General features: G+C 40.2%; 14 protein-coding genes and 1 long non-coding RNA gene across 22 annotated transcripts; 8 read left to right on the top strand and 7 right to left on the bottom strand.

Moving 5' to 3' along the window:
• Positions 1–32975: 32975 nt before the first annotated feature.
• LOC143886203 (monooxygenase 2-like) lies at positions 32976–42847 on the top strand. Of its 2 annotated transcripts, XM_077390156.1 has the most exons (7): positions 32976–33212; positions 34049–34085; positions 34187–34333; positions 39610–39678; positions 40653–40818; positions 41274–41502; positions 42052–42847. In XM_077390156.1, the coding sequence occupies exons 3-7, from the start codon at positions 34188–34190 to the stop codon at positions 42582–42584; spliced, it is 1143 nt and encodes a 380-aa protein (XP_077246271.1). In that variant the 5' UTR covers positions 32976–33212; positions 34049–34085; position 34187; the 3' UTR covers positions 42585–42847. The 2 variants fall into 2 exon arrangements, with proteins under 2 accessions (XP_077246271.1, XP_077246270.1); XM_077390155.1 differs by lacking the exon at positions 32976–33212 and having other exon boundaries at positions 33973–34085.
• A 2102-nt stretch (positions 42848–44949) lies between these two features.
• On the bottom strand, positions 44950–45636 carry LOC143885967 (uncharacterized). Its single transcript, XM_077389993.1, has one exon. It carries the CDS (start codon positions 45634–45636, stop codon positions 44950–44952), a length of 687 nt encoding a protein of 228 aa, XP_077246108.1.
• Positions 45637–45792: 156 nt separating this feature from the next.
• On the bottom strand, positions 45793–46383 carry LOC143885965 (uncharacterized). The gene has a single exon (XM_077389992.1). The coding sequence runs from the start codon at positions 46381–46383 to the stop codon at positions 45793–45795; it is 591 nt and encodes a 196-aa protein (XP_077246107.1).
• A 7879-nt stretch (positions 46384–54262) lies between these two features.
• LOC143885964 (monooxygenase 2-like) lies at positions 54263–56693 on the top strand. The gene is made up of 4 exons (XM_077389991.1): positions 54263–54336; positions 54441–54584; positions 55497–55662; positions 56646–56693. The coding sequence occupies exons 1-4, from the start codon at positions 54263–54265 to the stop codon at positions 56691–56693; spliced, it is 432 nt and encodes a 143-aa protein (XP_077246106.1).
• A 3480-nt stretch (positions 56694–60173) lies between these two features.
• On the top strand, positions 60174–102479 carry LOC143886542 (putative 26S proteasome non-ATPase regulatory subunit 3). 2 transcript variants are annotated; one of them, XM_077390556.1, is made up of 9 exons: positions 60174–60328; positions 60439–60527; positions 60604–60794; positions 100489–100626; positions 100716–100852; positions 100994–101048; positions 101153–101263; positions 101469–101708; positions 101800–102479. In XM_077390556.1, exons 2-9 carry the CDS (start codon positions 60449–60451, stop codon positions 102313–102315), a joined length of 1467 nt encoding a protein of 488 aa, XP_077246671.1. In that variant the 5' UTR covers positions 60174–60328; positions 60439–60448; the 3' UTR covers positions 102316–102479. The 2 variants fall into 2 exon arrangements, with proteins under 2 accessions (XP_077246671.1, XP_077246672.1); XM_077390557.1 differs by lacking the exons at positions 60174–60328; positions 60439–60527; positions 60604–60794 and adding an exon at positions 95228–95245.
• A 9367-nt stretch (positions 102480–111846) lies between these two features.
• LOC143886540 (monooxygenase 2-like) lies at positions 111847–144426 on the top strand. Of its 4 annotated transcripts, XM_077390555.1 has the most exons (7): positions 111847–112476; positions 121809–121845; positions 121950–122096; positions 122187–122255; positions 123040–123205; positions 143464–143695; positions 143791–144426. In XM_077390555.1, the coding sequence occupies exons 3-7, from the start codon at positions 121951–121953 to the stop codon at positions 144339–144341; spliced, it is 1164 nt and encodes a 387-aa protein (XP_077246670.1). In that variant the 5' UTR covers positions 111847–112476; positions 121809–121845; position 121950; the 3' UTR covers positions 144342–144426. The 4 variants fall into 4 exon arrangements, with proteins under 4 accessions (XP_077246670.1, XP_077246669.1, XP_077246668.1 ...); XM_077390554.1 differs by lacking the exon at positions 121809–121845 and having other exon boundaries at positions 111848–112476; XM_077390553.1 differs by lacking the exon at positions 111847–112476 and having other exon boundaries at positions 121772–121845; positions 143806–144426.
• Positions 144427–147504: 3078 nt separating this feature from the next.
• On the top strand, positions 147505–178768 carry LOC143886539 (putative 26S proteasome non-ATPase regulatory subunit 3). 3 transcript variants are annotated; one of them, XM_077390549.1, is made up of 9 exons: positions 147505–147660; positions 147762–147850; positions 147928–148118; positions 176777–176914; positions 177005–177141; positions 177283–177337; positions 177442–177552; positions 177758–177997; positions 178089–178768. In XM_077390549.1, the coding sequence occupies exons 2-9, from the start codon at positions 147772–147774 to the stop codon at positions 178602–178604; spliced, it is 1467 nt and encodes a 488-aa protein (XP_077246664.1). In that variant the 5' UTR covers positions 147505–147660; positions 147762–147771; the 3' UTR covers positions 178605–178768. The 3 variants fall into 3 exon arrangements, with proteins under 3 accessions (XP_077246664.1, XP_077246665.1, XP_077246666.1); XM_077390550.1 differs by having other exon boundaries at positions 147747–147850; XM_077390551.1 differs by having other exon boundaries at positions 147510–147660; positions 147734–147850.
• Positions 178769–184321: 5553 nt separating this feature from the next.
• Positions 184322–207330, top strand: LOC143886538 (putative ubiquitin-conjugating enzyme E2 23). The gene is made up of 8 exons (XM_077390548.1): positions 184322–184446; positions 194580–196613; positions 197188–197322; positions 197435–197878; positions 198070–198142; positions 198249–198388; positions 198551–198862; positions 206689–207330. The coding sequence occupies exons 2-8, from the start codon at positions 194580–194582 to the stop codon at positions 206938–206940; spliced, it is 3390 nt and encodes a 1129-aa protein (XP_077246663.1). The 5' UTR covers positions 184322–184446; the 3' UTR covers positions 206941–207330.
• A 12346-nt stretch (positions 207331–219676) lies between these two features.
• On the bottom strand, positions 219677–220294 carry LOC143886202 (uncharacterized). The gene has a single exon (XM_077390154.1). The coding sequence runs from the start codon at positions 220209–220211 to the stop codon at positions 219777–219779; it is 435 nt and encodes a 144-aa protein (XP_077246269.1). The 5' UTR covers positions 220212–220294; the 3' UTR covers positions 219677–219776.
• A 4801-nt stretch (positions 220295–225095) lies between these two features.
• Positions 225096–227339, top strand: LOC143885963 (uncharacterized). The gene is made up of 2 exons (XM_077389990.1): positions 225096–225198; positions 225253–227339. Exons 1-2 carry the CDS (start codon positions 225096–225098, stop codon positions 227337–227339), a joined length of 2190 nt encoding a protein of 729 aa, XP_077246105.1.
• Positions 227340–232117: 4778 nt separating this feature from the next.
• LOC143886201 (uncharacterized) lies at positions 232118–232796 on the bottom strand. Its single transcript, XM_077390153.1, has 2 exons — positions 232331–232796; positions 232118–232244 (listed from the first exon to the last, which is right to left on the bottom strand). The coding sequence occupies exons 1-2, from the start codon at positions 232762–232764 to the stop codon at positions 232133–232135; spliced, it is 546 nt and encodes a 181-aa protein (XP_077246268.1). The 5' UTR covers positions 232765–232796; the 3' UTR covers positions 232118–232132.
• Positions 232778–233561, bottom strand: LOC143885962 (uncharacterized). The gene is made up of 4 exons (XM_077389989.1): positions 233417–233561; positions 233283–233339; positions 232845–233187; positions 232778–232797 (listed from the first exon to the last, which is right to left on the bottom strand). Exons 1-4 carry the CDS (start codon positions 233558–233560, stop codon positions 232778–232780), a joined length of 564 nt encoding a protein of 187 aa, XP_077246104.1. The 5' UTR covers position 233561.
• A 517-nt stretch (positions 233562–234078) lies between these two features.
• On the bottom strand, positions 234079–234823 carry LOC143886220 (uncharacterized). Its single transcript, XR_013253710.1, has 3 exons — positions 234734–234823; positions 234358–234508; positions 234079–234271 (listed from the first exon to the last, which is right to left on the bottom strand). It is a non-coding gene; the product is annotated as an uncharacterized LOC143886220 (long non-coding RNA).
• Positions 234824–246874: 12051 nt separating this feature from the next.
• On the bottom strand, positions 246875–247309 carry LOC143885961 (uncharacterized). Its single transcript, XM_077389988.1, has 2 exons — positions 247079–247309; positions 246875–247042 (listed from the first exon to the last, which is right to left on the bottom strand). The coding sequence occupies exons 1-2, from the start codon at positions 247307–247309 to the stop codon at positions 246875–246877; spliced, it is 399 nt and encodes a 132-aa protein (XP_077246103.1).
• Positions 247310–254805: 7496 nt separating this feature from the next.
• Positions 254806–266086, top strand: LOC143886537 (cell wall integrity/stress response component). The gene is made up of 5 exons (XM_077390547.1): positions 254806–255052; positions 257512–257630; positions 265319–265376; positions 265502–265579; positions 265680–266086. The coding sequence occupies exons 1-5, from the start codon at positions 254860–254862 to the stop codon at positions 265871–265873; spliced, it is 642 nt and encodes a 213-aa protein (XP_077246662.1). The 5' UTR covers positions 254806–254859; the 3' UTR covers positions 265874–266086.
• The last annotated feature ends 1407 nt before the right edge of the window (positions 266087–267493 follow it).

The raw sequence follows: 267493 nt of genomic DNA, 5'->3' as shown, positions 1-267493 counted from the left end.
TTTTGATTTATTCATTTAATTCATTTGAAGTTCTCTCCTGCAAAAGTGAGCCATGAAATGTCTTTTTGCCAAAGGGCGATAAATTCAACCCCTTAAAGAGGGATACAGCCCTTTGACAGATATCCTTAGGATATCTTTAGGGGCTGGAGGAGCAAGCGTCAACTCCAAAAGCATTAGAACTTGATGGGGTCCGGACTCAGCACTGATGGGTCCGAACTCAGCACTGATGAGGTCCGAACTTAGCAACCAATTGGCTGTTGACACGTGGCCCTCACAGGGACCGCTGCAAAGCCAACACCTGTCCCTGCTAGGTGTGACACCTGGACCAATCAGGGACTTCCACCTACCCTTCCTAGGTATGAGACCTGGTCCATACAGAGGCCACCACCTGTCCTGGACAGGTGGCGAGCCACCTGTCCTAGACAGGTGGCTCAGAATCACTATAAATAGCCTTCACTTGTGCTAAGGTGAGGGATCTGAAAATCAAAACCCTAAGCTTTTGCTCTGACATTGCTCTGCACTCCTGCTCATACTGACTTGAGTGTCGAAGCGTCCGTCCGGAGCATCACTCCGGGTTGGTCCTCTGACCCTTTATCTTCTTGTCTGTGCCCTTGTGCAGCGCAGGAATCCACCAGCCCTTCAGCCGTGGCGTGTCAGATCAGCCCTTCCGGCCCTACCATAACCTGTTACCAATTTTAGACCTAACAGATTTGGCACCATCCGTGGGACCCCGCAACAAAAAGTTGTTCGGAACCTCACTTAAGTAATGGTAGGAAAAAACGGAAAGCATGTGCCAACCTCCCGGACGACCCGGGCTACAGCCCCCCGCGAAGGAAGAAGCGAGCGATTGGCCTCGCAGATAGAGGTCGGGGCGCCAGGGGAGCGCAATCCGACTCGCTCGGACCGTTCAGACCCTACCCCGACCCCGAGGGAGATGCGGGCCCTTTTCCAAGAAATGACTGCTGTGATTGCGCAGTTCATGAATCCGGCCACCGCACTCCAGCAGAACCCAGCCGAGGCCTCTCAGCCCGCCCAGAGGAGGGGAAGCTCCCACAGAGAGCACACGCCTCCGCCCCGGGAGCAGACTCGTCACTCCACAAGACGAGATCACCTCTCCCGGGACAAGCATGTGCGCCCCGAGCCTCGCCTACATCACCGGTCACGATCTCCCTCCGTACAAAGGCATGGCAGCAAGAGAGACGCCACGCACGGAGAGGGATCGCGGCACCGGCGAAGGAGTCCGGCCAGTCAGTCCGGATCGGCTATGAGCCCGCCAGCAAGGAGAGAGAGGCCCGTCCACCGGGCTGAGGAAAGAGAGGACCCGGTGTTGCGAAGGATCCAGCAGATCGACCACCGGATCGAAGAGCTCGCCAGAGAGCAGGGCCGACCTGCCTCCCGGATCTTCACAAGCACTCAACCATTTTCGGACAGAGTGCTCAGCGCAGAGGCCCCTGCGGGCTGGAAGATGCCGCAGATTCCGCAGTATGACGGGACCACCGACCCCGTGGACCACTTGGAGACTTTCAGGACCACAATGCTCCTCCACGGGGCGTCGGATGGATTCCTTTGCCGGGCATTCCCCACCACGTTGACCGGAGCAGCGCGGGACTGGTACTCGCGGCTTAAGCCCAGGTCCGTGGACAATTTTGATGATTTTGGGGATGACCTGGCCCGCCATTTCATGAGCAGCAGAAGACCCAGGAAGACGACGGCTTCACTGATGGCCCTCAGGCAGGGAGATGATGAGGCCTTGAAGGTGCTCGTTGGTCGCTTTAATAGGGAAGCTCTCCAGGTTCCCAACCTGGATCCCTCCGCGGCCACGAACGCCCTTCTGGCCGGCGCCCGATTGACTGACTTCAGGCAAGCAGTGGTCCGGCGCAACCCGCAGTCCCTCGCAGACCTGATGGCCGGGGCGGAGGAGTACATCTCGGTGGAGGAAACTCTCGCCGCCCTTGACTCTGCGAGCAAGAGAAGGCCTGAGGAGAAGAACCCTACCAAGCAGCGTAGGGATGATAAGTCTCAGAAGAAGGAGAGAAGCCCTTCCCGCAGAGAGAGAAGCCCTTCTTGAAAGGGGAGAAGCCCCCAACCGAGAGAGCATTACACGCGACTGACCGCTTCCAGAGCACAGATCCTGGCAGCCATTCGGGAAGAGGACTTCATCCGGTGGCCAGAGAGGCAGAACTCGTCGACAAAAAGAAACATGTCCCAGTACTGCAGGTTCCACAAGGACCACGGCCACGACACCAACGCGTGCCTTCATTTGAAGGAGGAGATCGAGCAGTTGATCAGCCGAGGGTACCTCGGGAGGTACTTGAAAAATGATGACAACAAAAGAGAGAGCAAGGACAAGCCGAAGCCTAGAAGCAGAAGCCCCCGGGGCGCTCAACCTCTAGGCGACCGCATTCAAGCTCCGGCCCCAGCCAGCCCCCCTCCTCAGGTACCTCAACCTCAACCTCATGGTGTTATTGGTACCATTTCAGGAGGGCCGACCGCAGGAGGAACCTCTTCATCAGCCCGCAGGACTTATGCCCGGCAGGTCAACGCCGTCCATACCTGCAGCAAGAAGGCCAGGCTAGAGAACGAGATATCCTTTTCAGATGCAGATCTCGACGGCCTGATCCTTCCGCATGATGATGCCCTGGTCATCACCATGCTGGTGGCGAACTGGGAAATGAAGAAGATCTTGGTCGACAACGGGAGCTCCGCAAACATCCTCTATTATCACGCCTTCGAGCGGATGCTGATCGGAACCGACCGTCTGAAGCCGGCCAACTCCGATCTGTTCGGGTTCTCCGGAGAAGTTGTCAAAATCGAAGGGCAGATCGAGCTTCCAGTTCTTATCGGGGAGCCGCCCTGCCAGTCCGTCGCCATGGTGAACTTCTTGGTGGTAAGGGCCAAGTCGGCCTACAATGCTATCCTAGGTCGCCCAGGCCAGAATCTCCTCCAAGCCGTTCCCTCCGCCTATCATCAGAAGATGAAGTTCAGTACACCAGGGGGCGTAGGGGAGGTCAGAGGGGACCAGCCCCAGTCGAGGCAGTGCTATGCAGCGGCACTGAAAGGGAAGAATGCGTCCGAGTCTCTGCCGATCGAGCTGTTTGATCTAAGGGACGAAGCCCAGATCACAGTAAACGAGCCGGCCGAGGACATTATATCTATCCCGTTGTATAGCGATGACGACCAGAGGGTTGTTCAGATCGGCTCTGCCCTGTCGGAGGCCGCGCAGCAGGATCTCGCTCAGTTCCTCAGAGCCAATGCAGATGTCTTTGCCTGGGCTCCTTCAGACATGCCCGGCATCGACCCTGCAATCAGCACCCATGAGCTCGGGGTTGATCAGACCTGTAAGCCCGTGAAGCAGAAGAGGAGGCACTTTGCACCGGAGAGGCGAATGGCCATTAGAGAAGAGGTGGAAAGGCTTCTGAAGGCCGACTTCATCCGCGAGATCCAGTACCCGGACTGGCTCGCGAATGTTGTGATGGTGAAGAAGTCTAATGGGAAGTGGAGGACCTGCATAGATTTTACAGACCTGAATAAGGCCTGCCCGAAGGACAGCTACCCGCTCCCAAAGATCGATCAGCTTATCGACGCTACTGCAGGTCACGAGCTGCTAAGCTTCATGGACGCCTTTTCAGGATATAATCAGATCAGAATGCATGAGTCCGACATTCCGAAGACATCCTTTGTAACCGATCAGAGGACTTATTGCTATCGAGTTATGCCTTTTGGACTGAAGAACGCAGGAGCCACCTACCAGCGGCTCGTCAACAGGCTGTTCAAAGAGCAGATCGGCCGCAATATGGAAGTATATGTGGACGATATGCTGGTCAAGAGCAGAACTGCCTGCAATCATGTTGCCGACCTCAAAGAAGCGTTTCAAGTCTTGAGGGAGCACAACATGAAGCTCAATCCGACCAAGTGTACGTTCGGCGTCGGAGCAGGCAAGTTTCTGGGCTTCATGGTAAGCCAGAGAGGGATAGAGGCAAACCCTGAGAAAATCAAGGCGGTGATGGAGCTGACTCCGCCCAGAACTATCAGAGAAGTACAGCGCCTGACCGGATTAATAGCTGCCCTGGGGCGGTTCATCTCTAAGTCCGCAGAAAGATGTCTTCCGTTCTTCAACGCAGTCAAGGGTATAAAAACCGCGCCCTGGACTTCGGAGTGCCAAGCGGCATTTGAAGAGCTGAAGCAGTACTTATCCTCTCCACCGTTGCTGTCGAAGCCAGAGCCAGGAGAAGAGCTGATTCTGTATCTCTCAGCGGGACCTTTGGCAGTTGCAGCAGTACTGATCAGAGAGGAGTACCACCAGCAAAAGCCGATCTACTATGTCAGTAAGGTCCTCCATGATGCAGAGACAAGATATCAGCGAGTCGAGAAGCTCGTATACGCCCTCGTTATGGCGGCCAGAAAATTAAGGCCGTATTTCCAGGCGCATACGATCAAGGTCCTGACGGGACAGCCCCTCAGGCAGATCCTCCACCGTCCAGACACTTCAGGCCGACTTGTGAAGTGGGCCGTGGAGCTCAGCGAGTTTGACATCAAATATCTGCCCAGGCCAGCAATCAAAGCTCAGGTTCTTGCAGACTTCATTGCTGAATGTACCATGCCAGATTCAGACCCCGGGTCAGAAGCAGCGCTTCCTTCAGAAGCAGAACCGGTTATATCCGAGCAGCAGATCGAAGCCGAAGCGGTTCCGCTCCCCGGACTTGAGAGTGCAGCTCCTCCGACCAGTCCGCTTCCATGTTCTGAAGAGCCGCTCTGGGAGGTATATGTCGACGGGTCTTCAAATAAAAGTGGCAGCGGTGCCGGACTAGTCCTCACAGGACCAGATGGCTTTGTCCTGAATTATGCCCTGAGGTTTGGATTCCGTGCGTCAAACAATGAGGCAGAGTACGAAGCGCTCATCGCCGGAATGAACCTCGCCATTCAGGCCCGCGCTCGGAGACTGAAGGCGTACTGCGATTCACAGCTAGTCGTATGTCAGATCCAAGGAGTATATGAGGCCCGAGAAGAGCGAATGATAAAATATCTGCAAAGGGTCCGTGGCCTGGCCAGCAAGTTCGCCAGTTTTGAGGTCATCAGAGTCCCCCGGACTGAAAATACAAAGGCTGATGTGCTCTCAAAGCTAGCGGCATCAGGCTACACCGCTCTCAGAGAAATCCGTATGGAGTTCCTCAAGACCTCCAGTATTGATGAACAACCCGTCGTAGTAATGCGGATCAACGATGAGCCGTGCTGGACGGACGAGATCATCAGATATCTACGCAGCGGAGAACTCCCCGGGGAGAAAAAGAGGCCCGTAAAGTCGTGCAGCGGGCGGCAAGGTTTTCACTTGACGGAGAGACTCTGTACAAAAGATCTTACACCCTCCCGTACTTGAAGTGTCTCCGGCCAACTGATGCCCTGTATGCCCTGCGAGAGACCCATGAAGGGATTTGTGGAGAGCATCTTGGGGGCAAGGCCCTCGCCATCAAAGTCCTTCTAAGGGGCCTGTATTGGCCTACATTGAGACAAGATGCACTGAGCCTTGTGAAGAAGTGCGAGAAGTGTCAGAAATTTTCTCCCTCCGTTCACCAGCCTGCCGTGCCAATGGCTCCGATCATCAGCCCTCTCCCTTTTGCTATCTGGGGAATGGACATCCTAGGTCCTTTTCCGCCGGCCTCCGGAGGCCGCGAGTTCGTCGTTGTCGCCATCGACTACTTTACTAAGTGGGTAGAAGCTGAACCTCTGGCCAAGATCACCGAGCAGAACGTCCAGAACTTTTTCTGGAAATCAGTGGTGTGCAGATTCGGGATACCCCGGGTCCTCATAACAGACAATGGCAAACAGTTCGACTCGAGGAACTTCAGAAAGTTTTGTGCAGATCTGAAGATTGAGCAAAGGTTCACTTCCGTGGCGCATCCTCAGACGAATGGACAGACCGAAGTGACGAACAGGACTCTGCTGCAGGGGATAAAGAAGAGACTGGATGATAAGGCCGGACACTGGGTTGACGAGCTGTACCATGTGCTCTGGGCGTATCGGACTACCCCAAGCACTGCAACGGGTGAGTCGCCCTTCAATCTCTCCTTCGGAACAGAGGCTGTGATCCCGGTTGACATCGGCATTCCTTCCCCAAGAATTGTTCACTTCAATGAACAGCATAATGGGGATGGGCTCCGTGTCAACCTCGACTTGCTTGAAGAAGTCCGTGAGGAGTCTCAGATCAGGGCCGCAGCGTATAAGCAGAAGGTGTCTAGATATCATGACACGAAGATCCGACCAAGGGAGTTCCGCACAGGCGACCTAGTTCTGAGGAGAGCGGTCGTTTCCCAGCCAAGAAGGGTGGGCAAACTCTCCCCGACTTGGGAAGGGCCGTACCAAGTCAAAGAGGTCATCCGTCCAGGAAGCTACCGCCTAGAGACACTTGACGAGCAGCTGCTGCCGCACGCCTGGAATTCCAGAAATCTTCGAATATACTATCAATAGTCTTTTCCTTTGCCTTTGAAGGCCTGTAAAGAATCTCTGTAATTAAATTTCAAAGAGAAATAAAGTGGAGTTGTCTCTGAACTGTGTCCCTCATTTTTGAGTCACTAGTATAGGCCAGCTCCCCCATAAAAAAGACTCTAAGTGTTTGCAGACTTAGCTCTTATTCTAAGTGTTTGCAGACTTAGAGAGCGGCAGTGGTTCACTCCGGCGCGTCCAATTTGGTGTGAAGATCAGTTCCGACCACATGGACCCGCCCTAGTGGAAACCACCTCAAAGACCTGCCCGGCCTGGCCGCCCTTAGCCGGAGCCGACAGGATATGGCGCAATCGCTAGACGCCAAAAAGACTCTAAGTGTTTGCAGACTTAGCTCTTATTCTAAGTGTTTGCAGACTTAGAGACCGGCACTGGTGCACTCCGGCGCGTCCAATCTGGTGTGGAGATCAGTTCCGACCACATGGACCCGCCCTAGTGGAAACCACCTCAAAGACCTGCCCGGCCTGGCCGCCCTTAGCCGGAGCCGGACAGGATATGGCGCAATCGCTAGACGCCAAAAAGACTCTAAGTGTTTGCAGACTTAGCTCTTATTCTAAGTGTTTGCAGACTTAGAGACCGGCACTGGTGCACTCCGGCGCGTCCAATCTGGTGTGGAGATCAGTTCCGACCACATGGACCCGCCCTAGTGGAAACCACCTCAAAGACCTGCCCGGCCTGGCCGCCCTCAGCCGGAGCCGGACAGGATATGGCGCAATCGCTAGACGCCAAAAAGACTAAGTGTTTGCAGACGATAGTGGTGCACTCCGGCGCGTCCAATCTGGTGTGGAGATCAGTTCCGACCACATGGGCCCGCCCTAGTGGAAACCACCTCAAATACTCTAAGTGTTTGCAAACTCGGAGATAGAAGTGGTTCACTCCGGCCAATGACATCCGGTTAACCACTCCGGCTTGGCAGAAAGATAAGGAAGAAGCACAGACGTCGTAAATACAAGGCAGCCGTACAGACAGTTAGACAAAATCGAGTTTGTATTCATATCACAAAAGTGCTCTTTTCGCCGAGCTGGCTTACAAAGAATGAGCCTCGCGGGCCATTACAAAAATTTACAAACAAAAATTAAGGATAGGAGCAAGAGGGCGGTCACTCAGGCCTCCCCGTCGGCCGCCTCGTCGGTGACTGCCTCTGCAGGAAGGGCTGCAGCCTGGCCGGCCTCGGCGGTTGGAGGGGTGACCTCGGAAGCCAGAACGACTTCCTGTTCTACCTCGATGGGTTGGGAGGAGTCCAGTTCGCCTTCTTCCTCCTCGTCCTCTTCCTCCTCTGGAGGTGCATACGGGACGTCCAGTCCGTCCAGAGAGATGTCGGGGTGAGCCTTCTTAACATGCTCGGAGCAGAAAAGGAACCCCGCCTTATAGGCTTGGAGGCCCAGGTTGAAGAACTGTGTGTCCTTCCTCTCTTCGGTCTTCTGCACGGCCTCCCGCACTGCCACCTTCACAGCCGCCTCGATAGCCGCCTTTTCTCTCTGATCGGCTCTCTCCCTCGCAGTTAGGAGATCCTGCACAGCCTGGTTCTTGACCTTCTGCACCTCGTCCTTCAGGCTGTTGCATTCGGCCTCTTTAACCTGGACGGCTTCACTAAGCCCGTCCTTGTCTTTTTGGAGCTCGCCCTTCTCGGACTGTATCTGTGTGAGCGTCTCAGAGAAGAGACAACTCTTCTTCGCCATATCCCTAGAGTACACTTGGAGCTGATAGAGGGCGGAGGCGATCGCCTCTGCACAGGTCTCCGGCGCCTCTTTCTCGACTTCCCGTCGGTCGCGTGGGAGGACGCCCTGGTACATCAATTCTGTGGCCACCCGGCTATCCCCCAGGCCGGTGTCCGTTTTCTGCACCGCCCAGTTTGGGCGGAAGACATTGTCATCTCTCGCCGCCGTGGCGGCAGGGATGCCCAGGACTGGCCCGCTGTGTTGGGGCTCTGTTACCTGTGCAGCCCCTGAGCTCTGCCCGACGAGGTTTGGCAGGCTCGGCTTCACTGCAAGCTTATGTGTCGCCCGGCTGCTTTTGAAAGGCTCAGCCCGTGCGACCATCGCCGGAGTTGACTCCGGCACCTTTCTTTTCTTGCCCTTAGGTTGGGGCTGCTCAGGCGTTGGGGACTGTAGACACCCCATTTTGCTCTACCTTAATCGATAAAGAAATTAGGGTTTGTTTTCCGTCGGTTTTCCAATGTCTTTCTTTCCCGCATCCGTTTGTTACATTTCTAAATATTTTTGGTCATTTCCGTCGTGTTTCGCATTTTCCCGCTAAATGTTGAGAAGGATTATTCAGAAAAATCTAAACTAGGGAGAATTTGTACCCGTTTGTGTGGGACCCGCTGGTGTGGGACCTGCTAGTGTGGGACCTGCTAGTGTGGGACCCGTTTGTGTGGGACCCGCTGATGTGGGACCCGTTTCTGTGGGACCCGCTGATGTGGGGCCCGCTTGTGTAGGGCCCGCTGATGTGGGACCCGCTTGTGCGGAACCCGCTGATGTGGGACTCACCATTAGCATGACTTAACTTTCTCTACCATTTCCACTAACTTCATTTTTCCCTTTAAAATAACACCATTATCTCCATTACCATTATATATTCCATTATCCCCACCACCATTCCCACCATTACCATTATATATTCCATTATCCCCACCACCATTCCCACCATTACCATTATATATTCCATTATCCCCACCACCATTCCCACCATTACCATTATATATTCCATTATTCCCACCACCATTCCCACCATTACCATTATATATTCCATTATTCCCACCACCATTCCCACCATTACCATTATATATTCCATTATTCCCACCACCATTCCCACAATTACCATTGTTTATTTCCATTATTCTCCACCACACCCACCATTCACATTATATATTCCATTATTCCCCACCACAATTCCCACCATTACCATTATATATTCCATTATTCTCCACCACACCCACCATTCTCATTGTTTATTTCCATTATTCTCCACCACACCCACCATTCTCATTGTTTATTTCCACCTCTCCACTAAGTTTTTCACTATATAAAGAGAGGTGATGAGAGGAGAAAAAAAAAAAAAAGGAACACATTGTTTTTGGATAGTTTTCTCTTTCTCTCCCTCAATATCTCTCACTCTCTCACTCTCACACTATCATTATCTACTTTCTCTCCTTATTTGTTTCTCCCCATCTCACTCCCTTGTTCCATATAAAAAAAAATATAAAAGAAAATAAAAAAAAGAAAAAGAGAAAGAAAGCGGAAGCGGATCAAGCGGCGGTGCGATTTTCGAATTTTTCGGCTCTCGGATTCGGCGAGGATTTCGATCACAGGTAGGTACTTAATTTTTAGATTTTTCTAGAATTATTTGGTATATTTGCATGATTTTTAGTATTTAATTGGATTTAGTTGAAAATTAAATATGTATGCTCAAAATCATGATCTCCATGAGTGTTTCGAAAATAAAATATATACTAAATGAATTCCAAAATTAATGAAATTTCGTGGGAAACTAATATGATACCAGTACATTCTACCATGAAATTTTGAGAATTTTGAGAATTTGTTTGGTATATTATTTTATGCTTTCTTTGAAATTTACCAGCTTTTGGAGGAATTGTTACTGACATCAGATCACAACTAAAATTCTTAAAATTTTTACAGTAGTCTTCAATCTCACATTTCTAGTTACTGTAAAAGTTTCAAGTGATTTGGATCTGGTTTCATATGGGATGTAGGGTTAATTCATAATCTGGTCTGAAAATTAAAAAATCTGAAACTGATAGTAAATGGTTTCCAAAATTCATGAAAATTTCTCAGTATGTTATTTTTACTTATATCTTATTAATGTAGAAATTTCATTGAATTTAGATTCATATTTCTAGTGGTTTCTGTGTTATTTGTGCAATCTGGTCAATCAATTGTTAAATCGAAATTAAATATGAGCTTAATGTAAAAATCTGTAAAACTCTTTCCGTAAGCTACATTTCATCATATCTTGCTGCTGTAGAAATTTTAACTCATTTCGAATTCGTTTGCTACAATTTCACTTGTAAAATCACTCATATGTTTAAAATTGATAAAATTCATTGAAAATCCGAAATTAATTGAAAATCATCTGAATATTTCTAAAGAACCTTAAATCTCTGTCACACATTAACTCCTTAATCCATTGAAACAGAAATCTTAGGATCATTAGAATTCCCTGGAAAAATGGTCAGTGCATCCATAATCGTATCCCAATTGCAACCGATCTTTGACAATTTGAATACTTAAGCTATAGCATGTTGTTGGCTCCGAGGTTACTGTCCACGGAAATCCTGAGATATGCCAGGCAATAAGATGTTATAACCTAAGTATTAAATTGCGCAAGGAAAGAACGCACGATTCCCTTCCTTGGATGCTATTCTGGGCCGAAATTGGTGAACCCTAGAACCATTGGTAATCCTCAAGTGTCCATAAATCGAAAATCCATGAAATCTGAAATTAATTAACTTCAAGAATTTGAATTGATTTGTCTCGAGTCTTCCGGAACCATTGGATTATGGTTTCCAATCTAAGAACCATTAGAGCCCAATTTAGGAACACTAGTGTTGTGTCGTGTCCTAAGTTTTAGGGAGTCCTAGAGTTAGGAGTCCAGCCTCATCACGGACGCTTGCTATGTATAGCAACCGTACCATAGATCTAGTTACACTAGTCGCCCAATCTTTCCTTAAGACAAGCATAGTAAACTAGGATGTAGGCAAACCTGCATTAGTCTAAGGGACAACTTGCATTCAGATAAGAATCATATAGCATCTTAGATGAAATCCTAAGATAATAAAATCCTCAACTTGAATTAAATAATTCCTCTTAAAACTGTTGAAACAGTCAAATCCGTCTAAGTCGGTGTCCTAGTTGAGTTAGGCATATGTAGCTTAGCTTAGGTGCACCGAACTACGTCGACTCTGATCCCAGTGAGGCTTGGGTACGTAGGCAGCTTGGATGTCTGACGGCATACCACCCGCGAGTCGGCACCACAACAAATTGTGGTGTTTTGTATATTAATTTTCTTGTAAATGCTTAATCAAATCACTTAGGATTTTTCATGAAATTAGAATTTTAGGAGAACTTTCACCTAGATTGAATCCAGACAAATTAAGAAATCAAGATACACATTTAGGATTCACATTGAAATTAGATCATAGGATGCATGTCACTTAGTTCGCACAATAACATAGAGTTGAATGAGCCATTTAAAATAAATTTAAAAGAGTTAGCTTTTGGAATCGAAGACCGATTATCGGGCAAGAATGGTGCATGTGGTGGATAACTCCCCATACCTTCCATTCTCGTAACCAGGTAGCGAGTCTAGATTTCTGGTTAATTATGGGTCCTAGATCCCACATCTAGGTGGCGACTCTGTCAATCTCTTTCGTGTGGAATTCGGATTGCCTTAGTGATCCCAAGTTCACAGGAAAGACGAATTCAAATCAACAAATAAAATGCACACGCCAATCGCGTGGGAACGAGAGACCAAGAGAGAGCGCGCGGCGGCTCGCGCCCCACGCCCCTCTCGCGGGATCAGGGTCCCACAGTCTGGCGACTCTGCTGGGGACCACCTAACTTCATTAAAATTTCAAAAGATAATTCATTTGAATTTAATTTAAACTGGCTCATAAAAACTCTATACTTGTTAGATTAGTTTGTCTCGTTTTATTTTCTCATCACATTTTACTCGAACTTAATTTAACAAAACCTGAAGGCATCATAGATTGCGCGAACTTATTGCACACACTTACATCACTTGCATCTAAACCCTTGCATTTCACATGCACACACGTCCTATTTTAGGAACCCGGAGTGTTATCTAGCATGGTTGACTGGGATTTCATCACCTGGTGCCTCTGTGCTAGAGAAGCATTCCACCCTTAGCCTAGTACCTTTATGGTGCGTAAACGGATCTCTTGTTCACGTACTGATACGCCGGACACTGGTACAGTATATCGAACATGGATTCGCGCTAAGGGGACTCTTGGCCTTACCCCTAGATTAACCCATACATGCATGCAGTATACGAACACATGTGCACCACATGTGTGAGCCTAGTTTAGGATATCTTACCCATTTGTGTCTAGATTAGGCCGTAGTCCATCTTCCAATGGCTACGATCGGTCCTAGGTACACAAACAAAGTCATGAGTCGAGATCCTCTCTCCACTCCGCTAGATTAGAATTAGGGTTGATGCCTTCAGGTAACACTGATAAAATGTGCAAAGATTAAAAAACTTTCCCTTTGGGGTTAGGATTTAAATCCCATTCATTTCCAAAGATCTCATAGGATTAGTCATTCATGATCCATCCGTTGAAAGCAATCTTATGCTATCTCATCTCATCTCGATCGTACGATTTTTAATCTTATATTATCTGATTCGATCGAGTATCCATACTTCCTTTATATTGGTAGGAACTCATCCTAATCTCATGTTCATGTAATCCTGATTATCCCTGTATCCTTTCTCCTGGCTTACAGACACCATGTCTACTCGTACAATTCTTGATTGGATCCGTGGTACATTAAGAGAATCCCATATCTATGCCATAAGTGAGCAAGAGAAAAATCTCTTCGGTTACGTGGCCACCATCAAGCTCAATTGGGGATTACTCTATGCTGCATCAGAGTGTTGGGATCCCGATCATCATGTCTTCCGTTTTGGCAACCAAGAAATGTGTCCCACCTTTGAAGAATGGTGTGCCTTATTGGAATATCCTGTAGATGGCCCTCTGGTGAAGCCATCTTACGTGTCGGATTATCGTCCTTTGTTCCTTCGCTTGATGAATAATCCAGATGAATCCATGAACTCTTTCATCAAAGACCAGGAAGTGTCCATGCAACAACTGATTGACATTTACCCTCCTGTTGGGCATATTGGTGCTGTTGATATTCAAAAAGCCCGAGGTCGCGCTCTGAGATTCTGCTCCTTTGCTAGGTTCCTCACTGTCCAGCCTTCTCGCTGTGCGTCAGCTGTTCTCTTGGACCTCGTTGATCAGATGGATCGTGGCGCCAATCCAATTCCTACTATGCTTGCAGAAACCTTCAATGGATTGGATGAGATGGCTCGTCTTCGTGCCAGCTCAGGTCCAGGCTCTTATGTTCGATCTTTTGTTGGGTCCTTCTCAGGATGTCCTGCATTACTTCACGTGTGGTTATGCCACAAGCTAAAAATTGCAGCTCCTGTGCATTTTGATCATACGTTATACACCTTCAGTGAATGGCGTCATGATGTTTCTTTCAATCATAAAGGCGATTGGGCTGAGTGGTTGAGTTCTCGCCATGAAGATCAGATTTATTGGCAAATCCCTGGAATCCAAGAAGCTGTCTTCAATACTGGAGAAGCTAACTACGTTCGCCTTCTTGGCCTCAAAAAGACTTCCTTTTATATTCCTGCCAGGATTCAGCGTCAGTATGGAAGGGAGCAATCCATTGTGCCTCCCCTTCGTCATTTCTATCCGCCTGAGGATCTCAAGCCCAAGATTGTCAAAGCCGTTTCATCTGCTTGGGATGTTCGAGTCATCAAATCTTTCAAGGAGTCAGTTGAGGAAGATAGTCGTCCAAAGAAGAAGTCTAGAAAGAGTGCTTAATGTCATGTTTTCTCTTATCAGTCTATCTTTGAAAGATCGAACCATGTACTCAAGCTTTAATGATCTATCAATAAAAGTTCACCTTTTTCTTTCAGTATCTTCGTCTATGCATACATCAGTGTCTACTTCTTTCTGATTTTAAATATGTCTTTCAAATATTACAGGGCCGTAGACACCATAGCTAACCCTAATACTCCTTGGGTTCGGGTCTCTTCTCGATTACAGAGGAAATCTGTATCCCCGCCACCTTCTCTGAGAACCCCAGCATCTCATTCTTTCCCGTCCTCATCCTCACCAATGGCAGAAAACCAGGACAGTCCTCCACTCGCTGCTATCACCGATACTCTTACCTTGATTCTCCGGCAGCTTCAAGAACTCAAGGAAGAGAACCAAGTTATCAAGGCTCAACTTTCTGAGAAGTTCGGACAATCGTTGTCCAAGGATAAAGGGCCTGTGCACCAAGCAGCTACTTCAGCAGCACCTGTCCAGCCAGTGTTCATCAATATCCATGATAAAACCGAAGAAGATTTGGAAAAAGAGCAGTATAGCGAGAATCGTAGTAGACCTTCTCAGTCCATGGTTGATAAGTCTGTTATGGAGAAATTAGAGACTCTTACCAGAAAAGTTCAAGACATTCAGTTTCAAGACCAGGGTAGTTTCAATCCCAGTGATCTTACTCTATTTCCCGAAATCCGCCTTCCTGCTAATTTTCAAATGCCCGATTTCGACAAATATGATGGTGTGGGTTGTCCAATCACACATTTACAAATGTTCACCATCATGTGTCAGCCTCAAGGCTTATCTCCTGAGCAAATGGCTCAATTGTTCCCAGTTTCCCTAACCAAGGTTGCTAGGAGATGGTTCATGGTCTTGGACAAGACTCGTTACAGGACATGGAAGGATATCGGCGAGCAATTCATCAGGCAGTTCAAATATGATGATGGGACAGAAATCACCAGAAAGGATTTAGAGAGAACAAAACAAGACTCGAGAGAATCCTTTCTGATTTTTGTGAAAAGATGGAGGAGAATAGCAGCTCAGATGATGGAGCGCCCGTCTGAGGAGGAGCAAGTCCAGATAATCATGAAAAATATTTCCCCCCAGCTCCAGTATCACATGTCATTGCAATACTATCCAGACTTCAAACACTTCATTGTGGCTGGCACCCAGATAGAGGAGGCTATGGCTCAAGGTGTATTCAACCGTAGCAACCCAAATCCTAGAGATTTCAAAAAATCCCCACCAGCCCAAGTCAGTAGTATCTCCCATTCCAATGCTCAATCCTCTAAATCCCAGGAACCTCTAGTAATGGACTATGCTCAACCTGCGACCGCACCTCGGCAACAAGCCCGGGTAGAATTTACTCCTCTTCCCATTCCATCTTCGGAGGTGCTTAAGCAGTGTCTGGCTTCAGGTCGCATAACCCTACCTGCCACCCGGCCTCCCCCCAATCCTTTACCTGCCAATTGGCGAGCCGACCTACACTGTGAGTATCACAGGGGTCCTGGTCATCTTACAGACAATTGCATCGCCTTGAAATTCAGAATCCAGAAACTTATTGATGAGAAAGTCATTGCATTCCAACCAAGACCCAATGTTACCCAAAACCCGCTACCTGGTCATGCTAATCCTCCCGCTGCCGTTAATGCCATAACCATAGGAGATCCTGAGTTTGACCCTCTCACCCTCATATGTGCTTTAGAACCCATTTCTGAACCCGAAATCATCTTCTGTGATGAATCATACCTGAGGGAGTCTGTACCTCCCTTGGTAATCACCTATGAGCCACAAGTCCCTCAAATTATCACCTATGGTGAGCCAGAATTGGATGAAGTCAGACATGTGACAAGGGGTGGAAGAATTTTCAAACCTGCTGAATTAAGAGTCGAAAATCCAGGGGCATTGGCTCGAGGAGAGGAGCCGCAATACGTGAAGGACCCAGATGATGAAGTTGTTCAGCAGTTGAAGAAAACTCAGGCTGTCATATCTGTTTGGGGGTTGTTGATAGCATCGAAGAAACACAGAGAGGCTGTGTTGAAAGAACTGAATACCACACAGGTGTCCTCAGAAATATCTCCAGAGCAACTAGCTGAAGTTGTCGCTCTGACACACGCCACCAGGGCCATTAGTTTCTCAGACCAGGAGCTGCCTCCTCAAGGTCGGAATCATGCTAGAGCTCTTCATGTCACTGTTGTTTGCGAAGGCAAGAAAGTACCGTCTGTGCTGGTAGATAATGGATCCGCGTTGAATGTATGTCCATTAAGAACTGCCATTACCTTGGGTTTCGGTCCCACTGATTTTGCCGAATCAACCCTTGGTATCCTCGCATATGACAATACCCGCAGAAATGTGGTCGGAGTCCTTACCACCAGGATCGTTATAGGCGGTCAAGAATTTGAGGTGGAATTTCAAGTTATTGATATCAAGGCCTCGTTCAATATACTTCTGGGACGACCCTGGTTGCATAAGGAAGGTGTTGTTGCCTCAACCCTTCATCAAAAACTGAAGTTCATTAAAGAAGGAAAATTGATCACTGTCAGAGGCGACGAAGAGCCAGAAATAGGGCAGATAACAGGAGAAACTCGGATCCTTCCAGTTACAAAAGCAGATGATTACAACTTGAATGGTTTCGCATTCGATGTTACTGCTATTTCCTATGAAGATGCCTCTCGGGAGGAGTTGTATTTGCCTTTTGCCATCAGTCCTGTGGTTGCCAAGATGATGAGAAAAATGAACTACTTTCCGGGTATGAATTTAGGCCGTGATCCAAGCAAAGCGTCTCATTGGCGCCCAATCAAAGCAAACTCTGGAGTTTTCGGTCTAGGGTATATACCTACTGAGGAGGAGGAGGAATCCATGAAAGAATTGTTGAAATTGAAGGAAGAAATCCGCCGCACCGGAAGGGTACTCCTAATGGCTCCATATCCCTTATCAATGAATGGTCATTTTATCAAAGAAGGTGAGACCTTTCCATACTATGGGTTTTCTGAACCATGGTATGACTCAGTGACAGGGATCATGATACCCGGTTTTGAAATATTCAGTGGCCTTGCTCTCCCAGAAACAGAACCGCCGATATATTATGTTGAGAAAGCTGTTGAGGACTGGTTAGTCTACCTTGAGCCAGATGTGCTGGAATCTTTGTTTGAAGAAAATGTGCCTGATGTTGATTACTATTCTGAAGAACAAGAAGAGACAGATTGTGAAGATGTGCTGGTGGCAGTTATTCAGAGTAATGATACCTTTACTGAACCCCAGAGTCAGATTGCACCTGCAACAGAAAATCTTTCAAACTGGAGTTCTGATGTTTTTCCACTTTATTATATTGCTAAGTCAAGTCTATTCAAGTCGAGTGAATCGGTGTCAGTGCCTAGTCCAGGCGAGTCATTTTCTGAGTTTATTTACTATGTGAATCCTGAGCCTGTTCAGGATGAGTCCAATGATAATGATGTAACTTCTTTCAATTCAATGAAATCTGATTCTCAGTATGTCTCTGTGTTTGCTTCTGACTTTAATAATAATGATAACACTCCCTCCTCAGACGAGGAAGAGGGGATCGACGAAACTCCCTTTGAATTACAGCATATGCTCAAACAAGAGGAGGAGCGCCGAGCCCAGCCTCTTAAAGATGAAATCGAAATTATAAACATCGGAACAGAAGATTTAATACAGGAAATACGAATTGGAAATACTCTATCATCTGAAGAGCGCGATGAATTAATAAACCTACTTAAGGAATATAAAGAAGTTTTTGCCTGGTCCTACAAAGATATGCCCGGGTTGAGCGAAGACATTGTTCAACACAAGCTACCTTTGTTGCCTGGGATTAAACCTAAAAAGCAGAAGCTAAGGAGAATGAAGCCTGAGTGGGTCCTGAAAGTAGAAGAAGAGGTTACTAAGCAGTTGAATGCTGGATTTCTGCAAGTGGTGGAATATCCAGAATGGCTCGCAAATATAGTACCTGTACCGAAGAAAGATGGAAAGGTGAGAATGTGTGTAGATTTCAGGGATTTGAACAAGGCAAGTCCAAAAGATGATTTCCCTCTACCACATATCGATATCTTGGTGGACAATACGGCCGGGCATGAATTACTATCTTTCATGGATGGTTTCTCGGGCTACAATCAAATTAAGATGGCACCCGAGGACATGGCTAAGACCTCGTTCATTACACAATGGGGGACATATTGCTATCGGGTAATGCCATTTGGTCTTAAGAATGCTGGTGCGACATATCAAAGAGCAGCTACAGCCTTACTCCATGACATGATACATAGAGAAGTCGAAGTTTATGTTGATGATATGATTGTAAAGGCCAGGGAAAGGAGGGATCACATCCCAAACCTCAAGAAGTTCTTTGAAAGAATACTCAAATACCAGCTTCGCCTGAATCCTAGCAAGTGTGTATTCGGGGTTACCTCTGGTAAGTTGTTAGGATTCATGGTGAGTCAAAGGGGTATAGAGGTGGATCCTCAGAAGATTAAGGCTATCCAGGAGATGCCGCCGCCTAGAACCGAGAAGGAAATTCGGGGATTCCTAGGAAGGATACAGTTCCTAAGGCGATTCATCGCTCATCTGACATCAACTTGTGAACCTATCTTTAAGCTCTTAAAGAAGAACTCTTCCAAAGAATGGACAGAGGAATGTCAGCAGGCCTTTGAAAAGATAAAGCAAAGTTTGTCTGAACCACCGATAGTAGCACCAGTGATACCGGGGCATCCATTGCTGCTTTACTTGTCAGTAACAGAAACCACCATGGGGTGTATGCTAGCGCAACAAGACCCAGAAACTAAGCATGAAAAGGCTGTGTATTATCTTAGTAAGAAAATGTTGGAGTATGAACAGAAGTACACTGTCCTGGAAAAAACCTGCTTAGCCTTGGTTTGGGCTACTCAACGACTCAGGCATTACCTTTTATCACATAAGGTCTTGCTTTTGTCAAGGATGGATCCTTTGAAGTATCTATTTGAAAAACCAGCCCTAACAGGCAGGACTGCCAGATGGTTATTGTTGTTGTCTGAATTTGACATCACTCATGTAACCCAAAAATCAGTAAAGGGCCGAGCCATTGCTGAACAATTGGCAGAAGCACCCCGAGAAGAAAATCAGCCTTTCAAGACGATGTTCCCAGATGAAGAGATCATGATAGTAGAAGATGAATATCCAGAAACTGGTTGGACCCTCTATTTTGATGGAGCAGCAAACCAAACAGGGCAAGGAGTAGGGGCATTGCTTGTGTCACCCCGAAATGAGCATGTTCCCCTTGCAGTTAAGTTACAATTCAATTGCACCAACAATATGGCAGAGTATGAAGCATGCATTGTTGGGCTTGAGGCAGCATTGGCCTTAGGCATAGAGAATCTTGACGTATATGGAGATTCAATGTTAATCATTTGCCAAACCCAAGGAGAATGGAGAACCAAAGAAGAAAAGTTGCTGCCATATCATGAATACTTGGATATTCTCGCTAAGCAATTCCAGCACATCACTTTCAGTTATTTGCCAAGGTTGAAGAATAGATTCGCCGATGCCTTAGCGACGTTAGCTTCTATGATTGACATACCTCACAATATGAAAATGAGGCCCATCACGGTTCAAGAGCAATGGGCTCCTGCATATGTTGATGCTATAGAGATAGCTGCAAGATGTCCCGATGGTAAACCATGGTATACGGACATAAAGAACTACATCTCGGGCCAGGGGCATCCCAATGAGGCGTCGAATAAGGAGATAAGGACTTTGCAGAGATTGGCGGCTAACTTTGTCATTTGTGGAGGAGAGCTGTATCGACGGTCCTTCGACGGAATTCAACTCTTATGTGTCACTGAAGATCAGGCAGAAGAAATTCTCGCAGATGTTCATGAAGGGGTGTGTGGACCTCATATGAATGGGAAGATGTTGTCAAAGAAGATCCTACGTCTGGGGTACTATTGGCCAACATTGGAAGCAGATTGTCACACATTTGTGAAGAAATGCTATAAATGTCAGATACATGCGAATCTCATCCATGTACCACCTACCGAATTGCATTCTCTTACTTCTCCTTGGCCGTTTTCGGTTTGGGGAATTGACATTATTGGCAAAATTTCCCCTAAGTCATCCAGTGGTCACGAGTACATACTCGTTGCAATTGACTACTTCACTAAGTGGGTTGAGGCCGCTTCTTATGCAAAGCTTACATCCGCATCAGTTGCTAAATTCATACGAACCAACATCATATGCAGATATGGGATTCCCCATGAACTTATCTCAGATAACGGATCTCATTTCAAGAAAGAAGTTATCATTCTTTGCGAAGAGTTCAAGATTAAGCATCACAAATCCTCACCTTATCGGCCGCAGACAAATGGAGCAGTGGAAGCTGCAAACAAAAATGTCAAGACTATCATTAGCAAGATGTCAGAAACTTATAAGGATTGGTCGAATAAGTTGCCGTACGCCTTGTGGGCTTACAGAACATCAATTAGAGCTTCAACTGGGGCAACCCCTTACTCTCTTGTTTATGGTATGGAAGCAGTGCTACCTGTAGAGATTCGTGTACCTTCGCTCCGAGTATTGGCTGAAGTCAAGTTGCCAGAAAATGAATGGGCAGACGCCAGATATAAAGAGCTGAATATGCTAGATGAAAAGAGGTTAAAAGCGCTTTACCATGTGCAGGGTTATCAGCGCAGAATAGCCCGGGCTTTTAATAAAAAGGTTAAAATCAGAGATCTCGAAGAAGGCAACCTTGTTCTAAAAGAAAACCGAGCACCAGTGTTTGACCCAAGAGGCAAATTCAAGCCTAATTGGTCAGGGCCATACATCGTGGACCAAATCTTACCTGGAAAAGCCGTCAAGCTCCGTAATTTAAATGGAGAAATAATGCCGGAACCAACAAATCTTGATCAACTCAAGAGGTTCTATGCTTGAACACCAGAAGGCCGTCTTTTGGCCGAATAAAACCCAAATTCATAACCCAAAATCAAGAAATATATAACCTTTTGCAAACCCTTTTGAGCCTACATAAAATTTTCCTTCAAAACCCAATGTACTAGGGGCATTCCCCTGAACTACGCATGACCTGATTCCTACACTGGGATACGTAGGCAACCTGTTCACAGGTTCGGTTGAAACTCTTGCAAAACCTTAAGCCATTTTTTGAAAAGCTCTACCTCACCTGTAAAGTCCTTTTGGTGTTCAAGTAAAAAAAAAAAAAAAAAAAAAAAAAAAAAAAAAAAAAAAGAGAATGGAGCTTGAAGATCCGCTAGATTGAAAACCTGAAAAGGCGATCTAGGCAAAATTTAGGATCATTCCCCTGCTAAGTTGAAAACCTGAAAAGGCAGCTTAGGCAAAAGTTAAGGGGGTAGCCTGCTGAGTCAAAAACCTGAAAAGGCGATTCAGGCAAAAGTTAAGGTTGAACGGTCCGCCAAGTTGAAAATCTAAAAAGGAATACTTGGTCGTGGTAAGATGGGGTTCACGCCAGAAGAATTACATCGACCTCTGAACTCTCAGTAGGTCAGGCAAAAATAACAATGATTCCCGAAACTAAGGGCATTAATTTCAAAACAATCCGAAAGTTGATAGAAGGATATATGAAGTATCACTGTCTTAAAAAATAAGTTAAGATGTTTATCAGTGGAGAAACATTCTTTAAAAGAGGCTAACCTAACCCAAAAGAAAATACTGATAAGTCAGAAGCATCACGAGATCACTTGAGTAATCTTTCTTATTTTGTCTTTTTATTACCAATGTATGTGGTTCTATTTTTAGAAAAATTTACAAATGCTATTTTAAAGAATTGTTGTAGGGTGCAATCACTCTGAAGGCAGGTTCATTAACAGATTCCGAGAAACTTGGAAAAGGTGCGACTGTCATGAATGGTGAAAAATCGTTGCAAGAATGATCTCTGGTCAATAAATAGAAGAAGGTTAGAAGGCCTTCAACTGGGGCAGGTTGCTAATGAAGTGGCATCTCATGTTCAAGCCTTGAAAGACCTTTGCTGCATGGTGGTATGGAATCATTTGCTTCCAAAGTTGTTAATTAGAGATTTCAGTTCCTTTTCTCTGATAATCTATGTCAAAGCTCAAATTATCTCTGAATTCATTTGAAAATGGTCTCTTCTCTTTAAGCATCATATAAATGTGATGTCTCATTTCTTGGAATTCGTATAAATACGATAGTCCATTGTCCTTGAGTTAACTTTGAGCATCATATAAATATGGTGTCTCATTTGTTTGAAATCCGTATAAATACGTTATTTCATTCATTCTGAGTCCATTCAAAAATGTCCTCTTATTCTCTTTGAGCATCATACAAATGTGATATCTCCTTTCCTCGAGAACCGTAAAAATACGGTATTTCATTCTGAGTTCATTCCAAAATGTTCTCTTATTCTTTGAGCATCATACAAATATGATACCTCATTTCCTTGGAACTCCGTAAAATTACGGTATTCCATTCTCTTCTGAGTCCATTCAAAAATGTTCTCTTATTCTCTTTGAGCATCATACAAATAGGATACCTCATTTCCTTGGAACTCCGTAAAAATACGGTATTCCATTATCTTCTGAGTCCATTCAAAAATGTTCTCTTATTCTCTTTGAGCATCATACAAATATGATACCTCATTTCCTTGGAACTCCATAAAAATACGGTATTCCATTCCCTTCTGAGTCCATTCAAAAATGTTCTCTTTGAGCATCATACAAATATGATACCTCATTTCCTTGGAATTCCGTAATTCATCAAATCCAATCCTATGTCAAATTCAAGTTCATGAAAAATCTCTAAATTCTTCGTTGTTGAATTCATCAATCAAAGCTATCTTGTTTCTTTGAGCCTGTTTGTGAACGGTGCCTCTTTTCTCGAGTCCATTTCTAAATGGTCTCATCTTCTCCTTGAACCCGTTTGTGAACGGTGTCTCATTTTTCTGAGTCCATTTATGGTCTCATGTCCTCCTTGAGCCCGTTTGTGGACGGTGCCTTATTTCTGAAAAATCAAAAATTCATCAAATCCAATCCTATGTCAAATTCAAGTTCATGAAAAAACTCTAAATTCTTCATTGTTGAATTCATCAATCAAAGCTATCTTGTTTCTTTGAGCCCGTTTGTGAACGGTGCCTCGTTTCTCGAGTCCATTTGTGAATGGTCCCGTCTTCTCCTTGAACCCGTTTGTGAACGGTGTCTCATTTTTCTGAGTCCATTTGTGAATGATCTCATGTCCTCCTTGAGCCCGTTTGTGGACGGTGCCTTATTTCTGAAAAATCAAAAATTCATCAAATCCAATCCTACGTCAAATTCAAGTTTATGAAAAATCTCTAAATTCTTCGTTGTTGAAGCTATCTTGTTTCTTTGAGCCCGTTTGTGAACGGTGCCTCATTTCTCGAGTCCATTTATGAATGGTCTCTTATTCTCCTTGAGCCCGTTTGTGAACGGTGCCTCGTTTCTCGAGTCCATTTGTGAATGGTCTCGTCTTCTCCTTAAACCCGTTTGTGAACGGTGCCTCGTTTCTCGAGTCCATTTGTGAATGGTCTCGTCTTCTCTTTGAGCCCGTTTGTGAACGGTACCTCATTTTCTGAGTCTATTTGTAAATGGTCTCATGTTCTCCTTGAGCACGTTTGTGAACAGTGCCTCGTTTCTCGAGTCCATTTGTGAATGGTCTCGTCCTCTCCTTAAGCCCGTTTGTGAACGGTACCTCATTTTCTGAGTCCATTTGTGAATGGTCTCATGTTCTCCTTGAGCCCGTTTGTGAACGGTGCCTCGTTTCTCGAGTCCATTTGTGAATGGTCCCGTGTTCTCTTTGAGCCCGTTTGTAAACGGTACCTCATTTTCTGAGTCCATTTGTGAATGGTCTCTTATCCTCCTTGAGCCCGCTTGTGAAAGATGTCTCATTTTCTTTTAAAAACCGCTTGAGAACGATCTTTGTTCTTTCTCTTCGGAATCCATTCGAAACTGGTATCTCATTCTCTCGTTGCCCGTTTGTGAACGGCACCGCATCAGGATTTCTTATTATGTTCTAATTCTAGGATTTCATTTAGGGTCTTGCATTAGGTAGTAAATGTTTGCGTCTAGGCTCCGTTTTGTGTAGAGTCTTTTGTCGATTAAAGCTACGCAAAATGGCTCTGTCATTTTGACTTTGGTATTCGATGACTACGTCATCTCTACCAAAGAGGGGCATCTGTAGACACCCCATTTTGCTCTACCTTAATCGATAAAGAAATTAGGGTTTGTTTTCCGTCGGTTTTCCAATGTCTTTCTTTCCCGCATCCGTTTGTTACATTTCTAAATATTTTTGGTCATTTCCGTCGTGTTTCGCATTTTCCCGCTAAATGTTGAGAAGGATTATTCAGAAAAATCTAAACTAGGGAGAATTTGTACCCGTTTGTGTGGGACCCGCTGGTGTGGGACCTGCTAGTGTGGGACCTGCTAGTGTGGGACCCGTTTGTGTGGGACCCGCTGATGTGGGACCCGTTTCTGTGGGACCCGCTGATGTGGGGCCCGCTTGTGTAGGGCCCGCTGATGTGGGACCCGCTTGTGCGGAACCCGCTGATGTGGGACTCACCATTAGCATGACTTAACTTTCTCTACCATTTCCACTAACTTCATTTTTCCCTTTAAAATAACACCATTATCTCCATTACCATTATATATTCCATTATCCCCACCACCATTCCCACCATTACCATTATATATTCCATTATCCCCACCACCATTCCCACCATTACCATTATATATTCCATTATCCCCACCACCATTCCCACCATTACCATTATATATTCCATTATTCCCACCACCATTCCCACCATTACCATTATATATTCCATTATTCCCACCACCATTCCCACCATTACCATTATATATTCCATTATTCCCACCACCATTCCCACAATTACCATTGTTTATTTCCATTATTCTCCACCACACCCACCATTCACATTATATATTCCATTATTCCCCACCACAATTCCCACCATTACCATTATATATTCCATTATTCTCCACCACACCCACCATTCTCATTGTTTATTTCCATTATTCTCCACCACACCCACCATTCTCATTGTTTATTTCCACCTCTCCACTAAGTTTTTCACTATATAAAGAGAGGTGATGAGAGGAGAAAAAAAAAAAAAAGGAACACATTGTTTTTGGATAGTTTTCTCTTTCTCTCCCTCAATATCTCTCACTCTCTCACTCTCACACTATCATTATCTACTTTCTCTCCTTATTTGTTTCTCCCCATCTCACTCCCTTGTTCCATATAAAAAAAAAATAAAAAAGAAAATAAAAAAAAGAAAAAGAGAAAGAAAGCGGAAGCGGATCAAGCGGCGGTGCGATTTTCGAATTTTTCGGCTCTCGGATTCGGCGAGGATTTCGATCACAGGTAGGTACTTAATTTTTAGATTTTTCTAGAATTATTTGGTATATTTGCATGATTTTTAGTATTTAATTGGATTTAGTTGAAAATTAAATATGTATGCTCAAAATCATGATCTCCATGAGTGTTTCGAAAATAAAATATATACTAAATGAATTCCAAAATTAATGAAATTTCGTGGGAAACTAATATGATACCAGTACATTCTACCATGAAATTTTGAGAATTTTGAGAATTTGTTTGGTATATTATTTTATGCTTTCTTTGAAATTTACCAGCTTTTGGAGGAATTGTTACTGACATCAGATCACAACTAAAATTCTTAAAATTTTTACAGTAGTCTTCAATCTCACATTTCTAGTTACTGTAAAAGTTTCAAGTGATTTGGATCTGGTTTCATATGGGATGTAGGGTTAATTCATAATCTGGTCTGAAAATTACAAAATCTGAAACTGATAGTAAATGGTTTCCAAAATTCATGAAAATTTCTCAGTATGTTATTTTTACTTATATCTTATTAATGTAGAAATTTCATTGAATTTAGATTCATATTTCTAGTGGTTTCTGTGTTATTTGTGCAATCTGGTCAATCAATTGTTAAATCGAAATTAAATATGAGCTTAATGTAAAAATCTGTAAAACTCTTTCCGTAAGCTACATTTCATCATATCTTGCTGCTGTAGAAATTTTAACTCATTTCGAATTCGTTTGCTACAATTTCACTTGTAAAATCACTCATATGTTTAAAATTGATAAAATTCATTGAAAATCCGAAATTAATTGAAAATCATCTGAATATTTCTAAAGAACCTTAAATCTCTGTCACACATTAACTCCTTAATCCATTGAAACAGAAATCTTAGGATCATTAGAATTCCCTGGAAAAATGGTCAGTGCATCCATAATCGTATCCCAATTGCAACCGATCTTTGACAATTTGAATACTTAAGCTATAGCATGTTGTTGGCTCCGAGGTTACTGTCCACGGAAATCCTGAGATATGCCAGGCAATAAGATGTTATAACCTAAGTATTAAATTGCGCAAGGAAAGAACGCACGATTCCCTTCCTTGGATGCTATTCTGGGCCGAAATTGGTGAACCCTAGAACCATTGGTAATCCTCAAGTGTCCATAAATCGAAAATCCATGAAATCTGAAATTAATTAACTTCAAGAATTTGAATTGATTTGTCTCGAGTCTTCCGGAACCATTGGATTATGGTTTCCAATCTAAGAACCATTAGAGCCCAATTTAGGAACACTAGTGTTGTGTCGTGTCCTAAGTTTTAGGGAGTCCTAGAGTTAGGAGTCCAGCCTCATCACGGACGCTTGCTATGTATAGCAACCGTACCATAGATCTAGTTACACTAGTCGCCCAATCTTTCCTTAAGACAAGCATAGTAAACTAGGATGTAGGCAAACCTGCATTAGTCTAAGGGACAACTTGCATTCAGATAAGAATCATATAGCATCTTAGATGAAATCCTAAGATAATAAAATCCTCAACTTGAATTAAATAATTCCTCTTAAAACTGTTGAAACAGTCAAATCCGTCTAAGTCGGTGTCCTAGTTGAGTTAGGCATATGTAGCTTAGCTTAGGTGCACCGAACTACGTCGACTCTGATCCCAGTGAGGCTTGGGTACGTAGGCAGCTTGGATGTCTGACGGCATACCACCCGCGAGTCGGCACCACAACAAATTGTGGTGTTTTGTATATTAATTTTCTTGTAAATGCTTAATCAAATCACTTAGGATTTTTCATGAAATTAGAATTTTAGGAGAACTTTCACCTAGATTGAATCCAGACAAATTAAGAAATCAAGATACACATTTAGGATTCACATTGAAATTAGATCATAGGATGCATGTCACTTAGTTCGCACAATAACATAGAGTTGAATGAGCCATTTAAAATAAATTTAAAAGAGTTAGCTTTTGGAATCGAAGACCGATTATCGGGCAAGAATGGTGCATGTGGTGGATAACTCCCCATACCTTCCATTCTCGTAACCAGGTAGCGAGTCTAGATTTCTGGTTAATTATGGGTCCTAGATCCCACATCTAGGTGGCGACTCTGTCAATCTCTTTCGTGTGGAATTCGGATTGCCTTAGTGATCCCAAGTTCACAGGAAAGACGAATTCAAATCAACAAATAAAATGCACACGCCAATCGCGTGGGAACGAGAGACCAAGAGAGAGCGCGCGGCGGCTCGCGCCCCACGCCCCTCTCGCGGGATCAGGGTCCCACAGGGACGCCTGGGAGCTCTGCCTGATTCTGTCCATCATGGACATCTGCTTCACCATTTCTGAACGTGAAAACAGAACAGAGTTAGAACTATAAAAAAAAGAAGAAAAGAAAGGAACAGTTCAAAAAATAAGAGCTGGCCTAAAAAAGACTACGTACGTGCCGGCGTCGCACGGCTGATACCGAGCTCTACCAGGACGGCCTCCTCGGAGAACTCCGAGTAGTCTACCTGACCGCGCTTCAGCTCTTCTTTGATCAAAACGAAGGTCATGTAGTCGTAGCCCTTAAGGGCTGGCTTCCGACTAAGGTTCTTGGTGTCTGGCGTTCTCCACTCTAATGAGAACAGTCAGTGGGAGCCCTGCTCGGTGTCCCTGGCGTAGAAAAACATGTTCTTCCATGTGTGAATGGAAGTAGGTATGCCAGTGATCATTTTTACTTCGGGCCGTGGGCTGATGTAGATCCAACCGCCGTCCTTGTGCCTCTTCAGATGCGCACACATCCTGAAGACGGGCAGGGTGGGGTTCCTACGGACCCGAACTTCCAAAAGGTGCAGAAAGCCGACCAGCGTCCTCCAAGAGTTCGGCACGACCTGTGTAACCGCCAGCCCGTAATAATTCAGCACGTCAACAAAAAATGGATGCAAGGGGAGCCTGAGCCCGGCCCGTAAGGCTTCTTCGTATAGACAGAGATCTGCACTATCGTTGCTGGCCCGGTCCCCTTCAACGGCCGCCCTCAAAAGGTACCGGTCAGGGATACAGTATTTGTCCCTGACGGCCTGAAGTTTGCCCGGCCCCAAATGATTCGCCTCGTACAGGGCCCCGATGTTGTACTGTGGGTTGGCCTCCATCCGTGCCTCCGCTATCACCTCGACGGGTGCGCGCGGCAAGCGAGGAACTTCAGCGTGTTCTTCGTCGTCGCTGGTTTCTACCCGGTGCGGTCCGTCCCCACGGACCGGGATTGTGTCTAAGTCCACAATCTCTTCCTCTCCGCTCTCCTCGTCTACTACGATTATTATCTCCTCGTCCTCAACACCGGCCTCCGCAGGAGAGGCCGGCCTCGTCCTCTCCGACGCCCCGGACCCAATACTACTAGTCGAACCGGACTCCTTTGAGCCGGAGTCCGACTCGGAACTAGTGCTAGACATTAAAAGGGAAGAAAAGAAAAGCTAAAAGAAATTACCGAACTGAGGTGCTGACTGAAGATCTCCGGGCTCACTGATCCGAGGCGGGCAGAAATTTGACTAGCCGAGCAACAGAGAATGAGAGGAGAATGTGAAAAGTGAAAAATGAGGAGTAAAAACTCCGGTATATATAGGCTTGGAAGAGCGGGAAAAATCCCGCCCTTTTCCCACCAGCCGGAGTGCGCCACGTCACCTACCGCATTAAATACGCCGCTCGCATTAAATGCACCGTCCGCATTAATTTGCGAGGTACAAGTTCCAAAGCGCAAAGTGATGACGCCAGAAGACAAAAGATCTGTCCGGCCTGGCCGTCCAACGCCTTAGCCGAAGCCGGACAGGATATGGCGCAATCGCTACGCGACAAAAGATCTGTCCGGCCTGGCCGCCCAGAAGGCTTAGCCGAAGCCGGACAGGATATGGCGCAATCGCTACGCGACAAAACACCTGCCCGGCCTAGCCGCCCAGAAGGCTTAGCCGGACAGGATATGACGCGTTCGCTAGAAGACAAAAGATCTGTCCGGCCTGGCCGTCCAACGCCTTAGCCGAAGCCGGACAGGATATGGCGCAATAGCTACGCGACAAAAGACCTGCCCGGCCTAGCCGCCCAGAAGGCTTAGCCGGACAGGATATGACGCGTTCGCTAGAAGACAAAAGATCTGTCCGGCCTGGCCGTCCAACGCCTTAGCCGAAGCCGGACAGGATATGGCGCAATCGCTACGCGACAAAAGACCTGCCCGGCCTAGCCGTCCAGAAGGCTTAGCCGGACAGGATATGACGCGTTCGCTAGAAGACAAAAGATCTGTCCGGCCTGGCCGTCCAACGCCTTAGCCGAAGCCGGACAGGATATGGCGCAATCGCTACGTGACAAAAGACCTGCCCGGCCTAGCCGCCCAGAAGGCTTAACCGGACAGGATATGACGCGTTCGCTAGAAGACAAAAGATCTGTCCGGCCTGGCCGTCCAACGCCTTAGCCGAAGCCAGACAGGATATGGCGCAATCGCTATGCGACAAAAGACCTGCCCGGCCTAGCCGTCCAGAAGGCTTAGCCGGACAGGATATGACGCATTCGCTAGAAGACAAAAGATCTGTCCGACCTGGCCGCCCAGGAGGCTTAGCCGAAGCTGGACAGGATATGGCGCAATCGCTACGCGACAAAAGACCTGCCCGGCCTAGCCGCCCAGAAGGCTTAGCCGGACAGGATATGACGCGTTCGCTAGAAGACAAAAGATTTGTCCAGCCTGGCCGCCCAGAAGGCTTAGCCGAAGCCGGACAGGATATGGCGCAATCGCTACGCGACAAAAGACCTGCCCGGCCTAGCCGCCCAGAAGGCTTAGCCGGACAGGATATGACGCGTTCGCTAGAAGACAAAAGATCTGTCCGGCCTGGCCTTCCAACGCCTTAGCCGAAGCCGGACAGGATATGGCGCAATCGCTACGCGACAAAAGACCTGCCCGGCCTAGCCGTCCAGAAGGCTTAGCCGGACAGGATATGACGCGTTCGCTAGAAGACAAAAGATCTGTCCGGCCTGGCCGTCCAACGCCTTAGCCGAAGCCAGACAGGATATGGCGCAATCGCTACGCGACAAAAGACCTGCCCGGCCTAGCCGTCCAGAAGGCTTAGCCGGGCAGGATATGACGCGTTCGCTAGAAGACAAAAGATCTGTCCGGCCTGGCCGTCCAACGCCTTAGCCGAAGCCGGACAGGATATGGCGCAATCGCTACGCGACAAAAGACCTGCCCGCCTAGCCGCCCAGAAGGTTTAGCCGGACAGGATATGACGCGTTCGCTAGAAGACAAAAGATCTGTCCGGCCTGGCCGTCCAACGCCTTAGCCGAAGCCGGACAGGATATGGCGCAATCGCTACGCGACAAAACACCTGCCCGGCCTAGCCGCCCAGAAGGCTTAGCCGGACAGGATATGACGCGTTCGCTAGAAGACAAAAGACCTGTCCGGCCTAGCCGCCCAGAAGGCTTAGCCGGACAGGATATGACGCGTTCACTAGGCGACAGAGGACCTGTCCGGCCTAGCCGCCCCGTCCAGGAGATCTGCCCGGCCACGACGCCCAGGAGGTTTGGCCGGCCAGACTTCTGGTTCAAATTTCGACCAGACTGGATTGCACAGGGGCTCCTGCCCGGCCGTGCTCCTTCAGGCCAGGTCTCAAGGCCGGACCAGGCCGCTTAGAGGCCCCTGGCCACCGCGGTTTTTTCTGGCCCCTGCCTGAGGCCGGCCTCAGCTGCCCAGAGGCCTCAAGGCCGGCCAGATGCTGCTTTAACCCTCTTTTTGCTTCCCCTAGCCGCTGTCACGACTCGGAGAACCAGGGGGCAACTGATGGGGTCCGGACTCAGCACTGATGGGTCCGAACTCAGCACTGATGAGGTCCGAACTCAGCAACCAATTGGTTGTTGACACGTGGCCCTCACAGGGACCGCTGCAAAGCCAACACCTGTCCCTGCTAGGTGTGACACCTGGACCAATCAGGGACTTCCACCTACCCTTCCTAGGTATGAGACCTGGTCCATACAGAGGCCACCACCTGTCCTGGACAGGTGGCTCAGAACTACCACCTGTCCTAGACAGGTGGCTCAGAATCACTATAAATAGCCTTCACTTGTGCTAAGGTGAGGGATCTGAAAATCAAAACCCTAAGCTTTTGCTCTGACATTGCTCTGCACTCCTGCTCATACTGACTTGAGTGTCGAAGCGCCCGTCCGGAGCATCACTCCGGGTTGGTCCTCTGACCCTTTATCTTCTTGTCTGTGCCCTTGTGCAGCGCAGGAATCCACCAGCCCTTCAGCCGTGGCGTGTCAGATCAGCCCTTCCGGCCCTACCATAACCTGTTACCAATTTTAGACCTAACAGAACTTAACAATTTCTGTTAAAGGGGGTGTACTCTTCTTTCAAGGGGGTGAATTTATCACTGCCCTTTGCCAAATTGCCTACAATATGCATTTTTATAAGAGAAAACGGTTCCTACACATATGTGTAGATAAGTTATCTACACACTAGCTTAAAATACAGTGGGGGCCACATTATTTGGGTGATCCAAACCATTCATTTTTAAGGCCCTCACATAGATAGGGTGTCCACAAAAAATCAGATCCATAGGATCATCCTATCCATTCGAACTGTGGAGGTAAAAAATGGACTAATTTGTGAAGGCTTAAAGACATCCATTTTACCTCCACAAATCGTAGGGTTGGGATGATCCTATGGATCTGATTTTTTGTAGACACCCTATCTATGTGAGGGCCTTTAAAATGGATGGCTTGGATCATCCAAACAATGTGGGCCCCCACTGTATTTTAAGCTAGTGTGTAGAGAACTCTCTACACATATGTGTAGGAACCGTTTTCTCTTTTTATAATGTTCCAATGAACATAAATTTAAGGAAAAGACTTCTAACACAGGATTGCGAGTAAAAATTAAAGAATGGGTGAATAGGACCGATCGATTTGGCCATTTTCACATTTTTTTGGCATTCGTGGGGATACAGGCTCCCTCTTTTTTGTTTGTTGCGCACGTGTCACGGTGGAGGATGCATGCTTTGTTTTTTCCAGCATTGGATCCTGTTTTGCTATCAACCCTCTAAATTTAATTGAATAAAGAGTTTTGCTAACTATCCTTAAGGAACATTTGAAACATAATTTAACACATGTTGAGAGTGTTTTGTGACTTTTACAAATGTTCGGAGACGTGTGTAAAATGTTTGGAGACATTTTTTTATCAAAACATGTGTAAAATTACGTTTCCAATGCTCATTAACGAATGCACTAGCTATCAAAACGTTTTAGTAAATATAAAAAACTTGGACCACACATTAAATTCCTTAAAGAAGCCAACATAACTATGGCTACTTTAGAGAGTTTGGATGAAGTTGACTGCGATTTTTGGAATTTATACCAAATTTTCTAGGCTGTTTGGATCTTGTGAAAAATTTCTTTGAGCGAAAAATGTTGGTGGGGTCCAGCCCCATGCTGTGGCCCACATCCCACATACCATGTATCCTATTGAAATAGGAACAAGTGGTTTCCGATTGAAAAAGGGAAAGTGGCGTGGGAGTGTGGGGTGTGTTGACATTTTGTGAAACATTAGAAAAAGAAAAAAAGGTGAAAAAAAGTGAGGAGAGAGAGAGAAGAAACTAGGGTTTTCTTGGGGGCTCTTTTAGAGGGTTTTGTGTGGGATCAAAACCTAGGTTTTGGAGCATTCTTCTTGGAGATTTTCACCGCGCCGTTGAATCCTCTCGTTGCACGGAGACTTCTTGGGGATTTGAGTTTTTCTTCGACATGAAGATCGAAGTGGGTATTTTTTGGTGAGAAAATGGGTTTTGTCGTTCGCAACGAGGTAACTCTTTTTTTTATCTCTCTTGTTTCTTGTAGTTACTCAAGTTTAGGGTGAAAACTTGAGAGAGAGACGTTGTATTACTTATTTGATTAGTGAATATTTCGTCAGATTCGCCCCGTGATTTTTTCCCTCTTCGTTGGAGGGTTTTCCACGTAAATCTTTTATGTGGTTGCCTCTTGTTGGTTTGGTTTCTTTTATTCACATATTTATTTGCTTCTTAATTAAAGTGGATTTTCTTTGGCAAAAAATCCAACAAAAAAACTCAAGTCTAGTAGGGTTGAAATGTTCATTAAAAAGGGGTAGTTTTGGTGAATTAAATTTTTATTTTTTCTATTTCGTTTACAAGGGAATGATTTGTCTTTTTTCCTTGGAATGAAGTCTATCTTCAGGAAACGCAAAAAAAAGGTGTGGGAATCCTATCTCTTTTGGTAAAAGACAAATATATAAAAGGTGGAAATATCATTTCTCGTGCTGAACATGGTGTCTGACCGTCGAGTACCGTCAAAACAGTATCACCCTTGATAATTGATCCAAGAGCAGCGCACTGTTTAAGATGCTGCTGTTGGATTAAATATCAAGGTAGTACGTTTGACGTGCCACCTTGATGGACTTCACGGTCGGCCACTCTATAATTTCTTCCCTTTACTAGCCATAATCAACGATGACTACATTGCTTACCTCATGCTCATTTTCCGTGCTTACCTCATGCTAATTTCCCTCCTATATATTTTCTTCTTGTTCTTTTGCTTCTTATTCTTCTTCTTCTCTTTTTCTGTTTGTCTCTTTCTCATACTAGAAAATGGAGGTCGTTGAAGATATTGTTATTGTGGGTGCAGGGATAGCTGGTCTTGCCACTTCACTAGGACTTCACAGGCATAGTTTTGTCTTATTTCTGGGTTCCTTTTTCTTGTATGTAAGATATCAATTTAATGATTTTTTGAGTTTTCATTCCTTTTTTTTTTTTTTTTTGGCAGGATGGGCTTACAAAGCTTGGTTCTGGAATCTTCAGACAGCTTGAGGACTAGTGGGTTCACGTTTTTGGCGTGGAGCAATGCATGGAAGGCCTTGGATGCTTTGGGAATTGGCGATTCTCTCCGTCAACACCATATCCAGCTTCAAGGGTCAGCAATGCTTCAGCAATTTGCTTCTTTGTCTCTATTTTTTTACATATGATTTCTGTTGAATGATTTTAGTGTTGGGTTTTTTGGTGTCTTGTTTTCACTCACGTGGGATAGACCCATCCTAGTTTTACTAGGAGAGAGGAGAATTAGATTAAGCAAGGTAGACGGGAAGTGTAAGAAAAAACACATGACTATATGAGAGGCGGAGGGAGAAAAAAATATCAATTTCAACTTCAATATGGCACTTATAAATATATATATATATATATATATATATATATATATATATATATATATATATATATATATATATATATATATATGCATCTTACCTCTCTTTCTGATTTGTGAGATAAACTAGTAACTACTTTATTGTATGGTAAGGATATAATAAAGTTAGGGCAATGATAAATTCACACCCCCTGCTGTACGCAAACGCACCCCTTATACCATGATTTGACATGAACAGTGCTCAACTTTAACGCTTTTTTATGTCAAATCACATTATAAGGGGTGCGTATGCGTACTCCAGGGGTGCAAATTTATCATTGCCCTAAAGTTAAAGGAGAACACATTGTCGTATTTATCTAATGAGATGAGAAAAACCTATTCTCGATGGAAGTCAAGAACATGAATAGGTAGAAATTGTTAGAGTATTTTACAAATAAAATAGTTAAAAAAAAGGTTTTAGAAATAAAAGAATATTTTATTTTGGAAAATAAGTGCTTTTTTTTTTTTTGAAAAATGACAATTTTCATTAATATTGAAATAGCAATCGGGACCGGTAGTCCCAGCCTACTGTTACAAATATTAATGAAGCACCGGACAAATCCGATAACTTCAGAGAGGAGGCGGCCTAAATGCCCTTCCAAAAGATAGAAATACAAGATCCTTCCTTTCTGAACTGCATACATGACAAATAAGATATCACTTCCATGTCCTCCCGGCTAGCTCCCGCCTTAGCTAAAGTGTCAGCCATCTCATTTGCCGATCGCCTATGGTGTTCAAGATTTGGATAAGTATCCGCATTAAATCCAATATTTCCGCAATGATATCCTGCAATTTCCAAGGACCATTTGATGATTCAAAAGCCCAGGCCACTACATTTGAAGAGTCGCCTTCCACTATAAGAGGTCGCTAATCATTTTCACATGCCCACCGCAGACCAAAAAGTAGTGATTTAACCTCAGCCTCATTAGCATCACAAATCCCACATGGTTCCGAAAACATCATAACAACTGATCCGATGGGATTTCTAATTACTCTTCCAATCCCTGCCCTGCCAGGATTACCCAAGGAACTGCCATCAAAGTTCAATTTTGGCCACCCCACCGGTGGCCTCCTCCATTTAGGTTTAGGCTTGGTTCTGATAGTTTTGTCCCATATTACCGCCCACCAATTCCTTATCAAGTCTCCCATCCCATAAGGGGTTTGTTTCTTTACCCTTATCCAGGATATCAGTTCCACCTTGATGTCAGATGCAATTCGAGCGACCGTTCGACTTTTCTCTTGAAAAATACGTCTATTACGTTCTTTCCAGATATTCCACACTATGGCATATGGGGTTGTTGCACAGAGATATCTACCCATTTCGCTAAACGGCCTTGCGCGCCAGGTAGATGGAAGAGAACTAATAGATTCCGACCAAACCCAAGAAATCCCAAAAATTCCAATTGCTCTTGTCCATAAATGGTAAGCAAAGGGGCAATGTAGCATTAAATGGTCCAATGTTTCTTCATCTTGATGGCATAGAACGCACAAACTCTCCATACTGAAATGTCTTTTCTTTAGGCGATCACAAGTGTTAATCTTACGATGTATCAAAGTCCATCCAAACGCCACCACTCTTGGTGGTGCCAGTGATTTCCAAATCCGTCTCATCGGGCAATTGGAGCCGTCGTTTAACAAATTAAAGAAAGACTTAGCAGTGAACTCCCCATCAGAAGATGGTGTCCAGATTCTTTCATCCCCCTTGTGTTGCGAGCAATATGTCTGTTCTAAAATTCGGAGCAATCTCTCAAATTCCAGAACTTCTTCTTCCTTCAGATTCCGACGCAAACGAATATCCCAGAATCCTCCACCCCCTTGACCTTCTCTGACCAGGTAATCTGCAACCGTAGCTTTAGGGAATGAGGCAATTCTGAAAAGACTTGGAAATTCTAGACATAACTTCGATTGGCCACACCAAAGGTCGACCAAAATCTAACATTGGAGCCCTTGCCAACTTTGTATCGGATTGCTTGGTCAAATTCATTTTTAACAGAACATATAGATTTCCACGAACATAAGTGCTTTTTAAAAGAGGTGAAAAGTTCTTGTGGGAAGAGCAAACATTTAGTCCTACCCTCGAAACTGAAAAAAAGGTTGTAGAGGGGTTAATAAAGTCCTTCTCATTTGTCTCTCTTGCTCTTGTGGAAAATGGTAGGACCGTAGGATGGTGCAACACACGCGTGATGTGGGTAGTGGGGCGCTTTTTGGTGCACTTTGCACATCGCATGATACATCGTTACGAGGATCAATAGGAGCACTTACATTTTTGGAGATTTAATCTGAGCCGTTGATCCAATCAATGTGATTGGATGATGATCTTGATCGGGTGCGATTTGACCTGTAGGATTGCACTCGATTGTGTCCAATGGCTAGTGCTCGATTGGGTGCATTTTGGTGGATATGATCCTGGGTAACGGCTTGTGTCCAATCGAGTGCAATCTAGATCGTCGAATCGCGACCAGTCGCGTACTAACAATCAAAGTCCAAGCGGGTACGATCTGGGCCATAGATTGGCAATCGGTCGTGATCTAGCGACTACGGAGGGCGGATGATTTACTCAAACAACAGTCACTCCATGATCGATCTGACCGTAGAATTGTGATCTACTAGTCAAATAAGCAGGCCATCATGATCGCACTCGATTGTGTCCAATGGCTAGTGCTCGATCGGGTGCGTTCTGGTGCATATGATCCTGGGTAGCGGCTTGTGTCTGATCGAGTACAATCTGGATCGTCGAACCGCAACCACTCACATACCAACAATCAAAGTCCAATCGGGTGCGATTTGGATATAGATTGGCAATCAGTCGTGATCCAGCAACTACGGAGGAGGGCAGATGTTTTACTCAAACAACAGTCACTCCATGATCGATCTGACCGTAGAATCGTGATCTACTAGTCAAATAAACAGCCCATCATGATCAAGTGCCACCGAAAGGTACAATTCAATGTGAAAAGGCACCAGGCGGTCTATAAAATGACCAGAAACTTATCATTTCAATGAGAATCCAAAAAATACAAGTTGGGACTTTGAGTTTAGAAATACAAGTGAAGTCACAAGTGGACCCATCACTCAAGAAGCCTTTCCAAAATTAATTTTTGCTCTTTTTTGAAGTTTTCTCTCTAGTTTACTGTTATTATCAAGAAACAAATACTAGTGTCTTAAATACTTGGACAAGTCCAAGGGTGATTTGGATTTTTTTTCGTTAGTGAAAAATGTCGACAAACAAGGGTGAATTTCACCTGGCTTCATTGTATCTTGGAGGCAAATTTGTGGTTCCCCTATGCACACAATTTGCTGGGGCAAATATCTCCTTAAGGAAAGCGACGTTTGTAACGCGCCTTGAAGTATCTCATCTCTTTTTCTCTCCATCTCTACAGTCAAATTTTCCAACATAAAACAAAGAGGAAGATCAGCTGACATGGGATTAGAAAAGGATAGGTCAAGATCCAAAATGAGTATAAATGGTGTGGAATATTTGTGCAAGGAATACACTCATATCAAGCAGGCTTGTCCAAAGAGAGCTTATATGTCACACACTGATGCTACAAATACCATGGCAGATATAACAGATGAGCAGCGTATAATAGTTAGAGATATTCCCATAGTCTCCATATGAAATCACATCTCTCCTCAAGATGAGTGGATTCTAGATTCATGATGCTCTATTTATGTATGTTAAAGGGAGATTATTTTGATATGTTCTATTGGATAAGAGCAGTTGTAGGTTCCTTGAGTGATGGGTCCACTTGTGACTTCACAAAATTTAGGATGGTAGGATCAAGATGTTCGACAGAATGGGTTGTACTTTGGGTGGAGTGGCGTATGTCCTAAAGATACGGAAGAATATAGTGTCTCTTGGCTGATTGGACTCCATGGGTAACATGTATTCCTATAATCTCAATGGAGGTTGGAAACGGTGTAAGAATGATAAGTACTTGCCTATGGTCTCTATTGCAGCTAGTTGAGAGGCTTATGTTGACGGTTTCCATGATGCAGACACCGGTGAAGTAATATTGGTACCTGTGATTGCGAAGACAGATCCGTATCCCTCTCCAGGATTGACTGGGTGAGTCAACTAGTTAGCAACTACACATGTGCATTGATTGTATTGACTAAGTCAGGTGGAGTTAGAATCAGGATGATTTGAAGGTGTGTAGTTGGTATTTCGAAAGGCCAATGATGGCTTGTAGCGATAATAGATTTGTAACAACATCAATGAAAAATCTTCGGATGGTTGAAAAGCAACCCAAGGTGGAGAGTTAGATTAGGTTTCCTAGTTATTCAAAGTCTAGGTCCAGGCTATTTATCTCCTAATATGACTAGGAGAGCGAAAGAGAGTATCTGTATAAGGTAGAAGAGAGGCTCGAGAAAAAAACATGAGCATAAGAGGTGTGGAGAGAGAAAAAGAGATATTCTTCTTAGGTTTTCTCATCTGGTGAGAAATTGGGAGAGGGTCTCTTGTTTTTCTCTTTTCTATGTATGGTCTTAGTCTTAGTTGAGAAGAAAGGTGTTAGAGTATAAAAGATTGAATAACGCCTTCTCCAGCAGCTTAAGCTTTTGGAGTCATTGTTAGTTTCACATGGTATCAGAGCAGATTGCCCGGGTTCAAAACTCCTTGATATTAAAAATCCACAACTAATGGCCAACCCAAAAGAAGGGCCACATCTGCCACGTGTAGCCCAACCCTAAAAAGTGGGGTCACATGTGAAGCGGCGTGTTAAAGTATAAATGATTAAATAACGCATTCTCCAACAGCTTAGTTTCACAAAACGAAGGGATGTGGTTTGTGGGTTTGAGTTTACCCATTGTAATCCTTGTATCACTTTTTCTCATAGTGGAAGATCATGTTCTCACTCGTGGACGAGGGCATGTAGGACAAACCACATATATCTTTTGCTTGTGTGGCTTTGCATCTTTCTATTTTTGTTTGCACGTGATCAGATCGGTTTTTGCCCATCGAAATTCTCAACAGTTTAGGAGACTGACTGAGTTTGATTTTGCAGATTGGTTGCTGTCTCTATGCCTACTGGTGCTACTACTGCTCAAATGTCATTTAAGGCCAATGGGAAGTGGTGAGTCAAGTAATTTATTGATAGAGGAAATAGATAGTTTGTACGAAGGGAAATGATATCTGCTCTTCATTAGTTTGCAATTATACTTCTGACTTTATTAAATACTTTTTTGATTGGCTATGGGCATTTACAGAAATGTAAATGTCCTTAAACTAAGGCAGATTTGGCAACCATGAAAAAAATTCATAAAATATTTGTTTAACTAGTGTAAGAGAAGGGCACAGGGATCTACTCTCTGTTGTTTGATAATGACACATCTCACTTCATTAATTAATACTTTTTTTTATTGTTTATTGAGTGTTAAATTGTTGATAGCGTTTAGAGAAGTATGATTATCTTTAAACCAAGAGGTATGCTAAACTCAAGTGTGCCCTTGCAAAAATGGGCTTGAAAGGGAGCCCTCATTGGATGAATGTCATCATTTTGCATTTAATACTCTTTTACTTGCAATAACCCGGACGGGTGTGGCTCTTTGGCTTAAAGTCATGGGTATGCTCCCAGCAGCGAGGAGAGTTCAGATCCCCGTAGGAGAAGGAGAGAATTGGGAGGTCATGAGTGAGGATAGGGTGAGAAAAGGCTAAAACCAGGGAAAAAATAAATCATATTTAGAGTGAAATATTTTTTCAGCCTTTCCTCACCCTCTCCTCTCTCACGCCCTCGTAGGTTTCTACCTCCGATAACCCCCCCCCCCCCTCACAATTGAGTAAAAATTCCTGTTTGCCAAACATGGCCCAGGGCTTTGTTTCTTTCGACATGAAATGCAGGTAAAAAAAAATTTACACCCATTTTTAAGTGGAAAATTAGGTGAAAATTTTGTTTTAGACCCATTCTACGTCAAATGAAACAGAGAATAAGCTTAAAATAAAGAAAAGAGTTACATTATTAAAACAAGGGAGGATAATAGATATGATTTTTTCTTGTAAGAAGTTCCTTTTTCTAATATCTTGCAAGTAAAATTTGGTGATGATATGTAGTGGAGAACATGAAGTCCGGTGTGTGAAAAGGAAATTGTTGGTAGAAACCCTTGCAATGGAGCTCCCACCTGGCACCATCAGGTTTGGCACCAAGGTGATTTCTATTGAACAAAGGGAGGACTTAAAGCTGCTTCATTTAGCTGATGGATCTATCCTCAAAACTAAGGTAATAATAAAGTGTAATGATCTCTCTTTTTTTTAAAGTTTTTCTTTCCTTGTTGGGAGTTTTAACCATCCCTAATCTGTGAAGGGAAATGATACCCACACTCCCTTGTTTTGATGATTGAATTACTAAAACAAAGGGAGTGTGGATATCGTTTCCAATTTGTAAAACATATTATATATTCCAGCTTGTTATCTAGAATCTTGATTTAGCCCAAAGGTTTATCTCCTTGAAAAGATTTTCATGAAGTTTCATGAAATATATCTTTCAAAAGTAAAACATTTTGGGCTATCATCATTTTCAAAGATTAATTGGGCTAAACTTTGGAAATTGAGTAATTTAAATCCCTTTCACTTCATACTCATCACTTAGAGAAATCACAATAAAATCTAAATATAATTCATGCACAAGGCACCACAATACTAGCCGCTTGTGATGTGTTTATTTTACACTTTTAGGTCTTGATAGGGTGTGATGGAGTGAACTCAGTGGTGGCCAAATGGCTAGGCCTCCAAACTCCAGCCTTTACGTCGCGCTGGGCCACAAGGGGTATCACAGAGTTTCCAGATGGTCATGGCTTCCAGCCTGAATTCTTGCAGTACTTCGGAGATGGCTACCGGTCTGGTTTCTTGCCTTGTGATGAGAAAACCATTTACTGGTTCGTCACTTATTCTCCCTCTCCCCAGGGTAAAGCTTTTCATGCTCTGATTCTACTAGACACCTTACTACATTCTATGTCACAAATATCTCCGACATTTTTCAAAAGGGCGATGATTTTTTCGCCCCCTGTAGGGTTATGCGCCCCTCTTTTAACGTGATTTGACGTCAAAAAGCATTAAAGTCTGCTAACAATTCACGTTAAAAGGAGGGGTGCTTAATCCTACCAGGGGGCGAAAAAATCATCTCCCTTTTAAAAAAAAATCACGACATATTTATAAAACGACTAAATCCCAAAATAAACCCGAGATTTTTTAAAAAAAATATAGCAATATTTTCATTCTTAATCATTTACCATGATAATAACGTGATATTTTTATTTTATATATTTTTAATAATTTTATTTTTATTAATTTTTCCAATATAAACCTTAAAAAAAAAATTAATTTATCCTGAGATTTTCCCTTGCCGAGAGACATTCTCAAGAACGGTACTTATGACTTAGACTGCATTAGCATATGTATGGATATGCATGTTCTTTCCGTATGTTCTAAATTTCTAGGGTTGTTTCTTTGATAGACAAAGGCAAGGAAAAAAGTGTGGCTAATTTGAAGGAGTATGTGTTGACCAAGCTTGGGAATGTACCTCAAGAAGTACTGGACGTCGTAGAAAATAGCAAATTGGATAGTGTCATCTCCTCTCCATTGAGATTAAGATGGCCATGGCATTTGTTATGGGGAGATACCTGCAAGGAAAATGTTTGTGTAGCTGGTGATGCTCTTCATCCAATGACTCCAGACCTTGCCCAAGGAGCATGCTCATCATTGGAAGATGGTGTTATTTTGGCAAGGTGCCTTGGAGAATCCTTATTGGAAGAGCCCAGAGGATTGAAAGAAGAAGAATACAATAGAATTAGGAGGGGCTTAGAGAAGTACACCAAAAACAGGAGATGGAGAAGCATTGAGCTTATCACTATATCTTTTATGCAAGGTTCGATACAACAAAGTGCTGGAAAGGTGATGAACTACCTAAGAGATAGGTTGTCTGGAGTAATGGCTAGGATGCTTTTGGAGGAAGCTGACTTTGATTGTGGGAAGCCTTACAATTCTTAATGGATAGGTATTTTACACATATAAATCAAGGTATCAACAAGGATCTTGGTTTGTGCAAACATGTGCACTAAATTGGATAATCTAATCCTACTTGAATTGAGCATATTTTTGGACTGCATCATTTTTGGTAATTTCTTAGTAGTTGGCATGCAAGGAGTGACTAGCATATTCATGCTAATACTATTTTTTTTTGTTGTTGCCCCATGTATGTATGAGTTAAAAATTTTCAATCAAAATTTGAATGTATGATTCAAGCATTTTCACCATATAATTCATGGGTTATTTTATACATAAGTTTAATACTTGAGTTTTCATTATAAAGAATTTCTAGGGGTGCAACTCAAGTCGGATCGGGTTGAGGCCAATCCGAACCATTTTCTCAACTCGAACCCAACCCACATGATTTCCAACCCGACAAGGTTCAACCCGACCCGACCCAAGGACCCTTTTTCCCAATCCGAACCTGACCCGACCTGAGTTCAACCCGACCTAATTAACCCGAGATCAAACCGACCTAACCAGAGTCTTTAAGCTTACAAAAAAAAGGTAAAAAATGTCGGGTTTCACTCGGGTCGGGTTGCCCAAGCCCTCAACCTGAACCTGACCCGAACTCAACTCGGGTCGGGAAAACTCAACCTGAACCCAACCCGACCTGACTTTTTTTTTTTGGGTTGAACCCGACCCAAGTTGCACCCCTAATAATCTCTAGTCTGTTTCATTAAAAAAAACCAACTCTTTTCCCTATGGAGGTATTTTTGGTTGCACAATATCTCGAGTTTCTATGAGATTTTGTGTGGTTTTTTGCTGCCACGTCAACAAAATACTTTGTTCGGTTGTGTGTGGAGTTTCGAACTACCAAGAGTATATTTGACTTGTCTCCTCCTTGTTTGGTCACAGACATAACAGAAAGCTACTAGCAAAATCCAAGCATAAAATCCCAAAAAAATGGTTTTTTTGCTAGTAGAACCGTGGGATTTATGATCTCTCTCTCTCTCTCTCTCTCTCTCTCTCTCTCTCTCTCTCTCTCTCTCTCTCTCTCTCTCTCACACACACACACACACACACACACACACACACACACACAATATTGGTAATGACGTCCCCTACCACTACTCTATGGGGTTGGCAACCAAATACTACTACCCACTTGTAACGCCCCGGCCACCGTGTAGATATTGTCCGGTTCTAAGCTGCAACCCTCCTCGGTTTTGTCTTTCCGTAGAAAACTCGTCTACATAGGGAAAGGAGAAATCCACATATATAGCCCAATAACTTTTCCTCCCTTTCCGATGTGGGATCTTTCAATCCACCCCCTTTAAGCCCAGCGTCCTCGTTGGCACACCGTACTGGATGAGAGGTCCCGCTCTGATACCATTATGTCACGCCCCGACCCCACTGTGTAGATATTGTCCGATTCTAGGTCATCTACTCTCCCCGGTTTTGTTTTCCAGCAGCACTAACCGTGCCCGACCCACTTCGTAGCCCCCGCCCCTTGGAGATGTTGAAAACGCGTCTCCACAGGGAAGGTGGGGGTCTACACATATAGCCCAGGAACTCTCTCTCCACTTCCGATGTGGGACTATTACAATCCACCCCCCTTAAAGGGCCCAGCGTCCTTGCTAGCACAGCGTACTAGAGGAGATACGGCTTTGATACCATATCTGTAACACCCCGACCATCTATGTAGATATTGTCCGGATCTAGGCCACAGCCCTCTCCGGTTTTGTTTTTCCGAAAAAAAAAACGCGTCTACATAGGAAGAGGAGAAATCCACATATATAGCCCAACAACTTGTCTTCCCTTTCTGATGTGGGATCTTTCACCACTACTCTACGGGAAACTACAAAGAGACTACTTGGCTTGTCTCCTCCCTATTGACAAGTTTTAATTCACCAGTACTCTACGAGGCAACTACATGCAACCAAATTGACCCTAATAGTTTTTCCATTCTATAGATGTTTTTCATAGTTTCCCCTAATGGTGGTGCTGGCATTCAATAAAGGTTCTAACAAAGGCTTAGCATCCAACACCGACAAGTCTATCTTAGTTGAGTATGTGTGATTCTTTCATTTCCAAATTAAAATTTTAATATCGTTCAGTTGTGTTTTTCTACGTTTAGAACTAACTACTCTAGTTTCCATAGATTTCTAATCAACTTATTGAAATTTATAGATTAGTGGGTCAGATGAATGATAAAAAGAAGCACATACATTTTACCAATCAAGTGTGGCAAAATATGTCCTTTTTTTTTATAGGTAAGCTGGGGTTAGGCAAGACCCCTACCAGATATCATTAAAAAGATAGAAGCACAACAAAGGGGGCCAAGAGGCCAGTACAAAAGGGCCGACAGGCCGGGCTTCATCCCTTACAGTCTAAGATACAATGATCCATTCATGTCTTCAATTACAGCTGAGAGGAGGCTTTGAGTAGCCAAGAAAACAATGGAAGGAAAGCCTTTATGTGGGTAATTCATTTTTGACAGTTGATCCGCAGGGCAGTTTCCTTCTCTCCAAGAATGGGATATTCGCCAACTCAGATGTTCCAGATAGCTTCTGATTTGTCTAAGGGTTTGTTTCTGCTTCCAAGGGACAGGTACATTTCCAAGGATGATATCCACCGCGAGTTTTGAATCCGATTCGATCCGTAAGTTCAGATAGTTCATGGACAGGGCAAGGTTGATGCCTCTTTCAATAGCCTGTAATTCCAGCTCATAGATTTCCTTTTTGTCTACATTGATAGAGAAGACATTTTTAATCATACCCTGATTATCTCTGATAAGGTCCCCCAGACCTCCTCCGTCTGATTCCAGAGATGCGTTCGAATTCAGTTTCAGTTCATCTTCTTTTAGTGGAGACCAAGAGCAGTATCTGCTGGAAGGATCTTCAGGAATGTGTCTGTATTTTAGATTTGTGGCCGTAGATATGTTTCTTGAAGAGTTCTTGTCTTTAATTTTCAGCCCATTCATCTTGATGCTGATCTCTGTGAGGATTTGGTTAAGAACAAGCCTCTTGTGCTTCTCTGAGGATTCAAAAATTCTTCTATTTCTTTCCATCCAGATATTATGAATAAGAGAGCAGAAGCAAAGCTTAAAGGCCACTGTGGCTTGCCCTTTTCCTTTTGAGTGATGTCTGAGCCATTCTTCTTCAGCCAGAAGGGATTGTTTTTGAATTCTACGATGACCATTCCGCCATAGGATTGATTTCCAAAGCTAGTCTGAATAACTGCATTTGAAAAGGAGGTGATCAATTGATTCTTCTTCCGATTTGTAGAGGAGGCAGGTGGGATCAATAACAGCGCCCATTTTTATAATTCTGTCTTTTGTACCGAGCTTCTGTTTTAGAGCCTTCCACGTAGTAAGGGCATGGGTGGGGTTATTGCCAGCAAACCAAACAGAGGATATCCAAGGGGGCTTACCATATTTCATTCTGTAAGTTTCCCACCCACTCTTTGTTGTGAAAACTCTATCAGTGGCCGGCTTCCAAATAGGGGTGTTTTTCGCATCCGAGCCGAGCATGGCTTCCATTATCAGAATTTTTTCTTTACGGAGAGATGGATTGTCTAACAAGGGGTTCCAGTTTCCATCTTTGAAGATTTCAGAGAGGAGATTCAGGGAGCTGAGGGAGTAGTCAGTTAGGCTTCTCGGAATAAGAGAGGATAGGGGGCCAGAAGGGTGCCAAGGTTGGTCCCATAGGTCAATTTCTTCCTCCAATCCAATTTCATAGCAGGTAAAAGGTTTGGCATATTCTCGAGCTCTGAGGACCATCCTAAGGCCCCATGATGGCCTAGATGGCATAGGCATAGTCCAAATGTTCTTATCTTTGACATATTTGGAATATATCCACTTTGTCCACAGAGTATTCTTTTCCTGAAGCAGATGGCAAAATATGTCCTTATAGAAGCTTGATGAGCATTGATAATTAATGTACGTAAGGTTTTGAAGTTCCGAATTGTTGTCTATGTAGATAGAAATCTAACAATGTTTGTAGCCTTGAGAGGTTGAAGGCTTGAAAGATCAAGAGCTATAAAAAGGAACACTGGATAATACAATTAACATGAAACTATTCTCTGGACAATGGTATACACATGGGTGAGAGTCGCAATTTCAAAACTCTGTTACCTTTCAACCTACAAACAAACTACAATAAGCATTCACTTTTGGATTCTAATCGTTATTGGCGAGGCTGATCTCTTGGGAATTAAATGAAAGGGGTTATCAGATCAAAGACAGCATGTTGAAGACAATAAATGATTGAAAGTCAGGTAATTGGAAAATGACAGTAGAGACTTTTTTTCATAGTAAAAAGAGCAGTTTTGAATGGGATATGCAAGTTGGATCTAAGTGACAACTAGTCAAAGCAATGTCGCTAGAAAAATATAGTTTTTTCAGCAATTGTTGGGGTTCCACGCAAAATCAAATAATCCCACATCGGTGAAGTGATGGGGATGGGGATTGGGATGGGGATGGGTTATAAGGGAATGGGCATCCTCCCTCTAACGGCTAGCTTTTAGGGGTGAGTTCTACCCGGTTAGATTCCCAACAGCCATGACAGGGAGATTAGGTTGTCAAAGAACAAGTAGTTACCAAAAATGATGAGCAAAAGATGTTCTTTTGGGGGTGTTGGATTGCAGGATAATTTGACCTCAAATAGGACCTTGTCCCAGATTGCTTGTTGTCATGGATAGCTTGTCCCGAATTACTTTATCTTTTGTTTGTATTCCTTTTTCTTATCATAGAATTATTTTTGTCCATTGTTTGTTCCATTTTGTATTATAAAGGAATAAATTGTCTAGAGGAATGATAAAGTGAAGGGTGTTGTTGCAAGCGCCTATCATGAAAATTACCAAAATACCCATATCTCAAATAAAGTGGTTAAAATGCCCTTATCTCATGGAAAATTAGCAAAATACCCTTATAATGAAAAATGACCAAAATACCCCTACCTCAATAAAAAAGGGAAAATTACACTTACACCCCCTCAACTTTCTGACACATTCAACAATGACCCTATAGTTTCAAAGTCATCTACAACACCCCCTGACCTTTTTATGGGTTTTCTTAACATGACGGAATGGACGGAAAAGAGGAAATGTCTATAATGGCCACGCATCTTAATGAAAATGTCGTCTTCTTCATAGAATGCTGAAAAATTAGGGCTTTTACAGCTGAAGAAAAACCTGACCGGAAAACCTTTAAGCTTGTATCGGTACCACGTGTTGTGTTTTATATCTGTTAGGGACTATAAACCTAAGTTCCTTTTTGTAGCAATGAAGAAATAGGAAAGGAAGAATAGACGGGAGGAAACACATGATTCTTCGGCTTTGCAACGCTTCAAACTCGGCATTCTTGATTTGTGACGTGACTCTGTTTAATAATCATCTTACAAGGAAGAAATAAGCTTGGAAGGAAATGACGTAACCCTAATCCCTTTGCAAATGTCTTAAAACTAGTGAGGAGGGTTTTTTTTTTACTGAAAATATTAACCCAAGTTAGTTTGAGTCATTCCATCAAATTAAAGTAACGGACTGTCAATGGAGGGGATCTACCTTGTACACATTGAAAAGTGAGGGGTGTAGTTGATGAGTTTGAAACTATAAGACCATCATTGAATGTGCAAGAAAGTTGAGGGGTGGTATATGTATTTTTCCCTAAAAATAACCAAAGTACCTTATCTCTGAAAACGATCAAAGTACCCATATCTTACAAGGGATTTGCTAGCGTCCATCGCAAAAGGCATTTCGCAGATGCTAGATGGGTTGTTGCATGTGAAAGCAGCCACAGGCTCACTTTTCAACAGATTTTGTCCTCATTCACGAGGTGGCTGCTCTCACATGCAACAACCCATCTGCAAAATGCCTTATGCGATGGACGGTAGCAAATCCCATCTTACGAAGTTGATAAAATTACCAAAATTCCCCTATATTTCATAAAATAACCAAAATACCCTCATCTTTTCACCCACACCTCCTAGAGATTACACATAGCTTGATCATTTTTATGCAATAGTGGTACTTTGGCCATTTTTCATGATCATGATATTCTGGTCGTTTTCTATGAGATAAAGGTACTTTGGTAATTTTATGAGATGGGCATTTTGGTCATTTTCTATGATGATGGGGTATCTTAGTTTTTCAATAGATAAGGCTATTTTGGTCATTTTCATGAGATAAGTGTATTTTGGTCATTTTCTCCACAACGTCCATGATGATCTCTGAGGATCATAGCTCACTTCTGTTCCATTCTTCTCTTCTCTCTCTCTCTCTCTCTCTCTCTCTCTCTCTCTCTCTCTCTCTCTCTCTCCCTTTTAGTTTAGGGTTTCCTCTAGAGAAAATCTGCAGGAAACCAATATTTATATTAGGGATTAGGAAGCCATAATCCAGATTTTCAGTTTTTGACGAAAATATCCTTTGCTCAAAAAAATTCCAGATATGGGATATTTCAAATACGGTATAAAAAGTTGAGTTTTTCTGGTCCCGTTTTGTTGCTGAATCACGTTTTGCTAACTATGGTTCCACCATGATTCTGCCATTCTATAAGTTGGATCAATAAAAGGCAACTTTTAGTGCTTTGCCAAGAGAAGCTAAATCGATTTTTTTGGTTCTTAATGATTAGATAAGCATTCGCAATGAAACCAAGACCACGTGGGTCTACTAGATTAATATACAATACTAAGGAAAATACTTTGAAAATGGAAGTCCAATATGAAAATAAAGAAATTAAGAAAGTGAAAATGACGGCCGATTTGGCAATTTTCACATTGTTTTTGACATTGTGGGGGAACTGAGCTCTCTACTTTGTTTTCTTCACGATAGAGAAGATGTTAGTATTTTAATACTAAAATTAAAACAAAAAGGAGTCTTTTGCTTTTTTGAATAGATTCCCTTTACTTTTGAAATTCCCACCTAAAATTTGAAGTTTTCAAATTTATTCTTTCTTTTGTACTTTTCCCACTAAAAGTTTGAAGCCTTTGGAGTGTGTTCTCTTTTCACTTGAGAAGTTTAGTCCAAGATGGGAAAGTGAGAAAAATTCTCCCATCCATATAAGAGGGAGTGTTGAGACAAAGGCTTGGGCCTTTCAAGGGCATTCAATTTGTTTGCCTTGGAGCTTTTTACAAAGAACACAAAAGAACAATATATAAATTAAAAAACACACACGCGCGCGCGCCGAGCCGTGTCAGGGCGGGTCGGGGCGCGTGCATGTGGGTTGGTTTGGGTTTGGATTTTTCCCTAAACGAAATTATCCTTTTAATCACCAACAGTTATGTCCCTTTGTTTTATCTTAAACAACGTGTTTTTCTCTTTGATAAAAACCCAAAAGCCGTGTCTTTTCCAAAGTGACCGTTAAAACCCTTCTTAAAATGTTAACAAACGGCTCTATTTTTTAAAATAACGTTTTAAGAGTTGTATCTCTAAGGGTTTTAAAGGGTGTGTACGTTTCTTAAAGGGTGTCTTTAACAGACACGTTTTTGCTTATAAAAACAGAAGCATATCAACGTTTTTAAAACAAAACTTTTTTTCCTCTTCTTCCTCTGTTGTTAAAAGAACAGTGTATTACGTTTTCTTCTGTCCTTATCTACTTCTGTTTCTTGCTGGGCAATTGGAGTGTTGATCGTCTGGTTCAGATCTATATGATTGTGCACTTCATATAGATATCAACGGTGCGTCGGGCTGTTGTATCCTGGGGGTGATTGCGTTCGGATCTGTTGTACCGGAGGCTTTTCCGCAGCGGCGTAAAATCACCTTAAAGAGAGTGACCTAGTCGGTGCCTCACCTCGCTGCATCAAAAAGGTTCTACTTATCAGTTTCTCTTTTCTGTTTTCACAGAAATACAGATACGCCATATTGATATTTGAAGGAAAATTCTACAACAATTTTAAGGTGATTTACGTTTCTGTTTTCCTTTTTCTAAAATATGGCATCCCATGATGAGATTATGTCGGATTCCTCAAATCCGAACAAGCCTTTTCAATTCAGTGGTGCTAATTTTAAGATATGGAAGAAGAAAATATTTTTCTTTTTAACCACCAAGAAAGTAGCCCATGTTTTGGAAGGCACAAGGCCTTGGCGATCAGAACTTGAACCTGTTAGATCAACTTTGAAAAAGCACTGGAAAGATTCTGATTTCCTATGCCAAAACTTTATTCTCAATTGCCTCTCCGACGAATTGTACGATTTTTATAATAATTGTAAGGATTCCATTACTCTTTGGGAAGCCTTACAAAAGAAATATGATACGGAAGAGGCTGGGTCAAAGAAATATGCCGTTAGTAAGTATTTCATATATTATATGGCGGATGAGAAGATGGTGATTTCTCAAACCCACGAGTTGTAAAAACTTGTTCACGACATTCTTGCAGAAGGAATGACTATAAGTGAACAATTTCAAGTTGCAGCCGTGATTGACAAATTACCCCCTTCTTGGAAAGAATTCAGAAATTTCGCTCTTCATAAAACTAAAGAATTATCTATGAAGGGTCTTCTTGTTCGTCTTAGGATCGAAGAAGAAAATCATAACCAAGATAAGAAAGAATGGAATATGGAAAATGTAACTAATGTGAATGCCATTTCTGTAGTCAATAACCAAAATCAGAAATTGCAAGTGAATCTGAAGCCCAAAAAGAAGTTGAAGAAAAAGCAACATAACCAAAACCGAGGTATGTTCAAGCGTCAGAACCAAAACACAACTTCTGAAAAGAATGACTATTCCAAAGTTATGTGTTATATTTGTGGTCTCAACGGTCATATTGCACAGATGTGTCGACGTAAGAAGAATGCGCCAATCCCTCAAGCCAACGTGTTAGAAGAGCCACTTGTGGTTATGATCACTGAAGTTAATATCGTTAGAGGATCTGAAGGGTGGTGGGTCGACACTGGTGCGTCCCATCATGTATGTTTTGACAGGAAGTGGTTCAAGACGTATGCTCCTGCAGATAATGAGAAGAAAATGCTTCTAGGGGACTCGCATACTACAAAGGTACTCGGTATTGGGGACATTGAGCTTTGCTTCACTTCAGGGCGGAAAGTGATGCTGGAGGATGTTCTTCATACTCCAGACATGAGGAAGAACTTAGTCTCTAGTTTTGTTCTTAACGAGGCTGGTTTTAAACAAACCATAGAGTCTGACCAGTATGTTGTAACCAAGTTTGGATCCTTTGTTGGTAAAGGATATGCATGTGATGGAATGTTTAAACTAAATGTTGAAATAATGAATGAAAGTGATTCTTCTGTTTACATGCTTTCTTCTGTTAATTCATGGCATGCTAGATTGTGTCACATATATAGGAAATATGTGCATAATATGAGTATACTAGGTATGTTTCCTAAAGTAGCCTTAGAAGACTATAAAAAATGTGAAACATGTAGTAGGGCTAAAATTTCTAGAAAATCTTTCAAAAGTGTTGAAAGGAATTCAGAGTTTTTAGAATTAGTTCATAGTGACATATGTGAACTAGATGGTATCTTAACCCGTAGTGGTAAAAGATACTTTATAACCTTTATAGATGATTTTTCTAAGTATACAATCATCTATTTAATTAGACATAAGAGTGAAGCCTTAAAAATGTTTAAGGAATACCTATGAGAGGTTGAAAACCAATTCAATAGGAAGATTAAGAGAATAAGAAGTGATAGGGGAGGTGAATATGAGTTATTAGAATTCACTGAATTTGTTAAGCCCTTAGGAATTACACATGAAACAACCGCTCCTTACTCCCCCGCCTCAAATGGGGTTGCAGAAAGGAAAAATCGAATACTAGTGGAACTTACGAATGCTTTACTCCTAAGTTCAGGAGCCCCTTCTAACTTATGGGGAGAAGCAATTCTAACTTTCTGCTATGTTCTTAATAGAATTTCTAATTATAAAACTAAAGTCTCACCTTTTGAATTATGGAAAAATAGGAAACCCAATGTGAGTTATGTTAGAGTTTGGGGCTCTTTAGCCTATGTAAGGCTTCATGATATTAAGAGACCCAAACTAGGAAGTAGAGCCATAAAGTGTGCTTTTATGGGTTACTCACTTACAAGTAAGACATATAGGTTTTAAGACCTTAATAACAATGTAATAGTAGAGTCTGTGGATGCTGAATTCTTTAAAGATAAATTTCTTTTTAAATCTAGACATAGTGGGGGTACTGTAACTATTTGAGATAGTGGGGGTACCAAGCCTAAGATTGGAGCAAACCCCAAAGTAGAAATTGAACCTAGGAGAAGTAAAAGAGCTAAAATTGCTAAGAATTTTGGCTCTGATTTCTATGTCTTTAGTTTGGAGGGAGTTCCTTCTTCTTTAGAGGAAGCCTTATCCTCTTCAGATGCCGATTTTTGGAGAGAAGCTATCAATGATGAGATGGAGTCATTGATGTCAAACTAGACTTGAAAACTAGTAGATTTACCACCAGGATTTAAGACCATAGGATGTAAATGGGTTCTTAGAATAAAATTGAAACCAGATGGAACCATAGACAAATATAAAGCCAGGCTTGTTGCTAAAGGCTTTAGGCAAAAAGAAAATATAGATTTCTTTGATACATATTCTCCAGTTACTAGGATTACATCCATTAGAGTCTTGATTGCAGTGGCTGCAATCTATAATCTGGAGGTGAAGAAAATAAAGTATCTTAGTTTTAAACCCAACCCCGGACCACGGCGAGGCGAGGCGCGCGCGCGTGTGTGTGTGTTTTTTACACATGGGTTGTGCTCTTCTAAAAGCCCAAGACCCAACAAATACTAAAGCCCCTTGAAGGCCCAAGCCTTTCTCCAACTCTTCATCTTATATGGATGAGAAAATTTCTCACAAGTTCCCATGTGGGACTATTTAATTTTGCTTGTAGTTGAGAGCTCACTTCACACACACATTCTCCAAGGTTTTGGGTTCAAGTCCCCATTCAAGCAATTGATTCTAGCTTTCAAAGAAAGAGGGGAAAACTTTAATTTGAATCTTCCCTCCAAATTTTAAACACAAAGCAAAAGCATCTTTGACTTTCCTATTTAAAATATTTAAAATTTTCCAACAAAAAGCTTTACTCAAAATAGACTCTTTATTTTCCTCTTTTTTTCCATCCGTAGCTCTCTCTCATGCAACAGCCTGTCCGCGAAATGCCTTCTGCGATGTCCCTGGCAAATCTCTCTAAATATACAAGTTGTTTATTAGTTAAAAGAATTAAACTTTATACTTGTAGGGTTTTAAGTAAATTTGAGCATCACCCAAGTTTTCCCCATTATATGATATAAATATTTTTGGGAGATGATTTTTTCAACCCCAGGAGGGATGCGCCCCCCTTAACGTGAACTGTGGGCAACTTTAACGCTTTTTTACCTCAAATCACGTTAAAAGTGGGGCGCATCAGTCCTACAGCGGGGGTGAAAAAAATCATGGCCCATATTTTTTGCATGAATCACATGTATGGCGTGTGTGCTTACTTATTCTCTTCTTACTAATACAAACTTATATTTTTTTGCATGGATAACGTTCCAAAATCGAAATAAAATTCAAATTAGTTAATCTCCCGCCCTCCTTATTCTTCTCCCACTACTAGATAAACCAATATTCCATGGAAAAAACTTTCATGGCTTCCAAACATGGCCTAATTTTTTCTGCTTACCTCATGCTGATTTTTGTCCTATTTATATTCCTCTTCTTCTTCTCCTTCTTATTCTCTCTCTCTCTCTCTCTCTCTCTCTAGAAAATGGAGGTCATTGCAGATATTGTTATTGTGGGTGCAGGGGTAGCTGGTCTTGCCACCTCACCAGGACTTCACAGGCATGATAAAATCACTTCTCTGATTTCTGGGTTCTTTTTCCTGCTTCTAAGAAATCAATTTAATGGTGTTCTTATTTGAAATTCCACTATCTTTTTTTTGGCAGAATGGGTTTACAAAGCTTGGTTCTGGAATCTTCAGAGAGCTTGAGGACTACTGGGTTCTCGTTTTTTACTTGGACCAATGCATGGAAAGCCTTGGATTTGGGTATTGGCGATTCTCTCCGTCAGCAACATATCCAGCTTCAAGGGTAAAAAATATTGCTTTTGAAAATTTTCTTCTTTGTATCGTTGTTTCATTGCTTTAGGATAACTGTTCAATGTTTTCTAAGATACTAAGTCAAAGATACTAAGAGATTGATTTTGCAGATTAGTTGCTGTCTCTATGCCTACTGCTCAAATGTCATTTAAGGCCAGGGGAAATGGTGAGTCATGTAATTTACTTAAAGAGGAAATGATATTTCCACTCCCTTTAATTTCCATCTTCTCCAAAATCTTTTGTTTGTCTTCTCCAGAAAATAGCTGCATTAAAGACAAAAGGAAATGCTTAGAAAGGGAGATGAAATATCATTTCCCAATTTACTTACAAAGAGAATAGATGAACTATAAGGATTGTTTCCTTCTTAGGAATTTTTCCTATTTTCCCAATTTTTTTTTATCATTTTTCCATGGGATAAGGATATTGTGGTCATGTTTCAAGAGTATTTTTAAGATTTTTTTCCTTTTTATAAGTTTTCTATTTTTTTCGTTGTTTTTCATGAGATAGGGTATATCGGTCAATTTGAGAAGGATTCTCTAGTGAGTGTTTTTTACAAGAGAATGGGATTTTGGTGGACTCTTTGGGCTAAATCCCAGACCTCCCGACTAACTCGAGATTTTGATGTGGAAGCCATAAGTCTGCTGGGACTAATGCGTTACACCTCAAATCCCCTAGAGTTCCCGCTGTCATTCTTTGATAATGTCACTCCTTTGTTAAACATTTTTTCTATTTTTCTGTTGTGTGGGAAGTGTATTTGCCTTTGAAGAGCTAATTACGAAAGTGTAAAATAAAGAGAGGGGTGTCATTTTAAATAAAAGAGAATGAGAAATTAAATATTTTCTTGTAGAATTTCCATTTTCTAACATTGGAAGTGATTTTTTTGTTGAATTTTCGGATGATACAGTGGAGAACATGAAGTCCGTTGTGTGAGAAGGAAATTGTTGCTTGAAACCCTTGTAAGGGAGCTTCCACCTGGAACCATCAGGTTTGGCTCCAAGGTGGTTTCTATTGAGGAAGCAGGGAACTTAAAAATAGTGCATTTGGCTGATGGATCTATCCTCAAAGCCAAGGTAATGATATATGTATTCGATTTTTATTTTCAAAATCTTATTTTGGTCAAAAGAAACTGTTTGGAAAATGTTTCTAAGTGTGTTTTGGAAAAGGAAAAACTTTTCTATGGAAAGATCTGCTTTTTGCAAGAGAAAGAGAAGAGTGCAAAAGTAGTGTGAAAAAGATAATCCCGTACCGACTAATAAGAAAAGAAAAATTGGGCTTATAAAGCTTTACTCTTTTCTCTTCTTTATTATGGTGCACAACGGGTCTTAGCCATGGGTTGAACCGCGGGACCGTGCAACGCACCGTTCGCACACGCGCACGTGCGGCTTGGGCGATGGGCTATAGGGCGCATAATGACGCTTTTTTAGGCGCATCGTAGCGAGGAGCTATTGGAGCCTTTCATTTTGTCCAATTTGATCCGAACCGTTGGATCAAGATCGACTTGGATCGGTCAAGTGGGTAGACCGAATGATTCGGTCGGGTTGGGCCTGAGTTCGGGCCCAACGGTTGGCCCAGCGGGCCTAGGGCTCCAATGGATAGTGTGTGAGCGGGTGCGATCCGAACCGTCGGATCGTGGTGTAACAGCTAGTGGATGATGACCATTGGATTGTGTCTCTTCTACACAACGGTCAAGTTCCTAAATGGTGCAATCTGCACCGTGGATGGGAGATCTAGCGGTTACGGAGTTGGCAAGGATTTTTATATAAGCCAACGGTCACTACAGGATTGATCTGAACCGTAGAGTCGCGATTAGACACGATCTAACGGTCAGAATTCAAACCCGCTGAAAGAAAGCGCAGAAAGGATGTTTTCCAACAGGAAAAGCCACCACAAGCTCTCTAAAAACAGTAGAAATTGTCCATTCTAATAGAATTCGGTTTTCTACTTTCATATACCCAAAATTGCTATTTCCAGCAAAATTCTCTCTCTCTAATCCCCTACAAATTTTCTGTTTTACTATTTTAGAAGTTTTGTTCAAGTGTTCTGTTTTCTGCAGAAACAGACACTTGTGTCTCAAATACTTGCAAAATTCAAAGGTGATTAAGGGCTTGATTCCGTTCAATGCAGAACGTTGTCAAGCAATTGGTTTGGAACCGAGCTTCATTGTATCTTGGAGGCTAGTTCGTGGTCCCCTTTGCACACTACTGGTAGGGGCGAATATCGTCTTAAGGAGAGCGTTTACTCGCCTTGAAGCATCTTCCAATCTTCTTATCTTCTTCTCAACCACTTCACAGATTTTCTCCAACAATATGTAATGATATCTTTTCTCAATTTTTTCCTAACTTGGGATTTTAACTATCCCTAATTTGTGGAGGGAGATGATGTCCACACTCCCTTGTTTTGATCATTGAACTCCTTAATTTATTTAACACTTTGTTGATTGGTTGTTCATATCATTTTGGTGATTGTAGGAGCATTTAACAGGTAATTAGAAAAATGCTAATATAGATAAGAGTGCCATTTTTTAAACAAGTGGAATGGATATCGTTTTCCATTTGTAAGGAATCATGTATGTTTGGATAGCTTGAATTAGGCACCGGGATCGGCACCCTATTTTGATTCCGTCCAATTCCAACATTTGGTTATAAAAAATGAATGGAATTAGGGATGAAAATGACACCGGGGTAATATTTAATGGGGAAATAATGCTAGAATATGTTTCCCAATTTCAAGAGGTGGTACTCTGAGTGCCCTGGTTGAAATCAAAATTTTCTGACATTTTTTAAATTAAACTTTTATATTAATTTTTTTTCATTCCCTTTATGGGGGAATTAGAATAGGATGTCGATTCCTATTCCTGAATCCAACAATCCAAACAAAGCCACAAGGTTTAGGGGCCGTTTGGATACGCGAATTTTAGAATCCAGGTTTTAGTTTGGAAACAGTTTAAAAGAGGGTTCATGATCAAGCTGTTGTATGCTGTCCGGACAACGTTTCTTGGATTTTAAGCAAGAAATCCAAGTTTCAGAAATCTCTCTCCCATCCTAAGATTTCTAAACCCTGAAAACATGGGATGGTCGTCCGCTCTCTTGTTGTCAGAAAGAAAGGCGAGAAATCAGAAAACGAGGGCTGGTCTCCTTTTTCTCGTGTCTCCCATTCATGATTTTGATGAAATTCAAGATTCTAAAATCCGTGTAACCAAACGGCCCCTTAGGGTTGGTTTGGATGCCACAATTGATCTTTATTTGCAAATAAGATTATTCGAGGTCAATCTTATTTGCAAACTTGAAAGGACTTTTGGAAGCCATTAGCAATATCATTTCTAGAACTATTATTTCCATTATTTGGAAAGTGATATTAACCTTAAAAACTATTTCCACGTAAATTTATATATACATATAATTTTTAGAGGTATCCAAAAGAGGCCCTTAACTCCATGAAAAATATATCCAATAAATACCTATATATATATAGGGCATGCATTTGCTGCGCTCGAGCACAGAAACAGGGTGGGGCCACATTTTGGGTGGCATCCAAAGCATTCATTTGATGGGCCCTTTCATGGGTAGGGTGTCCACCAAAAATCAGCTCCATTGGATCACCTTAGGGTATCCATTTGTGGCCCAACAAATGGACACCCATTGGTGATCCAATGGAGCTGATTTTTTATAGGCCCCCCATCCATGATGGGGCCTTCCAAATGAATGCTTAGGATCACCGCCCAATGGCCCCCCTGTTTCTGTGCTCGAGTGCAGCAACCATTTTCTCATATATATATATATATATATATATATATATATATATATATATATATATATATATATATATATATATATATATGAGTGTGTGTGTGTGTGTGTGTGTATTTTGAAAATTACATTAGACATAAATATATCCACACACAAAAATGTCTCTACCCAATATATTTTGCTTCTATATTGTTATGAAATTTTAATAATTTTCAATATGAAAAACACCAAGACTAAATAATATGAAAGCAAAAAAAAATAAAAATCATGAGGCTTTCATCCGTTGGAGTTGATATTAGTTTTTTAGCACTGCTAGGAAAACAAGATTCTGGAAAAGAACGGGCATCAACCATGGGAGCCACATTCACTAAAAGACAAAGGAAGAGCACAAATCCCCAATTGTCATGTCAAGCCCATTTTTATTTCCAAAACAGAGTCTCGTTTTCAATGTGCTTTCCTTGGTTTTTCAACCAAATCTACAAAATACCCCTCCATGAGAAGCAAATTTTCATAATAACGGTAGCGATCTCAAGCATATATATATATATATATATATATATATATATATATATATATGAGAAAACATTTCCTACTCTAGGTAAGACCTACACACTAGCTTAAAATACAGTGGGGGCCCATATTGTTTGGGTGATCCAAACCATTCATTTGAATGGTCCTCACATAGATAGGGTGTCTACAAAAAATCAGATCCATAGGATCATCCCAACCCTACGATTTGTGGAGGTAAAACGGACATGTATAAACCTTCACAAATTAGTCCATTTTTTGCCTCCATAGTTTGAATGGTTGGGATGATCCTATGGATCTGATTTTTTGTGGACACCCTATCTATGTGAGGACCATTCAAATGAATGGTTTGGATCACCCAAACAATGTGGGCCCCCACTGTATTTTAAGCTAGTGTGTAGGTAACTTACCTACACAAGTGTGTAGGAAATGTTTTCTCTATATATGTAACAATTGATGACTAGCCTCTCCGCTCATTCAATAAAACATCGGAGGTGAGTCTGTCGGGCAAAGGGTGTTCCACATGATACCTCCAATGGATCCAAAGTCTAAAATGCACTGCTGATCAATTTTTCTGGCAGCTGACCGATCAGCTTTTGCTTGATGAAGTATCCTCTGGCGCCATACGCTAGTCAGACAGATTCCATTCGTCACAGGTCTCATCCAATTCCCAACAGCTTAATCTTTTGGAGTAATCGGTTGCTTTCTCATGGTATCAGAGCAAAGGTCCTGAGTTCAAATCTCCTTGATATTAAAAGTCCACATGCAATGGCCAAATCAAAAAGAGGGGCCACATGTAGGCCAACCCTAAAATGTGGGGCCACAAGTGAGGGGGGATGTTAAAGTATAAAATATTAAATAACTCCAATTCCAGCTCCAACGGCTTGAGCTTTTTGAGTAATTGGTTGTTTTCACACCCATGACAGCATTAGTGATGATGGTGCTTGTTTCAAAATTCAGCCCTTAAAGTGTTTTCCTTTGCTCATTTGTAAATGACCAAGAGTGCAAATGATTTCTTAGTGAAATCACAACCCTGTTGAAGTACAAATGAGCAAAGGAAAACAGTGCTCTTTTTTATAAAATTTGTTCAGCTCAAGGGTTTGGGCAACCCGACATTTTTTATAAAATTTGTTTTTTGTAAGCTTAAAAACTCGGGTTAAGTCGGATTGAACTCGGGTTGGTTTGGGTTGGGTCGAACCTTGCCGGGTTGGAAAAAAAAGGCTTCCCGGTTGGGTCGACCGGGACCCGAACCCGACCCGAGTTGCACCCCTCCACAAAAGTAACAAAAGCACTACGTGGGGTGCGCACCTACGCACCCTGCGTAGGTTACCATGCTCTCGTGCTACTTGGTATTGAGAACAGTAGTGCTCTTTTTAACTTGCTGAGAAAGAAAAGCAAAAGAGAAAGCAAAGAAACCTGGTGGAAACCCTAGCTCTATTTTCCATTACAATCTCTCTCTCAGGTAATCAGAAGATTTCTTACAAAATCTTCCTCTCTTTCTACTCAATTTTCAGTTCTTTTCTTATCGATTCTTTTGTTTTAGGGTTTTATTTTAGGGTTTTTTTTGTTCAGATTCTTTAAAATGACTCAAGATGTAGAGATGAAAGAGCTTCAAGCTCCTTCTAATTCAGCTCCTTTACCCGTTCCTTCCACCTTGCAACGTAAGAAGAAAAACCCTAATCTCCCTTTTTTTCTGAATTTTGTGGTTTAATTTTGTTTTGGAAATTGGGGTTTTAGATTTGAAGGAGATAGCTTCACTGATCGAGACTGGTGCTTATGCCAAGGAGGTGCGTCGGATTGTCCGTGCCGTCCGCCTCACGATTGCGTTGCGGAAAAAGCTCAAGGCATCTGTGCTCTCTGCATTTCTCAATTTTGCCTTAATCCTGGCTTCTGATGCGCATTCACGGCTCTCTTTGTATCTTCCCAAGGTAAATTGCGAAATCCATGTGTTTTGATTCTCTCACAATTTTTTTTTTTTTTTTTGAATGGTATTCTCTCACAATTATTATTATCCATCTTTGCTGGAGATTTCTATTTGTTTTCCGCTTATGCAAAACTTATGATGTTGAACTGCTTATTAGAGTCGCGAGTTGGTACTAGTTGAATTTGCATTTAGATTTGTCGAAGTTAGTCAGAATAATTGGTTGGGGTAAATTTTAAGCTTCTTATGAGTACTTTTTGATGAGATTTCAATCAAGACAAACTGCTATGACTTTTTTTTATCACATCCTATCTGTGGGTGATCGGATTCAAGAACTATATAGGGCGCGTTTGGCAATAATCTCTAAAATGGCTTTAGCGTGCTTGTAGTTGCTTAGAATGAACAAAGCAAAAAAACAGGAGAAAATCTCGTTCAGTATTCACAGTATTCACAGCCCACTAAGCCCGTTTCTTTCTATTCCCATTTTATACGCGTATAAGCATGGGTTTCTGTGGAGCGACTCGGACTCGCTTCCGCTGGTTCTCATCTACCTGTTTCTGCCTGATTAAACGGGATGGAATGAGGAGCCTTGCCGAACATGCCCTTAGTTTTGCTTCCATGATGCCTTTGTTGATTTGGGACAGATGTAGTTCTAGTGTGTTTTGCTTCAAAGAGAACTCTTGGTATGGATTTCATCTTTTCGAGTAAAATTTTATACAACCTTTGAGTAACTTCTGCCGAGTAAAATTTTATACAACCTTTGAGTAACTTCTGCATATACAGATGTCCCTTTGCTATCTCTTTTGAAGCCTATTTCTGCATTTAACGAATGAAGTTATTCTGTGGTCATTATTCGGCAAACTTTAATTTTTTTTCTTCCTAATTTCAAGACTGTAAGGTTGCAACTTGCGTAGTATGAATGGGACTGGTTTTATGTACTCTAGCCCTTCTTGGCATCTTCCACTGAATTCTCTTCCTTCCCTTCCTATACAAATTTTGGTTACTTTTATGATGATGGGTAAAGAGTTCTGGCTTTTAAGGAATATGTTCCTGTACTATACTACTAGTGTCCTGAATATCAATAAACTTGGCATCGGAAGTTAGTTGGACTTGATTGGTTATATGGATTTGAAAACAATGAGTAAAAGGCTTTCAATATACCTGTGGGAAACATGGCTGGGGAGAAGAAATCCATTTTCCTCATAAGACTGCTTCCTCTGATTGTAAACTTATTTTTCCAATCTTTGAACAACTTAACCTGTCTTTGAACCTCATTTTGTTGTTGTGTTTTGTAGTCGTAGATTTTGTAGCCACTGCTAGCTATGGTCAAACCTCATAAGAAATTCATGTGTTCTTTGCTTCTTCACTTAATGTAAGTGAGATTCATACTCGTATTGGTGGAACTTGTGTGTGCCAATGTTTTTAAATACCAGGCACATATAAATTGTGATGCTAAGTCCCCAAAGGACACTCAAAATCATAATAGTAATATATCTTCGTAGTCGTTTTCTTCGCTGTAAGTTTGGATTTCTCCCTAATCTGATCTCATGGACGGAGTGTATGTGGTTCGTATTTGAATTTGTGAGGGTTGCCCTTAAATCACCATACACCATTAAATTAGCATTCCTCAATTAGGTGTGTCACGTTGGGCATGTCTACGAGTAATTTTCTGCTTCCTCAACTTCTATTGTGTTAAAGTATAAAAGATAAATAACGCCTTTCTCCAACAGCTTAAGCTTTGGAGAAGTTGGAAGTAAATGGTATCTGAGCCAAAGGTCTCAAGTTCAAACCTCCCGAGATGCAAAAATCCACATGCGATTGTTGGCCCAAAGTGGGCCCACATGTGCCACGTGTTTGCCAAGTGGGCCACACGTGCGAGGGAGTGTTAAAGTATAAAAGATAAATTACACCTTTCTCCAACAACTTAAGCTTTTGGAGAAGTTGGTAAGTTAACATATTGTATTTGTGTTTTTGGTTGGCTCTAAGAAGGCGATTAAGATTATGTTTTCTTCTTTCAAATGACCGACTTCCACCCCACCTCCCTCCCTCCCTCCCCTCTCTTTTCTCAAAATGAAAAATGAGATGAAGACCTTGGGGTCCCACAAATTGAGTGCTCAAAACAATATAACCGATGCCTTGAGGAGCAGTCTTATAAAGAACTCCATAACTGTTGATGTCTTTGGGTTTGCCTTACCTAACATCAGATTGTGGAAGACGAGTATTTTGGTAGAATTTAGAGATAATCAAAATTTACATTGTGGTGATTGGGTAGTTATTATTCAAGGGGAATTGCTTGTGCATTCCTAACTCGTCACTCCGACGACTCATCGTAAAAAATGTACATAATACGGGGTTCTTTGGGAAGAACTAGACTACTGCAAATTGCATTAGTATAGGAAAGATTCTTTTGGCCAAGCCTATACCGGGACATTTCTCTTGATTTGAAGAAGTCGAACTTGTCAAACATCGAAAGGTGCTTCCACTAATGTCGGTTTGTGCATGCTTTGACCTGCTCCAACTTGCCCTTGGTTTGAGGTTTTCATGGATTTATACTTGGTCTTTGTCGAACTTCAAGGGTTGGAGATGCATATTTTTGCCGTTGATCGGTTTTAAAAAATAACACTCCTCAATCCACGCAAACCATTACATGATGCCAAGAAAAATGTTGATTTATTTTTTAAAGTGGTGTTGAGGTACCATGGGTTACCGAGTAGGCTTATTGATGACTATTGCATCATACCCCGAGACTAAAGTTGTGAGTTCTTTTGGAACAATTTGTTGTTGAAATTTGGGGCTTCTTAAATTTAATAGCTCATATAATCCTCAAACAGATAGTCAAACACAATTAGTGAACTATATTTTGAGAAGCATGTTAATGTCTCAAGTCAATGTAATGGGAAAGTTTGGAAATTGTGATCTTGTAGTTCCGAAGATTGAATTTGAGTTTAATTGCTCAAAGAATCACAAGGTGGGGTTTTTTCCATTCCAAGTTCTTGGCCGTAATCCTCAAGAACCACTTAATCTTACGTCGATTCCCACCCTAGGAGATTCACGCCTTAGATAGATGAGATTCGAGATAGGGTGGAGGGTTTTCCAGTTAGCTTTCAACATGTCCGAAGATTGGCTGACAGGGAGCCATATCGTTTAGCTTGTGAGGGTTTTGATAGACTGAGTTTAGTTGTGCTTGACAAGCTTCCACCTTAATTTTGGTGTTTGTGGTTCTTTTCGTCTTTGTTTTTGTTCGCCTTAGATAGATGAGATTCGAGATAAGGTGGAGGGCCCAAAAGAAACTGTTAGGTAAGAGCCTAACAATCATGTCTTTTAGGTTGATATTAGTGTTCTTACTATCAAAATGGAAGCAACCATAAGCTGAAACCTGATATTATTTTAAAAATTAAAATGGGCCTAAATTGAAATCATCATTTTCACTACATTGGGAATGGGCTTAATCTAAAATGGGCCTAAATTGGGAAACTCATATTCACTACATTGTTGAGAAAATTGTCGTTCATAGAAAACACCCATTTCTCTATACTAAAATGATAAATTATTACTTTAGTTTATCATTTATCTCTCAACTATGTAAGTTTAGTTTAGTAGACTGCGAGATTGATAGTAAACTTCAATCTTAGTGAGACATCTATTATTAAAAAATTAGGCCTGTCATCTCCGTCTCACAAATTAGTAATAGTAGTTTAGAGTCAATTTGTTTGATAAAAGAATGTGATTCCGTTCTAAGAAATATTGAAAAATGATTCTTAGAAATAAATTAAAGAATGCGATTTTAATACTGTAAGCATTCCAAAGAATATGAATAGATTCTGAGAGTTAAAGAATGCACATAAAATTTATTGAGCTCATCAGATTAATCAAATGAGATTTAGGACGTCCTTTTACAGTCAATAATTTCAGATCATCTGGAATATTCTCTTAAAATGTCCAACTCAACAATACTTATAGAGTCGTCTCACTTTTGTAACAGTACAAAATGAAAGCATTTAGTGTGAAATCACAGCGTTGTAGTATAAGGTAAAAAAAATCTCTGTTTCTTGCACTCCAAAGAATCCAACAATATTTTTGTTTTCATGTGTTTCTTTGAGAATATCAAGCTCTCTAAAATCCACAACATCATGATGGGACTTTAGGAGACGTTTTACAGCAACATTGCAGCCATGATAAGTACCTTAAGAAACAGTTGAACCATTGGTCCCTAGACCAATTATTGTATTTGAGACTCAAAGCTTAACTAAAACAACTTCATTGCTCCCACTACTTCCCTCGCCTGTATCATTGGTATTTTCTTTACTGCTATTCGATACCTTGTTGCGCATAAGACAGTTGGGGAGATGTCACATTTCACCTCCAAGAAATGACATTGGAGGAAGATTTAGAAAGAAGAAGACCCTCATTTTGTAGAGAAAAAACAAGAACATCCCTTTGTTCCTCAGCTACCTCTGTATCGGTCCTCAGCTACACCTCAGCTACATCCAGTTTTCCTCACTCCCGTTCTCTCTCTACGCGTGTGTGTTGAACGATTGAAAATAATATGGCTGTTTACATTTTGAAGAAAAGATGTTTATGAAAATCTACAATTGGGCAAATGATTGGCAAATGATTTTCAATTTAGGCCCATTTTCAATTGAGGGACCATTCTAAATTAATCAACCTCTTTTAGGACCGCCCATTGCAGTCAATAAGAGATGCTCAAGAGACTTTCAAGATAAAAGGACATGTGGCACCAAACAATATTTTCTTTTCAAAGAAAACTATTCAGCAAATTATATTCAATATTTATTTCTCACTAATATGTACTGAAGATTAATTCTAAATTGAAAATGTGTATTCCATGGTTAACAGAGGACAACTTCCCAACAACCTACAATATAGAAAAGATCACATTCAGTTAACATTTTTCAATTAACACACGCACAGATAGAGAGAAAGAGGACGGAAGAGGAGAAGTGGATGTAGCTGAGGAGGACGGATACAGAGGTAGCTGAGGAACAAAGGGATGGTCTTCTTTCTCTACAAAAGGAGGGTATTCTTTTTTCTAAGTCTTCCTCCCATGCCTTTTCTTGGAAGTGAAATGTGTCCTCTCCCCAACTGTCAAACAAATTGACTCTTGGCTTCTATTACTAATTTGTGAGAAGGACATGACATGCCTAATTTATTAATAATAGATGTTCCACTAAGCTTAGAGTTTACTATCAATCTCGTAGTCTACTAAACCGAACCTCCAGAGTTTAGAGAGAAATGATAAACTAAAGTAATAATTTATAACTTTGGTGTAGAGAAATGAGAGTTTTTTGTGAGCGTCAGTTTTCCCAACAATGTAGTGAATATGAGTTTCCCAACAATTGAAGATTTCAATTTAGGCCTATATTAGATTAGGCTCATATCAATTTTTAAATATTATCAGCTTTCAGTTTATGACTGTTTACATTTTGATAGGAAGAACACTATTGTTAGGCTCTTACCTAACAATTACTTTTGAGCCCCATGTTTGGCACATGGACATGATTTGGGCCATTTATTCCAACAAGTAAACACAAAGTCCAGCCCCCTGTTTTGATTTTTGGAATGACCTTTGATAAAAGAACTAGCGTGGCTGATTCCTTTGGCATGGTCAAATGAGAAGATAGATTGGAATGTCATATTTCAGAGGAGGTATTATGACTGGGAGGTGGACATGGTCACCTCCTTCATGAGTAGAATTAATTTAGTATACCTTAGGACACAGGGAACTGATAAAAGAATTTGGCTAAGAAAGATAGATTATCCCTCATTTTTTATAATTATATGATTGGTTAAGCGATTCCTTCGCCCTCTAGAAAGGCCTGGAGCTCATAGGCCCCTCAGTGAGTTGACTTTCCGTGGGACGGCGTGTCTTGATAAAATCCTCAACACTTCATTCCTCGGTGAGCAATCAGAGCAAATGGGCTCTTGATGCGGTGGTGTGAGCGCTTAAGTCTTTGGGCTTGGCAGAGCGGAGCATGGCTAGAACTAGCCTCGCCTCCAGATGGCTTTAGCAGCCTTGCAGAACTTTGGTCATGCGGATTAGTTTATGGCATAGGTCTATGATGCCGCAATCTTGAAAATGGTCCCTTGATGCCAGGTCGTGAGACTTGTCGCATTTGTGCATGGCATCGATATGCCTCGCACTGGATGGACTTGCACTAAGCCTGAGGGCCTAGTGTTCGATGAACTCGTGATGCTGGCTGATCACGATGTGGCTTTAACGTTGTTCACGGTAAGAGCAAAGCTTACAACCTGGATGGGCTTGGACAGTCTGGAGATCGTGAGCATAAGAGACGCATAAAGAGGTGTTGGGCTTGTAGGGCCTTCAGGACTGGTAAAGGCTAGCCTTAGCATATACGTATGTTGGGGCGCTGCACAAGTTTGTCCGCTAGAAAAAAGAAAAGGTCCATCTTCGTCATAGACCAACAAACCCGTTTCAATCATTGTATGTTTTGTATCATTGATACTTGGTTTATCAATCACCTTCTGATCAATTTAGAATTAGGATCTGATTCTAAATTGATCAAATCGGGTTGATTTGGAAATCTCTCCCTTGTTTTAATTTCTCTTCCGCTTTTGACCTTTGGAATGGATGGAGGGAAGTGTGTTCTAGTGCCAAATTTTCTATCCCTATTGTTCAAAGTTAGAAGCCTCCGTGTAAGGGATTTCTTAAACTTAACTTCGATGGCTCTTGCCTTGGCAACCTGGGACCGGGTGGTATTGGGGGGTTTCTTAGAGATGACAAAGGAGTGGTTAGATGGACCTTTGCTAGATCCTTGGGAGTAGTGGATTCTAATGAGGAGGAAGTCCGGGTGGTTCATCGTGGTATGAAGTTATTGGAGGGGAAGGATTTTAATTGTGTTGTGGTGGAAGGCGACTCCATTAACGTTATTCGATGGTTAGCGGGGTCTCACATTTTTCCTTGGCGTTTCGTGGACTTCTTCAATGAGATAGAAGACACTGTCGGCTCCTCTCGTATCTCTTTTCGTCATATTAGAAGTTCGGCGGACGGAGTTGCAGACAAACTAGCAAAAAGCAGAGTTCACTTGGAGGCTTTAGAGAAATATGACTTTCTTCCACCTTGAGGGTTGAGGATTTTTGTAATTTTTATTTTCCTATTCTATTGTATATATTGTATTTTTTTGACCATCTCGGTCCTATTAATGAAATTTTACCATTCAAAAAAGAAAAGAAAAGAAAGATACCTTCTTTAGACTCAAGTAAGGTTTCTAATAAACATTCTCGACTTTATAAACAAGAGTTTTATTTGCGAAAAAATTAAGCTAATTATAAAAGATAATCTTTCAAATAGTAAAGTTTCCTAAGAATCTTTTTCTGCTTGCTTTTTGGAATTAGACTTTCGGTGTCAAGAGATGCGGTTCAGCGGTTGCATCACACTTTAATCCACAATGATTACAAGGAAAATCGCAACATCATCTTAATGGTTTAACTTTTTTATTTTGAATGGCGATGGTTTAACTTCTATTATGGCATTCAAAAGAGGATGTAAAAAAACATTCCCTCTATCAGAGGGAATTCATGTCTGAGAGATGATATGTTCAGTTTTCATCATGAGGTGGTCAAGATGAATATTGTATTCTCGGTCATGTTATTAGATGCCCACAAATTCTAGTAATTCAAATCCATTACTGAGTTCACTTTGCTATGAGAATGAAATACTTGCTGATTTTTTAGCGAATGGCTGACATAGAATTAGGGAGTCTCAAATAAGTCTTAGGAGCCCTGCTGAGCCAAGTTGACTTGGCCATGTTTCAAGTCAATATAAGTGTTTTTGCACATTGATTGAAAGCTGTTAGGCCTCTGCCTTCTGGCACCTCTGTTTTATCGTAGCCTTCTCTTTAATAAATTCTTGCTTAGTGAAAAGAAAAACACTGTTCAGAAGCAATGACTTGTATGGCTTCTAGCTAGTCTTCTAATCATTTCAGCCTACTGAGTGCCATGATGCATGAGTAGATTATTTCCCTGGTTTCATTGGATCTAGCTTATGCCTCATGGATATATTGTGAGCACAGTTTTCATCTATGATTTAGCCGACACTTCGAATTTATTGCAGACACACGTGTCCTGCCGTGTCCGACACGACCCGCGTGTCCACCTGTGTCGACACTCCTTTGGACACTTTTAAATGTATTGCTACAAGTGTTAGACTCAATGTGGGTGTGTGGACATGTTTTTGAGTCGTGTTAAGTATGACATTTTGTTTTATTATTGCATATTGTGTTTACCTCTTTTCTTATTAACTCTTCTTTTATTATAAACTCTTTTTAGCTCTTCTTTAACTGTATTTGTTGTTTTATCATACATATACTTTCTATTTTAGCCGTGTCCCCGTTTCTAAATTTTGGTGGTTTGCCGTGTCCGACACTCCGTGTCCGTGTCGACAGGTGACACCCGTGTCCGTGTCCACAAATCATAGGTTTTCAAGCATGACCACTGAAATGCAAGTAGGCTAATTCTTGATTATGGTAGTGAAAAAGAAGCTGGGTTTGATGTTAGGGATAGATGTAGACTTCATGTATTGAATCCATAGAGAATCTGATTACTAATTTTCCCGGAGACATCTAATCCATAACTAGAGTGTTTATGCAGCCATGTATTTTGTGGATTGGTTTATTTGAGTAGTCTTCACTTCATTAAGATGGATGGAGTCTGTTGATGTAATGATGCTATCTTGGGCATGTATAACATAGTGATAGAGATCTCCATATCTACCACATGACATCCAGATTGATCATTGTTTATGTCCATGATCCTTGCGTCTAGTTTCTGCAATCGATGCTATACGTGGGTTCGACCCCGATTGATACTTTTAAGGCTTATCACGTTATATGGATGCATGCTATTTTGTTAGCCTTGGGGGAACTGATATTTTTTAGACGAGCACATGAATTCTTTCTTTTATTGGAGAAATCGCTACCTGGTGATATTAAGCCCGCATTTGAGTCCTCTTTATTTTGTAGTAGTTTGTCCGTGATTAACTCGTTGTGTGTATTTCAGAGATGTCATTATTTTAGTTTTTTATTCTTTATCAGCACTTAAAGAAAACCCCAACTAGTTTGGGACAAAGGCTTAGTTGAGTTGAGTATACTTTATCAGCACTTAACATTATACAAGAGAAACAGAAGGATATGAAGGTATGCAATAACTATAGCAACGATCAACATAACACTACACAGGAATCACATCCCCTTATATAAATTACCTGGTCATATAAAATTGAAAATCTACAATTGGGCAAACAATTGGCAAATGATTGAAAATCTACAAATTAGAATTTGTTTTCCTCACCATCTTAAATCATATAAGATGTTCAACCATAAACATCTTTTCTTCAAAATGTAAACAACCTATTTTCAATTTAGGCTCTCTGATGCTTAAGCTGTTCCAGTCTAGAGCGAGTCTTTGCAATTCCTATGGTAAATTGCGAAATCCATGTGTTTTGATTCTCTTACAATTATTATTTTCCATCTTTGCCGGAGATTTCAATTTGTTCTCTGCTTATGCAAAACTTATGATGGTGAACTCTTTATTAAGTTATTAGAGTTGCGAGATGGTACTAGTGGAATCTGCATTTAGATTTGTTAAATTTAGTCAGAATAATGGGTTGATGTAAATTTTAAGCTTCTCCTGATTACTTTTTAATGAAATTGCAATCAAGACAAACTGTTATGCCTTTTTTTTATCACATCCCCTCTGTGGGTGATCGGATTCAAGAACGATTTAGGTCGCATTTGGCAACCATCTCTAAAATGGCTTTAGCGTGTTTGCAGTTGCCGAGAATGAACAAAGCAAAAAAAGAGGAGAAAATTTCGTTCAGTATTCACGGTATTCACGGCCCACTAAGCCCATTTTTTATTCCCATTTTATACGCGTATGAGCATGGGATTCTGTGGAGCGACTCGGACTCGCTTCCACAGGTTCTCATCTTACCCGTTTCTGCTTGATAAACGGGATGGAATGAAAACTGAAAAGCCTTGCCGAACACGCCCTTAGTTTTGCTTCCATGATGCTCTTGTTGATTTGGGACAGATGTAGTTCTGGTGTGTTTTGCTTCAAAGAGAACTCTTGGTATGGATTTCATCTTTTCTAGTAAAATTCCATACAACCTTTGAGTCACTTCTGCGTCTACAGATGTGCCTATGCAATCTTTTACGAAGCCTAATTCTGCATTTAACGAATGAAGTTATGCTGTGGTGATTATTTGGCAAACTCAAAATTTCTTTCTTCCAAATTTCAAGACTGTAAGGTTGCAACTTTCGTAGTCAGAATGGGACTGGTTTTATGTACTCAAGCCTTCTTAGGATCTTCCACTGACTGCTCTTCCTTCCCTTCGTATACACATTTTGGTTACTTTTATGATGATGGGTAAAGAGTTCTGGCTTTTAAGGAATATGTGCCTGTAGTATACTACTAGTTTCCAGAATATCTATAAACTTGGCATTGAATGCTAGTTGGACTTGATTGGTTATATGGATTTGAAAACAATGAGTAAAAGGCTTTCAATATACCTGTGGGAAACATGACTGGGGAGAAGAAATCCATTTTCCTCATAAGACTGCTTCCTCTGATTGTAAACTTATTTTTCCAATCTTTCAACATCCTAACCTGTCTTTGAACCTCATTTTGTTAATGTGTCTTCTAGTCGTAGATTTTGCAGCCACTGCTAGCTATGGTCAAATCTCAGAAGAAATTCATGTGTTCTTTGCTTGTTCACTTAATATAAGTGAGATTCATACTCGTATTGGTGGAACTTGTGTGTGCCAATGTTTTTTAAATACCAAGCATACATAAATTGTGATGCTAAGTCTTCAAAGGACACTCAAAATCATAATAGTAATATATCTCCGTAGTCGTTTGCTCCCTGTAAGTTTGGATTTCTCCCTAATCTGATCTCATGGACGGAGAGTATGTGGTTCATATTTGAATTTGTGAGGGTTGCCTTTAAATCACCATACACCATTAAATTAGCATTCCTCAATTAGGTGTGTCACATTGGGCATGTTTACCATTAATTTTCTACTTCCTCAACTTCTATTGTATTTGTGTTTTTGACTGGCTCTAAGAAGGCGATTAAGATTATGTTATCTTCTTTCAAATGACCTACTTCCACCCCAACCCCAACCCCCTCCCTCCCCCCTCTTTTCTCAAAATGGAAAATGAGATGAAGACCTTGGGGTCCATCTCACTGCACCTTCTATATAAGATAATGTTATCTTCATTTGAATGACCTACCACCCCGCCACCCTCACTCCCTACCTATGTCTCAAAAAGAGTGAAATTAATGGTAAATCTGCTCTCTATTTGGATCATGAGGTGTTGTGCTTATGATTCGAGTTATAATTAGTGAGACATTAAGTGGTGCTATACTTAATCATTCACTTATGATTCCGAGTTATATACTATTGCTAGAGATTTGAAATTTTGGAGGCACTATTTGATACATAGGGAGTTTTCTTTCTTTTCTCTTAAGCACAAATTGAGTGCTCAAAACAATATAACCAATTCCTTGAGTAGTAGTCTTCTACTGAACTCCATAACTATTGATGTCTTTGGGTTTGACTTACCTAACATCAGATTGTGGAAGACGAGTATTTTGGCAGAATTTAGAGATACTCCAAATTACATTGTGGTGATTGGGTATTTATTATTCATTGGGAATTGCTTGTGCATTCCTAATACGTCGCTCCGACGACTCATCGTAAAAAATGTACATAATACGGGGGTTCTTTTGGAAGAACTAGACTATTGCAAATTGCATTAGTATAGGATAGATTCTTTAGGCCAAGCCTATACCAAGACATTTCTCTTTATGTGAAGAAGTGTCGAACTTGTCAAACATCGAAAGGTGCTTCCACTAATGCCGGTTTGTGCATGCTTCGACCTGCTCCAACTTTTCCTTGGTTTGAGGTTTTCATGGATTTATACTTGGTCTTCGTCGAACTTCAAGGGTTTGTGATGCATATTTTTGTTGTTGATCGGTTTTTAATGATAGCACTCCTCATTCCATGCAAACCTATACATGATCCCGGTAAGAATGCTGATTTATTTTTTAAAGTGGTGGTGAGGTACCATGGGTTACCGAGTAGGCTTATTGATGACTATTGCATCATACCCCGAGACTAAAGTTGTGAGTTCTTTTGGAACAATTTGTCTCCGAAATTTGGGGCTTCTTATAAATTTAGTAGCGCATATCATCCTCAAACAGATAATCAAACACAATTAGTGAACTTTATTTTGAGAAGCATGTTAATGACTCAAGTCTAAGTAATGGGAAATTTTGGAAATTGTGATCTTATAGTTCCGAAGATTGAATTTGAGTTTAATTGCTCAAAGAATCACAAGGTGGGTTTTTTTTTCATTCCAAGTTCTTGGCCGTAATCCTCAAGGACCACTTAATCTTACGCCGATTCCCACCCTTGGAGATTCATGCCTTAGATAGATGAGATTCGAGATAGGGTGGAGGGTTTTCCAGTTGGCTTTCAGCATGTTCGAAGATTGGGTGACAGGGAGGCAGATCGTGTAGCTTGTGAGGGTGTTGAGTTTAGTTATGCTTGACAAGCTTCCACCTTAATTTCGGTGTTTGTGGTTCTTTTCATCTTTGTTTTTGTTCTCTCTTTTGTATTGCACTGACCAACTCAGTTGCAGGTGATTTTTTCTTATTTAATAAAATTCTTGCCATTTCAAAAAAAAAAGAAAGAAAAAGGAAAGAAACAAGGACAAACCTGACAAGTCCAATGCCTCAAGCATTACCAATGAACAGAAGATTCCTGGTGAGGCTATTTTACTTCCAGCTAGAAGGTGAGATTACATGCCATAAGTTAACCACCCTATGGGGTCGTTAAGAATAACGAAGTCTTCGGCACACATGTACTCGTCGTTGATCTCTATGACTCGGTGGCTGCAAAACTCCGGATTGCCTAGTATTTACAAAGGCGAGATAACTATATTACAAAAGGGCTTGAATCCAATTTACCTTTTGGGAAGAACCTATAGTTTTACGGCTCTGCCACCATCGCTTTATCGTTCCTCTTCTTAGCCCCAAAACCCGTATACGGCGAACTAGTGTATTGAGAGGGTTTCTTTTTCCTCAAACCCAGCTTCACTCCTCTCTCAATACTCCAAACTTTCGGAGCCACAGGTTTCGGTGGAGTGTCATGGATGGAAATTACTACCCGCTCTATTTCCTCCTGTCAGTCTTGGCTTCCAAAAACGATCAATTGCAGGTCATTCCCTCCATCTAGACCTTCACCTTCAACCTCCTCCGGTGGATCCTGGCTGTGAGTGATGACCAACCCTCGGTCATCCCCTCCTTCCATCATCTCCCCCTCTCCTTCATCTCCATCCTCCCCTTCGGCCGCCTCCTCCCCTTCGGCCTCCTTTCTACCCGAGGCCTTCATCCTCTTCAACTCAGCTACTTCATTTTTAAGTTGTCTTACCCTCTCCACTAAGAAATTGAATTCGGCCCTGCTTATAGACTTCTCCTCTCCATACTCTTCCTTCTCTTCCTTATCAGCTTCTCTTTCTGTCTCTCTTCTTCTCTTAACAGCTATGCTCCTCTGAAAAACGAAAATGAAAAGTTAATAACATATGATATGATATAGTAATTGAAAATGGACTTAAAAGACCGTATTAGTAGACTCAAAGACGCTATCGTTGCTTCCTTTGAAATCGAATGTCTTGGAGGCTATCCTTGTCTTCGACACCTTCTATCTTATAAACCTACGAACAATAAATGAAATTTAGATAACTTGAATATAACGAACCTATGTAAGCAAGAGAGTGATGTTCTTTACCACTGAGATCGGAGTTAGCATCATCTGCGATCACAACATTATCGACATCGTCGACATCATCTGCTACGACAGATAGGAGGCCATCTTCTCGAGGAAGAGGAGGATCATCAACATTATCTGCTACTACGGAATCAAGGAAGAGGAGGATCGTCGACATTGTCGACATCATCTGCTACGATGGATAGGAGGCCATCTTCTCGGGGAAGAGATACTAGGGCACCTCACAACCTGAAATTGAATAGTTCATTTGGGCTAGAAGAAGTAAGTACTAGGGGGGTACAGAAGCTTTAGGTCTACCTGGGTCTTCTTTAACTTCCCATCACGGATCAGGCTAATAAGGGTTGTCTGCTCCTGCCTCCGTGTATTGATCCTCGCGGTCCACTTCAATAGGCGTGGACGCGCATCTGGAACTGAAGGTTCCCATAAGGTAGTATGCTCGAATAGCCACACCTGGAATGAAGACGGAAGAAGGGGCATACAACCCTTTCATTTCCATCAAATCCCCCTCTTTAACGTTTTTCTTTTAACGTTAAATCCCCCTTTCACTTGGCGCAGATATCATTTTCATCAAATCCCCCATTCACTTTTACCTTTCTCTAAGAAAATGGCAGCTCTCACTCCCTTTGCCTTTCAATTAACTTTTCCTTTTACCTTCCGTGGAGAAAAAACCCCACGGATGAAAATGGCTATTTACGGGAGAATCCAAATGCTTTCTTTCAACTCAAAAATCAACTCAAAAGCACCAAAGTTCTACTCATTATTGGCTGCAAGGGAGGGCAAGGTAAAAGTGAGACTATTTACTTTAGGGCAATGATTTTTTCCCCCCATCTACTTTAGGGCAATGATATTTTCCCCCCATCTGATGGATATTCCCCCCCTTTAACAGAAATCGTTAACTTTTAAAGCATTTGGAGTTAACAGTTGCACCTCCCCACCTTCATATATCCTAACAATATCTGTTAACGGCCGGGGAGGGGGGGGGGGGGGGCAATATCCATCAGGGGGGAAAGATTACTGTCCTTACTTTATTAGGAAAGCTATCTTGCTAGTTGCCGACATTTGCAATATCTTGCTAGCTGACAAGATATGCAAAATGCGCAAAATGCCAAGATTTGCTAGTGTATTTGTTAAGGATTTGTGTTTTTCTTACAAAATTGGATTTCCAAAGGCAGCTTACGTGCCTTTATTAGCTCATTCCATATTCATTTATTGATTACATCATTTTGTATTTGTATTGTTTCCTCAATTACAATGGTGTAATCAATACAATAGAAAAGCAATAAATACAAAATGGGAAACAATACAAATACATAATGGTGTAATCAATATAATAGGAAAGCAATAAATACAAAATGGGAAACAATACAGATACACAGCTATATTGGAGAAACCGTATGAAGCAATAAATGAATATGGAAGGAGCTAATAAAGGCATGTAAGCTGCCATTTTCTTAGAGAAAGGTAAAAGGGAAAGTCGATTGAAAGGCAAAAGGAGTGAGAGCTGCTATTTTCTTAGAGAAAGGTAGAAGTGAAAGGGGGATTTGATGGAAATGATATCTGCGCCAAGTGAAAGGGGAATTTAACGTTCAAAGAAAAATGTTAAAGATTGGGATTTGATGGAAATGAAAGGGTTGTTGCCCCTTCCTCCGTCTTCATTCTAGGTGTGGCTATTCGAGCATACTACCTTGTGGGAACCTTCAGTTCCAGATGCACGTCCACGCCTATTGAAGTGGACCGCGATGATCGATACACGGAGGAAGGGACAGACAACCCTTATTAGCCTGATTCGTTATGGGAAGCTAAAGTAGACCCAGGTTAGACCTAAAGCTTCTGTACTCCCCTAGTACTGACTTCTTCTAACCCAAATAAACTATTCGATTTCAGGTTGTGAGGTGCCCTAGTACCTCTTCCTCGAGAAGATAACCTCTTATCAATCGTAGCAAATGATGTCGACAATGTTGACGATTCTCCTCTTCCTCGAGAAGAGGGCCTTCATTCCGTCGTAGCAGATGACGTCGACGATCCTCCTCTTCCTCGAGAAGAGGGCCTCCTATCTGTCGTAGCAGATGATGTCGACGATGTCGACAATGTTGTGATCGCAGAGGGTACTACTTTGATCTCAGTGGTAAGGAATATCACTCTCTTGCTTACATAGGCTCGTTATATTCAAGTTATCTAAATTTTCTTTATTGTTCGTAGGTTTATAAGATAGAAGGTGTCGAAGACGAGGATAGCCTCCAAGACATTTGGATTTCAGAGGAAGCAACTATAGCGTCTCTGAGTCTACTGGTACGGTCTTTTAAGTCCATTTTCAATTACTATATCATATCATATGTTATTAACTTTCCATTTCCGTTTTTCAGAGAAGCGTAGCTGTTTAGAGAAGAAGAGGGACAGAAAGAGAAGCTGATAGGGAAGAGAAGGAAGAGTATGGAGAAGAGAAGTCTATAAGCAGGGCCGAATTCAATTTCTTAATGGAGAGGGTAAGACAACTTGAAGATGAAGTAGTTGAGCTAAAGATGATGAAGGCCTCTGGTAGAAATGAGGCTGAAGGGGAGGAGGCTGAAGGGGTGGATGGAGATGAAGGAGAGGGGGAGATGATGGAAGGAGGGGATGACCGAGGGTTGGTCATCATTCACAGCCAGGATGCACCGGAGGAGGTTGAAGGTGAAGGTCCGGATGGAGGGAACGATCGACAGTTGGTCATTTTTGGAAGCCAAGACCATCAGGAGGGAATAGAGCTGGTAGTAATTTCCATCCATGACACTCCACCGAAACCTGTGGCTCCGAAAGTTTGGAGTATTGAGAGAGGAGTGAAGGTGGGTTTGAGGAAAAACAAACCCTTTCAATACACTAGTTCGCCGTATACGGGTTTTGGGGCTAAGAGGACGAACGATAAAGCGATAGTGACAGAGCTGCAAAACCGTCGGTTGGTCGGACCCCTTCTTGCGCTTCCCAAAAGGTAAATTGAATTCAAGCCCTTTTGTAATATAGTTATCTAGCCTTTGTAAATGCTAGACAATACGGAGTTTTGCAGCCGCCGAGTCATAGAGATCAACGACGAGTAGAGGTGTGCTGAGAATCACTTCGCTTGTATTGCTTCTGTAGGATTGTTTAACTGACGAGAGCTACGATGGCCCTGAGTCCGTTGAGAAGTACATCAGGCGCTTGAATGACTTCCCGCCAGATAGCCTAAAAAGGGTCCTCTTGCCGGTGCATGTCCCTCGGCATTGGATTCTTCTGGTCCTCGATATGGTCGACGGAAAGTTCTACATTTTCAACTCCTTGAAATATGTTAAGTATTTGACAGAGGTTCTACCATTGGTGAGATCGAGTCTCACCTTCCTTGGTTAAATTTGTAAGTACATAAAACCGTTACCCTGTAATGATTGTTTCATTGGTTCGATACCTCAAGGGGCTATACTTACATAAGTGGAAGGTGGATGTAAGTTTCGAGTGGAAGAACTTGACAAGAGGCCCATACAGAAATACTTTAGCTCCAAATCAGCCCACTTATTGGGTACCAATATGAGGAAAGCTCTTGGATGTTAGATAATGGGAAGAGAGACTGCAAAATGGAAAGAAAGAGAGTTCCATTGCCCTAAAACCCTCCCTTCTCTTTCCCAATACAAATGCCATATTTTCCATATTTTTTTTGAATGATGAAAGCATTAATAAAGCAACAAAAACAAGGAGACCAATAGAGGATCCCACTACGTCAAGACCACTCCTTCCTGCAATAGCTCACCCAAATCACTTTTTAGGATCTATAGAAAATAGTCACTGAAATGTGCGCTCGAAAATAGGGAGGTTTGTCGTCCACTGGACAGCCAAAAACAAGATTTACCTTTGAATGTTGCACGTGCTGCTAGATACCCCCCACGGCACACACACACACACACACACCCCCACACTTTTTTTTTTAAATGGGCTGCTAGTACACCTTTAAATACTCTCTGGTTCCTTTCCTTCCATATCAATAAGAGTGAAGCAGCTAGGAAAAGATTTCAAAGGAATCAACCTAAGGCCAAGGGGTGTAATCCAAGTCCTCAAAAAGATTCAATATGACTAGGAAGAACACAAATGACTCCAAAAAGACCAATGAAAAAAATACCAAATTATAGAAAAGATTCTTTTGGCCAAGCCTATACCGGGACATTTCTCTTGATGTGAAGAAGTGTCAAACTTGTCAAACATCCAAAGGTGCTTCCACTAATGCCGGTCTGTGCATGCTTTAACCTGCTCCAACTTCCCTTGGGTTGAGGTTTTCATAGATTTATTCTTGGTCTTCGTCGAACTTCAAGGGTTGGAGATGCATATTTTTGTCGTTGATCGGTTTTTAAAGATAGCACTCCTCATTCCATGAAAACCTACATGATGCTGGTAAGAATGCTGATTTATTTTTTAAAGTGGTGTTGAGGTACCATGGGTTACCGAGTAGGCTTTTTGATGACTATTGCATCATACCCCGAGACTAAAGTTGTGAGTTCTTTTGGAACAATTTGTCGCGGAAATTTGGGGCTTCTTAAATTTAGTAGCTCATATCATCCTCAAACAGATAGTCAAACACAATTGGTGAACTGTATTTTGAGAAGCATGTTAATGTCTCAAGTCAATGTAATGGGAAATTTTGGAAATTGTGATCTTGTAGTTCCGAAGATTGGATTTGAGTTTAATTGCTCAAAGAATCACAAGGTGGGTTTTTTTTCCATTCCAAGTTCTGGGCTGTAATCCTCAAGGACCACTTATTCTCACGTCGATTCTACTATTGGGAAGACAAATAAGAAGTGGATGAGTTGGTTGAAGATTTGATGGCTATTCATGAAACAAGTGAGGGCCAACATTGAGACTAACTATTTAAAGTACAAAGAGAATGCTGATTGTCATTGTTGGGGGCATATTTTTTTTTAAGTTGGTGATAAAATATGGGTGTATATTTCAAAGAAAGGTATTCTAGTGATGAGTATCATAAACTATGGGAAATTAGGATCTTGTACTTCCGAAGATTTGAGTTTGAGTTTAATTGCTCAAAGAATCACACAACGGGTTTCTTTTTTCCATTGTATGTTCTTCTTGGCTGTAATCCTCAAGGACCACTTAATCTTATGTCGACTCTACTATTGGAAGACAAGAAAGAAATGGATGAGTTGGTAGAAGATTTGATGGTTATTCATAAAACAAGTGAGAACTAACATTGAGACTAACTATGCAAAGTACGAAGAGAATGCTGGTCATCATTGTTGGCGTATTTTTTTAAGTTGGTGACGTAATATGGGTGTATCTTTCAAAAGAAAGGTATTGGCTACCATTCTCAAAGAATCTTTCAAAAGAAAGGTATTCTAGTGGTGGGTATGACAGACTTAGGCATATGAAGATTGGTCCTTGTGAAGTTTTGAAGAAGATTAATGACAATGCCTACATTGTGAAATTGCATCCGAATTTGCATGTTAGTGACAATTTCAGTATCAAACATCTTTTTCATTACTATGGAGAGCATGAAAGTGAGAACTCGAGGGTGGGTCCTTTCATGAGGGGGTGACTGATATAGTACAAGCTCACATTGAGGTTTATAATGAAGTGAAGTAGCATCTACAACAGCTAGAGCACCCTATGGTCTTAAAAACCTATACAAGAAGAGTAAAGGACAGGATGGTTCGTGACCCAATGATAGAGCCACAGCATGGGACAAGAAGAGGTGGAAGAATTACTGTTTGTGACCCTATTTTACCCCAAAATTACACTCCAGATTGGATGTAAATGGGACCCACATCCATAGTGATCTACTGGACAAAATCGGGGCTTACTCCACTATGTCACAGGGTTAAGAGGAAGGACTGAAGTTGGTTTATCTGCTTTTGAAATTAATAGTTAGATGGTCTAATTATTAGGACTGTTAGTATGCTAAGAAGAGTCCTTAGTTTAGGAGTTCTTTTATGTTTCTTTAATTTTCTTTTACAATAGCACTCGAATTAGAACTTTAGTTAGACGAACAGGAAGAGAGATTATATGTGTAATTGGGACTGCAGTTTTAAGCACTTTTGACATACATTTTGGAATAAGAGAATAGGAAGGCTTACCATTCAGAGAGAGGGAGGGAGGGAGTGAGTTGCACAGTTAAGTTCTCTGCAGGTTTTTGTTTGTAGGTTTTCTTAGAAGAGAAAATCCCAACCCTTAAAGGTTCTGTTGCGAATTTTCTGCACATTTCTGAGGGTTTTGATCTACAGTTGTAATTAACCCACGCCTGATTTATTTCTATTGTCAGGTTCATCTATTGGGATCTATTATGTACTGAGTTAGTTACTGTGGTTTTTCTTCACTAATTTATTTTTTTATATTTGATTCCAGATCTGAATTATACTGTGGATTTTTGAAAATCGAGAGCTACCCCAGTGCTTCTCAATTCAATTTTGGTAAAATCTCCATCAGAGGAGTGGTGGAAAAGGGGTGGGGGGGAGTTCATCACTCACCTGCAATCTTCATGGTCAGATCCAAGCTTTGAAAATCATAGGTAAGTAGTTTGAAGTGGTCTTTAGGCCTCAAGATCAACATGGGCAAAAACTACTTAAATGGGTGCAATGTGGAAGTGGAGATGATATGTCTTTGCAAGAGAACCTTCCCATTGCATACTTGGGCCTCTCTTTGGGGTTTGGTATTCCCCCCCAAATCCCTTTGGACTTGATTCTTGAATGGATGGAGAGGAAAAAAGTATGATCTGTTATCATTCAAAAAAGAAGAAGAATTTCTCTCCTTTGGTTGGAGGATAACTTTGATCAAAGTCTTGCCAACATTCACACCTATTTTTTTTATTTTATTTTTAATAATGCTGGCATTCACACCTATCGTATGTCATTTCAAGATATTGAATTTGGTGACTAGAATAATTAAAAAGCTTCGACAAAATTTCCTATGGGAAGGCAAAGAAGAAGAAAGCTTAAACACTTGGTCAAATGGGAGATGCTGTTTAACATCGCTATGAGGAACTAAACACCCCTTTCCAAGTGGTTTTGGAGGTTCAGATTGAGATGGAGGAATGCTATTGATGGGAAAAATGGGATTGTGCGCGCGCACGCTTGTTTGAGGAGGAGAGCGGGCGAGAGTTGTTGTTGGTTTTTTTTGAGGGGGGAGGTTGTGTTGAATCAAAAGGATAGGTAGAGGCTGAGGCCTGGGGGGAGTGGATATCCATTTGTTTAGTTAAAGACTAGTATAACAAGGGTTTTAGGTATAGGAATGGAAAATGGGGAGAACAATAGACTGTGGAAGGATTTTTTGTTAGGTAGAGTTGCTCTTTGCCAATTGCACTCAAGCCTATACAGGATGGGAAAGAAAAGAAGGTAATGTCTTGGATTGTTGTGAGAGTTTTTTTTTTTTGTGGGGTGGGGGCGGGGAGGGGGGGTGTGGTAGGCGGATGGGAGCTCTATAGAAATATAAAAAATGAGGAAATTTCATATATTACTAGCCTGTTTTGTGTCTTAGAAAAACGTTCTTTCTTCTTTCAGGTGGAGGAAGGCAAAATCACGTGAACCTGGATCCATTAGGGTCTCCCCACTAATGTCCCTTTTTCAAACTGCTGACATGCAGTTCTACCAAGTCATTTTTTTGGGATAGAATCTGGAGAGCTCGAGTCCCTCCTTGTACTACCATGATGGAGAAGATCAACACTCAAGACAGACACAATAGAAAGAGTTTGAGGCTTGCCAACAAGTGCCCCCTTGGTTAGGTTGAAGAGTCGGTCAATCACTTATTTATGTAGTTTAAGCAGTTATGGAAGATATGGAGTCGGATTCTGAAGTGGTTTGGTGTGTGCTGGGTTTTCCCTAGCACAACCTTATATAGCTATTCCAAGGATGGCATTTGATAGGGTTTGGAGCTTTCTGAACTCTGTGGTCTGTGGTCCCTCTCGCTCTGATCCGGATTGTATGGAATGTGAAAAACAGGAGAGTTGTTGAGAGCAAGAACGTGCACTTGTCCTACACCTCCGACTGAAGATCAAGTTGCTGATCATATACTTGGCAGTTTCAAACAAGATCTTTGGGGCATCTTGGTGATGGATCTTCCAAGAAATTGGAAGGAGTATCTATGGAGCAAAAGCCCAAGAAGGAAAGTCTGTGCAAGGTGGAGTCTTCCCCTTGCCGACTGCATCAAACTGAACTCTGTTGGTCGCTCGAAGGGCAACCCGGTTCCAGCAGGGATTGGCGGTATGCCTAAAGAGTGTAATGGGTTTAGTAGTCAACATGGAGGAGGGAAATATTGGAAATCCTCAGGCTCGGGGTTTCCACTGTTTGGTTGGGGGTAAATGTGGAAGGTAGTGAATAAAAAAACTAAAAAGACCAAAACGGATAAAATAAAGTTCTAAATGACATCTCTAGCCCTTTATGACTTTCTGCCTCCGTGACTCTCATTAATTGTATTTTATTATTGTTGTTCTCTCATTCTTTCTCTGTACTTGATCATCTCGATCTTTTCTTTAATATATTTGGCTACCATTTTCAAAAAAAGAAGTTCTAAATGACATCGTGTGTCCTTAGAAGTAGGAATCTTCCTCATGGGTGCTGCTCCTGCCTAGAACCATGGGATAGGTGGAAAGGGATGGGCAGTTTTCTTTATGGGACTTGGCAGAGTGGGGTCTGGGCGGTGGGTTTCCAGCATGATGATGAAGGCAGAAAGCCTTCTTCCTTCCAGCGATGCCCGGGTTTCCGGAATGGAGGGAGGGGAGGGAGGGGGACAGATGTAGGGGAAGGGAATCTCTTTTAGTCACATACCCGGAAGTGCAAATTACCTCACGAATAGACTTGCTAAGAGCGTTGTTTGCAGATCATAATTTTTTATTGGGCAATGTCTGCTCAATAATGTTCTGCCGTAACTTTACCTTTCAAAAAAAAAAAAAAATGTTCTGCCGTAACTTATTCTAATATTAATAAATTTTTTATCTCTTCGAAAAAAGAAAAATGTAGAAAAGATAAATGTAGCTCAAAGAGAAGCCATCCATGGGTCTCATTAGTGTTCATTGTTTATTTCGGGGATAAGATACCACTAGAACACTCTGTAGTGCCTGTGTATGATTTGCCAAAAATGATTATATCTTGGGTTGCAGGATATTAAATGACTCCGAACATATTTTGATCTGTAAAGTAGTTCATTCTTAAGTTGTTTTCTTTGGGAATTGGGCTTCTTTGCCTAGGTAATCCTTGTATCATATTTCCCGGCGGCTACTAGTCTCCTAACGTGAAATAAAAGTATCTTGAAAGCAAAAGACACTGTAAATCTGCACATTGATGGCAAAAAGGAAATAAAGGATCAATCCAATGAACCTGACTGGATTGAGTGATGCTGAGGCAAAAAAAGGGTTGATTCCATCTAATCATGAGGAGCAGGTAATTGTCTCATACGCCAATGGGAGATGAAGGTTTTGAAATTGAGAGATTGGATAGTAGCAGGTCGCATGGTTATATCAGTGATGCATTTGTGTTTAAAGTTTAGACAATGATTTGCATCCTAATTGCATTAGATTCTTGGAAGCAACATATTTCATAATCTGATCATAAGATCGTACTACGGAAACAAAAAATTTCTGTTCCAAGACACGGATGATATTATGATATGACAAGATTTGGCATTATGACATGCCAAAATCATGCAGTGATGAATGCAGATGCAGTGAAGAAAAGGGAGATACTGACATATTGGGAGTTGGAGTGCAACTAGATTTTCCATTATGCTTCTATATTTGGCTATGAGTGCAACTAGGTTTTCCATTATGCTTCTATATTTGGCTATGAGTGCAACTAGTATATTTGGTTATGATCCGTGGACATGGATTCATGTGCCAATTGCCGACAGTGACATATTTGGCTATGATCCGTGGACATGGATTCGTGTGCCAATTGTTGACAGTGATACGAGGTGTCCGAATCTTGAAACAGACACACCCGTACACGTTCTTGCATATAAAGTTATTGATTACTAATCATAAATTGCTTCTATAGTATTCATTTACCAAACTAATAAATCTAAGGATTAAACAACTATAAGTCTCAGAAATATGAGACAATCAAGTAATAGTGCATTCGTCAATCTAATATTGTTATCCTGAGTCTCCAATATGCATTGAGAAATAGAGACAATACTATTCGATGAATTTCATCATTGCCGGAAACTCCTTGGGAAGGTGGGTAGCATGTTTATGAAATATGAAAACAAATTTGGGGAAACGTTTCCGAAGTACATAAGAAACGCGTGGGAAACATATGGGAAACTTATATGAAACATGTGCGAAACGTATAAGAAAAGTTTTTTTTTTTTTTTTTTTTTTTTTTGAAAATGGTAGCCAATTATATTGAATATACGACTGAGATGGTCAAAGTACAGAGAGAAGCACATTAAAAGAAAAAAGTAAAAATAGAAGATGAGAGGAATTAAGAGGGAAGGTTGTCAAAGAGGGCTAATGCCTCCTTTGAAACACAATCTCTTGCAAGTCAATCGGCCACATGGTTAGTGGATCAGCGAACGTGAGTAAATGTCCATGAAGACCGAGCCTTCCAATCAAACATTTCGCCAAATAGTTGATCAAATCGCCAAGGCAGATGTTGGGATTTCTTTAACCACCTTGTGACATTTAATGAGTCCCCTTCAACTATCACATTATCCACCCGGTCTCTCACTAACAATTTCAATCCTTGATGAGCCGCATTCACCTAAGCCTCTGTTGCTAGGGGTGTAAACGGATCGAATTCGAAGTGGATATGGCTATATCTGAATTCGAATTTGATTACAGTATACACTATTCGAATTTGGATTCGAATTCGACAGATATTTAATATCCATTACCGAATTCGATTCCGGCGGATATTGTTCGAATTCAGATAATCCATATCCGTTTATCTGGTACGTTTCTCCAAACAGACCTTAGATCCAAAACCCTTTCCTTCTTTATGGCCCAAACCCTAGATCCCCTCAACCCTTTTTGCAGCCCTAATACAAGAACAAAATCAGAGAGTGTGAGAGAGAGACTTGAGATGATTCGAATGTGATGAGGGTAGTGGCCGAATTAAAACAGAGGAAATAAGGATGGCTAGAGGTGGCCGGATTTGGTGGAGCTCGTCGGAAATCGAGTAGGATATGGGTCGGAGAAGATGGAGGAGGGTTAGATCTAGTTGTAATGGTGGAAGGGTGGAGGTTTTAGGCCGTGGGGGAAATGGCTTGCCGTATCTGCTTGGAGTCAAAGGTGATGGCAGACAAGGGAGATGGAGGTGACGATGAAGGTGGTGGCTAGATCTGGTAGAGAAGGTGGAGGCTGTGGTGGGTTTTGGTTGGAGGGATGGAGATAGCGGCTTGGTATGGGTTTGATGAGGTGGAGATGGGTGGCGTTGATGGTGGTGGTGGTAGTGGATGATGGTGGGTTTGGACGGGATGGAGAAGGTACCGGAGGTGGAGGGTGCCACGCCGGAGCTCAAATCCGGTAGCCGAAGATGGTCTCCTCCCTCTCTCTCTCTCTCTCTCCCCCCCTTTCTAGCCTTTGCCAAAACCTAATCTTCCCTTTTTCTCCTCTTTTGCAGCTTCTTTCTTTTCTAGATCGTGAATGAGCTTTATATTGGAGGAATGATTTTGGCACAGCCATATATTGATAGTTTCACTATCTTGTCTTTTAGTAAAAAAAATAATTCTTAAAAGTCTACTAAAGGATCAAAGACAGTTAGGTTTTGTGCAAATATCAAAACATGGGATTCCTACTTGATCTTAGCCATTGATCTTTGCTTTTGACGGCCTAGATTAATCCCCTCCCCTAGGAATTCTCTAGAATATAGCTAGGAAAATGTCTCCTCCCTTTAACAAACTTTGGATATTCTAACAATATACCGAAAGAATATCTCGGATTCAGATGTTTCAGGGATCGAATGTACCATTTACCAGATTCCATCCGCTTAAGAGCCAGATATCTCAAACAGATTCTGCTAATATCCGCTTGGAACAGATTCAAATAGTATTCGCTTTTAACGGATTCGGATGCGGATGGTAATCAAATTTTTGAATTTCCATTTGCACCCCTATCCGTTGCATTGGCTCTTCCAATGGGGTCCGCAAAAGCCCACAGGATCCCCTCTACACTATTCCTTAGAACCACACCAATTCTGGCTGGGCCCGGGTTACCCAGACTTGTACCATCAAAATTAAACTTTAGAAAATCAAGCGGCGGAGGGACACACTCTTGGGACACTTTCAGTTTAGACCCAGCAAAATGGCACTCGTACCTGCGGGTACGGGTACCAAATTTCTTACCCTTCAAAAATAGAACCGTACTAGTGACCGGCGGGGCTGGGCGGGGCGGGTTGGGCCCGGATGCTCACAGGTTTACCAGTCACTTTTTTTCCAATATAAATAGACTTAGGGTTACTAATTTAATGAATTTCATTTCATTTTCAGTTTTTTCACTCTTCCTGTCTTCATATTCTCACCCACGCCTCCCTCAGTTTGCTCTCCCTCCCACTCCACTCTCCATTCTACCTCAGCCCCGCACGTAGCAGCCACATGCCACCAGCTACCAGCCGCAGGCCGTTTGTTCTCTCTCCCTCAGTGTCCCTCTCCATCTGTCACAATGGCAGTGGCAGCTATAAGCTATAGCTTCCTAGTTCCTAGATTTTTTTTTCAATTTCTTGCATTATTATTGTGATATCAGATATATATATTTTTGATTAGGCATGGAAATAATTTGTGATCTGGCATTATTATGCGATTTTTGTGAGAATGTGATTGTATTTGAGTCATGACTGTCACTGTGTGTGTAAGATGGAAGGAAGAAAAGGTTTTAACATTCTTTAAACCAATTTTACAGTCTTTAACTGGTTCAACTAGTTAGGCCTGTCCTTCGATGCTTAATGGGAAATACTCCTTATACTAGGGAAAAAAGTTAACGTTATAGTTCAAAATATAGGGTTTACAATCTTATTGAAAGATGGAAGGAAGAAAAGTAGTTACAGGACATTGCTACAAAAAAGACTTATATTACTGAATACAAGTCGTAAGAGGATTTTTATTATTGGTCTTTATATGTGATTTGTGTATAAAAATTTATAATAGGATAATCCAAATTCAATGGAATATGTGAGCATGAATCCCACTGTTGATGTGGATAATTTGCCCTGTGATGATGATGATGATGATGATGATGATGATGATGATGATTGTCGTGTTGCTTAATAATGTGACTGACACTTGAAATCCTTCGGCTAGTGAGACTCTTACAAAGGAAAAAGCAGCTATTTGGGATGAATATGAGATGTACAAGGATTCTTCTAAAAAAGAAAGGGCGAGGTGTAAATGATGCAAAGTAGTAACTTATGCCATAGGGAGTAGTAGTTACAATACCACAAATTTGATGAAACATCATGAGAAATGTCTAAAATACAAGAATATGAACATGGGGGTAGACCAAATGCTATTTGATCAAGACATGAAATTGCGTTAGTTAAAAATTTATCATGAAACTTACCGTGAGAAAATGACCATTTCCATAATGAAGCATAACTACTCATTCTCAATGGTTGAACATGAAGGCACAAGGGATGTTCATAATTATTTGAATGCAGATGTCAAACCATATTTTAGAAACACAGTGAAAGGTGATTGCTTGAAAATATATAAGAGAAAAAAGAAAAGCTTAAGCTTGCTTTGGGTAAAGTTCATGGGAGGATTTGCTTAACTTTGGCTGTATGGTCATCCATTACACAAGATGAGTATATTTGTCTTACGGCACATATTTTTTTTAAGTATTGGCATTTGCATAGTAATTTCTTAATTTTTATCACATTCCTCCTCTAGATAGAGGTTTTCTTTTGTTGGAGAAAAATTTTCAATTCTTGAAAGAGTGGGGAATTGAAAAAATGTATTTTCTCTTAAATTAGATAATGCTTCTAGTTGTGACAATTTGCAAAACATTAAAGAATCAACTTCGTGTTTAGAATTTTCTTTGTTATGTGATGTGAGTTTTTTCACGTGCGATATTTGGCATATATCTTGAACCTTATTATTCAAGATGGATTGAAAGTTGCTAGTGTTGCTATACAAAATATTAGAGATTTTTTTATGAAAATGCATTCCTCCACTGAAACTGACCCCTTCGCACCGATATCTGAAAGGATCCGACGTAGGTTAAGGAAGTTTGCAGATTGTTGTGCACAAGTTGGGTATTGTAACCTCAATGGGTTTGCGCATGGATGTTCCCACTCTATGAAACTCTACTTTCTTCATGCTTGAATGTGCCATCCATTATGATCTTGTTGAAATGGGTTATAATTAGTGCATTGGAAGAGGAGTGGGAAAGGGGGTGAAAATTGCCAAATTCTTGAAATTATTTGCGGACATGGCTAATCTTGTATTCGGTTCCGCGTACCAATGACAAAGATGATGTGTGGAGATGAAATTATTAGTGCTATGACCCAAAATATTCACCTAAAGTTTGAGAAATATTGAGATTCTTATAATATTGTGCTAGCTATGACGATTGTTCTTGATCCTCGATACAAGTTTGAATTTGTGAAATTTTGCTATGATAAGATTGATTCACATACGGCGGAGGAAAACGTGTCAGTTCTCAAAGGGAAATTCTCAAAGGGAAGTTATTTTTATTTTTTCAAGAATATGTTGATCAATATTCCATACACTATAAAGATACCACTTCGGTTGGGACTAGTGACACTCATTCCATCACCGATGATATTTGTGTAAGTTACATAATTTTAGTTGTATTACATTTTATTTTTTGGTTTAAATTTTTTTGTACTTGATATATAAGTTATGATGTAGGAATATGACCATTGTAGAAAACACGATATGTAACAAAGAAGTCGAAATTGAACCTTTACTTAGAGGAACCGGACTTTGATCTGCAAAAAATCAAGTTTTAGATATTCTAGAGTATTGGAGAAGCAATCATTCCAGGTATCCCATACTGTGTATGATGACACATGATATAATGAACTATAATTTGCTCTCGAAATTGGTTGCTTGGTTATGATTTTCAAAGTAAGTTGTAATATTTACTTTATAATAGCACAACATTTATTCATTTTATAATAACATTTACTTCATTATTCACATATGTAAATGTAGGTGAAGGTCCGAGTCACGATTAATTAATGGTGAAATTTTCCAAACATGGCACTTCGGAAGTAAGAGACCCTTCTATTGTGGATGGAAGGGAAGGGGGTAAAAATTGTGATGGTGTTTATGTTTAAACAATTATGTTGTTTATGAACAATTATAAGTTTTTATAATTCTATCTTTTTGTTTTAATAGGAAATGGAGGTTGAATACTTGTATAACTCAAGTCAAGGATGCCTTAAAGATTTTGAAGGCTTATTTTTTTAACAATTAACAGTTTATGTTTTATTTAAATTTTTCACATATCGTTAATACAGACCAGTGAATACTCTAAATAAAATATAAACGGTTAATTGTTAAAAATTAATCCTTTAAAGTCTTCAAGGCATCATTGACTTCAGTCATACAAGTCTTCAAACTTCATTTCCTATTAGGAATAACTTATAATTGTTCATAAACAATATAATTATTTAAACATAAACACCATCAGAATTTTTACCCCCTTCTCTTTCATCCACAACGGAGGGATCTCTTGTTTCCGAAGTGCCATGTTTGAAAAATTTCACCATTCGTTGATCATCACTCGGACCTTCACCTACATTTACAAATGTGAATAAAGAAGTAATTGTTATTATAAAGTGATTAAATGTTGTGTTATTATAAAGTAAATGTTACATGTTGCTTTCAACTTCATAACCAAACAACTAATTCTGAAAGCAACTCACTGCTTGCGTATCATCCAGGCTAAGTGTGCTTCGATATTTTATGAGAACTTTAGCTTTAATGCTAAAAGCCGACTGAGAAGCAACCGTAGTTATTGGTATGCTCATGATATCACGTGCCATCTTACATAGTATGTGATACTTAGTACGATTGCTTGTCCAATACTCTAGAATATCCAAAACTTGATGTTTTTGGGGATCAAAGTCCGGCTCCAAGTAAGGGTCTAATTCCGACTTCTTTGTGACATTTCGTCGTTTTCTATAATAGTCATATTCCTACAACATTGCAATTTATATATCAAGTACAAAAAATAAAACCTAAGAAAATTATGTAATATAACAAGAATTATGTAACTTACACTAATATCATCGATGATGGAATGAGTGTCATTAGTCTTAACCGAAGTGGATATCTTTAACGTGCATAGAATATTGATCAACATATTCTTGAAAAAGCGAAAATAACTTCCCATTGAGAACTGACACTTTTTCCTCCGCCATGTGAATCGATATTTATCATAGTAAAATTTCACAAATTCAAACTTGTACCGAGGATCAAGAACAACCGCCATAGCTAGTATAATGCTATAAGAATCCCAATATTTCTCAAACTTTGGGTTCATATTTTAGGCCATAGCACTAATAACTTCATCTTCAAACATCATCTCCTCAAATAGATGCAAGTGAATTCTCCACACATATAAAGTACAAGTTTACCGTTGAGTACTCGGAACCGGATACAAGATTAGTCATGTCCGCAAATGCTTTCAAGAATTTGGCAATTTTCACCCCCCTTTCCCACTCTTCCGATGGAGAATAATTATAACCCATTTCAATAAGATCATAATGGACAAACGCATTATGAAATTTGACGGCACATTCAAGCATAAAGAAAGTAGAGTTCCATCGAGTGCGAACATCCATGTGGAAACCCATTGAGGCTACAATACTAACTTGTGCACAGCAATCTGCAAACTTTCTCAACCTACCCTCGGATCCTTTTACATACCTGATACTATCTCTAATCTTTTGTATCGAAACAGTAGCAACTTTCAATCCATCTTGAACAATGAGGTTCGAGATATGTGTCGAACATCACACGTGAAAAAACTTACCACTACATAACAAAGAATTATGAACACGAAGTTAATTCTTTAATATGTCTTGCAGATTGTCACAACTAGAACGATTATCTAATTTAAGGAAAAGGCTTTTTTTTTTTCAATTCCACACTCCTTCAAGAATTGAAAATTTTTCTCAGACAAATGCCAATCCTCATCAACAAAGTGTGCCGTAAGACAAATATACCCATTTTCTGTAATGGATGACCATATATTCGAAGTAAAGCAAATCCTTCCATCAACTTTACTAAAAGCAAGCTTAAGCTTTTCTTTTTCCCTCATATATATTTTCAAACAATCAGCTAGCCGTGTTCCTAGAATATGGTTTGACATCTGGATTCAAATAACTATGAACATCCCTTGTGCCTTTATGTTTAACCATTGAGAATGAGTCGTTATGCTTCATTGTGGTAATAACCATTTTCTCACGGTAAGTTTCTTTACAACTTTTTAACTTGTGCAATATCATCCCTTGATTCAAAGCATTTGGTCTGCCCCATGTTCATATTCTTGTATTTTGGACATTTTTTAAGATGTTTCCTCAAATTTGTGGTACCGTGACAACTACTCCTTATGGCATAAGTTACGACTTTGTACCACTTACACCTCTCCCTTTCTATTTCAGAAGAATCCATATATCTGATATTCATCCCAAATAACTGTTTTTTCTTTGTAAGACTCTCACTAGCTTGAGGATTTATTAAGCAACACATGCCAATCATCGTCACTGGGCAAATTGTCCACATCAACAGTAGCATCCATGTTCACCGATCTCATTGAATTTGAATATCCTATTATAAATTTATAAACACAAATCAGATATAGAAACCAATAATAGAAATCTACTTACGACTTGTATTTCAGTAATATGCTATGATTTGTGGACACGGTCACGAGTGTCGCATGTCAACATGGACACGGCAAATCCACAAAATTTAGAAACGGTGACTCGCTAAAATACAAATTATATGTAATCATGATTTATAGATACGGATTCGTGTGTTGAGTTTCAACACACATACAAGTTGTCTGACATGGCAACATCTACAAATTTAGAAATGGTGACACGTACATACATATAACATTACTTATTACTATCATAATTTGTAACAATATAAATATTATATCCATTTAACGAACTAATAAATCGTAGAATTAGAACTATAGTCTAAGACAAATACAAGATAATCAAATAATAACGCATTTATCAATTTAAAATAGTTCTATTCTGTCCCCAATATACAATGAGAAAGGGGGACCGATATGATACAATGAATATAGTATTGGTATACGAGTTTGTTTAGGGTTTTAGTTTTGTGGGAGGGGATATAGTGCAAACATTAGTTAAAGAGTAGCTAAAATAAGAGTTTATTATAAAAGAAAGCTTACTAATAAAAGAGGTAAACACCATCTTCAATAATAAAACTAAATGTCACACTTGACACGGTACGAAAACGTGTTCACACGCCCTCATTAATTCCCATCACTTGGAGAAATACCTTTAAAAGTGTCCAAAGGATTGTTGACACGCGTGTCCAAGTGTCGCGTGTCAGACACGGTAGGACATGCGTGTCGGCAATAAATTTAAAGTGTCGGCTAACTAATATGTCTTTTTTTGTAGCAATGTCCTGAAACTATATTTTTTCTTCCTTCAATTTTTCAGGAAGATTGTAAACCCTATTTTGAACTGTAATGTAAACTTTTTTTGCTTGGTATAAGTAGTATTTCCCATTAAGCATTGAAGGACAGGCCTAACTAGTTGAACCGGTTAAAGACTCTGTAAAATTGGTTTGAGGAATACTAAGTTTTTCTTCCGTTCATCTTACACACAACCATACACAGTGACAGTCACGACTCACACAATCACACAAAAATCGCATAATAATGCGAAATAAAATACTATTTCCACGGAATTCATTTTCCCATTGTTTTCATTTTCCTTTCGATATGTAATTTTCCATGGAATCCATCCCTTTTTCTGAACAGACCCTAATGAAATTAGATGTGGTAGAGTTTCGGTCTCCTGCTTTAGAGGTTCATTTTCATTTTTGATGAGATCCTTCCATTCTCAGGTTTAGAAGGTACATCTCAGATCTTTGCTGTAAAAAAAAGAAAAATGTTTTAAAAAAAAAGGTACATCTCATATCCATATTCATAGATAAGATTGGCTACCCCAACCATGGGATTCCTTTTTTGGCATTCTATGCCTACACAGTTTGGTGCCCTATAGTAGTTATATAATCATACAATTTTTTGTTTGAGTTGATAAAAAAATGTATGAGACTCCTGCGTTTCATTTATCGTATTTAGATTTTGAACTACATTCACATCATTTGCACCACCAATTTCTCAAGTGCTGAGACGAGTTACAATCTTTCTTGAAACTCCCCTGGTAACGCAATTTGCATCTTCACTAATATGAGTTACTGTTATATAATTGAACCCATGAACTCATGCAGGCTTCTTCATTCCTTAATTATGGCCTTCGTATGATAAGTTGGTTGAATTTTACGCCCTGATAAAGGGATGCCTGCGTTTACTCTCTACCTCTAAAAATTAAAATCCAAATCCTTAGACCCGTACACAATCTTATATTAGCCACTTGTGATTTTCTTCATGCATGTATCTTGATTCCTTAATTCTGGCATTCATATGATAAGTTGGTTGAATTTTACGCCTTGATAAAGTGATAGCTTTTTTTTAATGTTAAAAAATTTCATTAAAGGGGAGATATCAGGGGAAACCTTGAGACCGTGGTGCTCACTACAAGGAAAGAACAAATAACAAAGAGAAACATAGCTATGAGGACAAAGAGTACAAACTATATGAAAAACCCCTCCCTCTGGTGTGTGTGTGTGTGTGTGTGTGTGTGTGTGTGTGTGTGTGTGACCCCTCTTTGGCGAGCCTATTGTCTTCACTATTCGTTGATCTTCTATCATGTTGAAATTTGAAAAGTTATGGATGAGCTCACCACTTGGTCTGTAATCTCATCAATGCAATGTGCAAACTGCCAAGGATGGGACACATTGCCCTTCAATGATCTGATAACATTGAGGGAATCTCCCTCCACTATCACTAACCATCTTGATAACATCGAGGGAGTCTCCCTTCACTATCACTCGATCTAAGAGGATTGGCTCAATGATCATGATGCCTTGGAGAACCGTCCTAATTTCCACATCATTGGAATTTGTAACTCCGATGGGACCCGAGAAGGCCCACCTCGTCGACCCATAATTATCTCTTAGGACCCCGACAACACCCGATGGACCTGAATTCCCCAAGCTAGACCTATCAAAGTTGAGCTTTAGATGACCCGAGCTAGGCGGCTTTGATGTAGAGCTGCTTGACTTGGAGCTCAAAATCAGGTTGCTCGGTAAAGAAGACAGGGCTATTTTGTCATTTCGGTTAGAAAATGGTGTTTCTATCAACTTTATAGGAGGAGATGTTGGGCATTTTGCTCAAAATCCTTGCATTTCAGCAACAAGTTAGGTAAAGGGTGATTATGTCATTCCAACTCGTCTTAGGGTAGCATAAATTTCAATAAGCATTGGAGATTAGGAGACTTTTGATTTTTGAAGAATTGAAAATTTGGTTTTGCAGAGCAAGTAGAACCGAGCTGCCATGGGAGAAGACCTCTAGGGAAAGTTCAGGCGCCGGATATCGAGAGTAACCCTGCCTTGCTTCTAGGTATGTTTTATCCCTGTTACATGCAGGAATACAACTTAATGAATATAGTTTTTTTTCTATTGATTTCTCAACAGAAACTTCATTTAAATTAGATTTATCCTTATCGAATTTTCATCCTTATTAATAGAACTATGCCACTGTTGTTCTGGGATGATCCGATTAAGAAGTTCCTATTTGATGAATGTGTGGAATTCTTCACCAATTAGGGTTACTGCTTGTCTTGAATTTGCAACAAAATTCCCATCTTTACATAGCACTCTAGGTTTCCCAAAGATATACAAAAGACCTTTGCAAGGAGTTTTATTTTTGGGGGGTTATAGAAATTCTTGCTCTCTGAATTTACTGTTGTAATGCGATGAAAATGAGAATTGCATGCGTGTAGCTTGGGCTAATTGAAATGTTCAAATCTGAACACGTTTGTCGTGTGAAACATTGCTCCTGAGGATTTTGACGTCTAAAACTAAACTTCAGAATTGAATGCTGCAATTGCTCGACTTTTGGTGGTTAAATGGCCGTGATCCATGTTAAATGGGACTGGTTTCCTTGGTGACTACTAGTTCCAAAACCCAGCAAGTATTTTGGACACTTTTCAATCTTTGAAGCTTGGTCCAATCCATTACCCAGTTGCGGGACTTTCCCATATTGGTGCTAGGCCAAATAGGGCAGCTGGTCTTTCCATTGCTATTAGCATTACAGCTAGCCCATCACCAAAACACAAAGAACCTCTCATTTGTGCATGTCTTTGGACATGCTAGACTACCACATGAGCTTCCTCTCATGGTCCTTTTACCCATTCTATTGATCTCTGAACTCCATTAACTCAAATTCAAAGAGAATAAGGAAGGGCATTTCGATTACCCATTTTTCTCGAATAATTTGGTCATTTCCTTTACCCATCCAAACTCTAATAGTCCTTAAACTAAGGAAGAGCCACCAAGTTTCCAAACCTCAATGGGGATCGTTAGCTGATATAGCATGGAAGGTGTTTTTTTATGACAGGGTATCCCCACCCTATTTTAGGGCAACTAATCCCTATGATGCGCATAATCACCTGTAAACCACGCGCATCGGAGTTACTACAGGGGGATTTCAACTCTCGTCATTGGGAGCATAGCATGGATTGGTATTTTAATCGAGCCGTCAAGTAAGTTCAACAAAGTGTCAATTCCTTCCTTGCTTGGCATGAGATTACTTCTAATTTTCGGCTCTTTGGAATTTTAATCAGTCCTTTCTAATTCAAAGTTGAAATAACTCCACCTCTAAGCACATTTTTTAAAATCATAACTACCCATCTTTGCAAAGAGACCTTTGATCTCAGACCAAGGTTGGTAGCCACCAATCCAAGAAAGTTCTCAGAATCAGGTGAGTTGGCTGAGCTCAAAGGTCTCTTTGCAAAGGTGGGTAGTTATGATTTTCAAAAGGCGCAAGTTAGCTGAGTTCAAAGGTCTCTTTCCAAAGGTGAGTAGTTATGATTTTCAAAAGGTGCTTAGATCTAATTTGAATGAGCAGTAACTGATTAACATTTGAATGTTAAAGGACTGATTGGAGGCCATCAATCTCTTTCAGGTCTGAGCTCAAAGGTCTCTTTGCAAAGGCAGATAGTTATGATTTTCAAAATGTGCTCAAGGGTTGAATTATTTCAAATTTGAATGAGCAATGGCTAATTAAAATTCCAGAGAGCCGAAGCATAAAATTAGTCTCAGGCCAAGGAGGGAATTGGTAGCCTCTAATCTAAGAAAGTTCTTAGAATTAGCCATAGTGAGTTAGTTGAGCTCAAATGTCTCTTTGAAAGGTGGGTAGTTATGATTTGCAAAAGGTGCTCAGGTGTTGAGTTATTTCAAATTTGAATGAGCGAGGGTTAATTATAATTCAGAGAGCCGGGGCATAGAATTAGTCTTAGGCCAAGCAAGGAAGAACTTGACACTTTGTTCAACTTACTTGACAGCCATCGAGTAAAACACCTTCTGTGCTATATCAACTAACCATATCCATTGAGGCTTGAAAATGTGGTGGGTCCTCCTTAGTTTAAGGCCTAAGGATTAGAGTTTGAGGTGGACTTCGGTTGGATAGAGGAAAGGACGAAATTATTTGAGAATAATAGGTAACCAAGATGCCCTTCCTTATTCGCTTTTAATTTGAGTTAATGTAGTTCAGGGATCAACCGAATGGGTAATGGGAGTTTGAGAGGAAGCTTCTAATGAGAGTTTGAGAAGAAGCTCACGTGGTAGTCTAGCATATCCAAAGACATATACTCAGATGAGAGGTTCTTTAGGTTTTGGTGATGGGCTGGCTGTAATGCTAATAGCAATGGAAAAAACAACCGCCTTTTTTGTTCTAGCACCAACATGGGAAAGTCTTGTAGATGGATGATGGATTGGACTAAGCTTCAAAGACTGAAAAATATCCAAAATGCTTACTGGGTTCTAGAACAATCCTTTACCAAGGAAACCAACCCAATTTTAATCGATCATGGCCATTTAACAACCATAAATCGAGCAATTGAACCACTTAATTCCAACGTTCAGTTCTAGAGGTCAAAATCCTCAGGAGCATTGCTTTAAACACATGACAGACCTATCCAGATCTGAACATTTCAATCAGTCTAAGCTACGTACATGCAATTCTCATTTTCATCGCATTACCGCAGTGAATTCAGAGAGCAAGAATTTTTGTAACTCTTAAAAACTCCATGATGTCCCAAGGAATTCAATTGGGTAACTGGTTTCCAAAGACCCAGGTCTGTCATAAAGGTCTTTTGTATACCTTTGGCAGACCTGGCGTGCTGGGTGCAGATGTGAATTTTGTTGTAAATTCAAGACAAACAGTAACTCCAATTGGTGAAGAATTTCACAGTCATCAAATAGAGAAACTTGTTAATCCGATCACCCCAGAACAACCATGGCATAATTACACTAATAAAGATGAAAATTCGATGAAAATAAATCCAATTTAGATCAAGTTTCTGTTGGGTAGTCAACGGGAAAAAAACTACATTCATCAGGTTGAATACCTTTATGCAACCGGGATAAAAGATACCTAGAAAGTAGGGCATGGGTACTCTCGATGCCCGCCAGCTGAACTTCAACCGGAGGTCTTCTCCCCATAGCAGCTCAGTTCTTCTTCCTCTACAAAACCAAATTTCTAATTCTTCAAAAATCATATGTTCCCTAATCTCCAATGCTTAATGAACTTTGTGCAACCCTAAAAGGAGTTGAAATGACATAATCACTCTTTACCTAACTTGTTACTGAAATGCAAGGATTTTGGTAGGAACACCCTTTTCTAACCAAAATGATAAGCACGATTATCTTCGAGAATATAAACTAAGGGGTTTTAGCTATGCCTTTAAAGACTTGGGCATTTATCTCTTTCCATAACACCCAAATCTTTGGTAGGAGTATAACATTCCAAAGGATTTTAGTTTCCAATTCTCCAACAAATCCAAACAGTCTGGAAGGGAAAACCCATGCCATATCAAATTTACATAGGTTTACATAGGATTCTTCTCCACGCATACCTAGCCAATCTGCAATGCAGGAACATATGTATCTACTGACTCTACTGTTTGTATGCATAAGGCTCCATGATCAATGATCAGCATGTGACGGTCTGTTGGAATTTTATCTAGAAAGACCGTCCATGGAAAGGCACATGCCCTGGGTGGTGCAAGTTTGCTCCATACTCTAGCTAACTAAGAGGATACAGGGCTAGAAGCAATCATGTATGACGACTTGGTGTTGAAGATTCTAGAAGAACACCTTATCCATACCCTTTTGTCTTTACCAGACTGCTTAATGTCACATCTCTAGCATCTAGCATCTCTAATAGTCTTGCCACATGGCCCAGCTCCGCGTCAAAGGAATTCCCCCTAAAATTAATCTTCTAGCATACTCTATCCTCCCCTCTCATAAAGCACTCCTTTATAAATGCTTCCTCCACTATCACGACGAAGAAGTCAGATAAAACATCTTGTATGGGATCCTCACCACACCACTTATGATATGGGAACTTTATCCTTTCGCCTGAATAGACTCTAAACCTTATCCTTTCATTGAATTTATGCTTTTGATTCATTGTATCTCTCCAAATTGTCACCCTACCATGCCTGAATTTATCATCTGAGATCCACCGACCTTGGGAGGGTCCATACTTGCCTTCAATGACTACCTAAGGTTGGTGTCTCTCCTCTCTATACCTCCATAGCCACTTCCCTAGGACTGCATAGTTCATAGCTTTTAGTCTTCTAATTCCTACACCCCCAGCTTTGTTCGCACACTCTCTCTCTCTCACACACACAAAAAATCCTTGAATTCACTCAATTAGCCTAATAATGCTCAGAAGGCATTTGGAGACTGATAATTGATAAATCAGAATATTCACGAGCACCGCCTTTATAAGAGTGATTCTTCCTCCCAAAGATACCAGGTTTCGCTTCAAGTGTGGAATCTCTTCTCTACGCTCTCAACATTAGGCGTCACTCTCTTTTTCTAGGTCTACCCACCACCAATTATAGACTGAAATATGATGCTGAGAATTGATCCATGCTGAGAATCGTCCTCTATCAACCATTCTGCTTAGGGTTTCTGCAACAAGCTATCCCTATCTCTATACTCGAGAGGCCTTAAAGAAACCTTTGGGTGAGCCATTTACCAGAATGAAGAATCAAGCTGATTAGACACATCTATGAATCCATCTGCGCCATCTCTGACCAAAGCCCATTTGTTGTAACAGGTAATCTAGGCAATCCCATTCTACCATGTTGTAAGCTTTTTCCATGTCTAACATGCATACTATCCCTTTGTGCTCATTCTTGGTATAATGATCCACTACCTCAAAGTGATAAAGGTAGCCCCAGTTCCTTTACCCAGCTCCAAAACTTCGTAGATCTCCTTAAAAAATCTCAAGATGTTCTCCTTGACAAACTCATTTTAAAAAAGATACTCCTTAAGAAAACTCATTTCAAAAAAAAAAAAAAAAAAAAAACAAACAAAGATAGCCTCCTTGACAAACACTCAACAGCTAAAAGAGTGGATAAAGTGATGGCTGTTTTTACTTTTTATGACCAAAAAAGTCCAGATTCTTAAATCTATGCATAATCTTAAATTAGTCACTTGTGATTTTCTTTATGGCAGCTGTATCTAAGATCTTATAGATTCTTAGATCTATACACAATCTTAAATTATTAGTCACTTTGTGATTTTCTTCATGGCTCCTATTTCTAAGATCTTATATTTTGGTTGTAGGAAGATGAGCATGATATGGAAATTGATACTGCAACATCTGCTACGCAAGGGCCTGCTAAGCATTCTTTGCCAGAGCTTGAAATTTACTGCTACTTGCTTGTGTTAATATTTCTGATTGATCGAAAGAGATATGATGATGTGAGTAAACTTTTTTTAATTTCATCAGTGGCTTCCTTATCCTCCATCCCGAAACTTAATTTGTGGAATGTTTGGTTTGGTTCTTTCAGGCTAAAGCTTGCTCCTCAGCAAGCATTGCTCGCTTAAAGAGTTTGAATAGAAGAACCATTGATGTGTTAGCATCTAGGCTGTATTTCTATTACTCGTACAGCTATGAGCTCACTGGTAATCTTGCTGAAATTCGAGGGTAAGTAATAAACTACACACAACTAGAAAATGTTATCCACAGGCTACGGAAAGAAAAAAGAGAGATCTCTCCTATTGCTAAATAAGATAGAATGATATTGGTTGTTTCTATTGCTAATTGAGTTTGATGTCCTTTTTACAGGAATCTCCTTTCCTTGCATAGGATGGCCACCTTGCGCCACGACGAGCTGGGACAGGTGTTTTTTTTACCCTTTTTTTTAATAATAACTTCCCCCCTGGTTTGAACCATTATTTTATCGTTGAGAACCACATATTACTTAAACCTGTTGTTGTCGTGCAGGAAACACTTCTCAACTTGCTACTTCGCAATTACGTTCATTACAACTTGTATGATCAAGCAGAGAAGCTGAGGTCGAAGGCACCGCGGTTTGAAGCGCACTCAAACCAGCAGGCAAGTCATTTTTTTCTCACTTTTCTGTTTTTACCAACATCGTTCCATTCTTGGTTATAGTGTTTTTAGATTGGGTGGCATTATTGTCCGTTTCCTTGGTTGCCAGTAGAAAATGCAGTAGTTGCATATTATTCAATGTTGTGACTAGAACAGTGGGCAACAAGTGGTTTCCTAGAGTGCTAACTATCTGATTGTTTTTCCACAGTTTTGTCGGTATCTGTTCTACCTTGGAAAGATTAGGACAATCCAGTTGGAGTATACCGATGCGAAAGAAAGTCTTCTTCAAGCTGCTCGCAAAGCCCCAATTGCAGCCCAGGGCTTCCGAATCCAATGCAACAAGTGGGCTGTGATAGTACGCTTACTTCTTGGAGAGATCCCAGAGAGGACTGTTTTCATGCAGAAAGGCATGAAGAAGGCCCTGAGGCCCTACTTTGAGCTTACGAACGTGAGTCTTTCTTAAACCTGAAAATACTTGGCACCACCATATTAGTATGCATTTAGTTCTTTCATTTCCAGAGGCTGCTTATGTATCACAGGCTGTACGGATTGGGGATTTGGAGCTGTTCCGATCTGTGGCAGATAAGTTCACGACTACATTCAGTTCGGATCGGACCCACAATCTCATCGTGAGGCTCCGCCACAATGTCATAAGGACGGGGCTCCGCAACATCAACATTTCTTACTCTCGCATATCTTTGGCCGATGTTGCCACAAAGTTGAGGTTGGACTCGCCGAATCCAGTTGCAGATGCTGAGAGCATTGTATCAAAGGCAATCCGAGATGGGGCAATCGATGCTACCCTGGATCACGCAAATGGTTGGATGGTATCAAAGGAGACCGGGGATGTGTACTCGACAAATGAGCCTCAAATTGCGTTTAACTCAAGGATTGCTTTCTGCCTCAACATGCACAATGAGGCAGTTAGAGCTCTGAGGTTCCCCCCGAATTCCCACAAAAAGGAGAAGGAAAGTGCTGATAAAAGGCGAGAAAGACAACAGCAGGAACAGGAGCTTGCAAAGCATATAGCAGAGGAGGACGATGACGAGTTTTGAAGGCAGGATTTGGTTGTTTGCTTTGTTTGCAAAGAGCCATTGGTTTGGCACTTGTTCAACTTCTTTTAAACTCTTGGTGGGGATGTTGGCTGCTTGATTATTTTGATGACAAATTGATGGAATTACTGTAATATTTTATTTTAAGCTTATCCTTGTTTCTGGTATTTTTTCTTAAGTTGTTTTAACTGTCTATGTTTTGAACATGTGTTAGATGGCTTAGTCTTTATTTTGACTCCTGGTTTTGGTCATGAGGAAGTGTATAATAAGTTGAAATGAGCCAACTTACCTTACCTTAGATTGGTTGATGCAGTGAGATGAGGCCTGGGAGGAGCCCAGATTTATCAGAATACATTCAAATGATCAAAGAGCCTAATTTTGATGTGATGTTGCGCTCTGGCCTGTCTCTCACCCATAATAGCTTGCCTAGTCTGTTCTAGGCCCAGCCCAACATTGGTACCACACTTGGGCCCCTTTTGTTTTGGATTTTGAAAACCCATTGTGACTCCAATACTGATTATTGAACAGCCACACAGGCTCAATTTTTAGCAGATTTTGTCTCATCATTTAATTTATCTGTTGTGGCTGTTCTCTCCTGCAAAAGTAGCAAAGACTATTTTTACCTTCCCGAATTCCCCAAGAGATGACCAAATGTAAACAGCAATAGTTGGTAGAGAAACAAGGAAAAGAGCTCTTGATCTTGTTCGAGAATTGCTTACTTGGCTGACTCGAATGGGCATACCCTGAGCCAGAAGGCTAACGAGAAACATATTGAATACATTGCTTTCAGGCCTTACAAAAAGAAGTTTTCCCTAGCTGTACCAAGACAAACACCATGTCTTACAATCTTGCCTCCCTTTATCCATTGTCTTTCTCCACCAACACCCCCAAAATAAAACAGGAATTCATCTGTAATTCAAAGCCAATCCAGCCCCACCGAAAAAACTAAGAGGCGCATTTCCCGAGCTCGTCCAGAAAACTTTGGAGGAGGGAAATTGGCAAACCCATGCCAACCGTTTCTGGGTTTTTTTTAAAAAACTAGGGATGATCGGACTCAATTTCTCCCTCCAGATAAGAGATGGCCACCTCCCTTGATACAACCCATAATCTCCTTCTCTGGTTCCTATCTTCTGGCAAATCTCCAGAGATATCATGAAAGGCGAAGGTGGACGCTAGCTCTTCATCATAATTCATTCTAGTCAACTTGTGAAGAATTGATTTCGGCACCATGATCTCCAAGAACAATTTCCTCTTGCGACCCCCTTGGACAAGAAGATGATTCATGTTGCAAGGGGACTTAATCAGTTATGGTATGGTATAAATTATGTCACCGCCATAAAGATCCTGTCCTGAATCCAGGTGTCCGAAAAACTTTTGCAATTACTACTAATTATTACTTTTAAGCAAGCTATCCCATCCTAGGAAATCTGCATACCTTCCTAAGGTGGGTTTTCAAGGCAATTGCATCAGACAGGGATTTAACGTTTCCTTGCCCTCCCCGCCATTAACGCAACATAACTAAGGATTCATGAGATCAATACTACCCATTTTGGAGAAGGATTTTAGGATCTTGAATAATCTATTGTTTATCTTCCCTGATCCTGGATTTGAGGCTAAGGTGTTCTCCAGTATTTTCATCAGAATTGATGGATGAGGTCATGGCCACTGACTTTGAACCATCATAGACCGTCAGTGGCTCGAAAGTCAAAAAAAAATTTGGCTCTAAGGTGCAGGCCACCTAGCTTGGTAATCGTGCCCAACCAATCAATTTTTCGCCTAGGGGTAGATTTTCTAGTCTTAGGTATCACAGGGCACACCAATGGATTTTCGGGGCTATCCAAGAGGGCTTTCTCAGGTGCACCGCCCTGAAAAATTTGAAATTTTAAATTCCCTGTAGGGCTCAACGGCTCGCAAGGCAACAAACACCCATTCACCGGAGAATGTTCCTCCGGCAAACAAAAGTCCATTCCAGGGAAATCTGGAACAGGGGTTGCCGTCGAAAGCTCAACCCCAATGGTATAGATCTGATCGAAAATTTTGAGCTTAACACAGGAGCAAAAAAAATGCCAACGGGGAGCTACAATTTTGGCCTAAACAAAATTCATACAATTCTGATGGTTACCTTCCATCTTGGTTTCTACAACATTACCAAAGAGGCCCCCTAGCGCCTCCACCGTTGAAACAGCCCAGACGTGCAACATGATTCCGAAGAAATGAACCCAAAAAATCCCCTCTCTCTGAATGAATTCCTTTTTCTATGGTGAGAGGGAGAGCAAAAAATTGCCCAGAGCCTCAGATCCCTTAGCAAGGATCTGCAAAGCTTGAGACTCGGATTCAAACATAAAGAGAACATCATTTGGCGCCAATATTGAGGGACAATGTAAAGATGGAATATCCCAGGACACTTGTGCCCAATTCCAGAGCTCTTGCAAGGTTTCATTAGATTCTTCTTTTTCCCTAACAGGCAAGCTCTTAGGGAGCCCATGCGACTCTCCACTTCCTTACCCAAGATGGATAAAGATGGAAACCCTGAATTGTTATGACGGGAAATTTACTCGAATCAGGCCAAGGGTCATCATCACCACTTTTGAGAACTTCTTAGAGGAACAAGCACGAGGAACCCATTGAAGAGACTATTGGCCCGATGACACCAGCGGCATTTCTTCCGCCATCGGAGATTAAGATATTGACAAGGAGGGCAAAGCCAGTTTTGTTGTCTCTTACCAGAGTCATGCCAAAGATCCCCAATGGGTCTCCTCCTCCCAGAGGGTCTTCTCCCCCCTTTCCAGGGAAAACTTGGATAGGGGAATAGATTCGTTCTAGTGAACATGCATCTTCTGCATCTATTCCTCCATCCAAGGCTATGGTAGTGACATTGCAATCATTGCCATTGTTCTTGTTCTTTTCCATCTCTCTAACAGAGATTTCTAGATCTCTGAAGTTTCCTCAAATTGATGAAGTCTAATCCTGACACTAATTGGGTTCGTCTCTATGGATTATTTTCTTCCATTCTCTCCTATCCAAGGTCATGTTCTATGTTATGTTCCTATACTTAGTGTTTCTCAGATAAATCTTCCACAGTTTCATAAATACTTGGAATTCCACCTGTTCCGTGCAGTTCTTCATGTATTCTATAGTCCATTTATCATATTCCTCATATGAAACTCTAGGTAGCTCTTCATCTCTTCTTCGATACACTCACCCTCCAATCTTCCTGCTGCAAATCCAGGAACCCAGAGATTTCCAAAGGAGTTTTCTGGGCCTAATTGACAGAATAGAGACTACTGATAGACCGAATTGAAAGGTGAAGTAAAATATATTTTCAGTTTTTCACCAAACAAGGGTCAGAAGGAAACTACTCTTGCTGGAAAAAAAACATAGAGCCAACGATGGGTTCAGTTACTACCACCAATTACATCTTGATCAATAGTCCAAATGAGCAAGCTTTCACTTCAAATTTCCCTTTTACCTGCCAGAGGAAGAACCCTTAACATGGGGGGATGATATCAGGACTGCGGTATTTTAAAATGGTGGTGCAAATATTGTTCCCCTAAAAATAAGTGCTGTGTAAAACAACACAGTAGCACCACTCGAATGCGAGATGGATTTGCCGTTGGTTCCACAGTGCTTTCTACATTTTGTGGGGATTCAGGCTCACTTGTCTTCTTGCAAATGTGTCACAAAATAAGGGTCTCATCTTTATTTTCCAAACAAAATCCCATTTTGCTAGCCGCCCTCTTTTCCTATTTATATAAACGGATGGAAAATGGAAAAAGAAATTGAAAAGGAACACACGATTATTAAAACAACACGACAAAATTTTAAAAAGAAAAATACTAAAAAAAAAAAAAAAACTGTTTGCTAAGCCTGCCATGTGGGCATGATCACGTTTGTTGATCTCATTGGGGAGTGCAAGCTCGACATATTGCTATTGACCCCACTTTGATAGGGTGATTCTGGTCCCTTGATCCATCAAGCATCGTTTAGGATTTTACCCAGAAAAGATGAACCAATTATCGTTTAGGGTGATTCTAGTCCCTTGACCCACTTTAACCGTCTTGGCCAGGGTATAAAATTATTTTGTTGGACAAGGTGATTGTGGAAGGAGATTATTTGAATGCAATCAAGTGGTTGGAAGGAAAATGCCTTTCCTCCTTAGCGGCTCACCTAATGGATCGATGAAATTTCCAATGGTGTGGTGGGATCCTCAATTGTGTATCATCGTGTTAGGAGATCAGCTAAGTCGGAGGCCGATAGGTTTGCTCGAGATAGATGTTTGAGGGCAGAGTTGGAAATTTTCGACTTCCTTCCCCGTCAGACCACTTCTTTTGTTTTCTCTTGCTTTCATATTGTGTTTGATCATCTAGCCGGGGCAGTATCTCACCGGGCACTGGCCCCGTCTTTCTCTTTAATTGTTCTTTCTTGTGTATTAATTGGGATTTGCTAGGGTCCATCACAAAAGTCATTTCGTGAAACGTCCATTGCATAAGAGAGCAGCCACATAGGTTCACTTTTCAATCTATTTTGTCATTATTCATGAGGTGGCTGCACTCTTATGCAATAGACGTTCTGTGAAATGCCTTTTGGGACGGACCCTTGCAAATCCCTTATTAATGTCATTTTTTACCATTAAAAAGAAAAACAATCTTGACCACACGTACAAGTCAATGTGCATAGTTGACTCTTTCAACAATGATCCACATTTTACTCAACAATGGTCTACATTTTACTGCAAAAATCAATTAACCAAATGGGTAAAAAATCTTTTTCTTTGTTGGTAAGTTGGGATTGAATCTTCGACCTTGAGGTTGAAAAATAAAAATAGTCCTGTTGGAGAAAAATTCATGTAGTAGTTGAAAAGAAGATAAGAAGATACTTCAAGGCGCGTAAACGTTATCCTTAAGACGATATTCGCCCCCACCAGTAGTGTGCAAAGGGGATCACGAACTCGCCTCCAAGATACAATGAAGCCCGGTTCCAAACCGATTGCTTGACGACGTTCTGCACTGAACAGAATCAAACATGAATCATCTTTGAATTTTGCAAGTATTTGAGACCCAAGAGTTCTGTTTCTGCAGAAAACAGAATACTTGAAAGGATTTCTAAAAAACAGTAAAATAGTAACTTTGTAAGGGTTTAGAGAGACAGAATTGTGCTGGAAATAGTGATTTTGGGTATGCCAAAGTAGAAATCTGAATTCTCTATAGTATGAGTATTTTCTACTGTTTTTATAGAGCTTCTGGTGGCTTTTCCCGTTGGAAAACACCCTTTCTGGACATCCTTCCAGCGGGTTCGAATTCTGACCATTAGATCGTGTCTAATCGCGACTCTACGGATCAGATCAATCCTGGAGTGACCATTGGCTTGTGTAAAAACCCTTCCAACTCCAAACCGCTAGATTGCCCATCCATGGTGCAGATCGTACCCTTTGGGCCTTTGACCATTGAGTAGATGGGACACCATCCAACGGTCATCTTCCACTAGCCGTTACACTACGATCCGACGATTTGGATTGCACCGGCTCACACACTATCCATTGGAGCCCCTAGGCCTGCTGAGCCAACCGTTGGGCTCGAACTCAGGCCCAACCCGACTGAACCATTTGGTCTACCCACTTGACCGATCCAAGTCGATCTTGATCCAACGGTCTGGATCAAATCGAAAAAAATGAAAGGCTCCAATCGCTCCTTGCTACGATGTGCCTAAAAAAATGCCAATAAAGCACCACTATTCGCCCTATAGCCCATTGCCCATTGCCCACGCCCCGTGCGGGCGTGCGCGTGTGTGAACGGTGTGTTGCACCGTCCCGCGGTTCAACCCAAGGTTAAGACCCATTGTGCACCATAATAAAGTAGAGAAAAGAGTTTAGTTTTATAAGCAAAACTTTTTATTTCTTATGAGACGGTACGGGACTATCTTTTTCACATTACTTTTGCACTCTTCTATTTCTCTTGCAAAAAACAACTTTTTTCAAAGAAAAGTTTTTCCTTTTCCAAAACACACTTAGAAAACATTTTTCGAACACTATCTTTTGACCAAAAAATAAGATTTTGAAAATCAAAATCTAACAATCCACAGGTATCACTTGTCGGAGTAAAGACCATGTGATCTAGTGAGGAGGGTATTTCTTTTTTCGGAAAATATTAACGCAAGTTAGTTTGAGTCATTCTGTCAAATTAAAGTAATGGACCGTCAATGGAAGGGGTCTACCTTATACACATTGAAAAGTGAGGGGGTGTAGTTGATGAGCTTGAAACTATAGGAGCATCATTGAATGTGCAAGAAAGTTGAGGGGGTGTATATGTATTTTCCCTAAAATAACCAAAGTACCTTATCTCTGAAAACGATCAAAGTACTCATATCTTTCAAGGGATTTGCTAGCGTCCATTGCAAAAGGCATTTCGCGGATGCCAGATGGGTTGTTGCATGTGAAAGCAGCCACAGGCTCACTTTTCAGCAGATTTTGTCTTCATTCACGAGGTGGCTGCTCTCATATGCAACAACCCATCTGCAAAATGCCTTATGCGATGGACGCTAGCAAATCCCATCTTACAAAATTGATAAAACTACCAAAATACCCCTAAATTTCATAAAATAACCAAAATACCCTCATCTTTTCACCCACACCCCCTAGAGATTACACATAGCTTGATCATTTTTATGCAATAGTGGTACTTTGGTCATTTTTCATGATCAGGATATTCTGGTCGTTTTCTATGAGATAAGGGTACTTTGGTAATTTTATGAGATGGGCATTTTGGTCATTTTCTATGATATTGGGGTATCTTAGTTTTTCAAGATATAAGGCTATTTTGGTCATTTTCATGAGATAAGTGTATTTTGGTCATTTTCTCCACAACATCCATGATGATCTCTGAGGATCAAAGCTCTCTCTCTCTCTCTCTCTCTCTCTCTCTCTCTCCCTTTTAGGTCAGGGTTTCCTCTAGAGAAAATCTGCAGGAAACCAATATTTATATTAGGGATTAGGAAGCCATAATCCAGATTTTTAGTTTTTGACGAAAATATCCTTTGCTCAAAAAAATTCCAGATATGGGGTATTTCAAATACGGTATAAAAAGTTGAGTTTTTCTGGTCCTGTTTTGTTGCTGAATCACGTTTTGCTAACTATGGTTCCACCATGACTCTGCCATTCTATAAGTTGGATCAATAAAAGGCAACTTTTAGTGCTTTAGCAAGAGAAGCTAAATCGATTTTTTTGGTTCTTAATGATTAGATAAGCATTTGCAATTAAACCAAGACCACGTGGGTCTACTAGATTAATATACAATACTAAGGAAAATACTTTGAAAATGGAAGTCCAATCTGAAAATAAAGAAATTAAGAAAGTGAAAATGACTGCCGATTTGGCGATTTTCACATTGTTTTTGACATTGTGGGGGAACCAAGCTCTATACTTTGTTTTCTTCACGATGGAGAAGATGTTAGTATTTTAATACTAAAATTAAAACAAAAAGGAGTCTTTTGCTTTTTTGAATAGATTACCTTTACTTTTGAAATTCCCACCCAAAATTTGAAGTTTTCAAATTTATTCTTTCTTTTGTACTTTTCCCACTAACAGTTTGAAGCCTTTGGAGTTGTTCTCTTTTCACTTGAGAAGTTTAGTCCAAGATGGGAAAGTGAGAAAAATTCTCCCATCCATATAAGAGAGAGTGTTGAGACAAAGGCTTGGGCCTTTCAAGGGCATTCAATTTGTTTCCCTTGAAGCTTTTACAAAGAACACACAAGAACAAAACATAAATTAAAAAACACACACGTGCGCACGTCGAGTCGTGTCAGGGCGGCTGCGAGTGCATGTGGGTTGGTTTGGGTTTGGATTTTTCCCTAAACGAAATGATCCTTTTAATCACCAACAGTTATGTCCCTTTGTTTTCTCTTAAACAACGTGTTTTTCTCTTTGATAAAAACCCAAAAGCCGTGTCTTTTCCAAAGTGACCGTTAAAACCCTTCTTAAAATGTTAACAAACGGCTCTATTTTTTAAAATAATGTTTTAAGAGTTGTATCTCTAAGGGTTTTAAAGGGTGTGTACGTTTCTTAAAGGGTGTCTTTAACAGACATTTTTGCTTATAAAAACAGAAGCATATCAACGTTTTTAAAACATTACTTTTTTTCCTCCTCTTTCTCTGTTGTTAAAAGAACAGTGTATTACGTTTTCTTCTGTCCTTATCTACTTCTGTTTCTTGCTGGGCAATTGGAGTGTTGATCGTCTGGTTCAGATCTATCTGATTGTGCACTTCATATAGATATCGACGGTGCGTCGGGCTGTTGTATCCTGGGGGTGATTGCGTTCGAATCTGTGGCACCGGAGGCTTTTCCGCAGAGGCGTAAAATCACCTTAAAGAGAGTGACCTAGTCGGTGCCTCACCTCGCTGCATCAAAAAGGTTCTACTTATCAGTTTCTCTTTTCTGTTTTCACAGAAATACAAGTACGCCATATTGATATTTGAAGGAAAATTCTACAACAATTTTAAGGTGATTTACGTTTCTGTTTTCCTTTTTCTAAAATATGGCATCCCATGATGAGATTATGACGGATTCCTCAAATCCGAATAAGCCTTTTCGATTTAGTGGTGCTAATTTTAAGAGATGGAAGAAGAAAATATTTTTGTTTTTAACCACCAAGAAAGTAGCCCATGTTTTGGAAGGCCCAATGCCTTGGCGATCAGAACTTGAACCTGTTAGATCTACTTTGAAAAAGAACTGAAAAGTGTAGACACGCCATTTTGACCGGACCCTTTTTCGAAAATCGAATAAGATCCTGAGATCGAGCAAATCCCCAAAAGTGAGCAAAATCTCGAAATTCTCGAAGAACCGAGTCCCAGTGATGGATAGACCCAAAGAGTCCCCATTTGTAGTTAGTCTTGTGAAACTTTTTGAATCCTTGATCCCCATACTCATTTTCCCAAAATTCGCAAAAATTGAAAAAAAAAGAGACCCCAGAGTTTTGGTATTCACACTCCTTTAGTTAATTCCCCGAGCTCTAATGTTTCTCCGCGCACCATGTTTTGATAATTACACTAATTCACTTGGTCTTAGCTTTTAGAGAGTTGTTGAAAGGTTATTGTGTTTCCCAAGATAGCTCTCACAAGCTAATTAAAGAAGAAAAGGTTGTACTTATCAAAACATGGTTGTACTTATCAAAACATGGTTGGGCTGTTAGCATTTCAAAAAGAACAAGAGTATTTGTCTCACCCCATCTTCTACCCAAGCACCCCCTTAGCAATAAAAAGGACAAGATATTTTACATGGGGGCTGTCCTAGGTAAAAATGGGGCGAAAATATGTCATTTCCCATTTAAAAGGAGGGTGGCTTATCAAAGCATGTGTGTGCCAATACCAATTCATGAGAGTATATAACTAGGGAAGAAAAGACAAAAGGGTGGTGTAATTATCAAGGTGGGGATGTGCTAATATCAGCACATGCCACCACCTATATAAAGAAAGGTCGGCTGGGGTTTGAGGGGGAGGGTTTTTCTTTCGTTAAAAAATATACAGAGGGAGGGTTTGCTTCATTTAGTGGTCCCAACAGAGAGAGCCTCAATGGCAGCCAAGAGAGAACTGGGCAGCCAAGAGAGAACTGGGCAGCCACCTCTCCAACTCCTCCTTGGGTCTTCATTGCCGCCATTACCTTCCACCTTCGCCTCATCCTCTCATCCCGACCACCATCTTCTTCCCATTTTACTTCTATCCCAAACCCACTTAGTTTCTCTCCTATTAGCAGCCATTAAAACCCCCTCCATCAGCCCTTGCCACCATCAAATCCGGCAAACCCACCGTTTCCGCCGGCCACTTCGCCTTCTCCGGCAAACATCTCCGAGCTCCGATTGTTTCACATCAGCCCTCTATAATCCCAATCCCATCAAACCCTCTTCTACCTCCATTTCTATCTCTTGTCCACCATCATTTTTACTCATCAAACCCATCTCAACCATCCTACCCTGTTTTTAACTCTATCAACCACTCCAACTTCAACTAATCACTAACCCCCTAACCCTCATTGGAACCCCCTCAACAGACTCCATTTTAATTCACCATCTGTGCAGCACCATCTTCACTGCAATTGATCCTCCTGGAACACTTGAAAGTGGAGTCGGCATAAAAGCGTGGAGAAGGCATTCGGCAACTGCAATCCTTCATCCATCTCAGGTAATACTTTCTTCTTATCCAATTTTTAGACATTAAGATTTTCTAATCCTGATAATTGCAGAAAATCTGATTGTTTTAGTCATTTTCTTTAGCAATTTGGTTTAGCATGCGTCTCTTTTGGATAAGATAATAAACCCATGTTTTAGAAATTACACGAGGTTGCCCTGCACTACTTATCAGGAGAAGATAGAAATGGATTCTATTCTAGTTTCTATTTGGGTGTATATCTGGGTAGCAAGGAGGCATGTCTAATCCTTTGTTTTAACTTTTAATTGTATCTTGATTTCCCTTGGGCTCTTGATGTGTATTCTTGCGGACAACTGTTGCCTCATTTTCCAACTCCGGATTTATCTTGTCGGCTTTTGATCGGTTGTCTAGCAAATGCTGCCAAATGATGCCAGCAATTCTCCTCAAGCCATATCAAAAGACCCCGAAAGGAATGTGATTTGATCTCTCATATCCAGATTGTCTTATCTGAATCAAGGGTATTTATCCGTAGTTTAATGGATACATGATGTTCCTTATTATCTTGTCTTTCGACCTGTCAATTCTAATCATTCTTCATAGTTACACATGCCCTGCGACTTTGATTATTCGATCCTAATAGTTGTCTAAATGGGTCATTCAATTGGAATGCTTGCGTCGTCACAATTTCTATGTCCCGTTTTACATGAGAAGGTGAGATGGAATGGTAATTGTTAATGAGTAGGCTGAGAATCGAAATGGGGTGTATAAGATTATTTTTCCCTCCTGATGTCGTACAAAAACTTGGACAAAGAGCGAAGAGTACTGTTATCATCACGATGTGTTTGGACGAATACTCGGGCTTCACTTCTGACTCTTAGAGTCTCCTATTGTCTTCGGAATTCTCATTGGAGTTAGGATTGGTTTCTAGCGCTTGATATCTCCTTCATTTTTTTCTTGGATCTTCCTCTCGTGCCAGACTATGACGGACGACAACCTCTTGAGCCAACCCTTGGTTCTTCATGTCAGTCTTTTATCCCATCGCTTCTTACAGGGTTTGAGGGGTTTCCTTTCTTTTCGGGATTGTTCTTTGTGCGTTCCTCGGGATCCTTTTCGAGTTTCGGGATTTCACCGAATTTTGGGAACACTTCTCTCGGGTTTAGGTGGCGACGATGAAGCGTTTCTTGAGCCAATCTCTTCCCTTCCCGCCTTAGAGTTTTCGCAGGATGAGGGATTCCCTCCTCTTAGAGTGTTTAACTAGTTAGGACCCTTCCTAAGTGACTGATCGTTTAATAGATCTTCTTATAGAGTTTTTATCTGTCCCCTTTTGTTTAGAAGTTTACCCTTTGGGTTAGAGGTTTTTCATCTCTCGTTTATTTAGGGTTTTCCCTCGCAGGTTAGAACTCGCCTCTTTTAGATACTGGCTGAGCCTCGTCAGCTTTTGGTCATCTCTTTGAGATTATTTTTCTCATATCAGAATTTTAGTTCCCTCGTTTGTCTTCTTTCCCCCAAGGCTTTAGGGATCCCGTTTCCCTCTTTAATACTCTACCGTGATATGGTGGGTATAGAAGCTCTTCTCTCGGATCCCCTTTAGCCGAAAGGATGTTAACACACTTTTTAAACGTCAAAAATATAAAAGCACTTCAAAAACATTTGAAAACTTTAAAAATATTTGAAAAACATTAAAACCCTTAAATCATTTGGAGTGCTAGGTTTTAGTTAGGAAAGTTCGTTTTCGAACTACGTTGGCTTGATCCTCTTCCATGAGGTACGTAGTGCAGCTTGGGATCTTCATCCCAAGTCCAGCCAAACTTTGTAAATAAATATACTTTAACCCTTTTTCTTTAAAACCGTGTTTTCAAAAAGCTCTTCCTTTAGAGTTAGGAGTTTCTCATAGATAGAGGGTTTCTTTTAGAGTTAGGGGATTTGTCTTTGATTTGTTGTGTGCTTGTTTGTGTTTGTTTTAGAGTTAGGGGTTTGTCCAGAGTTATAGGAGCGCCTCCGTCCGGTCAGTTGGCTAGAATAAGATGCGTTAGTGATCCCATTGTTTTCCTTAGGAAACGCAGCCTAGTTACACATAGGTTGTAGAAACCACCTGCATTAGCTTAGGGCTAAACCTGCATTTAGTTAGGGCATATAGGGTGTCCTAAAATCTACAATTCACTGGAATTTAAATAATCATTCAAGAAGCTTTAATAACTAGTTCGATCTTTTAGATCGAGTCTAAGATAGAGGTCTAGGTGTCTTAGGCATCATAGCCTAGAATATGCGCGAAGAACTACGTTGCCTTGGTTCTCGTGGAGGCGGGGATACGTAGGCTTCTTTGGATGAATACCAGACCATCCGAGGACTCGGGCTAAATTGTTTAGAGTCTTAGGATTTGTTGTGTTGTTATATTGTATATTTTGTTGTGTTTTCTTACTTTCTTGTGCAGACCTATACCTTTAGCTGTAGCATGTATGTGTTTGTTCATCAGAACTTAGACACCAGTTAGGTATGTCACTCATAACCTAGCTATGCTTATGTGACACATCTTTCATTTTGTTTTGTGCATGTTTATTACTTTATCCTCAGGAAATGCATATTTAGGTAGACGACTCCTGAGGATTGTTCCCATTTCATATGATTTTCGCCCGAAACTCTTCAAGGTTAATAATAAATGGCATAAGAGACCAAGTGTTCGCACTCGGACGAATTGGGGGTGCTCTTCGGACCTTCCCCATTCGTAATCAGGCAAGGACCTTTTGTATCTCTGGTTATCTGTTGCAGACAGAGCATTTGTTTTGGTTCCATGGTGTATCCATGGATGGCGACTCTGAGTTATTTTTAGTTATATCTTGGTTTCGAGCCCTGGGTCCGGATCAGGATGTATCTCTTTCTTTTTATATCGCCACTCATGCTATGCTGTGAGGGTGGCAACAGTTTCGAGAGTTCCTCGGTAGAGCTCTCCTTCTCGCTGTGGAGATCCAGAGGGTGTTAGGGACCCGTTTCCTCATCATCCTCGGATCGGGGTCCACAGGCTAGCGACTCTGCTGGGGAGTTCTTGAAACATTGCCTAACTCTGTAAAAATGCCATTTTTATTATTTTTGGAGAAATTTGGGTGAAAATCAAGTTAAATGGGAACTCTGTCGTTAGAATCCAAGGGCACCAAATAAGTGCGTAATTAAAACAAGGGTTGACACACCACTTTCATCCATGCATATATTATCTGTTTTGTGGTTACTTTCTGCTATGGTTTGCTGTGGATATACTATCAGATGACCTATTCGAGATACTATGAGTAGGAGCCGTGAGGGCTATACCCGCCTTCTAGTGCCACCGCACCAGTAGTATACTCAGCACCTGGACACTTCGTGTGTAAAACGGACATAGTTCGTACACTGGACTCTATGTCACAGTGTACAAGTAACTATGCACTCGGGCAGGTGGACCTCTCAACGGTACCCCTTCTATATATTGCATTGTCGCCTTGTTTGCATATAGGGACGAACATATGTGCTGCTTACACATGTGAAGCCTAGAGTTAGGAGCCTTATCCCATTTGTAGACTATGGTAGCTCACCTTGCGTGGCTACAGCACGGTCCTAGTACATTCACTGGTCTGTCGCGAGTCGAGACTTTCTCGACTCCGTTAGATAGATTAGGGCTGGTGCTCCTGGTTAGGGTGTATATATATGTATATATATGTGTGTATAGTGTATTATTCTTAGATTATGGCTTATCCTTTCGAATAAGGCTTCTTTATCTATTTCAGTCATACCATTCTTTCAGACCCGGTCGATGACTCTTGCTCTTGCTTGGTCATCATCCAGATCGCAGTGTACCCTATCATCTTTATCATATGATTATTCCTGTATCTCGGATTTATATCCATTTTGTCGGCTGTCAAATCGGGGCCTGCTTTCTACAGAGATTTTCTGATCTATTATCGCTAATTAGAGTTTGTTCACTATTTCAGTCTTGGGTCAGACCGATGGTTCTTGTTCACCACCTTTTATGACCATGATCTATTTCTCGATTCCTCGTTATCCGTTTCATTTAAAATTTGTGAACCTAATCATTCCTTGCTAGCTGTTAGACCAGGGCCTGTCTATCAATGAAGTTTTCTGCTCTATCCATTAGCCACATTGTTTCATTCCCCAGCCTTCAGACCTGGTCAGTAATTTTCCTCTATCGTTATTCTGACCATGGTCTGCCTTTTGCCTCTCGAGTGTACAGTTGTGTCGTTCCTTTGTACATGACTTATTTGCTGAGTCGATTTGTAGTTACCTTCTTGTACCTACACCATTTGTTGAGTTGATTGTCTAGATTAGGACCCATTTTCAGTGGGTATTCCTGGTCTAATTCATCCTATCTACATTCTCTTGATTTGGTTGGTGGCATTTCCCTTGCCATTGTTGAAACCATAATCTGTCATCTCGTCCTCGGATTGTACATATCTCTTGTTTGTATATGATTCCGTCGGTTGATTAGATTAGGACCCATTTTTAGTGGGAGATTCCTGGTTTAATCAATTATATTTACATTCTTTCAGATTCACCTGACGGGTGGCCTGTACTTGTCACTCTCATGGCCACAGTCTACTTGCTGCCCTTTTGATTGTATATCCATTCTTTTGTTGTGTCTCAGATCTGGTCGATGGCTTGTCCGATGTCTCTATAGCCATGATATATCTTTTGGTCGCAAATCCAACCCATGACCAAGCGTCGTCATTCATGGTCAGTCCTTCATGTGATTATATCTCCGTGGTGACCTTATTCCGCTTACCGATTATGTGCTTATCTTGCTATCATTATTTGAGTGCAAGTATCCTTGCTGAGAGTCCTACATTACTGAGTTTCTATTCATTTACCCTTATGTTGAGTTGTGGGGATCACCTTATAAAGCCGTCATGCTGCCGAATTTTATATAAACACTTTGAGCATGATCGCTACCTTTTCAGAGTTATTGATAAGCCATGAGTTTACTTTACCACGATCCTTTTTAAGGTCGTCATGCTGCCGGATTTTACTCAACTCATTTTCAGTGTGATCGCTATCCCTTAGGATTATTGATAAGTCATGTGCTTACCCTACCATGATCCTTCTTACAGTTCTGCTGTTAGTTTTATCCAAGGGAGAGATGCGTTTGTATTATCTCTTGTTTCAACTTGTGTATATCATTTTCATGAGATTGCCTCATACAAAATCAGTTTTTGTCAATTCCATGACAGGAGTCTGACCTACTTGACCTCACCCATCTGCTGCACCAGTTTCCTTTCATTTTACCCAGATAAAATGGCTGTACCTATGGACATCCTGGCGGGAGTAATAGAAGTTCTGAAGGAAGTATCTAGAGAAGTGTCCAATGTGAAGGAAGAGGTGGCCCTTCTGAAAACAAAAGATGATGGAAAATTCGTAATTTCTGAAGTGGTAGAATTTCTGAAGGATGTATCTAAAGAAATGTCCAGTGTGAAGGAGGAAGTGGTATTTTTGAAAATAAAAGATGATGGAAAATTCGTGATTTCTGAGGACTCTGTAGTCCAAAATCATCTTCCTGTGACCCTTGATCCTATCAAGGCCGTGATAGCACATATTGGTGATTCTGAAGAAGAACAACCTATTGAAGAGAAGTGTTTTACACCTCCTACTGTCGTAGGAAAGGAGAAAGAATTTGTTGACGAGGTTAAGACGCTGTCTCCTATGATCCCTATTCCTATCTCGGTCCCGGTATCACATATTGATAATTCCAAGGGCAAGCAACATGTCGAAGAGAAGTGTCTCCCATCTCCTATTTCGGTAGGAAAAATGAAAGAACGTGTTAAAGAAATTGAAGAATTGACCATTGATCACCAAAGCGTGAAGAATCCAAGGAACGATAGCAAATCAATTGCTGATTCTAAGAAGATCAACATTATTGAGTCATCTCATCAAGCACCTCAACCTGTCATGCAGAAGTCTGATCAAGGAGATGAAAAACTAGCACAGAAGCCTAAGAAGAAGTTCACTCCATTACCGAAACCTCCAGCGGTCATTCTCCGAAAACTTGTTAAGGATGGACAGTTGAAACTCATGGCTCAGAAGCCACCTCCTAAGGTTCTTCCAAGGTTCTACAACAAGGACAAATTCTGTGAATATTACCAAGGCCCTGGTCACATCACCAATCGTTGTCACTCCCTCAAATTTGCGATCCAGGATCTCATAGATAGGGACCGTCCCATTTGGCCCGGGTTTAATGCTACTCAGAATCCTTCACCTAGACGTGTTGATATTTCTCCAGATGTTGCTAAAGCTAACTCGACGGTTGAGCCTTTTGAAGATCCTTCCGTCATCATTCATCCCACATTTGAACTAGGAGGTACTTCGGCTGCAAATTTGGGAATGTCAGAGTTAGAAATGTCAGGAGGTAGTTATATGCCAGCGAGATCGTTACCGATGCCAATTATTGAAGATCAGCTTGAAGCCGGGTCAACAGGACCTACACCAGGGTTGAACCCCTAGCCATTGACATCATGGAAGAAGGTGTACTACTCATATATTTTCAGTGCCAGTTCATCAGTATCGAAAAAAAAAAATGTCCTGTGTTGTTAAGGTTTGTCTTTCATTGAGTTTGTATCAACTTTCTTCTCTCTGAGTTGGTAAGTCCTACTATGTTAATGTTAAAAAAAAAAAAGAAAAAAAGAAGGATGTGTGTCATGTTTGTCAGTCGTGTTCATTCAGATTCTATAGTTTACATCCTTTGTCAAGTTCAATGTAGAGCCCATTGAGGTGCGTAAAAAAAAAAAGAGTTACTGATGTACTTAAGAGTCTTCAATTCAATAAAGTTGTTCGTTTCGAATTTTTGATGTTCTATGATTCACTCTTAGATTTAATATTTAAATAACTAAAGACACCCTCTTGGATGAGATTGCAGACGAAATTCCCCTCCAGATCTGAAAAGGTCAAATGAGAGGAAGAGCGTCTAGCATAGCCACTTGAAGAATAAATCGAAGCTATCGATAGTGGCATCGAAATCCGAAACTCGAGAAAGATGCATTGGCAAAACTTTATCTCCCGAGGAGCGTGAAGAATTGATAAACCTATTTAGAAGGGTTCAAGGAAGTCTTGTTTGATCATACAAGGATAAACCGGGTGAATGCCCTGGTGTGATGCAAGACAGTGCTCCACCATCTTTAGACATCAAGTTGAAAGTGAAAATTTTAGAGAGTGAAGCATCAGACATCCAGTGGAGCTGATAAGATATTGAGAGAAGACTTTCAGAAAATGAAGTCGCAGATTTGAGCCCTAAAGAAAAGAAACACTTGGGCTACGTATATTCAATGAGATTCCGAGTCGTAACATCTCAAGCGTATGGACATTTCTAATGTATAAAAAAAAGTGAGAGAAACAAAAAAAAAGAGAAGGGAATGAGTTCCTGCAACAACTCCTTAGGAGTATCGAAGACCCAGATGATAGAGTCAATGAGTAGATTGAATATGAGAATCGTCTTTAAACATTTGGAGACAAATGAGAGTTGTAGAATTTTGAACATGAATTCGAGATTTCTGAGATGAAGATGAGCATTATGGTTGAAGTCTTGCCTACAAATACCGCCAGACTCCCCGATAAAAAAAAAATTCAAAGTCTTTGAACCTTAGCATTTAAAAGCTTGCAAGTTAAAACACCAGGAGACCATCCTTGAACATTTGAACCTTTATAGCCAAGATCCTAAAGTCATAAAATCTATTTGCAAACCCTTTGGGCAAAAAGTCAAATCAAACCATTTTCTTCTAACCATATTATAAACCAGGAGCATTTTTTTTTTAGAGGGTTTGAACTACGTTATGACCTGATCCCCACCTCTTCAGGGGTACGTAGGCGTCTGATTAATTCAGATTCGGTCAACCTTGGGGATAAAAGCTAAATTATCTCCATTTCAAAATTTTGAAGCTAAAAAGCTAAACCATTCTTTGTTTAACCCCATAGTGAACTACGTGGACCTGATCTTCCATTTTGGGGTACGTAGGAAGTCTGGCTAGACCAGATTCGGTCCAAATCGTATGAACTTTTGATATCTAACCTTTTTTAACCCTAGCCTACCTAGAAAGTCCTTCTGGTGAAACAAGCAAAGGTTCAAGGCAATTTAAAATAAAAATAGAAAGAAAAGAAAAGAACAAGAGTCTGAAGACCCACTAGGTTAAAAACCCGAAAGGGCGGCCTAGAGAAAGGTGAAAGTTGTTTTCTTGCTAAGCCATTAAGCAAAGGGATTGGCTTATGCAAAGTAAGGGTAGCGGTCTGCTGGATTGAAATTTTGAAGAGGCAATCTAGTCAGAGGCAAAGAATTCCCATGAAGAGAGAATTGATGAGATACCGAAGGAGTTCTTCAGTTATGCAGAATTTTCAAAGTTTGAGTTGTGACTTCTTTTGAAGAGAGAAATCAAGGAGACGGAGAAGCATTCTCAAATAGGGAAGAATCCCAGAATCCGAGTAGTGTCTGCAAGACTTGCTTTGATACTTTTCTAAACTATGGGCATTAAGACGGAACAATCCGAAGGGGGTAATAACCATGACGGAAATCCTGATGGAGGAAACTAGATCCTCTTGACATAGTTTTCGAAATTACTCCGAGGGTGGCTGACCTTACCATAAAAAATAACACATTTTATCTAAAGGTGAATCAAAAGTGAGTTGAGTCCCTTGAATAATGTACATTTTCTTTGATAAAGTCCTTGGAAGTCTATTCCTCATTCATATTTGTTTTCTTTCAAGGTCAAAAAGTTGTCTGTCACTGAAAGGAAGGGGTGTATACTTTCCAAAATGAAAGATCCTGGTTTAGGTATCCTGTTCAAACAGGTTGAATATGTCAAGTTTTAAGCAGTTGGTGGTGGAAAGAACAAACCTCAAATAGTGGTCAACTTTAATGCTTTTTGACCTCAAATCATGTTAAAAGTGGGGCGCATCAGTCCTACAGCGGGGGGGGGGGGGTGAAAAAATCATGGCCCATATTTTTTGCATGAATCACATGTATAGCGTGTGTGCTTACTCTATGCTTACTTTTTCTCTTCTTACTAATACAAACTAATATTTTTTGCATGAATAACGTTTCAAAATCGAAATAAAATTCAAATTAGTTAATCTCTCACCCTCCTTATTCTTCTCCCACTACTAGATAAACCAAATTAGGTAATCTCTCACCCTCCTTATTCTTCTCCCACTACTAGATTAACCAAATTAGGTAATCTCTCACCCTCCTTATTCTTCTCCCACTACTAGATTAACCAAATTAGGTAATCTCTCACCCTCCTTATTCTTCTCCCACTACTGATTTTTGTCCTATTTATATTCCTCTTCTCTCTCTCTCTCTCTCTCGAAAATGGAGGTCATTGCAGATATTGTAATTGTGGGTGCAGGGATAGCTGGTCTTGCCACCTCACTAGGACTTCACAGGCATGATAAAATCACTTCTCTGATTTCTGTCTTCCTTTTTTTGCTTCTAAGAAATCAATTTAATGGTGTTCTTATTTGAAATTCCACTATCTTTTTTTTGGCAGAATGGGTTTACAAAGCTTGGTTCTGGAATCTTCAGAGAGCTTGAGGACTACTGGGTTCTCGTTTTTGACTTGGACCAATGCATGGAAAGCCTTGGATGCTTTGGGTATTGGCGATTCTCTCCGTCAGCAACATATCAAGCTTCAAGGGTAAAAAATGCTTTCGAAAATGTTCTTCTTTGTATCGTTTGTTCATTGCTTTAAGATACTAAGTCAAAGATCATGAGCTTGATTTTTCAGATTAGTTGCTGTCTCTATGCCTAGTGGTGTTACTACTGCTCAAATGTCATTTAAGGCCAGTGGGAAATGGTGAGTCAAGTAATTTACTTAAAGAGGAAATGATATTTCCACTCCCTTTAATTTCCAACTTCTCCAAAATCTTTTGTTTGTCTTCTCCAGGAATAGCTGCATTAAAGACAAAAGGAAATGCTTAGAAAGGGAGATGAAATATCATTTCCCAATTTACTTACAAAGAGAATAGATGAACTACAAGGATTGTTTCCTTTTTAGGAATTTTTCCTATTTACCATTTTTTTATCATTTTTCCATGAGATAAGGTTATTATGGTCATGTTTCATGAGTATTTTATGGTTTTTTTCCTTTTTATAAGTTTTCTATTTTTTACTATTTTTTTCGTTGTTTTTCATGAGATAGGGTATATCGGTCAATTTGAGAAGGATTCTCTAGTGAGTGTTTTTTACAAGAGAATGGGATTTTGGGCTAAATCCCAGACCTCCCGACTAACTCGGGATTTTGATGTGGAAGCCATAAGTTTGCTGAGATTAATGCGTTACACCTCAAATCCCCTAGAGTTCCACGAAGTCCAATACGATTATGCAAGTAACCCCGGCCCCTAAGGGACATTATACCCATTGTCTTTCTTTGATAATGTCACTCCTTTGTTAAACATTTTTTCTAATTTTCTGTTGTGTGGGAAATGTATTTTCCTTTGAAGAGCTAATTACGAAAGTGCAAATAAAGAGAGGGGTGTCATTTTAAATAAAAGAGAGTGAGAAATTAAATATTTTCTTGTAGAATTTCCATTTTCTGACATTGGAAGTGATTTTTTTTGCGGAATTTTCGGATGATGCAGTGGAGAACATGAAGTCCGTTGTGTGAGAAGGAAACTGTTGCTTGAAACCCTTGTAAGGGAGCTTCCACCTGGAACCGTCAGGTTTGGCTCCAAGGTGGTTTCTATTGAGGAAGCAGGGAACTTAAAACTAGTGCATTTAGCTGATGGATCTATCCTCAAAGCCAAGGTAATGATATATGTAATGATATCTTTTCTCAATTTGTTTCCTAACTTGGGGATTTTAACTATCCCTAATTTGCGAAGGGAGATGATTTCCACACTCCCTTGTTTTGATCATTGAACTCCTTAATTTATTTAACACTTTGTTGATTGGTTGTTGATATCATTTTGGTGATTGTAGGAGCATTTAACAGGTAATTAGAAAAATGCTAATATAGATAAGAGTGCCATTTTTTAAACAAGTGGAATGGATATCATTTTCCATTTGTAAGGAATCATGTATGTTTGGATAGCTTGAATTAGGCACTGGGATCGGCACCCTATTTTGATTCCATCCAATTCCAACATTTGGTTAAAAAAAAATGAATGGAATCAGGGATGAAAATGACTCCGGGGTGAAATTAATGGGGAAACAATGCTAGAATAAGTTTCCCAATTTCAAGAGGTGGTACTCTGAGTGCCCTGGTTGAAATCAAAATTTTCTGACATTTTTTAAATTAAACTTTTATATTAATTTTTTTCATTCCCTTTATAGGGGAATTAGAATCGGATGTCGATTCTTATTTCTGAATCCAACAATCCAAACAAAGCCACAAGGTTTAGGGGCCGTTTGGATACGCAAATTTTAGAATCCAGGTTTTAGTTTCGAAACAGTTTAAAAGAGGGTTCATGATCAAGCTGTTGTATGCTGTCCGGACAACGTTTCTTGGATTTTAAATAAGAAATCCAAGTTTCAGAAATCTCTCTCCCATCCTGAGATTTCTAAAACCTGGAAACATGGGATGGTCATCCGCTCTCTTGCTGTCGGAAAGAAGGGCGAGAAATCAGAAAATGACTGCTAGTCTCATTTTTCTTGTGTCTCCCATTCATGATTTTGATGAAATTCAAGATTCTAAAATCCGCGTTACCAAACGGTCCCTTAGGGTTGGTTTGGATGCCACCATAATTGGTCTTTATTTGCAAAAAAGATTATTCGAGGTCAATCTTATTTGCAAACTTGAAAGGACTTTTGGAAGCCATTAGCAATATCATTTCTAGAACTATTATTTCCATTATTTGGAAAGTGATATTTACCTTAAAAACTATTTCCACGTAAATTTGTATATACATATAATTTTAAGAGGTACCCAAAGAGGCCCTTAACTCCATGAAAAATATATCCAATAAATCCCTAAATATATACATGTGGACCCCGATCCGAGAGAGGCGGGGGACGAGCTCCCACGACAGGGTTTCTCTCTAGATCATCCACGTGAATGGAGAGCTCTACCAAGGAACTCTCAAAAGAAGTGCCTCTCACAGCATGAGTGGCGATATAAGGTGAGATACCTCTCGATTCGGGGACTAGCCCAGATTCGAGGAGTACCTTAAACAAAAGAAGAGTCGCCATCCAAGGAAGTGGGCCCTGAATCTCATACTATGCTCTGTTGCAACGGATAACCAGAGATATAAAAGAAGATTCGTGCCTGGTTACGAATTTGGAAGGTCTGAAGAGCACCTCATCCGCCCAAGTGCAAACACCTGGTCTCTTATGCCATTTACTTATTGATTTTGAAGAGTTTTTGGACGAAAGTCATGTGAAATGGGAACACATATCTCCGAGAAGACGTCTATCTAATCATGCATGTCTCGGAAGAATAATAAGCACACATAAAAGAAATGAAATAAGTGTCACCTGAGAATAACTAGGTTATGAATGTCATACCTAATTGGTGTCTAAGTTCTGGTGTGCAAACACATGCATGCTACAGCTAAAAGTATAGGATCTGTACATGAAAGTAAGAAAACACAACAAAACACACAACACAATTCAACTCTGTACACGACTCGACAAGACAAATCCTAAAACTCTAATGCAATACTTGACTCGGACCAGAATGGCCATTTACCCTGGCTGCTCTACGTATCCCGGCCTCGAGAAAAATCAGAATCAACGTAGTTCGATGACCTATTCTAAACTACGATGCCTAACCATCTAGAACCGCTATCCTAGACTCGATCAACTAGACTCGACTGATTTTTAAAGCTTTTTGTACAATTGCTTAAGTTCATGTGAATTGTAATTTTTAGGACGCTCTATATGCCCTAACTAATGCAAGTTGATTAGCCTTAAGCTAATGCAGGTGGGCTCTACATCCTATGTGTAACTAGGCTGTGCATCCTAAAGAAAACCATGGGCTGACTATATGCTTCCTCGTCTAGCCATCGGTTCAACTAAATGTCTAACCGACCAGGACTCGAGGCCTCCTAACTCTAGGGACACTCACACGACAAGACACAGTATATCAACACAAATAGGACAGCCTCCTAACTCTAAAACACCCTAAATATCTAGGACAGACTCCTAACTCTAGGGGAAGATCTTTTTGAAAAGGTTTTGAAGAAGTTTTGTATTTTTGAAAATTTTGAAATGTTCATTTTTAAAGGTTTGGCTGGACTTGGGATATGAATCCCAAGCTGCTCTACATACCCTGTGGAAAAGGGATCAAGCCAACGTAGTTCGGAACAGACTTTCCTAATTACACTCCAATGACTCAAGAGTTTGAGAATTTTGGTTTTTCAGATGTTTTTTTAATGTTTTTGACATAAAAGGACAGAATCCTATCATCAAAAGGGTAGGACAGACTTCTGATATCCCGCAAAGGTTGGACAGCATCCTATGCTTTGCGGGGGAATTGAACAGAATCACGACTCTGCAAGGGTTAGACAACATCCTATACCTTGCAGGAGTGGATAAGATCACATCACTTGATGAGGGGTTGGACAGAATCTTAACCGCTACGATGATAGGACAGACTCCTGAAAGAATGAAGAACTGACTCCTATGCTAAAGAATGACTCTCTAACTAAGGACGGACTCTCTAGCTAAAAACTGACTCATATACGAAAGGACTGACTCCTAGTGCACAACCCTAAGAGGGGAGTGCTAATGAGACTAGGCTAGTCTCCTAAAAAATGAGGAGATAAAGGAGGGTGCTAGTGAGACTGGGCAAGTCTCATAGACACAGAGGTGGGCTCCAAGTATCCTTATCATTGCCCATGCAATGATGCAAGGAGAGGCAAACTAATAGACCAAGTTGGTCTTCTCATGAGGGTACAACTACTTGTGAGACTCGAGTCGTCTTCTAAGGGGCAGACTTACCAATGAGACAAAACACATCTCCAAAGTGTGCGACATTTCTACACGAGACATAGTTTGTCTCCTGAAAGGGTATGACTCTCTGCTGAGACACAGATTGTCTCCCTAAGGGAGTTTTAGATGGTTCTTTCATTGCCCTTGAATTAAAGGGAGCTAATGTCTAAAGAAATATATAACTAAAAGACTGAGCTAGTCTTCTATAAGAGAGAAAAGGGAGGGAAATGCTATTGGGGACTATGCAAGTCCTCCTTAAAGGATGGGCTTGGGCTAACGCCTTCATCGCCTTTGCAGTGAATGGGGTTCTATCTAAAGGTATACATGTCTAAAAGACTTTGGCAAGTCTTTTAAATAAAAGGAGGGGAATGATATTTGGATCGAGCAGGTCCCGTAAGGATGGGCTTGGGCTAGCGCCTTCATCGCCCCTGCATAACGAACTAAGGATATTATGATTTCAACTGACATTTAATGAATTAGGTACTTATAATATTATTATCTCTAATTCCATAGCCTAAAAAATTAGCATCTCAACAAATCATTCATGATTAATATCATCTATCAAAACACAGTCATGTTAACAACCTTATAAAGAGCATAACTGATTTATTTTAACCGTTGAATAAGAACATTGAATATACTATTATAACCTTACACGCCATTAACCAAAGCTAAAAGTATTAGTACTCTTAACAAGAACAGATTTTTACATTTATATACTTCAAACCAATAGTATTATTATCCAATGTGAGAATTAATTTACACATTATCTATAAAATCAATGATATTAATGCCAAATGAATACTACTGCTTATAGTAAGATGAAACAAAAAATTTTGTGTCACAATCAACAAAATGGGATTTAAATCGACAACAAATAGTACGTCTAAATCCCTTTTTCCAAATCCAAATCCCATTGATAAAAGTAAAAAAGCGATGTAGATTTCATATGATACCTATTATTATGGGATGCATGAATAATATCTCATGTTTTGAACTAAGTAATCCCATTCTATTAATGCTAAACAGGCAAGTTTTATGTCTTCCTGTAGACACCCCATTTTGACCGAGCCCTAATTGGCTTTGCGTAAATATATATACCCCATCAAATGAATGAATTAGGGCATCAAATTTCATACCAAGCTAGCTTAGGATCCCATCTAGGTCCCTACAAAATTTCGTCGAATTCCGAGCGCGTTTGCCTAGCGAACGAGATGGGAGAGTGTCCGTAGTGTAAATCGGAAAAGGGGGGTGAATTATCCTGGAAGGGTCACGGCCTGGGGCAGAACAAGACACGATCAACCGCGCACCTTATCAAAAATCCGTGCAACCGCATGCCCATCAATTCCAGTTGTGGCAATATCAACATCCCTTTTATCCTATAAATACCATCTTAACCTTCATTTTCAGAAGACGATACTCTTTAGAGAGAGAGAGAGAGAGAGAGAATTAGAGTTCTATGTGATATTTTCATTTGTCCGGTCATCTTCTCCGGCCACTACGTTGTAACTTCGGCCAATGTCGGCATCATTTTGATGCTTTGTCCTTTGAATCAAAGATCCAAAACTTTCAAACCCTCATTGCAAACCTTAATCTTTTCCCCCTTTCTTCTCTGATCAACCTTCTCCGGTGTGTTGGCCGGAGCTCCGGGAGAATATTTTATTTCAACAAGACCGGCTCTTCTTCTCTTTCTAGCTTTGTTTTCTTTTTTTCTTTTCTTGCACAGATTCTCCACAGAAGTCCTAGTTTTGCATTTTTCCATTTTCAACAACCCTAATTGCCTTTAAAACCTTTGAACTTAGTTTAGAAACCCTAACCTTAGCTAAAAAGCTTAGATTCATCACTATTACCATTTTGATTGCTCGATTTTTGCTAGATTTATTCACTGTTGTCTGAACGAAGCTTATAACTACACAGATCTGGTTTTATACGGTTCAGATTTCTTGTATTTATGAGATTCATCATAATCGTGATTTTATTGCTGGAATTTTCTGCAATTTTGGCTGACAAATAGAAGTTTCAAAAGAGGAAAGAAGAATACAGGTATGTTCATCTAGATGATATTTTATTCTGAGTTGAAGTGAGTATATTATTTTTCTTATCATTATTGTGATCAGATAGAGGTATTAGTGTTCGTTTCTGTAAATTTTGGTTTAGAGTATGAATTTGTTAGCTAGAACAGAGCATCCAATATTTTCTAGAATTTCAGTAGATGAATATTGAAAAAATAAACGGATTCTAAAATTTTAGTAAAGAGATTTACAGAGTTTTAATCATTTTCTGAAGTGTATTTGGAAAATCAATCACTCTTGTCACTGTTGGTTTAAAATTTAGAAAATACAATATTCGAGTAAAACCTCAACTTTCTGATTTGTAGCTATCATTGGTTTTATGGCTGAATAACTAAGAAATTCTCTATGATAATGAGTAGCTCATAAATATGCAGAAACAAGAAAATTAATTAATTAAGCCTTACTGCATGTGTTTTGGTTGTCACTTGTATGGGGTAGTTGAGTCAAGGTAATTAAACACTTGTCATTATTGATTTTATATGTTGCCATTCCTAAATTGAATCCACGTAACCTTGTGCTAACAAATGGGATCAAATCTCTTAAAAATGACACTTGTTATTGATCATTTTGCCTTTGGTTACCTACAAGACTTTACTACAACACCTCACCCTTTACTTTGGATTTGTGTTTGTTAAGTTGCTAAATTGTTTGGCACCACACGGTCCTTTGTGCCTTGGTATTAATGCATCATATCTATTTTAAGCTCACTGTTTAGAACTGAAATGGCATTTTTTAGACATGATTTTCTCATATGAGAATTAGTTATTTTAATAAGTTTCATCGAAGATATCACCACTTCATGTATAGTAGAAGTCAGGCATGTCATCTTGAATTGCCCTTTTGTAACCACCATTACTTAACTACTTAGTGAGAGAAGGGTTAGTATTGTTGAATGGCAGCCCTCACCTCCTTTGTATTGGCAGCCACCTCACCTTTTTTATAATATCAGCCCTCTCATTTTAATATTGGTAGCCACCTCACCATTTTGATAATGGCAGCCCTCTCACTTTAATATTGGCAGACACCTCACCATTTTGATAACAGGTAGCCCTTTCACTTTAATATTAACATCCCTCACCTCTTTTGATATGGGCAGCCCTCACACCCTTAATAGTAACAGCCCTCATATTCTTTTGATATGGAAAGCCACCATTTCACTTTGATAATGGCAGCCCTTTTCGTTTTTTATATAATAGCAGCCTTTACCCCTTTGCCTTCTTTCTTTTTTTTACAAACAACCCTGACCATTTTGATAGTAATAGCTTCTTTTTTTTTAATATTAGCAGCCGGATGAATTCGATGAATGTAACATTTTTAGATTATGGTGCATGTAATATTAATATTATTATGATGTTTAAGATATTTTAACTCATCCTGTTCTATTAATAAGGAATGAAGCAAAAGGTATTTTTAGTTTGGAAAGGTTAGTGTATATGATAAAATGTGGGCAGTTATGTTGTCATAGTCATTTTGGAATGTTTTGATAGAAAGTGCTATTTATCTAATCATGCTTGGTGATTGTATGTTTGGCTGCCTTTGGTTTATGAAACTTCCTTAGGTGATTAAAATAATAGTTTTGACAGATACTCAAATACTTGAATGCAAGCTTTAGGTTGAAGGAATGAAGCATGGTAATGTAGACACCATTTCCTTATTTGGTTCATGAGAATTGCCTTTATGAGTACTGTTAGGATTTTGACAACCCTTAAACTTTGAAATGCAAGGAGAATTGGTGTGGTTTCTCTTCTGAGACTGGTTCAGTCTTTTAAACACCTTTAGTCATTAAATCCTCTTTATCATAGTAAGAAGGGCGATGAAGGCGTTAGCCCAAGCCCATCGATAGGGGACTCGCTTAGTCCAATTAGTACTCCCCTCATTTATTTTTAAGACTGTCCCAGTCTTTTAGATACCCTTAAACCTTAGGAGCCTTATCATTGCAAGGGCAATGAAAGAGTCATCTAGAGCCCACCATCTAGAAAGACAAGCTATGTCTCAACAGAAAGATCAAACCCTTTTAGGAGACAAGCTATGTCTCGTGTAGAAATGCCACACCCTTTAGAGAGACATGCTTTGTCTCATAGAAAGCTTACCTTTTAGGGAGACAAGCTATGTCTCAGCGGAAAAGTCGAACCTTTTGGAGACAGGCTTTGTCTCATTGGTCATAATGTTCTCAGAGTTTATGAGATTTGCCTAATCTCGCTAACACCCTTTTTATCTCATTTTTGTTTAGGAGACTAGCCTAGTCTCATTTGCACTCCCCTCTTGGGGTTGTGCATTAGGAGTCAGTCCTTTCATATATGAGTCTGTCCTTAGCTAGAGAGTCAATCCTTATTTCAGGAGTCTGTTCTATCATCATAGGGGTTAGGATTCTGTCCAACCTCTCATCAAGTCATGTGACTTTTATCCGTTCTTGCAAGGTATAGGATGTTGTCCAACCCTTGCAGAGTCATGATTCTGTCAAATTCCCCCACAAAACATAGGATGTTGTCCAACCTTTGCGGGATATCATGAGTCTATCACACCCTTATGATGATAGGATTCTGTCCTCTTGTGTCAAAAACTAAAAAACATTCAGAAATTTCAAAAACATCAAAATATCTGAAAAATCCAAATCATCTCAAAAATCTTGAGTCATTTAGGAGAATAGTTAGGATTTTCTATTCCGAACTACGTTGGCTTGATCTTCTTCCACGAGGTACGTAGTGCAGCTTGGGATCCATATCCCAAGTCTAGCCAAACCTTTTAAAATAAGCATTTCAAACCTTCAAAAAATGCAAAAATATTTAAAAACCTTTTTCAAAGAGTTCTTCCCCTAGAGTTAGGAGTCTGTCCTAGATATTTTGGGTGTTTTAGAGTTAGGAGGCTGTCCTGATTTGTATTGATATGGTGTGTCCTGTCATGTGAGTGTCCCTAGAGTTAGGAGTCCTGAAGTTGATCGGTTAGACATTTAGTCGAACTGATGGCTAGACTACGAAGCATATAGTCAGCCCATGGTTTTCATTAGGTTGCACAGCCTAGATACACATAGGATATAGGGCCCACCTGTATTAGCTTAAGGCTAATCAACTCGCATTAGTTAAGGCATATAGAGAGTCCTCAAAATTACAATTCACTTGAATTTAAGCAATCGTACAAAAAACTTTAAAAATCAGTCGAGTCAAGTGGATCGAGTCTAGGATAGTGGTTCTAGATGGTTAGGCATCGTAGTTTAGAATAGGTCATCGACCTACGTTGATTCTGATTCTTCCCGAGGCCGGGATATCTAGAGCAGCCAGGGTGAATGGCCATTCTGGTCCGAGTCAAGTATTGCATTAGAGTTTTAGGATTTGTCTTGTCGAGTTGTGTATAGAGTTGAATTGTGTTGTGTGTTTTGTTGTGTTTTCTTACTTTCATGTACAGATCCTATACTTTTAGTTGTAGCATGCATGTGTTTGCACACCAAAACTTAGACACCAATTAGGTATGATATTCATAACCTAGTTATTCTCAGGTGACACTTATTTCATTTCTTTTATGTGTGCTTATTATTCTTCCGAGACATGCATGATTAGATAGACGTCTTCTCGGAGATGTGTTCCCATTTCACATGACTTTCGCCTGAAAACTCTTCAAAATCAATAAGTAAATGGCATAAGAGACCAGGTGTTTGCACTTGGGCGGATGAGTTGCTCTTCGGACCTTCAAAATTCGTAACCAGGCACGAACCTTCTTTTATATCTCTGGTTATCCATTGCAGCAGAGCATAGTATGGGATTCAGGGCCCACTTCCTTGGATGACGACTCTTCTTTTGTTTAAGGTACGCCTCGAATCTGGGCTAGTCCCCGAATCGAGAGGTATCTCACCTTATATCGCCACTCATGCTATGAGATGCACTTCTTTCGAGAGTTCCTTGGTAGAGCTCTTCATTCACGTGGATGATCTAGAGAGACTTTCTCGTGGGGGCTCGTCCCCCGCCTCTCTCGGATCGGGGTCTACACTTCCTCTTATCTACATCGAATTGATCAAGATTACGACAGAACATATAAATTATGTACGATTTTCACAGTAATGTGGCGTGGAAAATAGTACTCCAACATATATGATAGCACTATCTTAAAGTTTCAAACATTCGATACAAACAGATGTGAGAAATTGGCAATTGGAAAAAAAATTTACACTATAGTATACAACTCAGAAATCTCTGTATGGGTGTATATATATATATATATGTATGTATGTATATATTATTCAAAATTCATGATCCTTGAATTATGTGTTGCGAAGAACATGGAAATTTGTACATATATGTTACTTCATCATAATAACACCAAGCATAACTAAAACTTACAGATATGACCCGAGGGAATTCATATAATTTAGTCAGACAAGAGAACAATAATGATATTTTTCATTTTACCACAGATTGTGATCAATTTTTTTTAGAATATTCTATCCAATGAAATATGCAATCATACAACACCTGATGTTTATGCAAGATATATTAGAAAACTTTTCATAATAGAGAAACTATATGAATTGAATGAACATGATCATCTAAAAAATAAATCTTCTATAAGTACAAGATTATAGTATGAATGATCTTATCAACAGTAAATGAATTACCTGATTAAAATATTTTCACCAGAATATTTGAACCTTATGTACAATAAAGCTTACATCACAATTAATTTCTATACAATCACAATGTCAAATGAATAACCTGTGACAACTTTCACAATCCAGTCGAATCTATTGAAAATATACTATTGAATTGAAGGAAATGAAGCAAATTATGAGTAACAGCTGACTCAAAGAAACACACTCAAATGATATTACTGATAATGCATAAATGTACAAATAAAGCATTATTTCTAGCCATCTAATCCTGAAAATTTGAATAATATTTGAAACTACAGCACTATTTATACACCAAACAGAAGCTTTTGTAAACCAAATATTGAAAAGGAAAATAAACTAGACTAGAAAGTGTAATTGTCGAAACACAACAAGGTCAATACTAACAAAATAGAGAGCCTCTTAAAGCCATGAAATTGACCCAAACAAAACATATCCTCATTATTTACCAATCCTATGTAATAGGCTCATCTTGTTTGATGGCCAAAAAATGGCTGAACCACATTATTTGTGATAAAAAAAATCAGTCTGCATTTTTGGATGATCTAAACAATGGAATTAAGTTTCCAACTACAAGAAATACTAACATCCATAATCTCAAAGCCAAATTACAAGCATATTATTAATCAGCAAAGAAGAAAATCCCAAACAACAAATACTACAGGCAGGTAGTTGTCATAACTTGATTTCATGACAATTTAAATAAGGCAAAACAAATGAAAATCTCAACTGGTCACACCATATAAAACAGGGAATTTAACTACATGCAGGTTAAAAACCTAATTAGCTCCATACTTTGAGATTAAAATCACAGATCTAAAAGAAATCAATGGAATTAATCAAGACTTAAGAAATTAGTACAACTAAAATTAAGAGAGCACAGAAGAGCAACCAATAAACAACCAGAAATTGCAAAAAAAAAAAAAATCATAGAAAGAATAGAACAAAAAAAATAGCATACCTTTCTTGGACAATGATGTTATTTTCCTCTTGCTCTTTACTTTCCTTCTCTCTAATCAAACTCAGATCGCCAAAACAGAACATACAATCTTGCCGGAGTAGAAAATTTGATCTTCTTCTTCTTGCTCTTCTCAAAGGATAATAGAGATCACTCGATCCGAACAACAATAACAAATCTAAATCTTCTTCTTTCGATCCTTTGCTCTTTTCTTCAAAATTTCTATGTATGATGAATTGATTTAGGCTTTCCTTGCTCAAATTCGAGAGATTCCGAAGAAATTGAAGAATTTGCCACTCGATCGAACATTTGACGAAATTTGGCCGGCTATGATGAATAATAAAGAAAAAGGAACCTATGACTGGCCGGAAGTTCGGATCTGCCGGTAGGAACAATCTCGCCGGAGCTAGGGTTTAGGCATTTATGGTTTGAGTAAATGGAACAAAAGAAAAATTGCAATTTAGGGAAGAACAAGAGATGAAATGGATGAGGTATGCCAGAAAAATGACCGGATTTGCCGGAATCTTGTCGGCAACTAGTCGGAGAAGATGAAGAAGGTGATGGATCTAGGGTTTCATAAGCTCGGATTTAGAGTTTTTAGAAGGGAAAAAATGGGTTTGAGATTAATGAAGCAAGATCTGCTAATGTAAACGGATTGTGACAAACTAACAAAGGCAAGATCTAAATGCTCGGATTTAGGGTTTTTATAAGGGAAAAATGGGTTTGAGATTAATGAAGTAAGATCTGCTAATGTAAACGGATTGTGAAAAACTAACAAAGGCAAGATCTAAATGGAAATTAAACTGTCGGAGATCATGATCTTGCCGGGATTTTGGCCGGAGAAGAAATAATTCTGATCGGAAAAAGGGGTTTGGGTTTTGCGAGATCTGGTTTCTCTCTCTTGAATCGGGATTTTCTCTGTCTAGAAAATAGAAACGAAAAAATGAAAAGTCCCTTAAATGAAGCTCTCGTCCCATATTTATAGATATTTATGGAAACTGATATTTGCACTAAAAAATTGATGGGCGCGCGGTTGCGCAAAAATTGATAAGCATACCAAGGAATCGTGTCCCATTCGGATTTGGATCAGCACCGTTCAGGATAAATTCACCCCCCTTTTCTGAATTTGCACTACAACATTTCTTCGGTTCGTTCGCTAGGCAAACGCGCTCGGATTTCGATGAAATTTTGCAGGGACCTTGGTGGGACCCTGACATAGCTTGGAGTGAAATTTGGGACCCTAGTTGATTGATTTGGCTGGATTTTGCCCAAACATGAGAGACTTATGGCACGGTCAAAATGGGGTGTCTACAATACATTAGACATAAATTTATTTTTGGAAAAATTATTTAAAAAGTGCAAAGTTTTACTTATATTGCGAACAAAGGGTAGGGATTTTAAATTTATAAAAGAGGGGCTGTCAGGTACGAAATTTTGGGTTTTAGGACAAATATACTCCTTGCTTTTCCCACATCTTTTTGAGCTCTAATCCCTATGTATTCTCACCTACCCACCCATTTGACATTTTTGTTTTCTTCTTCCTTAAGCTTTTCCAACGTGAAAACTCCATTGGCAAGCTATCCAAGCTCCATTGCCATTGTAGTTTCCAAAAAAAAACTCCATTGCCAACGTTTCCAAGCTCCATTGCCATTGTAGTGTTGAAAAAAAACTCCATTTCCAACGTGATAAAGCTCCATTGCCATTGTAGTTTTGGAAAAAAAACTCCATTGCCAACGTGATAAAGGTCTGTTTCTACTGGTTCCGTCGGATTTCCAACGTTTGTTTCGGACTTCCGACTCGGAAGTCCCAACCAACCTTCGGATTTCCGACGGAAACCAGTCGATTTGTCATTTCTACTGGCTTCCATTCGGAAGTCCGACCATTGGCTCGGACTTCCGACTCGGAGTTTAAGGCAGGGTTCCCTAGTGGTTCCGGGGTATAAAATGTGGTTCCCTATTGGTTCCGGGGTATAAAATGTGGTTCCCTAGTGGTTCCGGGGTAGAAAATGACATTCACTAGTGGTTCCGAGGTAGAAAATGTGGTTCCCTAGTGGTTCTGTGGTATAAGATGTGGTTCCCTAGTGGTTCCGGGGTATAAAATGTGGTTCCCTAGTGGTTTCGAGATATAAGATGTGGCTCCCTAGTGGTTCCGGGGTATAAAATGTGATTCCCTAGTGGTTTCAGGGTATAAAATCTGGTTCTCTAGTGGTTCCGGGGTATAAAATGTGGTTCCCTAATGGTTCCGGGGTAGAAAATGTGGTTCCCTAGTGGTTCCGTGGTATAAGATGTGGTTCCCTAGTGGTTCTGGCGTAGAAAATGTGGTTCCCTAGCGGTTCTGGGGTAGAAAATGTGGTTCCCTATTGGTTTCGGGATATAAAATGGGGTTCCCTAGTGGTTCCGGGGTAGAAAATGTCGTTCCCTAGTGGTTCCGGGGTATAAGACGTGGTTCCCTAGTGGTTCCGGGGTATAAAATGTGGTTTCCTTGTGTGGTTATGTGGCATAAGATGTGGTTCGCTAGGGGTTCTGGGGTATAAAATGTGGTTCCCTAGTGGTTTCGGGGTAGAAAATGTCGTTCCCTAGTGGTTCCGGAGTATAAAATGTGGTTCCATAGTGGTTCTGTGGTATAAGATGTGGTTCCCTAGTGGTTTCGGGGTATAAAATGTGGTTCCCTAATAGTTTCGGGGTATAAAATGTGGTTCCCTAGTGGTTCCGTGGCATAAGATGTGGTTCCCTAGTGGTTCTGGGGTATAAAATGTGGTTCCTTAGTGGTTCTGGGGTAGAAAATGTGGTTCCCTAGTGGTTCCGTGGTATAAAATGTGGTTCCCTAGTGGTTCTTGGGTATAAAATGTGGTTCCCTAGTGGTTCTTGGGTATAAAATGTGGTTCCCTAGTGGTTCCAGGGTATAAAATGTGGTTCCCTAGTGCTTCCGGGGTATAAAACGTGGTTCAGAAGTCCCCGTCGGACTTCTGAATATTTATTCGGACTTCCGAATATAATCCAGAAGCATAACCCATTCTACTGTCTCCATTCGGACTTCTGAATTTTGGTTTGGAAGTCCGACTCGGACTTTCGAACAATTATTCGAACTTTCGAATTTAAGCCAGAGGGATACCCCATTGTTCTGTCTCAGTTCGGACTTCCGAAATTCGGTTCGGAAGTTCGAGTCGGACTTCCGAACAATGATTCAGACTTCCGAATCAAAGCAAGAAGAATACCCCATTCAAGTGTTTCCCTTTGGACTTTGGACTTTTGGTTCGGAAGTTCGATTCGGACTTCCGAAACTATATTCGGACTTCCGAGCGAGTTCGAAAATGGCAAAAAATAATTCCCATGTGCTTAAAAAATCAATGACTCAGTCATGAGAACTTTTACAACCAATTTCATACTATTAGAATACATGAACCACAAGTAGCACTCTTAGAACCATAATTTAGACTCTTAGAACGGCTTAACACCTCAGAACAACTATAATATGGTTCTAAAGTAGTTTCGGGGCCAATGTAATGGTTCCAAAAGGTTTAAAACACTCATGATCAGTTTCAAAACCAATGTCATACTATTAGAATGTCCCAATCACAAGTAGCACTCTTGGAACCATCATTTAGACTCTTGGAACCACTTAACACCTCGGAACAACTATAATATGGTTCCCAAGTGGTTCTGGAGCCTATGTAATGGTTCTAAAAGGTTTAAAACACTCATGATCAGTTTCAAAATACTATTAGAATGTCCCAATCACAAGTAGCACTCTTGGAACCATCATTTAGACTCTTTGAACCACTTAACACCTCGGAACAACTATAATATAGTTCCCAAGTGGTTCCAGAGCCTATCTAATGGTTCCAAAAGGTTTAAAACATTCATGCTCAGTTTCAAAATACTATTAGAATGTCCCAATCACAAGTAGCACTCTTGGAATCATCATTTAGACTCTTGGAACCACTTAACACCTCGGAACAACTATAATATAGTTCACAAGTGGTTCCGGAACCTATGTAATGGTTCCGAAAGATTTAAGACACTCATGATCAGTTTCAATACCAATTTCATACTATTAGAATGTCCCCATCACAAGTACCACTCTTGAAACCATAATTTAGACTCTTAGAACCACTTAACACCTCGGAACAACTATAATATGGTTCTCAAGTGGTTTCGGAGACTATGTATTTTTTCCAAAATGTTTAAAACACTCATGATCAGTTTTAAAACCAATTTCATACTATTATAATCTCCCAATCACTAGTAACACTCTTGGAACCATAATTTAGACTCTTCGAACAACTTAACACCTCGGAACAACTATAATATGGTTCCCTAGTGGTTCCGGGGCCTATGTAATGGTTCCAAAGGTTTAAAACACTCATGATCAGTTTCAAAACCAATTTCATACTATTAGAATGTCCCCATCACAAGTACCACTCTTGGAACCATAATTTAGACATACTTGGAGCTATGTTTATCACCCAAGTAGTTGAGTATAGGGCTGGCAATTTCACCTGAAAAAGCGGGGATCCGCCCCGCCCCGCCCTGTTTGGGGCGAGGATCCCCAATTTGAGAGGGGAAGGGGAAGGGGATTTTAAAAATTCCCTGGTGAGGGGAGGGGAAGGGGATGGAGTTGTCCCCGCCCCGCCCCGTTAATCAATGCCATTTTTTTGTATATTTTTAAGTGTTTTTTTTTTAGGAAAACTACTAGAAACTCTGTGGATCGGCTACAAGATTCCCCCAAACATAAACTTAGCTTGTCTTTGCCTTTTAATTAGCTTCTGAGAGCATTTTGGGAACTATAATAACCTTTTGACAGATGTTGAAATAATAAAGACAAGCTGAGTGTATGCAATTATCAAAAAATCGTAGTGCCAACATCGATAGCCAAAATAAATTGCATTTTATTATTAAAAGTATGGTATGGCCCACACCATACGCTGATCCAAACCATCCATTATTAGATGGGGCACATCCTAAATAGGTTGTGCCCTAAAAATCATTTCCATAGGTTGATCCTAACCCTCCGATCTATAGAGGAATAGGATCATTCATTACCTCTACAGATCGGAGGGTTAGGATCAACCTAAGGAAATGATTTTTTGGGCGCAACTTATTTAGGGTGTGCACCATCTAATGGACGGTTTGGATCATCCTATGGTACGGGCCATACCTTACTTTTAATAAAGTCAGGAGTGCGATCATCAGAATACAGCAGTGCTCATAACATTTCCCAAAATTAATGATCCAAAATGGGGTTTGGATGTTGGGTACTCGAAGTGGCTATGATACCACTTGATCTAAAAACTTATGGGATGGTTGGGATCATCAAAGCGCCGTGGTCTTGGACCAATGGTTTATAAGTATGTTATAGACCAACTTATGGGATGGTTTGCTATCTTCTGAAGAGTAAGAAATATATCTCCTTCGTCTATAAGTATGTTAGTTTATAACATTTTTATATATTGAAATTGCATCAAGTTGATTAGGGACACCCAGCATTAGTGTATCAATGACTAAAGAGGGGGTGATGTTGGGGCGGGGCGGGGAGGGGATTTTGTCCCCGAAGGATGCGGGGAGGGGAAGGGGATTAGATATTCCCTGCGGGAGGGGAGGGGGATTCCCCACCATCCCCGCAGAGGGGAGGGGAAGGGGAGGGGGTAAATTCCCCGCAAAAGGGGAAGAGGTAGGGGACCCCAACATCCGGCCCCGACCCGACCCGCCCCGTTGCCGGCCCTAGTTTAGTAAGTAATGGTATTTTTTTTCCAAAGAACAATGGCCGTTTTTTACGTTGGCAATGGCTGTTTTTCATCAACCCAAGTATTGGTAATGGTTGTTTCTCACATTGGAACTTGCTTGGGAAAGAAGAAAGAAAAGCAAAAGGTGGTAGGTGAAATAGCTTAGGGATTAGAGCCTACATAGTTGGTGGGAAAAAGCAAGGGGGGTATTTTCATCCTAAAAGGTCTATTTTCGTACCTACAGCCCTTTTTTATAGATTTGAAATGTCCACCCTTTGTTCACAATTTAGCATAAACTTTGCATTTTTTTAATGATTTTCCCTATATATTTTTTTTAAAATTACATTAGACATAAATATAACCACACACAAAAATGTCTCTGCCCAATATATTTTGCTTTTATATTGTTATGAAATTTTTAATAATTTTCAATGTGAAAAACACCAAGATAGAAAAATATGGAAGCAAAAAAAAAATCATAAGGCTTTCATCCGTTGGACTTGGAACTGATATTGGTTTTTGAGCACTGCTAGGAAAACAGGATTCTGGAAAAGAAGGGGCATCAACCATGGGAGCCACATTCACTGAAAGACAAAGGAAGAGCACAAATCCCCATAAAAGCAATAAATACACTTTGAAAATGGTCAAATCAACTGTCATGTCAAGCCCATTTTTATATTCAAAACAGAGTCCCGTTTTCAACGTTTTCAACGTGCTTTCCTTGGTTTTTCAACCAAATCTACAAAACACCCCTATATGAGAAGTAAATTTTCGTAAGGATCAATTACCAATGGGGGACAAAAATTAGGTGGAATTATCAACAGGACCCATGCTTTTCAGAAATTATCAATGAGGGACAAAAGAGGTCTTGTCATTAAAAGCTGGACGGAAATGCCCTTTTCTTAAGCAACACGTTTTGCTTTTCCACTTTTCCCTCTTCTCTCTTCTTTCCCTCTTTTTTTTTTTACTTTTTCATTTTCAACTTTGTTTTTTTACCTTACCAGTCATCTTCTTCATCATTTAGCCACCATTGGAGGCGGGAAAACTCGAAAATTTGAAACGTGAGTTCATTCCCATCTATCTCTCAATATCTAGGTTTTGTTTTTCATTTGTTTTAGGGTTTTGCATTTCTCCTTCTCCCTTCCAATGGAGGATGAGGAAGATGAATCGTACGGTAGAAAGAAAAAAACGTGAAAAATGAATGAGTGAAAAAAAAACAGGAAGTAAAAACGTGTTCATAAGGGACTTGATAAGCCCATTCGGAATTTGGTAACCCCATTTTGATACTGGATAACCCCAACCCCAGAGACTTGAAAACCCCTTTCCAAAACTCCAGTACCCTTGGGCAATTTTAAGGGACTTGATAAGCCCATTCGTAAATTGGTAACCCCATTTTCATACTAGATAACCCCAATCCCAAATACTTGAAAACCCCCTTCCAAAACTCTAGTGCCCTTAGCCAATTTTCAGGGACTTGATAAGCCCATTCGGAAATTGGTAACCCCATTTTGATACTTGATAACCCCAATCCTAGAGACTTGAAAACCCCCTTCCAAAACTCCAGTACCCTCGACCAATTTTCAAGGACTTGATAAGCCCATTCAGAAATTGGCAACCCCATTTTTTATACTGGATAACCCCAACCCAGAGACTTGAAAACCCCCTTCCAAAACTCTAGTACCCTTGGCCAATTTTTAGGGACTTGATCACCCCATTCGGGAATTGGTGACCCCATTTTTTATACAAGATAAGCCCAATCCTAAAGACTTGAAAACCCTCTTCCAAAACTCCAGTACCCTCGGCCAATTTTCAAGCACTTGATAAGCCCATTCGAAAATTGGTAACCCTACTTTTGAGAGTTACGAACCACCTTCCAGAGAGTTGATAAATCCCTTCTGCTACAAAACCCCCTGCCTATAGCAACTCTTCTAATGGCATTATAATTCTGCTCATGATAGAAATAACAAAAGAAATGGATGTTGTTTTCATTAAATGTGCTTCATGTATTACATCCCAATTTGTGTATTACAAAAAAAAATTTAAGTAAATCAAAAAATGTGTAGCCATCCATTCATGTATTACATCAACTTTTTCTTATACAACCACTTGTGTTCAAAAAAAGTGAGTGAAGCCATCCATGCATTATCTCCAGAACTCACCCTAAAAAACAAATCGCTTAAACCCTAAACAAGATAAATCAGAAACAGAGGAATTAAAAATAGTGCAAAACCCTAAAAAAGAAAAACAAAAACAAAAACAAAACCTAAATACAAAGAGATAGATGGTAAGAACTCAACATTCAAGTTTTCAAGATTTCCCGCAACAATGGTGGCTGAACAAGGAGGAAGATGACTAGTAGGGTAAAAAATCAAAAAGGTGATAATGGAAAAGTAAAAGAAGAGGGAAGAATGAGAAAACAAGGTCAAAACGTGTTGTAAATGCCAAAGGGTATTTTCGTCTAGCCTTTACTGACAAGACCTCTTTTGTCCCCCGTTGATAATTTTTGAAAAGCATGGGTCCTGTTGATAATTTTGCCTAATGTTTGTCCCCCATTGGTAATTGGTCCTTTTCGTAATAACGTTAGCGATCTCAAGCATGTATATGGATGTAACAATTGATGACTGGCCTCTCCGCCTATTCAATAAAACATCGGAGGTGAGTCCGTCGGGCAAAGGGTGTTCCACATCATACCTCCAATGGATCCAAAGTCTAAAATGCACTGCTGATCAATTTTCTGGCAGCTGACCGATCACCTTTTGCTTGACGAAGTATCCTCTGGCGCCATACTAGCTAGTCAGACAGATTCCATTCGTCACAGGTCTCATCCAGTTCCCAACAGCTTAATCTTTTGGAGTAACCAGTTGCTTTCTCATGGTATCAGAGCAAAGGTCCTGAGTTCAAACCTCCTTGATATTAAAAGTCCACATGCAATGGCCAAATCAAAAAGAGGGGCCACATGTACCACGTGTAGGCCAACCCTAAAAAGTGGGGCCACAAGTGAGGGGGAATGTTAAAGTATAAAAGATTAAATAGCTCCAGCTCCAGCTCCAACGGCTTAAGCTTTTTGAGTAATTGGTTGTTTTCACACCCATGACAGCTTTAGTGATGATGGGGCTTGTTTCAAAATTTAGCCCCTAAAGTGTTTTCCTTTGCTCATTTGTAAATGACCAAGAGTGTAAATGATTTCTTAGTGAAATCACAACCCTGCTGAAGTATAAATGATTAAAGGAAAACACTTCTATAACAACATCCCTTCTAGAAAATAAAGACAGGCCGGTAAGTATGGCCGATTGAATTGGCAATCTTTAGCATTAGTCGAGATGCGCGCCCCATTATTTTTGTTTTATGTGCATGTGTCACAATAGATGATCCCATGTTTTTTTTTCAGCTTGGATCCTGTTCTGCTAGCAACCCTTATGATTAACACCAACTCTAATGGTTTAATCTTTTTGACCACATGTATGAGAGCTATTGCCTCACCACTGGTCTTGGGTTCAAAACCCTACAACTCTTCTGATATTAAAAATCCTTGTGTACTAGCCAACCCAAAAGACGGGTATCATGTGCCCACTTGTATGGCCAACCCAAAAAAAGAGTGGCCACACAAGAAGGGAGTATTGAAGTATAAATGATTACATAACACCAACTCTAACAGCTTAAGATTTTTGAGTAATCGGTTGTTTCACAAACTCAACCTATGCAGAGTTCAAGAACAAGGTAGTACCACAACTAATCACTTCTGATGTTCTTATTGTACACTTTCAGGTCTTGATCGGGAGTGATGGAGTGAACTCAGTGGTGGCCAAATGGTTAGGTCTCCAAACCCCAACCTTTATGCCGCGTTGGGCAATAAGGGGTTTCACAGAGTTTTCAGACAGCAGTCATGGCTTTCCGCCCGAGTTCCTGCAGTACTTTGGAGACGGCTTCCGGTCTGGTTTCTTGCCTTGTGATAAGAAAACCATTTATTGGTTCTTCACTTACTCCCCTTCTCCCCAAGGTAAAACTTTTTATACTTTTTTTTTAGGTAAAACTTTTTATACTTGGATTTTATTAATATGATGTGTTCTTCAAACATGTTCTAAATTTGTGAAGTGAATTCTTGGGTAGAAAAATGTAAGGAACAAAGTGAGGCACATTTGAAAGAATGTGTTTTGAGCAAGCTTGGGAATGTACCTCAAGAAGTATTGAATGTAGTAAAAAACAGCAAATTGAATAGCGTCTTCTCCTCTCCATTGAGACTAAGGTGGCCAGGGCATGTGTTATGGGGAAATATTTGCAAGGGGAATGTTTGTCTGGCCGGAGATGCGCTTCATCCCATGACGCCAGACCTTGCCCAAGGAGCATGTTCATCATTAGAAGATGGTGTTATTCTGGCCAGGTGCCTTGGAGAATCCTTCATGAAAAAACCCATAGGAATATTGAAAGAAGAAGAATACAATAGAATTAAGAGGGGCTTAGAGAAGTACACCAAAGATAGGAGATGGAGAAGCATTGAGCTCATCACTGCATCATATTTCCAGGGTTCTATACAACAAAGTGCTGGGAAGCCGATGAATTACTTGAGAGATAGGATGTCTATGATAATGGCTGAGATGCTTTTGAAGAAAGCTGACTTTGATTGTGGGAAGCTTTTCATCCCTTAATGGTTGGGTTGTTTACATATAAATCATGGTTACATCTTAGTCTCACAACAAGAAATAAGGTTTTTAGCCTCCTTGGTTCCTTCTCTTTTGTCTTTGCCACATTGGGTTGGGGGTGTGTTTCCTTTGTATTTTCCTTGTCTTCGTTCTCTCCCTCTCCTTTGTATTGGCCATCTCGGTCGTTTTGTGCTTTGTTTTTAATGAAGATTTCTGCCATTAAAAAAAAAAGGGGGGAGTGATAAATCGACTCCCCAAATTGATAAATAGACACATGGGGAGTCGATTTATCCATCTAGGGAGTCGATTTATCACTGCCCAAAAAAAGGTCTACATTTACCAGCGGTCATAAGTAAACATGTACATCCGGTATATGCCCCTTTAAATGATAAAAGCCGAACCCACCAAAAAATAATCTTGAATTAATCTAATCATTCTTGAATTGAGTGTAATTTTTGTAATTTCTTAGTAATTGGCATTCAAAGAGTGCTTATAATATTCATGCCAATACTAATTTCTGTGTTGTGGGCCCACTGCGTATGTGGTATATGAGATAATTTTTTCCATCAAAAGTTGAACATTAGATTCAGACATTTCAGCATTAACTTCATTGATATCTTCATACATAAATTTAACATTTGCTTGTTCTTCATAATAATTTCAAATTATGGCTCCATGAAAGTCAGGATGCCTGTTCTAGCAGTTTTTTTTACCATCAAGAAATTTCTCATAGTTCTCCTAATGGTGGCACTAGCATTCGATTAGGGGCTTTGACGGAGGATCAGAACTCAAAATTAACTTTCTTTGGATTTGGAGTTTTGAGAAATTTCAAACTAACCACTCTAGTTTCTCTAGATTTTTAAACTAAGTGTAAAATAGGATGGTGACGATCAAATTATAATCGCCTGTTTGACATGAAAAATTAAAGGTGCCCAAAAGGAGGAAAAATCTAGAAATTCATAGGAAAAAACATGCAAACGAGCTTGAACGCAAACGGGAGAGAGGGGAGGGGGGAAGCTAAGCAATTTCTACATAAACATGGTTATAAATGCTTGTTATACAAACTTTTCTTATTATCCTCACAGTCTTCATCAAATCACATTTTTTTTCTATTTTGACATTTTAAATGACATTTCTTTGCAAAAAGATTTACAGTACATTTTTTTCAATAAATGTAAAAAAAAGGAGCACGGGATTGATAGGGCGTAAATACGGCAAGACCGTTGGATCTCACCACATGTCACCCATACGGCAGTAGAATCTCATCATGATTAGGAAAGACATTAATACATGGTAAGACCACGTGATCTTGCCACGCGTCACCTCCCCGCCTCCGAAAACTCCTTCATCACGATTATGGGCAAGATTACACAACAAAGCCACGCGTGCCGTCGAACCAGGGGGGCAATCCAATCGAACAAAAAAAGATTTTCTCTCCGAAATGATGGAAACGTCCACGTAGCGCCCCATGAAGAGGATTTGCATGCAAGATCGAAGTATAAATAAGCCAGCAAGTCCCTAAGAGAAAGGGATCGTGGCCTAAGGAAAAAAGAGGAACGACTCTAAAACGGGAGGTCATTAGAGGAAGCTCTAAGCCGTTAGTAAGGTTTTCCGACTTTAGTTGGGAGAGGGAAGAGGCGCTGGACGCCCTGTCCCTCCCTCTATCCTCGGCCCCCAATTCGCCCACCAAGATATCAGAGAAAGAACCCGTGCATTGGTCCTGGTAAACTTGATTATACATCATCCATTTCTTGTTGTTCTTTATATCGTTGGTCCAGAATTTGACTTGGGTGTCGAAGTGGTCGTCTGGGACCACCCGGGACCTCCCTGACCCATTTGTTTGTGGTTGTAGACCCCAGCGGAGCCTCTCTACCCACCGCGCGATCGCGAACCCGGATTCTGACGCCACCAGGGATCATCCAAATCATGTCGAAAGAAACAAATCCTTTTAAAACAGTAGTGAGAGAGACCGGTTATTGCACATGCATGGGATCGTCCTAATCATGGGCATTTTATGTTAAATCTGGACAAGCCTCAGAAACCCTGGACTGGCAGGAGTAGGTTATCTCTTGTGAGACCGCAATGGTTCAACGATATTGGCATTCGTAGGCTACATTAGGATTGTAGATTCCAATGGGGCATAGATTAGAGTTGTTCATCAAGGAATTGGTATGTAATTGAACCAAATATGCTGTGCATCAGGTTATAGTGGAATGCGACTTCCTGAATGTGATAAAATAGGTGAACGGCTCTCTCCCACCTTGATGGTTTGCACATTGGATTGCCGAGATTTTAGATCGTTTGGCTGGATCCTCTATCTCTTTTCGTCAGATAAGAAGGTCGGTGAACACTGAGGCCAATAGGCTAACTAGGGAGGGGGCGTCAACAGTGATCTTGGAAATATCCCGATTGTCGGGCATTTCCTGGGTCCGTTTTTTAGTAATACAATTCTTTACAATTCTCAAAAAAGAAAAAGAAAAAGAAAAAGAAAATAGAAGAGAAACAGAGCCTTTAAAAAAAGCTAAAAAACTATTACTAACTTCAGTGAAAGTCCAGGGTGTGTATCTCTCCCTTATGAAAATGGATACTCATAGCCCACCTATACATACGGCCATTGACCCAAGGTAGATTTTACCCCATACTAAATGTAGACCTATCTTCTTGCCAAGAGGGCACGGTGAAGGCTGACGATCATCGACTCATCGTCTAGCTAAAATGGGCCGGACTCATGATGGGACACAAATCAATTTATACTCCGTCCATCTCACAGCTCCCACATAACTAAGGGGTGCAACTCGGGTCAGGTTCAATGCAAAAAAAGTCGGGTCAGGTTGAATTGAACCTGACAAGTTCAACCCAAAAAAAAGTCGGGTTAAGTTTGGGGCGAGGTCGTATTCAAGTTGTTTGGGCAACCCGCCGAGTGCAACCCGACATTTTTTATGACATTTGTTTTTTGTAAGCTTAAAAACTCGGGTTAGGTCGGGTTGAACTCGGGCCGGATTGGTTTGGGTTGAACCTTGCCGGGCTGGGAAAAAAAAGAAAAAACAAGGATTCCTCGTGTTGGGTCGAGCCGAACCCAACCAGAGTTGCACGGTTGCACCAATCCATAAAAGGAACAAAAGCACTACGTGGGGTGCGACATACGCACCCCGGCGTAGGTTATCTCTCGCGCTACTTGGTATTAAGATCAGTGCTCTTTTTAACTTGCTGAGAAAGAAAAGCAAAAGAGAAAGCAAAGAAACCTGGTGGAAACCCTAGCTCTTTACACCACACCCCATCTCACTAGATCCACTCTATTTTCCATTACAACCTCTTTCTCTCTCAGGTAATCAGAAGATTTTGTAACCTCTCTTTCTACTCAATTTTCAGTTCTTTTCTTATCGATTCCTTTGTTTTAGGGTTTTATTTTAGGGTTTTGTTGTTCAGATTCTTTAAAATGACTCAAGATGTAGAGATGAAAGAGCTTCAAGCTCCTTCTAATTCAGCTCCTTTACCCGTTCCTTCGACCTTGCAACGTAAGAAGAAAAACCCTAATCTTCCTTTTTTTTCTGAATTTTGTGGTTTAATTTTGTTTTGGAAATTGGGGTTTTAGATTTGAAGGAGATAGCTTCACTGATCGAGACTGGTGCTTATGCCAAGGAGGTGCGTCGGATTGTCCGTGCCGTCCGCCTCACGATTGCGTTGCGGAAAAAGCTCAAGGCATCTGTGCTCTCTGCATTTCTCAACTTTACCCTAATCCCGGCTTCTGATGCGCATTCACGGCTCTCTTCGTATCTTCCCAAGGTAAATTGCGAAATCCATGTGTTTTGATTCTCTCACAATTATTATTATCCATCTTTGCTGGAGATTTCTATTTGTTTTCCGCTTATGCAAAACTTATGATTGTGAGCTGCTTATAGAGTCGCGAGTTGGTACTAGTGGAATTTGCATTTAGACTTGTCGAAGTTAGTCAGAATAATTGGTTGGTGTAAATTTTAAGCTTCTTATGATTACTTTTTGATGAGATTTCAATCAAGACAAACTGCTATTACTTTTTTTTATCGCATCCTATCTGTAGGTGATCGGATTCAAGAACGATTTAGGGCGCGTTTGGCAATCATCTCTAAAATGGCTTTAGCGTGTTTGTAGTTGCTTAGAATGACATGAACAAAGCAAAAAAACAGGAGAAAATCTCGTTCAGTATTCACGGCCCACTAAGCCCGTTTCTTTCTATTCCCATTTTATACGCGTATAAGCATGGGTTTCTGTGGAGCGACTCGGACTTGCTTCCGCTGGTTCTTATCTATCCGTTTCTGCCTGATAAAACGGGATGGAATGAGGAGCCTTGCCGAACATGCCCTTAGTTTTGCTTCCATGATGCCTTTGTTGATTTGGGACAGATGTAGTTCTAGTGTGTTTTGCTTCAAAGAGAACTCTTGGTATGGATTTCATCTTTTCGAGTAAAATTTTATACAACCTTTGAGTAACTTCTGCATATACAGATGTCCCTTTGCTATCTCTTTCGAAGCCTATTTCTGCATTTAACGAATGAAGTTATTCTGTGGTCATTATTCGGCAAACTTTAATTTTTTTTTTCTTCCTAATTTCAAGACTGTAAGGTTGCAACTTGCGTAGAATGAATGGGACTGGTTTTATGTACTCTAGCCCTTCTTAGCATCTTCCACTGAATTCTCTTCCTTCCCTTCCTATACAAATTTTGGTTACTTTTATGATGATGGGTAAAGAGTTCTGGCTTTTAAGGAATATGTTCCTGTACTATACTACTAGTGTCCTGAATATCAATAAACTTGGCATCGGAAGTTAGTTGGACTTGATTGGTTATATGGATTTGAAAACAATGAGTAAAAGGCTTTCAATATACCTGTGGGAAACATGGCTGGGGAGAAGAAATCCATTTTCCTCATAAGACTGCTTCCTCTGATTGTAAACTTATTTTTCCAACCTTTGAACAACTTAACCTGTCTTTGAACCTCATTTTGTTGTTGTGTTTTGTAGTCGTAGATTTTGTAGCCACTGCTAGCTATGGTCAAACCTCATAAGAAATTCATGTGTTCTTTGCTTCTTCACTTAATGTAAGTGAGATTCATACTCGTATTGGTGGAACTTGTGTGTGCCAATGTTTTTAAATACCAGGCACATATAAATTGTGATGCTAAGTCCCCAAAGGACACTCAAAATCATAATAGTAATATATCTTCATAGTCGTTTTCTTCGCTGTAAGTTTGGATTTCTCCCTAATCTGATCTCATGGACGGAGTGTATGTGGTTCGTATTTGAATTTCTGAGGGTTGCCCTTAAATCACCATACACCATTAAATTAGCATTCCTCAATTAGGTGTGTCACGTTGGGCATGTCTACGAGTAATTTTCTGCTTCCTCAACTTCTATTGTGTTAAAGTATAAAAGATAAATAACGCCTTTCTCCAACAGCTTAAGCTTTGGAGAAGTTGGAAGTAAATGGTATCTGAGCCAAAGGTCTCAAGTTCAAACCTCCCGGGATGCAAAAATCCACATGCGATTGTCGGCCCAAAGTGGGACCATATGTGCCACATGTTTGCCAAGTGGGCCACACGTGCGAGGGAGTGTTAAAGTATAAAAGATAAATTACACCTTTCTCCAACAACTTAAGCTTTTGGAGAAGTTGGTAAGTTAACATATTGTATTTGTGTTTTTGGTTGGCTCTAAGAAGGCGATTAAGATTATGTTATCTTCTTTCAAATGACCTACTTCCACCCCACCTCCCTCCCTCCCTCCCCTCTCTTTTCTCAAAATGAAAAATGAGATGAAGACCTTGGGGTCCCACAAATTGAGTGCTCAAAACAATATAACCGATGCCTTGAGTAGCAGTCTTATAAAGAACTCCATAACTGTTGATGTCTTTGGGTTTGCCTTACCTAACATCAGATTGTGGAAGACGAGTATTTTGGTAGAATTTAGAGATAATCAAAATTACATTGTGGTGATTGGGTAGTTATTATTTAAGGGGAATTGCTTGTGCATTCCTAACTCGTCACTCCGACGACTCATCGTAAAAAATGTACATAATACGGGGTTCTTTGGGAAGAACTAGACTACTGCGAATTGCATTAGTATAGGAAAGATTCTTTTGGCCAAGCCTATACCGGGACATTTCTCTTGATTTGAAGAAGTCGAACTTGTCAAACATCCAAAGGTGCTTCCACTAATGTCCGTTTGTGCATGCTTTGACCTGCTCCAACTTGCCCTTGGTTTGAGGTTTTCATGGATTTATACTTGGTCTTCGTCGAACTTCAAGGGTTGGAGATGCATATTTTTGCCGTTGATCGGTTTTAAAAAATAACACTCCTCAATCCACGCAAACCATTACATGATGCCAAGAAAAATGTTGATTTATTTTTTAAAGTGGTGTTGAGGTACCATGGGTTACCGAGTAGGCTTATTGATGACTATTGCATCATACCCCGAGACTAAAGTTGTGAGTTCTTTTGGAACAATTTGTTGTTGAAATTTGGGGCTTCTTAAATTTAATAGCTCATATAATCCTCAAACAGATAGTCAAACACAATTAGTGAACTATATTTTGAGAAGCATGTTAATGTCTCAAGTCAATGTAATGGGAAAGTTTGGAAATTGTGATCTTGTAGTTCCGAAGATTGAATTTGAGTTTAATTGCTCAAAGAATCACAAGGTGGGGTTTTTTCCATTCCAAGTTCTTGGCCGTAATCCTCAAGAACCACTTAATCTTACGTCGATTCCCACCCTAGGAGATTCACGCCTTAGATAGATGAGATTCGAGATAGGGTGGAGGGTTTTCCAGTTAGCTTTCAACATGTCCGAAGATTGGCTGACAGGGAGCCATATCGTTTAGCTTGTGAGGGTTTTGATAGACTGAGTTTAGTTGTGCTTGACAAGCTTCCACCTTAATTTTGGTGTTTGTGGTTCTTTTCGTCTTTGTTTTTGTTCGCCTTAGATAGATGAGATTCGAGATAAGGTGGAGGGCCCAAAAGAAACTGTTAGGTAAGAGCCTAACAATCATGTCTTTTAGGTTGATATTAGTGTTCTTACTATCAAAATGGAAGCAACCATAAGCTGAAACCTGATATTATTTTAAAAATTAAAATGGGCCTAAATTGAAATCATCATTTTCACTACATTGGGAATGGGCTTAATCTAAAATGGGCCTAAATTGGGAAACTCATATTCACTACATTGTTGAGAAAATTGACGTTCATAGAAAACACCCATTTCTCTACACTAAAATGATAAATTATTACTTTAGTTTATCATTTATCTCTCAACTATGTAAGTTTAGTTTAGTAGACTGCGAGATTGATAGTAAACTTCAATCTTAGTGAGACATCTATTATTAAAAAATTAGGTCTGTCATGTCCGTCTCACAAATTAGTAATAGAAGTTTAGAGTCAATTTGTTTGATAAAAGAATGTGATTCCGTTCTAAGAAATATTGAAAAATGATTCTTAGAAATAAATTAAAGAATGCGATTTTAATACTGTAAGCATTCCAAAGAATATGAATAGATTCTGACAGTTAAAGAATGCACATAAAATTTATTGAGCTCATCAGATTAATCAAATGAGATTTAGGACGTCCCTTTACAGTCAATAATTTCAGATCATCTGGAATATTCTCTTAAAATGTCCAACTCAACAATACTTATAGAGTCGTATCACTTTTGTAACAGTACAAAATGAAAGCATTTAGTGTGAAATCACAGCGTTGTAGTATAAGGTAAAAAAAATCTCTGTTCTCTTGCACTCCAAAGAATCCAACAGTATTTTTGTTTTCATGTGTTTCTTTGAGAATATCAAGCTCTCTAAAATCCACAACATCATGATGGGATTTCAGGAGACGTTTTACAACAACATTGCAGCCATGATAAGTACCTTAAGAAACAGTTGAACCATTGGTCCCTAGACCAATTATTGTATTTGAGACTCAAAGCTTAACCAAAACAACTTCATTGCTCCCACTACTTCCCTCGCCTGTATCATTGGTATTTTCTTTACTGCTATTCGATACCTTGTTGCGCATAAGACAGTTGGGGAGATGTCACATTTCACCTCCAAGAAATGACATGGGAGGAAGATTTAGAAAGAAGAAGACCCTCATTTTGTAGAGAAAAAACAAGAACATCCCTTTGTTCCTCAGCTACCTCTGTATCCGTCCTCAGCTACATCCAGTTTTCCTCACTCCCGTTCTCTCTCTACGCGTGTGTGTTGAACGATTGAAAATAATATGGCTGTTTACATTTTGAAGAAAAGATGTTTATGAAAATCTACAATTAGGCAAATGATTGGCAAACGATTTTCAATTTAGGCCCATTTTCAATTGAGGGACCATTCTAAATTAATCAACCTCTTTTAGGACCGCCCTTTGCAGTCAATACGAGATGCTCAAGAGACTTTCAAGATAAAAGGACATGTGGCACCAAACAATATTTTCTTTTCAAAGAAAACTATTCAGCAAATTATATTCAATATTTATTTCTCACTAATATGTACTGAAGATTAATTCTAAATTGAAAATGTGTATTCCATGGTTAACAGAGGACAACTTCCCAACAACTTACAATATAGAAAAGATCACATTCAGTTAACATTTTTCAATTAACACACGCACAGATAGAGAGAAAGAGGACGGAAGAGGAGAACTGGATGTAGCTGAGAAGGACGGATACAGAGGTAGCTGAGGAACAAAGGGATGGTCTTCTTTCTCTACAAAAGGAGGGTATTCTTTTTTCTAAGTCTTCCTCCCATGCCTTTTCTTGGAAGTGAAATGTGTCCTCTCCCCAACTGTCCTATGCGCAATAAGGTATCGAATGGTAGTAAAGAAAGTACCAATGATGCAGGCGGGGGAAGTAGTGGGAATAATGATGTTGTTTTGGTTGGGCTTTGTGTGTTAAATACAATAATTGGTCTCGGGACCAATGGTTCATCTGTTTTTGAAGGTACTTATCATGACTGCAATGTTGCTGTAAAACGCCTCCTGAAGTCACATCATGATGTTGCGGGTTTTAGAGAGCGTGATATTCTCAAAGACAAACATGAAAACAAAAATATTGTTGGGTTCTTTGGAGTGCAGGATGATAGATATTTTTTTTACCTTATACTACATCGCTACGATTTCACCCTAAAGGCTTTCATTTTGTACTGTTCCAAGAGTGAGACAGACTCTACAAGCAGCGTTGAGTTGGACATTTTAAGAGAAAATTTCCGAAGATCTGAAATTATTGACTATAAAGGGTTGTCCTACATCTCATTTGATTGATTTGATGAGGTCAGTAAATTTATGTGAATTCTTTAACTGTCAGAATCAATTCATATTCTTTGTAGTGCTTACAGTATTAAAATCGAGTTCTTTAACTTATTTCTAAGAATAATTTTTTAGTATTTCTTAGAACGGAATCACATTCTTTTGTCAAACAAATTGACTCTAGGCTTCTATTACTAATTTGTGAGAAGGACATGACATGCTTAATTTGTTAATAATAGATGTTCCACTAAGCTTAGAGTTTACTATCAATCTCGTAGTCTACTAAACCGAACCTCCAGAGTTTAGAGAGAAATGATAAACTAAAGTAATAATTTATAACTTTGGTGTAGAGAAATGAGAGTTTTTTGTGAGCGTCAGTTTTTCCAACAATGCAGTGAATATGAGTTTCCCAACAATTGAAGATTTCAATTTAGGCCCATATTAGATTAGGCTCATATCAATTTTTAAATATTATCAGCTTTCAGTTTATGACTGTTTACATTTTGATAGGAAGAACACTAATACCAACCTAAAATTAACCTAAAAGACATGATTGTTAGGCTCTTACCTAACAATTACTTTTGAGCCCCATGTTTGGCACATGGACATGATTTGGGCCATTTATTCCAACAAGTAAACACAAAGTCCAGCCCCATGTTTGGCACATGGACATGATTTGGGCCATTTATTCCAACAAGTAAACACAAAGTCCAGCCCCCTGTTTTGATTTTTGGAATGACCTTTGATAAAAGAACTAGCGTGGCTGATTCCTTTGGCATGGTCAAATGAGAAGATAGATTGGAATGTCATATTTCAGAGGATGTATTATGACTGGGAGGTGGACATGGTCACCTCCTTCATGAGTAGAATTAATTTAGTATACCTTAGGACACAGGGAACTGATAAAAGAATTTGGCTAAGAAAGATAGATTATCCCTCATTTTTTATAATTATATGATTGGTTAAGCGATTCCTTCGCCCTCTAGAAAGGCCTGGAGCTCATAGGCCCCTCAGAGAGTTGACTTTCCGTGGGACGGTGTGTCTTGATAAAATCCTCAACACTTCATTCCTCGGTGAGCAATCAGAGCAGATGGGCTCTTGATGCGGTGGTGTGAGCGCTTAAGTCTTTGGGCTTGGCAGAGCGGAGCATGGCTAGAACTAGCCTCGCCTCCAGATGGCTTTAGCAGCCTTGCAGAACTTTGGTCATGCGGATTAGTTTATGGCATAGGTCTATGATGCCGCAATCTTGAAAATGGTCCCTTGATGCCAGGTCGTGAGACTTGTCGCATTTGTGCATGGCATCGATATGCCTCGCACTGGATGGACTTGCACTAAGCCTGAGGGCCTAGTGTTCGATGAACTCGTGATGCTGGCTGATCACGATGTGGCTTTAACGTTGTTCATGGTAAGAGCAAAGCTTAGAACCTGGATGGGCTTGGACAGTCTGGAGATCGTGAGCATAAGAGACGCATCAAGAGGTGTTGGGCTTGTAGGGCCTTCAGGACTGGTAAAGGCTAGCCTTAGCATATGCGTATGTTGGGGCGCTGCACAAGTTTGTCCGCTAGAAAAAAGAAAAGGTCCATCTTCGTCATAGACCAACGAACCCGTTTCAATCATTGTATGTTTTGTATCATTGATACTTGGTTTATCAATCACCTTCTGATCAATTTAGAATTAGGATCTGATTCTAAATTGATCAAATCGGGTTGATTTGGAAATCTCTCCCGTGTTTTAATTTCTCTTCCGCTTTTGACCTTTGGAATGGATGGAGGGAAGTGTGTTCTAGTGCCAAATTTTCTATCCCTATTGTTCAAAGTTAGAAGCCTCCGTGTAAGGGATTTCTTAAACTTAACTTCGATGGCTCTTGCCTTGGCAACCTGGGACCGGGTGGTATTGGGGGGTTTCTTAGAGATGACAAAGGAGTGGTTAGATGGACCTTTGCTGGATCCTTGGGAGTAGTGGATTCTAATGAGGCGGAAGTCCGGGTGGTTCATCGTGGTATGAAGTTATTGGAAGGGAAGGATTTTAATTGTGTTGTGGTGGAAGGCGACTCCATTAACGTTATTCGATGGTCAGCGGGGTCTCACATTTTTCCTTGGCGTTTCGTGGACTTCTTCAATGAGATAGAAGACACTGTCGGCTCCTCTCGTATCTCTTTTCGTCATATTAGAAGTTTGGCGGACAGAGTTGCAGACAAACTAGCAAAAAGCAGAGTTCACTTGGAGGCTTTAGAGAAATATGACTTTCTTCCACCTTGAGGGTTGAGGATTTTTGTAATTTTTATTTTCCTATTCTATTGTATATATTGTATTTTTTTGACCATCTCGGTCCTATTAATGAAATTTTACCATTCAAAAAAGAAAAGAAAAGAAAGATACCTTCGTTAGACTCAAGTAGGGTTTCTAATAAACATTCTCGACTTTATAAACAAGAGTTTTATTTGCGAAAAAATTAAGCTAATTATAAAAGATAATCTTTCAAATAGTAAAGTTTCCTAAGAATCTTTTTCTGGTTGCTTTTTGGAATTAGACTTTTGGTGTCAAGAGATGCGGTTGCATCACACTTTAATCCACAATGATTACAAGGAAAATCGCAACATCATCTTAATGGTTTAACTTTTTTATTTTGAATGGCGATGGTTTAACTTCTATTATGGCATTTAAAAGAGGATGTAAAAAAACATTCCCTCTATCAGAGGGAATTCATGTCTGAGAGATGATATGTTCAGTTTTCATCATGAGGTGGTCAAGATGAATATTGTATTCTCGGTCATGTTATTAGATGCCCACAAATTCTAGTAATTCAAATCCATTACTGAGTTCACTTTGCTATGAGAATGAAATACTTGCTGATTTTTTAGCGAATGGCTGACATAGAATTAGGGAATCTCAAATAAGTCTTAGGAGCCCTGCTGAGCCAAGTTGACTTGGCCATATTTCAAGTCAATATAAGTGTTTTTGCACATTGATTGAAAGCTGTTAGGCCTCTGCCTTCTGGCACCTCTGTTTTATCGTAGCCTTCTCTTTAATAAATTCTTGCTTAGTGAAAAGAAAAACACTGTTCAGAAGCAATGACTTGTATGGCTTCTAGCTAGTCTTCTAATCATTTCAGCCTACTGAGTGCCATGATGCATGAGTAGATTATTTCCCTGGTTTCATTGGATCTAGCTTATGCCTCATGGATATATTGTGAGCACAGTTTTCATCTATGATTTAGCCGACACTTCGAATTTATTGCAGACACACGTGTCCTGCCGTGTCCGACACGACCCACGTGTCCACCTGTGTCGACACTCCTTTGGACACTTTTAAATGTATTGCTACAAGTGTTAGACTCAATGTGGGTGTGTGGACATGTTTTTGAGTCGTGTTAAGTATGACATTTTGTTTTATTATTGCATATTGTGTTTACCTCTTTTCTTATTAACTCTTCTTTTATTATAAACTCTTTTTTAGCTCTTCTTTAACTATATTTGTTGTTTTATCATACATATACTTTCTATTTTAGCCGTGTCCCCGTTTCTAAATTTTGGTGGTTTGCCGTGTCCGACACTCCGTGCCCGTGTCGACAGGTGACACCCGTGTCCGTGTCCACAAATCATAGGTTTTCATGCATGACCACTGAAATGCAAGTAGGCTAATTCTTGATTATGGTAGTGAAAAAGAAGCTGGGTTTGATGTTAGGGATAGATGTAGACTTCATGTATTGAATCCATAGAGAATCTGATTACTAATTTTCCCGGAGACATCTAATCCATAACTAGAGTGTTTATGCAGCCATGTATTTTGGGGATTGGTTTATTTGAGTAGTCTTCACTTCATTAAGATGGATGGAGTCTGTTGATGTAATGATGCTATCTTGGGCATGTATAACATAGTGATAGAGATCTCCATATCTACCACATGACATCCAGATTGATCATTGTTTATGTCCATGATCCTTGCGTCTAGTTTCTGCAATCGATGCTATACGTGGGTTCGACCCCGATTGATACTTTTAAGGCTTATCACGTTATATGGATGCATGCTATTTTGTTAGCCTTGGGGGAACTGATATTTTTTAGACGAGCACATGAATTCTTTCTTTTATTGGAGAAATCGCTACCTGGTGATATTAAGCCCGCATTTGAGTCCTCTTTATTTTGTAGTAGTTTGTCCGTGATTAACTCGTTGTGTGTATTTCAGAGATGTCATTATTTTAGTTTTTTATTCTTTATCAGCACTTAAAGAAAACCCCAACTAGTTTGGGACAAAGGCTTAGTTGAGTTGAGTATACTTTATCAGCACTTAACATTATACAAGAGAAACAGAAGGATATGAAGGTATGCAATAACTATAGCAACGATCAACATAACACTACACAGGAATCACATCCCCTTATATAAATTACCTGGTCATATAAAATTGAAAATCTACAATTGGGCAAACAATTGGCAAATGATTGAAAATCTACAAATTAGAATTTGTTTTCCTCACCATCTTAAATCATATAAGATGTTCAACCATAAACATCTTTTCTTCAAAATGTAAACAACCTATTTTCAATTTAGGCTCTCTGATGCTTAAGCTGTTCCAGTCTAGAGCGAGTCTTTGCAATTCCTATGGTAAATTGCGAAATCCATGTGTTTTGATTCTCTTACAATTATTATTTTCCATCTTTGCTGGAGATTTCAATTTGTTCTCTGCTTATGCAAAACTTATGATGGTGAACTCTTTATTAAGTTATTAGAGTTGCGAGATGGTACTAGTGGAATCTGCATTTAGATTTGTTAAATTTAGTCAGAATAATGGGTTGGTGTAAATTTTAAGCTTCTCCTGATTACTTTTTAATGAAATTGCAATCAAGACAAACCGTTATGCCTTTTTTTAATCACATCCCCTCTGTGGGTGATCGGATTCAAGAACGATTTAGGTCGCATTTGGCAACCATCTCTAAAATGGCTTTAGCATGTTTGTAGTTGCCGAGAATGAACAAAGCAAAAAAAGAGGAGAAAATTTCGTTCAGTATTCACGGTATTCATGGCCCACTAAGCCCATTTTTTATTCCCATTTTATACGCGTATGAGCATGGGATTCTGTGGAGCGACTCGGACTCGCTTCCACAGGTTCTCATCTACCCGTTTCTGCTTGATAAACGGGATGGAATGAAAACTGAAAAGCCTTGCCGAACACGCCCTTAGTTTTGCTTCCATGATGCTCTTGTTGATTTGGGACAGATGTAGTTCTGGTGTGTTTTGCTTCAAAGAGAACTCTTGGTATGGATTTCATCTTTTCTAGTAAAATTCCATACAACCTTTGAGTCACTTCTGCGTCTACAGATGTGCCTTTGCTATCTTTTACGAAGCCTAATTCTGCATTTAACGAATGAAGTTATGCTGTGGTGATTATTTGGCAAACTCAAAATTTCTTTCTTCCAAATTTCAAGACTGTAAGGTTGCAACTTTCGTAGTCAGAATGGGACTGGTTTTATGTACTCAAGCCTTCTTAGGATCTTCCACTGACTGCTCTTCCTTCCCTTCGTATACACATTTTGGTTACTTTTATGATGATGGGTAAAGAGTTCTGGCTTTTAAGGAATATGTGCCTGTAGTATACTACTAGTTTCCAGAATATCTATAAACTTGGCATTGAATGCTAGTTGGACTTGATTGGTTATATGGATTTGAAAACAATGAGTAAAAGGCTTTCAATTACCTGTGGGAAACATGGCTGTGGAGAAGAAATCCATTTTCCTCATAAGACTGCTTCCTCTGATTGTAAACTTATTTTTCCAATCTTTCAACATCCTAACCTGTCTTTGAACCTCATTTTGTTAATGTGTCTTCTAGTCGTAGATTTTGCAGCCACTGCTAGCTATGGTCAAATCTCAGAAGAAATTCATGTGTTCTTTGCTTGTTCACTTAATATAAGTGAGATTCATACTCGTATTGGTGGAACTTGTGTGTGCCAATGTTTTTAAATACCAAGCATACATAAATTGTGATGCTAAGTCTTCAAAGGACACTCAAAATCATAATAGTAATATATCTCCGTAGTCGTTTGCTCCCTGTAAGTTTGGATTTCTCCCTAATCTGATCTCATGGACGGAGAGTATGTGGTTCATATTTGAATTTGTGAGGGTTGCCTTTAAATCACCATACGCCATTAAATTAGCATTCCTCAATTAGGTGTGTCACATTGGGCATGTTTACCATTAATTTTCTACTTCCTCAACTTCTATTGTATTTGTGTTTTTGACTGGTTCTAAGAAGGCGATTAAGATTATGTTATCTTCTTTCAAATGACCTACTTCCACCCCAACCCCCACCCTCCCCTCTCTTTTCTCAAAATGGAAAATGAGATGAAGACCTTGGGGTCCATCTCACTCCACCTTCTATATAAGATAATGTTATCTTCATTTGAATGACATACCACCCCGCCACCCTCACTCCCTACCTATGTTCTCAAAAAGGAGTGAAATTAATGGTAAATCTGCTCTCTATTCGGATCATGAGGTGTTGTGCTTATGATTCGAGTTATAATTAGTGAGACATTAAGTGGTGCTATACTTCATCATTTCACTTATGATTCCGAGTTATATACTATTGCTAGAGATTTGAAATTTTGGAGGCACTATTTGATACATAGGGAGTTTTCTTTCTTTTCTCTTAAGCACAAATTGAGTGCTCAAAATAATATAACCAATTCCTTGAGTAGTAGTCTTCTACTGAACTCCATAACCGTTGATGTCTTTGGGTTTGACTTACCTAACATCAGATTGTGGAAGACGAGTATTTTGGCAGAATTTAGAGATAATCCAAATTACATTGTGGTGATTGGGTATTTATTATTCAAGGGGAATTGCTTGTGCATTCCTAACACGTCGGTCCGACGACTCATCGTAAAAAATGTACATAATACGGGGTTCTTGTGGAAGAACTAGACTATTGCAAATTGCATTAGTATAGGAAAGATTCTTTAGGCCAAGCTTATACCAGGACATTTCTCTTTATGTGAAGAAGTGTCGAACTTGTCAAACATCCAAAGGTGCTTCCACTAATACCGGTTTGTGCATGCTTCGACTTGCTCCAACTTTTCCTTGGTTTGAGGTTTTCATGGATTTATACTTGGTCTTCGTCGAACTTCAAGGGTTGGTGATGCATATTTTTGTTGTTGATCGGTTTTTAATGATAGCACTCCTCATTCCATGCAAACCTATACATGATGCCGGTAAGAATGCTGATTTATTTTTTAAAGTGGTGGTGAGGTACCATGGATTACCGAGTAGGCTTATTGATGACTATTGCATCATACCCCGAGACTAAAGTTGTGAGTTCTTTTGGAACAATTTGTCTCGGAAATTTGGGTCTTCTTATAAATTTAGTAGCTCATATCATCCTCAAACAGATAGTCAAACACAATTAGTGAGCTGTATTTTGAGAAGCATGTTAATGACTCAAGTCAAAGTAATGGGAAATTTTGGAAATTGTGATCTTATAGTTCCGAAGATTGAATTTGAGTTTAATTGCTCAAAGAATCACAAGGTGGGTTTTTTTTTTTCATTCCAAGTTCTTGGTCGTAATCCTCAAGGGCCACTTAATCTTACGTCGATTCCCACCCTTGGAGATTCATGCCTTAGATAGATGAGATTCGAGATAGGGTGGAGGGTTCCCACCCCTGGAGATTCATGCCTTAGATAGATGAGATTCGAGATAGGGGGGAGGGTTTTCCAGTTAGCTTTCAACATGTCCGAAGATTGGCTGATGTGGAGGCAGATCGTCTAGCTTGTGAGGGTGTTGAGTTTAGTTATGCTTGACAAGCTTCCACCTTAATTTCGGTGTTTGTGGTTCTTTTCGTCTTTGTTTTTGTTCTCTCTTTTGTATTGCACTGACCAACTCAGTCGTAGGTGATTTTTTCTTATTTATTAAAATTCTTGCCATTTCAAAAAAAAGAAAGAAAAAGGAAAGAAACAAGGACAAACCTGACAAGTCCAATGTCCCAAGCATTACCAATGAACAGAAGATTCCTGGTGAGGCTATTTTACTTCCAGTTAGAAGGTGAGATTACATCCCATAAGTTAACCACCCTACGGGGTCGTTAAGAATAACGAAGTCTTCGGCACACATGTACTCGTCGTTGATCTCTATGACTCGGTGGCTGCAAAACTCCGGATTCTCTAACATTTACAAAGGTGAGATAACTATATTACAAAAGGGCTTGAATCCAATTTACCTTTTGGGAAGTACCGATGGTTTTACGGCTCTGTCACCATCGCTTTATTGTTCCTCTTCTTTAGCCCCAAAACCCGTATACGGCGAACTAGTGTATTGAGAGGGTTTCTTTTTCCTCAAACCCAGCTTCACTCCTCTCTCAATACTCCAAACTTTCGGAGCCACAGGTTTCGGTGGAGTGTCATGGATGGAAATTACTACCGGCTCTATTCCCTCCTACCAGTTTTGGCTTCCAAAAACGATCAATTGCCGGTCGTTCCCTCCATCCAGACCTTCACCTTCAACCTCCTCCGGTGCATCCTGGCTGTGAATGATGACCAACCCTCGGTCATCCCTTCCTTCCATCATCTCCCCCTCCTTCATCTCCATCCTCCCCTTCGGTCCCCTCCTCCCCTTCGGCCTCCTTTCTACTCGAGGCCTTCATCCTCTTCAACTCAGCTACTTCATCTTCAAGTTGTCTAACCCTCTCCACTAAGAAATTGAATTCGGCCCTGCTTATAGACTTCTCTTCTCCATACTCTTCCTTCTCTTCCCTATCAGCTTCTCTTTCTGTCCCTCTTCTTCTCTTAACAGCTATGCTTCTCTGAAAAACGAAAATGAAAAGTTAATAACATATGATATGATATAGTAATTGAAAATAGACTTAAAAGACCATATCAGTAGACTCAGACACGCTATTGTTGCTTCCTCTGAAATCCGAAAGTCTTGGAGGCTATCCTCGTCTTTGACACCTTCTATCTTATAAACCTACGAACAATAAATGAAATTTAGATAACTTGAATATAACTCGTAAGTACAAATTTGTCAAGAAACTTACAGTGAGAAAATGGCTATTTCCATAATGAAGCATAACTACTCATTCTCAATGGTTGAACATGAAGGCACAAGGGATGTTCATAGTTATTTGAATGCAGATGTCAAACCATATTTTAGAAACACGGCGAAAGGTGATTGCTTGAAAATATATAAGAGGAAAAAAGAAAAGCGTAAGTTTGCTTTGGGTAAAGTTCATGGGAGGATTTGCTTAACTTTGGATGTATGGTCCATAGTTGCCAGGTCGGGAAACGGAAACGTGGAACGCATGAAAAAAATTATAGGGGAAACGAGAAACGGGAAACGATAGATAAAGGAAAACACTTTTTTTTCCTTGGAAACACATTTCCTTGAAAACTTTTTACCTCTTTTTATCAATTTCACGTGATATATAAAGGGAAATGATTCACTCCTTTTGTTTCCCGGAGACAGCCCCATCTAGTGTAAAAGAGGAGTCATAAATGCACTAAAGGGGGCTGTTCCAAGTAAAATATTGGGGCGAATATATCACTTAGCTACATAATGTCTTTGCCCCTTTTGTTTACCGGGTACAACCCCATCTAGTTTTAAAAAAGGAGTCATAAAGACACTAAAGGGGGCTGTTCCAAGTAAAACAATGGGGCAAATATATAACTTAGACACATAAAATCTTCGCCCCTTATGTTTACTGGGGACAGCCTCATTTGGTGTAAAAGATGAGTCATAAAGACACTAAAGGGGGCAGTTCCAAGTAAACAAATGGGGTGTATATAAAACTTAGCTACGTAAAGCCTTCACCCCTTTTATTTAATAGGGACAACCCCATCTAGTGTAAAAGAGGAGTCACAAATACACTAAAGGGGGCTGTTCGGAGTAAAAGAATGGGGTGGATATATGAATTACCTAAATGAACTCGTTTTTCAACCTAAACCTAATCGTGAGAGTGCGATTTCTCTCCCAGCCGGCTCTCATTCTCTTCTCTCTTCTCAACCGAATCTCTCTCTCTCTCTCTCTATGGTCGGCCACGGGAGAGTTGAAGAAGAAGGGGAAGACAACGTCTCTGGTACCTTCCCCCCCTCTCTCTCTCTCTCATAAGTTTCCCAGCCGTTTCCCTGCCGTTTCTGTCACGTTTCACTGGCGTTTCACAATTTTTTTGGGCATGTATCGTTTCCGTTTCGGAAACGCGTTTCCCACTTCCACCATTCGTTTCCTGCAACTATGGTATGGTCATCCATTACACAAGATGGGTATATTTGTCTTACACCACATTTTTTTTAAGTATTGGCATTTGCATAGTAACATTCTTAATTTTTATCAAATTCCTCCTCTACATAGAGGTTTTCTTTTGTCGGAGAAAATTTTTCAATTCTTAAAAGAGTGGGGAATTGAAAAAAAAGTATTCTCTTAAATTAGATAATGCTTCTAGTTGTGACAATTTGCAAGACATTAAAGAATCAACTTCGTGTTCAGAATGCTTTGTTATGTGGTGTTGAGTTTTTTCACGTGCGATGTTTGGCATATATCTTGAACCTCATTATTCAAGATGGATTGAAAGTTGCCAGTGTTGCTATACAAAATATTAGAGATTTTTTTTTTGAAAATGCATTACTCTACCGAAACTGACCCCTTCGCACCGATATCTGAAAGGATCCGAGGGTAGGTTAAGGAAGTTTGCAGATTGTTGTGCACAAGTTGGGTATTGTAACCTCAATGGGTTTGCGCATGGATGTTCCCACTATGGAACTCTACTTTCTTCATGCTTGAATGTGCCATCCATTATAATCTTGTTGAAATGGGGTATAATTATTGTGCATCGGAAGATGAGTGGGAAAGTGGGTGAAAATTGCCAAATTCTTGAAATTATTTGCAGAGATAACTAATCTTGCATTCGGTTCCGAGTACTAATGACAAACTTGTACTTTATATATGTGGAGAATTCAATTGCGTCTATTTGAGAATATGATGTGTGGAGATGAAGTTATTAGTGTTATGACCCAAAATATTCACCTAAAGTTTGAGAAATATTGGGATTCTTATAATATTGTGCTAGCTATAACGATTGTTCTTGATCCTCGGTACAAGTTTGAATTTGTGAAATTTTGCTATGATAAGATTGATTCACATACGGCGGAGGAAAACGTGTCAGTTCTCAAAGGGAAGTTTTCAAAGGGAAGTTATTTTTATTTTTTCAGGAATATGTTGATCAATATTCCATGCACTATAAAGATACCGCTTCGGTTGGGACTAGTGGCACTCATTCCATCACCAATGATATTTGTGTAAGTTACATAATTCTAGTTGTATTACATTTTATTTTTTGGTTTAAATTTTTTTCTATTTGATATATAAATTGTAATGATGTAGGAATATGACCATTGTAGAAAACGACGATATGTAACAAAGAAGTCAAAATTGAACCTTTACTTGGAGGAACCAGACTTTGATCTGCAAAAAATCAAATTTTGGATATTCTAGAGTATTGGAGAAGCAATCATTCCAGGTATCCCAAACTGTGTATGATGGCACGTGATATCATGAGCATACCAACAACCACGATTGCTTCCGAGTCGGCTTTTAGCATTGGAGCTAAAGTAATAACAAAATATAGATGCACATTTTGTTCGGATAATGTAAGTTGTGATTTGCTCTCGAAATTGGTTGTTTGGTTATGATTTTCAAAGTAAGTTGTAATATTTACTTTATAATAACACAACATTTATTCATTTATTAATAACATTTACTTCATTATTCACATATGTAAATGTAGGTGAAGGTCCGAGTCACGGTCAATTAATGGTGAAAATTTTCAAACATGGCGCTTCGGAAATAAGAGACCTTTCTATTGTGGATGGAAGGGAAGAGGGTAAAAATTGTGATGGTGTTTATGTTTAAATAATTATGTTGTTTATGAACAATTATAAGTTTTTCTAATTCTATCTTTTTGTTTAAATAGGAAATGGAGGTTGAATACTTGTATGACTTAAGCCAAGGATGCCTTGAAGATTTTGAAGGCTTATTTTTTTAACAAATAACAGTTTATGTTTTATTTAGATTTTTCACATATCCTTTATACAGACATGTGAATACTCCAAATAAAATATAAACGGTTAATTGTTAAAAATTAATCATTAAAGTCTTCAAGGCAATATTGACTTGAGTCATACAAGTCTTCAAACTCCATTTCCTATTAGGAATAACTTATAATTGTTCATAAACAATATAATTATTTAAACATAAACACCATCAGAATTTTTTCCCCTTCTCTTTCATCCACAATGGAGGGATCTCTTGTTTCTGAAGTGCCATGCTTGAAAATTTTCATCATTCGTTGATCATCACTAGGACCTTTACCTATATTTACAAATGTGAATAATGAAGTAATTGTTATTATAAAGTGAATAAATATGTTATTATAGAGTAAATGTTAGAAGTTGCTTTGAACTTCATAACCAAACAACTAATTCTGAAAGCAAATCACAGCTTGCGTATCATCCGGGCTAAGCGTGCTTCGATATTTTATGAGAACTTTAGCTCTAATGCTAAAAGCCGACTGAGAAGCAATCGTGATTATTGGTATGCTCATGATATCACGTGCCATCTTACATAGTATGTGATACTTAGTACGATTGCTTCTCCAATACTCTAAAATATCCAAAACTTGATGTTTTTGGGGATCAAAGTCTGGCTCCAAGTAAAGGTCTAACTCCAACTTCTTTGTGACATTTCTTCGTTTTCAATAGTGGTCATATTCCTACAACATTGCAATTTATATATCATATACAAAAAATAAAACCTAAGAAAATTATGTAATACAACAAGAATTATGTAACTTACATAATATCATCGATGATGGAATGAGTGTCATTAGTCCTAACTGAAGTGGATATCTTTAATTTGCATAGAATATTGATCAACATATTCTTGAAAAAGCGAAAATAACATTCCATTGAGAACTGACACTTTTTCCTCCGCCATGTGAATCGATATTATGATAGTAAAATTTCACAAATTTAAACTTGTACCGAGGATCAAGAATAACCGCCATAGCTAGCACAATGCTATAAGAATCCCAATATTTCTCAAACTTTGGGTTCATATTTTAGCCATAGCACTAATAACTTCATCTTCAAACATCATCTCCTCAAATAGATGTAACTGAATTCTCCACACATATAAAGTACAAGTTTACCGTTGGGTACTCGGAACCGGATACAAGATTAGTCATGTCCGCAAATGGTTTCAAGAATTTGGCAATTTTCACCCCCCTTTCCCACTCTTCTGATGGAGGATAATTATAACCCATTTCAATAAGATCATAATGGACAAACGCATTATGAAATTTGATGGCACATTCAAGCATAAAGAAAGTAGAGTTCCATCGAGTGGGAACATCCATGTGGAAACCCATTGAGGCTACAATACTAACTTGTGCACAACAATCTGCAAACTTTCTCAACCTACCCTCGGATCCTTTTACATACCTGATACTATCTCTAATCTTTTGTATCGAAACACTAGCAACTTTCAATCCATCTTGAACAATGAGGTTCAAGATATGTTCCGAACATCGCACGTGAAAAAACTTACTACCACATAACAAAGAATTATGAACACGAAGTTAATTCTTTAATGTCTTGCAGATTGTCACAACTAGAAGGATTATCTAATGTAAGGAAAATGCTTTTTTTTTTCAATTCCACACTCCTTCAAGAATTGAAAAATTTTCTCAGACAAATGCCAATCCTCATCAATAAAGTGTGCCGTAAGACAAATATACCCATTTTTTGTAATGGATGACCATATATCCAAAGTAAAGCAAATCCTTCCATCAACTTTACTGAAGCAAGCTTAAGCTTTTCTTTTTCCCTCTTATATATTTTCAAACAATCAGCTAGCCGTGTTCCTAGAATATGGTTTGACATCTGGATTCAAATAACTATGAACATCCCTTGTGCCTTTATGTTTAACCATTGAGAATGAGTCGTTATGCTTCATTGTGGTAATGACCATTTTCTCACGGTAAGTCTCTTTACAAATTTTTAACTTACGCAATATCATCCATTGACTCAATAGCATTTGGTCTACCCCATGTTCATATTCTTGTATTTTGGACATTTTTCAAGATGCTTCATCAAATTTGTGATACCGTAACAACTACTCCTTATGGCGTAAGTTACTACTTTGCACCACTTACACCTTTCCCTTTCTTTTTCAGAAGAATCCTTATATTTGATATTCATCCCAAATAACTGTTTTTTCTTTGTAAGAGTCTCACTAGCTTAAGGATTTATTAAGCAACATACGCCAATCATCATCACTAGGCAAATTGTCCACATCAACAGCAGCATTCATGTTCACCGATTTCATTGAATTTGAATATCCTATTATAAATTTATAAACACAAATCAGATATAGAAACCAATAATAAAAATTGACTTACGACTTGTATTTCGGTAATATGCCATGATTTGTGGACACGGACACGAGCGTCGAATGTCGACATGGACACAGCAAATCCACAAAATTTAGAAACGGGGACACGGCTAAAATACAAATTATATGTAATCATGATTTATAGATACAGATTCATGTGTTGAGTTTCAACACAGATACAAGTTGTCTGACATGGCAACATCTACAAATTTAGAAATGGTGACACGTACATACATATAACATTACTTATTACTATCATAATTTGTAACAATATAAATATTATATCCATTTAACGAACTAATAAATCGTAGAATTAGAACTATAGTCCAAAACAAATACAAGATAATCAAATAATAACGCATTCATCAATTTAAAATAGTTCTATTCTGTCCCCAATATACAATGAGAAAGGGGGACCGATATGATACAATGAATATAGTATTGGTATACGAGTTTGTTTATGGTTTTAGTTTTGTGGGAGGGGATATAGCTGCAAACATTAGTTAAAGAACAGCTAAAATAAGATTTTATTACAAAAGAAACTTACTAATAAAAGAGGTAAACACAATGTTCAATAATAAAACTAAATGTCACACTTGACACGGTACGAAAACGTGTTCACACGCCCTCATTAATTCTCATCACTTGTAGAAATACCTTTAGAAGTGTCCAAAGGATTGTTGACACGTGTGTTCAAGTGTCGCGTGTTGGACACGGCAGGACATGCGTGTCGGCAATAAATTTAAAGTGTCGGCTAAATCATAGGTAATATGTCTTTTTGGTAGCAATGTCCTGAAACTATTTTTTTACTGCAATTTTCCAGAAGATTGTAAACCCTATTTTGAACTGTAATGTAAACTTTTTTTTGCTTGGTATAAGCAGTATTTCCCATTAAGCATTGAAGGGCAGGCCTAACCAGTTGAACCGGTTAAAGACTCTGTATAATTGGTTTGAGGAATATTAAGTTTTTCTTCCTTTCATCTTACACACAACCATACACAGTGACAGTCACGACTCACACAATCACACAAAAATCTCATAATAATGCGAAATAAAAAATTATTTCCACGGAATTCATTTTCCCACTGTTTTCATTTTCCTTTCGATATGTAATTTTCCATGGAATACATCCATTTTTCTGAACAGACCCTAATGAAATTAGATGTGGTAGAGTTTCAGTCTCCTGCTTTAAAGGTTCATTTTCATTTTGGATGAGATCCTTCCATTCTCAGGTTTAGAAGGTACATCTCAGATCTTTGCTGTAAAAAAAAGAAAAATGTTTAAAAAAAAAAGGTACATCTCATATCCATATTCATAGATAAGATTGGCTACCCCAACCATGGGATTCCTTGTTTGGCATTCTATGCCTACACAGTTTGGTGCCCTATAGTGGTTGTAAGATCTTACGATTTTTTGTTTGAGTTGATAAAAAAATGTACGAGACTCCTGCGTTTCATTTATCGTATTTAGATTTTGAACTACATTCACACCATTTGCACTACCAATTTCTCAAGTGCTGAGACGAGTTACAATCCTTCTTGGAACTCCCCTGGTAACGCAATTTGCATCTTCACTAATATGAGTTACTGTTATATAATTGAACCCATGAACTCATGCAGGCTTCTTCATTCCTTAATTATGGCCTTCGTATGATAAGTTGGTTGAATTTTACGCCCTGGTAAAGGGATGCCTGCGTTTACTCTCTACCTCTAAAAATTAAAATCCAGATCCTTAGACCCGTACACAATCTTATATTAGCCACTTGTGATTTTCTTCATGCATGTATCTTGATTCCTTGATTCTGGCATTCATATGATAAGTTGGTTGAATTTTACGCCTTGATATAGTGATAGCTTCTTTTTTTTAATGTTAAAAAAATTCATTAAAGGGGAGAAATCAGGGGAAACCTTGAGACCGTGATGCTCACTACAAGGAAAGAACAAATAACAAAGAGAACATAGTTATGAGGACAAAGAGTACAAACTATATGAAAAACCCCTACCTCGTGTGTGTGTGTGTGTGTGTGTGTGTGTGTGTGTGTGACCCCCTCTCTGGCTAGCCTATTGTCATCACTATTCGTTGATCTTCTATCATGTTGAAATTTGAAAAGTTATGGATGAGCTCACCACTTGGTTTGTAATCTCATCAATCCAATGTGCAGACTGCCAAGGATGGGACACATTGCCCTTCAATGATCTGATAACATTGAGGGAATCTCCCTCCACTATCACTAACCATCTGATAACATCGAGGGAGTCTCCCTTCACTATCACTCGATCTAAGAGGATTGACTCAATGATGCCTTGGAGAACCGTCCTAATTTCCACATCATTGGAATCTGTACCTCCGATGGAACCCGAGAAGGCCCACCTCGTCGACCCATTATCATCTCTTAGGACCCCGACAACACTCGATGGACCTGAATTCCCCAAGCTAGACCTATCAAAGTTGAGCTTTAGATGACCCGAGCTAGGCGGCTTTGATGTAGAGCTGCACGACTTGGAGCTCAAAATCAGGTTGCTCGGTAAAGAAGACAAGGGCTATTTTGTCATTTCGGTTAGAAAATGGTGTTTCTATCAACTTTATAGGAGGAGATGTTGGGCATTTTGCCCAAAGTCCTTGCATTTCAGCAGCAAGTTAGGTAAATGGTGATTATGTCATTCCAACTCCTCTTAGGGTAGCATAAATTTCAATAAGCATTGGAGATTAGGAGACTTTTGATTTTTGAAGAATTAAAAATTTGGTGTTGCAGAGCAAGTAGAACCGAGCTGCCATGGGAGAAGATTTTTAGGGAAAGTTCAGGCGCAGGGTATCGAGAGTAACCCTGCCTTGCTTCTAGGTATGTTTTATCCCTGTTACATGCAGGAATACAACCTAATGAATGTAGTTTTTTTTCTTGATTTCTCAACAGAAACTTCATTTGAATTAGATTAATCCTTATCGAATTTTCATCCTTATTAATGGAACTATGCCACGGTTGTTCTGGGATGATCCGATTAAGAAGTTCCTATTTGATGAATGTGTGGAATTCTTCGTAAATTAGGGTTACTGCTTGTCTTGAATTTACAACAAAATTCTCATCTTTACATAGCACTCTAGGTTTCCCAAAGGTATGCAAAAGACATTTGCATTGAGTTTTATTTTTGGGGGGTTATAGAAATTCTTGCTCTCTGAATTTACTGTTGTAATGCGATGAAAATGAGAATTGCATGTGTGTAGCTTAGGCTAATTGAAATGTTCAAATATGAACACATTTGTCGTGTGAAACATTGCTCCTGAGGATTTTGACCTCTAAAACTGAACTTCAGAATTGAATGGTGCAATTGCTCGACTTTTGGTGGTTAAATGACCGTGATCCATGTTAAATGGGACTGGTTTCCTTGATGACTATTAGTTCCAAAACCCAGCAAGTATTTTGGACACTTTCCAATCTTTGAAGCTTGGTCCAATCTATTACCCAGTTGCGGGACTTTCCCATATTGGTGCTAGGCCAAATAGGGTAGCTGGTCTTTCCATTGCTATTAGCATTACAGCTAGCCCATCACCAAAACGCAAAGAACCTCTCATTTGTGCATGTCTTTGGACATGCTAGACTACCACATGAGCTTCCTCTCATGGTCTCTTTACCCATTCGATTGATCTCTGAACTCCATTAACTCCAATTCAAAGAGAATAAGGTAGGGCATTTCGATTACCCATTATTCTCAAATAATTTGGTCATTTCCTTTACCCATCCAAACTCTAATAGTCCTTAAACTGAGAAGGAGCCACCAAGTTTCCAAACCTCAATGGGGATCGTTAGCTGATATAGCATGGAAGGTGTTTTCTTATGACAGGGTATCCCCACCCTATTTTAGGGCGACTAATTCCTATGATGCGCATAATCACCTGTAAACCACCTGCATTAGATTTACTGCAGGGGGATTTGAACTCTCGTCATTGGGGAGCATAGCATGAAAGGTATTTTACTCAAGGACCGTCAAGTAAGTTCAACAAAGTGTCAAGTCCTTCCTTGCTTGGCCTGAGATTACTTCTATTTGTCGACTCTTCGGAATTTTAATCAGTCATTTCTCATTCAAATTTGAAATAACTCCACCTCTGAGTACCTTTTTTAAAATCATAACTACCCATCTTTGCAAAGAGACCTTTGAGCTCAGACCAAGGTTGGTAGCCACCAATCCAAGAAAGTTCTTAGAATCAGGTGAGTTGGCTGAGCTCAAAGGTCTCTTTGCAAAGTTGGGTAGTTATGATTTTCAAAAGGCGCAAATTAGCTGAGTTCAAAGGTCTCTTTGCAAAGGTGAGTAGTTATGATTTTCAAAAGGTGCTTAGATCTAATTTGAATGAGTAGTGACTGATTAACATTTGAATGAGAAATGACTGATTGGAGGGCATCAATCTCTATCAGGTCTGAGCTCAAAGGTCTCTTTGTAAAGGTGGATAGTTATGATTTTCAAAAGGTGCTCAGGGGTTGAGTTATTTCAAATTTGAATCAGCAATGGCTAATTAAAATTCCAGAGAGCAAAAGCATAAAATTAGTCTAAGGCCAAGCAGGGAATTGGTAGCCTCTAATCTAAGAAAGTTCTCAGAATTAGCCATAGCGAGTTAGTTGAGCTCAAATGTCTCTTTACAAAGGTGGGTAGTTATGATTTGCAAAAGGTGCTCAGGTGTTGAGTTATTTCAAATTTGAATGAGCGAGGGCTAATTATAATTCAGAGAGCCAGGGCATAGAATTAGTCTTAGGCCAAGCAAGGAAGAACTTGACACTTTGTTGAACTTACTTGACAGCCATCGAGTAAAACACCTTTTGTGCTATATCAACAAAACACCTTATGTGCTATATCAACTAACCATATCCATTGAGGCTTGAAAATGTGGTGGATCCTCCTTAGTTTAGGGCCTAAGGATTAGAGTTTGAGGTGGACTTCGGTTGGATAAAGGAAATGACGAAATTATTTGAGAATAATAGGTAATCAAGATGCCCTTCCTTATTCGCTTTTAATTTGAGTTAATGGAGTTTAGGGATCAACCGAATGGGTAATGAGAGTTTGAGAGGAAGCTCACGTGGTAGTCTAGCATATCCAAAGACATATACTCAGATGAGAGGTTCTTTGGGTTTTGGTGATGGGTTGGCTGTAATGCTATTAGTAATGGAAAAAACAACCGTCCTTTTTGTCCTAGCACCGATATGGGAAAGTCTTGTAGATGGATGATGGATTGGACTAAGCTTCAAAGACTGAAAAATATCCAAAATGCTTACTGGGTTCTAGAACAATCCTTTACCAAGGAAACCAACCCCATTTTAATCGATCATGGCCATTTAACAACCATAAATCGAGCAATTGAACCACTCAATTCCAAGGTTCAGTTCTAAAGGTCAAAATCCTTAGGAGCATTGCTTCAAACACATGATAGACCTGTCCAGATCTCAATATTTCAATCAGTCCAAGCTACGTACATGCAATTCTCATTTTCATCGTATTACCGCAGTGAATTTAGAGAGCAAGAATTTCTGTAACTCTTAAAAACTCCATGATGTCCCAAGGAATTCAATTGGGTAACTGGTTTTCAAAGACCTAGGTCTGTCATAAAGGTCTTCTGTATACCTTTGGTAGACCTGGCGTGCTGGGTGCAGATGTGAATTTTGTTGTAAATTCAAGACAAGCAGTGACCCCAATTGGTGAAGAATTTCACAGTCATCAAATAGAAACTTGTTAATCCTATCACCCCAGAACAACCATCGCATAATTCCACTAATAAGGATGAAAATTCGATGAAGATAAATCCAATTCAGATCAAGTTTCTGTTGGGTAGTCAACGGGAGAAAAACTACATTCATCGGGTTGAATACCTTTATGCAACCGGGATAAAAGATACCTAGAAGAAGGGCAAGGGTACTCTCGATGCCCGCCACCTGAACTTCAACCGGAGGTCTTCTCCCCATAGCAGCTCAGTTCTTCTTCCTCTACAAAACCAAATTTCCAATTCTTCAAAAATCATAAGGTCCCTAATCTCCAATGCTTAATGAACTTTGTGCAACCCTAAAAGGAGTTGAAATGACATCACTCTTTACCTAACTTGTTGCTGAAATGCAAGGATTTTGGGCAAAATACCCAACACCTCCTATAAAAATGATAGAAACACCCTTTTTCTAACCGAAATGATAAGCACAATTATCTTCGAGAATATAAACTAAGGGGTTTTAGCTATGCCTTTAAAGACTTGGGCATTTATCTTTTTCCATAACACCCAAATCTTTGCTAGGAGTATAACATTCCAAAGGATTTTAGTTTCCAATTCTCCAACAAATCCAACAGTCTGGAAGGGAAAACCTTGCCATATCAAATTTACATAGGTTCACATAGGATTCTTCTCCACGCATACCTAGCCAATCTGCAATGCAGGAACATATGTATCTACTGACTCTACTGTTTCTATGCATAAGGCTCCATGATCAATGATCAGCATGTGACGGTCTGTTGGAATTTTATCTAGAAAGACCGTCCATGGAAAGGCACATGCCCCGGGTGGTGCAGGGTGGTGTAGGAATGCTCCATACTCTAGCTAACTAAGAGGATACAGGGCTAGAAGCAATCATGTATGACGACTTGGTGTTGAAGATTCTAGAAGAACACCTTATCCATACCCTTTTGTCTTTACCAGACTGCTTAATGTAACATGGCTCTAGCATCTCTAATAGTCTTGCCACACGGCCCAGCTCCGCGTCAAAGAAATTCCCTCTAAAATTAATCTTCCAGCATACTCTATCCTCCCTCTCATAAAGCACTCCTTTACAAATGCTTCCTCCACTATCACGACGAAGAAGTCAGATAAAACATCTTGTATGGGATCCTCACCACACCACTTATGATATGAGAACTTTATCCTTTCGCCTGAATAGACTCTAAACCTTATCCTTTCATTGAATTTATGCTTTTGATTCATTGTATCTCTCTAAATTGTCACTCTACCATGCCTGAATTTATCATCTGAGATCCACGGACCTGGGGAGGGGCCATACTTGCCTTCATTGACTACCTAAGGTTGGTGTCTCTCCTCTCCATACCTCCATAGCCACTTCCCTAGGACTGCATAGTTCATAGCTTTTAGTCTTCTAATTCCTACACCCCCAGCTTTGATTCGCACACTCTCTCTCTCTCTCTCTCTCTCTCTCACACAAAAAAAATCTTTGAATTCACTCGATTAGCTTAATAATGCTCATAAGGCATTTGAAGACTGATAATTGATAAATCAGAATATTCACGAGCACCGCCTTTATAAGAGTGATTCTTCCTCCCAAAGATACCAGGTTTCGCTTCAAGTGTGGAATCTCTTCTCTACGCTCTCAACATTAGGCGTCACTCTCTTTTTCTAGGTCTACCCACCACCAATTATAGACTGAAATATGATGCTGAGAATTGATCCATGCTACACCCTAGAAGATCTGCGTACCCTTTCACCTCTTCGTTGGAGCAATGAATACATAGTATTCTCGATTTACGGAAATTAGATCTTTAACCAGTTACAATGTCCCCAACTAGTTTGGGACAAAGGCTTAGTTGAGTTGAGTTGAGTTGACTTGAGTTTAACTAGTTACCATCTCATAACATCTAAGAATGGCCTTTAGCTTAATCTATGTCACAAATATCTCTGATATTTTCAAAATAAAGCAATTTTATCGTGATTTTTTTATCGGACAATAAGATCCCAAAATAATCCCGAGAATTAAAAATGTAGCAATATTTTCGTTTACCGCTATAATATCACGATAATTTAAATTTTTTTATTTTTTCTTAATTTATATATTTTTAAATAATTTTTTTCATCTTTTTTTCTGATCTAGATCCGAAAAAATCCGAAAAAATCAATAAATGTTGAGATCTTCCCTTGCCAAGAAATTCCTGAGAATGATATTTGTGACATAGAGCTTAATCACCTTGTCCACCTTAGGTACACTAAATACCAATATATTGTTGGCAAACTGTAAATTTGAGACTTCCGCTCGTAGGTCGCCAATCCTGAATCCTTCAATAAGGCCGACGGATCGTCCTTTATCAACCATTCTGCTTAGGGTTTCTGCAACAAGCTCAAACAAGAACGGAGATAAAGGGTATCCCTATCTCTATACTCGAGAGGGCTTAAAGAAACCTTTGGGTGAGCCATTTACCATAACGAAGAATCAAGCTGATTAGACACATCTATGAATCCATCTGCGCCATCTCTGACCAAAGCCCATTTGTTGTAACAGGTAATCTAGGCAATCCCATTCTACCATGTTGTAAGCTTTTTCCATGTCTAACATGCATACTATCCCTTTGTGCTCATTCTTGGTATAATGATCCACCACCTCAAAGCGATAAAGGTAGCCCCAGTTCCTTTACCCAGCTCCAAAACTTCGTTGATCTCCTTAAAAAATCTCAAGATGTTCTCCTTGACAAACTCATTTTAAAAAAGATACTCCTTGAGAAACTCATTTCAAAAAAAAAAAAACAAACAAACAAACAAAGATAGCCTCCTTGACAAACACTCAACAGCTAAAAGAGTGGATAAAGTGATGGCTCTTTTTACTTTTTATGACTAAAAAAGTCCAGATTCTTAAATCTATGCATAATCTTAAATTAGTCATTTGTGATTTTCTTTATGGCAGTTGTATCTAAGATCTTATAGATTCTTAGATCTATACACAATCTTAAATTATTAGCCACTTTGTGATTTTCTTCATGACTCCTATTTCTAAGATCTTATATTTTGGTTGTAGGAAGATGAGCATGATATGGAAATTGATACTGCAACATCTGCTATGCAAGGGCCTGCTAAGCATTCTTTGCCAGAGCTTGAAATTTACTGCTACTTGCTTGTGTTAATATTTCTGATTGATCAAAAGAGATATGATGATGTGAGTAAGCTTTTTTTTAATTTCATCAGTGGCTTCCTTATCCTCCATCCCGAAACATAATTTGTAGAATGTTTGGTTTGGTTCTTTCAGGCTAAAGCTTGTTCCTCAGCAAGCATTGCTCGCTTAAAGAGTTTGAATAGAAGAACCATTGATGTGTTAGCATCTAGGCTGTATTTCTATTACTCGTACAGCTATGAGCTCACTGGTAATCTTGCTGAAATTCGAGGGTAAGTAATAAACTACACACAACTAGATAACGTTATCCACAGGCTACGGAAAGAAAAAAGAGAGATCTCTCCTATTGCTAGATAAGATTGAATGATATTGGTTGTTTCTATTGCTAATTGAGTTTGATGTCCTTTTTACAGGAACCTCCTTTCCTTGCATAGGATGGCCACCTTGCGCCACGACGAGCTGGGACAGGTGTTTTTTTTACCCTTTTATTAAATAATAACTTCCCCCCTGGTTTGAACCATTATTTTATCGTTGGGAACCACATATTACTTAAACCTGTTGTTGTCGTGCAGGAAACACTACTCAACTTGCTACTTCGCAATTACGTTCATTACAACTTGTATGATCAAGCAGAGAAGCTGAGGTCTAAGGCACCGCGGTTTGAAGCGCACTCAAACCAGCAGGCAAGTCTTTTTTTTCTCACATATCTGTTTTTACCAACATCGTTCCATTCTTGGGTTTAGTGTTTTTAGATTGGGTGGCATTATTGTCCTTTTCCTTGGTTGCCAGTAGAAAATGCAGTAGTTGCATATTATTCAATGTTGTGACTAGAACAGTGGCCAACAAGTGGTTTCCTAGAGTGCTAACTATCTGATTGTTTTTCCACAGTTTTGTCGGTATCTGTTCTACCTTGGAAAGATTAGGACAATCCAGTTGGAGTATACCGATGCGAAAGAAAGTCTTCTTCAAGCTGCTCGCAAAGCCCCAATTGCAGCCCAGGGCTTCCGAATCCAATGCAACAAGTGGGCTGTGATAGTACGCTTACTTCTTGGAGAGATCCCAGAGAGGACTGTTTTCATGCAGAAAGGCATGAAGAAGGCCCTGAGGCCCTACTTTGAGCTTACGAACGTGAGTCTTTCTTAAACCTGAAAATACTTGGCACCACCATATTAGTATGCATTTAGTTCTTTCATTCCCAGAGGCTGCTTATGTATCACAGGCTGTACGGATTGGGGATTTGGAGCTGTTCCGATCTGTGGCAGATAAGTTCACGACTACATTCAGTTCGGATCGGACCCACAATCTCATCGTGAGGCTCCGCCACAATGTCATAAGGACGGGGCTCCGCAACATCAATATTTCTTACTCTCGCATATCTTTGGCCGATGTTGCCACAAAGTTGAGGTTGGACTCGCCGAATCCAGTTGCAGATGCTGAGAGCATTGTATCAAAGGCAATCCGAGATGGGGCAATCGATGCTACCCTGGATCACGCAAATGGTTGGATGGTATCAAAGGAGACCGGGGATGTGTACTCGACAAATGAGCCTCAAATTGCGTTTAACTCAAGGATTGCTTTCTGCCTCAACATGCACAATGAGGCAGTTAGAGCTCTGAGGTTCCCCCCGAATTCCCACAAAAAGGAGAAGGAAAGTGCCGATAAAAGGCGAGAAAGACAACAGCAGGAACAGGAGCTTGCAAAGCATATAGCAGAGGAGGACGATGACGAATTTTGAAGGCAGGATTTGGTTGTTTGCTTTGTTTGCAAAGAGCCATTGGTTTGGCACTTGTTCAACTTCTTTTAAACTCTTGGTGGGGATGTTGGCTGCTTGATTATTTTGATGACAAATTGATGGAATTACTGTAATATTTTATTTTAAGCTTATCCTTGTTTCTGGTATTTTTTCTTAAGTTGTTTTAAGTGTCTATGTTTTGAACATGTGTGAGAGGGTTAGTCTATATTTTGACTCCTGGTTTTGGTCATAAGTTGAAATGAGCCAACTTACCTTACCTTAGATTGGTTGATGCAATGAGATGAGGCCTGGGAAGAGCCCAGATTTATTAGAATACATTCAAATGATCAAAGAGTCTAATTTTGATGTGATGTTGCGCTCTGGCCTCTCTCACCCATAATAGCTTGCCTAGTCTGTTCTAGGCCCAGCCCAACATTGGTACCACACTTGGGCCCATTATGTTTTGGATTTTGAAAACCTATTGTGACTCCAATACTGATTATTGAACAGCCACACAGGCTCAATTTTTAGCAGATTTTGTCTCATCATTTAATTTATCAGTTGTGGCTGTTCTCTCCTGCAAAAGTAGCAATGACTATTTTTACCTTCCTGAATTCCCCAAGAGAATGACCAAATGTAAACAGCAATAGTTGGTAGAGAAACAAAGGAAAACAGCTCTTGATCTTGTTCGAGAATTGCTAACTTGGCTGACTCGAATGGGCTTTACACAACCAAAATCTCCTTCATAAATAGGAAAACCACACCCAATACTGAAACTACAAAACCCAATACCACACTTCAGAGTGTGTTTTTTTTTTTTTTTTTTTTTTTTTTTATGAAAGATGACATATTCGATAAGATTTACAATGGGGACCAGGAGTACCCTTTGGCAATACATAGCATCAAGTAGAACTGGCTAGGGCATACCCTGAGCCAGAAGGCTAAGGAGAAACATGTCGAATACATTGCTTTCAGGCCTTACAAAAAGAAGTTTACCCTAGCTGTACCAAGACAAACACCATGTCTTACAATTGTGCCTCCCTTTATCCATTGTCTTCCTCCACCAAGAGCCCCCAAATAAAACAAGAATTCATCCGTAATTCAAAGCCAATCCAGCCCCACTGAAAAACTAAGAGGCACATTTCTCGAGCTCGTCCAGAAAACTTTGGAGGAGGGACATTGGCAAACCCATGCCAACCGTTTCTGGGTTTCTTTCCAAAAAACTAGGGATGATCGGACTCAATTTCTCCCTCCAGATAAGAGATGGCCACCTCCCTTGATACAACCCATAATCTCCTTCGCCGGTTCCTATCTTCTGGCAAATCTCCAGAGATATAATGAAAGGTGATGGTGGAGGCTAGCTCTTCATCATAATTCATTCTTGTCAATTTGTGAAGAATTGATTTCAGCACCATGATCTCCATGAACAATTTCCTCTTGCGACCCCTGGACAAGAAGATGATTCATGTTGCAAGGGGACTTGGTTGCACATCTTTTCTTACTTGGGCATATTGCATGCCCATAAAAACCTTTCAAATTTTAATCAGTTATGATATGGTATAAATTATGTCACCGCCATAAAGATCCTGTCCTGAATCTAGGTGTCCCGAAAAACTTTTGCAATTACTACTAATTATTACTTTTAAGCAAGCCATCCCATCCTAGGAAATCTGCTCACCTTCCCAAGGTGGGTTTTCAAGGCAATTGCATCAGACAGGGATTTAACGTTTCCTTGCCCTCCCCACCATTAACGCAACATAACTAAGGATTCATGAGATCAATCCTACCCACTTTGGAGAAGGATTTTAGGATCTTGAATAGTCTATTGTTTATCTTCCCTGATTTTGGATTTGAGGCCAAGGTGTTCTCCAGTATTTTCATCAGAATTGATGGATGAGGTCATGGCCACTTGGCCACTGACTTTAAACCATCATATCGCCAGTGGCTCGGAAGTCCAATTTTTTTTTAGCTCTAAGGTGCAGGCCACCTAGCTTGGTAATCGTGCCCAACCAATCAATTTTCCGCCTAGGGGTAGATTTTCTAGTATTAGGTATCACAGAGCACACCAATGGATTTTCAGGGCTATCCAAGAGGGTTTTCTCGGGTGCACCGCCCTGAAAAATTAGAAAATTTGAATTCCCTGCAGGGCTCAATGGCTCGCAAGGCAACAAACCTCCATTCACCGGAGAACGTTCCTCTGGCAAACAAAAGTCCATTCCAGGGAAATCTGGAATAGGGGTTGCCTTCGAAAGCTCAACCCCAACGGTACAGATCTGATCGAAGATTTTGAGCTTAACACAGGAGCGAAAATAATGCCAACGGGGAGCTACAATTTTGGCCGAAACAAAATTTATACAATTCTGATGGTTACCTTCCATCTTGGTTTCTACAACCTTACCAAAGAGGCCCCCCTAGCGCTCCATCGTTGAAACAGCCCAGGCGTGCAACATGATTCCGAAGAAATGAACCCAAAAAACCTTCTCTCCCTGATTGAATTCCTTTTTCCATGGTGGGAAGGAGAGCAAAGAATTGCCCAGAGCCTCAGATCCCTTAGCAAGGATCTGCAAAGCTTGATACTCAGATTCAAACATAAAGAGAACATCATTTGGCGCCAATATTGAGGGACAATGTAAAGATGGAATATCCCAGGACACTTGTGCCCAATTCCAGAGCTCTTGCAAGGTTTCATTAGGATTCTTCTTTTTCCCTAACAAGCAAGCTCTTAGGGAGCCCATGCGACTCTCCACTTCCTTACCCAAGATGGATAAAGATGGAAATCCTAAATTGTTATGACAGGAAATTTTACTCGAATCGGGCCAAGGGTCATCCTCACCACTTTTGAGAACTTCCTTAGAGGAACAAGCATGAGGAACCCACTAAAGAGAGCTACTGGCGATGACACCAGCGGCATTTCTTCCGCCATCGGAGATTAAGATATTGGCGAGGAGGGCAAAGCCAGTTTTGTTGTCTCTTACCAGAGTCATGCCAGAGATCCCCAGTGGGTCTCCTCCTCCCAGAGGGTCTTCTCCCCCTAGAGGGACTTCTCCTCCTAGAGGGACTACGCCCCCCTTTCCAGGGAAAATTTGGACAGGGGAATAGATTCGTTCTAGTGAACATGCATCTTCTGCATCTATTCCTCCATCCAAGGTTATGGTAGTGACATTGCAATCATTACCATTGTTCTTGTTCTTTTCCCATCTCTCTAATAGAGATTTCTAGATCTGAAGTTTCCTCAAATTGATTAAGTCTAATCCTGACACTAATTGGGTTCGTCTCTATGAATCATTTTCTTCCATTCTCTCCTATCCAATGTCATATTCTATGTTATGTTCCTATACTTCTGAGTGTTTCTCAGATAAATCTTCCACAGTTTCATAAATACTTGGAATTTCACCTGTTCCGTGCAGTTCTTCATGTATTCTATAGTCCATTTATCAAAATAATCATCCTTTTCTAATGCAATTATCAGTGTCCCGCAAAAGTATTTCTATGATGGAAGGATGAAATGGTTCTTTCTTTGTCCTAAATGGGGTGTCATTAGCTTGGATCAACATCTTAAAATAGATCCAAATTTATCCTGTGAATAGGCTGAGCCAAACTCAATCCCATTTGTTATTTTACCAAAGTTGTAATCAAGTCAGTCAAATTATTATTCTTAATGGGATTGTTTGGTTTGCAGATAGTAGATCATGAATAGCATGACTCTTAAGATCATATGTAATCCTTTGTTTGGTTGTACAATTAAAATGGAAATAGTGATTTGAGGAATGCAAAACTGAGGCGCGCCTTTGCAAAATTGGGGTGAAAGGGCGCCCCCATTGGCTGAATGTCACCCTATTTTTGCAAGAGCGCCCCTCAGTTTAGCATACCTACCGTGATTTCAGGCCCATATAACCTTTAAAATGGGGGGATGATATCAGGACTGCAGTATTTTATAATGGTGGTGCAAATATTGTTCCCCTAAAAATAAGTGGTGTGTAAAACAACACAGTAGCACCACTCGAATGCGAGATGGATTTGCCGTTGGTTCCACAGTGCTTTCAACATTTTGTGGGGAATCAAGCTCACTTGTCTTTGTGTCACAAAATAAGGGTCTCATCTTTATTTTCCAAACGAAATCCCGTTTTGCTAGCAGCCCTCTTTTCCTATTTATATTAACGGATGGAAAATGGAAAAAGAAATTGAAAAGGAACACACGATTATTAAAACAACACGACAAAATTTTAAAAAGATAAATACTAAAAAAAAAAAAAAAACTGTTTGCTAGGCCTACCAGGCATGATCACGTTTGTTGATCTCATTGGGGAGTGCAAGCTCGACATATTGCTATTGACCCCACTTTGATAGGGTGATTCTGGTCCCTTGATCCATCAAGCATCGTTTAGGAATTTACCCAGAAAAGATGAACCAATTATCGTTTAGGGTGATTCTCGTCCCTTGACCCACTTTAACCGTCTTGGCCAGGGTATAAAATTATTTTGTTGGACAAGGTGATTGTAGAAGGAGATTATTTGAATGCAATCAAGTGGTTGGAAGGAAAATGCCTTTCCTCCTTAGCGGCTCACCTAATGGATCGATGAAAATTCCAATGGTGTGGTGGGATCCTCAATTGTGTATCATCGTGTTAAGAGATCAGCTAAGTCGGAGGCCGATAGGTTTGCTCGAGATAGATGTTCGAGGTCAAATCTTCGACTTCCTTCCCCCTCTAACCACTTCTTTTGTTTTCTCTTGCTTTCATATTGTGTTTGATCATCTAGCCGGGGCAGTATCTCACCCGGCACTGCCCCGTCTTTCTCTTTTATTGTTCTTTCTTGTGTATTAATTGGGATTTGCTAGGGTCCATCACAAAAGTCATTTCGCGAAACGTTCATTGCATAAGAGAGCAGCCACATAGGTTCACTTCTCAATTGATTTTGTCATTATTCATGAGGTGGCTGCGCTCTTATCCAATAGACGTTCTTGAAATGCCTTTTGGGACGGACCCTTGCAAATCCCTTATTAATATCATTCTTTACCATTAAAAAGAAAAACAATCTTGACCACACATACAAGTCAATGTGCATAGTCGACACTTTCAAGACATCACTTGTTCGAGTAAAGACCTTGTGATCTATTATGTCGCCTTCACAAGGCATTTTTCACAGGTGATCCAATGGGGCTCTTCTCGGCTTTTGTCTTCCCGTGAAATGGCAAGGATTCCCGATCTTGCGCCGGGTTAGTTCTATTACACATTAATACGGGATTTGAACCGAAATGGCCTTTTAGCCCATACTAATCGCACTCTGCGATAGTGTGAGTTGGGAGAATCTCCGAAAAGCTAGGCCTACTTTAAGTGGACTCGGATGATTCCATGTATGGATCCAAATAATCTGAACATTAATGGACAAAATTTGGGCATACCAATTGGATCCGAACGTGTTCGTTGGATCCATATCCTTAGGTCCAAAATTATTTTGGATTGTGACCCATTCCTAGCCATAAAATCTAATCTAGTCTCAATGTACAAAATTATTATCCTACATATATTTGTTCATTTTTCTCTTCATCGGAGTAATTTTGTAATATTACTCCAAAAAGGATCCGACTGATGAGGGATTTGAACCGATCATGTGCAAGACATGGGTCACATCCGATCCGACATGGATCCGTCACCTATAGAATAGAAGGGTAGTTTTGTCATTTTCCAACAATAATCCGAAAATCTTGTCATATTAGAAAAACCTAGGGGATAGTTTGGTCCCTTAAAACCCCTATGCTGTTTTTGTATATAAGAAGAGCTCTCTCTCTCTCTCTGATTTCAAGGTTTTGAACTCTCTTTAGGTTTAACCAGTTCCATGCATTGAGGGTAAGCTGTTTTAGGGTTTATTGTTTCGGATTATGGAAAATGGTTTTATACTTTCATATTCTATCATTTGAATTTCGGATTCGATACGATTTGTAGTGAATTATTTATTTGAGGTTGCGTGGATCTGAGAAATCTTCAATTTGATTATGAATTTATGCTCTAATGTGTTTTCAATTTTATCTTACTCTGAATTTTCTTTTTTACATTTTGTATTGAGTTTGATTCATTATAGCTTACATTTGAATCTTTGCTATAAGCAGTGATTTTTGCAAATAGAACACTTAATCACTGATTATCATTTTGTAAGTGAAGTTTATCCTAAGACTAGAAGTATTATATATGAATTTGTTATGGCAGTAGCCTCATCCCTTTTAACACTTAATCACTTAACATCATTTTGTAAGTTGAAGTTTATCCTCGGACTGGAAGTATTATATATAAATTGGTCATAGTAGAAACTTTACCCCCCTTTTCTCAACTCTCAACAAAGATGTTCACCACGGGCATAGAAATCCATGGATAAGATGTTCTTGAGATTAGCTATCCTGCTTGGATAAGGTTGTTTTGAATTATATTCTCTACTGTTCACCAATTTTGTTCTGCTAGCATTTTATCCCAGAATCAAGTTGGCAGTGAACAGAGGATAGGAAGTCTATCCAAGAATAAAATAGACCTCGGCTTGCTAATAGCCCAAGTGATTCAAGAATTGGCAAGATATGAAGAAATCCCACTAGCTTTAAGAGTGTCCTAGCATTCTACGTAGAAAGTCTGTTAGGTTTAGCCATGACAGGTCTCTAAAGGTGCATATATATATATATATATATATATATATATATATATATATATATATATAGAGGAAACTGTTGGTGAGCTTAACCAAACTTATGGTGAGCTAGCTTGTCCAATCACATGGGGGCCCACTTTGTTAGGATGATCCAAACCATTCATTTGAAAGTCCCTTACATAGATGGGGGGTGTACCAAAAATCAGCTCCATAGGATCATCCTAACCCCTCCATTTGTGGAGGACAAAAATGGACAGACACAAATCTGCCCCATTTTTTTCCTCCACAAATGGAGGGGTTAGGATGATCCTATGGAGCTGATTTTTGGTACACCCCCTATCTATGAAAAGGCCTTGCAAATGAATGGTTTGGATCACTCCCCAAAATGTGGGACCCACGTAATTGGGCAAGCTAGCTCACCATAAGTTTGATGAGCTTAAGCTCACCAACAGTTTCCTCATATATATATCGGTGTCCAATCATCAGATAATCACATCCCATGATTTAGTGGATTGGATTTTTTTTGCTTCCAAACATGACCTAGCTCATGATAATTAGATTAGGCTTTTAACATCATAAACTACTCCAAAGAAGCAATTAAAGAAATAATTGTCTAATTCAACAAAATGGAGTAGAAGAAATGGCCCCATCCTCTGTCTAAGGAGGAAATCAACACCCATATCTCCATTGCCGCTATGGCTTGGAACGTTTCTTGAACCTTATAGGTTGAGGTTTCGAGGATTGGTACAGGGAATTCAAAAGAAAAAAAGAAAAAAAGTAGAGCTGACAGCCTGTTGCTGTGATAAATTGATTGCATTGCAAAGCCACATGGAATCATTTAAAGATGACCATTAATAGAATGCATGTAAATCCAACTTTCTCCATTTTTTTGACACCGTGACTGTTTTTTTAATAGTCCCCATCAGCAATGTAATATCTGCTTGGTGCTTGCTTAAGTTCAATCTTCACAAGTTCTTTCCTCTCTCCCCAAAGAGAAAACCGCCATCCTTTTTTCTCTCCTCTTAAGAACCGTGCATGTGTTCTATTTGTCTCTCTCCAATTTGATCATATATTACAGTCTTTCCAATTCTAACGAAACTCTCGTTTTGGCTTCCAACCAAAACACATAACCAGTAACCTAGTTACAATAGGAAGTAGGTGGCGTGGGAATCTAGGCAACTTCCCAACACTTCTCATAAGGATCTCATAAGGATGCCATATCTGTCTTGAAGCTGTCCATCATGGAGAGAAAACTTTGTGCTTCTACTCAGTGCTACGCCCACCCTAAAAGAAATCATCCATGCATAAGAGAAAACACCCACACTAATTGTTTTATGATACTCAAGTCATCTCTTTTGATAAAAAAATCACGTACTGGTGAAACTTCAGCCTTTTTTTATGTTGTGTGATTTTACTTGCCGTTAGCAACGGATTCTGGCATGCTAAAAATTATTTCATGAGTGAACTAGGTGATTCGCATAGAGCATCAAATATTTGTGACTATGATGTGGAGTGAAAGTTGAGTCTTAGTGATGTAAGAAAGGGGTTTCAGGGGAAGGTTTTTTTTTTTTCTTTTTTTCTTTTAGATTGAGGTTTTGGAGGAAGATATCGGAATATGCTTGGTTTTGGGTAACTTTGAGAGAAAGCAACCGAAGAAAAAACTAAACCCTAGAAGGGGAAAACGTTGTTGTCACATAAGCATCTGAGGTTTCTTCCTTTCTCATGTGGCTTTGTCTGATCGAGTTTAGGGCTGTAAGACCAGAAGAAAGACGCAGGTTATCACACATTTTCTTTGCCCGATCCTGATGATTCTTGAAAATACAATAAATTATGCTACTGAGGCAGATGAAGTTCAGGGGATGCAGACAACAAATTTGCATGGGGAAAATAATGTTCAAATTGTGCATATATGCCTGGATCCAGGACCTGAGGAAAAACAAGTGACAGATATAGTTGAAAATGATCATGAAAACCTTTGTTTAGGAGGTACGGAATGAAGCACCCGACAACAGACAAAGTAGCTTCACTACAGAGAGAGGAGAGTACATGCCAAGGGTGTGAATGGGCATCTGTTAATGAAACAAGAATGAATTCGTAGATTTGCAAAAATTCACAAAAGAAAATCAAAACTCTAAGCTTCTTGGGAAGGAGATGGAAGATATCCCAATCAAGAGTCTGATACAGAGTAGCAAAAGAAAGAATATGAGCGGGGTAAAAACCCAAATGAGCAGCTCTTTCGGGTATGTTTCTCAATGATTAAAGCCCTGATATAGAACATAAGAGGAATAAAAAAACAAGCCCCCTAAGCGAAGATGTAAGTTCATGATCAAGACTCAAAATGTAGCTCTCAAAAAATAAGACTAAAAATGTTTCTTTGGTAGTTGTTCTTGAACCTAGGGCATGTAAGGAGGATATCAATGAAATTGCCACTAAAATTGGTATGATCCACTTGGTGGTTGACGATGCTTGTCATAGGATTTGGATAATGTAGAAAAGTAGCATATCCATTTCTTGCATCGGTTCGATGCGTAGACAGCAACTGTGTCTCAATCTTATAATGGAGGTACGATGTCTGCTTGTCTCACCTTTGTTTATGCTACCTGTGTCTCAATCTTACTTTGGGAATACCTTGTTGAGATTAGAAGTAGAATCAATGATAATGTTTGTTTGGCTTTTTTTTTTTTTGAACTATTCAATGATAAATGGATTGTAAGAGGAGACTTCAAGTCTTCAATGCTATCCTTAATCCAGATGAAAAAGGATGGAGGGAGAGCTCCCTCCCTCATTTCCATTCATGATTTTCAAGACTCTCTTGATGGCGCAAGCCTAGTGGATGTCAGTTATATTGACAATAAGTTTACCAGAAGTAACAACCAAGAAGAAGGGACAATGGTGAAAGCTTGACTGGATAGAGTACGGCCAAATGGTATTTGGTAGGAGCAAAACATCCAAATCAAAGTCTCTCATCTTGCTAGAACGTGCTCTGATCATGCTCCGCTCGTAGTATCATTTAGTAACCCGAACTCTGTGATTAAATGTCAAGAACCTTTGGAACTGAAAAAGGCTTGAATTCCACGCTTAATCGAGCTGAAAAGACTGGAGAGAGAGCTCCCTCCTTCATTTTCATTCATGATTTTTAAGACACTCTTGAGTCTTGATGGTGCAACCCTCTTTTTTTTGAATGGTAATGGCACAAGCCTAGCGGATGTCAGTCATGTTGACAATAAGTTTACTAAAAGTAACAAACAAAAAGAAGAGACAAGGGTGAAAGCTTGATTGGAGAGAGTACGAGCAAATGTTATTTGGTGAGAGCAAAACATCCAAATCAGTCTCTCATCTCGCTAGAACGTGCTCTGATCATGCTCCACTCTTAGTATCATTTAGTAACCCGAACTCTCTAGCAACCATTCAGCTTTTTTTCTTGAGAGACAGATTCTTGGTAATGCATTAATCACAAACGAGGCAGTTGAGTATTATTCCAAGAATGGTGAAAAAGGAAATTTACATAAATTGGGCATGGAAGTTGAATGGGATTGTCTGGTCTACCTTCTAAGGAGGATGGGTTTTGGGAATCGGTGGTGTGCATAGTTTAGGATATGCATATCCTCGGCTTGGTTCTCAATACCTGGTGTATACTTAATCGTAAATACCAAACGACGACCAACAGCCTGCTCACCGGAAGGAAGAGAGACCAACTGCCAAGTGTGATTCAAGTGGAGAGCATCCATCTCAGCATCCACGGCAGCATGCTAACCAGGATGAGCTGAATCATCTGTAATAGACTTAAGCACGGCAACCGAAGACAATCCAGATAGAACTGAATGATAACAAGGTGAGATATGTTCGTAAGAAACAAAATGAGAAAGAGGATGTGCTATGGAATGAGAACGAGCACGTGAAGCAACATGAGAATCAGGTAGAACAAAACTAGGAGAAGCATAAGTCAGTTGATTGCCTGAAGAGGATTTGTCAGACTGGGGAGTCGATAGGTCGGATGGAAAAGATGATTTGGTAGTAGGCTGCACAATTCGACGAGGGCCACGAGTGTAAACTTGTAGCTGAGATGCGGGAGCATCTAAAGGAAAGGAACCGACGGTGCAAGAGGCAGGTTAAAGTCACACACAAAGTTAATTCATACAGTCAGGAAAATAAGTACAGTAGAAGAAAATAACGTCAGCCAAAATGAAAGTCTTCCTTAAAACAGGGTTGTAGCACTTATATCATTTTTGTGTGCGAGAGTAACCAAGAAGGTGCACTTTTTCGCACAAGGATCCAACTTATCAAGGCCAGGAGCTAACTTAGAAACAAAGCACGTACAAATGAAGACTCGTGGGATAAAGGAAAACAAATTACTCGAAAGGTAGAGCATAAAGAAAGGAGTCCGGTCACCTTTAGACAGAAGAGGGAAGACGATTCGCTAAAAATCAAGTTGTGAGGAAATCATCACCCTAATAAGGTTTGGGAACTTTCATATGGAACATAAGAGTCCGAGCCATATTAAGAAATCTGATTTTCTCACTACTACAGCATTCTATTGAATGGTATAGGGACAAAAAGACTGATGACAAGCATTCCGTGGCATTATCAGTACACAAGCATTCAATCAAGCACTTAAATTGATTACAAATTTCTATATAAAAGGTGTGAAACGCGGCAAAAACTTCGGAACGATCTTTTATTAGAAATAAAAGATGAAGTAAGAAAGCAAGATGAAGTGCTACCTTGTTAAGCTAAAGTGGCAATCGGTTGCTTGCCTTTGTCTCTCAGGCGCAAGAATTCATCATATTCAGCATGGGACACCATCATAAAATCATTCTGCCCGATTGGACCAGATGAAGGTGGTGCTGAGCTCTAGGCACACTCACTAAGGCATGGCTGGCATAACAGGAAGGTCGTAACTCTGGTTGCAAATCGTAACAATAGTCATCAAAATGGCCCTCCATAAGGCATCGTGTGCAGAAACGATTCCCACAACCACCAATGCTACGCCCGCGTCCTGAATCGCGGCCACCTCGACCGCCACGACGGCCTCTACCACATCTAATACGATCGGCTACCAACCAAGCAGCAAGAGTGGAACGATCAACAGGGGAATCATCGGACCCCTCAGTCCTCATAGACCGTTGTACTCGGGAGAACGCCACATCAAGAGAGGGTAGAGAACCTAAACCCAAAATCTACTGGAGAATGGGAAGAAACTCGGGCCCCAAAGCATAAAGAAACTTGACAACCCGTAAATCTTGCTGACGCTTGGCCAAAACAGACGGATCCGTGGTAAATGGCAGATACATATCCAGTCTATCCAGCTGCTCACAAAGAGTCACGAACTGCGTGTAGAACTCAGAGACAGACCGATCACCACGCTTGAGGTCAATCCTGAGCTCGATCTCCGGCGTATCATCATCAAGTGCCCGAAGATTCTCCATAGTCTCCTCTGAGTCAATCCTGAATCCACTGATGACTTCGACCCCATAGTACATCCCATGTTTGGTATTTCCCCTTATTAAGAAACGAATCTTCGAGGGATTTGGTCGCCTTCAACATATTGGTATATGACAAAACCTCTTCCCTTCCATCCTCTGGCACACCATTGATTTTAGATCGAGATTTCCTCCATTTTAGCGCAAGATATTGCTATTTGATCTCTTCTCTAGCGGTTTCATCTTCCTTCCCCGTTAGCCTCTTCACTTTGGAATTATAAAGAGACTGGCTCACTTTCTCGATGGCTTGATGGACAGCTCGGAATATACATCACAAATCCGAGTCAAGTTATTGATGTTCGAATAAAGAGTCTCAGCTTGTTTCCAGATGTCCTTGGATGATTTCCACTTGCTGTAGGACTTATCGTCACTATCAGGAGGGTCACTTTCAATGTACTAAACCTTTCATCGGGCAAGGAATATTTAAATGGCCTTTCTTCACGGAGGATAATTGGATCCATCCAATTTAATGACCGTCATCTAAATATTTTGAAACGCCATAGTGGGAGTACTAGAGGCATCCATAAGCGAATGACCCACAAAATACGGCAAGGAAGCAGGAATCGTTAGTTGGACTGGGGAATCGTGATTCCCCAATTTGTGATTCGGAATCGGGAATCTTCTTGATTCCCCAAAAATTGGGAATCTCGATTTGAAATCGCGGTTCCCACTTTATGTGAATTACGATTCCCACTCGTTTCCTATCTACCCTCCTTGTCTCTTGGTAGTCTTCTTCTCTTCTTGGTGGTCCTCTCTTCCTCTACTTAGTATTTACAATTTCTTTATTAAATGTAAATAAGGGAATACCCCCATTATATTGTCCATTTACTTGAGATTTACATGTAAATAAGAGAATACCCCCCCATTTGAATATATTAAAAATAGTTTCACGATCCAAATCTAAAAGGATAAAAAGTCAACTTTCCAGTTCTAGTACAAAATTGGAAAAAGGGATGGTCAAAATCTTAACTTAATCTTAACTTCCAAACGATGTGGTATTTATCCAATTTTAAAAATTCAAAAATTCTATCATGTCCAAACATTATTAAATCTCAAAAGTCCGGTAAAAAAAATCTCATAATTTGGTCTCTAAATTTTTTTCATCTTGTCAGGCATTGGTTTACACACTGGTCAACAAACAGGTCAACACAGGTATTTCAGCTTATAGTGATTTTCCTTTAAGTAAATGTTGGATCTTTTAATAAAAGGTTTATTTTATTATTTGGTTGGTTCATATAATTATTTCTTATAGTTTTCAGTAATGAGATGCTTGGTGATGTGGGTTTGGTTAACTAGATTATTTAACAATATTTTGAAGACTAAGAAGATGCCTGATGAGTGGAGAAAGAGTACATTAGTACCTATGTATAAGAATAAAGGGAATATTCAGAGTTGAACCAATTACCGGGGAATTAAGCTAATGAGTCACACCATGAAGCTTTGGGAGAGGGTAATTGAGCATAGACTAAGAAAAGAGACTAAGGTGTTAGAGAATCAGTTTGGCTTCATGCTCGGACGATCGACTATGGAAGTTATCTTCTTGATTAGGCGGTTAATGGAGAGATTTAGAGAAAATAAAAAGGGCCTTCATATGGTTTTCATTGATTTAGAGAAAGCGTATGATAGGGTTCCCAGGAACGTTATGTGGTGGGTCTTTGAAAGGAAAAATGTGCCTACTAAATATGTTAATGTGATTAAAGATATGTACAATTGAGCAGTAACTAGTGTCAGAACCACGGATGGCACGTCTAGTGAGTTTCCAATTACAATAGGACTGCACTAAGGATCAGCTCTAAGCCCTTATTTTTTTACACTAGTTATGGATGAGCTTACGGAGGGTATCCAGGATGAGGTGCCATGGTGTATGTTATTTGCAGATGACATAGTATTAATCAACGAAACCAAAGCAGGAGTAAATGCTAAATTAGAGTTATGGAGAACTACTTTGGAATCTAAAGGTTTTAGACTGCGTAGGACTAAGACAGAATATATGGAATGCAACTTTAGCAATGTAAGGAGGCGGGACAAGGATGTAATAAATATGACTGGACAGGAGGTACCTAAGAGGGATATCTTTCGCTATCTTGGTTCAATTCTACATAAGGAAGGAGAGATTGAAGAGGATGTTAACCATAGAATAAGAGCAGGTTGGTTGAAGTGGAAGCTTGCCTCAGGAGTTCTGTTTACCAAGTTGAAGGGAAAGTTTTATAAGACAGTTGTGAGGCCAGCCATGCTGTACGGCTCAGAATGTTGGGCCACCAAGAAGCAGCATGTGCATAAGATGAGTGTAGCGGAGATGCGAATGCTTAGATGGATGTGCGGCCACACAAGGCTAGGTAGAATTAAAAATGAAGACATTCGTAAAAAGGTGGGGTTGGCTCCAATTGAGGAGAAGATGAGAGAGCACCGTTTAAGATGGTTTGGACATATCCAACGTAGGCCTTTGGATGCTCCGGTGAGAAGAGGCGACTCGTGCCAAATTGATGGAGTAAAAAGAGGTAGGGGCAGACCGAAAACAACTTGGGTAGAAACATTGAGGAAAGACTTGATAGCTAGGAACATAATAGAGAACATGACCTTGGATAGGATACAATGGAAGAAAATGATCCACGTAGAAGAACCCAACTAGAACCAGGATTAGAGCCGGGTAGTTTTCTTTTACATTCTTTATGAATTTTTTCTAAAGGATTCATTTAGTGGACCCCAACTAGTTTGGGACAAAGGCTTTGTTGAGTTGAGTTGAGTTATATTTTTCAGTAATTTTTAATTTTTTAATTTTAAAAAAATATTTAACTATTAAAAAAATTCTCCGACCCTTCCCGCTCGGCAACCTTGCGACAAACACAAATTGCAATGGTGAACACGTATGACCCGAAGAATGGCATTGATCCGACAAAAAAATCTCAAGTCTCCGAATTAGACAAACTTTAGGAAACACACATTTGAAGGGATCAAACATACTAACTAGTCCTATGGTCGAACTTCCAACGCGAAACTAGCAAACAATTGATCCTGAAACATACAACATCAACACCGATGTAGATGAGAGTTTACACCTTCACAAACGAAAGTGAACAACAATCAGATCCAAGAAGTAGTGCTTGTGGAGTGCCGGAGAGGTCAACAACGACAAAGATGGTAAGCCTAGCCACAACACGAAACCCAGATTGGGAAGAGGGGGCATCATTGGCAAAACCCAAAGGGGCTTTGGGAAAGGGGAGCGGCGGCTCTAGGTGGTGGTGGTGGGTGCGGGGTGGGTCTGAGGGTGTGCAGGGGGGGGGGCGTCAACCCTTGGGTTTTGTTTTCCGTTTTTTTTTTTTTTGAGAAAACAGTAACCCTAGGGCTCTGATATCGTGTTGTCTTGGAAATAGAGTGAGAGATGGAGAAAGTGTGAGAGTAATTAGCTATTTAGCCACTCTCACTAATATATGTATATGCAGAGGTAGGATTTTACATGGTGAAATGACCAGTATACCCTCAGCCTAATATAACTTATCTTACAGTGTCATTTCGTTTTACCTTATGCTGCTACAACATTCTGTACTTAAAAAAATTCTTCACGAGTGAATTGCTGAATTCACGTCGAGTAGAAATTGAGCCTTTGCTGTCTGCAATTATCTCAATTGTATAACCACGAGGTCTGGGGCTCAAACTTCATGCTTGCCTATTATAAAGCCAGCCAATCCTCATCTTTGCTTCCTGGATCTTACCTTCTTCCTTAAGGTTGATGCTAAAAGTCTCTTTTCAAAGATAAACATGCGCTGGTTTGTTTTTTGATTATCTGGTTTGTGCAGTCATTGAACTTTGTACAGAATTATTTTATTATTATTATTATTATTATTATTTTTTTTTTTTTTTTGCATTTTCAGATGGAGAATGAGCATTGTGTTGCTAATGTCAACATCTCTGAACCTAATAATTCTTTGAAAGTGAACATGGTGTATTCAATTGAATGTGCTACCAATGGTGATGCTTCCTTGCCCGCCGAAAGATCTGAAAGTCAGGAACCACTCGAGCCAAGGGAGTTTACAGGGCAACCACCTGATGAGCTATATGTTTACAGATGCGATGTCGTGAGATGCCAAAGTTATGACGGCCTGGTTGGGTTTGTCACAGAGGTTGCTGGTGACTCAGATTCAGATAGTGGCATTCGCGATGGTGAAGATGAGGATGATGATGATGCTGCCGATGGTGGTGGTGGTGGTGGTGTTGATAATGGTAGTCGTGATAATGATAACAAAAATAGTGCTGACAAGAGTGGTTCTCTTCTGGATGGCCAAGTAAGAGTAACTTGGCTTGATCATTCTGAGACAACAAACAATCTGAGTGAACTCACAGTTGTAGATAGGGGGTTTTGGCATGGGAATATGGTTGCAGCTATTTCAGATCCAACAGGACAACTGGGTGTCGTGGTGGATGTCCACAAGTTGGTTGATTTACAAGCTGCTGATGGGTCAGTTATAAAAGGTGTTTCCACCAGACATTTGCAACGTATAAGGGATTTCAGTGTGGGTGATTATGTAGTCCATGGATCTTGGCTTGGTAAAGTTGATGATGTTTTGGATAATGTGACAGTGTTATTTGACGATGGATCGATTTGTAAAGTCATGAAGGTTGACCCTTACCAGCTCAACCCAGTTTCCAAGAATATCATTGAAGATGCACAATTTCCTTATCGCCCAGGTCAGCACGTTAGGGCTAGCTCTTCGTCAGTTTTCAAGAATGCCAGGTGGCTTTCCGGTGCGTGGAAAGCCAGCCGTTTGGAAGGTACTGTAGTGAAGGTTCAAGCTGGATCTGTGTTCGTCTATTGGATATCTTCAGCCAACCCTGGTTATGGCTCTGAGTCAGCAGGTGTCCCCTGTGAAGAGCAATCACCTAAGAATTTGACAGTGCTATCTTGCTTTACGCATACAAGTTGGCAACTGGGTGATTGGTGTTTGCTTCCATCACATGAACCATTATCATCAGCTCCCATGGGTGAAGCTTTATCAGGCAGAAATTCTGAGAATCTTTGCAAGGGTTTTGAATCTGATGTAAAGAGTTCCAATGAATGGGTGGAAAATGAAAATAAAGATACTTACATTTGCTGCTGCTCAGAAGGCTCAGGGAAGGCCTCACATGATCCTGGCTTATCGTTTAAAGAGCACCGTACGATTGATCTACTGGATTCAGAAGAAAAAATTAGAGATAAAATTGATCTTGATATACTTTCTAGCTTGGGTGCAAATAGTGAAAATGTGGCCCGTTCACATGAACCTGTGCGTGAAAGTTGGCCCGTTCACTGTAAAAAGATCCGTAAAGTTGTGGTTAGAAGACACGGGAAGGCTCGGAGAAGAGGTCAAAATTATGACAGAGCCCTTCTCGTTGTAAATACCATGACAAAGGTTGATGTGGTTTGGCAAGATGGAACAAGAGAATTTGGACGGGATTCAAAAACTTTAATCGTGGCTAATAGTCCAGGCGACCATGAGTTCTGCCCTGAACAGTACGTGGTGGAGAAAGCCATAAATGAAGACTATCATGTTTCTGAAGTGAGGCGTGTGGGGGTTGTGAAAAGCGTCAATTCAAGGGAGCGAACCACATGTGTGAGGTGGTTGAAGCCAGTTGAAAGGCCGGAAGATCCACGGGAATTTGATAATGAGGAAGTGATGAGTGTGTATGAACTTGATGACCATTCAGATTATGATTATTGGTATGGGGATGTTGTTGTTAGGCTGTCCCCAGTATCAGTGGCTGCCAATGGTGATAGGAGGAGCAGAAAGCCTCTAGGACATAAAAGGGTTGAGCATGCATCCAAGAACCAAGATGATGTTAATTTATCAGGCCTCTCATGGGTTGGGAATATAACTGGTCTTAAAGATGGTGATATTGAAGTTACATGGGCTGATGGGATGGTTTCAAAGGTATGCACCTTTTGATGTCATTGCTATTTTTTTAACACCATAGGTTTAGATATCTGGAATCGGATAATTAGTGATGTTGATACATTTTAAAATGAAACCAGTGTGACAAAAAATTGTATGATTTTTATCATTTAAAAGAGAATAGGAAGAAAAGGCAAAGAACTGAATAATATGGTTTAAGCATGCTAAAAGGCTAGGAACAACTCATGCTGCAATTATTTAGCCTAAAACATCAGGCATATGGCAACAAGGTTTTAAATTTTGGTTTCGGTTTTGGACATAGCTGAAACCGAAATTTCGTCGGTAAAAAAAAAAAACAAATTTCATTATTGTGCTGAAATTTCGGTTGAAATTTTGGAAGAAAAGTAAATTTCAGAAAAAAAATTACATTTTCCCCAGATTGCTCCCGAAAATTTGGATTTTGGTAGTTTCGGTGTCAGGTCCTAACCGAAATCTGAAATTTCGGTAAGTCGGCCGAAATTTAATACCATGGTGGCAGCTACTTAGATAGTCATTAAATTTCTTTTTGACGGGCTTTCAGTTTTGTTAGTTCATCCTTTGTTTTTGCTCTCAGGTTGGTCCTCAAACAGTTTATGTGGTCAACCACAATGATGATGAGGAATCAATTGAAGGTGGGAGCGGAGCTTGTGATGATGATGCAGCTAGTTGGGAAACATTTGATGAAAATGAAATGAATACCCTTGAAAACGTGAGAGAGAATGATATCTCTTTGAAATTATTTGTGGCTTAAAAATCTTAAATTATTTTATTAATTTGCCTAAATGGCTGCACTAATAATTTGTTATGTGCATGATTTTCAGGAAAACCCATCTGGCAACAATTTTGAAATAGCAAGGAGCAGTTTAGTTGATCTAGAGGAGGAGAATCCTGGACGAAATGGACCCATGTCAATACGTCTAGCTGCCCTAGGGTTCGTTAACAGAGTGGCCACTGGCTTGGTTTCCTGGGGAAGAAAACAGATAGATCCCCTGGGTTTAGATTCCCAAGTTACCAGAGAATCTGGATTGGAGGAGACACTTGAGACTTCCACGGGACTAGCAGATCATGAATTTAACTCTCAAGAGTTTGTGACATTGCCCACTGACTCTGAAGTGAACAGCCTAGAAAACATAGACACCCTAATGTCTGGAGAATTAGATAGCCGTAGGATGAGGGCATGTTATGAGGATGTTCCTTATAGCTTTAAACGCTTTGATATTGCAAAAGATCCTAGGGACCATTATTATCTTTGTGGCAATGGACAGGTACCATTAGTTAATATATTCATTCCATTCTTTTTTATTGGAAACTGCTCAATTTGTACTACTAAAAATTTGCATGTGCACAAGCCTACACTAATGTGTTTTGCATCTCAATTATATTTGGAGTTGCACGTAAGTCAATTCAGATGCACATGTTAGAGATATTGTCATGGATTTACCAACCTAATTTGCAGGCTATTGTTGGTGGAAGGAAGTGGGTCAAGAAGGTTCAGCAAGAATGGAACATACTAGAAAATAACTTACCCGGTAACTATAATATACCTATTTTAAAGAGTTTGAAATGTGTGAACGGAAATTCTTGAATTATTCAACCTTCACATACAAAGATTAAAATCTAAAATATCATTTACAGATGGGATTTATGTGAGAGTTTATGAGGATCGAATGGATCTCTTAAGGGGTGTGATAGTTGGAGCATATGGGACACCTTACCATGATGGCCTTTTCTTCTTTGATTTTCACCTTCCAACTGAGTACCCTCAAGTTCCACCGGTAAGCCCTCAAATTTTATATCAGAACTATATTTTTACTGCTCATAATGATGTATTGATTGGAATCTAAAGTGAGGAATTTGAATTGATTGAAACATTAACTTGTTCATGCTCAAGGAAAAGGCTAAGCTTGCTTGCTCTGACATTTTCTTTAAAATTGCAGTCAGTATATTATCATTCTGGTGGCTTGCGGTTAAACCCAAATTTATATGAGGATGGGAAGGTTTGCCTGAGCCTTCTAAATACATGGACTGGGAAACGGAGTGAAGTTTGGAATCCATCGTCTTCTAACATCCTCCAAGTCCTAGTTTCACTCCAGGGCTTGGTGCTAAACTCCAAGCCATATTTCAATGAACCTGGGTATGATAAGCAGGTTGGGACAGCTGAAGGAGAGAAAAATTCTTTATCCTACAGTGAGAACACTTTCCTGCTAAATTGCAAGTCAATGTTGTATCTTCTGCGAAGGCCTCCTAAGGTAGAAGCATATTCTTGGAAATTGATCATAATTTATGCTTGTTTATTATTGGTTTTTTCTCTCTCTATTTGTTTTTCTTCTTTCTGCTTATGCTGCTTTCTCACGTTTTTTTTTTCCCTAATGTTTGTGCTGGTGCTATTGTTGCTGTTGCTAATATTCTGATTTTTGCTACGAACACAATTTGTGAGCATAAGTATTATTTTTGTTAAAAAGAATAAACATATATCCTAAAAGCCAATGTCTTGTACGAGAAATTTGAGTATAACATTGGTTTCAGAACTTTTATTGGGTAACTAAAAAAAGGTGTATCCCCACAAAAAAAAAAAAAAGAAAAAAAAAGAAAACTAAAAAAAAACTAAAAAAATGTGTAACGGGTTCAATTATTGAATGCATATCTTCCCTAGGTAACAATGTAGGAATATCACGCCCATGGATTCACAGATCCTAAGCGGCAAAGAGATGATATTCCAGTGCTTTGTAGACCTAAAATGTTGGCAATTGGGGTTGAGACTAGACATCTCTCCCTGTACACAACTGTCATCTGGTTGCCTCCATCATGGTTTAAAATTTCAGCCGACAGAAATTTCGGATTTCAGCCAGGACCGACAACGAAAGTACCTTGATTCGGTGTTAGTCCCGAATTTTGGCCGAAATTCCGAAATTTCAGCCCAAATTCCAAAATTTCGGCCAATTGTTTTCTGGATTTTCAAAAATTTAGCTGAAATACTAAAAATTCGGAAATTTCCGAATATTATTACTGAATCTCGTCCGAAATTCTAGCATTTCGGCGAAAATTTCTAGCCAAAACCGAAACCGAAATTTCAAACCTTGGCCTCCATACATGCATTGGGTGACTTATCTCTGCCACGGTGGTAGACCGTAAGCAAGCAGCATGGGTGTGGTAAAAGGTTTACACACGGAACCGGATTGAATTATTTTATAATAACTTATGGGATAGGTAGCTTGTAAGGTTATTCTAGGCAATCCATTGTATCCTTTGACATGAGGGGTCATATTAGTCTGTAGGCCCACTTTATATTTTTGGTCTGCCTTACAATAGTTCTTAGTTGGGAATCATACTTGGGTATTCTGGATTGTAGGGTAACCATGGTTTTAAATTTCAATTTCGGTTTAAATTTCGACCTTGGCCAAAATCCCAATATTTTAGTATTTCCGAATGTTGGGAGTTAGAGAAGAGGAGACAATGAGAGAAAGAGAGTGTGTTAAGGATAAGCTCTCCCTCACTTGTGTATTTATATAAAAGGGAATAGAGTACAAAGACCATAGTGCCGTTAGGCACCTATACACTTCTAACACTCTCCTATGCTGGAATGTTGATATCATACATTCCTAGCTTGTTACCAATATCATTTAGCTTAGCTTTATTAAGGACTTTGTAAAAACATAAGCTCCACAGATCTAATGAAAGTAGTGTTAATCTCCCCTTTTTGGATTCTTTAACGTATGAAATGATAGTCCACCTCTATGTGCTTGGTTCTCTAATGAAAAATTGGGTTGGTGGCAATGTCGATAGCAGCCTTATTGTCACAATAAAGCTGAGTTAGTGATGAGGAAGAGAAGCCAATCTCAGATAGGAGGGAGCGCAACTAGATAAGTTCTTCACTTGTATGTGACATGATGCAGTATTCTGCTTCTGCACTCGACTTGGCTACCACGTCTTGCTTCTTACTTCTCCACGGCACTAAGTTACTTCCAATAAAGGTACAATACCCAGTGGTAGACCTCCTATCTGTTGGTGACCATGCCCTGTCTGCATTAGAAAATTCTTCCAACTTTTCATGCCCATGCTTCATGAAAAGCAGGCCTTTTCCTGACGCACTTTTCACGTAGCGAAGAATCTGAATCACGGCTGCCAAGTGGGAGGTGTACATGGTGCGCTCATGAACTGGCTAACTACACCGACTGCATATGAGATAACTGGGCGAGTAACTATGAGGTAAATAAGCTTCCCAACTAGTCGTCGGTACCTGTCAGGGTCATCTAACAAGCCCCCTCATTTGGATGCAGCTATGTATTTGGGCTCATGGGAACAACAACTGGCTTCATACCATAGAGCTTGTCTCATCCAATAGATCTAGTACATACATCATCTGCGAGAGGGAGAGACTACCATCAGAATAAGCTTCCTCAATCCCCAAAAAATATCTTAGACGCCCAAGGTCTTTTGTGGGAAATTCTTTTTGTAGGAAGGCCTTCAACCTCGGTATGCCAGCTGTGTCACTTCATATAATGATAATGTCATCGTGAGGATTGTTGGGAGTGGGAGGGGATTTTGGGGTTTGGGTTGGGGGCGGGTTGTAGAGAGGGGGCAAAGAGGGTGGAGGAGAGAGGTTTTGGGGGCAGGGCAAATATGGTGGCGGGAGGTGGATTTTGGCTTGGGTTTAGCTTAGGATTAGGGTTTAGCTTAAGGATGGGGATGAAGGAGAGAAAGATGGGTTAAGGTTTTGGCTTGGAGAAGAAGAGAAGATGGGTGTCCTCAATGGGGGTCCCTAGGACACCACTACCCTAGGGCTCTGATGCCATGTTGAGAGTTAGAGAAGGGGAGAGAATGGGAGAAAGAGAGTGAGTTTGGGAAGAGCTCCCCCTCACTTATGTATTTATATAAAAATGAATAGTGTACAAAGACCATAGTGCCCTTAGGCACATATACACTTCTAAGACCTAAATTTCAGCAGAAATTGTCGAAATTTCGGAAAAATAATTGTTTTTTTAGAAAAAAATGAATTTCTTGACTGAAGTTTCCGAAATTTGGTAAGTCCGAAATTTCGGACTTTCGAAAAATTTCGGTTTCGGTTCCAACTGAAATCCGAAATTTTGGACCAAAATTTTGGATTTCGGCCGAAATTAAAAACCACGAGGGTACCATGAGATAAATAGGGATGCCTAATAAGGACTCCATTACCTCAAAAAAAGAATTTCATTTACAGTTCCAATCACTGCACGGACTCTAGAACTCTGGCTAGAGGATTTCCACTTTGTAGTGGTCTGCCTTACAATAGTTCTTAGTTGGGAATCATACTCGGGTATTCTGTATTGTAGGGTAACACACAAGATAAATAGGGATGTCTTTAGGAGTCGTCGGAACATCCCCCGGGAGGCCCTCAATCGTCGGTTCTCCTCTGTGACTGCGGTACAAACCTCGAGCAACTGGCAGACCTTACCTGTCATGCTTAGATGGAGGCTATTCCACCATGGAAGTTTTTTATTCCCTCGTGCTGCAGAAGATCTCTATTCTCTTTTGGGCAAGGAGCTGGTGCAGTCAGATCTCCTTGGTCTCATTGGCCCCCATCGCGTTCACATGCTGGTTCTCTGGGGAGTTTGGAAGAGTGGGACACTAGGGGGAGAAGGTTGGACTTAAACTCCTGCCCGAAGAGCAGTGGAAGTAAATCGAAGACCAATACCGAATGGGAGTGACTGGATGTGCATAAAATGCAGCTTCAGAAATTTTGGTTCGCGCACCTCGTGCAGGAAGTGTTCTGAACCGCGACACAAAGAGAACTCTGGGTAAGCCTGGAGGCCCAAAAAGATTCAAACCACATATTGTGGTGAAAATGTTCGATGTTTGGAGGTACCAGGCTCTGTGGTGGAAGATAGAAAGAGGAACCTTAAGTGTTGTCTTATCGGAACTTTAAAATCTGGTTCCTGGCTTCTGGAAGACGTTTGGGGTTGGGCTAAACATTTTTGGAGCCTTCCAGAGTTGGATAAGCCGTTCACCATTAGTACGTGGATATTTTATTCCGATTCGGGGTGGAATTTCAAGCCACTTCTATCCTTCGTCGTGGAGGCAAGGCTTTTGGAGGGTATCTCTCTTCCCTCCAGCCCTGGTTCCCTGCTTACAACACGGGTGCTAGAACGGTTCGGCTGAGATTTTATGATATTCCTCTTCATGCGTGGTCTGCTACCACGGTGGAGCTCCTGGGATCACTTTTGGGCCAGGTTCTTGAAACACAACTTTTTGGGAATCATTCTCACTGTTTGGCTTACGCTTCTGCCTTGGTTATATCCCCTTTTGTGGAAATCCATTCCTCAGTTTATCAATTTAAAGGTGGACTCTAATATGTACTCGGTGAGAGTTAAGGTGGTTTCTGAGGACAATATAAATTCTCTGGCAATGTCGGTGGTAAGAGGCCAGTAGTAAAGACAATCTGCCACTTTTTTAGGGATCTGTCCAAATTCCCGATGATATAGGATCACCGACAGCATGTTTTTCACTGGAAAAGGTGGCAAAGGTCGCTGGAAGTGGGTCGGAGCCGGTGGTGGTCCCCAATTCAAGTTTTTAATTCCCCACCTACCCAACTGTCCCCCCCCCCCTGAGATTGTCCCGTTTTCGTCAGAAAGTAGGGAGGCTAGGATTAGGGGCTCGGTGGGTTTGCCAATTGCAAGGAAATCACCGTTGGCACCTCCACGTGGCAACAAAAGGAAAGTGGGAAGAAAAAAAGCTGTTGAAACCTTTGACATTAAGTCGGCAAAAGATTTAAAGCTTCTAAAATTAAAAAATAGGTTTCACATGGTAAGGAAAAGTAACGAGGTAAAAAGCACGCTCTCTGGAAAAGGTAAATTCGGGAAAGGTCTTGGGAAGGAGAGGCTAATTCGAAGGCGCCTGTGGGAGGAGGAAAAGCAATCGGCCATCTCTTGTCTGGAAATTAGGCGTCAATCTCTGGGCTCCGATCAGAATCGGGAGCAAGGGATCCCCAGTAATGGAAGATACTCAGCGAATAGGGCAGCTTAAAGACTACAGTGGTAAGGGTAAAGGTCTTTCAGTACCGTCAGTAGCTGACGAACCTGGGCATCCCGAACTGGAGAGTTTAAATGAATTCTTAGTGATGGGAGATGCTCTTGGGATCTCTTACCAGAAGAATATAGACAAGACCAGGGAGATGTTCTTCGGATCGCAATCTAGAGTTGAGAGGATTGAGTAGATAGGGAAAAGGCAGATGAAATAGAACCTAAGTCGTGAAGTTTTAAGAGGAAAATGAGAGAATAGGGAAGGATCAGAGGAAAAGGAGTAGGAAAAGTGTAAAGAGGATTGGGAAGTAGGAAATTGATAGGGGAAGTTAGTAGAAAAATAAAGAAAACATGTTTTCAATTCATCGAGACGGGTCTGTTTTTATGAAAGACTAGGTTGGTTTTAATAGCTTGTGGAAGTGCTATGCTAATCAAAGGTGCAACTTACACGCTTGAGAATTGGAAGAATGCTTTCCCCCAGGATTTATTGAATAGAATTGACAAGTTACATACCTAGAATTTTGTTTCTATTGCAGTAGCTTAAGAGACTTTTTCTTTTGCTCCGTTTTGTCTGGCTCTTCTAGATAGTTTTCCTGGGGGATCAGGAGTTTGGAGGGGTTGAGTTCAAAGGGGACAACTGCATTTATCTCCCCAGCCCTGCAAGTCGATGCCTTCAAAGATCTGGGCTGTTGGCCAGTTAGTGAGTGGTGGCATTATCTCGCATAGGTGGTACATACTTGATGGAAGATGCTGTAAAGAATACATTTTTGGTGTAGTACAGGGATAAATATAAACCAATGTCAGTGCTTTGATTATCTCTTTTGGACTGATGTCGGTATGTCGGCTCAGTCCACCTTAATATTTTGTAATGCAGGATGGTACTACTGGTCCGGATTGCTATCTTAATATTAATGAAATATGTCAATTTTCAAAAAATAAAAACAAAAGGTTTTTTCAAAACTTATTCGAGTAGGTGGGCCTAGGGGTAATCTGTGTTCCCACCCCCTAGGACTCATCGATTAAATAAGGATGGATGGAAGGATAATTATGGTATTGTGGTATTTTAGCCATTCGTCGTTCGTCTTTAGGCTCTGTTCACTTGTTTTTCAGGGAAAGGAAAAGAAAAATGTTTTCCGGGAATCTGACGTGGCATTAGGAAAAGAAATCCAGGGAATCTGTGCAGGAAAAGGTTTCCCTGGACTGTTTCTGGATTGTTCACTTGCGCAGGAAAAGGTTTCCTGGGAAACTGCTTGCCCTTCTTTTTGCACTAGTTTCCCAGGGAAACGAAATCCGTGTGTTTTTGGTCGGAAATGAAATCCCTAAGGGGGGGAAATGGGCTTTTCCATGTCATTATTTGACTTATTGCAGAAATTCCACATGTGTAATTCTATTTTCTTTGGAAAGCAAGTGAACACCGGAATTCTGTCTTGTCAAGGAAAAAAGAGGCTGTTTTCCAGGGATTTGCTTTCCAAGGAACGCAAGTGAACAGAGCCTCATGTCTTGGTGGGGGCCACTTGCCTGAGTGCAACTTGTAGTGGGACTACAGGATTGAAGTTGGATTGGGACATTTCGAGTCTTGAAGGATGAGATGTCGGATCTTGCGATGATCCTATTCATAACTTGCTTGACCAATAACGGGTTTTTTGAGTGGGAAATGAAGTCCAGAGAGAGAGTGTGTGTGTGTGTGTGTGGTGGTGGGGGGGGGGGGGGGGGGGGGAGTGATAAGAGTGTGTGGAGTCCCACTTCTGGATTTCATTGGAGGGGAGGAGATTCCTTTGTTGGATCACAAATAAAAGAGAGAATTGGAGAGGGAACCCCCCACACATGCCCTACTTTTTAGAAGATTTCCCCATTTTCTACCAATTAGTGGGATTTCATTTTTGAGAAATATTAAGGAGATCCCCCCACCAACCCCCCCCCCCCCCCCCCCTGCGTACACGCCACCCCCGCGTACACCCGCGCACGCCACCCAATCAAAATCCATCCTTTCTCCCATATAGGTAGTCGAACTCTCTCCTTCCCCCTTGATGTTTTCAAGAAAGAAAAAAAGGAAAAAAAAAAGTCCCTCAAAAATAGAAAAAGATTTCCTCTCATCTCCTCTCTCCATAGAAGTTCTCTGCTCTCTTCTCCTTGGAAATATGCCTCTTTCCTTCTTGGGTTTCTTGGTTTTACAAAAGGGTTTTGCAAAGGGATTGATCATCCATCCCATACAATCTCCATCATCCTTTGTGGAAGGCATCGGAGGAAGCCACTACTTCAGATATGTTAGAGGTTTGATCTTGTGAATATTCGGATCTGAGCAAATAGCAGATCAAGCAGAGAGATCATGCTTTGATCAAGCATGATCTTGATCAGTGACATCTGATCCTTCTGTTTCATTTTTTTAATCTTATATATACTACAACTTCGATTTTGGGCTTCTCGGAAAATTTTAATTGTATTTTTGCAAAAATATCTCTTCTGCAGCATTTCCCTATCAAGTAATACTTTTATCTTTGTGTAAATGATTGAAATACCATATTGTTTCAAAAGTACCATTTGATTTTGCAGGAAACCGGATTGCATTGATATTTATAAGCGGTCTGATAGCCCAGTCCTCTTGAATGTCCTGACACCAGATCTGTTTATGATAAAATATGTGGGAAATTTAGTTGGTCGTGCTTGTTTCTATTATGACAACATCATTCTTATTTATTTTGACGCAAAAAAAAAAAATCAGCTCCTCAACAGGAGATACTCCAGCCCGCAACTTGAACCAATTGATAGGACTCATACATATTTGTATTGAATGCCTTTCTCCAGAAAGACAAAAAAAACTAAGCTAATTGAATCTCGGACTTATTCTTGGTGAACACGCTAATGAAAATTGGCATAACTTGTATTAGTTTGCTATGAGTATTTTCAGTCATTACCTATGCATCATGGGTTTCACTTTCACTGCATGTGCATACTTGTTTCTTCCCAATTTTTCCTAGAAACAATTTCACCAGGGTCTCACCAGAAAATTTCAGAGGGTACTCTTAGTCAATTTTCAACTCTATATTTCTGATCAATGTTGACAATTGTGATTGGTATTGTAGCATTTTGAAGAGCTTGTGAAGCAACATTTTCGAAGGCGTGGTTGTTACATAATCAAAGCATGTGAAGCATACATGAATGGTTGTTTAGTCGGTTCTCTCACGAAGGATGCTTGCAGAAGTGATAAGAGTGGGGAAAATTCAAACTCAGTTGGTTTCAAGTTGATGCTGGATAAGCTTATGCTCAAGCTGCTCTCAGTGCTATGTGAAGCTGGAATTGAAATTCCCCAACCCCTACTGCTGAAACAATTGTAGTACATCTCTGGATCTAACTTCTCAAAAATTCTTCTAATTCATGGAGGTTGGTTGATACTCCCAACTGTAAAGTTATTGCTCGTTGGGGTGCAGCTCAGGTCGATTTTTGGGAATTCAGGTTGCTTTTACCTAAAATCTGGTTGGGCTTGGGTTGATTCTAATTCATTTTTTAGCAAAAGCTCAACCCTACCGGACACAAGTTTCACCCGAATTGTTGAGGTTTTTTTTACCTGACAGATCACCCATTGATTGTGATCAAGATTTTAAATTTCTGTTTCAGTTTCAGTCGCCGCATTAGCTGTTTTGGTTCAGTTGTAAATTTCAATAGAAATCTTGTAAAATCACGGGAACATATGAAAATATATGCAAATTAGAGAATTTATGGACAAAGGTTCAGGAAATGTTATAATAAGCACAAATACTCACTTAGAAAGCATCACATGAGCAAGGCAACCATCCATATGATTTAAAAACATTGAAGACCTAATGACATGCACTATCTTGCATTTTCACTTGTAATTCAGATAAATAGTTATACGTAAAACATGCACTAAATTTCACATGCAATTCATATAAATATAATTATGTAAGTATATCATCTGTGTACTTACAATTTTGGTTTATGCATTTGGGTCGTTTCAGATTCAAAACTGTGATTATGACATCCTATGGTTTCATTTATCTTGTTAGCAAAATCTTCCTAGTCTTTCCTAAGATTTTTTTAGCATTTTCCCCTGTTTTTCTTATCATTGTTTAACTAAAGGAGTTCTTTGAGAAAATTTGCAGGGTGTCCCGTGTGCAATCGGCAATGTCCCTTGTGTAATTTTTACTGGCCTTTCAATGTTTGATGATCTAACGAATAGAATGGAAGACTGAGAATCAAGGTTTTGGGAGCGTCAGATAATGCATGCCCCTTCTTTTATGGAAGATGATTTTTTTAAATTTGTAGGACACCCTGCAAATTTCGATGACCCAGTATGTATTGGGTGGTGGCATTGATATTTCCACTCCAAAAATTAATTGCTTGAGCCCACATCCTTAAACCCTATGTTTTGGATTTTGAGAACCGATTGTGTTTCCAAAACTGATTATTGTACTCAAAATTATGTTTAATTTGAAATCTGTTTGCTTAAGAAAAAGACAATGGAAAAAAATTCATATTTTGGGTGGAGTTTCTTGTTTCTTTGTTTTTTCAGGCATTTCTTACCCACGCCTTGCTCAGTCCCTCTCTCACCCTCACTCACCATTGGCTAAGCTGATATTCTGGTAGGAAAACATGCCCTTAATGTATAATCAAACTACGGAAAAGCAAGAAATTATAGTGTGGAATACTTAGAAATAGCTGTAAATCTGGTACAAAAGAATATCTCTAGTCATGTTTGATAAACAAGTTAAGATTATGGAAAGAATAAAAACGTTCAAGTACATCAATCATGGTATGTCTTCAGTTGTCTAAACAAGCCTGGTTAACGTATAAGTTTTGAGTTCAATAATAAATTTTTAATTCTTGAGTCCACTTATCAGTGATAAATTTCGAGTCCAATAATTAGTGTTTAATTTTGAGTCCAATAATCAGTTTTGGACTCATAATCGGTTTTCAAAATCCAAAACAAACAAGCCATTAGTGAGGCAGGTCAAGACGTCCAATCCTACGACAAATTAATATTAATCATTATTCTTTTATATTTTCTTCATTGGTATAATTTTCAGGAAAGGCAACCAAAAGTGAGTGAAATGGCAAATCATGTTTAGGAAATGAAGGGCGGAAAGGTTATTTCCCACGTTTGGAAACAATGAATAAATATTCCATGGAATATTTGTGGGGCTTTGTTACATATTTGTGGGGGGAGACTTGAGAGGGTGAATGTGAAAGGAACATAAAAACTAAAAAGCCCATAAAAATAGGAAAAGAAAAACTCAATTTTATGTAGCACAAGTCTTTCACCATTTTATGGATTTCTCATGATGTCTCCATCCCTCTCATGTCTCTTCCTCTCCCTCCTCTGCCCATCTCTTTACATGGTTTCCAACTATGACGCATATTTTGCAACCATGAAAAATTATTCCATAGAATATTTGTAGGCCGACTTGTGGGAGATGGGCCAAGGAGGAAGACCTTTGAGAGGGTACAAGCGGGTAGAGAATGAGAAATCCCTGAAAATGATGCAAATGAGAAATACTCTACTTAAAATTGGGTTTTGCTTCTTCTTTTTAAGTGTCATTTTATCCTTCCCTCATCCACCTTCTCAAGTTTCCCTCCCTCTTGGCACCTCTCACAATTGGCCCCATAAATATTCCATGGAATATTTTTCCTAGAATACTTGTTTACCCAAGGTGAAAGAAGTTTAAAAGGGTGGTGAGAGATTTGACAGATCCTCAAGTGAAGAGTTCATGTGATTGGGATGGAAAACAAATAAAAAAATTCCGTGTCTAAAATTAGAGTTTTGTTTTCCCTATTTTCCAACCCCATTCCATACTCTCCTCACTCACCACCCCCTCAAATCTCTCTAAAGAGAGAAGAGCCACCTCATAGCTGAATTTATCTTATTCAGTTCGGGCCTGTTTGGATGCCGTGAAGATTTTGATTTGGATTTCTCACATTTGCAGCCCTTTTTGTTGTGATTTGGATCCGGATCAAATCCAAATCCTTGAATTTCCAAATCAGCGACTGACTGACAGTGAAAAAAAATCAGATTTCCAATATGTTGTGGAAACAAGTAATTGGAAATCCAGGAAGTACGGTTTCCCACAAGCCCTTAATTCATAATAGTTGGCACTTCTCTCGTGAAAAAGAGGGGCTGCAAAATTGCTTTTGTGAAATCGCCTAGAAGTATATATTTCCTTTTTTCTTAGCATGTATAAAAAGAACTAGGCTTTCAGTACTCAGAGCCTTGAAAAAACGTTCCTAGCAAAACTCAATTTGAAATCTTCTGAGACTGTTACGCAGACAACTTTGGAGGGTCCATCACACATATTGTTATGGATAGAGATGCACATATTTATATGCTCAAAAAGTCCATGAAAATCCACCCCAGTTTTGTTTGAGAAGCTTGTTGCTTAAGATAAAAATGCTTTGTTTAGTATTGGCGATGGTGGTCTGATGTGCATTTGAAAGAAGACTTAATTGGACGAGTACCACATTCTTATAGGCCGTTTGGATACATGTATTTTTTATTTTTTTTGTTTGAAAAATGACAAATATATTCATACTAGCAAACTTACAATGGGGACCAGTAGTCCCACCAGATAAAGGATACATGTATTTTATAATCCAAGATTATAAAATCCTGAATTTTACAAGCTAAAGCCTCGATTTTATAAGCTAAAACATGGGTTTTAGGGGCCATTTGGATACATGGATTTTTATAAAACCTGGGTATTATAATTTAGGATTGTAAAATCAGGTTTTAGCTTATAGAATTCATGTTTTAACAAGAAAATCCAGGATTTTACAATCCTATATTATAAATCCATGTATCCAAACTGCCCCTTTAGTCAATTAGCATGCCATTATATTCCACAAATACCTGATAAAGATTTCATAGCATGATAGATATGAAGAACATTCAATCTTTGTACCAGAAGAAGAAAACAATCGTAAAAATATGCATAAATCAATCTATTATCTCAGCCGAAATTAATGTTCTAATCGTAGTATGAGGGGTCCAAATCTCCAAAAGAGATCATTATTGAGGAACTTTCATGTCTTTAAGAATATTGGTTCTTGAACAACTGAGAAGCTGCAAACATCCTTCTTTATCAATAGCAATGAAAGAGGAAAAGAGGTGAGGTATTTGGATCCTGGTAATAACACGGTATGCATTCCTCACCACATTGTGAACTAGTTTACTACTTTAAGCATCAGGGTTGAGTTTAACATCATTCAATTTTTCAAGCTAAAATCGTTGCGGATCCAATAACCAAGTCATAATCCGAAATACCAAACCTTCATTATCAGGGTCGGATTTTATATCGAAGAACAATAATGAAAGTTTCAGCAGGTTCTCAGGACTGGTAATGGATATGATTCAAGTGATAGCAATAGCACTCTGTAACTCTGTAACAAGGATGAAAGGAACCAGTAATCTTTTACAAGGTTTAAAGCCCGTTCAACTTGATGCAATTTGATATGTTCTATATTGATCAGTACGGATACGAGTGTCAGAATCCGACACAGCTTTCGAGAGTCGGATTCGGCAAACCTCAAAAATAATGATTGGATTCACCAAAATATTTTAATCAATTCGCAAATTTTATTTTTTTACATAATAATACGGTTATAACAAGTAATATATTGAATATTTTAATAGCAAGTAGATATAATATTTTATTTTCATTTAAGAAACTTAATACTAGGATGGGTAAAACTCAAAAACATATGGTAATTGTAAAGTTGTGGTAGTAGTATTCAGAAACAACACATAAAAGAGAAGTGTCTCCGAGAATCTTGTAGTATTGGAATCCGAGATGTGTCCTACACGGATTATTCACCAATTTAGAAGAATCTGGATATGTTTGATGAAGAGCAATGAAAGGTCTGGTCTAAGCATAAACTCGGTTGAAAGAGTCATCTCAGAAGGGAAAAAAAAGAAAGAGAGAGAATACCCATAACAAGGAACGAGGGGTATAAAAAAAACGAAGGGTACAGTCAGTTGTGTCCTTGGAAGATGGGCATATACAGGAAAATGATTCTCATAACAGACGTGCAAATTGTGAGCATGATGAGAGGTTATCATAGTCTGGTGCATGGAGTACATTACAATGTTGAGAAGGCCAAATTAATCAATACTCAGCAAGAGGCCGTGTGAATTTGCTTTTACTAGATGAAAACAATGAAATATCGAGTAACTGCAAAAGCCAAATCCAATATATCTAGATGTGGCTTTTGTGAGGACACAGAGCTTCAAGTCAGCATAAAAAATGGAGAATCAAATTGGGAAAGGTCACAAATGGAGTCATGGCTGTGAAGACAAGGTAACGAACTGTTTGGGAGATCTGCTACTTAAAGATTTGAGTTGAAATAGAAAATAAGTTAAAAGGACAAAAGTGGTAGGAGAATGTTATTATTTTGTTTCAGTGAAATTCATTATAGAAATTATATTCACTTCTCTTTCTACAACCTCTTTGTTTATTTTATGCCACATTTACACATGCTTAAGAGGGTTTTAAGGATTACAGTGATCGAACACTGCCATAAAAACCATTTAAAGAAAAAAAAAAAAAACACCGCCATAAGAAAAACAATAAGGAGAGCTTCAATATTGAGGCTCTGAGGAAGAGTAATGCCTTCACCTACTATAACCCTCTGCTGGTCTTATTGGTTCCTTAATTTTCTTCGAACATTTTGACAGTAACATTGGAGAGAATAGCAAACGCTTGAGAATTTAAGAACATAAAAAATGTGATGGATCATCTTTCATAGATTGCAAAGGCTACAGTAATTTCAATGTTCATCTTTGATCAGGTGATATTTTTGAACTTCATAAAAAAACCAGATACCTCAGAAGGGGCCACCAATGGATTGATACTAAAAAGGTTAGCTAAGCTCCGAGATAGCTAAATAATCAAGATACCATATGTTTCTATGTTGTACTTCAAACAAAGATGAAAGGAAGCAGGAATCCTTTACAAAGGCGAGAAGGCTAATAATCAGGCATTGAGGTTTAAAGAGCACTGCAATTTGATATGTTCAATGAAGAGTAATGAAAGGTCTGGTCTTTAGCATAAACTTGGTTGAAAGAGTCGACTTAGAGAGGAAAAAAGAAAGAAAGAAAGAATACCCAAAAAAAGATTGAGAGATACAACTGGTTATGTCATCACTCCTCAGAAGAAGAGGATCAACAGGATTTGAAAGAATAATTATTATGATTTTCATAACAGAAGTGCAAATTGTGATGATGATGTGATGTCATCACAACTGGTGCATTAAGTACTTTTCAATGTTAAGCCAAAGTATTAAGAAGTGACATAGCCAAAATAATCCACACTCAGTAACTTTTGAGGATCAAAGGGCGTGTGAATTTGTTTTTGCTTGATGAAAACAATGAACTATTGAATAGGAGCTCTCTTGGTAAAGTCGGATTCAAGATTATCTAGATGTGGCTTTCACGAGGATGGGCTCAACCAAGTTAGCACAACACTTTTTCTTTCGGGAATAAGTAATTTGGGGAGATGTCAAAGGATGATTATGGAGAAGCACACAGAGCTCAAGTCAGCATGAGAATGGAGAATCAAGTAGGGAAAGGTCACCAATGGAATTGTGGCTGGGAAGACAAGGAAACAAATTGTTTTTTTTTTTTTTTTGAATGGTAAGGTAACAAATTGTTTTGGAGATCTGCTACTAAGGGATCTGAGAAGAAATAGAAAATAAGTTAAAAGGACAGGAGTGGTAGGCTAGTGCTATTATTTTGTTTCAGTGAAATTCATCATAGAAAGTATGTTCACTTCTCTTTCTTATTAATCTTTTCTTTAACCTCTCTGCATATAGTGTGCCACATTCACACATGCTAAAGAGGGTTTTCAGGATTAAGGTGATTGAGCAGTGCCACAAGATAAATCATAAGGAAAGCTTCAATATTGAGGCCAAGGAAGAGTAATGCTTTCACCGCCTATACTCCCTTGCTGGTCTTATTGGTTCCTTAATTTTCTTCGAATATCCCACCTTTATTAACATTGAAGAGAATTAGAAACGATTGACAATTATTCTCAGAAAAAAAAAGGATCAATAAGAAAGAACATCAAAATGTGATAAATCATCTTTCTTAGATTGCAAAGGCTATAGTAATTCCAATTTTCCTCCACCATTTCAAAATAAAATAAAATCAATGTTCTCCATGATGAGGTGATATTTTGAACTGAATAAAAAAAAAAACCATGTACTTCAAAAGGGACCGTCAGTGGATTGATACTAATAAAGTAATCAGATCACCAAGCTAGCTAAGTAGTCAAGACTATAGTTACCTGGCAAACGAATTTAGGAAGCAAAACTTGAAACGAAAATGGGAAACACATGGAAAAAATAGAGGGAAATGAGCATGGTTTAAAATTTCGACCGAAATCCGAAATTCCGGTTACCGGTGGGGACCGAAACCGGAATTTTCCGAAATTCCATTTTTCGCCCTTCGGATTTCGGTAATTTCGGTCCGAAATTTCGGTTTAATGACATTATTTATTAAAAAAAAAGTGTTACGCCGAAATTTTGGAATTTCGGTCCAAAATTTCGAAATTTGGGTTCGTAATTTCGAACCAAATTACCAAATTTCGGACCGAAATTTCAGTTTTTTGGTGGGGTCTGAAACGGTTACCGAAACCGAAATTTTAAACCTTGGAAATGAGAAACAGGAAAGCTACGAGAAACGCATTGAGAAACATCTTTGGAAACACATTAGAAACGTTTTATAAATGATGGAGAAACGTCAATGAAAACAGAGAAACGTCAATGAAAACACACATAAAACACAAGGAAAACATGAAATATATGGTTTTGTATATTTAAAATTTATTAATTTCAATTTTCTATTTTCTATTTCTTATTTTTCTATTTTTTTTCTTTATAAATATCTATTCCACAATTTTTTGTGCCTTTTTTCGAAATAGTTTTCGCAAGTTTCGCACGTTTCCTCACACGTTACACATACATTTTCTATGAGTTTTTCACACATCACTCATGTGTTTCACACGTGTTTCTTTTTACATGGCAGAAAGCTTCGTTTGAAAAACAAAGAAAGAAAAAGATCGAGATTGTCAATACATAGGAAAGGGAGAGAGAACAAATGCGCTATGCACATGTTTCACATAAGTTTCTCATATGTTTCCCATGTGTTTTGGAAATGTTTCCCCAATATTTTTTTTATCACATTTCGGAAACATTTCCAAAACGCATTTTAGGAGAAACGAGTTTCCCACATGCCTAAAGAGTTTCCGGCTACTATGGTCAAGATATCACATGTTAATACGTTGTACCATGTAACAATGATGAAAGGAACCAGGAATCTTTTGCAAAGGCAAGAAGGCAAATAATAAGGCATTGATGTTTAAAGAGCACTGCAATTTGATATGTCTATTAAATAGTAATAAAAGTCTCGCCTGAGGAGTGAACTCAGTTGAATGAGTCAACTCAGAAGGGGAAAAAGAAAGAATACCCATAACAAAGATTGAAGGATATGATCAGTTTTGTGATGTACATGATTTGTAAGGGAAATTATTCTCATAACAGGAGTGCAGACTGTGAGGAGGTCATCATAGTCTGGTGTATGCAGTACTTCAGAGTGTTGAGAAGGCAAAAGTATTAAGAAGTGACATAGCCAAGTTAATCCACGCTCAGCAAGAATTGAGGATCATAGGCCATGTGGATTTGTTTTTCTTGATGAAAACAATGAAACATTGAGTAAGAGCTCTGTTGGGAAAGTGCAAAACAAGATAGATTATAGAGTCAAACCAAGTTAGCACAACAATTCTTCCTACAGCTCTCGGGCGGAACTAAGGATTTTCAGTTTGGTCCTGATCTTTTCAAAGTAACTCAAAAACAATCCTTATCCTAATCAGCAACTTCTCACCTTCAATACAAAATTGCTAAATTATCAGGGTTCTTAAGCTAAGAGTTTCATGAAATCTGCTATCGATTAATCAATCATTATCAAAAATTTCAACAAGCATCCATTTTTCAATAATGATAAAGCCACAAATTTATTGAACAACATACGACCGGTGTTTCAAAACACGGTCGAAGAAAATCCTAGTCGATTCGGCACGACACGGTCAAGTACTCGGTTGACGCGGCTAAGTATTCGGTTGACACGGTCATAACTCGGGAATCAAGGAATTTTTAATGACTCTATAGGGCAAAACACGGAGAATGCAGCCAAGGCAAAAAGGTGTTGACTCGGGGGAATCCACAATGGCACGGGGGAGTTTTAAAACTATGCATACAACCAGTTTCCATAACGGTGCTAGCATGTACTGTTAAAGTATAAAATATTAAATCACACCTTCTCCAAAAGCTTAAGCTATTGGAGTAACTGGTTCTTTCACATGGTACCAGAGCAAAGGTCCTCGGTTCAAACCTCCTTGATAGTAAAATTCCACATGCAATGACCAAAACCCAAAAAAGGGCGCCACATGTGCCACGTGTAGGCCAAAACTAAAAAGAGGGGGTGCGTGAGGGGGAGTGTTAAAGTATAAGAGATTTAATAACACCTTCTCCAAAAGCTTAAGTTGTTGGAGTAACTGGTTGTTTCACATGTACAAAATAGTGTTCTTTTCTTTTTCCAAATTAGAAAGAGATGGAATGGAAAGCTAAATCACACATGGGTCTTGAGGGTCCTCTGCCTTGCCAAGAATCTAGAGATGGCCCGAGTGAGTGCAATTTTGATCGGAACACGAATTGGGTATAGTGATTTGTTCTTCGGTTCCGACAAAATTCCACATGCAATGACCAAAACCCAAAAAAGGGCGCCACATGTGCCACGTGTAGGCCAAAACTAAAAAGAGGGGGTGCGTGAGGGGGAGTGTTAAAGTATAAGAGATTTAATAACACCTTCTCCAAGAGCTTAAGTTGTTGGAGTAACTGGTTGTTTCACATGTACAAAATAGTGTTCTTTTCTTTTTCCAAATTAGAAAGAGATGGAATGGAAAGCTAAATCACACATGGGTCTTGAGGGTCCTCTGCCTTGCCAAGAATCTAGAGATGGCCCGAGTGAGTGCAATTTTGATCGGAACACGAATTGGGTATAGGGATTTGTTGCAAGCAACTACTAGAGCAAGAGCACTACCACTCGAAGCCGCTATTAGCAATTTTGTTGTTGTTCTTCGGTTCCGACAACTCCGACAACGAGTTCCAGTCCAGGGCGACAACGAAACCATCTTCGGTTTGAGGAAGAGACTTGGTTGCATAGGGTTCAGATTTTGGCTCAAAGGCCAATCTTTCTGAGTAGTGATTCGATATCAATGTTATTGTTGATGGAAAAGTAGTGGCCAATGATGGAAGCGGCAGAGACAGAGAAGTGAACATCGATGGCGAATTTACCATATTTCTTCACCAGCTCCCTTAAGCACCCTGTGGTGGCCATTGGATAGAGCTCAGCTTAGGGATTTCGTAGGGAAGAAGGAAATGAGAGAGAGAGAGAGAGAGAGAGAGAGAGAGAGAGAGAGAGAGAGAGAGAGAGAGATTTGAATGGAGGGTGAAATGTACAAATATACCATACATGTTTATGTTCATTTATGTATATTCACGAGGGGTAATTTCATAATATTTAAAAACTCTAGTCAAAATGACGCAACATTTTATGTTGCTACTTTTCATTTCCACGACGATTCTTCTTTCTCTCTAGAGTTTCTTCCCTCTTTCTTCACTTGACCCTAAACCCTATACAACACTTGGGACACTCCAATGGACTGTCCGATTCGAAATGGATCGTGAAAGTTGATCTAAAAAGCACTTCAAAAAAGATCCGCCTAATAAGTGATCTTAAATGGATTGTGACCAAGAAATAGGTAGATCCGATCCCAAGTGGATTCATTGACACCCCGACTTAACCCCAACATTTCCCTTATAATTTATAATAAACTACACACAAGATTTTAGGACATTTTAGACATCTCCGTCGATCTTGAATATGGACCAATATCTTTTCGGATGCTAATGGGATCTTGAAATACACATCCATATCCGTCCCATTAAAATTAGTGGAAGTGTCCAAATCTTTGAGGATCCTAGATATGGACCCATAAGTTATAACTTTTTATTAGAATGATGTAACTTTTCGAATCTTAGTGTGATTTTGAAAAGTAAATACGTAATGTCACATTAAAATTAGTGGAAGTATCCAAAACTCTCAAAGATCCGAATATGGACCCCATAACTTTTTGGATCCTAACGTGATCTTGAAATATAAAGCCAAAATCTGTCCCATTAAAATTATGTTAGTGTCCAAATGGATCTTAAACAGATTTTCAATTCGATAGGATCCTAAGAATTGAGGAGCTTGTAAGGACACTTTCAGTTTAATCCTGAACTTTTCAAAGTAATTCAAACAAAACCCATATCATAATCAATAATTTCTCACCTTCAAACATAATCCCTATCCTAATCAATGACGCCATTGACACGGGACTTTGCCGATCCGATTATAGCACACGTGGGCCAAAACCCTCTCTCTCTTTTTCTCATCGACTTAAACCCTAAAACCCAACATTTATCACTCACTCCCTTCTTCCCTACGAAAATCCTAAGCTGAGCTCTGATCCAAGGGCCACTGGAGAGCGCTTTAGAGAGATGTTCAAGAAATATGGCAAAGTTTCTCTCGGTGTTCACCTCTCCGTCTCTGCAGCTTCTATTACTGGTCTCTAAGTTGCCATCAACAACAACGTAGACGTTGAATCCATGCTCGGAAAGATTGGGCTTTCGGGCGGATCTAAGCCCGAACCCAAACCCAATTCAACCATGTCCTTTCCTCAAACCGGAGACGTCTCAGTCCTTGCCAGAGCCAAAGAAGAAAAACAAAACGGTCGAATTGGTGGCTTCGAGTGGTAGTGCTCTCGCTCTGGCGGTCCTTTGCAACAAAGCCCTATTCCCAATTCGTGTTCTGGTCACAATTGCGCTCACTCCATGACATCAACTGAGTACTCGACCACGTTGTGCCGAGTCGACTATGATTTTTTATACTACGTTTGACCCACATCTGCATTTTGAAACACTGGTTTCTTCCCTCTTCCCTCACTCAACCTTAAAATCTAATTGTGTACAACACCTAGGACACTCTCATGGATGGTCGATTCGAAAGGGATCATGACCTAGACTCGTAAAGTAGGATCTAAAAAGCAATAAACTATACACAATATTTTAGGATATTTTAGACATCTCCATGTATCTTGAATATGTACCCATATCTTGTCAGATCCTAATTGGTTCTTGAAATATAAATCCATAGTTCTTCAGACTAAAATTAGTGCAAGTGTCTAAATCTCTGCAGATCCTGGGCATGACCCATAACTTATAATAACTTTTTTTTAATGATGTAACTTCTCGGATACTAGATCTTGAAAAACAATCCATAATCCATCACATTAAAATTAGAACCAAGTGTCCAAAACTCTCGTGGATCCTGAATATGGACCATAACTTTCTGGATCCTAACATGATCTTGATATATAAAGCCATAATCCGTCACATTAAAATTAAGTTAGGGTCCAAATGGATTTTAAATAGAGTGCTAATTCAATAGGATCCTAAGAATTAAGGAGCTTGCAAGGACTTCCAGTTTGGTCCTGAACTTTTCAAAATAATTGAAACATTACCCCTATCCTAATCAATAATTTCTCAACTTCAAACACAATCCCTATCCTAATCAATAACTTCTCACCATCAAACATAATCCCTACCCTAATCAATAACTTCTCACCTTCAATACAAAATTGCTAAATGATCAGGATTCTTAAGCTAAGAATTTCATGAAATCTGCTATCACACAAGTAATCAAATCATTATAAAAAAATTCAACAAGCACCCATTTTTCAATATGATAAGATCCATCAAAACCCACAAATATATTGAACAACAGATGACTTCTCACCATCAAACATAATCCTAACCTGACCAATAACTTCCCACATTCAATACAAAATTGCTAAACTATCAGGGTTCTTAAGCCAAGAATTACATCAAATCTGCTATAGCTTAATCAGTCATTATAAATAAATAAAAAAATTCAACAAGCACCCATTTTTCAATAGAATAAGATCCATCAAAGCCCATCAATAAAAAGCCGCAAATTTATAAAACAACAGATGACCAGTTTATAACATTCTTTCCTTTTTTTTCCAAATTAGATGAAACAAAATCATACAGGGGTCTTGATAATCTTCCGCCTCGCCAAGAATCTAGAGACTGCAGGAGTAAGCGCGACTGTGATTGGAACCCGAATAGGAAACAGCGCTTTGTTGCAAAGCACTGCCAATGCTAGGGCACCACCACTAGAAGCCGCCAATTCAACGGTTTTGTTCTTTTTCTTAGGCTCCTGTGGGGACTGATTTGGGTTCCATTCCTCTACCACAACCTCTCCGGTTTGAGGAATAGACATAGTTGCAGTGGGCTCGGGTTCGGATTTGGATCCTCCCGAAAGCCCAATTTTTCCAAGCATTGATTCAACATCTACGTTGTTGTTGATTGCAACGTAGAGCCCAGTAATAGAAGCTGCAGATACAGAGAGGTGAACTCCGAGGGCAACTTTTCCGTACTTTTTGAAGAGTTCTCTAAAACGCCCTCCAGTCGCCATTAGTACAGAGCTCAAGGGTTAGGGTTTTCGTAGGGTTAGGGTTTTCGTAGGGAAGAAGAAAGAGAGAGAGAGAGAGAGATGTTGGGTTTTTAAACGGTTTTAGACTTTAGAAGATTTGACGTAGGGGGGTCAAATAAATCGTATAATGACACTGGGGTCTAGCTATAGCAAAAATGACATAAGGGGGTCAAAATTTGGTTTTCTAAATTTTCAATGACGAGAATGCCCTTGTGGCAGAAATAGGTGATATGACTTTTAAGAAATAAAAAGCATTTCAGTTTCCCTCTCTTTCTCTTCCCTCTTCTTTCCTCCCGTCTGTGTTTTTTTTTTTCCGTCCTCTTCTCCGGCGATCTCTACGGGTCTGTTTGGTTCGTGAATCTCGGCGGGAAGGGGGAGTGAAAGGGGATTTGTGCAGAATGGCAATGAAAGGACCTTATGGGGGTGGGGTTTTGAAGTAACGTTTGGTTGTAGGGATGCTTACTAGGATTTTGTTGGAACTAAATTCCCAAATGCCATTTGGTTACAAGAATTTAGCGGAAGATATGCGACGAAGCAGTGCGTGGAGCCTCATCCGTCGTTTGAGAAGGCCATTCCTGTTGAAATTCTAATACAGAAACTCGGTTTTGGGGGTTTGCCATTCGGTTCTCATTGGAGAGCCACGTGGGCCGACCGTATCCCGACATTGTTGTGGGTGTTTTGACCATCGGGTTTGAAAAACACAACCAAACGACGTGCCGGCATCTAAAATTCCCACGAAATTCTAATGAGATGCCTGATTTTTGACAACCAAACAGAGCCGTAGGCAATCTCTCCGGCGATCTCGACGAAGGTGAAGCACGTATGAAACCTGGAAAACAGTAAACCCTACCTGGTCTCAGTTTATTTTTCATGATTTGTCTTCGGTGTGAGTACGAAGTAGAGATGTAGTTTGTAGTCAGTTGACAAATTTGTATTCTCACCTGTCATAGTAGAGATGTAGATGTAGTTTGTAGTCTCACCTCTCATACTAAAAGCTTTTGAACTACATTTATGCTTTTGAACTTTCCATGAATAAAAGCTTTCTTAACATCCATTTATTTTGAGCAACAAATTCTTGAAAAGATAAACATTAAAGAAATTGATGCTTTAACAATAGGAGTTGAGTGTATATTTAGAGAAAAAATAAACCATTTGTGGCAAACACACCGTTCTTACAGTTGGGGTACATGTTTTCAGATGGCATTCTTATACAATCACATATCTTTCTCCATTGCCTTCACCCCCTTGTTATCTTTCATATTATTTTCTTTACTATCTGAAAGAAATAATTTGCAAAGATTTTATTTAAGAGAAATGTGGCAGTGTGATATGATAATCCGCAAATGGTGGTTGTGCTCCATAAGATATTGCTATTATTAGTATATCAAAACTCATGCTATCCCATTTAGCTTTGGTGTTAAATGTGAAAGTGCTTGCAAAAAGAAGACAGACATGAGTTTGAAGAGTGTAGGGATTGAATTTTTGAGGGCCCATAATCCCTTCTCTAATACCATGCATAGCTCCCCTCTATTGCCCTTGAGAAGCCCCCCTTAGGTACTAATAACCCCTTTTTGTAGCTGAAAACCCATGACTTTCAACTTGACGACCATCTTCTGGATTTGATGGACCCTCCAAGGGTACTTCATCTACCCCATTTGAGGGCCCATAATCCCTTCTCTAATACCATGCATAGCTCCCCTCTATTGCCCTTGAGAAACCCCTTTTTTGTAGCTGAAAACCCATGACTTTCAACTTGACGACCATCTTCTGGATTTGATGGACCCTCCAAGGGTACTTCTTCTACCCCATTTGAGGGCTCATAATCCCTTCTCTAATACCATGCATAGCTCCCCTCTATTGCCCTTGAGAAGCCCCCCTTAGGTACTAATAACCCCTTTTTTGTAGCTGAAAACCCATGACTTTCAACTTGACGACTATCTTCTGGATTTGATGGACCCTCCAAGGGTACTTCTTTTACCCCATTTGAGGGCCCATAACCCCTTCTCTAATACCATGCATAGCTCCCCTCTATTGCCCTTGAGAAGCCCCCCTTAGGTACTAATAACCCCTTTTTTGTAGCTGAAAACCCATGACTTTCAACTTCAGGACTTTCTTCTGGATTTGATGGACCCTCCAAAGGTACTTCTACCCCATTTGAGTGCCCATAATCCCTTCTCTAATACCATGCATAGCTCCCCTCGGTTGCCCTTGAGAAGCCCCCCTTAGGTACTAATAACCCATTTTTTGTAGATGAAAACCCATGACTTTCAACTTGACGACCATCTTCTGGATTTGATGGACTCTCCAAGGGTACTTCTTCTACCCCATTTGAGGGCCCATAATCCCTTCTCTAATACCATGCATAGCTCCCCTCGGTTGCCCTTGAGAAGCCCCCCTTAGGTACTAATAACCCCTTCTTTGTAGCTGAAAACCCATGACTTTCAACTTCACGACCATCTTCTGGATTTGATGGACCCTCCAAGGGTACTTCTTCTACCCCATTTGAGGGCCCATAATTCCTTCTTTAATACCATGCATAGCTCCCCTCTATTGCCCTTGAGAAGCCCCCCTTAGGTACTAATAACCCCTTTTTTGTAGCTGAAAACCCCAGGACTTTCTTCTGGATTTGATGGACCCTCCAAGGGTACTTCTTCTACCCCATTTGAGGGCCCATAATCCCTTCTCTAATACAATGCATAGCTCCCCTCTATTGCCCCTGAGAAGCCCCCCTTAAATACTAATAACCCCTTTTTTGTAGCTGAAAACCCATGACTTTCAACTTCAGGACTTTCTTCTGGATTTGATGGACCCTCCAAGGGTACTTCTTCTACCCCATTTGAGGGCCCATAATCCCTTCTCTAATACCATGCATAGCTCCCCTCTATTGCCCTTGAGAAGCCCCCCTTACGTACTAATAACCCCTTATTTGTAGCTGAAAACCCATGACTTTCAACTTCAGGACTTTCTTCTGGATTTGATGGACCCTCCAAGGGTACTTCTTCTACCCCATTTGAGTGCCCATAATCCCTTCTCTAATACCATGCATAGCTCCCCTCGGTTGCCCTTGAGAAGCCTCCCTTAGGTACTAATAACCCCTTCTTTGTAGCTGAAAACCCATGAATTTAAACTTGAGGACCTTCTTCTGGATTTGATGGACCCTCCGAGGGTACTTCTCCTACCCCATTTGAGTACCCATAATCCCTTCTCTAATACCATCCATAGGTCCCCTCTATTGCCCTTGAGAAGCCCCCCTTAGGTACTAGTAACCCCTTTTTGTAGCTGAAAACCCATGACTTTCAACTTCACGACCATCTTCTGGATTTGATGGACCCTCCGAGGGTACTTCTTCTACCCCATTTGAGGGCCCATAATCCCTTCTCTAATACCATCCATAGGTCCCCTCTGTTGCCCTTGAGAAGCCCCCCTTAGGTACTAATAACCCCTTCTTTGTAGCTGAAAACCCATGACTTTGAACTTCAGGACCATCTTCTGGATTTGATGGACCCTCCAAGGGTACTTCTTCTACCCCATTTGAGTGCCCATAATCCCTTCTCTAATACCATGCATAGCTCCCCTCGGTTGGCCTTGAGAAGCCCCCCTTAGGTACTAATAACCCCTTTTTTGTAGCTGAAAACCCATGACTTTCAACTTCAGGACTTTCTTCTGGATTTGATGGACCATCCAAGGGTACTTCTTCTACCCCATTTGAGTGCCCATAATCCCTTCTGCTGTAATTTAATTAAGAAAATATTATATCCTTGCCAGATGTAAGATGTTAAACTAATTTCTCGTAGATTTCGTCTTTAAACTAGATTTCGTACTGTGACCTGTGTACTTGAAATGCAATGTTCACTTATGTTAAATTATTTCCATGCTTCAGTCTGGTATTAAATGTACTGAGAAAAAATATGTTATCATCTTCTTCTCATGTTTAAGTCTTAACCATATCATATACTCCTTTTGCAGACAAGTTTTCAATCAGGAAGGTCATATTTTCTTCTTTCAACGTGTGCCTCCGAAGGTTTTGCTTATGTCGGCCTCTACTTATTCGCCTTGAGAAGCCCCCTTTACGTACTGGTTCTTATCATATCTTGTCTGCCCTTTGCAGGTCTTCGTAAACTGGCACGCACAATGCTTTCTCTGCTGTTACACTATGATGGCATACTGAAGGATGAAGTTAATTGGGAATATGTTGGTGGGAGTAAGAAATTGTTATTGGTAAGTCCCCGAATGAATCTTAAAGAATTGGAGGCTCTAATCCACAGTCGAATTGGGAGTATTGGAGGAGGGGTGTCACTATCCATCAAATGTCGATATGTTGTTGATCCATATATAAGCACTCTAATCGACGTCGATAGCGATGAAATCTTCCAATCGTTGGTTAAGGTGCTTGAGAAAGATAATTTCAACTCTGTGATGCTATACATAACAAAAATTGACAATGGCCTAAATTCATCTTATTCTTCAATTCTGCCCACAAACAATGTCATACCTTCTACTTCCTTTTCACCTCGAAATCCCTCTCATAACCTGCCCATACGTTTGACTTCTGTACCACCGATTCCCTCTCAAAATCCCTCTCATAATGCATGCATACCTCCTACTTCCGTTCCACCGATTCGACACCTAAGATATCCATCGGAACGAGTAACTGTCACTCCCGACTCTCGTTTTGAAGTAGACTTAGAAAGAGAATATGAAACAGAATTGGGTAATACAAGCATAGGAGGTGACTCGGCCCAATTTAGTTCAAGGTATGTCTTGTACAATTTTATTTATATTGAAGTACTCAATCTACTATCCTAATTTTATATTGTTGAACTGTGTAGGGTACGAGTTGGCCAAAATGAAAACTTCTCGGACGATATGTATGAGAACCCTACCTCCGAAGATATCATTGTCCCCGGGAATGATGCAGATGTGCCGTTGGAGCATATTAACGTTTTGGAGGATGATTTTCATGTCTTCGGTTGTGATTTCGAAGAATTTAGAACTGAAGATGACAATGATGATGATCCTGCAGAGGATGATGATGAGGATGATGACGAGGCTGAGGCTGAGGTTCAGGATGAGGAGGGTGATGAGGCCGCCCATGATCCTGAAGTGGCTCCCCCTACCGCCAATGGTTGGCCATTTCTACCTGCTGGCACAAGTCGGCCACTGGAAGTAGACGACATGTATGTTGGGGCTGATGAGGTAGATGCAGATAATCTTCAGTTCGATGAGTTAACTGTTGGGGCTATGTATCCAAATATGAAGCAGTTCAAAAAGGCCGTTAAGGAGTATGCAATTCGGCAGCGATTCATGTTCAAGAAGTCACGGTCAACTCCCAAGAAGTATGCCGTTGTATGCAAGGAACCAGGTTGCAAGTGGCGTATATCAGGCATTAGCCGTATGACTTATGTGTTAGTGAAGAAGTTTGTGAGCGACCATACGTGTACATCTCACTTAAAGGGCAATGATAATCATCTAGCTACATCCCCATGGGTTGCCGAGACATGCTTACCCCTATTTGACCGTCCAGAAGATGTGGGGACAAGGATCATAAGACAGTACATGAAGTCGCACTGGGGTATAACCATGACCTACCGTAGAGCACACCTTGCGATGAACATCATCCTTGAAATAAAGTGTGGAAATGTGGAGGACTCGTACCGCTTGCTCCCTGCACTGATAGTTGAGATGATGAGAACAAACCCGGGCACCTACATGCGTGTTTTTCGAGCGAGAGATCTACATCCAGGGGGAGATGATAAATTTGCTCGCTTATTCTGGGCATTTGGTCCCAGCATACGTTCTTTCCAACGAACACTCAGATCGATAGTTTTGGTCGATGGGACGCATCTACGTGGAAAGTATCTTGGAATCTTACTGACCGCAGTTGGGGTAGACGGGAACAACGGCTTAGTTCCATTAGCTTTTGGTGTTGTCGAGACTGAGAACGAAGATAGCTGGTGCTGGTTCCTCTATTTGGTGAAGCGGCACGTATTGCCTGAGGGGATAGGCGCATTGACCCTGTGCTCCGATCGACAAAATGGGTTGATGCAAGCAGTGCCTAAAGTAATGCCTATTGCAAACCATAGCTACTGCATGCGTCACCTCGCCGCCAATCTGTACACCGACTTCAAAGACCCTTTACTTAAGAAATTGTTCTGGAGAGCTGCTAGGGCTTTGAGAGAGAGTATTTTCAGAGACACAATGGAAAAAATTAAGGCGAGGAATGAAAATGCACACAACTGGATAGCCGCTATTCCGAAGGAAAACTGGGCTAGTTTTTACTTCAAGGGGGAAAGATATGATGTGTTGACCACCAATAGATCGGAGTGTTACAATGCAGTGCTAAAGGATGCCAGAAAATTGCCGATTGCAGCTGCGGTGGAGCTGACTTGTTTTAAGAGCTCCGAATACATACAGAAACGTCAAGCGATGGGCCTTCAATGGGAAACAAAGTGCACGCATTATGCAGAAAAACATTTGGGTCTGGCCAGGGAACAGGGTCGCGGATATACTGCTTATCGAGTAGGTGTGTACGAATTTGAAGTAAGGTCCCGTGATCATCATGATGTCGTAAACTTGCTGCAACAAACCTGTACATGTCGTGAGTTCCAAACGCTTGGCCTTCCGTGCGGACATGCCATGGCAGCCATTGCCATCACAGATTTTGATGAGTACGATTATTGCCATAAATGGTTTCGTATAGAGATGTATCGGGAAACGTACTGTGAGGTGCTTCACCCTACAGTAGATCGCACTCAATGGGAACTGCCTCCAGAACCTCTGCAGACTGTATTACCTCCAATAGCGAAAAGACCACCTGGACGGCCGCGAACGAGAAGATCTGACCGCGAATTGCAGAGTGGAGTGCATCGCAAATGTACCATCTGTGGAAAACTAGGCCACAACAAAAGGACTTGCAGAGAACCTCCCATGGAGAGACAACTCCCTGATGAATCTTCCATTGGACCCTCTGCCCCCGTTTTCAATAGGTACATGATACGTAATATATTGAGGTCAATAAGTAGTATAGAACATCCCCGATTCCATACTTATTCGGTGTGGTGGTGGTGTTGTAGGTCGGGTGTACCTTGTGCAGCTCCTTTTTTCACGTAATTATTCCGCGGAGAATGCATTGGAGGCTCCAGTTGGATGAAGGAGGAGAAGTGGATTAATTGAAAGTGTGCACAGTAATTAGTTGCTGTATATAATAATTTTTTGAGGGAAACCCTTTTTTGGTATACTGTAATTAGTGGTGTGCATAGTTGAAGGCTGGCAAGTTTTCTGAGGAGAACCCAATTTTTTGAAGGTGGAATACTCTATTTTTTGTTATACTGTAATTAATGGTATACTGTAATTAGTGGTGTGCATAGTTGAAGGCTGCCCAGTTTTATGAGGGAAACCCAATTTTCTGAAGGTGGAATACTCTATTTTTTGTTATACTGTAATTAATGGTATACTGTAATTAGTGGTGTGCATAGTTGAAGGCTGCCCAGTTTTATGAGGGAAACCCAATTTTTTGAAGGTGGAATACTGTATTCTTTGTTATACTGTAATTAATGGTATACTGTAATTACTGGTATACTGTAATTTTTGGAGGGAAACCCTATTTTCTTAAGGTGGAATGGGTTATCATAGTTGAAGGCTGCCCAGTTTTCTGAAGCTCGAATGAGTTCTACCTTGCAAGCATTATTAAAATAAGCTTTTCCCTGCTGGTAAGAAAATTCAAGAACTGGAAAATTAAATTGGTTGTATATATAACCTTTTTGTTCATTTTGCAAAAAGTTTGTCATTTTGCAAAAAAGTTTGCAAAAAGCTTTTCCCTGCTGGTAAGAAAGGGCGAAATAAAGTTTGTCATTTTGCAACCTTTATTTATTGACCTTTTTGTTCGTTTCATGGGCATTGATGTCCCAAAAAAATGGAGCATAGAGCTTTACTCCCCCTTAATATATGCATATTATTATGACTTGGGAGCTCAAATATTCTCCCCCTTTTGTCATCACCAAAAAAGGTGGAACAAAAGGAAAGAGAGTAGGTGTAAGCCAATGAAAGTGCATACAACCACTCAAAGGACATAGCATCCACGACACATCATAACAGTGACAGAATTATATAAAACGGAATACATCCCAAAAAGATCCAACTGACTATCCAAGCAACTACCTAAATATGATCCATACAACCAACTGATAATCCAAACACTATAGAAACATATAGATAAGGCTAATATATAAAAAAATCTGAACAAGACAGGATCCATCATCAGAGAACTAGAGCCATCTACTGCTCCGAAGGAGGCGGTGGGTGATGAGAAGAACTGCCCGGCGCCTGGCCCCACTGACCACTGGAGATGTAGCGATAATAGGCGGCCCACTGGTCATCAAAGTGGGAAGTCATGGTGTGGAAGCGAGTCGAAATCGCAGAGTCGACATGGGTAGACAACTGCTGAAACTGAGAGGCCATGGATCGCTCAATGGCCTCCTGCATGTGAGCCAAATCCTGGCGAGTGCAGAACTGAGATGTATCTTCTGAAGGCTGAGGTGCCGGTGCAGGCTGGTCCTCGGCTTCGTAGCCTCCTCCATCGTGAACATCGATGTCAATCGCTGCTTCATTAAGAGCCATACGGTTAAAGGTCGGAACATCAAACGGGGCAGTAGGAGTCATGGTCATCTCTCCATCCAAGGTGATGCCGAAGTGCCGGAAGACACGGGTGAGAATCATGCCATATGGCAAGGAAGATCGGTAGCGTTCAGGGGTCTGAAACATGAAGCGAAACATGATATATGGCAGACAAAGCTGGCGGCCCTCTAGGATGCTGTAGATAATATATGCCTCTAAGGGTCTTACGGCTTCACGCATCCCACCACGAGGTATGAAGATGTGGTACATGAAGTTATGGAGCACGCGCGCAACCGGAATGAGGTCGGCAGATTGTACGGGCATATTAGGGTGGTAGCGCCGTGTTATCCGCCCATAGACAGTGTCATGATCAATATCATCAAGTTCATGCGTCCCATCGTCCGGCCAAAAATAGTGTAAGAGGCCGTCATGGCTAATCCCAAATATTGTGGCAAAAGTCTGATAGGTGAGTTTGATGACAGTTTTCTTGACCTTAGATTCGATTTTAAAGAATGAAGGGGAAATGATGAGATTGGCATAGAAGAGACGCACCAATCGAGGGTAAACGGGTTCGTTAATGTGAAGGATGGGTGTCCAATGAAGAGCATCAAATTTGGCCTTTAAATCAAAATTTTCAAGGACAGGGGGATCAATGTACCTACCGGTCAGGACGCGCCTAGTGCCGACGTCGTCCCAAAGTTTCTTCGCCTTATCCCCAGTGAAATAGGACTTGGCCACAACCTCGGCAGCCACAGCCTTGGCCTTGGACTTCTTCCGTGAAGGCCCTTCTTCGTCGGGAACTTCTTCATGAACGTATTCGGGGTCTTCAACTTGGGAGGAGCCTCCGATGTTGAGATTTTTGGTTTTAGGAGGCATGGTGAGAGGAAATATGGGTGGAGAGAAAAGTGATATGTAAAGAAGAAGAGAAATAGCCCTAAAATGGAGGCCAAAAAGAGAAATAGATAAGGGAAGAAAGAAAAAATGAAAAAGGGGTGAAATGCTAGGGTTTTAGGAAGAAGAGAGGGATTTGGAAGGGAGAAGAGGGTTTTGGAGGAAGATGTAGGGAGAAAATGACGGAACGAAAGAAAAAGTGGACTTAGGGTTTCAAGAGAAGTGGTTTAGGTATAGGGAAAGAAGAGAAGAAAAGTAAAGTAAAAAAAAGGAACCGGGTCCAGGGTTATGAAGCTCCTGGGCCGATTCTCGGAGTTCCGAGACACTGTGTCGGAGTTCCGAGAACAAAAGGAAATTTTTTTTTTTCAATTGCCCGAATCTCGGAGTTCCGAGAATTTACGGTTTTTTGTATATGCTACTGGAACGAATCTCGGAGTTCCGAGAAATGTTCTCGGAGCTCCGAGAATATACAGGTTTTTTGGATATGCTACTGGAAGGAATCTCGGAGTTCCGAGAAATGATCTCGGAGTTCCGAGAAATGTTCTCGGAGCTCCGAGAATATACATGTTTTTTGGATATGCTACTGGAACGAATCTCGGAGTTCCGAGAAAATTTCTCGGAGCTCCGAGAATAGACGGGTTTTTTCATATTATACTGGACCGAATCTCGGAGTTCCGAGAAAATATCTCGGAGTTCCGAGAAAATATCTCGGAGCTCCGAGAATAACGTCGCGGAAATCTCGGAGTTCCGAGACATTGTCTCGGAATTCCGAGAATCGTTGGAGGTTCCACTTTAGGATCTGATAACCCATTTATTTTATATTTTTATTTTGTATGAATTGTCTTTTGCTACACAAACTATTGAAATTGTGGCCCATCAAATGGACGTTATGGATCATCCTATGGTGTGGGGTGGAAAGTCCATTTGGAAAGAAGAGGGTGGCTGTTGTAAGAAATTAAGTGTGGAATTTATGAACAACTTTGAGGAAGAATTTTTTTCTTCCCAACAGTTCAACCAACCAAACAAAACCGGAAAAGCACAAAAAACAGGGGTCCCATTGCCAACTATGACGATGAAAATATAAAGTAGAGAGAATAACCACAATTACAAATAAATCATATTTCCATCCAATACAAATATAAATTCCCCCAAAACTTTATGAACAAATATTTGATGATTTTCAAAGATCTTTACCATATTTCGCAATGAACCCAATGCCACAACCACCATCACTTCACAGAACTTGATTTTTCATTACAAATACATAGTTGTCAGTATGCTGAGATACAAACAAACCCTCCCTCTGTGTCTCTACACCCTGCTTTCTATCCTACACATATGCGCCCAACAATTACAAATAAATTTAGCCCATTTTATCCCATTTTGCTTACAAATACACAGAAAACTTCACTGGAAAGACCATCAATGTCCACCATGTTTACAACATCCATCAGAACTTGAAGAGAGGTTCTTCATTTTTCAGTCATATATCCCCCTTAAGGAAATCACCACAGTCCCCAAACTCTCCGCGCAAGAATCTTTCGCACAGCTGCAGCCGATAAGTGGGAATGTCAGACTTGCTGAAAGTAAATGGATCATTTGCATACAGATGGTCGATCGCTTTAAGCACGAACAAACCACAGTCGAACCTGCATAACAACAGTTGTATTGAGCGAATCAAAATCATAGCCTAGAAAAATAAACATTTAAATATACTAATATACTGACCCATTGGCCTGTTGTGGGAAATTTTCCATCTGCGCATATTGAAAGTGGTCTATATCACAGCCCCTTTCCTTTAAGTACTCCTTCAACAACACAACCTGCAAGTGGTTAACATTGACAGGTTTAGGAAACATAAGTGTTATACGTATAGATTTATAAGTAGGAAAACATTAAAGATGCTAACCCACTTACGGTCAATCATGCTCTTTCCTGGAACTCCATTCCTTTACAGGAATTGTATTCGTGGAAGATTTTGTTGACCATATCGACAATGAGGAGAACCCAATGGTTGTCTTCACATAATGGTAATAGTACCATTTTTACTGCTTCGAGGTGGTGGTTTATAAGTCTACTGTGCAGAGCATCTTTCGCTGTCCTCCACTTTTCTACCCTCTGGACCTCAGTGACTTCGGTCCCTACTGCAGTAAGAGTTCCCTATAAAAAAAAGGAATTCAATGGGATACTACAGATAAAATCTTATGTAAACCTCAATGTGGGATGATAGAAATAACACTTACATGTACCACCGATGGAACGAAGACAATTCCCCCCATTGTAGGATCTGCTAACCCATCGTCGTTGGAGGACTGCACGTGCTTCCCATATATATCGACAACCTTCAAGGAAGAGAAGTAAATATCAGATGTACATTATTCCCTACAGTAATGTAGAAATTAATGATAAAAAATGACACTTACAGTGCCAGTCAGGTATTGTCTGACATTCCAAAGATGTTGTAGGTTTTCAGCTATTAGGTGTACATCATCCGTTTCCATGAGGATATCACTGCAAAATTGTATTAAATTGTTAGTTAATAATTTTCAATTCTGATCAACTTAAATCATGGTATAATATAATTCACATCTACTTGCCTTTTATCATGCTTTAGAAGTCTCTCTATCAGAGCTGTTCTCCTTCCCTTACGCATCTTCCCGTCATCCCCTTTCTTCTTGGGCGGTGGTTTAGGTATGTTGGGGTCCTCCCCCTGTTTCTTCCCTTCCTTCTGCCTCCTCTTTCGGGTCTTCCCTGAATAGTAGGGGCTTTTTCTGGCTCTCCCAGGTTTCCTACTCCTTCCATCCATCTTCACACCCCTCACAATGCTCCCTAATTCGGAATCCACCATCTCATCCCTTACACCACTCACTTTCATCTCAACTTCAGTAGATGGTGCCTCTTCCTTGGTCACCTCCATTTCGAACAATCGTTGTAAAGGGTTAAGGATCACCCCGTCTGTGGTGCCGAATATTTCTTCATGTGACTTGGGGTTCTGAGCCGATACATCTATTAGGGTGGCGGCTGCATCCATGTCACATCCAAGGTCAGCTAAATCCGTCCAATCCTCGCACAACTGCGAAGATAATCGTGCACCTTGAGATGCATTTTCGCCCTTCCTCTCCTCCTCAACCCTCTCCACCTCAACCCCCTCCATTCTTCCCCCAGTCTCTTCATTTGTTCTCCGCATACGCTCCCATCCTTTTTTCAAATCCTCCTCTTTCTTTCTGACATCTTCCTCTCTTTTTCCAACATCTTCCTCTCTTTTTCTTATTTCTTCCCATGCTGCTGTAATCATCTGCCACTGTCTATCAATTACATCTCCCTCTCTCGCCAAAAATTTTATATGCTTCGACTCATCTTCACTACTTCCTTTCTCCATTTCACTTTCTACTCCCAAAACTATCCCCTCGGATTCCAACTGTTCCTTATCGACTTCCATTGTCTCATCAACATCCTAATGTTTAAACATGACAGTCAATGATCAAATTTAAAAAATCAATAAGTAAAATAAAATAACGTACGCAACATAGTCCTGCTCGACTGCATTACCTCATCCTGTAGGTACTGTGACTTCTCTAACAGAGATACTTTCAATGTCACCACCACCTGAATTTTTGGAAAACATAGTCAGTTATCAAGATACTAGTATTGATATATACGTTAACAAATTTTTCATATCTCACCTCCGATTTCTTTATCTGCTTCTGCTCCACTAATCGATATGTCTTTGATTCGTTTGCTTTCCAGTCCCATTTAAGGACACGTGGACGAGCAGTTGGATTGGTGGGAATCCAAAATGTGGTATGCTCGTATAACCATACCTGCATACATACGAAACACCATGTTAATCAAACTATAAACAGCACGGTTAGAATATTAAATGTCATGAGTCCAAATTACTTGAATTACCAACGAGCAGCCACCAAGGTACCTGCCACCCTTGCTGACTCTGTCTAGGTAATCTACGAGCCAGTCATACACTGCCATCGCCCAGTTATAGTTGCCAATGTTTCCTATGTCATCGATGTAGGGCCAGAAGAGCTCGTCAGCTCGATGTGCGCTTTTTGTGAAAAGGACAGAGGCAAAAAGATCAGGAGAACATATTTCACTGTCTTCTCTATCGAAACTTTATTGTGTTCTCTAACTAATGCTGTAATTTCATTCTCAATAACCGATGGCTTGACGTTGGCCTCTGGAAATGGCCAGCCAGGCACTTTAGGTTGCAGTTTTGTCCTGTCGAATGACAGAACCCTCACCACGTCCATTTGCTCTCCACTAAGTGGCAGTCCTAATGCCAATGCCACATCTCTTGGAAGGAAGGGGACATTTATACTCCCCAACGTGAACGTGTTAGTGCCGGGAGTCCACTTATCGTGGATAGCTCTTATGAGAGGCTTGTGCATGATAATGTCCTCCATGCCAAACAGATGTCGGAAAGGAGTCTTTTCTATGGCATGAAAATGGACTGGCTTGAACTTTATCCTGTCCATTGCCGATTTGAAAGAAGCTGGAGAACATCGTGCTGGGACGTATGGAGCCTGCAAAACAAATTACATCGCCAAAATATATGTGGTAAATGAATTAACTTACTATGATTGATACAATTAACAACATACACACTTACATCTGTTCCTCTCTTCTTCACAGCTGCAGTTTTCGTCTCCTCCCCTTCTAAACTCCTTTCTGTCCTTCTTGGAGGCTTTGTTACTTTCACTCTATCACTTTTTCGCATCACCATCTTTCAAGGCTTTGAATGGCTCCTGACCGGATAAAAACTGTATAACAATGAACAACCAAATCAAAATCACCGAGATCAATTCATAACCCAAAAACTCAGTTATATTGACAATCATTAAAAATCTCGTCCTCATCATCTCTAAAATAAATTACTAAGAAAATCAATAAAATCCAACCCATAGCATAAACTCATATTCCCAATCAGTACGAAGAGAAGAAAAGCTACCAAGCAAACCAACAATTATTACAATTCTCATACTTACCTGAAAATATGTATCATGTCTGTAACCTCTAAGGTCTGGCTTCTTAGATATGAAGCAAAGCAAACAAGAAATAAAAGAGCTAACCAATAAGTGCAACGATCAGTGTTCTATATGAATTTTCTGAAAGCACAACAACAAGGACAAACCCCCAAAACAGATTAGGAGGTCTGTTAAAATTCTCATCCACATGGGCATCAGGCGAGTATTAGCTCACATGCATTTAAAAAAAAACTTATAGCATCAGACCTTTTGAGAAACAAAGCAGATAAGCACTAGGTATTGGAATTCAATGACCACCATTGGACCAATAATTTAATAAATGAAATCGAAGATAAAACAAGATTCTATTCCTGTTCCGACTCTTCTATTAAAGGGAATGACAATTTCAAATCTACTGTTTGGGTAAGCACTAGAATTCCCTCCAGAATCTATCGTGGAGAGTGGAGAGAGACAGAGAGAGAGAGAGAGAGAGAGAGAGAGAGAGAGGAAGCGAGAATCTTAGATATTCTTTTTTTGAAAAGGGCAACAGAATATATATATATATATATATATATATATATATATATATATATATATATATATATATATATGTAAAAACAGAACCGAGGTGGTCCTGAAGGAACAAAGATAATACAAAGATAGCAGTGCAATAATTCAAGGAGGTAGATAGTCAAAGCACTCAAACGCGGCCCGAAAGACTCCTTTCTTGGCAAGGGTGTCTGCTTCCGCATTGGCTGATCTCCTGACATGGCGAAAAACTATTGAGGAGCCCTTAGCTCTGTCCTCAATTTCCTCTAAGAGAGGCAAAAATCGCCAAGGGGGAGAAGCGTTACCCGAAAGCCAGCGAATAACATTTAAGGAATCCCCTTCGACGATAATGTTGTCGCACTCCAGACGAGGCATCGAGAGAAGCCCGCTATGAACGGCTCGGACCTCTTCCTCGTTTGAGTTTCAAGTATGGAAAATAAGCACAGATTATAAGATGTAGAAGAAAAGGAAAGTTTCTTAGAGATTTCAGATCAATCATATCAACAAATCCATGAAAAATTGCAAATTCAACCAACAATAACCTAGGATACAAAACCCACAGTACAGAAATTTCCATATATAAAAACAAATTACAGATAATAAAACAAAAAAAAAGGGAAGTGATATTTACGCCCCTTTTGATCACCAGGGACACCCAACGTCAGTGTATCAATGGCAAAAAGGGAGATGATGTACTTTATGTCAAAAAAATCCAGTGGCTTTGATTGCAAAGTACACTGGCAAATGGGTGTCCCTGGTGATGAAAGGGGCGTAAATATCATTTCCCAAAAAAAAGAGGGAAATGGAAAAGCAAATACCCCTTTGGTGGTGTATTCATGGACTGGTTATGAGCCGTATGGTTCTTCAACTTCACCATTTCTCTAAGAAAAATGAAGAGGAAAAAATGAAAGATGGCAGAATCGATTTCTCAAATTTTTAAAGTTGATGAAAATGAGACGATTGAAAGTGAAAATAGAAAAAATGGATGATGATACCTGAGAGGAGAGGAAGACAAGTTTTCGCAGCTTGGTTGAGGTTGATTTAGGGTTAGGATTTTTATAGGTGAGCGAGCCACTAGGAATCAAGGATATCAACTCTTTGGGCAGTAATAAAATCCGCCCGAATCCGGACTTTTTTCTCCCCGGGTCTCCCCTTACGCTGACTAAGTGGAACCAAATGCCGGGATCGACGGAGACCGAATCAAACGCTGATTCTAAATCTTGATTCTTGCAATCCGAACGTGCTCTTACGCTTAAGTGACCATTTAATTACCCCCCAATAGGTAACTCACAATAATGAATGAATTCTGAAATTTTTTTCTCTCTCTTGACTCTTGACCTTACTTATAAAGTTTGTTTCGTTTAGCCCGAAATGGGCAAAAATTTCGTTCCGGACCGAAATGGGCAAATATTTCCATTTTGTTCAGGATTTTGGTCCATTTCGTCCGAAATCTGAAATTTTGGACGAAATGGGCGAATTTGCCCATTCATCTAAAATATGATAAATATTGTTTTAATTTTTTTTACATTTTTAGCTCATTTTGTGACTGTTTATGACCATTTTATAGCTGTTGGAAGGGTATTTTTCTTCTTTGCTCATATACAATCCCTTAGACCTCTATATAACCCTCTAACCCTTTTCTCCCACCGCTTCTCCTTCACCTTCTCTTACAACTCTCTTTACTACACTTTTCTACTTACAATTCTCTATTGCACTCTTCAACTACACTCTTCAACCTTCTTTAACCACTACATTCTAAGTCCATTTCATCTAAAGATCCAACTATTTTAGATCAATCTCAAAAGAAAAGGCTTCAAAATACTACACAAAAGCTTCTACTATGAGTTACAACTACACTACTTGCTACTACCCTCCAAAGGCTTCAACTTCAATGAATTATCTCCTCCAAAAGCTTTAAGTGAAGAGACTTGGGAAGTGAAAGCTACGTACACTAACTGAGTAACTGCTCTCTTCAACTTTAAAGGCTTCCTTCTACTATCTCTTCTTCAAAGGCTTCAATTGGAGGGAAGTGATATCTTTCTTTAATTCCATTTTTTTTTAATTTTATTTCTTTTCTTTAATTATATTTCATTTTAATTAAAATACAATATGAGTTTGGGACCTTCGGTAGGAGCCTCCTCCATTGGTTCCGCACTCGCTAGATTGGATGACCCGACATCGGCTTATGCATCATTCATGACGGGTCAAAAAAAATAAAGTAGTTTGCACATTTTGTCATAAAATCATAATGGGTGGAGGTATAACCCAATTGAAATGCCGGGATCGACGGAGACCGAATCAGACGCTGATTCTAAATCTTGATTCTTGCAACCCGAACGTGCTCTTACGCTTAAGTGACCATTTAATTACCCCTCAATAGGTAACTCACAATAATGAATGAATTCTGAAATTTTTTTCTCTTTCTTGACTCTTGACCTTACTTATAAAGTTTGTTTCGTTTAGCCCGAAATGGGCAAAAATTTCGTTCCGGACCGAAATGGGCAAATATTTCCATTTTGTTCAGGATTTTGGTCCATTTCGTCCAAAATCTGAAATTTTGGACGAAATGGGCGAATTTGCCCATTCATCTTAAATATGATAAATATTGTTTTTTTTTTCAAAAAAAAAGTACATCAATGCCCTTGTAACGACTAGTTTTAATTTTTAGCTCATTTTGTGACTGTTTATGACCATTTTATAGTTGTTGGAAGGGTATTTTCCTTCTTTGCTCTTATACAATCCCTTAGACCTCTATATACGACCGCTTCTCCTTCACCTTCTCTTACAACTCTCTTTACTACACTTTTCTACTTACAATTCTCTATTGCACTCTTCAACTACACTCTTCAACCTTCTTTAACCACTACATTCTAAGTCCATTTCATCCAAAGATCCAACTATTTTAGATCAATCTCAAAAGAAAAGGCTTCAAAATACTACACAAAAGCTTCTACTATGAGTTACAACTACACTACTTGCTACTACCCTCCAAAGGCTTCAACTTCAAAGAATTATCTCCTCCAAAAGCTTTAAGTGAAGAGACTTGGGAAGTGAAAGCTACATACACTAACTGCTCTCGTCAACTTTAAAGGCTTCCTTCTACTGTCTCTCCTTCAAAGGCTTCAATTGGAGGGAAGTGATATCTTTCTTTAATTCCATTTTTTTTAATTTTATTTCTTTTCTTTAATTATATTTCATTTTAATTAAAATACAATATGAGTTTGGGACCTTCTATAGGAGCCTCCTCCATTGGTTCCGCACTCGCTAGATCGGATGACCCGACATGGGCTTATGCATCATTCATGACGGGTTAAAAAAAAAAAGTAGTTTGCACATTTTGTCATAAAATCATAATGGGTGGAGGTATAACCCAATTGAAAGAACATCTAGCGGGTGTTCCTGGTGAAGTAACAGCATGTAAAAAGGTCTATGCTGATGTAAAATGGAGAATGAGCCGACCCATAGAAGCAAATAGAAAAGAAAAAAGCAAGGAAAAACTTAGTTAGAGCATAAATAGGTAATCCGTATTGTACTGCACTCCAAGAAATAGAAGAGGAGGAGGAGGAGTGGAGGACCACTTATGCCTATGAGTCGGGGAAAGGGAAAGGAAGTTGTAGGACCAAGTGAGATGAAGAGAAAAAAGGGAATCACAAGGGGTTGAGGTAATTTTTATACCACAAACAACCCTCAGATCCCAGCCAAGCATTGATAGTGCTTTGGCAACAAAAGAAATTGTAGATAAGGCAAACATGGTAGTTGGCATGCTTTGTGATGATGCCAACCTGCCTTTCAATATTGCCAATTCGCCTTATTGGCAATCTATGTTTGATGTTGTGAATGTCGTCGGTTCAGGTTATAAGGCACCCTCTTATCATGATTTAAGGGGGACAATATTAAAGAGTACAATGGAGGAGTAAACAGCTACCCGGGGACATTGAGGTGTCATTGAGAATCATTGGTTGTAGCATTATGGCCGATGGATGGACCGACACCAAACAAAGTTCCCCAGCAAACTATTTAGTATATTGCCCCAAAGAAGTAATGTTCCAAAGATCCATTGATGCATCTGACATAGTGAAGAATGCCGATGCATTATTCAATATTTTTTATCATATTGTCTTAGCTGGGTTCAAAAAATATAGTGCAGTTTATAACTGATGGTGAGCCAAGTTATAAAGCTACTGAAAAAAATTAGAAGTCAAATACGACACCTTCTTTTGGATTCCATGTGCAGCCCATTGTTTAGACCTAATCTTTGAGCAGCTGGGCAAACTGAATATGTTTCCTCTCATAGGAAACACAATTGAGAGGGCTCGAAAGGTTACAAAGTTTATCTAGAATCGTGAAGCACGGTGGAATCAGTTCGAAAATGACGTCTCAGATTTACAGTGCTTAGTCGTCAGAATTCTTAGTTAAATCTGCAGTGCGACTAGATGTAAAAGGAACTGGAGCACTTTTGAACACATCGATTCAGCAAAGAGAAACATGTTGGAGTACTAAAGATTGGATGACCTGGTTTTTGTCCATTACAACCTCAAGTTTCGAGGAAGGTATACTACTCAATTGAAATTAATATTCTCACTCTTAACTTTAAGCTTTAAATTTCATACTTAAACTCATTTGTGCTGGATAATTTTTCAGGGACTTATCTAGAAAATCTTCTACCATTAGCGAACCACTGAGTATAGATCATCTGGATATTATGATGGATTGGGTTGCGAAAAATGACAACGTTATTTTAATGCAAAAAGATATTGGTTGGTAAAATATTGAAGCACTTATTAGAGTTGCTGCGGCTGACGACAATGACACGATCCTTGAAGATCCTCCTCCTAGAGATGATGGAGCTGGTAGTGACAACACCAACGAGGGCTCCTTCCACTCGATTGAGTATAATGATCATCAAGTTGGGAGCCCTTAGGATTGAGGAGATGGCATAGTTGGCCGATTGAGCTATGAGATGTGATTTAGAGGTGCATTTTGTATTTTATTGTATTTTCTTATGTATTAACTGGAGTAAATCTAATTTTTTAAGTAAGAAAGATGTCTTTTTTACATATTTGGTTCATTTAATTGTTTCTTATATTTTTTAACAAATTCTTCTTTTTTGGATTTTTTCATATTTTAACTATTAAAAAAATTTCCCTCGTGTCGTAGGGAACGAAATTAGTTTGGGACAAAGGCTTGGTTGGGTTGAGTTGAGTTGAGTTGAGTTGAGTTGTAAGAAACGAAAACTTTTAAATGAAATCAGAACGAAATGACCGAAATGTTCTGTTGCGGTTGCTAAACAAAATGGCGAACAAAACAAAATTACAACAAAGGTCTTGACTCATGTATACATGTGAATATCATTGGGTCTAGTTTTACCCGACCTGCATCGATCCGGCCCGAAAATAACATGGGTCGGGTTTAGAAATCATGGGTCTTAGGTAGGGTCGGGTTTTAAATTGGAAAACCTGACTCAATCTTAGGTAGGGCCAGGTTTAAAGAAAAAAACCCGAAACCCGACCCGACTTATATGGGTGTACTGTGACATGCTTAAATATCTCTTGAATAACATAGCAAATTATTTTCCAATAAACTGATACAATTGTTTTCATTGAGGTGATGATGTCTGTTATGTGAAAATATATACACTTGATGATATAAATCTGGAGATTTTTGGTGTGAAGATTTGTTTCTTTTCTACAATCTTTAAAATTAGTCACTATGCTACGCTAAAAAAATGAAAACCCAACCCGAGAAACTATATTGGGTAGGGTTGGGCTTACGAATCTCGAGCTTTCTTGTAAAAAATTAGACTCCCGGCCCGAGATAATTCTCGTGTAGGTAGGGTTTTGGAAAACCCGACCCGCTCGACCCAAGTTGCACCCCTAATAGCAATCCAACTCCATCTTTGTTAAAGCCTTTGATCTTGGATTTGTGACCTAATTGGGAAAGACATGGGATTAATAGCATAAAAAATTAACGATGATGGAAATAATACCTGTCGCCAATTTTTTTTTTAAAATATTAAATATATTTTTGAGTATCTAGCACGATGGTTGGCCAATAATGTCCCCATAAAAACCAATTAGTGGTGGATCATTTTAAACTATCGCTAAATATTAGTAGAGTGTACTAGTGGTAATTATAATTGTCGCAATTATTCTTTTATAGCGACAAAAATATTTCCGTCATGAAATCCTACTTTTCTTTAAGTGGTAGATATTAAATATTGCTAATGCATCCCTAAAACAAAACACAATTTTGTACTTATTTTTAGATTACACATCCTTTTCAAAGTCTTAAACCCAACATGACTTTCTCTCTTATGCTTCTCTTCTTTAACACGAATCATTCTTGAGTTTGGCCAACGACAAAGATTGCAAATGGTTGCATGCCTTTGGTAGTTGTGATCGGTTTTACAAGGAGGTGGGTTTTTAAAATCAATTTACAACAATTAGAAGAAGACGATTAAAGGAGATTTTATCTGCTAGCTATGTGCGCATGAAGTCTAGTATTCTTCCAGAAGTACAGTGGGCCCTACTTCAAAGGATGATCGTACATTTGTTGGGCCACAATGTAAATTTGTTGTACTCCATAAATCATCTCCATACGATGATCCTAACCCAATGATTTGTTGGACCCCAATGACAGAGAGACGAAGAAGTAGAATTGGCTGCTGGAAATGCCCATGCGGCCATGCCTTATATTAAGCAATGGAACCTCTCCCATTGGGTCTAAGAAAGACGAGCCCACAAAAGATGGAATGAGGAACTAGCCACCACAAGAGCTCAGCTATTTGATGGTGAACAGGTTTCAAATAAAACTTGGGAACCCATTTTATAGCTCTCTCTCTCTCTCTCCACTTTAATAACACCCACATCGCCATCTTCCCATGACCTCATCAGCTCAACCCTTGCTCCTCAGCCTGCAAGCAAATTGCGACTGCAGTGATTGGAGGCACACGTAGAAGATATATCAAACTTCAAAAAACAGGCTTCTCCCTATATATTCCCCTCTTACCCTCTCCTTTTCTTTGTTTTGAATCTAGCTATCGTATCCTTTTTCATAAAAAATTCCATGCTTATCTAGTAACTTAAAATGAAAGGAAAAAAAAAAAAACGTATAACCTACGTCCCAAGTCCACACTCTAATTTGTTATTAAATTAAGGAAGAAGTTGACATGATATTCGTTACAATTAAGGGTACCCTTAATTGCATTGTTTCCTTTTGCCACTGCCTAGGAATCATGAGGCACTGATACTAAAATCAAAGTTGTATGCTAGCAAATGGATGATCAAATTCGAAATGGATCGCGACCCAGACTTAGAAAGCAAGATTCAAAATGCACACTCAAAAGGACGTTCTAACCAATGGATGATCCAATTCCAAATGGATCGTATACAGAAGGCAGAAGTGGATATGATCCGAAATGTATCTGTTGACACCCTCACTTTTTATGTTCCGTAAAGATCAACGGTCTTCATTTTTTCGGTGGACTTGTGCCTGAAATCTCCTGGGATCACTGGTTTATATCTTACAGTGGGGCCTACTTATGAGATGGTCTCGATCTTCTGACTACATACTCACGTGCACGGTGGGGAGACCAGTGCCCTCGTCGCGACACTACAAGAAAATGAGTTATTACTGGCATTCCGGAATGTCGCTAATCACAAGCAAAATTTCACCCGCGTTTTAGGGAAATGCTGATATATCTAGTGTTCCTAAAGGGTTATACCGACGTTAAAATTAAAACGCCGGTGAAATTCCTTACACCGGCATTTAAAAACATCACAAAAAAGATAGCTTTTAACGCCGAAAGTAATATATTCACCGGTGTTTAGAAAAGTGTCGATGTATAGATACAAACACCGACGGTTTTGTTACTCGTTAGCATTGCTGAAAACATTGAACTTCTGCGACATTCAGAACCGTCACAAATTACGGAACCATATGTCAGTATGTACTATTTACGTTTAAGAACGTCGGTGAATACAGTTTTCAGTGGTGTTTAATATGAATACCGGTGTATTGTATGCACCGACGGATTGTGAATGTTGGTGATTAGTGTATTCACTGACGTTTCCTTCTGAACGCCGGTGTATATGTATTTTTTTTAAGTATTCATTTATATCACCAAATAGGGTACATATTGTAACACATTTAGAACCTGCTCTGCTGTCACACTGACATTCGCATTTATGCTCTCACAAACTTGAGATCACAGATTCAATCCTAGCTTAGTTGACGAAAACACTGCTGTGATTACATGGAAAACAAAAAAAAATTGTGACTCAACAAAGACATGTGAATTTTTTTTTTAAGGATTCTTCTAAGCAAAACACAAACTGAACTGTTGAATATAACTTAAGACTTGCTCTTGAAGTTTGGCATTCGATGCAACTGCAACTCCAATTGTCCTACACGGACTTGATTGGATCTGTTAACCTGAGCGGCCATCCCTCAAATAGATTGCCTTTTAATATTATTCCAGATCATCAGTCTCCATTGAAAACTTCATTTCGTGGATCTGATGGTATCAGCTTCTTAAGGGCGAACCTGAACAAATTTGAAAATCTATTGGAATCTGAACCCAATTTAGCTATTGCCCATGCCAAAGAAAGAACGCAGGATCCAAAAACAGCAGTTATAATATGATAACTTACAGCCAGCAATGTCACTATTAGTGTGAAGATGGTCATTAAAAAAAACTTATTTATTATCAATGCCTCAATCAATTTCATATCTGTCTGCATCTAAACACCAGTTGAGCACCCCCAACTCTTGAGCACTCCTAACTCTGCATGATATGATTGTTGTCTGGAAGTTATTTCATAACTTCATACATGGCTTGGTGAAGAAATAACACGTAGTAGTAAAGAAGTGGACGTGCAAGTTATCAAAAGAAACAAATTCCTTTGGATCAATATGATGGAGAAGTCTATGGTCTTCATCACTGTTAAGCCTAAAATTGGTAACAAATATGACAGTGACGAAAGAGCTGATCTGGTGGGCCCAAGGGACTGAGCTGATGGAATGAAGCCCTGCACAAGAGCGCACGAGGTCAGAAGACCAACCCGGAGTCGTACTTCGGACGGGCCCTTCGACACTCAAGTCAGTATGAGCAGAAGTGCAGAGCCAAAACTTTAAGAGTGGTTGTTCAGAAGTTATTACCTCTTGCTTTGAGCCTTGAGAGGCCCTTTATGGAGGGGGACCTGGGGTGGTTGGATTACCTACCCCATGACAGGTGTCGGCCCTTTTGTGGGTTTAGGTTTACCTACTCTTAGGTAATTACCAGATTACCTCTGGGCGGATGCTGGATTTGTGGTGAGCCTTTCTGGGGCCACGTGTCGACAACTAATTAGTTGTTGTTTTTCATACCCCATCAGTTGCCCCCCAGTTCTCCAAGTCATTGTAGTGATTTGGAGAAGTGTGAGGAGTTATGTTCCTAAACGGTAGAACAAGCTAGTGTTTGGGATGGCTCGATGAAATGAAGTAAGGGGTTCGGCTGGAACTGACCGGCCAAGCCGTCTGACCGGCCTATGACGGCCAGAGGTCGAAGTGTAAAATTTGTCCGGCCTGGGACGGCCAGAAGTTGAAGTGTAAAATCTGTCCGGCCAAGCCGTCTGTCCGGCCTGGGACGACCAGAAGTTGAAGTGTAAAATCTGTCCGGCCAAGCCGTCTGTTCGGCCTGGGACGGCCAGAGGTTGAAGTGTAAAATCTGTCCGGCCTGGGACGGCCAGAAGTTGAAGTGTAAAATCTATCCGGCCAAGCCATCTGTCCGGCCTGGGACAGCCAGAGGTTGAAGTGTAAAATCTGTCCGGCTAAGCCGTCTGTCCGGTCTGCAGGTCGGCTATCAGATCCACGCTGGGCGGTTGCGCTGAGGTTGCTACTTCTTCTGCCCGAGCCAGGGGCGGTTCCTGGAGACGGGCAGCTTGGACAGGGGGAGCGCGGCTTAGCGTAGCCTGCTTCCCGCTGTCTCGCTGGTGTCCCCTAGCTGCGGGGGACAAAGGGCTATTCGTTGATGGGGATGGCGTCCGGCGAATCGGTGCTCGCTTTCGCCGGGGATGACGGTCCCCTGGCTGTTCCTCGTTGCCTTCGTCATAGGTTTCTGTCTGGTCCTGCGTTGTCAGGGGCCTCTCCGGGGCCGGAGGAGGCAAGCGTTGGAGTAGTTCTCGGCGGAGTTCGTTGAACATCTCCATGGTGGGGACCATCTGCGGTGCGCTAGAGGAGGGCTGGTGTCGGCCCGAGAGTGGTGAGTTGGGCTCTCGGGAGCTTGAGGTGTTGGTTTGTGCCGCTGAGCCTGACTCCTGGTTATTACCCCTGTTTCTTGCTGTTGTGTGTGGTTTCTCATCGCCATAAGGCGTTCAGTACTCGACGAGTCCCACGGATGGCGCCAATATGATGGCGTCTGAATCCGGGTCGGTGATCGCGCGGTCGGTAGAGGGCCTCCGCGGGGTCTGCAATCACAAACAAAGGGGGTCAGGGGGTCCGGGGTGGGTCCCGGACGACCACTTCGACACCCAAGTCAGATCCTTCGACCAATCAATATAAAGGACAGCGGGAAGGGGAAGGGGTTTTGATCAAGGTTACCAGGGCCAACGCGCAGGCTCCTTTCTGGGTGTGTAAATGAGTGGGTCGGAGGGAACTAGCAGGGAGAGTAGGATTGCGTTCCTAGTCTCCTCTGTTGTTGCCTCGCCTCTTTTTCCGGTTGCTTTTTGCGGGGCTAAGAATGGGGGAAGTCCTTTACAAAAAATGTGGATCCTCTCTCTTCTTCATTTCCCTTCCTTTTAAAGGGAGGTGCGTGGCCCTTTTCATCATTATGGAGAGAAAGCCTTCCTTTGCAGGATTGGGCCGTCCCCGTGCCTCGCCGGCGTGCGTGGCTTTGCCGGCCATTTCCTTCCATAATTTGTGATGATGAGGCCTGGATGGTGACACGTGTCATGTTTGCATGGTCTTTACCATTTTCCAACGTCTTTCTTCATGATGACTAGGCTCTCCTTGTGCATGGACGACACGTGGCGATATCTGAGAACGACGCCGTATTTGTGTCCCATCAATCCATTCTTCAATAATAATAATAATAAGATCCATCAAAACCCACAAATTTATTGAACAGAGAATTGAGAAGCTTCTTCCTACAGGTCAATAGACACAAACTTATTGAATAAAGAATTGAGTAATGGCAATTGAGAGAGTGGGATCCAAGATATCTAGATGTGGCTTTTGCAAAGGCGGAGTCAAACCACGTTAGCACAACAACACTTCTTTCTACAGGTCTCTGACTTTCAGTTCTGTTCTGAACTTTTTTAAGTACTTCAAACCCAATCCTTATCATAATCAATAACTTCTCACCTTCAATACAAAATTGCTAAATGATCAGGGTTCTTAATTTAAGAAATTCATGCAATCTGCTATGGATTAATCATCACTACCAAAAATTTCAACAAGCATCCATTTTTCAATATAAAAAGATTCATCAAAACCCATCAAATAAAAGCCGCAAATTTATTAAACAACGGATGACAAGTTTATAATATTCTTTCCTTTTTTCCAAATTAAACATGGATGTAAAGGAGAGCTAAATCATACAGGGGTCTTTTTTTTTTCTTTTTTTTTTTGAGAAAATTATAGATGGGTCTTTATAATCCGCCTCCTAGCCAAGAATCTCGACACGGCCGGAGTAAGCGCGATTGTAACCGGAACCCTAATCGGAAACAGTGCTTTGTTACATAGCACTGCCAAAGCTAGGGCACCGCCACTCGAAGCCACCGACTCCGCGGTTTTGTTCTTCTTCTTCAGTTCGGACTGAGATGGGTTCGAGTCCTCTACCACAACGTCTCCTGTTTGAGAAGGAGACATGGATGAATTGGGTTCGGGTTTGGGTTTGGGTTTGGACAGGCCTGAAAGCCCTATCTTTCCGAGCACCGATTCCACGTCTACGTTGTTGTTGATTGCAACGTATAGGCCGGTAATGGAAGCTGCAGAGACGGAGAGGTGAACTCCGAGGGCTACTTTTCCGTATTTTTTGAATAGTTCTCTGAAACGCCCTCCATACGCCATTGGGTCAGAGCTTTATGGTTAGGGTTTTTGGTAGGGGAGAAGTGAGAGAGGTGTTGGGTTTTAAGGGGTTTTAGTTGAGGGTTTTATGGCCAACCCAGGCGTGCTATATCGGACGTCCATCTAGTTAATGAAAACTCTATTTGAAATCCAATTTGCTCTGTTTGGTTGCTCATTTTGGGGGGATTGTAGGAGTTTCAAATGCTCGAGATCTTCCAAAGATCTCCCCAAAGCATGTTTGGTTGTCATGTAGATGTTTGACCACTAGACAACTTCTAGACATCATTATTGCATTTTATCCTAGGTGGCGCCTATGAGGCGGAGATGTTCCCCCCATAATCTTCTCTCCTTTTTTCATCAAAATGGAGAAATTTGTGTGGGGAATTAGGAGAAGATTCTTGTCTTATTCTTTTTCTCTCTTTCTCTCTCTCCCACCCTATATTTTGATAACGACACCCAACATTTTCCGCTAGTTTTCTCGCGCAACCAAACACTACTCACAAATCTTCTCCCTAATCTTCTCCCCATCTTCCATGCTTGTCTAATTCTGTTTGAATTCTTCTTCTCCTAATCTCCCAGCCATCAACAACCAACCAAACAGAGCAATTGGGATTTTGGAGTTATGTCTCCAGATCCCATTAGGATCCGAAAAGATATGGGCAGATATTCAAGATCCACAGAGATGCGCCTAAAATGTTGTGTATAGTTTAGGGCGGTGATAAATTCACCCCCTTGTATTACAATATTCACTCCTTATTATTTCAAAATGGACTGTACAGCCCACACCATAGCATGATCCAAACCGTCTATCTGGATCCAGATCTACCTATGACGTGGTCAGGATCCATTTAGATCGCTTATCGGATCCTTGTTGAAGTGTTTTTTTTTATATCCTACTCTCTGAGTCTAGGTCACAATCCATTTCGACTCGGACCGTCCGTCCATCAGAGTGTCCCAAGTGTTGTCCACCGTTCGGGTTTAGGGTTAAGTGAGAGAAGAGGGAAGAAACACCAGGACAAAGAAGAATCATCATGGAAGTGAAAAGCCTAGTAAAGTTTTTAAATATTATGAAATTAACCCTAGTAAACAGACATAAATGAACATTAGCATGAATGATATATTCATACTTTCCACCCCTCCATTTAGACTGGGCATGGGCCGTATGGTTCTTCAACTTCGCCATTTCTCTAAGAAAAACGAAGAGGAAAAAAGAAGAAGAACGGTAACAGAATCGATTTTTCAATTTTTTAAAGTTCGAGAAAATGAGACTGATTGAAAGTAAAAATAGAAAAAATGGATGATGATACCTGTGAGGAGAGGAGGACAAGTTTTCGCAGCTTGGTTGAGGTTGGCTTAGGGTTAGGATTTTTATGGGTGAAAGAGAGCCACTAGGAATCAAGAATATCAACTCTTTGAGCAGTAATAAAATCCGCCCGAATCCCGACTTTTTTCTCCTCAGGTCTCCCCTTGCGCTGACTAAGTGGAACCAAATGCCGGGATCGACGGAGACAAAATCAGACGCTGATCTAATTCCGGATTCTGGCAATCCAAACCTGCTCTTACGCTTAAGTGACCATTTAATTACCCCCCCAATAGGTAACTCACAGAGTCACAGTCATGAATGAAATCTGAATTTTTTTTCTCTTTCTTGACTCTTGACCTTACTTGTAAAGTTCGTTTCGTTTAGCCCAAAATGAGCAAAAATTTTCATTCCGGACCGAAATGGGTATATATTTCCATTTTGTTCCTGATTTCGGTCCACTTCGTCCAAAATCTGACCGAAACTGAAATTTCAGACAAAATGGGCGAACTTGCCCATTCATCCGAAATATGGTAAATATTTTTTTCAAAAAAATTGTATTAATGCCCTTGTAACGGCTAGTTTTTATTTTGTTACGTTTTTAGCTCATTTTGTGACCGTTTATGATCATTTTAAAGCTGTTGGAAGGGTATTTTTCGTCTTTTCTCATATACATGCCCTTACACCTCCATATTTCTATCATTAGTTGTTTTAAACATGCAGCCTCTCACATACACAGCAACCTATTGGAAAAGTGTACAACAAAGGGAAGTAGTGCCACTATTGAAGCATAGCATCACAAATATCAAATTCTAAATACAGATGTTAGTACCACCCTGGTCAAGAAATAATATTGGTTCTTTTAGATTTTCCAATTTTTATTGAGTTTGGTTAATATCTTCTTGGAGTAGCAGTTATTTTGTGTTAAAAGAAAAAACGAAAAGAAAACATCTAGAAAAGTTTAATCGGCGTGTGTGCTATGATGAGGCTACTCAGAGCCCCTCTTTTCTTTTTCTCTTTCTCCTCTTCGTGTTTTGTGTCGTATTCTTTTGTTTTGTTTTCAGAATTCTTGCTTTCGGGGCTAATCGACTTCATTCATTGTGGAACAATTTGATTCACGTGACCGATCTTTCATCTCTTGCCCACTTGACTTCGTTCCTTGTGGAACAAGTTGATCGACATGGCTTATCTTGTTATCTTTGACCCAACGAGCTTTGTTTCATATGGAACAAGCTAGTTGAGACATTCCTTTCCTCGGCCGAATTGGCTTCGTTACGCATGGAACAAGTCGATCAATGATGAGTTATTTACCTTGATCAAACCGGCTTCGCTTCATATGGGGCAAGTTGGTTGTAATTATTATGTTTCTCGGTCATCTCGACTTCGTTCCTTATGGAACAAGTCAACCGACGACGAGTCTCTTACATTGGTCCAATAGACTTTGCTTCATATGGGGCAAGTTGATTAGAGTGAGTGTCTTTTGGTCGAATTGGCTTCGTTCCTTATGGAACAAGTCAATCGAGATACTTGGGTTATTATTTTAGTTGAATCAAGTTCGTTTATTGTGAAACAAGATGATTGAGATATCTTGGAACTGCTTATCTTGGCCGAATCACCTTCGTTTCCTTTTAAGCAAGCCGATCGAGATGGTTTGGGTTATTATCTTGGCCGAATCAACTTTGTTTCTTGTGAAACAAGCAGATCAAGATATTTTGGGTTATTGTTTTAGTCAATAGACTTCGTTTCCTGTGAAACAAGCCGATCGAGGTGGTAGATTTGCATATATTAGTCTAGTCGACTTCGTTTCATATGGAACAAGTCAATCAAAACGACAAGCCCCCGCCATTTACATTTTGTCCGCTCCTTCAGACTTTGCCTTAGCAATTGGGACCTTGGTAGGGTTTATGTGATCTTCATCCATTCATTTCGGGATCTTCTTTGCCTTTCGAGATTTGCTTCAGATTTTCACGATTACCTCCATTGTGTCTTCGAGATTTTCTCTCCGATTCTAGGGATTCCACCGATTTTGGGATCATTTCGTCAGGTTTAGGCGACGACGGACGGAATCCTCCTGAGCCAAATCCCCTGTTCAAAACAAAAGAGATCAAAAACATAAAAACTAAAAAAACACAAAAACTGAAAAACACCAAAACTCAAAAAGGCCAATGATGGTGATTGCCTGGTCACTCGGAGCCTGCCTTTCATTCCATCTAAGATTTCGATCGCGATTTTTCGAATTTCATCAGTTTTTCGAGGTTTTATCGGATTTTCGGGATGGGTAATGACGTAGCGCGGCCTCCCTTCACAGGGACTATCCTCGCGAGCCCTTGGGTGATGACGTAGTATGGCCTCCCTTCATAGGGACTACCTTCGCTGAGCCCGACGATAGGCTATGACAACTGCGAGACTGATTTTTCCATCTCCTAAGGATCAGAATTGCTTGGATAGATTCCCTCGAAATCGCCCCTAAGCCTATTGTATCGTATGCCCTCTTTCTTTTTTCCTGGCATCTTGGTTCTCGCACCTGGTCGATTTCCGGGCTTCTTCTGCTTGTATCTCGTAGTTTGTTGATTGCTTGTGTATTTATTTTTAGTTCGTCTGTATGTTTAATTTTTAGTTTGCTTGTGTGTTTACTTTTCAGCATGTGATTGGTTACTGCTTTCTTAGCACTATATCTTGCTTAGCTGTAGTCGAAGACATGTATTATGGTCATGCAACTTTAGAGTTGCACTAGTCTCTCATGCCTCCCTGCCTATTTGAGAGATTACTTGAGTGTCATTGATGTATTATTTGAGTGATAAAAAGGGTAGATGGCAGATTCTAGTGCTCCATCCAGGGTCGTGCGATGCTAATATCAACCCTCCTTTATATTGATCGATGTGGATTGTTTGTGTTAGATATATTTTCTTTTTCTTGTAATGTGTATGTGATTCGATCTAGGGAATTAGAGGGAGAAATCCCTAGAATTTTGTGGACTCGTCATGGAAAGTGAGGAGCAAACCCCGTTTCGATCCTTCTCATGCAGATCATTGGCAGATGGCCTACCTTGGTCAATTCCCTTTGATTGGCGATTCATGTGTGTTTGATTGCTTGATACTTGATAGTTGAGCCAATCAAAGCGGGTTGATCAAAGTGGTAAAGTAGGACCACTTTGTAGATAGATATTTTCGGGGATGTTTGTTTCCATTTTATGTCTTTTAGCCAAAAATTCTAAAAACTAATAAAATTGGCATTAGAGACCGAGTTTTATCAGGCGAATGGGGTGCCTAACACCTTCCCCATTCGCAATCAGGCACTGACCCATCACTTTGGGGAAGTCGACCTGCCTTTTTCAGCATAGAGTTTTATATAGGGTTCTAGGCCCTTCATCTTAGATGTCGACTCTACCTTAGTCCCCATTGGAATCTTGATCCATGTGGGGAAACATCGATTTGAGCGAGAGAGTGAAGTCAGCGATTGCCACACGGAGTTCTCCAAATGTGGAGACTAAGGCCGTATTCGGGGTAGGCGCTGTAGTAGAGCCCTCGTGGCTCTTTACGCTACTAGCGCTCCCCCTCTGAGCTTCACGTGATTACTCAGGTCCCACACTCGACGAAGAGTCCAAAATTTTAGAGATGCAGATGCGAAGGATTATAATCCAAGGGATTGAAACCCGAGTATAGTGATTTCATCACAGCAATCCAAGGATGGCCGTCTCAACTAATGTCAGGCCACGTTTGGATACCCACAAGATTTAGATTTGGATTTAGTTGACATTTTGAATTTGATCAGATCCTAAAAATTTCCAAATCAACTACAACAGTGCAAAAAATTCTGATTTTGAAATATGTTCTGCGAGACATTATTTGGAAATCAATATTTGTGGCAACTTCCTTCACCGTCGCTGCTCGTCCTCGACGTTGCTCCGGCAGCAATGAGACATCCCCCCTCCCTCTCTCTCTCTCTCTCTCTCTCTCTCTCTCTCTCTCTCTCTCTCTCTTAAAACATGTTCATGAAGATGATGGATGTAAAACTCAAATCCAAATCAAAATACAAATGCATGAGGTATCCAAACGGGCCCTTAATTTAATTAGAGAGTCTCTAAGCAAATCAAGAGAGTCTAGCAAAGCAGATTGTTGGATCTATGATAAAGGAGAATGATAAAGTTCTCTTCGCTGACCGAGGAAGGAAATTTCTGAATTCTAAGAATCAGAAAAGCAAGGCAAAGGCCAGATCCGATCAAAGGCAAGAAAGTTCTAATCAAGGGGGAGTCTTTAGCGGTCGTGATTCTGAGAAACAAACTCGTAACACGGGACAAAGATGGGTGTTGTTACAACTGTGGTAATAGAGCCAGGGTCTGGTAACTCCTATGTGCCATCGATGATGGAGAAAATTCCCACACTGCATCCGCATGGAAGGGTGGGATTGTCCATGTTGCTTCCGCATGGAGGAGGAGATTATTGGGGATTCCACGTGAAAGAAAAGATCCCACATCAGAAAAGTGGAGAGATGTGGATGAGCTTATAAGAACTTGGGCACCCTCCCCTTAGCAGCTTGCTTTTTTTGGCTAGCTTTTAAAGTTGAGTTCTACCTTGGTCCCAACAGATGGTTAGTCAATAACGTCCACGCAAAAATCAATTTAGAGACGTATCATTTTAAATTGTCGCTAAATATTAATGAAGTGTGAGGTAATTATAGTTGCCGCCATTGTTCTCTTATAGCGATGAAAATATTTCTGTACTGAATTCCTATTTTCTTGTAGTGGTAAATATTAACTGCCAATGCATCCCTATGACTAAACACAAATTTGTACTTATTTTTAGATCACAAGCATATCTTTTTCAAAGTCTTAAACCCAATATGCTTCTCTTCTTTAACATGAAACAATTTTGAATTTGGCCAACGACTGCGGTTGCAACTGTTGTATGTCTTTGGCAGTCGTGATCGGTTTCACAAAGAGGTGGGTTTTTATAATCAATTTACAACAATTAGAAAAAAGACGATTAAATGAGGCTTTAGATGTTGTGTGCAGGTGAACTCCAATATTTTTCTAGAAGTATAATGGTCCCACTTTAAAGGATGATCCAAACCATTCATTTATTGGGCCACAACGTAAATGTGTTGTACCCCGAAAATCAATTCCATAGGATGACCCTAACTCTCTGATTTGTTGGACCCCAATGGGAGAGAAACGAAGAAGTAGAATTTGCTGTTGGAAATGCCCATGCCTTATAGTAGGTAATGGAACCTCTCCCATTGGGGTCCAAGAAAGATAAGCCCTCAAAAGATGGAATGAGGAACTAGCCACCACAAGCAGCTATTTGATGGTGAAGAGGTTTCAAATAAAACATGGGAACCTATTTTTTGGCTTTCTCTCTCTCTCTCTCCACTTTAATACCACGCACATCGCCATCTTCTCATGACCTCATCATCTCAACCCTTGCTCCCCAGCCTCCAAGTAGATTGCTAATGCAGTGATTAGAGGTACACGTAGAAGATATATCAAATCTAATTTGCAAATCAACAATTTCCTCGTTCAAGATCAAGCAAGTTTACTTCAATATTGCTTTCAAAAATAGGCTTCTCCCCTCTTTCCCTTTCCTTATCCATGTTTTGGATCTAGCTACTGTATCATTTCATAAAAAATTTCAAGCTTATCTGGTAACTTAAAAAACAAAAATGAATGAGTGTGCCCAATTCGAAAATGATGTGACCCATACTACAAAAATAATCCAAAGTCGAAATGGAATGTGACCCAGACTTAGAAACTAAGATTCAAAATGCACACTCAAAAGATGATCCAATTCCAAATGGATCGGATATGATCCGAAATGTATCCGTTAACACCATTACTTTTGAATTTTGATGTTCTATAAATATCAACGGTCATCATTTTTTATATCTATAGTGGGCCCACTTATAAAATAGTCTAGATCTTCTCACCGCATATCCACGTGTACGGTGCTAGGCCAATTCCCTCGTTGGGAATATTTTTCGCTCCTTTTTAGGATAATGCGCCCCCCTTTTAACGTGGGGCAGACCTTTAACTTTAACGCTTTATGACGTCAAATCACGTTAACAGTGGGGCGAATTATTCTTCAGTGGGGCGAACAAATCATTACCCGTAACTTTATTGCAGTCTTTTTACACGTGCCACTGTAGTGGATGGACACGTGGACCCCCTAACTCATGATTTCACTCGAACTTTCCCTCCTTCCAAGACGATAACCATTTCTCTCTCTCACTCTCTCAGAGGGCTTATTCCCATTTTGCCATGGCGTTTTCTCACTATTTACCTGCCGTACCCCTCTTTTCTTCAAACCCTACAGAAATGCCGATGCTTCTCAGACCTTATTTGTCTTATTATTCTTCATTATCTCTGCCTCTTGATCGTCTCTCGCTCGCTTTTCCTTGTAATCGGACCAAACCCTCAATCTTCTCTCCCTTCCCAAAACCCACTCACAGAGGTTTGATTTCATCTTTCTTTTGCTCTTCTATTTGATCTTCTACTCATAGGTATGATTCCAATGTTTTTGTTTTGTTTAAGTATTTTCTTATTTGGAAAGGTGGGTGTGGGGCTTGATCATTGATTGGAATTTCTTTTTAGTAAATTGGATAGGTCCTTTTTAAAAAAAAAAAAACTTGAGCCAAATTGAAACTTGAAAACCCAACAAAAAAAATATGATTTTGGGGTCGAATCTAGTTTTTTAGACATGGGTTTGTAACTTTGTATAGTTTATCATAGTTATGCTAGAGTGAGAAAATTTTCTTTTGATGAATGTGTTCTATATGGCTTAAATTGATGGCTGTTTTTTGTCTGTTTAATGGATCGGTTAGCAGATAACATTACTTTGCGTTTGTAGGAAATTGGCATTTTAGTCTAGGATGCATTGACTATTTTGTTGTTGAAGAACAAATATTTTGAGAAAGAGCGAAAATAACTTCATTGTTCTCTATTCTCACCCTGTTATTAATAACTGTAAATTTTTTTTTTTTTGAAAAGTGGTTGATTTTATTTAAGATAAAACTGACCGAAAAGGTCAGGAAAGTAGAAAAATAAAAACAAAAGTGAATTAAGATAAAGTACAATGGATCACGGAGGCATAAAGTCAAAGGGAGCCAGACTCTCTCTAAGGGCACCCGCCCTAGCCAGCTGGTCAGCTTCGCTATTAGCTGATCTTTTAACATGATGATAAACTATAAACTATACCGTGGTTTGCCGCACAGTCCAATCTCTTCAATAAAATGTGCAAACCGCCAGTGGGGTGGATGACTACCAGTCAACCATCTTATGATTTTGTGAGAGTCTCCTTCCACTATTAGCCTTGAAGGACTGCTCGAACTTCTGCTTCATTTGACTCTGAAACTCCTATTGGTGCTGAGAAGGCCCATCTCGTAGAGCCCAAATCATTCCTAAGAAGACCTCCTATGCCAGCCCTACTTGGGTTGCCTAAGCTGGATCCGTTAAAATTGAGTTTCAACTTCCCTGGCTTGCTTAAGCTGGATCCGTCAAAATTGGGTTTCAACTTCCCTGGCTCAGGGGGAAACCATTTAGGAGCAAGGGCTTCCTTATGCATCCTATCTCCAATAACTTCTCTCCAATAATTCCAAAGATCAGTAAACGAGGTAAACCTGAAACAAGGAAGAACTTACACCCATGATATTACAAGTGATATCACCTCAGTGTATAGGAAACAACTGTAATTTTAATAAAAATAATTCTCCTCCATATGTGATTGGTGGCTTCGAAGCAAAAACTGACCCAAGCGTGGGCATCCCCGGTGCCGGGCTTTGTGAAATTCAATTTTGACGACTCTAGCTTTGGTAATCAGTGTCCGACTAGTATTGGTGGGGTCTTAAGGAATTGTGAAGGTGAGGTGTTGTGGGCTTTTGCTGGCCCCATTGGGATCTCTGATGCAACAGAGGCTGAAGTTAGAGCAGTGCATCAAGGATTGAAGTTACTAGCTAGAGATCGGATGGATAGTTTATTAGTAGAAGTTGATTCTCTAAATGTCATTAGATGGCTCAAGAAATCTCAAAATCCACCATGGCGTTTCGATCACCTATTTGATGAAATGTTTGATTGGATGGCTCAATATTCTTAGTCTTTTTGTCATATTCACTGCTCTGCTTATCAAGTGGCGAGAGAGGGAGTCTCTAAGGACTCTCTAACTCTTTTCGATTCTCTTCCTCCTTAGTTCCCTCTTTTTCTTTGTATTTCACTTTCTTGATGTATCTTGTTCTTCTTCTCTATGTATTTGGCTTTGTACTTTGACCACCTCGTTCACCTTATGTTATAAAATTGGCTATCATTTTTCAAAATAAAAATTCTCCTCCATAGCTGTGAGTATCTAAGAATCAATGACTGAGAATGTATTATAACTCACTAACTTAGCTTTGCTAACTGACACATCCTACGATAACTTCACAATGAATATGTGGTCGGTTATAGTCGTCAATGTGCGTGGGTGACATTGCTCAGAAAATCAATGTATGTAGATACATGGAGTGTATGCCTTAGTTTTTACTGAAAACGTGAATTGAGCTAGTCATGATCAGTCATATCCAATGAAGGTAATAGTTGAACAAATTTCCTCTGACAAGTATCATTATGATATGACTTTAAAAGTTTTTTGGGTTTCTAATGTATACCAGTTTGCAGATCACTTTCTAAACGGCCAATATCAAAATAAGTCAAGTTGGAAGGTGAATTGTGCCAAGTTATTCAGGCCATCTGATGATATTTATTTATTTTTTGAATGGTGCCATCTGATGTTATTTGCTTTGCCTTCACCATTTTGCTTAATAAATCCCAATTTATTCTTTTAATCATCATTAAAAAGCTTTCCCAATTTAACTGTTTATCCTTATTTTTACTTACATACATGATTGGTGGCCGAATAATTTTTCTGTGATGTGTTTTCAGCAAGGGCAGAGCTGCAGGACTCTGTTGGTGGTTTCGCTGCAAGTGCTCTTACAGAGTTCAAACATGTGCTTCTTCCAATCACGGACCAAAATCCGTATCTTTCTGAGGGAACGAGACAGGTTCTTTCTATCTTATTATAACTCCATACAATAATTGTTATGTATATCACTGTCAATGTTTAGAAATTCCGACTTGGTTGAGAACTCGACCAAGGTAAAAAGGAGTTGACTTAGGCGAATCCATGATTTCCGCAGGCAAGTTTTCATTAATTCGGTTGAGTGAAGGTTTTTTGATTGACTTTGTAGGATAAAACTAGGATCTGGACGAGAACTAGGCCAAGATAAAGCTAGTCATCTTGGGCAATTCTGCAATTGATTTGGGGGAGTTTTTAAATAGTGATCAATATCTTAATTTGGTCAAAATATGCCAATTACTCCAGTTGGATAGCTTCTCTACTTGAGCACTATATCGATTTTTTTCTTTAATGTGAACATCAAAGTTGCAAATTATGTCAGTTAGTTCATGCACCTTGAAGAGCTATATATTTCTCCCTTGGCACCATCCAGATTGCCCTTCCAAGATTGACCTCGGATCACTGTCCCTTACTCCTGGATCCAAAACTTGGGTCGTGTTGCCTCCACCCCTCCACCCCCAACCAAATTTTGATTTAAATTGGCATGGCTGGAGCACCCTCAAATCCTCAATTACTTGATAAACTCAAGGTGCCGGTGTATGAAGCTGTTGTGTTGGGATCGATGGATGTGAGACTTGGCCAACATTAAGATTTGTTAAAACAAAACTAAAATTTTGGGCTGAGGAGTTCAATGAGCTAACCAAAGGGAAGCAGAGATACTTGAGAAATTAAATGTGCATGACTACATCTGCAAAGAGAGGGAGCTCAGTGTATCCGAATCCTTGGAAAGGGCCACACTTCTGGAAGACTCTAACCATTTCATCATTCAAGAGTTGAAGCGGAAACAGAGATCCAGAGCCAAATGGTTGAAAGACGGTGAAAAAACGTCGCGTATTTTCATAGCATTGCATGCCAGCAATCGAATTAATTCTTTGATGGTAAATGGAGCAGAGCTCGAGGATCGCTGAGCTATTATGACCTAAATTGTTCCCTTTTTTCAGTCTCTGTATACCTCAGAGGGTCAGGTTTTACCCAAGTCAGAGGGTGTATAATTTGAAAAACTGGACGAGGATTGTTGTTTGGGGCTGGAAAGGCCTTTCTCAGAAGTGGACGTCATGAATGCAATGTTCGCTGTCAGGCCAGATGGATTTTGTATGACCTTTATCAAGTATGTTGGAAATGGATCAAATATGACATAATGAACCATTTTAAGGAATTCCATATTGGAAACAATATTAGTCGAAGCTCAGGAGCCACTTTTGTCACCCTTATCTCTAAAAGAGAGGGTATTGAAAACTTTTCTGACTGCTGTCTTAGCCTGATAGGGAGCGTGTATAAGATTCTCCGAAAAGTACTGGCTAATAGACTACGTGTGGTCATGGGAAATATTATCTTTGTGGATAGGGAGATGGTCTTCATTAAATGAGTATAGAATCTAGGATACCACAATATGACGATAATTTAAAACTGCTGACCTTCTTCCAGAAAGTGATTCGTTTTAGAGTGGAGACAGGGATAAGATCAAGTTTTGGACTGACCCCTCGTGTGGGAGCGGATCACAAAAAGATGATGACCTTACCCTATATAATTTGCCTTCACGCAAAGATATGTGTGTGGCCTCAATGTTTCAAAACACGACCGAAACAAATCCTAGTGGACTCGGCACAAGGGGGTCGAGTCTTGGTTGGCGCAACTGAGTACTCAGTTGACGCGGTCATAACTCGAGAGTCAAATGAGTTTTGATTGACTTTGCTTGGCAAAACACAGATTTGAACAAGAATGCGGCAATGGTAAAAGGTAGTCAACTCGGGGGAGTCCATGATGACGCGGGGGAGTTTTGATTCTTTTGAAACCCTGGTGTGGCGGAGTGCTTTAGAGGAAGGGAGGGTGTGATGGATTGGAACTTCTTTTATAGAAGGAACCTAGGTGTGGTGGCCTCTTTTGTCGACAGAATCAACCCTATTTATTTGAGGGGTTGGGGAAGTGATAAAAGGGTTTGGACTTGGACCATGGTTGGTTGGTATCTTCACTGTCAAATTGTTTTTTGATCATCTGGTCCTTCCATCATGTTTTTCTCCTGTCCTGCTAGATTATGTATGGTAATCTAATGCTCCTTTGAGAATCAATGCCTTTTGGCTGGACTGCATGCCTTGATAGGATCCTCAAGATTGATCACCTTCGAAATAGAGACACGTTAATCCTTAACCATTGTGACATATGTTTGTCTCATGCTAAGTCAGTCAACCGCCTTCTGTTACATTGTTGCTTCACTTGCTCTTGTCCTTTGTGTTGGAATGCTTTGGAGTCAGCCGTGTTCTCCCTAGTCACTTTTTTCAGTCATGGAGATTTGCTCTTGGACCTCTAGAGGAAGAATTTATTGGAACCTTTTCTTAGCTACCACACTACAGCTTGTATAGAAGGAAAGAAACAGGAGTCTTCAAAGGAGTATCCAAAGGTGTGAGGAGATCAGACATAGCAGCCTCCATTTGGAGGGTCTGTGACCTAGATGGATTCCTTAAGGATCAAGCTGAACTTTGATCGGTCGAGCTTAGGTAACCCTGGCCTGACATTTGGGTCCTTTAGGAGAGGGGCTCAGGAGGAGGTTCATGTTGTACTCCATGGAGTCAGATTGCTTGACGACATCTGGATAGAGAGGATTATTATTGAGGGGGGCCCTCAACTTCATTTTGTGGCTGAGGTATCAAAATTCCATTCCACAGCGGTTTGCAGATTCTATAGAGGAGATTCTTGACTGACTAGATGGTCACGATCCTGTGATACGACATTTCTGGAGGTCAGTCAATTCAGAGGTGAATGCCTTGGCCAGGTTTGGAGTCGACAGAGAGGAGATCATGATGTGTGATCACTTTCTGCCTTGAGCTTGGCTGCTGTTTGATTGTGTTTTGTTTATTTTTCACCCCTATACAAATCAGAACTGTATCTGCTTTGACCATCTTGGTCATTGGCTTTTGCTCATTTCATCACGATCCAACAATCGAAAGAAATAGTTTTTTTTTTTTTTTTTTGTGAAAATTTTCTAGTAATCCAAAGAAATACTTTAAACTTTGATTTTGTATACGTATCCTGTGCCTTCTCTCATGGTATGAGATACCTATATCTATATCTGTATCCTATATTTTGGTAAATTCCCGCCTCCATATGCTTATCTCTATTTGGGTATCATAGTACGAAGCATCCTCTTTTGCTTCCCATTCATGTATGAGGCCCATCATAGACCTAAACCCTTCTAAACAAACTCTCCTGTGAATTGAGTACTTCGCTCCGACTTCCATCACTGTACATAAAGGTATCACTAACAAGTTGAAGGTGCGAAACAATTGGCAGGCCCATACTCGTCACCGTATAGGCCTCCTCCCAACCATCAATGATCAATTCTCAACCAACATGCCAAAAGCCTTTGAAATGATATCAAAGAGGAATGAGAGAGTTAGTCCTTTGCCAGGGACCTCTTGCACTTCTAGAGAAGCCTCTACATTCATAGTGATGTAAAGAATTGGGCCAAAGAAACACCGCTATCATCTGTCACCTACATGAATTACCAAAATTGATCCTACAATGCATCTAATCCAAGGAATCCTAATTTATGTGCTCACTACGCTTCCCCGTGTTTAATTTAAAAAAGATGCCTTCTCCAGATCAATTTTACAAAATAATATGCATCTCTCTTCCATGATTTATTATTTCTCCTTGTTCAAATGTGCCATTGAGGCGATCAAGCGCATCGAGCAGATCCAGTGAACCATCCTATGGGGGATGCTGACGATAATAGAACTTCCTATTTTTATTTTTATTTTGGGGGGGGGGGGGGGAGCGGACGATGAGAGAAAAATCCATCTTGTAAGCTGGAAGTATGTATGTACACTAGTCAATATTAGGGTTTGGAAATTTGTAATCTTAGGAATGTTAACAAAGCATTACTAGGACAGCGGCTCTAGAGATTTGGGAGGAAAGACGCCTGCTGTGGACTAGAATAATTGAAGGTAAAAATGGAGCCCACCCCGAAAGCTGTTACTCTCATGATAATTATAGAAACAATAACTTGATGCTTTGGAGTGGAGGTACATTTTGAAGTAAATGCGCATGTTCTAGGAAGGTATCCGTTATATAGTGTACAAAGGTGACACGATTAGGTTTTTGCATGATAAGTGGTGTTCGGAATCGGCACTAAAAGTTGCATTCCTTGACCTCTATGGAGTGTTTAACCATGAGGATGCATAGAATCAAGAGTGTTTTGGGAGGGAAGACGGTCACCTATCCTGGAGGGAGGGAGGGAGCGAGAGAGACTTTTTGGCTATCCCAGATACCATGTATATCAGGAATAATGGTAGTCATAAAAGGGTTTGGATCTTAACCTCATTTGGGGATTTTAGTGTCAAGTCCTTCAACCTTCATATCTTCTAACCCCTTGTCTCGCAACTAGACAGAGTGTGAAGCATTCGAACCCCTTCCTCGTCTCTTTATATGGGAACAAAAGAATTTGTCGATCGTTTGTTTTTGCATTGCAGGTTTGCCAGACAGGTGGTGTAGGATCCTTTATAGATTTAGCATGTCATGGGTCTTCCCTCATCAGCTTCCCGATCTTCTTCTTGGTATGCTGTGCCTTAGCCCGAGAAAGGGAGAATCCTATTAGAGAATGAAATTCATGGTATCAGAGAGGGTCGTTCGGACCTCGCCCTGAGCACGAGCTGTAGAACTTCATTCTCCGGCGGACGGCTTGATCCGTCGTCCGCCGGGCCCCAACAAATCACCGTTGCAAACACAACTTTTCTTCTTCCTCCTCTTTCATTTCTTTTTCTTATTGTTGTCAGGCTCTCGTGCTTGGATTCTGTTTCTTATAAAAGAAAAGGGTCTTCTTGGCCTTGACTTCACCATGGTGAGGCTTTTCAATGGGATTGGCCCAAGGATGCTTTCATCCCTTCTGTTGAGAGTGGGATTTCTAGATTTTTGCAAAAGGCATATCAAGAAGAGGTGTAAGAAATGCAGCCTCATATTTTTTTATCATTAGGAAAATAATCCCATTCCAAACTTGATAATGACACCCTCCAATAAGTTCTATTCTCACTTTCTTTTTCTTATGAGCCTCTTTTGTGAAACCCTCTCATTTGATATCTTCACTACTCATTCCTCTTGTGTTTCACAAACTACTTGCATCTACATGATAATGACAGCCCCTCAATTTTAATTTCCATGAGGTTGTGTTTTTCTGTAGAGGCACCTCTCTTATGTCTTTGTTGGCACACTATTCCCCATTTTTTTGCTATTTGCACCTTCTTTTGTAATGCCGTGTCCAATTTTTTTGTCAAGATTTGCATCATTGTTCTTGATCGCCAATTGTCGCTCATCTCTATACTTCCATCTTTTTTCTCTCAGTTTATCTCTTCTTTGTTGCCCATTCTGGCATTTGTCCATGGTCCGGCATTGGTCCATAGTGACTCATTTCTTGCCCATTTCAGCATTGGTCCATAGTAACCAGTTTCTTGCCCATTCCGGCATTGGTCCATTGTGACCCTTTTCTTTTTCCCATTCCGGCATTGGTCCATAGTGACACTTTTGTTAGGATCGGTATTCCAAACCGACCTATAATTACTCGCGCATTCTGGCTTGAGTCATTCGTTGAGGCTCATCTTCCAAGCGACATATTCTTCTGCGATGGCAGGAATCATCATCTTATTCGGCAATCAAACATCACTCACCATCATTAGGGGATCTTCATCAGCGTCCAGAAAATCGTGGCAGTGTGCATCAAAATTTACAAATTTTTCACCATTTCAAAAAAAAAAAAATTTACAAATTTTTATATTTCTTTTTGGGAATATCTATTGTAATCAAACGTATATCGATTTTCAATCCATATACGTTTGAGGGGGCATATTAGAGAATGAAATGAAATCAAGATCAAATATTCTGAGATTAGAAGATTTGATTTGATTAGGCTATGTTGGTTGGTTGGGTTAGATTAGGCTAGTGAATTAGATTAGGATAGTGTCTTTCCATAATGTCTTACTCTCTTGCTATGTTTATCATTTGAGTGTTCTATAAAAACACTCCTTGTGCTTAATGTAAATTATCCAAGAATTAGTGAAAACTCCTAAATTTATCAAATCCTATGGATAGTTGCGCTATTAGCATCAGTATGGGTTCTCCGGAAGGAGAGGAACACTTGGTTGTTCAAGAGTGTGATTAAAAGCTCATACTTCATGTACATGAAGATTATATCCCTTATAATCTCTTGGGTGAGGATCATTTCTTGCTTTAGCTTATGCACTAGCTCAAACATAAGGCAGTGCTAGAAGGAGATATGTTCCACTTCGGAAAGGTCAGAGCACATTGTCCCTAGATGGACCCCCTCGAGCCAGGTTGGCTTAAGCTTAACTTTGACGGTTCAGTATTGGAAATCCCAGTCCAACTACGATCGGTGGCCTTCTTAGAGATGAGGTAGGAGGCATCAACTGAACATTTTCTGGTCCCATTGGGTCTAAAGATTCTGATGAGGTGGAAGTCATGGCACTATTACAAGGTATTTGGATCTTGGATATGTTTGATATGGGTCACCTTATGGTTGAGGGAAGATGGACTGGTCACATCCTCTCCGTGGAGGTTCGCACCACTTTTTGAGGAGATCTAGGATCGGCTAGCTGGTTTCCCAATTAGAGTTCATCACCTTTGGAGATCTGCTATTAGTGAGATGGATCGTCTTGCGCTTGCCGGGGTTAACCAGGCCAGCTTGGAGATATTTGACTTCCTCCTTTAGCTTGTTCTATTATTGTTCCTATCCATCTTCTATTTTCTGATTGTATTATGTCGTTTGAGTCTTCTGACCCCCTTTGTAGGGAGCTTTAGTTTCCTAATCAATTAAATGATCATCATTCAAATAAAAGAAAAGAACAAAGAAGACATTGCTTTTCTATGTCCAAAAGCAAAATTGGGCAGGGAGAGCCTGTCAGTCAGTGTCTTGTGCACACTCCCAACAACAAACATAAAATCCATCACTGCCACTTTCTTTCGAACCAACATGATGTTGACTTAAATTCTTCCTTATCAGCGAACTCCTAGAGCACTTAAATCGGGTCCTTGTTACCTAACTTTTTTTGTTAAAAAAGAGTCTTGTGTCAGACACGATTAAAATTAGTCGTGGGAATATCGGTCATCACTTTGTACACACGATTTTAAGGTTTAACTGTCCATTCATGGTGGGTCCTACCATGGATAGACCGTGGTATAGAATCAGACTGATTTGACAATCCTAGCCATTTGATTAGTGGGCTATTGCTTAGTAATGTTGGACCTTGGACAATTTTATTTTTATGCATGGATCTTTCAGTGTGTCCATTCATACTTGTACCGAGTTTTCCTTGAATTACTTTAATAGGTTACATTTACTAAGTTATCCAATGACTTTAATAGGGTACTTGCAGGGATTGAGCTCGTTGCTCAATTGGAAAGTGCAGTCTTGCATCTATGTGGTTACGGGTTCAATCCCAGATTACCTGCCAAAGATAAAAGTCGAATTTTGCTCTGTAAAATAACTGCAGTATTTTATTATACTTGTGTTTCTTTGAACGAGGCATTTATCAGCGCCTCGTATTTTTTTGGGTAGGCTATCTGTTCCCCGTCTTATGGTCTTAAATGTGGGTTTTAATTTTCCCTTTGTAGGCTGCGGCAACTACAACTGCTTTAGCAAAAAAGTACGGAGCAGACATCACAGTCGTTGGTAACGCCCATCTTACCTCTACTAGAGCTATTCCCTTTCTACCAGTCTTAGAAAAGTAAGCTGTAGAGGAAAAGACCTTCTGAGTAAAGAATTTCAAGGGATATAGAACTTGATGTTCCTTGCAGTGATTGACGAAAAACCAAAAGAGTCTATACCAGAGCACGACACTCAACTTTCTAGCATCCGATTTCATCTTCAAGAAGGTTGGTTTGCTCTGTTATTATACTGAAAATGATACTTATGATCTTGGAACTGATAGTATTTTCGATTTGATTAATGTTGGTCTGGTTTCATTTTGTGTAGGTGGGTTTCAGGAATTCAAGCTAATGGAGCGTCTTGGGGAAGGAAAGAAGCCAACGGCAATCATAGGTGAGGTTGCCGACGATTTGAATTTGGATTTGGTAGTGTTAAGCATGGAGGCCATCCATTCAAAGCATGTGGATGGGAATCTATTAGCAGAGTTCATTCCATGTCCTGTTTTACTACTGCCACTCTAGTTTAGATAACCCACATCTCCATTTCATTTTCATCATTTAAGCCTGTAACCAAACTCAATGTCCTCTGCTAGAAATTCACGACTCACAAAGCTTCATGATTTATGTTCCTCAAATCTTCCTTGTTGTATGAGCAGTGAATATGCTTCTGTTTTGCTTTTCTATCATTTTCAACAGTTTCTTTGGATTACTATAACATGTGAAATGATTTCCACACTTCCTGTTTTGGTAATGACGCTTACTTTACTAAATACTTGTCTAAATTGCCGTTGATGGTGATTTGAGAATCAGAACAGCCTCGAACGATTTAAGTGTGGAATGAGGAGTGCCCCATTTAAAGCAAGGGAGTGTACATATCATTTTTCCATTACAATCTGAATTCGTTTGTTCACCGTTCGGGCATTTTCAACAATAGGCTCAATGCTGAAATTTTCAGAGTTTTTAGTCCATGGTTGGGCATCATAATGCCTTGGAAAATCAATAAAATGGGAAGGTAACAAAAGTTCGGCACCACAATTTTGAATCCAGTAATCAGTTTTGAACTCAAAATTGATTATCAAAGTCCAAAACGATCAGGGCCTTACCATTCCCCCTTAAGGGTGTCCAAAGGAGGATTGGGTTGACAAATATACAATACGCGCGGATATGATTATACAATTAGACTCGGTTGCTTTGGATTTTGAGAATTGATTGCATCTAAAACTGATTTTTGGACTCAGAAACGATTAAAATGTACATTCTATAACCAAGTGGATTGAGCTACACCAATGAAAGGGTCTTCTCCCGCACCAACACAGATCTTGTCATGTTTTTTCACCTTCAACAGGGAAGCAGAGGTCTTACCATGGGCTACAGACACAAAATTACATTAAACGAAATGACATTATTAAAAAGCATGGGTTATTTATAATTTCTATGTCTAAGATTCATTGGGGCTTCTCTAATAAATCCCCTTGTTTTAGTACTGATAGTTTCTTCATGGACTTATGTTTGCCTGTTCCTATTGGTGGAAGTGAAGATCCAATGGTTAATTTATTTATTTTGAGAAATATTTCGAATATTCGTTGGGCTCCACGATATCCAAAATCACAGCCGTTGGACAATCCTAACAATCTAATTAGGGTTGAATGAGGACTTTTAGTTTTCTAACTGCCTGTTTATCGTGCTCGAAAGCCCATTGATCACATGGTCAGGATTGCTCGATTTGTGAGATTCTCAGCATGCAGTCTATCATTGATGAGGCCATCAGATGAAGGGTTTGGATCACGTCGATGTAAGCCACATGTAGGATTCCCATCAGATGAAGGGTTTGGATCACATCGGTAGTACCTCCGTTCAGCCTAACGTTCACTTATAGGCATCCATGCCCCACCTTTACCTTCTCAAATGAACCCACTTTCACCATTGTAGAAATCCATACTAAACAGTTTTCCTTTTGATTAAAGCCAGCACTTATTGCAGTTCTTCAAGTGAAGAATCTATTGAGCTTAGAGAATTCAATGCAAAAGCTATATCCGACCTTCATCTCTTTGAGTCCCTTGATTTTTCTCCTCCCCCATACCCGGCCACTTGAAAGCTTGTTCTTGAAAGTGTTGTATTTTGCGTAGAAATGGTTTGGCTTTG

Source organism: Tasmannia lanceolata, unplaced genomic scaffold (genome assembly GCF_043159265.1).
Source record: "Tasmannia lanceolata isolate RefF3 unplaced genomic scaffold, GAP_Taslan_0.1 ptg000011l, whole genome shotgun sequence".
NCBI classification, from domain to species: Eukaryota; Viridiplantae; Streptophyta; class Magnoliopsida; order Canellales; family Winteraceae; genus Tasmannia; species Tasmannia lanceolata.
The sequence above is the reverse complement of the archived record's forward strand: the minus strand, read 5'-3'. Positions and strand labels throughout refer to the sequence as shown.

Coding starts and splice junctions, on each gene's coding strand:
- LOC143886203 (XM_077390155.1), top strand. CDS start 34,012: ATGGAGGTCGTTGAAGATATTGTTATTGTGGGTGCAGGGATAGCTGGT. Junction 34,086..34,186: donor ACTTCACTAGGACTTCACAG/GCATAGTTTTGT, acceptor TTTTTTTGGCAG/GATGGGCTTACAAAGCTTGG. Junction 40,819..41,273: donor GATCTATCCTCAAAACTAAG/GTAATAATAAAG, acceptor TTACACTTTTAG/GTCTTGATAGGGTGTGATGG.
- LOC143885961 (XM_077389988.1), bottom strand. CDS start 247,309: ATGGCGTATGGAGGGCGTTTCAGAGAACTATTCAAAAAATACGGAAAA. Junction 247,043..247,078: donor CTCAAACAGGAGACGTTGTG/GTAGAGGACTCG, acceptor TCCGAACTGAAG/AAGAAGAACAAAACCGCGGA.
- LOC143885962 (XM_077389989.1), bottom strand. CDS start 233,560: ATGCAGGTATGGTTATACGAGCATACCACATTTTGGATTCCCACCAAT. Junction 233,340..233,416: donor AGCAGATAAAGAAATCGGAG/GTGAGATATGAA, acceptor CCAAAAATTCAG/GTGGTGGTGACATTGAAAGT. Junction 232,798..232,844: donor GGTTGAGGAGGAGAGGAAGG/GCGAAAATGCAT, acceptor CAGTTGTGCGAG/GATTGGACGGATTTAGCTGA.
- LOC143885965 (XM_077389992.1), bottom strand. CDS start 46,383: ATGCCTATGCCATCTAGGCCATCATGGGGCCTTAGGATGGTCCTCAGA.
- LOC143886201 (XM_077390153.1), bottom strand. CDS start 232,764: ATGGATGCAGCCGCCACCCTAATAGATGTATCGGCTCAGAACCCCAAG. Junction 232,245..232,330: donor CTTCTAAAGCATGATAAAAG/GCAAGTAGATGT, acceptor ACAATTTTGCAG/TGATATCCTCATGGAAACGG.
- LOC143886537 (XM_077390547.1), top strand. CDS start 254,860: ATGGCGTTTTCTCACTATTTACCTGCCGTACCCCTCTTTTCTTCAAAC. Junction 255,053..257,511: donor CCCAAAACCCACTCACAGAG/GTTTGATTTCAT, acceptor ATGTGTTTTCAG/CAAGGGCAGAGCTGCAGGAC. Junction 265,580..265,679: donor CCGATTTCATCTTCAAGAAG/GTTGGTTTGCTC, acceptor CATTTTGTGTAG/GTGGGTTTCAGGAATTCAAG.
- LOC143885963 (XM_077389990.1), top strand. CDS start 225,096: ATGTATGAGAACCCTACCTCCGAAGATATCATTGTCCCCGGGAATGAT. Junction 225,199..225,252: donor GGATGATTTTCATGTCTTCG/GTTGTGATTTCG, acceptor ATGATCCTGCAG/AGGATGATGATGAGGATGAT.
- LOC143886539 (XM_077390549.1), top strand. CDS start 147,772: ATGACTCAAGATGTAGAGATGAAAGAGCTTCAAGCTCCTTCTAATTCA. Junction 177,338..177,441: donor GCCACGACGAGCTGGGACAG/GTGTTTTTTTTA, acceptor GTTGTCGTGCAG/GAAACACTACTCAACTTGCT. Junction 177,553..177,757: donor AAGCGCACTCAAACCAGCAG/GCAAGTCTTTTT, acceptor GTTTTTCCACAG/TTTTGTCGGTATCTGTTCTA.
- LOC143885964 (XM_077389991.1), top strand. CDS start 54,263: ATGGAGGTCATTGCAGATATTGTTATTGTGGGTGCAGGGGTAGCTGGT. Junction 54,337..54,440: donor ACCTCACCAGGACTTCACAG/GCATGATAAAAT, acceptor TTTTTTTGGCAG/AATGGGTTTACAAAGCTTGG. Junction 54,585..55,496: donor CAACATATCCAGCTTCAAGG/GTAAAAAATATT, acceptor CGGATGATACAG/TGGAGAACATGAAGTCCGTT.
- LOC143885967 (XM_077389993.1), bottom strand. CDS start 45,636: ATGGAAAGAAATAGAAGAATTTTTGAATCCTCAGAGAAGCACAAGAGG.
- LOC143886202 (XM_077390154.1), bottom strand. CDS start 220,211: ATGGCGACTGGAGGGCGTTTTAGAGAACTCTTCAAAAAGTACGGAAAA.
- LOC143886538 (XM_077390548.1), top strand. CDS start 194,580: ATGGAGAATGAGCATTGTGTTGCTAATGTCAACATCTCTGAACCTAAT. Junction 198,143..198,248: donor ACTAGAAAATAACTTACCCG/GTAACTATAATA, acceptor TATCATTTACAG/ATGGGATTTATGTGAGAGTT. Junction 198,389..198,550: donor AGTACCCTCAAGTTCCACCG/GTAAGCCCTCAA, acceptor TTAAAATTGCAG/TCAGTATATTATCATTCTGG.
- LOC143886540 (XM_077390552.1), top strand. CDS start 121,772: ATGGAGGTCATTGCAGATATTGTAATTGTGGGTGCAGGGATAGCTGGT. Junction 122,256..123,039: donor TTTAAGGCCAGTGGGAAATG/GTGAGTCAAGTA, acceptor CGGATGATGCAG/TGGAGAACATGAAGTCCGTT. Junction 143,696..143,790: donor TTACTCCCCTTCTCCCCAAG/GTAAAACTTTTT, acceptor AAATTTGTGAAG/TGAATTCTTGGGTAGAAAAA.
- LOC143886542 (XM_077390556.1), top strand. CDS start 60,449: ATGACTCAAGATGTAGAGATGAAAGAGCTTCAAGCTCCTTCTAATTCA. Junction 100,627..100,715: donor ATCGAAAGAGATATGATGAT/GTGAGTAAACTT, acceptor TGGTTCTTTCAG/GCTAAAGCTTGCTCCTCAGC. Junction 101,049..101,152: donor GCCACGACGAGCTGGGACAG/GTGTTTTTTTTA, acceptor GTTGTCGTGCAG/GAAACACTTCTCAACTTGCT.